General features: G+C 42.5%; 17 protein-coding genes and 1 long non-coding RNA gene across 22 annotated transcripts; 8 read left to right on the forward strand and 10 right to left on the reverse strand.

Moving 5' to 3' along the window:
- Positions 1 to 22,790: 22,790 nt before the first annotated feature.
- On the forward strand, positions 22,791 to 28,760 carry LOC311003653 (NLR family CARD domain-containing protein 3-like). 2 transcript variants are annotated; one of them, XM_083995445.1, is made up of 10 exons: positions 22,791 to 22,932; positions 23,743 to 23,789; positions 23,879 to 25,667; positions 25,757 to 25,933; positions 26,102 to 26,275; positions 26,453 to 26,626; positions 26,919 to 27,092; positions 27,384 to 27,557; positions 28,064 to 28,237; positions 28,388 to 28,760. In XM_083995445.1, exons 1-10 carry the CDS (start codon positions 22,805 to 22,807, stop codon positions 28,398 to 28,400), a joined length of 3,024 nt encoding a protein of 1,007 aa, XP_083851571.1. In that variant the 5' UTR covers positions 22,791 to 22,804; the 3' UTR covers positions 28,401 to 28,760. The 2 variants fall into 2 exon arrangements, with proteins under 2 accessions (XP_083851571.1, XP_083851572.1); XM_083995446.1 differs by having other exon boundaries at positions 23,882 to 25,667.
- Positions 28,761 to 30,662: 1,902 nt separating this feature from the next.
- On the reverse strand, positions 30,663 to 32,739 carry pomp (proteasome maturation protein). Its single transcript, XM_083995471.1, has 6 exons — positions 32,684 to 32,739; positions 32,288 to 32,385; positions 31,678 to 31,738; positions 31,136 to 31,237; positions 30,938 to 31,031; positions 30,663 to 30,836 (listed from the first exon to the last, which is right to left on the reverse strand). The coding sequence occupies exons 1-6, from the start codon at positions 32,684 to 32,686 to the stop codon at positions 30,769 to 30,771; spliced, it is 426 nt and encodes a 141-aa protein (XP_083851597.1). The 5' UTR covers positions 32,687 to 32,739; the 3' UTR covers positions 30,663 to 30,768.
- A 1,190-nt stretch (positions 32,740 to 33,929) lies between these two features.
- On the reverse strand, positions 33,930 to 35,472 carry LOC311003489 (protein MFI-like; the record flags this gene model as incomplete). The annotated part of the gene is made up of 7 exons (XM_083995257.1): positions 33,930 to 34,110; positions 34,207 to 34,337; positions 34,469 to 34,678; positions 34,763 to 34,816; positions 34,920 to 35,012; positions 35,120 to 35,222; positions 35,468 to 35,472. 7 exons carry the CDS (start codon positions 35,470 to 35,472, stop codon positions 33,930 to 33,932), a joined length of 777 nt encoding a protein of 258 aa, XP_083851383.1.
- A 39,601-nt stretch (positions 35,473 to 75,073) lies between these two features.
- On the reverse strand, positions 75,074 to 97,731 carry LOC311003656 (receptor activity-modifying protein 3). The gene is made up of 4 exons (XM_083995449.1): positions 97,510 to 97,731; positions 84,293 to 84,322; positions 83,338 to 83,497; positions 75,074 to 76,349 (listed from the first exon to the last, which is right to left on the reverse strand). Exons 1-4 carry the CDS (start codon positions 97,559 to 97,561, stop codon positions 76,094 to 76,096), a joined length of 498 nt encoding a protein of 165 aa, XP_083851575.1. The 5' UTR covers positions 97,562 to 97,731; the 3' UTR covers positions 75,074 to 76,093.
- A 2,354-nt stretch (positions 97,732 to 100,085) lies between these two features.
- LOC311003742 lies at positions 100,086 to 112,794 on the forward strand. Its single transcript, XR_014596278.1, has 5 exons — positions 100,086 to 100,331; positions 103,977 to 104,095; positions 104,208 to 104,361; positions 106,117 to 106,162; positions 106,904 to 112,794. It is a non-coding gene; the product is annotated as an uncharacterized lncRNA (long non-coding RNA).
- A 3,041-nt stretch (positions 112,795 to 115,835) lies between these two features.
- On the reverse strand, positions 115,836 to 125,623 carry LOC311003392 (myosin-7-like). Its single transcript, XM_083995133.1, has 37 exons — positions 125,616 to 125,623; positions 124,876 to 125,087; positions 124,643 to 124,786; positions 124,399 to 124,555; positions 124,280 to 124,307; positions 124,075 to 124,180; positions 123,896 to 123,988; positions 123,749 to 123,812; positions 123,559 to 123,657; positions 123,148 to 123,468; positions 122,953 to 123,071; positions 122,711 to 122,860; positions 122,433 to 122,603; positions 122,025 to 122,334; positions 121,850 to 121,920; positions 121,544 to 121,749; positions 121,326 to 121,449; positions 121,109 to 121,245; positions 120,761 to 121,016; positions 120,426 to 120,668; positions 120,165 to 120,341; positions 119,932 to 120,077; positions 119,641 to 119,731; positions 119,156 to 119,545; positions 118,937 to 119,063; positions 118,705 to 118,823; positions 118,421 to 118,617; positions 118,159 to 118,342; positions 117,916 to 118,081; positions 117,709 to 117,833; positions 117,323 to 117,631; positions 117,026 to 117,229; positions 116,640 to 116,936; positions 116,431 to 116,535; positions 116,239 to 116,334; positions 116,009 to 116,143; positions 115,836 to 115,926 (listed from the first exon to the last, which is right to left on the reverse strand). Exons 2-37 carry the CDS (start codon positions 125,077 to 125,079, stop codon positions 115,906 to 115,908), a joined length of 5,892 nt encoding a protein of 1,963 aa, XP_083851259.1. The 5' UTR covers positions 125,080 to 125,087; positions 125,616 to 125,623; the 3' UTR covers positions 115,836 to 115,905.
- Positions 125,624 to 131,822: 6,199 nt separating this feature from the next.
- On the reverse strand, positions 131,823 to 141,192 carry LOC311003490 (myosin-6-like; the record flags this gene model as incomplete). The annotated part of the gene is made up of 38 exons (XM_083995258.1): positions 141,164 to 141,192; positions 140,846 to 141,057; positions 140,612 to 140,755; positions 140,368 to 140,524; positions 140,231 to 140,258; positions 140,039 to 140,144; positions 139,860 to 139,952; positions 139,713 to 139,776; positions 139,523 to 139,621; positions 139,329 to 139,432; positions 139,094 to 139,232; positions 138,899 to 139,017; positions 138,653 to 138,802; positions 138,375 to 138,545; positions 137,967 to 138,276; positions 137,792 to 137,862; positions 137,488 to 137,693; positions 137,267 to 137,390; positions 137,036 to 137,172; positions 136,687 to 136,942; positions 136,352 to 136,594; positions 136,093 to 136,269; positions 135,860 to 136,005; positions 135,569 to 135,659; positions 135,085 to 135,474; positions 134,866 to 134,992; positions 134,634 to 134,752; positions 134,350 to 134,546; positions 134,088 to 134,271; positions 133,845 to 134,010; positions 133,638 to 133,762; positions 133,252 to 133,560; positions 132,955 to 133,158; positions 132,569 to 132,865; positions 132,391 to 132,495; positions 132,213 to 132,308; positions 131,983 to 132,129; positions 131,823 to 131,843 (listed from the first exon to the last, which is right to left on the reverse strand). Exons 2-38 carry the CDS (start codon positions 141,047 to 141,049, stop codon positions 131,823 to 131,825), a joined length of 5,826 nt encoding a protein of 1,941 aa, XP_083851384.1. The 5' UTR covers positions 141,050 to 141,057; positions 141,164 to 141,192.
- A 4,838-nt stretch (positions 141,193 to 146,030) lies between these two features.
- Positions 146,031 to 160,773, reverse strand: slc22a17 (solute carrier family 22 member 17; the record flags this gene model as incomplete). Its single annotated transcript, XM_083995601.1, has 10 exons — positions 160,675 to 160,773; positions 158,361 to 158,876; positions 154,125 to 154,228; positions 152,085 to 152,239; positions 151,735 to 151,900; positions 150,648 to 150,772; positions 148,744 to 148,849; positions 148,390 to 148,613; positions 147,594 to 147,705; positions 146,031 to 146,307 (listed from the first exon to the last, which is right to left on the reverse strand). Exons 2-10 carry the CDS (start codon positions 158,832 to 158,834, stop codon positions 146,031 to 146,033), a joined length of 1,743 nt encoding a protein of 580 aa, XP_083851727.1. The 5' UTR covers positions 158,835 to 158,876; positions 160,675 to 160,773.
- Positions 160,774 to 166,068: 5,295 nt separating this feature from the next.
- Positions 166,069 to 168,769, reverse strand: cebp1 (CCAAT/enhancer binding protein (C/EBP) 1; the record flags this gene model as incomplete). The annotated part of the gene is made up of 3 exons (XM_083995259.1): positions 168,724 to 168,769; positions 167,414 to 167,731; positions 166,069 to 166,374 (listed from the first exon to the last, which is right to left on the reverse strand). The coding sequence occupies exons 1-3, from the start codon at positions 168,724 to 168,726 to the stop codon at positions 166,069 to 166,071; spliced, it is 627 nt and encodes a 208-aa protein (XP_083851385.1). The 5' UTR covers positions 168,727 to 168,769.
- Positions 168,770 to 169,264: 495 nt separating this feature from the next.
- Positions 169,265 to 172,860, forward strand: ngdn (neuroguidin, EIF4E binding protein). Its single transcript, XM_083995919.1, has 11 exons — positions 169,265 to 169,305; positions 169,569 to 169,628; positions 169,886 to 169,957; positions 170,104 to 170,241; positions 170,334 to 170,418; positions 170,597 to 170,649; positions 170,798 to 170,915; positions 171,077 to 171,251; positions 171,424 to 171,577; positions 172,453 to 172,516; positions 172,707 to 172,860. The coding sequence occupies exons 1-11, from the start codon at positions 169,285 to 169,287 to the stop codon at positions 172,724 to 172,726; spliced, it is 960 nt and encodes a 319-aa protein (XP_083852045.1). The 5' UTR covers positions 169,265 to 169,284; the 3' UTR covers positions 172,727 to 172,860.
- A 1,374-nt stretch (positions 172,861 to 174,234) lies between these two features.
- pabpn1 (poly(A) binding protein, nuclear 1) lies at positions 174,235 to 188,414 on the reverse strand. 2 transcript variants are annotated; one of them, XM_083995943.1, is made up of 7 exons: positions 187,926 to 188,414; positions 185,407 to 185,515; positions 183,979 to 184,046; positions 183,276 to 183,382; positions 182,749 to 182,836; positions 181,442 to 181,593; positions 174,235 to 174,942 (listed from the first exon to the last, which is right to left on the reverse strand). In XM_083995943.1, exons 1-7 carry the CDS (start codon positions 188,058 to 188,060, stop codon positions 174,747 to 174,749), a joined length of 855 nt encoding a protein of 284 aa, XP_083852069.1. In that variant the 5' UTR covers positions 188,061 to 188,414; the 3' UTR covers positions 174,235 to 174,746. The 2 variants fall into 2 exon arrangements, with proteins under 2 accessions (XP_083852069.1, XP_083852070.1); XM_083995944.1 differs by lacking the exon at positions 174,235 to 174,942 and adding an exon at positions 175,728 to 176,565.
- Positions 188,415 to 189,617: 1,203 nt separating this feature from the next.
- Positions 189,618 to 202,000, reverse strand: zfhx2 (zinc finger homeobox 2). 2 transcript variants are annotated; one of them, XM_083995730.1, is made up of 5 exons: positions 200,779 to 200,895; positions 199,187 to 199,345; positions 197,925 to 197,985; positions 193,483 to 197,672; positions 189,618 to 192,730 (listed from the first exon to the last, which is right to left on the reverse strand). In XM_083995730.1, exons 1-5 carry the CDS (start codon positions 200,818 to 200,820, stop codon positions 192,290 to 192,292), a joined length of 4,893 nt encoding a protein of 1,630 aa, XP_083851856.1. In that variant the 5' UTR covers positions 200,821 to 200,895; the 3' UTR covers positions 189,618 to 192,289. The 2 variants fall into 2 exon arrangements, with proteins under 2 accessions (XP_083851856.1, XP_083851857.1); XM_083995731.1 differs by lacking the exon at positions 200,779 to 200,895 and adding an exon at positions 201,868 to 202,000 and having other exon boundaries at positions 189,619 to 192,730.
- Positions 202,001 to 202,556: 556 nt separating this feature from the next.
- Positions 202,557 to 204,999, forward strand: thtpa (thiamine triphosphatase; the record flags this gene model as incomplete). Of its 2 annotated transcripts, XM_083994994.1 has the most annotated exons (4): positions 202,557 to 202,858; positions 203,751 to 203,820; positions 204,063 to 204,548; positions 204,690 to 204,999. In XM_083994994.1, 3 exons carry the CDS (start codon positions 203,751 to 203,753, stop codon positions 204,788 to 204,790), a joined length of 657 nt encoding a protein of 218 aa, XP_083851120.1. In that variant the 3' UTR covers positions 204,791 to 204,999. The 2 variants fall into 2 exon arrangements, with proteins under 2 accessions (XP_083851120.1, XP_083851119.1); XM_083994993.1 differs by lacking the exon at positions 202,557 to 202,858 and having other exon boundaries at positions 203,739 to 203,820.
- An 877-nt stretch (positions 205,000 to 205,876) lies between these two features.
- dcaf11 (ddb1 and cul4 associated factor 11) lies at positions 205,877 to 216,557 on the forward strand. The gene is made up of 15 exons (XM_083995801.1): positions 205,877 to 206,093; positions 207,234 to 207,480; positions 208,456 to 208,583; positions 209,034 to 209,155; positions 209,815 to 209,879; positions 210,114 to 210,214; positions 210,700 to 210,846; positions 212,057 to 212,111; positions 212,423 to 212,491; positions 213,040 to 213,097; positions 213,367 to 213,552; positions 213,733 to 213,886; positions 214,252 to 214,404; positions 214,526 to 214,632; positions 215,367 to 216,557. The coding sequence occupies exons 2-15, from the start codon at positions 207,248 to 207,250 to the stop codon at positions 215,442 to 215,444; spliced, it is 1,656 nt and encodes a 551-aa protein (XP_083851927.1). The 5' UTR covers positions 205,877 to 206,093; positions 207,234 to 207,247; the 3' UTR covers positions 215,445 to 216,557.
- A 984-nt stretch (positions 216,558 to 217,541) lies between these two features.
- On the forward strand, positions 217,542 to 220,335 carry fitm1 (fat storage inducing transmembrane protein 1). Its single transcript, XM_083995602.1, has 2 exons — positions 217,542 to 218,047; positions 219,407 to 220,335. The coding sequence occupies exons 1-2, from the start codon at positions 217,758 to 217,760 to the stop codon at positions 220,131 to 220,133; spliced, it is 1,017 nt and encodes a 338-aa protein (XP_083851728.1). The 5' UTR covers positions 217,542 to 217,757; the 3' UTR covers positions 220,134 to 220,335.
- Positions 220,336 to 220,579: 244 nt separating this feature from the next.
- On the reverse strand, positions 220,580 to 225,432 carry psme1 (proteasome activator subunit 1). Its single transcript, XM_083995065.1, has 12 exons — positions 225,392 to 225,432; positions 225,211 to 225,256; positions 224,906 to 224,938; positions 224,745 to 224,807; positions 224,226 to 224,327; positions 223,490 to 223,544; positions 223,247 to 223,344; positions 222,269 to 222,337; positions 222,108 to 222,175; positions 221,547 to 221,601; positions 221,343 to 221,429; positions 220,580 to 220,846 (listed from the first exon to the last, which is right to left on the reverse strand). The coding sequence occupies exons 2-12, from the start codon at positions 225,247 to 225,249 to the stop codon at positions 220,766 to 220,768; spliced, it is 750 nt and encodes a 249-aa protein (XP_083851191.1). The 5' UTR covers positions 225,250 to 225,256; positions 225,392 to 225,432; the 3' UTR covers positions 220,580 to 220,765.
- A 6,492-nt stretch (positions 225,433 to 231,924) lies between these two features.
- Positions 231,925 to 243,122, forward strand: pck2 (phosphoenolpyruvate carboxykinase 2 (mitochondrial)). The gene is made up of 11 exons (XM_083995941.1): positions 231,925 to 232,258; positions 235,806 to 236,018; positions 236,137 to 236,321; positions 236,899 to 236,969; positions 237,081 to 237,216; positions 237,313 to 237,500; positions 238,368 to 238,530; positions 239,326 to 239,541; positions 240,950 to 241,087; positions 241,392 to 241,487; positions 241,582 to 243,122. Exons 1-11 carry the CDS (start codon positions 232,227 to 232,229, stop codon positions 242,046 to 242,048), a joined length of 1,905 nt encoding a protein of 634 aa, XP_083852067.1. The 5' UTR covers positions 231,925 to 232,226; the 3' UTR covers positions 242,049 to 243,122.
- Positions 243,123 to 244,449: 1,327 nt separating this feature from the next.
- LOC311003492 (dual specificity calcium/calmodulin-dependent 3',5'-cyclic nucleotide phosphodiesterase 1C-like) lies at positions 244,450 to 259,945 on the forward strand (the record flags this gene model as incomplete). Its single annotated transcript, XM_083995260.1, has 17 exons — positions 244,450 to 244,534; positions 246,899 to 246,949; positions 247,083 to 247,242; positions 247,338 to 247,451; positions 255,155 to 255,337; positions 255,480 to 255,546; positions 255,650 to 255,766; positions 255,889 to 256,029; positions 256,566 to 256,666; positions 256,838 to 256,966; positions 257,504 to 257,605; positions 258,044 to 258,164; positions 258,300 to 258,381; positions 258,490 to 258,610; positions 258,786 to 258,952; positions 259,374 to 259,495; positions 259,787 to 259,945. The coding sequence occupies 17 exons, from the start codon at positions 244,450 to 244,452 to the stop codon at positions 259,943 to 259,945; spliced, it is 2,022 nt and encodes a 673-aa protein (XP_083851386.1).
- Positions 259,946 to 275,237: the final 15,292 nt, after the last annotated feature.

Consider the following 275,237-nt stretch of genomic DNA (forward strand, 5'->3'; position numbering starts at 1 on the left):
GCTTTAGAGTTGTCAGAGGAAAAGAAGAATAGAAAGTAGTCAAGTCAAGCAAGGGACCACACTAAAGTAAATATTGGACTGACTTTCAGTCATTAGTGAGAGCTTGGAGAAAAGACAGGATGCAAAACTGATGCTGAACTTGCCATCTTATTACTGGACTGCAAGTTACAAAGGCTTCAGCTTGTCAAGACATGTACCATTGTCTGTGAGAGGGACTCAATTCCTGACTTGTATTCATGACACTCTGCAACTGTGGAGGAGAGCGGGGGAAAAAACCTAATTCTTCTGCAGCAGGACTTGAAGTTAGTCTGTGTTATGGTTCACCACCAGGAGTCAAGAGCTTCACTGCCCTCTGTGGTTCAGGAGATGTTATTTTATTCATTTATATATACTAGAGGTCCGGAGCTCTGTGTGTCCAGTATGTTTTTCCAGTATTGAATGTTTTAGGCCGTGTGCAGGACAGGACACTGGCTTCGGTGTAGTTACAGTGGCCTTGGTGAGTGGTGGGTGTGGGGTGACGGGGGGTGAGATCAGGTGCAGTATAGTGCACATAGGCTGTTTTTAGAAGGAAAATTATTTTTGGTTTTGGGTAAATGTTGTAAAAGTCTTGATTTCTATGATTCCATCCATCACCAGGTGAAAAGGTGAATCAAAGAAAACAAGAAAATGTCTTAATACGCACATATTTTAGCTCCTGTTTTTCTTATAGCTCCAAACTGGGTCAGTAAAAGTGACAATAGCTACAGTTTGGCTCCACTGGGATCGAATTCATTATCGATCACTCAAATAGACTTACACCATGATGCCAACACAACTTGACAGATGATTATGACAGCAATAAAAACCTAATGGTTTCATCCCTCCCTCTCTGAAGCCTGTTGAAAGTCCCAGTCTGCCTCCAGTTGACATTTACCATTATTGGCAAAAAAAACAAAACAGAAGCCAGCTCCAGTGAGGTTGTGTAAATGGTGAATTTATTTCGGAGCCTCACTCAGTCACAGAAGAGGGAATATGAGAGTGATGAATGTGAATTTGTCTGCCCTCAAGTGGCGTTTTGAAATCCCACCTTTCAAAAATGATAACAACACGAGTGCATCTTTAACACAGCAATCACAATCCACTGATGTCCACAGAGGTCCAGTGTGTGGTCTCAGTCTAACCAGAGCTGCTGGAAAAGATTTCTTCTCCTTCTTCTTCTTCTTTTTTTGCCCATGGATCCAGACAGAGTGGCCTTTTACTGGGCTGCAGCAAAGAACGCCAGCCTCCTCCAGCTATTCATTATCTTAAGTGTGTCTGCAGCAGACAGTGAGCGGGGAGTGTTCAGATGTATGATGGGCGGGACTGCTGAAACAAGCTTTCCAAAAAGGGAAGATCTCTCAGGAAACTGATAATTAATGAAAGGACTTGATGCGTCTGATATAGGACGACGGCCGGCCGGCCTGTGCTCTCACACTGTAACAAAGTTCGGTTCAGTCTGGAGAGCAGTAGCCTACGAAGTCAGGCTGTACTGTCCTGAGATGTCCTGCCGACACTGTCTCTCTCTGTGCAATCAGTCAGGAAGCTCTGAGGTGTGGTGATGAGCTGTTGATGTTGTGAACCTTGATGCGCATCAGACCATTAGTGTCGTCGCTGTAATGAGGCAGGAAGAGGAGCAGGAAGGCACTGATTTAACTAATCTAGCAGCTGAGTGACTTCCTCCAACTTCTGTTGATGAAACGTTGCAGGTAGAGAAACTCTGTTCTCTCTCTGTGTGTGTGTGATTTAGGCTACCTTAATCTCCAATTATTTTAATGGGGAAAGTTTGACTTCATGGAAACAACTGTAGGCAAAAAAGGTTAAATTAAACTCACTGTTTACACCACCAAATAGAGAGAAGAACTCCTTACACAATGGTTATCCCCCAAATCAATAATAAAAATCCGTACATATAAACTTTTTGCTCATGTTGCATCATGAATGTTTGCTCATACACTGATATTTCAGACCCCATGGACATACGTCAGACCAACAACCCTTAAATTCTGCCTCTTCACTGAAAAACAATACAATTTGTCCTTAATTTCTTGTCTGAAATGTTCATTAACTGCTGTCACCGTTTCTACGAATGTACTGTAGTTAAATTCAGGACAAATGCATTGTCAGCTTCTGCAAAACAAGAAAATCCCGCAGCCACTCCCTCTAACAATCAGAGTACTCTATAATTTATACACACCATCAAAATTAATTGTTTTTCTGGGCCCATAACATGGATGCTAATCAGTTTTATTTGCTTGTATATCTCCAAGTGTAAACGTACAACACTCATCATGTTCTCATCCACACGCAACTCTTTTTTCATTTCCTGTGACAAATATATCAGAAATGAGAGCACAACCCAGAACATCCTCTTTGAATCATGTCACATTGGGCAGATACAGAATTAATTTAGCTGGTTTCCTCTTAATTATTATAGTTGATGACTAAAAATGACTCAAACAGACATCGTGGACTGGTGCACAATTACCTTTCAATCAAACCAAACAAAGACCCCATTTGGGAACATAATAGAAAGACGTAGATAAGAGGTTGCTTTTTTAGGAGGGCTGAAATGAAATTAGTATTTTCTCTGGAATGGCTGATTTTCAATTTCCACAATGGTTCAGAAGGTTAGGGAAATGAAATTACAATTGAAAATTAGAAAAAGCAATGTCTACTTCATGTTATATCTTTTTTTTTAAGAGTCGCTCATGCTTTTAGCAGCACAAAGCCAACTAAATCCTCTCAGACAAAAGAGCTCCTTATCTTTGTCTGTGCATAAGAATGGAAATCCAAGACGTTTTATTACTCATCGAAATTCCAATTAATGGCCGGGTTTATAAAACGAGGCCAATCAGTCGATTCTATCTGCAGCCAGAGCCGGATGCAGTTGTATCTGTGGAGCAAAAAGCGAGGACTGGGAGAGATGACAGGGTATAATGTCTCAGTTGGGCCGGAGCTGCAGACATGGCAGACCTCTGCTCTGAGAACAGCCTGACGCTGCATCTCAGCTGCTTTCTGCTTCACTTCACTCACTTTGCAGATGAGGTTGGCAGCAGCGGCTCACTCCGTCTCTCAGACTAATTTATGACATCTGCAGAGGAGGGGTGCATTAGGAAGATCAGCCACGTCAACCTCTGCCAGGAGGAGTAGACACACACACACACACACACACACACACGTGGGAGCATGTGCAGTCAATCAAAACTGAAGTAAATGGTCAAAATCCCAGCAGATGGTGCCAGGATCAGGATATCCAGAATCTTTTTGGCTCAGCACGGGCCGAGGTCCAAAAACTGTTACAACTGTAATGACAAAGAGTCTTTAATTCACTATACTGCCCTTACTTACTGCCTCCTTCACCATGGCAACAGCAGCTGAGGCCCATGGGTGTTGTAGTATTGAGACTTAACCATCATAATAAAACCTGCTCTCTCAGAAACAAAGTTGAAATAATAAAAAAATAAAAAAAATGAAGCTATAACATAAACACATCAGGTTCATCTTCCGGTAACACTAGCTACAGCACCATTGATATACGCTTAGCCCTCTTCTAAATTAACCTTAAAGTGATATCTACAGTAAATTTAATAAGGATAAAGTTTCATTTTCTGGGAATGCGTCTTATGGTTCAGCTCTTACAATCCCTCCTCCTTAATTCGCTAATTCACCTCGTCCGTGGAGGGTAAAGTCAGATGTATAGGAAACAAGGACATACACGCTGCAGCAGCTTTGTCTTCGGCACCGACCTCCTCTGATGACAACCATATGCTCCTATATTAAATATTAAATATGTATGGCAGCGTAGAGGAAGTCATGGAGTAAAGGTGTCAGGGAGGTGCACGCCTTGTGTTGCCACGTTGTTTAGTGTAAAACTGTTATCAAGAGAAGATGTGTTGTCCCCGTGTTGTTCACAGGAATGACTGCAAAAGCATTTCCCTCTATTTCTATCTATTTATTTTTTGGAAAACAGACCAGTGCTTTGTAAGAGTGGCTGGCAACAGTATAATAATATCTGTTAGTCTATTATTTATAGGCTCTGTTATTTATTTCCTGGAGGCTGAATTTGCTGTTTCTTTTCTTCTGTCTCTGCAATGACAGATGAGTGTTTACTGCAGCAGAGATGTGTATTTGAAAGGGTAAAGAAGTTTCTTGTCCTCAGATCAACAAATGATTTCCTCATGAAACAATGTCAGTCTCCAGCTGTGCTCTTCATACTGTTGGCCCCACACGACTCACACTTTACGCATTTAAGTGCAGCCTTACACCACAGCTCGGTATCATGTAACAAGCTGTGTATCGTCACACATTGCATTGCAGAACTGTACAGATCATTACACTGATTCCTGGGCGCTCTTTGATCAATACTCATTAAATGGTAGATCCTAGGAACATTGCTAATGGGTCGAACATAGCAGACATAACAACTCACCTTTAAAACGTATTTCTATGAGTACATAATCTGGTAAATTGACCTAATTTTAAATGCAGGATGTTTTTACAGTCAGTTTTTACAGTGTATGTGTTGTCATATTGTGTGGTTTGTGTATTTGCATGTGTTTTCTTAAGTTTCAGACAGCTGAACTCTCAGACAAACATAGAAAGAAGGGTTGATTATTTCACAAAAGACCCTAAGACATCAATCAACTAGATCCTTTCAACAACACTGGTAAAAGTTAAAACTACAAATCATAGCTTTTAGCCTTTTGTTGTTTGATTTATACATAAACTATGTTACCCAGTGTTTGGCAGAGCGAGGGATAGAAGGGGTTAATGTTCTCACAGCCTCTGCATGCTCTGTGATGCACCTGATTTCTCAGGTTACAGTAATTTTCAGATCCAGTATCAGGATGCTGTAAGTCCAGGCTGATCAGAGGTGTAATCACCCGGCAGAGGCTGACGGGAGGATATCGCCGTGCACTCTCCTGAGACCGCGATGCCACGATCCATACGGGACTGACTCACAGTAACATGAGATCAGTTTCAGTCACATGTGTGTATTACAGCGGGTGCGGAGAAACTTAAAATGTCAGATGAGTCATGCTTTCTATCCCTTCTTCTTTCTTTTCTTGGTGTGTGTGCACCGGTACAGCACCTGACACCTGAAGGATAACGTTGTTGTATTGATCAGTGACGCATGGAAGAGCATGATCGGCTTCCTCTGCCATGTGTGTGCTAATCACAGTGACACTGATGAAGCTGAACTTCAATTTGAGGTTGGATGACAGATGATTTGCAGATGTGTTGTTTTTCCTTTGAATCTCCAGATGGTTTCTGATGATTTGTGTTATATATCTCTCCTCTCTGTCCATTCAAAGACTCAGATGCCCTTCAAATGAACCCATACTCTAACATGCTTTAACTACCACTGTGTATGACAGGTGTAGACTGACTTTGCCTTTATCCTGTGAAAATTAAAGCTGCACAATGCGATGTTGTTCGAAAAGGAGCTGAATGACACCTGATGAAGGAGCAAAAACGGAAAAAGTTGACATAAGTCAAAGAACAAAGGATGATGGAGGGAAGAATGAAACACAAAACCTTTGACGCTTCAAGTCCCTGAAGGACTTTAACTGACTGAATTAAGTCTTGTGGAAAAAAACAGGGTGACGTCAGTACGAGCTGCACGGAGACAGGTGTGAAATCGGTGGCAAGTATATAAAGAATAGCAGAACACACAAAAACAGAAACTGTGGGAGGAGAGCATCCATGTTCCAGGAGGGCTGTGAAAAACGCCGCCTCAGAAGTGTAAGAACCGACTAATGCAGAGAAATACAATCAAAGACTCTGGCACGTGTCCAATGGGAGCTATAGTGAGACCTTGAAATATCTACAAATGCGTGTAATCTTCCAGATATTTATGTTATTCAGGGGCTCAACTTCTCGCAGTTTTTCAGAGGAAGAAGTTCGACAGCTCCTCTGATCTGTTTGTGAGTCAGGGTGAGATGGAAGGAGAGTAATGAAAGAGGACGGCTGAGGTGGTTTTGACCTTTCAGCATGTCACGGTGTTGACAACGGTGACACCAGGACCCGCCCACCTTTAATTCACCTTCAGAAAATGCATCAAAGCTTCACTGCATTGACTCCCTTACAGTAAACACACACACATGCTGCATAATAAACTCACATTGAGATGAACATCCAATTATATGTTTGTGTTCCCCTGAGAGCCTGCTCTGCATGTTTCAATGCCTTATTGCATCATGGTGTACTATCTCATAGCACCTGATTGGTTTAAATTCAGTGCTGAGACTTGAGCTTTTTTACTTCTATTGATTTTCTCTTTGATGTTATCTTTGGTTTTATTTCATGCTGTGTGTCAATCAAGTAAGTGGAAATGTATTTATTCAAGTGATTTCCATCATAGAAAATACAAAACCTCAAGAGATTGGACAATAAGATAGGTATTCAGGCAGACTGACCAAAAGACTGAATAAAAAGCTGCTTCAAGAAGACGTCACAGGCACGTCGAGCACAGAGCTGTCTGTGACATGAGACAGAAACAGGGTTGGAAGCGTGCCTCCGCCCTCACCTCCACCTCCGCACAGCTGATCCATGACTGTTTAAGATGGCTGATGACCGACGACAGCAGGAAAAGCACAGGTGTAAATAACAAATGGCAGTTGAATTCATGTCAGTTCCCGGTTCTGCTTCTACTCAGGTTGCACTTTGTGAAACAGACAGGTGGTGTGGCGTTTTGCTCTTTGGTGACTGCTGAAGAAAACAGGACGTAGCTAGTGCATTACATCCAAAACGACTGTGTGTAACGGGTCAGTCAAATTCTTGCAGCACCAACATGTGTAATTATGTAAAATCATCACAGCAGCCCTGTCAAATCAATGCTCTGTCTTTTTGATCAGTGACAGAACAAAAGCAGAACACGATGTGCAGTATATAAAACCGCAAGGATTGTTCAAATTGCATCACACAGCGCACTGCAGCCTGAGAGAAAAACAACCGTCCGCCATCATTTCTCCCTGAATGTGAAGCTTCTGTTTTTGTCTCAGCTGACAGGATGTGATATTTGGAACGATCAGTGGTGATTGTCTGCTGACTCACCACAACAGAAGCGTGAGTCATTGGCAGGAAAAGGTCAGCTCAACTCAACATTTACCTACAACATGAGAGAGGACAGGAGAGGAGAGGAGAGGAGAGGAGAGGAGAGGAGAGGAGAGGAGAGGAGAGGAGAGGAGAGGAGAGGAGAGGAGAGGTAATTGTCTAGGTCCTTATATAAAAATGTCTGACAGCTCCTATATGATGATTCACTCTGAGGCCGGGATGAGACAGACAGCTACAGAAAGCTATAAGCAGCAATCTGAATCATTAATTCTGCTGTAATTAATATTGATTAGATTAGCCGGCAATAATCCATTCTTATCTGCAGAGGATATTTTGAGGGTGCGTGTATGCGTGTATGTGTGTGTGTGTGTGCGTGCATAAACAACCGCAGGGCCAAATTAAAATAACAATGTTTTAATAATGAACAGACAGACAGAGTCAGTCACCTTCCTGCGCACCACAACTAAAACTCTACAAACACAATAAGTCACTTTATGATTTACCCCCACAGCAATTAGCTTCCTTATCTGCGCCGCTCGTTTGTTTTATGGTGTTGTTTGTTTTGTGGATATGTTGATTTTACGATGCTGTTTACCTCCGGAAAGTAGACGTCCAACAGCTTACAATGCTGCGTATAGGAAAACCCTTTCTTCTTCTATTCTTTTTCTTTTTTCTTTTTCTTTTTTTCTTTTAAATAAATCCCCCGGGGCGCCCAAAGCTGCTCTGCCTCCCCACGGTCTGTCTGCTCTGTTTATCTGCAGCAGCACATCTCTTTGGTTTTTATAGTCTTTGTTTCTCCTCGGGATCTGTTCATGCCTGACTGGGCCCTGCACTTTAAAATGATGAAGTGGAGTGCAGAGCGTTTGGGAAGGCGATCTTTTATTGCTATGATGTGTTTGTGGTTATTGTTTCCATTTGTTATCAGCTGGCAGCAGCTGGGCAGAGATACAGTGTATGAGTGACAAGTATAGACCTGAGTCTGACAGATCGGTTTGACCCTCACAGGCGGATACATGTGACGGACAACAGCTACGTCCTGCACTGTTCGACAAAATAAACAGTGACAACAGAACTTCTGTCCGACAAGTAGGAAAACCTCACACAGACAACTAGAAGTGAAGACGGCCACACATCATCAGCAGTAACAGTGTTTAGCTTACCAAACCATGACCTTAGTAAAGAACAAGTGGTGGCTTTTGTGGGGATGGACAAAATCAAATTGTGACAATGAGAAAAGCTGCACTGCTGTAGTTGTTTTCATGGGAGCTGTAGTCTTATCTGTCAAGAATGAACAGCTAGTTGGTTGGTTTCATCTTCAGCTGTAGAAGACACCAAACCCTAAACTGAACATGTCTATGGATATTCTCATGGTCATCGTTCTTTTCTGGGCAAATTAAAGTCTCACTAGTCCACACTAGTTGGACCACATCCAACTAGTGTGGACTAGTGAGACTTGTTGTGTATGAACCGATGAAGCCCCTTGGATAAGAGGCGAAACGTCTTCCCAGACAAGTCCAGTTGCCTACGATTCAATTTGCCCAGAACCTAAACTGAACACGTAAACCTGAAACGTCCCGGTCTCACCTGAAAATGATTTAAACTTAATAAATGGACATAAAAAGACCTCAAGACCATAATTAGAAGTCTGTCTCAAAATACACTGTATTATACATATTGCCCTCCAGTTTGAACTCATGTCCTTAAAGCAGAAGTAAGCGATCCGGTCGTTTTGGCTAATGCTGCGTTCCAGGCAGGCTTTTGAAACCGTAAATTACAGCTTCAAGTCTCGTTTCAGGCAACCCACTCGTGTTTTTCCGACCTGTTTTACCTGTGAAAGTCACTATAACGGCCATTCGTAACTTCCGACCCGTGAACTCGTACCAGATCGAACTGGTACGACTTCACAGGTCGGAAAATCACGAGTTACGAGTTTCCTTGAACGCACCATAACAGTCCTCGTCCCTACGTCACCACATTCACGGCGTCCCTTGGCTGCACACACAGCCCTGCATGCCGTTCTCTCTCCTCATTGGATAAAAACTGTAGGATACGATAAATGTTTTCTCCTCGCTCAGAGCAGAGCAGAGTGACTGACAGACCCGTGTTTCGGTCCAAACACTCTATGTAAGTGATTGCTGTCGGAAGATATAACTATTTAAGACTTATATTAACACAAATATATCACTTACTTCTGCTTTAAATCTGGACTCGGTTATTTCAGTCCAATGTATGCCAACAGGAGCAGGATAACACTGCTAACACTGCATCTTGATGCTGAGTATTAATCCAGAATTTTACAATGTTAAATGTACAATGACTAAACTAAAAAAAAAAAAAAAGTCTTTGGTTACTCTTCACTACAGCAGCCTCTGGAAGGGTTATGATAACTTCTGACATTGGTGGAGGTGGGCTGGCCGGGTAACACTGAGTTCCTGTCATGAAAATGGCATACATCATGACAAAGTGAAAAGGTTCAGTTTTGCCGCACTATATAGACCAGAGAATAATTTTCCTCCTGTTCTTGGAGTCCTTTAAATGCTGTTTGTCAAACTGCCTGTCACACACCTTTTACTCAAAGTGGCTTCTGTCTAGCTGCTCCGCCATAAAGACCTGATTGATTGAGTGGTGCTCAGATGTTTGTCCTTCCAGCAGAGGACATCTGAAGTTATGTGAAATACTATTGGGTTCTTGTTTAACTCCTTGGTTACTCAGTTAGACTGCAGGATGGTCAACTCTTGAGTCCTGGTTGTTCCCGTCCTGTGTCCACTGTTCTCCTGGAAACACTCTTTGTACCTTTAGAAATGGTTGCGTAGCTACTCCTATTATCTATTTTACTGTACATCCTTTAACAACAGCATGTGCTCATTATTCAGTTCAAGCATGTGTGAAATGTGTGAATGTGTAAATATGCCACATAATCACAGGGAGGAAAAAAAGGGTTTTGGATTCTTCATGAGCTGTTGCTGGTCAAAGCTCTGCGGCATAAGGCTTCTGTCATCCGTTGGGAATGAGGTGAGTTTAATCATACGGTTCCCTGTAAATGAAACCTCTCATTAGACCCACTCAGTCAGAGAAATGTGGAGGACTGATATGGGCAGTAGCCTCAAGAGGCATTATAATTAAATTCACCTTGATACTTTCCCCCCCATCAGCTGCCGACATGGTGTCCATGACTCTCTCCACCGTCTTCCCTCCACTAATGGTCACATCTCAACGGCTGTATGTAGGTCTACTTGTGTATTATTTCACATATCCCAGTATTTTGTCCTTGTAGCATCAAGTCAGTGTTTCAGATATAGACATATTGATAAGTACCAGTATGAAATATGTTCATGTTGTGACAATAAAGACTTGTTGCAAGGTCAGTATCTAAGTCAACACCCCAGTAGAAATCATTTTTGTCAGTTCATGTGCAAAATCAACAGCCAATGGGAAAACTCAAACATTTGGCAGACCAGTGAAGTTACTTCTTTACTTTAAGAGGAACTATGCAAGATTTTTAGCCTAACTATGCTACATTTTTATGTTAAAGCAGAAGTAAGCGGTTAATATAAGTCTTAAATAGTTATATCTTCCAACAGCAATCACTTATATAGAGTGTTTGGTCTGAAACACGGGTCTGTCAGTCACTCTGCTCTGCTGTAAGCCGAGGAGAAAACTTTCCTTGTATCCTACAACCTTTATCCAATGAGGAGAGAGAACGGCATAAAGGGGCGGTCCTCTCTGTGTGTGCAGCCAAGGGATGCGTGTGAATGTGGTGACGTAGGGACGAGGGCGGGGACTGCTAACTCCATCGGCTGACAGGAAGCTAGCCAAAATGACCGGATCGCTTACTTCTGCTTTAATTAAACAGCCTCAGAGTAATTGTGATGGTTAAATAACTGACTTGTAGCTTGTTGCAAGGGAGAATGGAGGCTTTCTGCCTTCCACCTAGCGTCTCCTGGCCGCCAAACCAACCTTGTAAGATCAGAGCCTCCGACTTGGTGTCCCAGCTCTTGTCCCTGAGGCACCACGACACGAAACGTGCCCCTGCTCGTAATCTCTTGCTTATGACTGATAGAAATACACAAAAATACACATCATAATATCGTATATAATATAAGTTAATATAAGTTATCCACAGCTCCATGGATTGCATTTTCGCTGGCTTTGTTAGCAAAGCGTTAGCAAAACAGAGGAAAAGACATTCGGTCGACCAATGGTGTAACATCGTCACTCAGTCAGTCACGGATGTTTGCGTTCATAGGACTGGTTCAGCTGTTGAAGCCCAGCCAACATTTATCATGTTTCACAGAATGAGAAAACAAAAGCTTTATGGCTGTAACACAATACTTTATTGAATTTGGGGAAATTTCTGAATACAAAAGAAAGGAAAGATGAATATTCTGTTACAGCCACCCCCTCCAGGACTATTGGCTCAACACTCTGTGCAGCAACATATAAGGACAACGCCATAGCTGAGGTTCAACTGACAAATTATTTTACTTGCAAACAAAAATCTGAATTTAACCAAAACCAAAAAAGAGTCTGGAGGTCGGCCAAAGCTGCAGAGTAAGTCTGGGCCAGCTGCACAATGCAGCTGCAGGGCCCAGAACATCCCTCCCTATAAGCTGAGCCTAAATCCTGTTTGAATGTGTGAGAGATCTCCCTCTGCTCCAGCCTGTGTTACTGTAAGTAGGCTGTGCTGGGCAGGGCCACACTCAGTGCACATCAGGGGCACCTGAGGAGAGGCAGCAAAACAAATTGGTGCTGCATAATATGAATATACACACAACTTTAGAGTAGAAGAAACTGACTGGTAAAGAGGAGTAACTAGAAAACATTAAATCACAAGTAAACCTCTGTTGTGTCTTGATAAAAAACAAATCTAGTTAAAATGAATGGGAGCATGTTCGCTCTACAGTATCTAAGCTTAATCCACCTCAGTGTCCTGGAAAAGGCTCCCACAGCAACGCAAGGCAAGGCAAGGCAAGGCAATTTTATTTGTATAGCCCGTTTTTACAAACAGTTTGTCTCAAAGGGCTTTACATGGCATCGTAACAACATCCTCTGTCCTTAGACCCTCACATCGACTGAGGAAAAACTCCATGGAAACCCTTTTAACAGGGAAAAACAGGAGAAACCTCAGGGTGAGCAACAGAGGAGGGATCCCTCACCCAGGACGGACAGACGTGCAATAGATGTTGTTACAGACAAGAAAACAGTTTACAGTTTGTCACAGAATGTGCGGAATATGGAAATGTTAGCAGGGGTTGATGAAGGCAGTCTCTAGTGAGGGGAGGGGGGGGGGCAGGGAGAGCCGGTCAGCTCGATGGGAGGACTGGGTGGCAGACTGGTCCATGGGAAGGGAGGGGAGGCCGGTCTAACGGCAGGGGAAGGGGTGGGAGGGGGGCGATGTAGGCGGCGGCTGGTGCAGAGAGATGGAGCTCCGGTGGATCTGCGGAAACACAGAGAGAGAGTGCGAGACACCAAGGCCAAACTACAAAGTACAACAGAAAATGACAGTTCAAAAATATACTGAGGAGGGGAGGGGAGGGGAGGGGAGAGGAGAGGAGAGGAGAGGAGAGCACAGCTTTACTGGGTGGCTGAGACCACAAATGAACTCCCCAAACAAGAGCAATGAAGAATATGACAATTCTACTGCGGCGTCAATGGATTACGGTCTAATGTCCACAGTCAGCCAAAGGTTTCCATGGACTGTAATCCCCGTCTGATTTGAAATCTCTTCATGTGGAGACACTTTTTTTTTTACTCCCTCGGAGCTGCTGTTGATGGTGTTTTGAAGAGTGAGGACTTAAATCTCATCAAGACTTCTGGGGGAAGATTAAGAGTAACACTTTGGGGGTCAGCGGTTGATCCCCCCCTAACCGATCAGCCTGCAGTGTGGATGCCAGTGTGCAATCTGTGTCATTGGGGCAAACACAATCAAATGTCTGACCTGATTTCACATCAGCATCTGATGTGAAAGATGTAAACACACAACTTTTGCCCTCCTAACACCCACATAACCTCACATGTTACTCAGTCTTCTTTGGCTTTACAGTCATAAAAAGGATTAAAGTCTCTGATCTGACCCACAGATTAGCTTTAAAATGCACATGTTTGTTGTTTTCTCTCTCTCTCTCTCTTTTTTTTACTTGTTTGGCATCTCTGAGAGCAGGGATTTACCGGTCAGTCGTGTGACGTGATTCACACATCACTTATCATGTCAGAAGAGTGTAAAAGCAGATAAAAATAAAAGGCTTTAAACACACAGATGAGTCCTACAGGCAGTGGGAAGAGTTTTATTTCTCTTTGGCCTCCCTCTGTCTCCTTGTACAGACACACAACTACTCACACATGTGTTTGGTCAGCCCCGGGGAGACCTAAATCAAAGCGGGAGTCTGAATGTGCCATGCTAAAGTGAGGAGAGGACTCACTTTAATCTTCTCAAAGAGGCTAACCTGCAGCTTCCCCTCAGACGCCTTCTCATCTAAAAGCGTCTTCAGCAGATGGGAAACACAAAAATGGTTAAAAGGACATCTAACGGCCCAAAATAGAGCTTCACTGCTGCCTCTCACAGAAAAGACTGACATTCGTTTGCAACGCAGAGACAAGAGATGTGTCTTGTAATTGAATCCCTGTCAGATTTGTTTAATGTGCTGGCTGTCAGCTTGTCAAGGCGTTGTCATCCGCGCATCTTTCAAAACTTTCATTATGCCTGTTAGTGTGCCCACACAAATGTGCCCACATGGAGAAAGACACAGTCATGCACACATGCTTATGCACACCCACAATCCATTTCAAATCCCATCTTTTTTGTTTCAGCCCTTTAACCATCCATCTTCTGCCGCGGTGGTCTTTATTCAAAGCCGTGTTGTTTGATGTGCGCTAGTTATAGAGTCATCCAACTTCCCGGTGATTCACTCCAGGACCACAGATGGGAGCAGCGCTGGCTTTGCTTTGCTTTGCTTTGCTTCGCTTTCCTGATGCCTTCTGCAATCTGCAAACTCCATACCGTCGTGAGGTTTAAACCAGCGTTCGCCTTATAAAGGCAGAAGAAAGTGGGAAAGCAACAGGTTTTGTTTTGTTTGCTGCCACTCTGCCAAGGAAAGAACGGAGTGACTGCAGTTTGCATCAGCAGACGTTGGCACTTTGCTGCGCGCCAGCCAGGAAACACAGGCAGATTAATCAAGAAAAATCTGACAGAGTCATGGAGAGAGATGGACAGGGAAGGTGTTCATCATCTTTCTTTCTTTCATGTGTGTAGTGGTTTTTGTTAATTCCCCCGACATGATGTTCATTTGTGTTCCTGCTTTCACCTCCTGCCGGTGACGATGGCACGTGAATTAATAGCATGTATAAATCAACATGCTGCATGTCACTTCAGGTGTCGTTGAGACAAATGTATATCTTTATGAAATGCACACAAGAGACTTTAAAAATGACCACACACACACACACACACACACACGCATTGTTACCTAGCTGAGTATAGACAAGCAAGCAGAGAGAGTAATGAGAGGCGTGATACAGCTCTGCAGCCGCTCTGACCATAGACTGATGGGCCGGGAGCTCATTGCATTAGAGGGAGAGGGATGGAGCAGTGCAGCACTACACACACACACACACACACACACTAGCACAAATGCCACAAACACAAATTACCTGCCAGCATCAATTTCAGCTCCTCTGTGTCACGTTTATGTGAAAGGTTAAACAGAAACAAATGGTTGATTTGGCTCCGGTGCTGCCGGGGCTTGGCAGGGGACAGACTCACTCTGCTTTAGGGGGGGTCGAGGGGTCCCAGCACAGAGGTGAGCTCAGTCAACACTAGTTGCACATTTGGTCTCAGTGCAGTTGAAAAGAAGCACATAGCAGCTAAGTAGTGTCATCCAAAACATCCACTTTTTGCACTAAAGACTTTTCAAATTAGTTAAGACTGGAAATGAATGAATACTTTTGTGAACAAGCAGGATTGGTTGGGGCGAAATATTCACTAATATTTTACATTGAAAATAAATCAAATGAATTATTATTTCATTGTGTTGTACTACTGTAGCTGTAGATTAAACTAACCACCAGTATGTGAAATATTGAAGCACTAAACTACAGTATGATGCTGCTAATTCTTCTTGTCATTTCCTAATAATGGTATATAACACCAAATGGATCATCAGCTACAGTTTATATCTACTGATGCAGCACTCGGCCTCACTGAGCTGAAGTTGAGTGATTTCTTTGACTTCATAAAATTCAATCAGCCTCTAGTTAAACTTTTCACCCCTGCAGTTACAGGAACATGTTGGCATTTCATTTCCAGCGTGCTGCCTCAGTTTCTGCCCATGTGTCATTTGGACTTTGTTTTTTTCGAGCTCAGTCGATGCACTGACTCAAAATCTTCCTGTTGACGTCTTTGCTGCGTTAATTGCACATTTGCATAAAAGGTCAGAGCGACAACAGACGTGAATCACTTAAGTGTACAGTAGGGGGTCCGCCTGTCTCCCCTCTTTTTCTGCCATGTCATGTGCACACTGCTCCTCCTCCTCCTCCTCCTCCTCCTTCTCCTTCTCCTGCTGGCTGGACTCTATTTTCACATGTAACGTCATCAGAAATCAGACTGCTCCCTTAATAGATGCCGGATGGTTCAAACGCAGCAGGTTGTTAAAGGATGAGCGAGCGCTCGTGTTGACAAGCACATCAGCTGCACAAAAACCAAGCATTGTTGATGTGACATAATAAGCACCTCATGGTTTGTGTTGATAAACAGTGCGTCAGCGACTGTTGTTTGTTAACCAACCACAGAGGAGCAACCAGAACCACAGGGTGAATAAGAAAGAGTTTGCAGGATGACGTCTTCTTCATAAACTAATCAACAAAAACTACAATGTAGACGATATTTATATATAATATATATATAATATTTAATTAAAAATAAACACACAGGCTGCAGGTTTCAATAATAGGCTACTACTGGTGGGTTCATCCTCCAAATGAAGGCTGCATTACAAAGTTGACATTTTGAGAGTGTCATAGATTGTGATCTCTGTCTACATGGGAATTGAACCCACATCCTTCACATTGTACAGACAGAAAACATGATCATCTCTCTCTCTCTGAACACTGACATGAAGGAGCAGTCAACCTGTGTGTGCATTTCTGAGAGTGTGTGTCAGAGGACTCCATAATCAACATATGCAGCTGGATTTGTCAGCAGGTTGGATTGGGAGGCTGCAGGTTTGAATCCCATGCATGGACTTTGAGGCCATTTGAGACTATTATTTTGTTTGGGTCAACAGAAGAAGAGTTTATTATTGCTTAGGCTGATGGCTGGCTTCCTTGGCTTTGGTTTGAGTTGTGTCTCATGCAACGTGGCTCTGCATGTTTAGCACCCGTCTAAAGAGACAGCAACCAAGCTGGCAGACGAGGAGCCTGCCACCATCTCCCACCTCTGACTTGGTCCACGGGAAGATCGTTAATGGTTGATATCAACTGAGAAGTTGGCTTCAACTGAACTTGTCAAAGCTGTTGCTACAGTTCCATAAATGTTAAACCAAAATGGTTTGTGGAAGAGCGCTCGTTAGCTACCTAGCTAAAGTAGGGTCCGAAGCATCGAAGCAGTGTGTTGCTATATAGGAACTGGGCCTCACCTGATGTCTTCACATGAGGGCTGCAATGAGGTGAATTGAAGACAGCTGTTCACTTGTCAGGTTTGATTTCATGCACCTGGGTGGGCCCTCTGAATCAGCAACACTGGGGGCATGAACCTTGTATCAAACTACTGAATTACTGAAATCAAGCAGAATATCTGCTGAGTAGTTACTTATGTTACAGCTGCAGCCTCCCTGCGTCCTGTGAGCTTGGAAATGAAGTCAAGTGCTCAGTTCAGCACTGTCCATCTTCGTGTGAATGTTAAAGGTACTTTTTTTTTAATAAAGGCGCTGACTAATATCAGTGTTCATCAGTGTGTAATCAATGAAGGGTCCACACAGTCGGCGTTCAGCTGTTCATCGTCGCTGCCAACGTCTTTCTCCTGATAGACCCAATTAAGTGCACACGCCTCTGAAGTATTATGCAACAGACATTCACTCCCACACACACTTAAGACTAATTATCGTCATCGTAAGGACACAACAGCCGACATGTGGGAGGTCAACGGTGACCTCCGTCCTCAGGAAATCAACCTCTGATGTCATCACATGAGACACATGGAAGCTTTTGGGAAAGAGTTTCGTGTTTACTTTGAAAAGTCCTGTAGGTTTTCTAATCGTCCAGTTAAAGAAGAGTTAACAGCACGGTGAACAGACAGTATAGCGCTCTTACACATCACAACTCCATCTTGTTTGTTTCAGACCTTCACGTTAAAGTAGTTGAGGATTTAGCAGACACATTTTAACTGTCACACCTGTAGATCATCGCACTGTAAATGAGTTTTCACCAAAAATGTCTATTTATGGAATGAATAATAAATGATCAAACCAAATGTTCAAGGAAAAGTAAGCTATAGAGTATCTTCTTGATTGTTATTTGCACATTGATGTGAACCAACAAGGCCAATAAGTTCAGCAAATGGTGATCATACAGTTTCTGATCGACAGCTGCGTGATGGAGTCATACTGTTATAGATGATGCATGGTACGTGAGCAGGAGTGACTACACTGCTGCAGTCTGGCTGATGATTGTGCACTGATGATGATGAATCACGACCGGAGGGTTCACAGGGTGCAGAGAGAGCGTGCTGATCAGCAGAGAGGGTTAATGCATGTTTCCAAGTCCGAGTTTAGATACAGGATCAAATCAAACCAATCAAATGAAGAACGGAAACCAGGGGCCGCATTAACCTCCTAAGGAGCCCCTGCGGAAAAACTTACAACATGTAATATGTCCAAGTATCTTAAAATAACAAGAGTTTGGTTCTATATATACCCACAGTATGATATGAGAGTAATCAATTATTTTAATCATGGTAACAATCATGTCTACATACTATGTTGGTGCCTTTTACTAGAGTGTGAAGTTTTAAGCCACATTTTTATGGTTCCCTTTTTTACATCCCAGTCAGTTTCATCCATGTATTTAAGTATTCTCCTTTTATTTAACATAGTGGGATTAATACCCACAGGAAAAGCTATTTCATTTTTAAAAATCAGTCATTCGTGTTGCCCCGGTGTCTCACCTGGTCCAGTTTGTGTACCACAGAGACTCGGTCCTCAGGTTCCAGTCCAACTTATCTGGGTTCGTTGTGATTTCCCTCAGACAGTGAAGGCAGCTTTCTGTGCCTCGGAGGAGTTCTTGTGTCCTTGAGAGACGTCATGGAGTGTGACTTAAAAGACTTTATTCCTCCCCCACTCCCACTAATTTCAGCTCTCTTCCTCCCCTCCATGCCTCCCTGTGTGATCCTTCTCTCTCTCTTTCTCTTTTTCCTTCCTGTCTTCACTCCCCCCCTTTCATCCCCAGAGAGAGGGGGGGGGTCTCTCCACGCTCTGATTGGTTTTATTGGCAGTGGTTCAGTTGTGGAGGATGCCGGCGTGGCTCCCGATGTCGTGCTTGATAAAGATGGATCAGCACATCACATTAAGCAAAGCAGCTCTCTTTTCCATCTCATTAAAAAGACAACACTTGATGAGAATAGGAACATCCTCCAGTGTCACAGAGATTCATGTTGGCTTATTCATCTCCAGACCGTGTTTTATTTCAGGCTTGGCGACATGTGCTGCCCCCCAAATGAATTTCAGTGTGTATTTTATTTAAGGGACACTTTTGCATGTGGCCCACATCCACGTGTTTTTCTTCCAGTGGTAGGTCAGCAAAGTGCAGCAGAGCAATGCCTGTCACAATGGATGAACAAGGCTGGCACAGCACCACTGGAACGGGTTTGCATCTCATGCCAAAAAGTGGAGGTGGCTGAGGCTTCAGTGTTAATAATAATAAATATCTGTTCTCTGGTTTTGTTTAATGTGTTCAACAGAGACTGAGACCAGCCTTTAGAGGGGCAGTGAAGAATTTGAAGTTAAAGAGGAACTATGCAGGATTTGTAGCTCAACTATGCTACTTTTTTTTTTACCTTAATTAAACAGCTTTGGAGTAATTGTGATGGTTTAATAAATGGCTGAACTTGTTACGGGGGACAATGGAGGCGTGTCACTTATTGCATCTCTTGGCCGAAAACCAACCTTGCAAGATCAGGTATCCCAGCTCTTGTCTCTTTTATGACAGATAAGACTACACAAATATATGCGACGCAACATTGTATATGATATATAACGTTGTACCGCTCTATTGATTTATTTCTCACCAGCTTCGTTGTAAATAAATGCACATGACCAGGACGAGGGTTAGCAAAACAGACCAGACTTATATAGTTCCTCTTTACTTACTCAAAAATACCACAATTTTTAAAAAAAAAAGAACACATGCTCAGACTGCAAAATCTTCACTGAGTGCAAGCAGAAAATTCATCTCCCATCAGCAGACATGCTTTGGCTTTCTTCTTGCACTTACCCTTGAATGTTCAAGTGTTGCTTAGAAATCGGCAGCTTTTATATTTCTAAATGATAAAACTGATGGGAAACTCTGCTCCTGCTTCTGGAGGTTGCTTTTTATTTGGTCTTGATCCACTTTTGAGCAGGACCACAAGGACAGTGGATCATAAGACCTGTCTGATGGGAACTGATGTGGGCTCAACATGTTTGTTTTCGCAGCAGGCAGAAGTATAGCGAGCAAACCAAAGCAAGGTGGAGAGGGTGTTTGGCATTAGATGACAAAGTGGGAGGGAGGCATGTCCTTTACCGGGAGTGGGAGCAAGTTCAGATTGAGTTAGTGCGCTGTGATTGATGGGGAGACATCCACCACCCACTGAGAAGGAGATATGAGGAGAGGAAAGTTTCGTGTACTGTCAGGAGAGGACAGGACGTTGTCTGTTTCGACGAGGAGCATCATACTTATTACCTGACGTTCGCCCTGTGAACCATGTTTTTTCTGCTTGTTGACACTAAGTGAAAAACTCCAGGAGCTCCTGCATCATCAAACTTCCTGACAGAAGAGGAGCAGAGCCTCCGGTGTTTCTGTTCGTGGGCACAGACCGTCGATATATAGAGGCTGAGAGAGCCAGCATGGTGAAAAGCACCTACCACCCACCGAGGCTCCGCAGGAACGCAGCTATTTGGGCTCCGATCAGCAGCTATTTAAAGGCTGCGGCGTAGAGAGCGTGGGTTCAAGGCCGGAAGGATGCTCTGCGTGAGAGTTGGAGAAAAGTAGTCCATTGTTGTTTACTACACAGGCGTGTCAAGGTAATCATAGCTGCATGTAAATCAAAATGCTAAAGTTCACAGTAAGAAAGGGGTTATTGATATGCGATGAAGGAGATACGCTGCGTGCAGTGAAAAATATGGAGGGTGATCATTAACTTAAAGTTGAGGTGCATCTGTGCATCAGGCCCCACTTCTTCCAGCAGCCACTGTGATTTGTGCAGTAATTACCGCACAGCCAGAGGAGAGGAAGCACTTGAGTGAGACGAGTCGGCGTCCCGTCTGATGCGTGACATCCTCACGGTGTCTGCAAGCGTTTGTGTTGTCAAGCACCTGAGTCTGGAGTGGGAATTAAACCACAGTCAGCTGAAGCCAGAGAGAGAGAGAGAAGTGGAAGAATTTACTTTGGATTAGAAGAAAAAAAAGGGGAGAAGCAAAATTGAGATGTGAAAATGGAAGTCATGCTGTGAGTGTGTTGCTTCACTAACTGGGAGTTAAAAATAGCTCTGTGGCTCGGTAAACTGTGCCCCGGAGCATCAGCTCAGTCAAGGTGTCAGTGTGTGTGGGAACGCTCTCAACAACACACCTCCTGCAAACACCAAAACAAGGTACATCTGAACAAATAAAGCAAAGCTGAAGGCTGCGCTGCTGCATCACAGCACCCTATAGACCGGACCAGACAAGTCTTATCAGTGACATTAGATGACCCTGTCTCCTATAAGGGGAAAGTTAAGGATCAGCAGAGTGGCTGGGCTTTATCCCCAGCAGCCTGTCAATGTCTCTACAAAATGTTACAGCACTGTGTCGAGTAGATGTCGAGATACATTTCAGGACGAACATTTCGTCCCAGTCACAGAGAGGATTTCTGCCAGAGTCGATTTTAAAGGTGTAGCATTGACACAAAACCCACTTTCCCCCACATTTTCACTGTGCATTCCTTCCTACTGTAAGGAAGTGGAGGATCCCCTGGGCGCTGTCTATATCCTGGATAACAGAGTGAGGTATGTGGGTACTGCTGACTACAGTTGTATGCTTCAGTCGACTGCTGCAGCACAGATGTTCCCAACAGTTTGAATATAATATTAAGGACTATTCCCTGTGACGATTGTTGTTATTTATACACAAAATGCTGCAGGTGTTGAGAAATATAAATCGTTTTAAAGATCTTTGTATTAACATCTTTCCTTTGGTCACAATCAAACACATCCTTCAAGTTTTGGTTGGAAACAGCAATATGTGAATGAATCACCCTCTCTCACACCCACAGACTGACCCATTTCTAATTACTCTGTCAAAGTCTAACTTGTATTCATTACCATGCAGCTCTTATATTGCTGTTTACAGTTAGTAAAAGATCCTGGTGGTAATTACTTCACAGCTTCACCATTTATATTTTAATGTTATGCTCTGTTTTTTAAAATCTTCTTTAATAACTACATGATGCATAAATATACATATATTAGACTGATGCACTGCTTTGAACTCCAGCATTATACATATTGCGTGCCTTGAGTCACTGCATTGAATTCACACTCTGTTAAGATCTGGATTTGCTCCATATCCAGTATATGTGACATCAGTGAACAAAGTCACTGGGGCTGCTCCATGTGTTCCAGTGTGGATAATGTTCCCTGGCTGCCCTTAGCTGACCTACAGGGGGTGTAATCTGTTGTCAAAGACAGCATCATGAGCCTTTAACAGCCTCGGGCTAAGCTGCTTTCCCACCGTGTATGAAAAGTGACATCAGACTCTCTCCCCACGGCGCCGAGAGCAACTGTCCAGAGCCGAGCGTGTACCAAACACCGGCACAGGACCTGTGTAGCTGCTGTGCTGGGTCAGGGAGGTGGGGTAGCAGCTAGAGGGCCCTGGGTACCATCAGGAGCCTCTCAGCATGGACTCATACTGCCATCTTGTGGCTGACGTGTGGATGTGAACAGAGCTGACAATACTACAACACCACTTAGGACAGTATCAGAAAAGAAAAGAAAGAAAAACAGCTTTTCATTGATCATTATAGATGGAAACTGTGCAGCACTTGAGCATAAACAACCTTTTGTTCTGGAGAAACTAGAAACACTATTGATAGGCTATAAATAGTAATGCCAAATCCCATAGGCTACTAGCTATAGGCTATCATATTTAGGTGGTCATAATTTTAACAAATACACCAAGCCATGTCTAATTCAATACTTTAAACAACCTGTAACAACACACATAACATAGGCTACTCATAGGATTTCTTGTGGGCTAAGTGAAGGTGGGAGGTGCAACTGAAAGTGAAAGTGAAAGTAAGTTCAGACTCATTTTAAACTGGACTCAGACGGAGGGAAACTGAATGAATGTCGAGGCGGGTGAGTGTTTTACTTACACCATGTGTGCGTGTGTTGTAGCCTCCTTTCCTGACATTTTAGGGTGTGTGACCCTTTACTTGTGTCCGTGAGCTGACGTAGCTACAGTCGCTGCCTCTGGTTTATTTTGCAGCCTGACTCACTGAAGTCCAGACGATGAACGACTGTGTGAGGGAACCGAGCACAGCAGAGTCAACAGCACCCACCTGTCTGTCTCTGAAGAGTGACCGGTCCAAAGATGAAAGTCCATACTTCAGTAACGAACCTGGACCCTCGGACAAAAAGTAAGAAACTGTTATCTGTGTCCTGCTGAGGTCCAATTTTCCAACTCCCCACCAGAGTCGGACTCCCCCAGTCAGAGTGACAGGAGTTGGATTTTGTTGGATGACTCGACACAATGTCAGATAAAGTAGCTACCGTAAAAAGACATGCCACACGCATCAAATTCAGTCTACTAACGATGTCCCAATTCTAATAGCTACTTATTTATTAAGTAAATTGTAAACATTGACAACAGGAAATACATGGGTGAAGGTGGGTGGAGTCGGATTTTGCTGGACGTAAAATCTGACTCCACCCACCTTCACCCATGTATTTTCCCCCCCTCAAATTCTCCAATGCTTGTTTTGCAGCATTCCTCTTTTGTGAAGTGGCTTGTTTTTCATACCTCGAGCTGTTTTATTTTTTTACTTCCCATCTACTAAACTTATAAAGTAGGCTATAGGCTACATGAATGAGATGAGGAAGATTTGACCTATTTTTAATTTGTATTTAAATGTGTGGGACATGAGAGTGTTTATCTGAAACACTTGACAAAGTTGCAATACAGGACTTTGTATTGTACTTCATTTCATCATCATTATAAGCCTACACTGATGCAACCACCTCTTCAACAGGTGGGCAGTCTACTCACTAATTGGTCTGCGATTGCCCTTAATGTGAGAAATGACTCAAGTGAATGACTGGTGGGGGAGTGGATAGGGATAGGGGATAGGGGGTGGTTTGTGATTGGGCCAAAGTGTGCCCCATAACACTATATTCAGCTTGTGAGGTTGTGGTTTAGCCATCAATGATGTAATGTGTTCATGTTTCAGAACAATACCTGGACTGCAGGCAGTCGTTCAGACCAATGCTGTACAAAGTAAGACAACATCTGTGAACATCTGTGTTATTTACTTGGTTTTCCTGTACCTGATGAAAATATATGTGACATTGTTTCCTCTCTTTCAGCAGATAATGGTCTGCAGGAGGTTTTAAATCAACATAAGACCAGTCTGAGGGGCAGATGTGAACATGTGACTGAAGGAACTGACGGAAAAGGAAGTGGAACCCTCCTCAACAGGATCTACACTGAGCTTTACATCACAGAAGGACTGAGTGAAGAGGTCAATACCCAACATGAGGTCAAGCAGCTGGAGACAACTTCCAAGATGGAGACCTTTGACACTCCAATCGAGTGTCGTGACATCTTCAATGCCTTACCTAACCATGACGGACCCATCAGAGTAGTTCTGACTAACGGTGTGGCTGGCATTGGAAAAACCTTCTCAGTGCAGAAGTTCACTCTGGACTGGGCTGAGGGTTTGGAGAACCAAGATGTCAGTCTTCTGGTTCTGCTCTCATTCAGGGAACTAAACCTGATCAAAGATCAGCGGTTGAGTCTTCTCAAGCTGCTCCGTGTTTTCCATCCTCCATTAGAGAAGGTCACAGCAGAGCAGCTAGCTGTCTGTAAACTTCTCCTCATCTTTGACGGCCTGGATGAAAGCCGACTGTCACTGGACTTCAACAACAGGGAGGTTGTGTCTGATGTCACACAGACGTCATCAGTTAACGTGCTGCTGACAAACCTCATCCGGGGGAAACTGCTTCCCTCGGCTCTTGTCTGGATCACCTCCAGACCTGCAGCAGCCAATCAGATCCCTCATACGTGTGTTGACAGGGTAACAGAGGTACGAGGCTTTAAGGACACCCAGAAGGAGGAGTATTTCACGAAGAGATTCAGCAACGAAGAGTTCAACAGAGTCATGATCTCACACATCAAGACGTCCAGGACCCTCTACATCATGTGTCAAGTCCCAGTCTTCTGCTGGATCAGTGCTACAGTCCTGGAGGACATGTTGACCACAGACCAGACAGGAGAGCTGCCCAAGACCCTGACTGACCTCTTCTCACACTTACTGCTGGTCCAGACAAAGAGGAAGAACAAGAAGTATGGTGTGGGACATGAGACGAGTCCACAGGAGTTGATGGAGGCGGACAGGGAAGTTCTTCTGAAGCTGGGGAGACTGGCGTTTGAACAGCTGGAGGAAGGAAACATGATGTTCTACCAAGAAGACCTGGAGCAGTGCGGTCTGGATGTCACAGATGCCTTGGTGTACGCAGGAGTTTGTACTGAGATCTTCAAAAGAGAGAGCGTGATCTTCCAGAAAACAGTCTACTGCTTTGTTCATCTGAGCGTTCAGGAGTTTCTGGCTGCAGTCTACATGTTCCACTGTTACACCAGCAGAAACACAGAGGTCCTGGAGAAGTTCCTGGGAAAAGACTGGCCCGACTCATCCCTGGATGTCTTCCTGAAGAGAGTCATGGAGAGATCTTTCGACAGTAAAAATGGTCACCTGGACCTGTTTGTTCGCTTCCTTCATGGCCTCTCTCTGGAGTCCAACCAGAGACTCCTAGGGGGCCTTTTGAGAAAGACAGAGAGCAACCCAGAAATTATCCAAGCAGCCATCAAGAACCTGAAGAAGATGAACACTCACAAAATCTCTCCTGACAGAAGCATCAACATTTTCCACTGTTTGATGGAGATGAACGACCACTCGGTTCATCAGGAGATCCAAGAGTTCTTGAAGTCAGAGAACAGATCGGAGAAGAAACTCGCTGAGATCCACTGCTCGGCTCTGGCCTACATGCTGCAGATGTCAGAGGAGGTTCTCGATGAGTTGGACCTGGATCAGTACAACGCATCAGGAGAGGGACGTCGAAGACTGGTCCCAGCTGTGAGGAACTGCAGAAAGGCTTTGTAAGTCCAGATACTGCTGATATTGATAATTGTCTGATGACTTTATTTGTGACAGGTGTTTTTCTTTTCTCTATCTTCTCTTATCACAGACTCAAAGATTGTGGACTCTCGGAGCCTCATTTTGAAATCCTGGCCTCAGCTCTGAGGTCCAATCCCTCCCATCTGAAAGCACTGAACCTGAGTGGAAACTACAAGCTGGAGGATTCAGGACTGATGATCCTGTCTGCTGGACTGGAGAGTCCAAATTGTAGACTGGAAACTCTGAGGTCAGGTCACTGACTAGAGAAGTTGTGTTTTTTTTGTGTACTGTATGTTGTCTATACGTTAACAGACTGATTGATTACCCTCAATAACAGAAAGGCAATGTCACTCACATTATTATTCATTAAGACATACCTGATTGATTTTATCTGCATGATTTATTCTTCAAACAGATTATGGGACTGCAGTTTGTCAGAGAAAGGCTGTGCTTCTCTGACCTCAGCTTTGAAGTCCAACCCCTCCTATCTGAGAGAGCTGGAGCTCGGCAGAAACAAACTTCAGGATTCAGGAATGAAGGAGCTGTGTGGTTTTCTGAAGAGTCCAGACTGTAGACTGGAGTCTCTGGGGTCAGACTCCACTTTTTATTTCTATGTTGAGATTAATATGATGTGTGTTTTGTAGTATTTCCAACCTACATCCCATCGGTTCAGACCTTTGGAGTTTCTTTGAACCATGAGATGATGAAATATTGAGTGGCTGCAAGCAGGAACTTCACTAAAATTGAGTATTTTCTTTTGATCCAGTTTGAGTTCCTGCAGGTTGTCAGAGATCAGCTGTTCCTCTCTGGCCTCAGCTCTCAAGTCCAACCCCTTCCACCTGAGAGAGCTGCAGCTGAGTGAAAACAACCTTCAGGATTCAGGAGTAAAGGAGCTGTGTGGTTTTTTGGGGAGTCCAGACTGTGGACTGGAGACTCTGAGGCAAGCTACGATTTGTTAGTTCTGTGCAAAAAGTCTTATATGATGTGACCCTGACCTGCAGACACCTGGAAACTAAATAATATCTCATTATACATTACATCAATACATTCTTCTGTACAGGATGAATTTGTATAGATGGAGCTTTAGTGGAGCTGGTAGTTTTAGTGGTTGAATAATTACGTCTTCATTGAGGCAGCAGCCATTTGTCATGCAAATAATGATGATGATGTACAATGATAATTGTCTATTTGAATGTCTTATTATAAAGGTACATCTTTTTTGCTATATTCAGGTTGAGTTCCTGCAGTTTGACAGAGATCAGCTGTTCTTCTCTGGCGTCAGCTCTGAGGTCCAATCCCTCCCACCTGAGAGAGCTGCAGCTGAGTGTAAATGAGCTGCAGGATTCAGGAGTGAAGGAGCTTTGTGCTTGTCTGCAGAGTCCAGACTGTACACTGAAGATTCTGAGGTCAGATCATATTTTTGTCTGGACAGCAGTGGGAACAGCCCTGCAAATGGTCACTTAGCTGAATTTTGAAGTTTTCCTATTGGCAGTTGTGCTATCAAAACTAATTAGTGCAAACTGTTTTAATTAGAGGGTGTGCAATGTTGCCACCTTATCTTATTTGTCACAAGATTTTGAGATATTATGTTTTTTTTATATATAAAAAATGTGAGAGAATTCAGTATCTGCAGTATCAGTACAGTTTCAAGCAGAAAACTTTGTTCCCTAAAGTTGCATGTTATATTCGTTATTCAGGTTGAGTTCCTGCAGTCTGTCAGAGATCAGCTGTGCTGCTCTGGCCTCAGCTCTGAAGTCCAATCCCTCCCACCTGAGAGAGCTGTACCTGAGAGGAAACCAGCTGCAGGATTCAGGGGTGAAAAAGCTGTGTGAATTTCTGCAGAGTCCAGACTGCAGACTGGAGACTCTGAGGTCAGTTCCTTGTCTGTTACTGTTATTGTCTCTTATATCTACAATCAACAACTTAACCCAATTAATCTTCATTAATACGTTTAATTCATTCTTTTTTTAATGAATCTATGGCATTTCACATATTATTTTCCAATCATATCAACTGACTGAGAATGATTCTCCAGCTTCAGGTTATTTTAGTAGTTGTCATTATAAATACTTACATTTCCCTCAGGACTGTTTTTTAAATGCACCATAGAAAGTGTCCAATGTCACAACAATATACTTAATATCCTCAGAGCTTATATTTGTACAAATACATTGAAATATAAAAATGAATTCCTTTGTTTAATGTAATTCTACCGTTGATATGAACAGGTATGAATGCTGTGGTGACATTTGTTTGACATGTGATCAACAGTGACAGAGGGACAAAGTCACTACTCAGTTTAGGTAAAAGACACTTGATAAGAACATACTTCATTGACTACTAATGGCTGTATCTACGTAATTCATTATTTTTTCAGACTGAGGGACTGCAAGTTGTCAAAGATCAGCTGCGTTTCCCTGGCCTCAGCGCTGAAGGCCAACCCCTCTTACCTGAAGGAACTGGAGCTGAGCTACAACAACCTGCAGGATTCAGACGTGGAGGAGCTGTGTGGTCTGGTGGAGAGTCCAGACTATAGACTGGAGACTCTGAGGTCAGCAGAGGGGAGGACTCAGTTCATGATACTTTATTGTGCTAAAGATTTACTTTATACTGGATGAGCTGCATCACTGACACTGACTGACACCTCCAGTGACTGTGCTAACACTGATTTATCACCTCTGTCGTATTCTTCTCTTGGCAGGCGAGAGTGGTGAAGAGGATGATGGATGTGTGTTGAGAGGATGAGCTGTGTCCCGATCCAGATGTTGAAGCAGCAGCTTGTGTGTAAAGCAGCTGTGACTGGGCCATGTTACCAGGAGGTGGAGTGGAGAGGAGAGCTTCACCCAACAGAGAAACTGTTTGAACTGATCTGTAAAAAGCTTCACTGTCAGGCATAATGCTGATTGATTATGTTTATGACATATTACTTTTCCCAGGTCTTTGTTCTAAGTATGCTGTCCCAATTCAAGACTTTTTTTAACAGTTCCTAAAGGAAGGAGTTAAATGTTGTGTGAGTGATTAAATGGCTCAGGTTGTTAAAGAGGTGTTAGGCAATTGCATTCATTCGTTTTGGCCTGTTTTATTAAATTATGCGGTGAAACGGTATAATAAACCCAGGGGAAATTAAGTATGCAAATCATTTATATTCTGTGATAATTGCTTTAAATCAATCACTAATTCAAAGCTTGCATGTTTTAAATATCTAATCTCTAAAAGTAACTGAGATAGAATGAAACATGTAGCCTAAATGACAAAATAATAAACATTACCTCTTGAGACAATTTGTAAACTACTCTTCTGACTGCCTCTCCATCCTTCATATAAACAGCGCTCCAGACGAAGCCACGCCCACTTCCGCATACGCGACCTCGGCAGCCAATCGCCAGCCGTTAGAACTACGGAAGTGGGCGTGGTTTAATCTAAACTGGGGTCGGAAAAAACTTCCCCACCGGAACGATAAAAGACCAGTTTCACGCTGTTCTCGGTTGAGATCAGTTCAGACCATAAACTGTATAAAAGCCGGTCCAGTCTGAGAGATGTTATCTCCGTACGTAAGCCGGTGCATATTCTCATTTGTCCATAATTGAAAAAAAATTATCTCCGTACTGTTTTTCCCCTTGATCCGAAACCCCGCCCTCCTTACATATTACCCAGAATGCACTTGCAGCCCAGTATTCACCTCATATTGTTCACATTTAAGCGTTTGTACGATACAATTTTCGCGTGTCTTCCTATGCATGTTAGTTGTGGATGTTCAAAGAGTCGATGTGGACTGTACAAAGCCTCCCAGTCTGATCCACCACCCTCACCGTGACACCGACCGCACGGCCGGACTATTTATACCCGGTAACACCCTCTCCTCTACCGACTGGTCCGATGGCGGTGAGATTTCAATTGATTGCTACAGTGAGTTACAGAACCTCTACGTTTCTTCTCTCCCCTCCCTCACCGCCGACCTTGACCAGTCTTTTGCCTGTTGGAGTGACACCATTTTATGTAATATGCTATAATATAATGTACTGGAGTTTGTAATATTTTTTAATTCTACTTGATACAGAGACATATTACCAGACTCCATTCAATAAATTCTCAAATCCTGTGCTTCCTCTCAGACTGACAAGACCGTAGACATCCTACCACATCTTTTTGGATGATTACGGTACCAATTAATTATATACAGTATATGTATTAATTTATACTATCTTTATCTTATTACCTCTTTTTTGCATTTGGTTCATCTCTCTGGTCACTGTTTACACAAGTGAAGGTGTACACGTAACGACAGCATAACTGTTTAGTTTTTGGCTCGACTACAACACTAAACACAGCCTTTTAATTATATCTCTGACTAACTGAGTCCTCATGACCACTAGTAAGATTAATTTCCCCCATTGGACAGTATACATGTCTGAAACTGGTTTAATTTGGAGGATATTTACAGTTTGGCAGTGTGGGATATTTAGCAATGCTCATTCTTCCCGCATAGAGAAATTATCATCAGAAAACCTTAGATACAGTATATGCACCAAAGGTCATTGCAATTACCGGTATCTGTTAGACATGTACTGTATTACATTAAGCTTTGACATTGTTGTTTATGGCATTTACTGTACACAAAATAAAATAAAATTGCCTTGCCTTGCCATTGTACTTCAGCTTGTGTGGAGGACTGGTAGTGCCTCCTCATGTGAGATATTTGTCCCCCACTGGGGGAAGGACACCTCAGTACAGTAATTACAGCTCCACAGTAGCTCACCTTCAGGAGCACCAGTTAATCTATAATCTGGAGGACAGTAAACAATATTATTTTACTCACTGGTCTGGTGTTTCAACCCCAACATGGCAACCCAACACTTGAAGTATTTGTCAAAAAAGCAGCGCTAAGCACAACGAAGGTTATGAAGTTTATTAGAAATACCAGCAGGATCGGAGTCATACAAAAGAAAAGCACTGATGCCTGTTTCAGAAGACTCCAGACCCAAATACAAGTTACCCCACCCCAACCTCACTCCCACCCACACAGCTGTGACGCCCCGGTCCTTCCCAGAAGACAACCGACTATAAATCTACATCCACGTCCTTTCACAACAGTCCCATCTTGTATTCCATCATCATGTGAGGCTCTCCCATCACTTCACTCTGAGCTGGATCTGAAAGGGGACAAACACAAACACAGGGCACGGATCAGATTTCATACATAGACGGTTCAGTTCAGTGACAGATGATGGTGTAAACAGGTTCAGGCTCTCACCGTTGAGGATGTCCTCAAAGCCAATACACTCGTCGCTGCCTTTCAGTGTATCCAGAGCCAGGTTTGAACTCTGTAGGAATGGCAGGCGCTGGATCTGGAGGGAGGAAGCACAAACATCGGGGTGTGAAGAATGAACATGATGAAATCTGAGAAGTAAAAAAGGGGAACGGGGACCATCGGGCGGAGGTATAAAGTTACCTGTCTGGCTGCTCTGTACTCCATCTGCAGTTTGAGAGGAGCGTGAAGTCCCTGGATGTTTCTGAGAGTTGAGAAATTCATCTTGTCCTGGTTCAGCTGGAACTGCACACCACAAAGACACACAACAAATGTCAGCCACATACAAGCAAATTCATTCAAGATCTCCACCAGTAAATAATTATTGCTGCCAGGGTCACAAAAAGCCCAGCTACTGATCAGCTTTATTCCAATCAAATTGGATTATATGTTGTATTATTGTGAGTCAATACTTAAGTAAATATGAACATACAAGTAGGTTTATTGTTCATTTTTGTATATATATATATTTCCTTATAAGATCCCAAAAAGCTAAGATAGATTACAAGGATGTGTAAGAGTTGGAGTACAAGTTGTCAGGAGCTGAAGGTAGAGGATGGGTCATCAACCCATCAAACTTCATTTCCACATATTATAAAAGGTGGAAGGCAGAACGAGCTGAAACACTTGTGAAGCTTTTAACATCTGTGTCATTCATTAATTTCTCATAGCCCAGTATTACTCACGTTCTTTTCTGACAACTCCAGTGGGTGGCTGGGAAGGAGCTCATTCTTTACACTAGTAAAGCTGCTCAGAGACAACAAGAAGAAGAGCAAGAACAAGATACAGTTAATTAAATGTGTTTCAGAGATGTCGAACTATTAGACTACTATAGAGTAAAAAAATAAATAAAATAGATGCTAATTGTTTGAAGCTTCCATGTCCATCTAAACCTATTCCTAATACTAATAATAACTTTCTTTGCAAAGCAAGTTTTGGGCAACTAAAGGTACTTTACAACTAAAGCAATAAAGCAGCAGCAAACAAATAGCCTATGCAGTATGGGAAAATAAAATTATCATTCATAAACTTACATAAAAATAATTTTAAAAAATTCAAACAAGTTTAAAGAAAGAAAAAAACGAGTTTAAGGGGTACAACCTCCCCAAAAAATGGTTGATTATAAACCGCTAAACTGCTGCCCATGGATAATCCAGGTACAGGTGACATATGTTCATTGTTAGTATGAATTTATGAGTGGACACGAAAAGTTAATTAGTCTATGTTTAGATTAGTCATTGGATATTTTAATCATATTTATAAAGAGTTATTTATCCTGAGGTTTTAAAGCCTTACCCGCTCCGCAGAGAGTCCTGGATGCCGTACTGTCCCTGTGGGCAGAGGCCGGCCACAGGCACGCTGTCCTTCAGCTGAGAGCGGAGTCCCCGGGTGTTCTGTCAGGGAGAGACGACAGACAGTCACAGCATCGACATTTACTCACATTAAACCAAGGAAACGAATCGCAGACACCGATAATTGAGTTTGTTTAGCTCCATCACTGACGGCGGAGCTAACTAGCATTAGCCAAGTGACTAATCAAAACCCGCTCCGTAACGTTACACTCCGCGGTGATTCTCTTCACCGGCCTAAATAAATTATAAATATATCTACAGAAAACAACAGTAGCACTATCTGCACCAACATAATAAGACATAACACAATACAGAATAATACGAAGCGTTATCATCTTACCATTGTGATTCAGTATCTTCCACTTTCTTTTCGACTTGCTTCAGTTTCCGGTAAAAAGTCGCGTTGTCAATGCGACACATCCGGTGTTAGCCGGAAGTCAAATTTTACCGAGAGAAAAGGAGAAATTGTTTATAATTCGGACTTTTGTTCGTGTGCGGGAGCTATGAGGTTGGTTTATGTTTACATTGCAGAGTAATGGATATAACTGTTCAATCACAATTGATCAATAATTGATTAAACTGCTCATAGTTATCGTTAAAAAGACTTTGGTTTACATGATAGCAGCACGGGGGTATAGCTCAGTGGTAGAGCATTTGACTGCAGATCAAGAGGTCCCCGGTTCAAATCCGGGTGCCCCCTCATTTTCTTCCAATACTTTTCCTTATTTCCCTATTTACACTTTTCTATTTCTGTACAATGACAAAATAAACAATGTCGTACATTTCTTTCTCTCTTATTTACAAGCGTATACAGACCCATAGAAGACACTATTAGCCTACACTTTGTGTCTTACCTTCTCACACATGATGAGTTCATGAAATGAAAGATTTTGACTTGCATTTTCAGCACATTCGCTCAGTTAACACATTAGCACTGGTTTGGTTTTAACATGAATTATTTTATTCTGCCCAAGAGTCTTCATCTGTTACAGCAGTTAATCCACGTGGCACTAATTACTGAAGATCTGGAGGGGAACCGAAGGACAAGAAGATTAGATACACACAAATAGAAACAAGGTGAACTGAATACTGAAGAGTTTCTACAATTGCTATTGTTCTTCCAACCATGTGCCATTTCCACTACCTGGGGAAAGCTACTGATAGCTCAGGAAAACAACATCTATTATCTATGCTTTGTTTGTGCAGTGGTAGACACACTTAATTAGTGAAAGCAAGGCTTATGGAACCAATCTAAATTCTGATGGTGTCACCACTACCCTGCAGCCATTAGGCTACAATGTGCAATCAAGTTTTAATTTATAACAATGAGTAAAAACTTTCAATTCTATGTGCATCGCCACTTTAAATAAGTGATAAGCAGCATGCAGGCCACAAGTCAAGACTAGATTTATGCAAAAAGGAAATAGTTTGACCTTTGTTCAGCACAGAGGAGGGACTGCAGGCCAAACAACTCCACTCCTGCATATACCTGCACAGGTAAAACAGCACAACATGAACATATATCAGTGCAAGACAACCATCTGAACATCATAGCCTAGATGTTTTCTACTAGTGAGCAGAGGGTCTTACTCCTCAAAGTTCAGAGTGGTGGTCCAAACCAGGAGCTCTTCATCCTCCAACTCCTCTACCTCATTGTCCTCCTTCTTTTCAGAGGTGGCCATCACTTCCTGGGCTACGTCGGCGTCCCTCACCACGGTGACCACGTCTCCATGTCCTGGATCAGTCTGGAGACGACCCTGGTTATAACTGCACAGTGTGTACCCATCTGAGCAAAACCTTGTAGAAATTACACTACCCAGGAGGTAGGTAAAATTAGTAGATGTTAGCTACACTTTAACTCACATCTGCCACATCCATTCGATTTTCCTCCTCTTCTTCCAGCTGTCCAAATCCTGCTTCCGCTGCAGCCTGGAATAATGAAAGTCCTTTTTTTTGTTTGCTCCAATCTCCACGGGCTCATTGATGGGAACGATCTATCAGTGGTAAAACAAAACAAAAGACAGATTTTATATCATCTGCTTTGAAATTCATCTCAAGAGTTCAGCTTCTACACTTAATGTCAATTCATAGCAGAAGATATTAAGGATGATAAAATGTTCTTCACCCTGCTGGTGAACAGCCTCCAGCTGTTGTTCTCCATGCGTTGGTACCATCCTGACCGATCCTCGTTCACCGGAGTCCTGTCTTTGCTGGTCTGCCGGGCCTTTCGCCTCTTCACACATTTCTTGGCGTAGACCTTCGGGCTGCTGGCACACACGTCAGCGATGGGCCGGGTGGTGAAGATCTTGTAGTAGATGTTGGGAGGAAACATGATCTGAAGACACATTTGTTAGAGCAGATGTTTTCTGTGCCGTCCGTCGTCTTCTTATTGCTGTTGAATGGTTGAACACACACTTACCCCTCCAAGTCGAAATCTGATGAACACCCCAGCAGCAGCGTCCAGCAGCTCAGCCTGCCACAGGGAGTTGCAATCTCACCATTTCCTTTGTTTTATGTTTTCATTTTATTAAAAAAAAAGAAAGAAGAAAAGGCAGCAAAAACACAGTTGCTGTTACCTCTCTAGGATTGACTGTTCTGAGGATCAGCTGTGGATCCTGCTGGTTGCACTGGCTGATTATCTCTTTGACGTAGCCGAAAACTGCTCTGCACTAAAAGTTTGGGTGGAAGACAGAGTTTTACTTTGAGCCAGTGTGCTTTACAGTAATTCACGTTTGTCTGTGTGTATGTGTGTCCACAACAACAGCAGAGTACATACCACATATCCTCTCCAGGCCCTTTGTATTATTCTGGCTGCTACCTGCAGCAGTAACTCCTGCTGAGGCTCCTGCTGCAGCTCCAAGGGCCAATCCTCCTGTAAACTGGAAGATGAAGGAAATGAGACAAACACAGACAGTCACTAAGATTTTCTTTCTTTTTCTTTTCTTTTTTTTCTTTTGCTGACAACTGAAATCAGACACAGCTTATCCGGTTCTGTTATCTCAGCTTAACTTAGCATGACACTGGCAAATGGCAGGATTTAACTTTATTTGACATCGATGCAAAAGCTTAACCTGAGAATAAAAACAAGGTAAACTCGTCAAACAACAAGAAAACAACACAATACCTCATGGATTTCCCCCTTTTCCTCTGCCAATCACTCAATCTACCAACTAACAATCGAATCTAACATAACAACTAACAGCAGCTGACTGAATTATGTCCTTGCGTTACCTAGCAACATAGCCACCAGAATACAATAACATACACACCTATCACTGAGAGAACAGGCTCAAGGTCAGTAAAGCTTAGCTGTAGGCTACCTATAATAAAAGTAACTAAAACTATAAAACTAAACTCTAACTATATTCTTGAGTGCAACAAAACTCAGACTACATATTTAGAGATATTTCAGAAAATACACTTCTGATTTACTGAGATATGATGCACCACAAAGCATGTGCTTTTATTTTGAAGGAACGGTCAGGTCAGTTCAGTTCAGTTCAGTTCAATTCAAGAATAATTTTCTAAACTCAGGCTAACACACAGGATCTTATCAATTACAAACAGCTCATCATAAAGACAGGAAAAACATTGTGACAGTTGGGAATACATGAGTTTAAAGGGGAAGGAAGATCACAAGTCTGTCAAACAACCTTTATCAAAAATAATCAAAACAACAACTTTATCTGTGACTGATTATCATGTGTAGGCTATAGAGAGCAAGCATAGTGTTGTGGGCAGAAAGATAAAAGGGTGTTTTTATCCCTATTAACCAGTAGATGGAGCTGTTTACCAAACAGTTTCATGTATGTCCTCCAAAATAAAATCACAATTTAATTTATTTACAGTAATTTCCAACACACTAAAAGTCAGAGATCTGAATCATTTCTAAAGCCTTAGAAGACACACATTTGTATTTTGGGAGGAGTAAAAAAGCAAAACTTCCATATCTGTAATTAGAATAAAGAGGTGTTGAAGCTCTACAAGTCTAGTTTCGAGTGAGCAATTATCGTCTTAGTAGGTAGATGTTACTGCTGAAAACATGACAGTAAAATGATGAATAAATACAGTGTCCAACAAGCCAGGATATGAAATATATAATTTAGTGACACTGAATATTAACTTACTGGTGTAGTCGAGGCTTATTATCCCATGAATATTTCCTGTGACTGGGGAAGGATAATTACTGTTGTTCCTCTCTCTTTTTATGACACTTAGCTCCATCACATTTGATCACACAGATTATCTGACAAGCTTCCCAAACTGTCAAAGACTGAAGAATTTTCTGTAGATGTTTGAGGTTTCAGACGTTGTCAGTTGCATGTTTTTTTTTCTTCAGCTGATTCAAGCTTAGACTCTTTGATAAAAGCTTCAGAGGCTTTAAACATGAACCACTGTGAAACGTCTTTTGATAACAAATGACGTACCGGTAGTTTAGTCATGAAGCATGGATGAAAGGACTGTGGGGTTTCAGTCGGGACCACTGGACAATCAATCAGTGCAAACTGAAATATATTCCTTTAATTGACTAAAGTGAGTTTGACATACAATGAATCTCATCCATGGCTCCGGCAGTTGTGTCCCACATCGTAATGTATTTATGCAGACAATTAGATGTCCAGAGCGAGCAGCCAGGTGGCTTTCAGGTTCAACTGGCCATCTCATGCTTCACATGTCCAACCCTGAAATCAAAGCCAAGAGCCGGACACTGATCCCTGTCCTGTCCACTTCCTGTAGCCGCCTGTGGATTTGGAGCTTTGTGGGAATACAGCAAGAGGACTGGGACTCAGTGATACAAGCAGCTGCAGAGACAGTGTTGGTTGTGACGAGGTTAAAGTGCAGGGAAACACACCAAGCTCCGTGGTGTGAGACAAATCCACACTGAACAAGGATGGCAGTGAATCACAACAGGGAGAATGTGTAGCTACATGCACACACAACCCACACCTGCAGAGGAAAGATATAGTACCTCCAACTCATTGCTCCCACACCTATTACAATCCAAACAAGATCACTTGGAGGAGGCTGGCAGGTTCATTTATTATTAAAAATGCCTGGAGTCAGCTCTGAAACACACAGTTACTCTCCTGCTTAATGCAACAAAGGAACAATACCTCAAGTCACCTCTTTCTGCTCCAGCTTCCCACACTAATGCTTAATTAGACTCCATGTGTTTTTGTTTTTTTCTTCTTCCACACCTGACAGAGCCCCATGAGTCAAACACACCACTGTGAACAATATGAAAAAAAAAAAAATCCCAGGAACTAACTTACAGCTGCAGATCGTAGAGGATGTAAAACAGTGCAGCTGATATTTAATAATGCAGATGAATCGTGCAGAAAACACATGACTGTTTTTAAACAGTACATGGATCTGTGCACGTACCTTTTCTGCACAATTAAAAAATTACAGAATAGCAGACTAATAACATACTAATAATTAATACCAATAACTCCTGGGTTGTTTGTGTGTTTGATGTGATGCTTCTGTATGTTTCCTTGTTGTTTGTTGGCTGTCGTGTGAAGGTGACATTTAATTTCACCTCTAAGGGATCAATAAAGTACTTCCAATGCAATCCCATCCTTGTTTGTTTAATTCAGCAGTGTTTAAATGACAGGTTGTGATCTCTCTGTGTCAGCCGTGTCACTCCCAGAATGCTTTGCACCAGGATTTGGATCGCGAAGCAGTGACCCAGTGGCCTAGAGAGGAAACTCCACAAAGCTGAAGATGAATCCTTTGACATGTAAGTCATCATCTGATCCACTGTCAGTGTAAATACTGTATATTGATTAGATGTTGTTGATCCACTTTCTTATTGCAGGTGGTCCTTGGATCCAGCTTTTCAATGGCACACATCGGTCGATTTTGGACAACAACACTAGACCATAGTGAATTTCTGAGCTGCTGAGAAATAATCTTTAAATAATGACTGTGAAACTGTTTCTTTGTCCTTTGGATCTCAGTCTTAGAAAAGACCCTGAAGACGAAATAAGTGACTACAGACTGTTAATGATAATGAAATGGGAAGTTTGTTTACAGCCCGTAGTCATTATTCTTAATAATTATTCATTATTCTTCATTATTTCAAGTCATGGAATACATTTCAGGCATATTTAAATTGTGTTTGAGCTGAGCTCAAATCAAAACCACTTAAAAATCTAAAAAACTGCTTAGCTAACAGTGCCAAGAATTAAAAAACAAGATTTAATCTGGGAAGCAATATGCCCTCCTTCTCAGCAAGGAGTAAAACACGCAGCGCTCTCGCTGCCTCACACTGATGCACGGGGCCGAACTCCCTCCCTCCCTCTTACCCCCCCCCACACACACACACACACACACACACACACACACACACTAATCATCAAGTGGACGCAGCTGCGAGGAGGAGATGGTACCTGGAGGGAGGGAGGAAGGGAGAGAGAGAAACAACAGCAAACACACCGAGGTCGTACCACTACACATTAGTTGAACCAGAGGTAGATGAGAGAATGGAGATGGAGAATAAAGTCATGTATTCATCAGAGCACTTCAGTAGTGAGCAATGAATTCAATGAAAAGCTTCTTCCACTAAAGAAAAAATAATCTAATAAAGGAGTCAGACGGAGGAGGACAAACAGTTGACTCACTCTTCTCTGCTGACTCTTGTTGGTCTGAGGAAACATGCAGCTGTTTGTTTCTCCTGATGGGCAGCTTCCATTAACCTGCATCCCACTTCATCTGGGGTCAAACAGAGCACTTACACCTGACCACTAATGTGGCCTTTTCACATTCATTTTCTTTACATACTGTATCTCCAACACCTCCTCCATTTGCCTGTGTGCTCACTGCTGTTTGTTTTGCTTGTTATCTTCTCTGCATCTCTGAACCATCTGGTGACCCAGTCCAGATGCAGCTGTGGTTCAGTCATGGTTTTCAAACCAGAAACTGGGCCAGCAGTGCATTAAAAAGTCTCCCTTTCTGTGCTGGAGAAGTGTGGACAAAGACATAATAGGTGTTAGGGCTGTCAGAACGAACTTCGCTATTCGAATACAATTCGAATGTTAGTCAAAATGAGAACATTCGATGGTGGAAACTGACGTTCGAATGTTTTTAATGAGGCAAATTAACGTGGTGCGTCGCGACGTTCGGAGTAGTACACATGTTGATAAAACAACATGCAGTTATTGTTGTGCACAAAGTAAAGCTGCAGCTTCAAATATACAAGCAGAGTTTTTTTTAATTGCCCGTTCATTCGGCCGCCACGGTGCGCGTATGCGTCCCCACTCTACACACACACCTTTTTTTTTTTTAATTGATCGATCCGCGGACCACTTGTGTGCTGATCACGGATCAGCTGTGATCTGTTGCACCACAAGTTACTCTGTGCCCTAACCCCGCAGCCCCCGCGAGGCGGGGGGGCGCCGCCCCCGCCTGTGAAGCCGCGTTTCCACCGAATCAACGATCCTTCTTTTTTTTTTTTTTTTACCGCAACATATGGTTCACGTCAAGATAAGTTATTTTTCCATAGTTCTCTTTAACACTTAGAGACTTTTGGTTAAGTAACCATGGACAGCTCCTATGCAGGTTCGTTCTGCTGCAGGTTCGTCCCCCCCACCCCTCCCCCATAATGAGATTAAAAAAATAAATAAAAAAAACATAAAAAATTCGAATATTAGTCGAATATTTAACATAAGATGGGTTAGAAATTCGAACTTGATTTCGGGGGAAGATTGACAGCCCTAATAGGTGTATTTTAAAGTGCGGACATAGCCTAGATCTGCACAAATGGGGTTTTTATTGCAATCTTTGTTTTTTGTTTTTTATTCAGTCCAAACAGCCAAAGTTATAGCAACCAGGTATATATATCCAGCAAAGCTCAATACTACGTAAATTCCCAGCACAGTCTTTCCAAAAAATTAAACACTGCATGATTGCATTGTCTGCCACACCTGTGTTTTTCAACCACTTTCAGCTCAGGCTCCAAATATGGACGAAAGCATCCAGTGTCATGTCTCAGCGTATCCAGAGGACTGATGAAAGACGCCATCTGCTGCGAAACAGGCTCCAAAATCCAAAAGCTTTGGCAATAGTATAGCCTAAACTGAAAATGAGCCTCAGCTAACACACACACACAAACACACACATACACGTACATACAGTATACGCACACTGCTTCCATTTTGTCTTCTTATTAGAAATCATCGAAGCAGGAGGCTGACAAGACAGGAGGCTTCATTAGACACAGACTTCCTGTTTTCCACTGCATGTAATTGAATGTAAACAAATATCTGCGAGTTAACAAAGTAAACTCTGAGGGTCCTCTTCACCACTTCCTTTAATAATTACTGACAAGTCTGTGTGTGTGTTTCATTATGTTTTTACAGTGACGCACAAACGATCGTTGGTTGACGTACATTTTTTATCCTAACTCACAAAGTTTACAGTCACACACTTGATCTTATTTATCTGAAGCTTTACTTGGAAGATTTGACATCCCCCTTGTGTGTTTGGCTTTGTACAGTGTTCATATGGTTTGTACTGAAACTGTTTATTCACACAGAGTCTGGATGTCTCATTTGCCAAGAGGACGAGTTGTGAGGTCTGTCTGTAAGGCCAGAAAAGATGGGAGCCAACTTTGAACTTGTAGATCATTGTTGCTCCCTGAAAGGAAATCTATTTATAATATTATAAATATTTGACCAAAACCCTGAATCATGGGTTTTTTTGTCTTCTTAAGTGTAAAGTAGTAGGAGCATATAATAGGGCAGCGGAGCTTGGAGCAGCATTTTGTGGTTTGATGCTTTTTTTATTCTACTGAATGAGATGAGGTGAAGAGTCAACAAAAAGAAAGTGTATATTGGCAAAGCATGGTGGAGCATTATGAATTATGGGATGTAGCCGACAATGTTAATGTCCCTCTGGGGTGTAATTGTGAAAACATCTCGACAGCTTTTACACATCTTGACTAAAAAAAAACACAGAAATTCATGATCTCCAGAGGATGCATCCGTCTGACTTTGGCTGATCCCCCTGAGTTTTCCTCCGGTCGACTCGAGTGCTTTCTGATGAATAGTCTGTGTTTGTGTGTGTTGAGTGGGAGAACAGGTGTTTCCCCTTTTTTTTGCAGCTTTTCTCCACTGACCTTTCACTTCACCTGATATCAATAGCACACACACTCACACACGCACACACAGATTGTGTCCAGATATTTTTTTTTCTTATTATTTTTAGCAGCCTGACTCACAGCCTCCTCCATTGTTTGAGGTGAACACTTCTGTACCGATCTGTCCATGAGCTACGATAAAGCCTGAAAAAGTCTGTTCTTATTCCTGTCGCACATCTTTGTGCTATTTTAATATGGCCTTAACTGGGACAATGAACAATGTTTTCTTCCTCTGTGACCACTGTAAAAGCGTTCGGGCGGAGACACTGATTGCATCAGTTTCCCCCACCGTGCTAATTGACAAATCAGTGCAAAAATCAACATGAACAGACCCCTCGGGCTAACAGGAGTGATTTTTCATTAGATGCGAATCGGACGAACAATAGACCCAACAAAAAGTTGCAATGTTAAATTATCTCTTGAATAAATATAACTTTGACCACCTTTTTAGTATCTTTTTTCTTTTGCCTTTAACCAATCAGTCCCCTGAGATGAATTACATTATTGTTAAGAACAGTTTAAAGGCAAGAAACGTGCACAGCATTGCTTCACAAAGTGCAGAATCAGTGGAGTAACAACATGAAGCATCTTCAGTGGAGGGTGGAGTGGGGGTTGGAGGGGGGAGGAGGGGGGCTCAGCATGGGACAACACTCAGCCATCACTCCTGACACAGTTTCCACAGGATGAGTGACTACATGGAGGCACGTGCAGGTCGGCCCTTTTTTTTTTTTTTTAAGAAAGTCTGCTAATAGCTTTCTCGTCTGTCCATAATCTCGGCCGCCGCCTCAGCCGGAGAGAGGACAGGAAGACCAGTCTGAGCTGCAGGAGGCTAATATCAAAGGAAACAGGAACAGGTCTTAGTAAAGCTCCAGGTGCTGCTGGCATGTTAATGTTTCTACAGTCTGAAGTCTGACCGGCTCTACTCTGCACACAGTTCACAGACTGAACCATATCCTCTATATGAAGGAAGAGGAAGCTTTTAAAGTGGTAGTAAGTAATTTATGAGCTCTATAGGACCAGTAGGAATTACAGATGACTTCAGTAGCTTGATCGTAAAGGTGGATGTAGAAAATAAGAATATTTTTCACTATATCGTGGCCTCAGAAGTAACAGGGTGTGAGAGGTTTGTGTTGGTGTCCATTGGCTACTCTGACATCCTGTTTCTTGTGGCATCGTCACAACAAGAAGCCAAGGAGTTTGACTTTGACAGTTCACTTCTTCGTGACTCCTTGCTGTGCTGTGACACCTTGCATATGAGTGAGAGTGACTCTCAGCACAGTGATAAACTAAGAACTAAAAGTGAACATCATAAACTTAATTTATGGCTGAGCTGCTGCCTTAGATTGCACTGGTGTAATAGAAAGGCAACGTGGTGTATTATTGAATTCAAAATGAAAGTTTCATCGCAGAGAATCTTTTTATTTAGAGTCTGTAACTCGGATATTGATTAGATTTAATTGTATTTGAATAAAAATGCTTAAAGAAATCATGCACAACCAAGGCAAACACATTCATTCTCTTTAAAAGATTACTAAGCAGCAGTCCGAGCTCTGGATTTAAGAAGCATCACAAGCGTGTGAAGAGTTCATCTTGTTCCTTAACAGCTTAAATGAACTGTCCCTGTGTGTGTCCTCAGAGACGTGAGTGTGTTCGGAGCAGGAGAATAAGGCAGAGCTCACCTGCCTGTATCTTAATGAAGAATTAGTCTGAGTCTCTGGTCTCTTTGAAGTTCAGAGGAAACTCATTTCATTTAGTCGGTGTTAGTGAGTCTGCGTCCTGCCCCAGTTTAATGAGGCTGAATAGTCATTAGGCAAAGACTGCACAACATTCATGAAGCAGTGGACTCACTAATGGAGCGAGACCAAGTCAAATTCACTTGGACCGTCTGCATGTTTTCTGCTTTTGATGCAAACATATCGTAAGAGGAAGGTGGTATGATAATTTAAATGGATATGTAGCTTTTAAAATCAAGTTAAAATCACAAAAGCCTGATTTTGTTTGACTAGTTGAGGCTGTTTTAGCAGAATTGTGGTGCATTGACCTCCAAAAGAAAGTAAAATTTACAACAGATCAAAGTGAAGTGTGGCCGTGGCCTCCTTCGTTCCTCTGAACATTGCGCTGCAGTCAGAGTTGGCATTGAAATCCTGTTGGGAATAGAGAGGAAGGAGGAGGGAACCTCAGATGAGATTTCTAACTCCTAATTAGCTCCTGATAGATCATGGTGTGTCTGAGTCTGGCTGTTCTCCGATAGAAAATCAAAGCTGCTCCCTCCTTCATGTCAGCCGATGTTCTGGAAGCGGCCGAAGACGAAAGAGAAAACGGATGAAACCCAGCAGTGTGTGTTAGCTCAGTAAACACTTAAATTATTTGTGGATGGATGGAGGATGTAGGAAATCGATGAACCCGGTGAGCTGATTGATAATCACAGCTGCAGTTAAATCCAGAGCCATTTGAAAGAACAACAGGAGCTTGACAGGTGCCTGTCGATGTCGGACGATGCTGCATCAGGACTTGTAGCTGTGGGAAGACTTCGATTTTGTTCTGTGAGCTGTACAACACGGTTGGTTTGATATCAATAAGCACAACACGTACAGGTGCAGGCACATGTTGTGTATGCATGTGTGCACTCTGCAAGTGTTGTCCCTTACCATTGTACCGGCATCCTCATGCATTACCTCCATGTGAGAAAATCTGCACAACAATGATCATGGATGAACATTGGAGAAGTTGGATAAATAATGTATGGCTGCCACTGCTCAGTTTATAATACAGTTTGATTTCATGCATTTTTATGTGCCTGCAGCTCCATCATACATCAACATGCCAACCTTAACATTTAGATTTTTTTTCCTCAGGGAGGATGACGAATAGGAAATGAATTGGCAGCTGCTTCCCTGAACTGCTGATCCAGCTGTTTTGTGGGAGGACAAGCAGAAGTGTGAAAATCTTCATTAGAGCCGTGGCAGGTGTGAGTCTGACGGATACACTCACAAAGCTTTACAGGTGTGTATAGGATCAACACAAAGTCTGAGTTCGGAGATTAATGTCCAATCCAGTTCTCAAGGCTCTGAATGTTCATATCTATCATTTAACAACAACATTTTCCAAAAATCTTCCACAAAATTGTTTTATCACACATGAATGCACTGAAAAGCCAGGGGGTCCACTCACATCTAATGATGTGTAAATTAATTTAAATGATCTTCACATCTGCACGGCAAAAACTCAAATATCTTACCAAGAATATTTGTCTTATTTCTAGTCAAAACAAATCTCATTATACTTAATTTAAGTGGAAAGAGATTAGTTTTGACTAGAAATTAGACATTTTGACAAGAAATAAGACAAATATTCTTGGAAAGATTTTGAGTTTTTGCAGTGTGTAAAGGTGAGATTTTCAAAAGCTTCCTGCTATTACGAAAACACAATTATTCACAAATCATCATCTTGTGGTGAACATTTGTTGGTCATGCACCGCTCATTTGTCCTGACTCTGACCTGATGTTTTTGCACAGCAAGGTGATTCAGTCAGTTATATTTTCTCAGAGTAAAAGCCATAAATCCTCATTATGTGTCAGTGTTTTATAAAATTAAGTCTAAAACTACTTTCTGATTGAGCAGCGCTGGAATAAATTCTGATTAAAATGATGTCTTCATCTTCACAGCATCATCATTTCACCAGTGGATGACAAACTACATGACCTTGGCGTCTCTTCTGGCTCAGTCTGATTGATGCACCCCTGATATGTGGAGTGGATCCTCCCACAAACTGTAGTACCTTATATTATTCCCATCCCCATAATTGCACCGCCACCCACTCTCCTTTTCCCTTTCTTTCTTTCTGTCGTCTGATCTTCCTGCTCATCTCTCCTCTCTTCTCTAGTTTCCTATGGCTCCAGTTTCCTTCCTCTGTCCTAATCCTCTCCCCTGATGCTTCTTGTTTTTGACTGAGCAACACAGAAGTCTCGATGGATCCGGAAAGAATCCCTTTAATCCAGTTACTTCTGTTCATTATGCTCGTGTCCTGTGGGATCCATCAGAGGAAAAATATTCCAGATGAGGCTGCATGGGCGGCCAGTAAAGGAGACCATGTAAGATAACCTGAAATTGCAATGTGACAGCACAGTGGCTTGTTGCTCTGTTATAGGGTCCCTGAAGACAAATGGTGCAGCTGCAGTTACACAAAATCAAAAAATGGCTTTCATCATGATATGCATTATCACTGATGCCTCTGGGCAGTAAGATGTTTGCATTGTGCTCCCGAGTCAAGGCAGCGTGAGGCGGCGCTGCTGCAGAATGTGAGGAGCTCAGGAGTAAATCACATTAGACTGGTTAGGCTGCCAAGCATCTGTCATAATCACGTCAAGTCTGGGTGGATGTTACAGTCCCACAGGTGATCGCTCCCCGAGGGGCTGATGATCACACACAGAGCTGCATCCTGTGGACCAGAACTGTGGCTTTATGAGTATAGTATGAAACGCAGGTGGGATATGTAAATGCATAACACCATGGCAACAATTCAAACTGCTTAATTATCACCGTAACGCACAGCAAGCATCTTGACATGTCTCTGTTGTTTATGCAGGGTTTGTGCCAAGTGAAGCTCGGAGGGGGACAAAACGGAGAAGGAAAAGGTTATTCAGTAACATTATTTATTTCCAAGTGTGAAAAACAATTGAACTGAGATGTGTTATTTGTTCTCAGTAATAGGAGAACAAAAGGTGACCGAGGAACTTGTAAATGAAAAGTGTTTGTAATTTAAGCAAAAAAAACCCTGTTGTGTCGCCACATCAGGGAGGCATTGATTGACACTACAGGCAAAAACACTGTTTTTTCATGCACTGATCAATTTTGAGATTTTGGGCTATTTTTCTTCCTTAACATGTATTCTTTCAGAAAAGTCAAAAGAAATGGTAGAAAATCCACATTAAGGTGGTTATTTTACTTCATGTTGTCTCTTTTGTCATGTAGACTTATCCTAAATTCACCAAAAGTTAACGTGTGACATGCTGTGCTGCTTGTTATCTGACCCATGTCATGCCAGGTATCATTGAAAAGCTCTCTCTCTCCTGAACAATGGTGTGGGCTCCAAAAATTGTCATCTCTTCCGTATCCACAACCAATCGCAAAAGTACGATTTACATTAACAATCTATGGAATTTTACAGTACAAGTCTTTAAAGGCCGTTTTCTCAAAATGAGTTTTTCCTCAGACTCTGAACCCGAAATCTCCACTTCAGCAGCACTTACAGACACCAAACCTTCCAGTTTTATTCCTGTCTATATCCTGAAGGTTTTTACAGAGGGGATTGTTGATATATCATTCAAAGTCTGATTTATACAACATTTTATTCCTAAAAACATGGCGAAATTGAATTTTTTTGGGCTGGTGACAGTATTTTCTCATTTACAAAGTGATAATAAAAAGATATCCAAAATCCCCTCTGTAAAAACTTCTGACTCTAATATGTCAACAAAATAAAACAAGAATTTTGAAAGTGGCTTTATCCATTTTTCAGATTTCGGTTCTGGAAATGTATGAAAATTTGCGCATATTTCATCAGATAATGCCTCATTTACATATTTAAACATACAGTTTGACAAAACTTGTAATTCAAAAAAGATTTGTCTTAATGTAAGTGATAAACTTGGGAAGTTTCATGGCGATATCTGTTATTTAAAGTTTTTACCCTATTCACCTGTAGTGTCTCCCCTGAAGCACAACACTGAGATGATTCCCGGTGTGAAGCCGCACTGAGCCCTTAGATGAACCAGGCTTTCACGGTTCCAGATGTCCTCTCTCTGTCCTGACCCTGGTTTTTGGTGTGGACCCTGTTAAACCTGTTTTCTGGGGCTGGTGGGTCATTAAAAACAACAGGCAGAGGCACTCAGAAAGGAGTAATGCCATACTATATGGGAGTCATGGACGGACCTGGTCTCAATACCAGTGTCCTTGTAGTAGTGATGGACACTAAAAGTTGTCTGCAAACACATCTGGGGTTAATGATACTTCCACTGCAATAGCACAAAGTCAATGTAGCATTACTCTGAGAGAAGAAAGAGCCCAAGTGTGACAAAGGAGAACACATTTTCTCCCTGTGAAGCAGCAGTGGAAAAGTGGACTTTAGGTCCCGATATAATAGTGATATTTGTCTATATACAATATAAGCATAGGTATAAATTTTTAAAACTAGTCTTAAAACCTACTTTTATTCTTTGGCGTTCAACTCAGCATGAGACTCTACCTCTGTTTTAGTGTTTTATGGTTTGTTCTATTCATTGTTTTTAATGTTTTTTATTTCAATTGTTTTATTTAAATTCTAAATTGTTCTATTGCTTTTAAATTGTTTTAAAAGCAATAAACAATTATTATGTTATAGTTATTCTTCTGTTGCACTATGTACAGCACTTTGTTTCAGCTGTGGTTGTTTTAAAGGGCTCTATAAATAAAGTTGAGTTGAGTTGAGTTGAGTTGAGTAAATGCACATCAAAATATGGTTAGTTGGTTGGTATAGTTGGTCACATATATGTTTTTTATTTTATTTGTACATACTGTTTATTTCATATGTGGTAATCCATTATAGGCAGCAGCAGTGACTGATGATGGCTTGAGTGAAAGCTGCAGTTTACATTGACATTTACAGAAGAGACTGATTAACATGTGACGCAGTCTGAATCGTTATTAACCATTAAACTCTTTATGTTCGTGGTGATTTTAGATGCAGCTTCATGTTTCCATGTGTCCATCCATGGCCACGCATGCTGTTTGTCTGATCACCTGGAGCTGTTTTCATGTGTTTTTGGTGAAATTACCGTGAACTGATGGAGGCTCCAGACGTGTTGTGGAACATGTGTTGCTAATAAACATGTCCAACCCTTCTGTGTCCTCGTCATGCTTCAGGATAAACAGCTGCACCTGTGTCAACCACAGTGACACAGGTGTTTCCATCACAGCAGTGAACAGGGTTGTTGATCAGTGTAAGATAATGGATCTTCACTCAACTCACTTTTGATTTTCACTCCCAGAAAATGACTTTAATTGATTTGCAGATTCAAAACTATGATAAAAAAGTTTATTTTTTATCAAGTTGTAATGTTTTTCACCCCAGTTTCTGTTGATTTGCCTCTGAAACAGTAAAAAAAAAAAAAAAAAAAACTAGTCCCCATGGGAGCTTCAAGACCTCCTTTGATAATCTGATAATGAAATTAATTAAAGTGGGCCAGCAGCCCCTTAAGGCTGTTGATTAAAACCCTCCCACACTGCGCTGGATTGTCTGGACCAGTTCCTGTTTACACTAAATTTAACAACTGGACAAACATGTGCAATCACACAAAAAACACACGTCCACTAAATAATATGCTTTATACAGCACAATAGCACAAAGCTATAATCAGCCATAAATACATAGTTTGACCTCGGGACAGCCTGTTTATGGGATTAACGGTTCTCTGTATGCTTTTAGTAAACACATGTTGGAGGACCAGAGTCTCATTTCAACAAAATCAGACTCGCTGAAGCATTTTTCCTTTATTTTTTATATGCAAAAAGGGGGCTGCCGCTTCACCCGGCTGGCTCTCTGCCAAGGTGCTGGAGGTATCAAAAGTGTCCAAACTGAAGAAAAAGATCTCCGCACACTTGGATCTATGCAATTTCACTTTAATAATAATAATAATAATAATAATAATAATAATAATAATAATAATAATAATAATAATAATAATAAAGTGAAATTGCATAGATCCAAGTGTGCGGAGATCTTTTTCTTCCTTTATTTTTTATAGAAGTTGCCAGAGTGATTGTGTATTTATAATATAACACCTCGACTGCAGCTTCTTCATATTTGGTACAAATGTATCATCTATTTTTGATATTAACATCTTTCAAATATGTACTTTTATTTTTAAGTCTAAACACATGCCTACAGCCTTACCAGACAGCCTCACAACATGTTTTATTTGTACTTCTCAGGTTCATCAATATTCCACTAGACAAATCAATAACCTATATCTATCTTTGTATCATACATCTCGTGGACAGTTTTCAATAAGATACCGTGGAGCCCAGTTATGGAACAAAAATATGCATTTATCTACTAATTCTTTGTCTTTACCTAGATTCAAATCAAGACTAAAAAATGCTCTGATCACAAAACATTGTTGCATATGATACTGACCTTTTGTAATACTTTGCAATTTGTTTTTGTTTTTTTAATTATTTGTGTATATGTGTGCATAATCGTGCAAATAAACATAAACATACAAACAGTCAGAAGTAATGTTATGTACTGTATACAGGACACATGAGCGTGATGAATGGCTCCCTTATTCCCATGATCACAGTCAGTCATGTGTGTTTCATCCTTAGGGCCATTGAGTTCTCGGCACCATGAGAGAATATACGGAAGTGGGCCCCTGCCCCTGTGACTTGGGGGTGTCCCTTTATGGTTGTGGGCCCCTAGATTTGTCACCTGCATCATCATGATCACGTGTGTGTGTGTCTGTGTGTGTGTTCAGTCATGCAAACTGTTGGGTCAGCAGGTGCACGAGCAAAAAGGTAAACTTTGACTCATTATTTTTACCACACTCGCTCACACATACACATGCATGCACACACACAATGTCTTAACAACAGGAGGTGTGGGGCGGCGGTCACTGCCACACTAAACCAAGACTCATTACTGTACCTTCCCATCAGCACATGTGAGTGGGCACGAATAGGAAGCAGTTACACACAGGTCAGTGGATCCCGACCTCGTGCATCCTTAGCAGCACATGGGAACAGCAGCAGGAGGAGATGCTGCTGCTGGAAAAACAGGTCAGGATTATGGTTAAAGCAGAAGTAAGCGGAATATTTGTGTTAATATAAGTCTTAAATAGTTATATCTTCCGACAGCAATCACTTCTATAGAGTGTTTGGTCTGAAACACGGGTCTGTCAGTCACTCTGCTCTGCTGTAAGCCGAGGAGAAAACTTTCCTTGTATCCTACAACCTTTATCCAATGAGGAGAGAGAACGGCATAAAGGGGCGGTCCTCTCTGTGTGTGCAGCCAAGGGAATGTGGTGACGTAGGGACGAGGGCGGGGACTGCTAACTCCATCGGCTGACAAGAAGTTAGCCAAAACGACCGGATCGCTTACTTCTGCTTTAAAAACAAGAAAAAAGAAGCTCCTCAGTGAAGGTTAATTGATTCAAACATAAGAAGAAATTATTATTACATAACCAGAGGCTAATTCATAGACACTGTTATCTAAATCCTTTTTGATTTCCTGTTCCCGATGCCGTGAATTCACTGGTGTCGGCCATCCAGCAGCACAGACCTACACGTACAGATGTAGCGTACACTGTGTCGACACGATCTGCCCGTCAGTCTCCCCGTGATGATTGAATACAGTAATATGAGACCCCGAGTAAAATGAGAGAATTTACATTCATAACTCAGAGGCTTGCCTGTTCCCTTGAGGCGTCCATTACTCTTCCAGAAATAAACAAAGCGCAGCTCTAACTCCGGGGAGATGGATGCCTTTCATAAAAAACAGACACAATGATGACAAATATAACAGGCAACAATCTGTACATCTATACAACACCTCCATCAGACAGAGACCATCTGTAATCTATCTCCTCCATTAACGCTTCAGTGTGTTGAAGTAATCAGCGACATTTCAGACTGTTAAGAAGCAGCATAGCATCCAATCTTTATATAAGCCTGCAGACACAGTGGCTGGCTGGGAGTCTGTTCCTTCGGTAAATTGCCGTCATTTGTTTAGTGTTTCCCTGTGGAGCTGGCAGCTTGTCCAGAGGGAGAAAAAGAGATTAGCAAAAAAAAAAAAAAAAAAAAAAGTTTAGATTTTACTCAGATTTTTGTCCCTGCAATATACTTCTTCATCATGGTTTTAGGAACATCTCTGGCCAGGTGGACTAATGTCAAGTCCACTTACCAGGACCTGAAGGAAACAGATCCGAAGCAAAGAGACAATAAAGACAAGACAATACTAAAGGCCATTGTGAGCCAGAGGGCCACCACAATATACATATGTGCTCACGCAAAGTAACAGATTAACTAACTGATGAATATGTAAATGAAAATGATTCATTACATGCAACATGAATTCAACCCCCAGCTAATAAATAATGGAAGCAGAACAGTTATGAATTATGTTCATTATTTATTTAGCTCAACTCCTTAAACTGAAAACTGCTGCAGCCCAACACGTTCCTTCAAAATGTGCAACTTTCTACTTTGAAGGCGAGCTGCCTTCGCTTCTCGACTTCTTTGTTCAATGTTTTTATTATTGTATACAAGTTGGATAATGGAACAAGCCGAAGCTTTCATGCACTGAGTTTAATTACACGTCCTCGTTCAAACGTGACAATAATAACACATGCAAAGCATTTACAGCATTTATCAGCTTCTGCTATTGCAGAGCTCATGTCAACACACATTTGCATGAGAACAACCAGGACAATGGATGGAGGATGTGAACAACTGCAGAGGAATCATACAACTAATGGCTTATTGATGAGACGAGGTAACAATACTAGTGTCATTTAACTCCCACTCTGCTCTGGTTTTCGTCTTTTGCACTTGTGGTGACAGGTTCCTCATGTACTAAATAAGACACTGTTGTAATTGTCTGTAATCTGAATCTTTCTTCACTTCACGAGCGTCTGTCTCTCTGGATCTGAGTCCAGGACCACCTGCTGTCACGTGGCGAAACAGACAGATTCACACTGTAATTCTCCATGGGAACCTCTGCCTGCAGCTTCCAGTCAACTTCCTGTTTTCCCAAGAGATGGAGGCTGACAAAGTGCGAAAAAAAGAAAAAAAGGCTCATGTGTATGTGATTGTGTGTGTGTGTGTGTGTTGCGTAAATATGTGTTTATGTTCCTGTGTTTGTGCCGGCCAGTGTCTGCTGTCAGGGGGTGAATCCAGTCAAGATAAAGATTATGCAAGAAACATCCTAAGGTCATTAGAGGGGGACGGTGACAGGAGTGGAGAGAGGGTTAGAGGGAGGGAGGGAGAGCATGAATGTCACGGAGCAGCCTATTAAAGCCTGCAGCTACCTGCTTGCATGTACTGAATCTGTGAAATGTTTTTTTTTTTTTTGCCTGAAACAATGAGGTGACGTTTCCTTCTTTTGCTGCCCACACTTCTCATGGAGCTCGCCGCAGAATGAGTTTATGTAAACAGACGAACCGGGCCCCTCTCTCCGTGCGTTTACATGAAGTGGCAGTGATTTAAAGCTGCACTATGCACGGTTTTTAAAAATAAACCCACGTCATCCTCCCCGCCCCCCGCCCCCACTTCTTAATGGGAGCGTGTAAATCAGCACTGTTGACCATTGACGCTCTGAAGCCGGAAGGAAAAGTTCACCCAAACACAGGAAGTGAAGACCTGAAAGTTCGGAGGAAAATGCCCGACTTTCTACACATTCCTTCAGCAGACGGGAATGTCGGCTCAGATCAGATGAGGAACTTTGACCCCCTGCGAAAGTTCAAGACTGACAGGAGAGAAATACAATAATAGGATAATGGGATTGGACATATCAAAAGTAATAGGCATAAATGTACACTTCTAGCTCTTTATATTGGTGATATATGAAATCATTAAGCCACTCAGAGGGATAAAACAATGTTGTCTTCAGGTGTCGGATGTTGGTTGGACTTGGAAAGAAATTCAGATTTTGCCCTTTTCCACTGTGATTGTCCTGCACCCTGAATGACAGGCACACACATTCCTCATTAACTCAGCTACAAACCACTTTAACTTTGACCCTGCATCATTTCCTCCCATTTGCCAACACTCAAACAGGACAGGTAAATATAATTGGTAATTATCTCCGACCAATCTTTGTTACCCGAACAAGCCATGAGTCAGTAAACAGGCAGCACAGAGGAAGCTGACATGGAGCTAATGGATAGTGAATATCACTTAATGATGGTGAAGAATCATGAAGACGGACTGCTCTTTAAATTTCCTAAAAGCTCAACTAAGATTTTCTTTTGGACAGATATTTCTGAAGAGCAAGACAGGCAGCAGGAGTGAGCCGACTGTGGTGTGCTGTCATCTCACTGTTAAATGACTTCACTGATATGATGTGATATGTTAACGAGTTAATATAGTCTGCAGCACTCTGCATGCCTGAACATGACATGTAGAGAAATGACTGACTGATGAGTTAATATTTTATATCTTCCCATGCCACATCAGTTTAATATTGCAAGAGTGTTTCTCTGCGATCTGAATATCAGAGGTTGTGCTGCAGAAATACATCTACATGTTGGTTGCTTGTTTTATCTCCTGTGTATCTCGGGGCTCAGGTGGTGTCCCTCAATGGACCACAGTGGGACACCAGCAAAAGCACTGGATCATTCAGAAAAAAACAAACTAAAGACTCAACTGGGACGTCATCTGTAATGTAAATGTCATATCTTAAAAAATCTCGCAAACTGTTGTGTTTTCCAGGCTTTTGGGTCAATATTCGCTCATTAAACATGGTGTTATAGTGTAGTTTCACACAGTGTTATAGATTAAGTCATGACAGAGGACACACAATCACCACAAAGAGAAAAGCGAAACAATCACAAAGAGTGAGAGAAGAAAATATACTTTTTTAATGAAATGTAAAATAATGTTAAACCACACATGATTTATCGCTGTGGTTCACGGTAAATGAGTCATTCCTCTGCCAGTGACTCTGCGACGATTGTCACACTTGAATTGAAACCATTTGCATTAATGATGATGATATTTCTGGAGCTGAACCCGAGGAATGACGGCAAAACAGCTCATAAATATGCAACGAGCCATCGAAGAAGACGCCCCTGAGTGATGTAATGTAATATTTGCCTCGAGTCTGCATGGCCCGGATCTGACCCTTTGGTTAATTACATCCACAATGACTGCAAATTTGTTTAGATTCTTGTTCATTAAAGGACACACGACCCAGGGTGAGCAGACTTTGTCACCAACACAACATGAAGCCTAAAGAGACACAACTGCCGGGTGAAACTGTCGGTCTGTCACACTCTAAGGCCTCAGTGGGTCAGTGCAGTCTCCCTCTCCTTGGAACAAAAGCGTCTTTTATGTTGGATGTTATAATTACACATGGTGATATGAGGGTCATGTGTACTGAGCCTCGTTTCCTTTGTCTCTTCGGGGTTCATGCGGCGGTCAGTGTGGTTTCTAGTGTGGCACTTTTAGTAATATGGTGCCACCCACAGTCTGCTGTCTCACTCAGAGGTGACCATAACTTTCCTCAGTTCAAGCTCAGATACAAAAATAACTCACTGTAATTGACTTTATTTATCTGCAATGGAAGGAAAAAAAATGCAGATACACTGATATCTGGTGTGGATTTTAAAATGTAGGGTTGTGCAGTGTATTCAGATCCAGATGAAGCGATACGCTGCTGAGCAAATGTTTAAATGTTTTTAAAAGATGCCACTGAAACAATTTAATATCCATTTAAATGGACGTAGGCACGCTTGTTCAGTGGTTGAGAAATATGTGATGATCTGACCGCCGCATCAGTGTCTGATTTCTACATCAACATATAAAGGAATGAAAAGAAGTTTGTGGGTTTAGTGGGTCCAGATAACACACACACACAATCACAACTACAACTAACTGCACACAAACTCTCTCTGAAGTGTGTTTGTTTTCCTCCGTCTGAGCTGGAGACCCTGCTGTGGCCTGATGTGGAGCAGGAACGGATCTGCACATCTTCAGCCACAAGCTGCACAAACAATGGTATCTACTCTATCTATCTATCTATCTATCTATCTATCTATCTATCTATCTATCTATCTATCTATCTATCTATCTATCTATCTATCTATCTATCTATCTATCTATGATTTATCTACCTATCTATCTATCTATCTATCTATCTATCTATCTATCTATCTATCTATCTATCTTCTATCTATGTATGATTTATCTATCTATCTATTTATCTATCTATGTATCTATGATCTATCTATCTATCTATGATCTTTTTATATCTATCTATGATTTATCTATCTATCTATCTATCTATGATTTATCTATCTATCTATCTATCTATCTATCTATCTATCTATCTATCTATCTATCTATCTGTCTATCTATCTATGTATGATTTATCTATCTATCTATCTATTTATCTATCTATCTATCTATCTATCTATGATCTTTTTATATCTATGTATGATTTATCTGTCTATCTATCTATCTATCTATCTATCTATCTATCTATCTATCTATCTATCTATCTATCTATCTATCTATCTATCTATGATTTATCTATCTTCTATCTATCTATGTATGATTTATCTATCTATCTATGATCTTTTTGTATCTATCTATGTATGATATATCTATCTATCTATCTATCTATCTATCTATGATATACTGTATCTATCTATCTATTGGCTAACGTATGGCTGCTCTTATTTGATTTTTATCAAGTTCATCAACAAATTATTCATAATTTTGCATGTGATGCTGAAATGAGAGAATGAAAAAATGTCATTTTCACTCTTTCGATTAGGGAGTGAAGTGGGGGGGCTTGTAGAAAATTATTCTGTGCTCTTCTGTGCACATGTACCAAAACAAGACAATTTGCTTTCTGTAAATGAATGAGAAATTCTGATCTGTTCTGAATGACAAACTAATTGTTCAGTTGTTCAGAAAAAAAGCATTTCTAATTTGAGATTTGAAACAAAGTGAGCGAGAAATTCTGTGATGCACGTCTATGATGAAAAGACATTTCTTCTGTTCTCCCTCCTACTGGGAGAGATGAGTCAGCGACATCGGGATTAGATGTGAGACGGTGTTTATTGGTGACCGGGTCTTTTGGCCCGACATGATGTTGAGATGTTGAGAGCCACCAGAACCTTTATTCCCGAGTACACGTTTATTACAGATCATGCAGTGTCTGTCTGTGTCTGAGGAAGCCAAAGTGTCTGTTCTAGACTCCTGCAGCTGCTGAAGGCTTTACTGTAAAGGTCACATCTTCATTTTAGCTGTTACAGTAAAGTCGAGGAAAGTACATTAGTCATTTTTATCCCTCATTGTAATGCGTACAGTTGGAGGTTGTTGCAGGTCACATGTTTGCCGCAGACAGAGAATCTGTGCCACGCTTTGTTTTTCTTTAGTTAAAAGATAACATTTTTGCTTTTGTTCTTTGTAATTCAATGCAGTGAATCAAATTGCCTTATCATCTCCTTTCAGTGGCGTCCAGTCCCTCCCAGTTATTTCCTTCTTGAGTGTGAGGAAAATCCTGAGAATGAATCAAGCCCACAGGACACCGGCTCCTTTCAATGCTTTATTGATATCGTGAGGTGGAAATCGACCAAAATGCAACTGCGACATCCTGCGAAATGTGAGAAAATTTCTTTTGTTTTTTTGCACAATCTGAGCTCCGCAGACCAGGACCATGGCACAATAAGCAATCAGAGACAGAGCCAGAGAATTAACGTGAAGCCTCGGGGACAGATTCAAACTTATACGACAAAAGCATGAAGTGAGCGAAAGCTGCTTCTTTTTATAGACGAGATGCCACACAGGGAAGTTTTAGGAAGAGAAAGAGGCCGGAGACGACTAATAACCGCAGCAATTGTCTGGCTCAACACACACACACACACACACACACACACACACACACACACACACACACACACAGACAAGAAGCACAATTTGGTTGTTTACTGATGCTGGGCAGACCTGTGGGAGTCTGTAGAAGCTGTGATGGACCGACACTGTGACTCCAGTTCCCTCACTCACCCCCGGTTACTGTAAATATAGTCACATATTTTACAGTTATTGTACAAGGAGTCATAAATCACTGTCACACTGCATAACACACACACACATACACACACACACACACATGAAGCGACCCCTGCGAGAGATGGCGACTGGTCCAAGCTGTAAATCCCTCTCGTCCAGTGCATGCTGGGATTGGCTCCAGCTTCCCGTGACCCCAAGCAGGATAAGCGGATATAGAAAATGAATGGTTAGATGAAGAGAACATAAACACAGTGTGCACACACACACACACACACACACACACACACACACACACACACACACAGGACTCCGTCACAAAGACTGGACTGGAAATGAAATCAGGTTAAGTGGTGCTATTTGATCTGTGTGTGTGTATTTGTGTGTGCAGAGTTACATCTTTACATTGCCGTCCTACAAATAAATACAATAGAGCAACAGAGACGAAGATCTTGTTGCACATGTTTGATCTCCTCTTCTCTGCACATTTCATCGGCCTGGTGCTTGATGTCCTCGCGTCCCATGGGCGTCTTCAGTCCTCCATCTCACATGTCCACATGACTCCCTCGTCTCTGGAAGCATTTCCGTGAACGCTTTTTTTTTTTTACAGTAAAAGCTTTGGGAACCATGTCGACACAGAAACGTGATGGTGTAATGGTTCATATATATGTAAGTGAATGTGAGTGCATCCACGTCATCTGCCTGACATGTTGTATATTTCACTACAGTGACAAGTCATGGGGATTTTAGACCGCACCCTGTTTTTCTAGATGGAAATATGATTAAAGTCCTCCTCACCATGAATGTCGCAGCCTGCCTCCGTTCTGCATGTAGCATTACGTAGTTGTATTACATTATAAAGTATAATGTGACAGTCTGGAAAGTGAATATTCACAGCAGTGTGAGAGAACGGCAATATTTTGCATGATGATGTTCACAAGGTGAGGAGTGGATGTTGAGAAGTGGAGGAAGAGGACGATGAAGGCTTTGACATCGAGCAGAGGCTGCAAGGTCTGTGCTGTAAGGCAAGGCGGCTTTATTTATGTAGCGCATTTCATACAGAAGGGAAACTCAGTGTGCTTTACATAAAAACAAACTGTCAGTAGCAGAAATTGAAACCATTAAGACCTTAGGACATACAACTGAAAATAGAATAATAAAATCAAATTGAGCAAGAGAGAGAAAATTAGAAGAGAGAAAGAAAAGAAAAGGCAAGAATAATATAGAGCCTAAAGTAAAAGATTGCAGCATGAAAAAATGATTCACATCAAAATGATTTAAGATAATAAGTGCTTTAACAGAGTTCTTGAGAGCTGCATTGATATTACAGTAATGCATTTTTGAATAGTTGAAATCCTAATAATATCTTTTGCATTTCTGTGAAAACAGACTTAAGACGAATGTCCGATAATACTGAATTATAGATAGATGAAATTTGAAATATCAGCATTGAATAACACTCGAGCTTGGGTTGTACCTGTTAACAGTGAAATGTTGTAATAGCACATGCAGCATAACATGATGGTGAATGTCACACTGCTATAAAACATAGTAATATCTCAAATTTTGTTGTTTTTGCATATGAAATGTATATATTTATTCTACAAGATCCTCACTTACATTGTATTATATTATACTAGATATTCTAAAATGTTTCTGGATGTGAAATCTGGTTTGTGTAACAGTGGCCATAACCATGACATAAAAATAGAAAAATATTTTACACCGGTGGAAATGAGGAACACTGAGCAGCTTCCAGCTTCACATATGTCAGGCTCCGTCAGACCATTTCAATCTGTCACAATTTCCTGACAAGAAGAGCCAATTACAGCCAGAAGCCATCATCACAGTTCAGACTCGGGGCCCCTGTGGTTGGAGATACTGATGGCAGCAAAGCACTTAAGTACTTTTACTTTCTATTCAGGGACCTACACACTCTCCCATAGGAACATGAAGGGGTTGTTTAACCATTAATTCCCATCTAAACTTTGAACAGAAGTTCTTAGCATGATCTCCCACCCTGAAGCGTCTATCAATACAGTGGCTCTGTAAGGTTTCCCATTAACGATGCAGCACAAAATCAATTTCTACCTGGTAATCACCTCTGAGCTTTAGATATGTGTGGTACTCGGCTGCACATACAGGTCTCATTAATCACTAACCCGCCACTGAGCTCTCATTCAAACCTCATTCCAGCAGAGTTAACGGCCTCATGGATCACTGCCTTCTAGATGAAGGGGGTAAAAACAAAGCACAGGAAAAATATCGAGAGAAGAGGAGATGATGAAAAAACACTGATGAGAAACTCTCTGAGGGTCAGAAGTTGTGTAAATTTGTAAAGAAAACTTTTTTTTCTGTATTAGCTTGTGGTTGAGGAAAAACAAAATGGAAAAATCATGTGAGTGAAATGAAACAGATGAGTTTGGACACCTCACTCCACTACAGCTGTGGTTTTATAGTCACATCTAAAACAAGTTCTCCCAGAGGTCACCAATTCATTTCAACTGGTCGGAGAGAAAAGCTGTAGGAAATGTGAACAAACTGGAATTGGATGGTGACACTTATTTCTGTGCTGTAGTTTCACAAATGTAGTTTCCCACCACAAACATCAAATACACAATCCAAAAACTCCAAAACGCTCTGGTGGACAAGTTGTGACCTGCACATTCACCACGCTATGAGATAATAACGGAACGTTACGAGACAGAGTTGTTTTAGAGATAAATGCAAAAACTGCTCCGACGGGAACGCGCATCAGTGGTTTTGCATGAATTTACCTCTAAAACAACTCTGTCTCGTAACGTTACGTTATTATCTCATAACGTGGTGAATGTGCAGGTCACAACTTGTCCACGAGAGCGTTTTGGAGTTGTTGGATTGTGTATTTGATGAGTTTGATGAGGGAAACGAAAGAAATCCCATTAGCATCCATAGCGTAGCTCTGAGCAGCTCACGGCTCTGCTCCGCCGTTCTAAAAATAACTTGCACCGACAATTAAAGGTAACGAACCTACTCCTAACACTATAGGGATTATGGCAATGGGCCAGTTTGCCAAAATGTTGAACTATCCCTTTAAATTGCTTCCCAATTTTGGCTTGACAGAGTTAAAATTTAATTATAACTTACGGTAATGAAATACGTCCATCTGGATGTGAGTGATTATGCAGGATGTATTCATGTCATTAAAAAAGTTTTGTTGTTGTCATGTCGTCGTCTTCAGTCTCTTTTGTCAGTGTTGAATTACGAAGTAGTGCTTAGTGGTGTAAGTGCTTCTCAAATCTAATCACATTACGTGAGGAATCACAACAACACAGAAACATGAACTCTTTGGACGTCTCCGAGTTCACGACACATGATCCGAACATATTTCAAATGACTGCGCGCTCTGCCCTGATCTCGCCCCATGGGTCTAATGGACAGATCCTTCATGTGATGTATTGGAAAAAACTGTAACGAGGATCGACCTTCAGGAGGAATCTGTCCAGCGTCCAGTGCCTTGATGTCCCAGTGTGACCGACCGACATGGAGCAAAGGCTCATGGGACATTATTGTGTGCTGATGGAGGAGCTGTCATGTCCAGGGGCTGCGGCTGCTCTCTGTCAGTAAAAAGTGAAGCATTGTGCAACCGAACAAACAGGATCACAAAGATGAATCAAAACCAATCACGGACTTCTCAGCCTGCAGCTCATGTGGGAAAGTGGCCGTGAAGTCGTCTTGTTTATTTAGTCACTACGATGGACACTGTGGGACCCCCGAGGACCATCCATGGGGGTCCATTGTCCTGCTGCAGTTTGGTCAGCGACAGGCAGGATGCAGGCCAGTGGTCAAAGCAAACAGCATTATCTGTGTGTATAAACAACAAAACTGCACATGACCTTCAATCCAAACACAAGATAAAGCCAAATATGGTCGTCAGGAAACTTCCTACTGTCAGTCAAAACTGTGTTTTTTAGCGACGTTAGCTCAACAGCTACTTAGTATTAGAGTCTGCATCGCATCGTAGAAGTAAATTGGGTGCAGGACAGTGTGAATGAGCATTATAGAGAGGAACTCACTCCCCTGTTGGGACTTGTTATCATTCATCTCCTCGTACGTCTCCAGTGACCATTTATGATTGGATCTCACCTCCGGATTCAATATGCAAATTTAAAACACACACATCATTTCTGTTTTCAGCAATGCAGCAATGCAAAATTTAAAGAAGAAACAACAAAGACTCAGCCTATTGTCCAAGATGCCGTTGTTTGCCCAGCTTGAGTTGATGCAAATGAGGACGTATACCGCTTTCACAAGGATGTCAGATGAAGAGTTAGTTATCTTTTGAGTTTCTGAAGGAGGGAAGCAGCAGAACAAGATGGCCTCCCTCATTAAAAACTTTCACCAAACTTCTTAAAATACAATGGTCTGTTTGACATGGATCTGAGTCAGCTCATCATTAGAGTGGGTATTAAGTAGATATGAGCTCAGATGTGTTTTATTCATTATCATATTTCTCTGAATATGTTCTATAGAAGGATGTACATTCAATTAATTATTGAGATTACACTTTTACTAATTACATAAAGTGGCTGTTGTGACAGTTTGTTTTCAGCAAGACTGTATCCTACAGTATATATGCCACAATTTCCACAACTTCTAAAGAAAATATTTTACGTTGTCATCCCGAGAAGAAAAAAAAACAGCTCCAGCAGTGTGAAAATCCAGTGTTTACCATTTAGCTACAGTCTGAAAATGATAAATGAGCATTAAAACCAGCTTGAAACATAAACAATGACTGTGTCACCAGCACAAGGTCAGCGGCCGTTTTGAGAAATCTGCGTCATGAGCCTCAGACGCTGTTCCTCAATCAGTCCTGATGGAGAAAAACCAATCAAGTCGCTGCATGTTTATCTGACTACAGTATGGTGCTGGCTCTCTGCTGTATTTTTCCATTGTTATTTCCTGTTCCCACCAGAAGATGAAGAGGAGGAATCCATGCTGGACATTTCTGCAGTGACTGAGGTCGTCTATGATATGAAAGGCCAAGAAGAAAAAGTCCAGTGCTGCCAATCAGCCAATAAAACACGTTGTTTTATATGTTTCCATAGTAATAAACATCTCAGCACTGTGCATCTTCCTCTGTGTTTTATTGTCTCTGGAGACTCTGCTGCATCTTCACTGCTAATTTTCAATGCATGTTTTTTTTTTGTTTTTTTTTTATTCAGATCCCAAAAGAGGCTGAAAAACGGCTGCACAGTAGGAAAATAAACCAGATTAAATGAGGATTTGAAGACTTGATGAATCCCTCTGTTTGCATCAGAGAGTGGATTCTCGGAAACATGAAGTGCTGCTGCGTTAGTCCTGTAGCTCAGGGATGAAGATGATGATAATGATGATGAGGTGTCAGCATTTGTGTTCACAAAAATCACATCGCTCAGGCACCTGGCGTCGCTCAGTGTAGAACAAAAAGGATGTGTTTATAATCCCTGAGTAAAAATCAGTATCACAGCCAAAGTTTAAACAGCAACCACAGCAGCTCCTTTAGGGAGGCAGGAACATGCAGACTCTTACATCAGGACCATAATATATCAGAATCTGTGTTTTATCTTCACAGACTGCATGACATTTGGAATAATAACTCTTTTATTAGCTCTTGTTCCATCACACCATCTAATGCATTTATATATCGATGCTCTGATCTTTACACAATGTATCTGATGCTCAAAATCCATATATGCAAATATTTTCATTAACTGGCATTTGTAGCCAGTGAGAGAGAGAGATGATGTTCAGTTTCAGTTTAGTGGAAGATGAGGATCACTAAACAGCGAGGGAGAAAACAATCTGAGGTGTAAAAGCTCAATTCCCGAGGACTGTGTGTCCTTGGGCAACACACTGAACTCTGATTGACCCACGTGTATCAATAAGTGCATATTTAGTGGAAAAAAGCATTGTATGAAAGGGTGAATGTTGTCATCTAAAGCACTGTACTGAATTTGTATGATGATGAACTTAACTAATTATGGAGGCTACTTTTCCAGGCTGCAGCTGATGCGGATCACATCATTATCTCAGGGTCGCGATGTCGCCGGAAAGACTAAATACAAACAACCTGCAGTCTGATGATGAGAAAGAAGCTGCGGATAAAACAAACAAACAAACAGACAGCCAGCCAGGTACAGTAACAAAGCGTGTGTTTCAGACCTTTTCTAAACTCTGTTCTAAATGTGGCAGACGCTGAGAAACAGCTGGATCGCGTCACGTGGACTCACCCAGTGCTGCTCTTTGCTCCTCGTTCTCAGAAGCAGCAGCGGTGGGAGTCGTTATGAAGTCTTCAAAGACATTCTGCCATTTTCTTAAATCATTATTTTCTCTGTCTGTGGTCCTGTTACACTCTGAGTTTGCTGAATAATTCAGTGTTTCCTGCCTACAGAGGCGGCACAAGTAGATATTCCTTTGTCATGTACACTGTACTGTAAAGACATTTATGATTCAGGTGTCATTCAGAGGTTAAATACACATGTTCGTACTGAGGGGATGGACAACACTGAAACTGTGCTCCAGTTCTACTTCCATGTGTTTTACTTGGCTCCGTCTTTCCATTCTTGACCGAACAGGGAAATAGTTTCACATGTATTTAAACTGTCTGTTTTGCTTGAGCACAGACTGACAGCCCCCGCAGAGGGACGGAGACGCTGTCCAACAGTCCAGCTCGCTCTACAGAGTCTGACCGGCCTCAGCTACACTGCTCTTCTCAAGGAGGTGGATTAGTCTTTATCTATTTTCTCCTGTCTCTTGTCAGACAATGGGAAAGGACACGGAGACGTGGCGCACTGCCGAAATCTTTCGTTCCATAATTATCTATAACATCGTCTGTCTGTCCTCATAGATCACCGGCCCGACACCTCTGCAGCCTCATTCTTTAGTATAAAGGAAGATCGGCCACTGACACACGGACTGACATTTAACAGGACAGAGCTGGGACCTTGGTTCATTCACCTGTGTGAAACCTGCACACACACACATACAGGTACACCCACACACTCATGCTGTGGGGACTGTGACAGCTCCTGTCTCGGCCTTACGGGCAGATTCTCACTCTATCTGATCACAGGGTCTCTTTGTATGCTGAACCACACACGGCGCCGCATCGCCACAAGTCCTGCTGCGTGTCACACAGACCAGGTTCCAGGAGGAGGTCGGCTCGGCTGGTCGTCATGGAAACTTTCTTCAGCCAGTGACCGGTCGAAACGTCGCGGGTGAGTGCGCTTCAGCCTGTAATGTCCATCCCAAAATTTAACATTACATTTTTAAGTTTACATCTACCAAAAGAGTCTATACCACTGTATTGTACTAATGCATTCAACGTGTTTGTCCTTCATGTTGCAGGGGTCTTTTGCGCAGCAGATGAACAAAATCGTATCTTTTTATAATAATACATTATTCATACAATAGTTATAATTTATTTCTTTATCATATATTGTTTTGTATACTATATACTGTGTCAGCAACATATACATCCTGTAAGGAGGTTATGTTTTATTCTCTCCGCGGTCTCTGCTTGTTTGTCTGTTCATTTGTCTCTGGGATTATGCAAATGGCACTGAATCAATTTGCAGTGAATTTAGAGAAGGGATGGGATGTGAAGTGGAATCAGTTTAGCTGCAATCACCTGCTCTTCCATTTCCATAAAAACAGTTCTGTAATTTAGGTAAGTCACAGTCTGATCGTGACGTCCCTAAAAACTCGTTTCCCAGAACAATGACACATAGCTACCCCTCGTTGACATGTCCTCCACACAATCTGTCACTGTGTAAATGATTCATTCGGTCACAGTAAAAAAATAAAATCCAGTTCTCCAAACTGCCCCATAAACACCTGTGGAGACGTTCAGGGACACTCACACATCAGAACAAAATCACACCACCGCAGGTTTTCACACTTTGAAGAGTGAATATTTTTTTCCTGCAGAGCCACATTGGCATTTATGTTGCAACACTTGAAACACACAAACACACACACACACACACACTTTTCATCATTTCTTAAATGGCTGTGTGGGAGTTATTGTGCGGCTCAGACTAGTGATGTTAGACGAACAACATCAAAGGACGTCAGAGTAAAATGGTCTGGGGGAGTTCAGCTGGAGGAAGTGATAAAGACACTAGAGACACCAGACTACTGTAGAAACACTCCTGTTTGTTTGAAGAGCTCTTAAAACACACACTCTCAAAGTGCAGTCACCATCTCACTTTAATACCACTCCAGTTGCCTGGTAACAGACGTTTAATGAAGCTTTTATTGGCGGCAAATAGGACCTGAAGTGATGAGTTGATTCACCGACTCCTCACCTTCGATCCACCAGGACACCATGACGCTTTGGGAGTCCATTTGATGATTCATTTGATGTTGATGGTTCATCTTTACTGACTCTGACATTTTAAAAACTTAAACGACTCGAGGCTGAAAGTCGTAGAAAGGTGCTGTTTTCATTCAAGAAAAGAAATGGTCTGTACTGTCGCTGTTGCGTCATGAGAGCCTTGATATTTAATGTTCTGCAGAGCACTTGAGTCTCCTCAGGGGAAAATTCAGCCTTGAAGAAAATGATGCGTTTCCATCAGTGTGACGAAAATAACATCAGATTTTACAGCAATACAGAGAATTGCAGTTTTGCGGTTTTTATCTTCAAACCAGCATCCACAGTAGATGTCCTTTAACCACAACCATGTGTGTCCTCTGATCTTTTCCTAAAGAGAACCGGGTCATCGTTGTGACCGACCGTAACCAGAAGAGGAAGGAGGCTTGTCATGCAAAAAAAAATTCCTGAAAGTGACGTGCTATTTAAAAAAAAAAAAAACACCCACCATGCTGTGTGAGGTATGTGGTTTGATAGCTACAGCAGCGTTTCCCATGAGTCATTCATTCATATCACGCAGGGGGGAAGCTTGTCCGGCTCCGAGATATAGATTGGATCAGAAGAAAGAAACCGACAGAGGACGGACATAGATTCAGATGAGTCACAGTGAAACCGGTGGGAAAAAATATAATCCCATTGCGGTGTGATAGGGAGCCTGCAGGCCTCCATGCGTAAAAACCTGCATTTAAGAGGCTTGCTTTACGTAACGACTGTGAAGGATAGGGATAACCAGGTGAAACTAAAAGTAGAGACGAGCTGAGGATAAGACGGTGTTTAAGGTTTTTCTTGTAAAAGATGTTTCTCCACACTGAACTGTGAGGGAGGAGCGGAGGAGAGTGGAAGGCCCTGCAAGCTATGAAGAAAAAAAAAAGTCCTCTGATCATTGTAGAAGCTCTCCTCCTCTATGCTCTTTTCTATTTTCATGCACATGATTCAATGTTTGGTGTTCGGCTACAGTGACTTTTGTTTTAGTGAATGAAGATAAAGTTTTATTTGATAAAAGAAGCCTGGGTTTAATGATGTTGAAACATGAGGATAAGAGTGGTTAAATTAGTGTGAAGATGTGCGTGCATGTGTGTGCATGTGTGTGAATGTGAGTCGGTCAGCACAACCTATTCTGTGTATTAACCACAGTGTGTGCGTAGCAAACAGACTTTGTGCAGCCTTTATAAGGAAACTGAATACGAACTCTGAGGCTGCTGCTGACCTGTTGAATATAACTCACAATGACAATGATACACACACTCTCTCAGACACACACACACATGCATACACACAGTTTTGAAACTTGCATCAAAACTTTTTTTCTCAAATGGGTGTGAAATGATCTGATGTCAGACTCACAAGATGACGGTGGTCAGGTGTCAGCGGGGTGAGCGTGGGGTGTGACTCTAGTTAGTGTAAGTGTGGGTGTAAACAGGAAGCTGGAGCTGAAGGGAACTCCGTTTTTAGAAAAGTCCTCCTTTGAATCCACTTTTGTACTGGCAGCAGCAGGAAGCAACACCCAGAATCCAACAGGGCTCAGAGACGTCACCGACTCCCGAGGTTACAGACGCTGCGATTTTTATTTAAACCTCCCTGAAAACATGAAACTCTCCCTGCAGACAAACAGCTTCTATTTCTTTCATACCCTTGAAACCCAGAACGAGGAGCACAGTCAGTATTGTATTGTATTGATCGGATTCCTTATTGATCGAACCTCGTAAAGCATCTCTTCCAGATCGAGTTTGAGCACTAAAAATACATTAATTAATTATCTTCTCTCATCTCATTCTTACATGATTCATCATCAGTCAGTCAGAGATATGGATCGACCCAATAATCTGCCATTTTCTACATTATTTGAAATAAAAGCCTATTTATTCATTCACTGAACTGTCAAAGTTCATTTAATCTGTTTGAAATCTTTAAACACCCAGCGTAGAGATGACATTTAAGAAATTGTCTGGTGACAAAAATCTGCTCTGTCACTCTCCACTCTGCTGAAGACAAACTTCCCTAGAGAAATCAAATAATAAGGAGAATTTAGCTCCACAACGACGAGAAGAAGAGGCAGAAAAGATGTTCAAGCACTGAAAATGTTCAGTTTCTGTGAATCAAATAATTGTTCTTGGCTGTTTGTTTGAAGTTGATACATTTCTTAAGCTCTTGGGATAACTGATAATAAACAAATGTGTAATTTTGAATGTGAAAGCTTTTGGAAGGGTTTAGTCATTGTTTAATTTACTATGTTATTAAGGTTTAGAGGTTGGGATAAGAAGACGTGAGGTTAACCCTGATGCTAACTCACCCGTCAAGATGCACTGACTCACTATGATGCAGAATTTGGCAACAACAAACCAACAACCACACCAGATTAGGCCGTTCCATCTCTCCCTCTTTGCGGCATATGCTAATATTTACATATGAGGAGCTTTTCTCAAGTGTTCGAAAATCCTTGTATTATACATCAGACATTATAGAGTCTGTTCTCATTTGGAGACGGATCAGATAACTGGAAATGTGGCTCATCTCTGGGGACGAGTATAAGATGTTACAGTAATCAAAGATCACACAATTTACTGTAATAACCAATATTTGTTTACATATAACAAGTATCCCCTGCAAATTTCATCCCATTATTTATTATTATTCCCAAATTAAATTCCCTTTGAGTTGAGTATGAATAGAAAATCAGTCGATCAGTCGAACCGACACCCTTGACTTCTCCACATAACACGTAAGCACTGTGTGTATTTCACTCCATCTTTCCTAGACTGAGCATCATATCAGGTGGGAACAGATTCTGATCAGTGGAAATCTTGCCGTCAGATAACTAGATACGTTTGACTGCACATTGAGCAGAGTTACTGAAGCAGGATATTTTGTCAGGTGAGTGCACGCCGTCACATGAACATGCGGAGAAGCTGTAGAGAGAGAGCAAACATCTGTCAGGAGGAGAAACGTATGATCATCTCTCTCTGTGTAACTGACAGGAAGCCAGCAGGAGCTGCACAAAGTGTCTTCATCCTTTGCCTTCTTCTCTTACAGTATCCACGCCGAAAGTGATGATGATGATGACCCACTTTTCAAATGGGAAGTCATTAAAATTTCAGCTCATCTTCAAGTCAGTTTTTCAGATTGTGCTTCAGGCATCTGGCTTCCATCTATCTAATTCGGTTTCTATCATCTGTATCATGAAACAAAGTGCAAACCTCCACATCAGGCTGATCTCCGCTTTCTCCACTCAATAATTCATTATCACCTCATTTGAAATTCAATAAATCACAGGCTAAGAGTTACAGAACACAGAGAGAGGGTCAAACAATATCAAACTGATTCATATGGCTCTGAATTTAATCCAAAAACTCTCTCAGCTCTTCCTCCTTCAAACTGTTAAAAAACAAAAACTCAAGAAAACACCTTAAGCTGAAACTTGTTCCCTCAGTCTTTCCTCACTGGGGGGTTATTATGAAACAACAAAGATTGTTCTTGATGGTTGTTGTTGTTGCACAGTATAGAAAAAAACTAAATGAAGGCAGAGAGATGATACACACAGCACGTCCAGTCAGTGTTCAAGCTGTTATTGGAAAAATGATGCAAGATGTTGCAAAAGTTGGAGCAGAGTTGAAAAAGTGGCCTCCACCAGAGAAAAATGTCTCGTCACGTGACCTATTTAGTAATGACTTATTGGGCTGTGTGTGTGTGTGTGTGTGTGTGTGTGTGTGTGTGTGTGTGTGTGTGTGTGTGTGTGTGTGTGTGTGTGTGTGTGTGTGTGTGTGTGTGTGTGTGTGTGTGTGTGTGTGTGTGTGTGTGTGTGTGTGTGTGTGTGTGTGGGTGGGTGAGACAGAGTCCAGCTGCATCAGCGGAGTCGACAGAAAAGGGCAGAGGGATCACTGGGGAAAAGGAGAGGCGGGGGAGGAGGAGGAGGAGAGGGAGGAGGAGGGGGAAGAAAAATATGAGAAAGGTGAAGGCAGGAAGAGGATTAGAGAGGGAGAGAGGTATGTCAACACTGGGTGATGAGGACCAAACGTAGGAGATGAGACGAGGCTGCAGCAGCTTTGATTCCTGGCTCTAAAGTTGTCATATTTCAAAAAAATAAAGTCTTATAAACTCATAATGCCATCATGTGTATCTATGTTTTTAACCGTAGAGCAGCAATCATCGGTTTCTTGATGAACCCAGAGTGTTATCAAACTGTGCAGCCGCTCTCGGCTTTAAGAGCTTCTTCTCTGTAAGTGAAGTTTTTTGACTCCGCATCAGTAGAGCTGTGCAAATTCACCCACCGTGAAAATGTTGATTCATAAATGCGGAGAGAGAGATGAGAGGGCACAGCTGCTGCTGACTCAGAGAGCTTGTGTGTGTGTGTAGCCTATGTGTGTGTGTATGGGTGTCACGTCGGTTGTTGGGGTGAATAATAAATACGCTGCATCACCACTCATCAGATTCCCTCCAGGACTCTGGATTTCTTTCTGACATTGCTCCAGATCCGCTGGATGAGGTGTTTAGTGAACGACTTGTTTGTGATTACTGAAAAAAAATTGTGCCCAACTTGTTCCTGTTGCATCAGTTCAACTAAAGATATACAACTTCCTGGATATAAAAACACATTGGTCCAGAGATAATTCAAGCAGAGATAACGTAGGCTATCAGTTGTGCAGCAGCGACGACTCTATCTTGACTTTATCACATTCTGGCATTTCCTTCGTTTTCAGGCCGAGCGTCCGTCTCACTGCACAGGAAGCTGAAGACAATACGTAATAGGTTCATTTTCACAGTGTTGGTTTCATTCAACCGCTACCTCTTCGTCCTCTTGTGACAGAATCAGATCTTTATTTGTAAGAGAAACGAGACGAGACACAAGAAGGAGAAGAACGTGAGTCAAAGGAAAAATGTTGATGTGGTTCAACGGGACAGAGGGGGAGAGTGGGAACGAACTTCAGACTGGGAGGATGTCCTGTTTGGATCATGTGCTCCTTACTGTGGGAAAGTGTGTGTGTGTGTGTGTGTGTGTGTGTGTGTGTGTGTGTGTGTGTGTGTGTGTGTGTGTGTGTGTGTGTGTGTGTGTGTGTGTGTGTGTGTGTGTGTGTGTGTGTGTGTGTGTGTGTGTGTGTGTGTGGTCTCAGCTGTAAGAAGTGACTTCTGTGGTCTGAGTCGACCTGTGACAGTTGTGGAGATCAAATTTTGTTTGTTTTTGTATTTGCTTAGTTGTTTGTGTGTTTGTTTATGCGGGGTGGTGAAACCAAAACATAGCCCTTGACCCCTGTAGCAATAACCTACAGTTTGTGCATCAAACAGGACCATTTATTAGAGAAAGTGGGTGTGTGTCCTTGTGTCTGTGTCTGTGTAAATGTCCAACGAAATCCTTATGTGAGAGTCAATAGCTCCAGACACAAAAAGGTCCATAAAACTACACAAAAACCTTGTAATCTTCCTCCAATCTGCTCGTCTGCTGCAATCCAAGTGTCCTGAAGGGATATAGTCCAGAGTTTACTCGAAGCAACGTCATTTAGGACATTTTTACAGCCTAAACAGTCCTGTATTGCGCTCTAAAGTTCACACGCGTTAACGTGAGAGTGCGCCCCAGGCAATTCAATACAGGACTGTTTATGTTTAGAGGCTGTAAAAATCTCCTAAATGACGTTGCTTCGAGTAAACTCTGGACTATATCCCTTCAGGACACTTGGATTGCAGTGGACAAACAGTGTGGAGGAATATTACACGTTTTTTGTGTAGTTTTATGGACGTTTTTGTGTCAGGCCCTATTAATCTCATTTATAGGGTTTGACTACAAACCGGCCTCCCGGGTCTCCAGATGCATTTTGACGAATAAGAAACTACTCCGGAGTATTCATCAGCATGAGGGTGAGTCAATAATGACTGAATGAATGAATTTCTTTCTTTTTTTTGGTGAACTATTCCTTTAACCTCAAATATCCACCCCAGGTATGATCTCTTATTATCAATTATCTCACCGGACACAAGCTCACATCTAAATGTAGACATATCACAGTATACAGTAAATAGTCTACATCACATTTTTAGAGCAGGAGTTGCTTTGAAAACTCTACCATCCTCAGAGATGTGTTGGATTTGTGCGTCTTATTCCCCAGTTTGAGTTCATACATTTGTCACTGTCTGTTTTTCTAAAGGTGTAATTGCTCAAATTAACAATGATAAGTTCTGAGCACATTTTAATCAAATTTCCAGAGGGCGTTAAAAAGTAAAAACGAGTGAAATCTTATCTCTTTCAGCTCCTGTCGTCTGAATATGCATCAATCCTTTAACCACGGCAGCAGAGGATGATGTTTCACTTTGTCTCTAATCCACGCAGCTTCTGTTACACCGATTCTCACTGTTCTGTTGCTGCCTCTATAAGATTTATATGCAAAGATTCAAAATATGCAGGAAAAACAGGTGGAGAGATGTTAACGGTGTCTGTTTAGTTCAGGTCTCAGTGAACCAGAATAAACACAGCACGAATACCAGAGCGTAGAAAACAATTATGCAGCTGGGTTGTGTGTGTTTGCACGCTGTACATCCACCTGCACATGTGCGTCAGCGTGCAACATCTGACCTTATATGTCTTGTTTAATCAGGTTGAAATCTCTCATAGAAACCACTTAGTGTTGTTGATGTCTGCAGCGATTAGAGCATCGTTGTTTTAATCAGATTGCACAGAAAATAGATGAGGAGCCGCAGCGGGCCTCCAGCTGGTTGCACTGATTGTTGCTCCATCAGGTCGTCGGGGGGGGGTTGGAGGTCTCCCGCTGGGGTGACGGAGGCCTGCAGGCTGTTGGGTCAACACCCGCTGCCATTTAAGCACGTGCATGCGAAAACACAAGAGTTCAGTAGGTTTGATATCACAATGCTTCCAGAAATAACAGCGATGCAGAGTGAGAAAACCGAAGCAGCAGCCTTGAAAAAAGCCTCAGCAGAGCCCCTTCGGAGCTTTGTGCTTTGCCAGCAAGTTCACCCACCACCACCACCACCACGCCACAGCAACAGTAGTGCAGCTCTGCTTGGAAGCAATGGGCACTCTCGCACTTCCTGCGCCGCTTTTGGTCAAAACCGCTGGGTCAACCCACTTCCCTGTATTCTTCTGTCAACTCTGGGAAAAAGCTTTAATATCCTTCCTGCCTCCAAGATGCTGGACGTGCAGGCGTAGTGAAAAAAAAAGTCATCCTTGAGGGCAACTCGGCTGCGAAGTGTCCCCTCACCGCGGAGTGAACCATTGTCTCCTCTGTTTGTGTCTCTGTGTTTTTTGCCTCTCAGAAGAAAGAAAAAACTGGCGTGGCTTCCTGGACAGTTTCAGATGGAATAAATACTGCCTGATATCTGGCCGTTTGTTTGTTTAGGTGGAGACAGTAATGATGCCGTGACTGTTTTTTGTGGGGACTGAGTTTGTTGTTTCCAGCTTTGCAAAGCGTGCACACGCTCTGGAAGATCTGACTCCAGTGTCAACATCATTGACCATCGCGCTGTGACATCGATGACTGCATTGTTTGACTCCGAGTGTATTTACATGATGCAACGATAAGATTTGAAACAGCGTGGCTGCGTTTTCTTTTGTATTGTTTTGATGGTTTACACAGAACCAAAGCAAAATTGTCATGGACTCATGTCCGAGTATAGATAACACTGTTTGTCTTAATGAAAGAATAATGTGCGAGTCTGACTTGCACGTACACACACTGACCTGAGTGAACTCTCTCAGGGATGCAGAGCTCAGAGGTCAAAGCCCTAAAAGACGTCATCTATCCTCCACCATCAACGACAGACTTATATTTATTTGTTGCAGCTTTATAGATATCTTTGTTTCAAGTGTGTTACCCTCTAATTAACAACTGTTTCTATTGACTCTCATAAAAACAACATAAAACAAACCTAAACAATGCATTAACACACTTGTAAATGTGACACTTCATCATCAAATTGCTTTGACTGTCTGTTTTTGAAATGTGCTATAGAAGCTGAAGGCTGTGAACTTTAATTCTGGAGAAGTCGCTGCATGTCGGAGTAGATATGTCTTAATAAAAACTTAATTTCATGCCCCCATGGCAGCGTGCAGATTGGATAGATGAGACTGGATGTGTCTGCAGCTTTGGGTTTTTTTTTTTTTTTTTTGTGACAGTTCTTGTGTCGCCTGGTTTGTTATGGAGCATGAAGCACATTCAGAGATCATGAGGAGAAAGAGCAAACGGGGACAGATCTGGCTTTGATTTGACTTTAATTGTGTAGTATAGTATCTACAGTTATTAATGATAGAATGATTCCTTCAGGATGTGACGGTGTACACCAGTGATGATTGCATTTCCCTTTGACAGTGACGGATGTTCATACACACTCTCTCACACACACACACACACACACACCTTTTCACACTTCTTAGATGACAGATTAGAAAGAGGACTTGAGGGTTTGATGGATGGAGCGGCCCGCAGGACGAGGAGGAGGAGGAAACACCTGTAGATCAGAGGTGACACTCAGCCAGCAGAGAGCACGAGAGGGTTCGTTGTTTAAAAAGCAGCTGACAGGTTGTGAGTCATTTTTAATGCACCTTGTGACCCATGTGCTGGACGAAGCTCAGAGCTCATTAGAATAAAAAAAAAAAAGGAAAAGTGGAAAAGTAAAGGGGAGATTTTTAAGTTTCATAATTTCATGGTTAAAGTCGGCTGTTTAGCTTACTACGCACTTTATCCTGTTGTGCCACAGTGTGTTGCAACAATTTTCATATTCAAAGACTGTGTGAGTTTCAAAGCAGCAGAGGGGCGTCTTTATGCTTCACTGCACTGATTTTTAGAAGAATATCACACAAGCAGAGGTGTTCAAAAACACAGACAAGACTGTGCTTACAAGGAGTGTCTGATAACTGGTGAGGAGATGAGCTGTGAAGGATGAGAGTCTGTTCAGCATCACAGGGAGAATGGAGAAAGAAAACCTTCCTCGTCCTACAAACTTAAAGAGTTTCTAGAGTTGGTTAAATCTTTGTGCTGACCGCGATCAGCAGTTTCCTGCAGGGAATCCTGCAAAAAGCTGACTGTGAGTTTGCTAAACATTCATGAATATGAGTCCAGAGGAGATGAGCTTTTAAAGGCCGTCTCTGCGAGTTTTCTTCTGGTAAAGAAGGGAGCGCCTGGGGGTTTAATCGAGGAACTTAAGGCTGCAGAGTTTCAGGCTGCAGATGAAGCATTGAGTAAGTGAGAGTTGACACACACAGACTGATGACGATGCTTTGGAAGAACAAAAAATAAAGAATAAAAAATATGGGTTTGGTTTAGTTTGCCTGCAAAAATAAAGTAAAAAAATGATGAAGTGCGTTAAGAAATTCATTTCCACAGAAGTATCACTGAAGAGGCAATGCAGATACAGTAGACAGCACAGAGAGTATAACTGTACAGCGTGAGATCCCAGCGTCAGTCTTTTTCCACGGAGACCCCCTGTTTGTGAGTATTAACAGTAATTTATTCCACAGTATAAGTTACAGTGTTACATAACAGTCCATCAAGGCTCAGGTAGTCACACGAGCGAATTCAAGTCCCCAAAAATATATGAATCATAAGTGTTGCCTTGTCTTTGGATTCCACACCAGTGTTGTTTTTCTGTCCATTCATTAAGTCAGCGATTAAGTTCAAACCTGCAGAGTCAACATTAAATCCAAATTTGGCTTTTTGTGAATCCTTTCCAAGCCTTCAAACGTTTCTTGTTCCAATATTAATCAAATAGGTGTCCTCTGGAGCTTGGTGGATACTTTGGCCTTCAGCAACGATACAGTGCTCCGACAAGAAATCTACGATGTCCACCACGATGTCTCAAAAAGAGACCTGGTGAACCGTCCTACTGGTCAGGTTCCCACGATAAGAGACGACAATATCAAACCACCAACATCCCGTGTGACTCAGTTGGACACGGACAGTCCTGGATCCAGGAGACGTTCACCACAACGTAAAGGAGAGTTTCCTGGTTCAGAAACACTTTAAATTAAAGAGATACTTTCATATTTTAGGAAAAGAGAAGATTGATGACATACTGTATGTTTAGCTTCAGTAAATGACTAAAACAGTGTTAAAGAGATGGCTCTGTCCAAAAATAACCTTAACTAGTTTCCTTATTGGACATAATTACACCATCAAATGCTGAATTATTGGTCAAAGTTTGGTTTTGTGCACATTAAAGAAATAATGACTGAGTTTGCCATTAGACAGAGACAGGCAAACTGTTTCCCCCCTGTGCCTAGCCTTTGTTTGCTTGGATCAGCTTTGAAAAGGTTCAGAAAACGTCGCTTTCCTCGTCTTCGTAGGACATTCAGGTGGTTTTACAGAGCCACCGATGGAACATCTGACCGACAACATCTCCTTTCATGAGTCCGATGTTTGTTTTTTACTTTCAGTCAAGAGGCTGAGACTGTGAACTCAGTCCTTCTCCATCCTCCATCCTCCTCCATCCTCCTCCTCCGGCTCCTCCTAGGCCAGGATGTCGCTCCTCTTGCTGCACCACACCACCAGGGCGATCATGGCCACCGTGAGGAAAATGGGGATGAGGATGAGGATGGTGAGCGTGTCGTCCGGCGGGTCCATCCACACCACCTGCTCCATGGTGCAGTTGGAGAAAAAGTGCTTGTGTACGCGGATGATGAAGCTCTCTACTAGCGGATTGGGCCAGTAGCAGTGTTGGATGTTGGACTTGGTCTCTGTGCAGAGGGTGAAGAGGTGGTACTCACTGCAGAAAAAAAAAAGACAGAAAGGAGAGAATTAGAATAAAACCAGCCTCTGGCTCCTGTTGCAGCAAAGACTTCTGGATCAAGTGTGCAGCTTTTCCGACTTTTTCTGATCTCCTTCCCACCTTTGAAGACTCGAACGCCCTCACTTATTGTTCCACTGGCTCTCTGAAGGACACACAACCATTAAAAAGCGCCCACTAGGGTTAAGCTATTATTATTCAAAGCATTGGAGGTTAATCTACGGCTGCTACGCTCCTCTGTTTCAGCTCTGCTCAGCGCTCTGCTTTGATTAATCCATTCAGCCAGCTGCAATCCCTCCCTCCCCATGCTGGATTCCCAGTCCTCCAGGTCCAGCTTGTTCTCTTATGGCATCCAAGATGTCATGACATCTGAAGATGAAATGTCCTGTTTACACTTACTGGAACTTCCATGACAGTAAAAAAAATACAATGGAGCTGCAGCAGTAAAACAGTTTTGAGGGTTTGGTTGCAAATGTTTACGTAATGTTTTGTAATTGTTGATACATGCACGACATAAAAATGGAAATCAAAACAAACAGCCCAGTCCTTGAAGAAGTAAACAAACACTGACCCAATTAACCTCACATGCAATGATACTGAATCAATCCAAGGTGACCTAATACTTAATGACAGATAATGACAGATAATTTGCGTCTTTGCTGTGTGAGTTTGAGTGACACTTAGCTCAAACACTGTAATTACAGGTTGTCGGCTGTAAATCAAAATCTGGGTGAACTGATGTTTTAAACATGCAGAGGACAAGGATGACAAGGAGAAGGAGGAGGTTCGGTTTCTTCACGCCTCGGTAGTGACAGATTTTCCTGTCAGATCTTTGTACAAGGTGTACCACTTTGTAAAGGGCAAACAGATATGTAAATAAACGTTAGTGCTGGCAGTTGGTCTAGGACATTATGTACAGTATGACAGCTGCATTCATTCAGTATAGGACAGATGACAAGCAATAGTACATTAGGAACAAGAAGCTGTGATATCATCTAAAATATCAGTTACATTAGACATTTGATCTGAAGTGGGACGGAGAGTAAAATCATCACATTATAACCTATAAAAAACAATAACTCTAAATGTTTCCCTTTGTTTTAATGCAAAGAAGTACATTATCAAGATGTTTACAGCTAATGAACTGTCCTAACATTATGAAATATGTGCAATTCCAACAATTTCAATGCTTCTTCTGTCTTCTATGTAATTTTTACACTTGGAAAATTCACCCCGCGGGTCGGATTGGACTTGGATTGTTTATGTAATTGGACCCTCTGGTGGACCGGTTTTGACGCACAGGCCGTACAATACAATATTGAACAGGAATTTTGTTGATGCGTTTGTTGAGGGTTTAAGTTTACGGGTTGAGGTCAAACAGCAAAGCCACTTAAATTATTCAAGAAAAGAGGTTTCCTCAGCAGAACTGACTCATCAGGTTTTACAGTGCCCATACGCTTCGTACAGCACGCACACATTAGGGTCCTGACGCCAGACTTTCCTCACTCTCTCCAAAGAGCAAATCAAATAAACCCTATGCTGTCTCAGGGGGTTTATACACACACTTATATATATTGTGCGTATACTGTACTGTATATAGCAAGTGCATACGGGGGCAAAACGGTGCCTGGCGGTGATAAGGAGGGAGTTTTGCAGAGTAAAGCTTCCTGTCGAATCTGAAGTCAGCAGCTGCAAATTATGAAACCAGTGGGGGTTTAATGTAGAAACTAAAAAAAAAAAAAAAAAAAAAACTTTCCCATTAATGATGCAGTAAGAAGCAGAGACTATAGTTAATGTTGGCTATTAATGTCTGTTTTAATGCTGCTTGCTCTTGCAAAGAATATGAGTTGTGTACAAGGAAGTGAAGGTGTTTGGGCGGCAGAGAGAAAGAGAGGGGGAGAAAGAAATGAAAAATGTCTCAGGCGGAAGAGACGAGATGCTGCCTTCAAGGCCAGAGGGGAATTACAGAACACTGAAATTATTTCCCGGTTGTAATCCACAGGTTTTCACACAGTAATCAGCTGGCGAGGTAAAAATAGCTCAACCAGGTTCACGTTGGGTGTGCAAAACAACATGACGAACACAAACATGACCGCGATACACACAACTCACACACTCACACACACTCACTCACACAGCTGTGCTGCTGAGTGCATTTCAGTCTGCACACGTTGGACAGAGACCGAGGCGGCTGATCAGCAGCGTGTGCCCATGTTCGCGCCTCAAAGTGAAAAACAATGTCTCCCTCTGTATGTTATTTCCTCACCTCCCCCCAGAGACGCTAAATCTCCCAGAAACCAAGACAGATACGAAGATTTTTTTTTTAGGAGGTTTTACAGCTCTGAAAGAAAATATAACCCAGTGATACATCACCCAGATTGGTTTTTCTAAAAGTCATTGTAGACTGTTGGATCCCACAACTATTTTAATTATGTTGAAATCCCTTATGTGTATCCATCAGAGCCATGGTTGTACACTCCAGACACCAGAGCCAAAAATTGCACCCATTCAGTTTGATACAAATTGTTCGCCTGGTGCCTTCAGTAAATATGCACAGCAGTGTTACTCCAATCACGCCTCTGGGCTGTGAGGATGAGGCATTTCTGGATCTGTTTATTTTGCTCATTTACTTTACACTGATGATTTGTTTGTCACCATCTCGTAATTTTGAGCCACCAAAGCTTCCCCTCAGTTCTGTTGACATTTAGATGTATTTTATTATACATTCATCACGCCACTCTTAAAGGCCACAATTATTAAAATTAGAGCAAAAAAATGTAAAAAATAAAGCTGTTTTGTTTGTGACAGCCTTCTGCTAAACTGAGACACATGTTATCTGTGGATGAAGTTTTTGTTTTGCATCTAAAAATGAAATTAGAGAAGAGTATGAACATGAATGCAGGTATATTGGACACGTCCGTCCCTACCGAGCTTACAGCCGTCTTCACCTTTACCGCTGAAACACCGTTCCGGGTGAGTAAACACAATGATCATATTTTTGCAGAAATGACACAAAGCGGAAATTCACTTTGCTCTCTATCTGAACACACCTTGACTCTTGACACGACTTGGATTGGTGCTAAGTAAGTGGAGCATCTCACACACACACCATAACCACACTCCAGCGATTTCTAGCTGTTTATCCCGCTCAAGTGGTTTTTAGCTTCCAGGTGTTGGTAACCGTCCCCCTGTCGCTCGTATGGAGCACACAATCCATTTATAATTAAACCTAAGACATCAGCAGCATCTGGGCCATAACTCTTGACAGTGAATATACTGTATTATTATTTTAAGGTCCACTGGCCAACTACTGCTCCTGGGGGTTCAACAGCTAGGCAGAAAATCAATATGTTATTAGAGGTAAATAATTGAAGTGTTGAAGTGAATATATGGACACACACGCTGCATCCAGAGCTTAAAACAGTTTGTCCCACTACTGGATCAAGCCTCATTCCTCTCTCTACACTCTTTCCATTCCTCTCTTCTCCTCCTCCTCCTCCTCCTTCTCTTCGTCTTATCACCGCCCCCCAGGCTCCAAAGTAAAGTGCTGCTGATAAAGTCAGTGTATCCTTCACAGCCGTGTAAATGAAGGACTTGTGTGCGCTAAACACCCAGATGAGAAACGTGAGCGTGCAGAGACAGAATTCCTGAAAAGACACGTAACGCCGAAACACAGATAAGTTGACACTCATCGTCGTGTGATGTGTTCGACGTCGCTGACAGAGCAGGCTTTGATTACAGGAGGCTCCGACTCTTTAAAATCCCTCTCTGTACACTTCATTACACCAGAGACATTACACCACCTAACTCTGCACTTATTTCCATTTGTGAAAGTGACTTTGAAACAACTTATCATCTGTTGTGGGGGGAAAAAAACTAAACTGTAGATCATTTTCATCACTCATCAGCTCTTATTTTGGCAAAATGTCCTTCTATGAATATTTATAACAAGATCTCACAAAGAGTCCGAGCCAGCGGAGCTGTTAACACCCATCACATGGCTTCAGAGATCAGACTGGGCCGGCATGATATGAGGGAAATCTGCAATATGCACACTGTGTTCAATATCGCAAGGATGTTATGAGATGCAATGAATAAAAAGCAAATATTGAAGATGTGTGCATAGAGACACCATCACGCTGGGTAATCAACTTGACTGTGATGCATTCAGGCTCCATCAGTGTGGATGTAGGATTTTCCCGAGGTTGCTTAAGGCTTATATTATATTGAGGTTGTGTGTATTGTCATATTTATCTTATCTCACCAATACAGTGCAGCTTTTCTGGCTCTTTATTGACACGCACATTGGATCTGATTATCTTTAGAATTACATTTTCAACAGAATTTGAATTTTAAAGGGATAGTTCAACATTTTGGCAAATTGGCCCATTGCCATAATCCCTATAGTTTTAGGAGTTTGTTACCTTTAATTGTTGATGCAAGCTCTTTTTAGAACGGCGGAGCAGAGCCGTAAACTGCTCAGAGCTACGCTACAGAGGCTCATGGGATTTCTTGGTTTCCCTCATCAAATATACAATCCAACAACTCCTAAACAAGTGGACAAGTTGTGACCTGCACATTCACCACGCTATGAGATCATTACCAAAACGTTACGAGACAGAGATGTTTTCTAGGTAAATTCATGCAAAAACTGATGCGCGTTCCTGTCGGGGACAGTTTTTCCAGCAAGCAGTCTCTGCATTTGCCTTTTGCCAAAATGTTGAACTATCCTTTTAAAGTCTGCAAGAGCAAATGCAGTGTGGATAAACTCATTAATATCTCTCTGGCAACCAATGCAAAATATCAATAAACTATATAATATTCCAGACATGAACTGGTCAGTCATCTCCCCCACACCCCCAGCCTCCTCAGCTGCTTCATATTCAGACATGCAGGGCCGTAGGGTGACATATTGACATGATGGTGTTTAGAGTGTGTGTGAAATGATTCTTGATTCAGTGTTGTGTGTGTGGAGCAGCAGACGAATCCCTTATCTAAATGTAGGAGTCGGTTGTTATCTTGGTCTCCTACATGTTTACACAGTAGTGGATTGAAGTCGACCATCTGGCCTCTTGATGGGGTTAACTTTATCTCACATTTCACCTCGTCTTCAATTCATAATCACTGAGGGAAAAAAAAGCAAAACAAAACAAAAACACAGTGATGAATTTGTATGAAACAGTGTGTTGCTGGAAAGCAGCGTGAAGCCCCATTTCCTGACAAACTTTCCTGGAAAAACTAAAGACAGAGGACAGAAAAACACGAGCGAGAGCGTGACCGATGGGTTGAAGCCAGTGGTTCGTCTTCCCAGAATCACATCAGAGTTTCTGAGTAGATCAGTGACTCAGATGAGCTGCTGTGACACTTCCCCCCTGTGAATATTATGGTGCAACAAGGCCGGCTCGTGGCTGCCTCCTATAGCTATACCTCGGCCTGTGGCTCCGCGGTCAAAAGAAAAACAGATGAAGGTAAGAGGCCAAAGGTGAGAGGGAAGAATGAGACGAATGCTGGATAAAGACAGATATGGGTGGTCGCAGGCTTCTTAGAAAAAGCCCCCACCACTAACTTGTCCCAACCACCCGGCTGACAGGGATTAGTTATCTATCAACCTATCTGACTGAAAAGTGCCACAGCGAAGCTCTGACACCCTCTTAACTCGAGCTACAGCTACAGAGCTCTCAGACAGGAAGACACCAGCTCTACAGGGGTAAGAGGTTGAAATGTGCGCCACATGTTTGTTATCGTTCACGGCTTCCTACTTGCTTGTTATTGTACGCAAAATGACAGATTTGTTCTGTAGTAATTTGTCAGTTTCTTGTTTCACAGTTTACACTTCGATCACCGTCAGATTAAAGCTGCGCCGAGAAGCTGATCTAAGGAGACACTTTCTGTTTTATCGTGTCATGAAGAGGAAACTTGTCTCCTGTTTCTAAACATCAGCAGCTCAACCTGAGTCAGCAGGAGGAATTAAATGTGTGCGTGTGTCTGAGTTAATGCACATAATGCAAGATGAAGCAGATATGTAAATGAAGACAGAGACAAACAGATGAGTTTCTTTGATAAGGTACGCAAAATAAACAACCACTTATTTTGAATGTCAGTAAAAAGACACTTGTTATAACTTCAGCTTCAAGAGTCTCCAACAACAGCTGATCGTTGTGCGTCCACACACTGACCTGACTTTTCAGAAGTGTAAAGGAAATGACCGCAGGCTAAACCTCTGCTTTTTTAAAGTTAGATGTTCTGTCCGGCAGCACAGTTTATCTCCAAATAACTTCTGTCCAGTTCTGTCCTCCACATATTAGCCGTGCATCTCCCAGGATAAGGCCGGCCAGGTGTTGCACAGCTGTTCCTTACCTCACAGACTAACAGTGAAGCCTGCAGCTTGTGCAACCTGCGTCAAGCTGTTCCTGTTATCCGCGCCTCTGTCCTTCTTTGATGTGACTATACTCTCTTATGTACAGTGCAGGTTTGAACTGTGTTGACCTTCCCTCTTGTCCTCGGGTCAGATTTTACCAATTTTCAAATGCTTTTATATCAGAAATCTGAATTTCTTTCACATAATTGCCTGAAAATTACATTGATGGTTGCTCTTCACACAATATTGCAAATAAATCTATAACCATTTTCATTGAAATTGGGGGTTTTATTCAGATTTATAGTATCTGTGGTCTACACTTCGCTACAATGTGGTCTCCAAACAGCATCCTGACATGTGTGTGATGGTTCATTATCACCTGTTCCTCTCATTGTACTGTAACTACAATCAAAATCATTCAAATTGTTGTTTTTAGCTCAAAAATTATAAGTTTTTATGTTAATGAGGTCTATTGATCATAAAGGTCAGGTCGTAATCATGAGCTGGAGTGAAGCTGAATTAAAAGATGTGATGCAATTTGTTGTTTGGACATTTTAAGATTAATGAGAAGACAATACAAAGGTCGACTTAAGGCGCTGCAGCTCGTACCTGATGAAGTGCGTGAGGTTGCACCAGTACTGTGGGTCGATGTGAGCCATGTCCTTCTTGAAGTCCTCCCCACAGATCTCCACCTCCCACTGCAGACGTGATTCATTGCAGGCTTTCCTCTTCCAGATGGGGGTGGGCTCTGTGCTCACGCTGTCAGTGGCTGAGAGGACGAGAGCAGAGCGGTTACAGAAAGAAGACGTATGAAGGGTCGTCAACACCAAGAACACAAATTATTATAAACAGATAGTTTTAAACATTGCTCAAACTTAAGTACATGGTGGATGCTATGCTACACAGCGACTACGACTACAGTAACAGTGGCTGACTGCGTCACTTTTGATGAATGATAGATGCACACTGACAAGAAAATATGTAGATTCACAGAAAGAATAATAACTTTACTCATGGGTTAATACACCTGAAGCAGCTCTGGTGGGTGAACCTGCAATTGACTCTTTCTGTTTCAAGAGAAGCTGATCTGCAGGATAATACAGTGTGAACATGACTAAACTATGAAAGTTTAACGCATGAGATGTCAATAAAAAGCAGTGAAACGTACACCTCGACATTTTGTAAGTGGTTAAAGCTCAACTCAAACATTTCTCTATTTTTCCACCCACATCTGCTGAACTAAACTATTGTTTTATTTTTCCACATTTAACATGGTGGAGGATGTTGTAAATCCCGCACGACTGATTTAACCAAACTGAATTTATATTGACACACAATAAAAACTATGGTGGATGCAGTCTGCCTCACTTTCAGAGTTAGAGCTGTGCAGAAAATCTTTATTGCTCATAATATTTCTGCTGTAGTAGATACAGTAGTATAAAGTTATTGTTCTCAGTGTGGCTTTAACTCCTGATAAACAGTCAGGGCTGCAGCTGAAGTTCACCAGATGATGATGAATGGATGGATGAGTGGATGCAATGGATAAATGAATGGAAGAGCTCACCTGACAGCCCTCTCGTCATCCAGACATTGACTGCAAGAGAAACAACAGAGGGCGGTTAGAGTTACAGAGTTGACCTCGCTGCTGGGGGTTGAGTCATAAATTACATCAGAAGAGAAACATCCCAGTGACACTCTGTAAATCTACGGTGCATGATCCATCCCATCGCCCTGCACCCTCCCTCCCTCCCTCCCTTTCCAGAGACTTTCATTTTTACTGCAGCACCGTTACAAATGACCGAAGCCGTACACGACGCTGCTGCACAGGAAGCCTCGTCTCGCTTTGAAGTGCCACACTTAACAAAGCCGAGGATCAGTTTGAAAGACGCCCCGCAGGAGACAAAGACTGCTGGCTATTTATAGTGCTAAATATAGACACCTTCCTGTTTTAGCATGTGAGGATGTGTTGAGGTGGAGTGGGTGGGTGTGTGAGATAATTTCACCTAATGCACTTTCTGTGATTTCTGTGGGACATCTGGCTTGGTTTTATTTTATGGCGCTGTCTTACGAATCCTTCCAAGAAACAGTCCTGACATTTTGTGAAATTGGTTTATTTCCTTTCTTGCAGAAAATCAGATGTTCAGATTGATACCGGGCTCGCATCTGCACCCCAACCTTATCCAACCTGTCTAAGCCAATCAGATTTCCCACGAATCTTCAACTTTGATGTAGTGCAGTGAAGGCAATGTATTTTATTTTTCCTAAAACGGTGTCAGCCTGCTTTTTGCAGACTTTTTCAGAGGACAGAAACCAACGATGTGTTTTAAATGCCAAAGTCCAACTTTCAAGAGATATCAAACCTCAGCTGCACTGTGCAGACTTGAATAAAAAATGACTTTAGTTTCCTTCTGGGGACCATAATAAACTCTGTCTTTTAAAAACTCAAGTCATAATTATTTCCAAAGGGCAGGAGAAGTCTTTTTCTAATTAAGGAAGGGGCTCCTCACGAGGTGTTAGGGGAAGCTTTCCTTTCAGCGATGGTCCTGAAAAATAGTTCAAATTATAAATACGACTGGGTGAGATTAGTACTTTGTTGTATTTAACTTTCTCTTATCGACCTGGCACCTCAATGATTTCCAACAAGGGCTGAGGGAAACACAAGATAACGTGAAGCTTTGAAAGATTTAGAAAAAGCACAACAAAAGCAGGATTGTGCAGGAATTGCTGTCGAGTTTCGTGAAAATCCTTCCTCTGACAGACTTTAAACAATGACAAGGACGATTCTGACGAGTCGTCTCTGAACAAAAAAGGTTGTGAAGGTGATGGCTGAGTCACCATAAGATTTATGAGTGTGCATCGGGGAGACAGCCGAGGGCACGGACGGAGAATCCCAGAGCTCATGAGAGGTCACAGAGTCACATCCATACACTTAGCTTTTTCTTTATCACTGTTCCACCAGGCTGAGTCCACTTCTTGCTCTCGCCAGAGGGGAATTAGAGAGTTAACCAGACAAACACGCAGACAGAAAAATCATTTCTCCAGGATCTTCTGAGATGTATTGAGAAGTCAGCGAGCGCACGGAGACGACATGTCCTCGTGCGACTGCTTGCTAATCAATACATCATCTCAAACACTGTGACACATCTAAAGACGGCGCTCTCTGAGAGTCTCCGACTTCAAAACTTGGCTGTGGGCTGCCTAGTTCCCATAGGTCTACTCTTGCATTTCATTTACCCCCCCTAAAAAAACATAAGCCACACACAGGCCGGTCCAAAAATAACATCTGCTGTATAACATCCAACATACATCTTGACTACATAAGCAAAACCAAATATCCCCCCCACACACACACACACACTGTGGCTTCAGCAGCTCTGTGGGAGACCGCAACATGTCCAGATGTGTAACAGGTTCATGCATGTGGCTGTAAAAGCTGAAGCTGCCAATATCTTATCACGATAACTACTGAAATTTGATAAAACTTCAGTGTGTAATCCGATTTTTCAACATGACAGAGTGGAAAAGTTACAGAAGTAAAGTGATAATTATCTCTGTGATGATAAAATATGATCAAATCTCCGTGTGATTGGCAGAACAGAAAACCAGAGGAGCTGCAGGTTAATCAAACTGCAGCTATGTTTCGGTCCAGCATTACCGGCTTATACTTTGTATATGACCAGATTACCAAAGAGATAAACACACCATAATTCTGTAAATCTGCTGCCATGCTTTTAATTTTTATGGAGCATGGGTTAATTCCACTTCATCTATTAAGTAAATGAGTAAATATAAACACATCTGTGTGCATCGGAGGAGGTTTACTTGTACTGATTTATGGTCATACTACTTCGTTTCATAATTTTAATTTATTTTAGAGATTACTTTGTATTTATTGGGGCCAATTAAACACGTTTTTCAAAGGAGTTTATGCTTGTGCATCTCTAGATTTCCCCTAACCCAACCCTAAAGCAGCTCACTCTGAGCTGCAAAACCTACAGTACAGGTGACATCCAACAGGATTATCCCCAGTATTTCAAATATCAATATATAGTCAAGCTATCTTCCAGATGTGAGAAGAGGTAGCACTGCCTCTTCAATATCACTCTGTTTGAAGTCTATTTTTAGCTTCAACCGGAGCAGAACTGCTTGCTTGCTCGCTTGTCCCGATGGCACCTCTCTGGTCTCGTTAGACCGGCCACAGATCAACGGCTTCTGGTCTCCGCTGAGAAGAAAATCACCTGGATCAGTAATCTAGCAGCAGGATCCCCCTCAGCGTGAGCTCTGCACAACAGCAGGTGGGTAGTCTGAAAGTCAATCTACTCCATCACCTGTGTGAACTCGGGCAGATGTGGCATCAGGAACGAGTGAGCGTATACGTGTGAGATAAAGTTGATTTACGGTGAGAGTATGAATCACTTTACTCAACCTGCAAGTGCGGAAAATCAATATCCCTGCACTCAGATTGAAAATAAAATATCAAAGCAGTGCTTTTAAAGGGCCCATATTTTTGATAAAGTGAGATTTATGTGTCTTTGTAAAAGCAGCTCTGGCCTTTACCTGTATATAAATGCAGCGAAGGTACCAAAACACTAAATCCAAGGAGATATCACACAGCTTTGTGTTCAGAAACAAAGCCTTACATAGAAGTCGTACTGAACCGTGACGACAACACATGAAGCTGGGAAGTTGAGTAAGGTCCCAAAAAAAATTCAGACGTATGAAAATATGTGCACAGGCAGGATTCCACACATATTTTCTTTGTACATCCCATTTCTCATGAAACTGAGCGCACATGCATGAATACCTCACTCCACCCTCTCGTTCCAACCCTGAACTGAGTATTGAGAAGAAATGTCTCTGTAAATCTAAATCTGTCTCATCCAACAACTACTTATCAAGAAGTTGCCCATTGCACAACCTGTCAGCTTCTCGTCTGGTCCTGACTATTTGTTGGAATAAATGACTCATGGTCTGGCCCAGCCCTATTTTAGTCAGTTGCATTATTGTGTCACATATTTGCACAATTATGGAATGAAAATATCCATATCGGTAACCCTTTAATTTACAGGCCGCTAATTACGTGATAATGTCAAGAAATAGCCAAAAAATAACAATAAATTGTGTAGTAATGTCAAGAAATAGCCTAGAAATAGTAATGTCTTGTTTTTCATAAAGGCAAAAGATTACACATGCTTTTCATGCTTTGAATTTTTTGGGAAAGGCCAGAATTTTTCTCCACCAAGTCATAGCAATTAATTTCGATCAATTCTTTCTGGGCTATTTCTACGCAATCAATCGTTATTTTTGACATTATGACATAATTACTTGCTATTTCTTGGCTTTTTCTTGACATTATCACGTAACTAGCAGGTAAATTTAAGGGTTAGGCTACCACTAATGGAGAGACTGTCTGTACCACATGGATCCAAAACGACTGCAGGAATCATAATCATGCCATCAAGGCAGTGTCTAAATACCTGTTCCCTTCACATTCTGCTATTTTAATTGTCAATGTTTGGCGTCGTTGAGGTCTCTGCGGTGTCTGTGCCGTGTTTATCAGTTTTCACATGTGGTCCGACAGACTTGTAAACCGGTTCCTTATGTCCATATTTTCATTCCAGCTTTAACGACTGCATGTGTGGACTGCAAACTTGCTTACTCACTGCTATAAGGGATGATATCCACCGCCTGGTGTCTGAGCTTCTACAAACAGGATAAAGTGATGGTTTGTCCTTGTTGTTTCTGCCCAGGAAAAGCACATTTCTACCTAGATTTCCCCAAACACCACTGTGAGACACTGCTGCCAGAAGACTTTGTGTGTTTGTGATTGTTTCAGCCGGGTGGAGACATGGTTTGTGTCCAATCTAACACCAATATTCCCTCTCTTTTATCTCTGGTTTTGGTCTCCACCACCTCCTGAGGGACACATCTGGCTCTCCAGGTGCTGAACGCTCCACTGTAATCACCAGCTGCTCTGTTTGCTGTGTTAAAAAAAAAAAAACAACATCGCTGACGAAAGTGAGAGTGAAGAAAAACATGAAAGCTGTGAGGTGTAACCAAAACAATGAGCTAAAACATATTAAATCTCAACAGAGAGGAGGACAATGGAAGATATATATTACAATTAGAAAGTTCTTTCACCATACAGCCCTTCATTTAAGTTAATGTTGCTATAAAAAATGAATTAGTGGAGTTTCTATACAGCTTCTCTACTTCATTATCAGTCTGATATAAAGCACAGAGCTCCTCGTGCTGCTCTGACTATAAGTCACCATGAGCAGCAGCAATGCAAATGATCTGTAGCTGCGTTGACTATCACAGTTACTTAACGGGCTATGATGAGCTGAAGGTTATAGCAGTATTTCGTTGATTTACTGAAACAACGAGCGTCCGCAGCTGTGTGAGCTGTCAAACACATAACTGATGATCTGTGCCCTTCACTTTTCACCTCTCAGATGTAAATTAAAGATTTAAAAAGTCGTCTATTTTATTCATTCAGTCATTTATTCGTGTACACAGATTCTCATTAACAACGCCAGTGAGCTCCTCAGATAACAGAATCATTAAACGTCTCATCAGTCACACATGGTCCGGCGGTTTCAGCCGTCCTTTATCGTGGTCCCATTCATCACGCAGGGCTGTCTGCTCCGTCTCTCTTTCCGAGGTTCACAGGACTGCGACTGCTCTTCTTGAGAAACAAGTTGTATTTAAGCAGAGCAGAGACTTTCTGTGCTAACGAAGCCTTTCCATGGCCACACGGCTGGTCACAGATCACGCCCTGCTCTTCAACTATGGCCAGACCAATTACGATTTTAGAAAGAGAAACTGATTGCATGTCGGCATCAAAGCTTTTTAACGGCAACAGTTCAAGCAGAGTATCATACCGCCAAATTAACATTTTAATAGCTCACTCAATGAGCTCCTCTCAGGCTCTGAATAAACCTGTGTGCACGGCTCGGCTCTTGTCTTGTCGCAACTGGGACAATTTAATTTGAACATACACAGCAGCTTCTATTTATAGGGCAATAACCAACTCATGAAAAGACACCAGCAGAAAAAAAAAGTAATGTTAGAAAACTAAAGTAATCAAGTGGGATAATGTTCCTTCACGTTTAAAGGAGGGAATTATCTATACCGCATGTGCATCATTAGTTCCTCGGCATGAGGGGGTTTAAAACTGGAAACACACCAACAGGCTGTTGGCAGTTATTAACGTCATTATGAAAGCAACAAAATAAATAAATAAATAATGATAATCTCATCAATGAGGACAGAGCTTTAAACCAACAACATTATGTCTTCAGCTAAAACCTGTCACATCAGAAATAAAAAAGGTTCCTTTTCGCTAAATTAAATCAAAGCATTATTAAGTGTCACACACAGTCAAGATTCGAATCGTCACAGCCGGCATTGCACATCGCCATACGCTGTCATCTAACTGCCTGTTAGGTTGGAGAGATAAACACAAGTGAGAGAGGAGACAGAGGATGGAGAGGAAGAAGATGAATTGCCAGCGCTGTACGAATAGATTTAAAGTCCCCCGACAGCAGCAGTGGCAGGTCTTATGTAAGAGCTTCTACCTTATTCCAGGTCGGCCTTGTCATCCTCATCAAGCCTGGGAGGTAGTGACTTACAGTGAGCAGCACAGAGGAGAGGATGGGGAGGTCAGGTATAATTAGAGCAGGGAGAAAATGGTTTGAGATTTGGCTGCACTGCTCCACATTTCATTTGTAGTGAAACAAAGCAGGATCGCACACATATATATCTCTTAACATTAGCTGCAAAGGAGGCAGACTTGTCACCTGACATCAGTTTTGTGCTCTATAGCAATGAATTCCCCAGAGACTGCAGTCCTTTCTCCTCTAATACTAAAGCTAATTCATCAAATTGAATGTGAAAATGTAAATTAATGTTGAAATAAGTTGTGTAACAGCCTTAAAATTGAATTTGGAAGCGCATGAAAACCTCAGAGATCATCGAAGGCAGACGCTGCAAGCTTGTTTGACCTTCCAGCCAGTAATGGCAGTGCCACACACAAAAACTGACTGTCCATCTTCTTTGTTATCAGCAGAACTCCCTGACAGGAAAATGAAGGACCTTGTGGCGGAGGCGAACGTATAAGTGGCCGTCGCAGTGTCGTCATCTGACAGAACAACAAGGAGAGGATGTTGTTGTGATAGAAACGGTGACCTGGAAAGGTTACGTCGGGACGCTGAACGGAGACAAGAGACAAGAGACAAGAAAGAGGACAGACAAACACACGGTTGGGTTTCTGTGCTGTCTGTCGCTGTTCAATATCTTCGTTTTTTTTCTCTCTCTCTCTGCTGTTTATCAGAAACTGCAATGGCGCATTGTTGTCTGACATAATGCATTTTCTTCTGAGGCAGCATTTGCACCATCATGTGTAACAAAAGTCTTCAGAGCAATAAAAAACACTGAGTGAAATTCTCTTCAGCCGCTTAACACCCACTGACCCGCGGTGCGAATGTTAATTAGAAACAACATGGCAGTGGGCAACTATTAAACACTTGTCTTCTATGATCTTGCCCATTTTAAAGACTCTGAAAACCTGGTTTCAGAAACAACCAAGCTCTGTGGCTTGACCGTGTTCAGAGGCCACATGAATGAAAGCAGAAGAAGCGAGCCAAGGCCCTGAACATGAATAAACTGATCTTTTCGCACTGTCCTGGTCTCCACCAGCTCCTCGGGGAAACATCTGTCTCTTTAGCCGCTAAATGCTCTACTATGTTGCCCCAGCTGCTCTGCTGGACGCAGGCTTTTACAGCTGTTGCTTTGAGAGCTGCGCGGCTGAACTAAAACAGTTAAGTTGTGGGTCACTGAGCTCACAGATGCTACACAGCTCAGTGGAGAGCTGAGGTTGTCACTACTACACAGATTACGCAGATTACACATTCACACATGGATTGTCAGTCTAGTATTCACACACAAACAGTACTATTGACAGAACTTCACCTCCGTGTGCCAGGTGAGGTGAGGCAAAATATGTCATCCATGTGGCTTAGCGTTTTCTGTTTCAATCCACATCTGCATTCTCAGAGATGAAATAAAACTACAATAAATGAGTGTTGATCTTCCCTCCCCTCCTCTTCTCCTGAAGATGAGAAGAAGTGCAGTCTGTTTCTATCCGAGAGGGGTCTTCTTCCATGTGGAGAGGTTCTGGGGGTCAAGAAGGAGGGAGAGGCGGAAGACGAGGAGACTGGAGAACGACACAGATGTGCACGACAGAGGAGGAACTCTTGGCACTTGGCAAACAAAAGCAGGAAGAGGGGGAGGAGAGGAGGGCCAGAGGGAGAGCTGCATGGATGACCATGATGGGGACTGAAATAAAATGCCCATGGCGCAGAGAGAGGATCCATGATAGTGGATTCTTCTCTTCTCTGGAGAGAAAAAAAATGCTCCCATGGTGTTTGCGTGTGGGCAGCAGCTCGGGAGGTGGAGCGGTGGCTGGTAGCATGTTGTGGGTGGGTGTGAGGCACCATGAGGGGATAACGGTTCTAAATAAATGCAGTCCATTTACCATGTGGAGAGGAAAATTACAGCCAAGCTTCAGTGGAATTGGCCCCTGTGGAGTGAATCCATCTGTCTGTGAGCCGTCTCTCTCTGTTTTTTCGTGAAGCTGCAGCTGAGCATCTCGTGAGCAGCAGCGGCGGCAGCTCATCAATTTAAAAAATGGAGAGTTAAAAAATGTTTTTCCGCGTCGGGGTCTTATTGACAGAGTGCATTCACACGACGAGCATGAACAGTCGTGCACATGCAGGCTGCTGGTGACAGATAAGCAACGTAGATGTGATTATAATGCGGCGAATTGGCCGAGTCAGCACGCTAAACAAATTCCCAATCGTTCTTCGTTAGCAAAGATAATCAAGCGGAATAACAGCATTAGAGAGGCAACGCAATTCAGGCTTTCATCAGTACTCCCTCATGCACTCTTCTCCAATTCCAGACAAGGGTTTTTTTTAATCACATACACAAAAAAGACTGAAAAACACCTAAAGCCACTTTAACGAACCACAGGAGCACACGAAGCCAACAACATTTTGTAGGAACGCTGTGACAGGAACGAATTATCCTGTTGGAAGAAAAACAAATGCTTCAGACAGGAGCAACGGTTGCACGGCTACGTAGAAGAAAACAGAGCTGTAAATTGAGACGTCCAGTTGAAATGGGTCACTTTGTCTCTTCAGATAAAGAAAGTGTTTAAACTCAAGCTCATGATTTAAACGTCAGTCACAGTGACACTTTAATCCACCACAACTTTTCCTTTAAACGTCCAAACTCGAAGAAACAGAGACAGATAGAAAGAAATAAAAGAAACATAATTAAAAAATATAATAAATCTGATGATAAACATGTCAGCCTCTTCTGGCCTCGGAAGAGAAACACCAGAGCAAAGCGCTGGGATTGGAGACAGAGACTCACATCACTCGAGTTTGTGCGCATTGTCGCCATAGTGACGCATCAGCAGCCCAGTTTCTATCAAAGTCCTCTCAGTGTTGAATCACACATTATTCACATGACAGAACCAATTTACATACAACATCAAAAAGAGTCATTTACATCTTCTTCTTTTTTGCCTCTGAGGCTGAAACTGTCCGTCTGCCTGGCTCAGGGAGAGAAGGAGGAAGAGACGATGGAGGGAGAGAAAAGTTTGGAGGGAGGAGGACAAACAGGAGAGGCAGTAACAGCGTTAACAGAGTCTGTGTTTGGGTTTGTTACCAGTGAGAACTGCAACTACAGCCTTGTTCTTTAAAAACACCACACAAACACAAACACAAAACTCATTCATTACATTACTTTTGCCAATTAATCAGGAGCAAAAGTAGGGGAGACCGGGGATGGTTCTAACACTTTTTGTCTCAGCTCCCATAACTTGCAGAGTGTTCATGGTAGGGCTCTCAAATTTTGACACAGAGTACCCTCATTTGTCCTCTACAAATAGCAATGCCCTAAACTTCTCAAAGTATATCACAGACTTCACTATTTGATGCCAAATGCAAGGAGTGCCACTCACAACCTCGGGTAAATTCTAACAGTGAGATTAAAAACTAAAAACTGAGACCAAACCAAAAAAAAACATGCATCTATGTAAGTTTATTGTGCATGTTCCAACACTAAAGCATCTTCCTATGGTTCACTATGAACAAAAAGAACTAATCACTGACGGCTAAATGAAGAACAGTGACAGTGGTGTGGATCCTAACATTAGAAAGCTGTCTTAAAGAACATCTTTTGATAACACCAGTGAATGCTGAACATGTATGAATGGAAACTTTCAACAGGAGGTCAGAAGCAGCTAATAATTCATGTATAATTCCAGGAAAGATGGTGACACTTAATGACACTTTTAGTAATAAAACAACAAAGGTAAAAGGTGTAACAACCATCCCCACACCTGTCAGAAATTGTTTGACTAGCTGTACCACCATGGTGGTTTAAAATAAACATTGATGAAATGACTCATATTTTACCTAAGAACCTGCTCTTGATTTTCATCTTATACAAGTTACCCAATTCAAACTTCAACAGTATCGATACTAGTCAAAATCTAGGCTTACACACTTATTGACGCAGCCATGCAAATTCACATGCAATGTCAGGGAGTGAGTGGGTTCACACGATATTGATCACATAACTCTAATGTTATCCCTTATTGGTGAGCGTGATGCTGTTACAACCATCCCCGGTCTCCCCTACTTAGTGATGTTGCTCGGTAGTTCCCTGTGACCTTGGACCAACTCAATACTAATGCTGAAGTGGTGCCAGTAATTGCCAAAAAAAATACACAGTAACTAAACATCCTCACCCTGATTCTCACAGTCTCTCTAAGGAAAACACTCGATCGACCGGTCTGTGTCTGTGGTGCAGACAAATCAACATTCGGTTTTATTTATCGGCTAAAAGTCTCAGCGCCTCGCTTCTCGATCCAGGATGTTTTGGGTTTGTTTTCCCCCCTGTCTGACAAACTCAGACGCACTTATTCCTCCTACAGTTTATGTCAAACCGCTCTAAACCATTACTGCTCCATTTCAACTTTTTCACTAATTTCCGGGGGAAATTGCTTTTTCGCCTGTGCTTTGAATAAAATGACTACAGATCATTAGGCCGTGCCCTGTCATCATTAGCTCATTGCAGTCATCACACTTCCTCACAGTATTATAGCACTAATCACCTCTTATTCCCAACGTGATTAGACATCCAATGCGGGGTTTATTAAGCACATTTTGGTTTATGATTTTCACATTTGTTGCACATTACAGCTCATTTCTAATGTGTAAACAGTAGGCTATTTTGGGGGGCGGAGCTTCCACAGTTTAGATTCAATTTGATGAGATCTAATCTGAACCACAGATAAAAATCCAATCTGGGATGAACACACGCTTTTATGTTAATTAAGAGTGAGACAGACAAGGAAATGAGTTAGTGTCACCCAGTTCAACACGGGGCTTCATCAGAGCTGCTCCCCCTGTGCTGCGTGCAGTAACTTGGAGTCAGCATTATTACTCTGTTCAGGTTCAAGCCACTTCCACCGCATGAATTTTTAACCAAAAGAAAGATTAATAACACACCTCAGACCTCACTGAGCAATTTACATATTGATAACTGTGGGGTTTGACTGTAGATGCTGTTATGTGAATGAAGCAGGTAGCAGCCGCAATCTGCACAGGCTCACATGTGATATTTATTTAGTGACTGAACATGAACCTCATGAGTCAGTCCGAGCTGCGATCGCACATCTGGCTGCTATTGTGTTACAGAACAAAGTGAGAAAATGTGTTACAGGCCGCCTCTTTGTTTGTTTATTGTTTGTTTGTTTTGTACAGTTTAGTGCAGATTAAGATAACACTCCGGGGCACGAGGCAGGAAAGAAATCATTAAATCCAGATCTGGGTCTGGCTGACAGACGATGTGTAGGACTGTTTGTCAAATGGTTTTTCACTGGACAGCAATGAAATGCAACTCAAAGTGAATTGTCTATTTGTCTGGGACTATTTCCAGTGGTGGATTTGATGCAGTAATGAATATTTCCTGCAGCAGGGAGCTGTGTGTGGGGCTGAGACTAAGCGAATTACAGAGTCCATGTCCATGGCAATGAACCATGAAAACAAACAATGATGGATTAAATGTTGGGTCTGGTCCTTTTTTTATTGGATTTTTTGACAATAACCCAAGTATTCTTCAAGATGAGCAAATCAAAAATATGACATAACACATTTAAAGTGATCTCATGGTGTTTGCGATTTTAAACACAACCAGAATCTGACACACACAAACAGCCCTTCTTCTTTTTCTTTTTTTTTTAACGTCACTCTAAAAGAATAACAGGCGATAAAAAGATAAAGCAACATCCAGTGCACTGAGAAAACCCGACACACTGAGATCTCACCACAGGTCTAAGAATAGCATTTTACTTAAAGAAGTTACAAACATTTTTTCACAGCAATATGTGTGTGTGTGTGTTTCAGATGGCAGTGGAAGAGAGGATGCCTGAGGCATTTTCCCTCGCTGTGAGAGGGTGAAGAGCTGTTTATAGGGGTAAGCAGATGCTCCACAGTCAGAACGAATGGCTCTTTCTCTCTCTTTCTCTCCCTCTCTGTGAGCTGCAGATTAAGACCTAATTCACCAAGTAACATATCAGTGTGTTCATGTCTGGTTTTCCTCCTCTTCCCCTCAGTGAGAATGTGGCACAAGAGCTATCAAAGTGAATTCTCACTCTGGCCAGTTTCATCACTCATGAATTGTTTTTCGTGAGGCTTGGCTCTGCATTGACAGAGATTTAACATAAAATATGTTAATTCGGAGCAGGGCCTTGTCAGTGAGTTGCTCTGCTTGGCAGGACAGGGCCACAGCTGTTACTTGGCCGAGATTCAGCAGAGTCCAGGCCGAAGGTCTTGGCCTGACGTAGGCCACATCCTCCTGTCTACAATACGCTTAACTCTTCAAAATAGTAAAAAAAAAAATAGTGTTGTTCCACTTTCGGATTAGGATACCCCTCCAGAGACTCTGAGGGCAACACACCATCTAGATAAGAGCCCTGAGTTTGACATCTCTCTGAAAACTGAAATCCCCCGTCACCTGGTTCATGGGTGCACATAGGAGAAGCCAGATGGCCCCGAGACCACATATCAGCTGCCTGAGATCCCTCAGCCTTGTTAACCACATCCTGGGGAGAGCCCCTGAGCGGTAGACCAGCTCCTCTGATCCTGCTGCTTCTGATGGTTATTGAAATAAAGGATTAAGGCTTTCAGTGATGTCAGTCATTCAGTCAGTGCTCCAGCATCACTATATAGAGCATATATAGGCTATCTGCAGCAGGTAGCCTACTAACTATTGTGAGAGTGTTTCAGCAACAGGGTTCATCGGCCACAGCCTCGCACCGCATGAAACTTCATTTCATACATGATTTCATCCATGAACCACCAGCTAATGAGCCAGATCCAGAAACTCCCATTGGCCCCGATTTAGGTCAGGTCTGTCCACTGGGGCATGATGCCACGGTACAAAATATTCCCGCTCACTGCATGTGCTGTGCGATGTGAGGGATGAGCCTACTTGTTTGCCATCCTTACTATGTGCACCGTGCATCCTGAACTGTCTGTGCAATTGATCACATCCATGGTTGTAAACGTGCAGGAGCAGATGTAGATGTTGCAAGAAAAGTGGACACAACTGATAAAACAGCTCCAGTTTCAAGAGGGACTTGGTGATGCTGTATTCTTGTTATAAGAGGGAAAAACATTTTTTTTAAATGATCTTACTCACCTAAAATCCCAACAACAAAAAGTTTGAGCACTGCGCTCTCATGCGTATCCATCACGCTGAAACAATCCAGTCGGACTTTATGTGAAACCTCAGCTGCAGCTCCGAAAACATGGACATTTGAAGCGAACCATAATTTAAAAAATAAAATAAAAAAAAAATTAAAAAAATTATCCCTTCATGTCAGAAATCCACACGAGTAGCGAGGAGGATGCCGAGGGTACAAGCCAGGAGGAGAAGGAAAATACCGTAAAACATACAGAAGATCCCGGTGAGGCTCTCAGGATGGTCGCGACCGCTTCTGAAGCGAGAGGAGTCAGAGCTCAGGACCAGTCAGACCGTCCTGCATCCTCTGCGGGGGAGGAGGAGGGGGAGGATGGGGGGAGTGGGATGGAGGGGGTTTATGGGGGAGGAGTTCCTCCAAAGCACTGATACTGGATTATCTTCACCAAATAACTGCGAAGATTAAACCGAGCATAGTGCCCAGCATGCTGTGCACACATTAGCACAGGAAGCTGATGGAGCGCAATGTTAAAGCTTCTTTCTTTCTGTTTTTCTTTCTTTTTTCTTTCTCTGAATCCTATTATAACGGACAGTTTAACACATGCACACAAACAACTGAAACTGGTGAACTGCTCGTGGCCTCATGCAAATTGTTTTTTTTCCCCCTTTTAACTTATGAAACAACAGTGACCTCCTGTGGTTTACTTCCAAACTGCACCTTGATCTACACCACTGGACCCAGCACTGAGAGTGATTAAAGGTACAGTAAGTCAATTGTTTTATCAGTGTGTGTATGTGTTATGGTGATAAACACAAGCTATGGTTTACATTTGGGGCAAACAAGTTAAAGAAATTGACACAGCACACCCGCCAATCATGTGGTTGTGCAGTAAAGACAATCCTGCAGCCACAGTTGATGTTCACATTAAACATAAGACTGGAGTTGATGTAATGAATCATTACATCAACTCCAGTCTGATGCTTAGTTGTTTTGTTTTGTTCAGTTGTTTTGTTAATCCCCTATTTTTTTTTATACACAACTGTCTCTCGGAGACATAAACTAAAACCATCCAGTGAGCAGCAGTTAAGGAAGCGCTTTGTTAATGAGAAAGGTCAGAGGAGCATGAACAGACCGGTTGGAGCTGAAACAAAGGTTATAGTTTATGTTTATGTTTATTAAACTAACTTTCCAGCAGCTACTCTCCCTGAGGTTACAGTAACTCAGATAACCACTCTTTATGACTGCGGTGAACAGGGAAGCATCAGAGCGAACAAATGAAACCTTTGACGGCCACGGCGAAGAATAAAAGCCCTCAACAGTGGAAAAACATAACCTCGATGATAACGATGGTAGATTCAAAATTCGGCATCAATAAGTCACTGACCCAACCTGCATTGGCTAAACAGTCCAGACCGGAGGTGATGGTGTGAAAGCACAATTAGGGCCCTTAACACTAATCAATCATGATCTGAATGTCACAGCAAATCTGAGTATTGTTTTTGACCCTTTATGACGACACTATCACAAAGCAAAAGTCGTCCTAAACTGGTTTCATGAGCTTCAAAATGAGGTTGCAGTCACGCAACTGGACACAATAGCGTTCCTAATCTTCATCTCTTTGAAGGTTTTAAACCAAGATCACTTAAACAAGTTCACTGCAGAATACATGTGCACGTTTTGTTTTCTACTTACTAATAAAACTGAGATAATTATTGAGTGTGTTCAGTCGGATGTAGAGCTAACAAAGTCGTGGCTTCGCTCTTTTATCCAGCTTGATGCAGGAATAAAAGGAGTGAACTGTCAAAACAGGAAGGAGGAGCTTTGTTTTCCAGCAGGAACCGAGCCAGGGCAGTGAAGAGCGTCTGGTGTCTGCCAGGTGGTGCAGGGTGTGGATGCCTGATGGACAAAAAAAAGAAATGTTTGTCCTGTCTTGTGTGAGTCTTACAGTAATTCTGTGGAAGGCAAACACATGCATTACTTAGAAACAAAAACAGACCTGTGCAGGACTTTCTTTCACGGATCCCACATTTTCTTTAGATGCAGATGTTTGTGTTATTGATGGGGTTGAAGATTTTTAAATGTGGGCTACACTGCAGTTGTAATCATGAATGGTTGCTGAAGGTTTCTTTCTGTTCAAAAGGAAATGTTCCTCCCTCCTGTCAGTGTGTGTTTGCTCTTTGTAGGAACTGTAGGGTTTATATAAAGCCTTTCACCTTTCTCAGTGTTTAGTTAGTATCATTTGATTTGATCCAAATACAGTTGCATTAAAAATAAATCAAATCATTTTTATTACAAAAAATGTATTAATTTGCACAGACTTTATTCTTACATAACTGAATCACATGGTTTATTAGTTTATCCTCAAACATGTAATAAAATAGGCCATATAATAAAAGGGCAGCACTGCATGAAAACAGCTGCTGCACGAGGAAAATGTGGACATGCAGGATAGAAACCAGTAGCAGCGATGATTGCATGGTTTCCATCTGCCTCACCTGTCGGTCTGTCGGTGTTGATCTTTGACCTTTACCCTGACTGACTCTGTCTGGCTCGAACATGGACGTGCACTTGCATAGTTCCCAGTTCAGTCGCCGCGGGCTTCGGCTTCAACACGGCACTTAAAAATAAAAAAAACACAGAGAAAAGAAAAAAGATGCATAGTTGGTGGAGGCAGAGCGGTGAAGTCTGACTGAACCGGTTCAAAGAGGATGTCAACAAGTGACGCAGCAGCAGAGACGGAGCTCAGAGTTGTGGAAGGAGACGGAGCGACGCTTCAGAGGCAGAGCAGGACGACACGAGCTACACGCAGCACCACAGCGAGGTAAGTACACCGTCTTTACCGCTCATTTTTTACCAAATACTTGTATTATTATTATCATTATGTGTCTTGTGGCTTTTATCGACATGTTAGATGTTGTTGCGCACTTTCTATGTTTCCGTTTCCTCGCTGTAGACTTTCTTTTTTCTTTGACCGCGGTGATGAACCCGGAGCTGAATTCCCTCTGGAAATCTGTTTGTTTAACGTTGTCGTACTTCTCTGTAATTACACACGTGTCCCTCAGCCAAATGGAAACGTGTTTCCTTGCGTGGTTTAAATATTTGGAAATCCGGCGTTAAGATATTTCACTAATTTCACATTTTATCTTCGGTTTAACGGCGAAATAGTACTGGACAGGCTTTATTTGACAACAGAACCCGCCCAGAAGAACTTGTAAAAGTCGCGGAAATGTGTACAATGTGGTGTTTTAGAGACATTTCAATGTGAAAATCAAGGCAACTTGTCTCTTAACACTTAATTTAAATGTCTTTTCCTGGTCACGGTTTGTGCTGCCCTTTAAAATAAACGGGTTTGGCCTCTAAAAAGAAGCCTATAGACCTATAGACACAAATTGCAGTGATTATACCTGAGTGAACGAGTTTATCATACATATCATTAGGCTACCTATCATACACTGACTCCAGCTGCTCTGAAGCACCATCATCGTCTTTGGGTTTGGTTAAGTTTCAGTCCAGTTAAGCTTCAGTTGCTGAGCAGGCGAGCTCATGCATATCCAGGCCTGTTACCAGTATGGATGTGCAGTCTGTGCATGTCCAAAAGCTTAGCCCTCTTCTTACAGTAATATCTATTCACCCCCAACCTTACACATGCATTAACTTCCTATAGGATAAACCCACGTATAGAAAGATAAACTGCTTTGGTGAAGGTGTGGCAGCAAACAGAACAAGTCTCGACCCGGTCTGTCCATCTGTTCATGCAAAAGTTGTTAGGTTGTTCCTGGATGAAGCTTGAAAAGATGTTCAGGGTGTAGATCATTTGCAGTAATTAGAACATTACATGGGTTTGTCAGCAGCAAGTGAGCACACACACACACACCCACACTTTAGTGCAGGCTGGATCCTTGTGGTTATGTAAGTGTTTAGTTGGCAGATCTCAGCACACACCCACAGCCAGGCATGAGGCTCGCCGCGCAAACTGCAGCAGAGCGGAGAGCGCCGCGCAGATAACACTCAGCTCTCAAAGCATTAAAACAAACAGAGACGTGGTTCACACGCAGATAATGTATGTGTGGTATGGCTGCAACATAGTTTTATCAGCACTAGGTCAGAGGTCACTCAAGTCTGAAGTTTTTATTGAGTTCACTCTCTGAACAGGAATCTGTGCGATAACAGTCTGACACAGTATCATTTATGGTAAACTAACTCTTGTTCTTTTAATACTATAATAGGAAAGCAAACTACAATTGTCCCGATCATTGGTTTCTCGTGTTAGATAATATATCAGAGCTAAAATGGCAGAAAAATGTCAAATACTGATAAAATACACAAATCTGATTTTTGTTGTCACTGACTGGCATTCAGTGGAACTGGAAAGTAATGGGTAACCTATATTTTCTTTAACATTTAATTAATCAATTCATTTTTATTAGCGAGGAATTGATACTTCAGAACAGTAGCTGTGCTTATTTGAAAAAAGTAAATATTATGATTGCATAGAAAAGATTTACAGTTGAAACAGCTGCAGTTTAGTCAATGATATTTTTGCAATGATTTTGGTAATTAAATAAATGAATAATTTTTAAAACACAGCTGCTAAGCATTCACTGGTTAATTTCAATGGTTGAATTGGTTATGACGATAAGGTTCACTGTTTACAGTATTATGATTAAAATGATTAAAATGTTATTCACTGGAAAATCCGCAGCACACAAAAAGAACTACAAACTTGTGGTATAATGATATCTGGTCCATCAGTTGTTATTAAACCACTAATCCTCCAGCTGCAACACAGTAACCTTGATTTACAGGCTGGAGGAGGTCAGTGAAAATCTTTACCATTATCCTTTATAGTTCAATGAAAGTCATTAGGGATTAATTATATTTGATCTGTAGCTGAAAGTGATTAATAAAAGGCTCCTGCCACTGGATGTTACACTGGTGTAAGAGAAAATGCCATCTTGAGAAAGAGGTCTAAGATCACGCTGCTAATTCCAGGATCACTGGCTTTTGTCTGGATTAACATCTGCAGCCTCAGATCCACCACAGATGTGCGTTTATGCTGATGCAATTTCTCTGCCTACAACACTGACACGGTTATTCCAGGCGTTTGGTTGAGTGGTCAATCAAAGGGGAAAAACAGGTCTTCTTCTTAATCCATCTTGTTAGTGACTCTCTTCAAAGAGAAATGCGAAACATTTACTTATTGCTGCTGCTCCTCCACATGTTAGGACATGGATTGTATAATTGATCCTCAGGTTCAATGACAATGAAAGTAATCTAAGCCGTAGTCTGACTATTGAACTGTCTGTCGCAGTTTGATTTACTGAAGGAGAAAGTGATCAAACCTGCTGTGTTGGTAAACAAGAACCTCAAAGGAGTTTTCAAGGAGTTTTCAATCGAAAGCAACTGCCTTCGATTGAAAACTCCTTTGAGATACTATGACCTGGACAAATGAGAATATGCACAGGCTTATGGTAAACAAGAAAAAAGCTAATTAGGACTAGACTCATCAACTTTAACTGTGGGACGCTGTGATGGCAGATTTCGAGTGTGCACCAGGTCCTCATGCTTCATCATCACAGGCCAATCACTCGCTTGTATAAGTCTCCAAACAAGGTCACTTACAGGTTTACACTAAGCGCTAATATGGCTGTAATATTTCTTGTGTTGCCTCGAGCAGAGGCAGGATAAAAACACTCAGTACCATCCGCATAAAAGGTCTGTTGTTCTTGGCACTGATGTGGCTGTTGAAGAGCAGAAAGTTCTTCCTCCACGCTCACTGTCGTGTCACATCATGTCAGGCTTTTTATAATTGCATCATAGAGAGATAATGCTGTAATGAACACAGTGAATCAGCCCTGAAGGCAGGTAAGAGGTAGAGTTCTGTGTTGAGAGAGAAAACACAGATTTCATTACATATTTCATCAGGTCTCTGGTTCCTAATCAATTATTACCATCCATCCACACATCGAACACTGAGATGAGATAGAAGAGACAGTGATCCTGGAAACGCCTGTGACGGATCATCTGTTATGTTTATAAAACAAAGGTTGCGCTGACACATACGTACATTCATATTTGGGTTTCCTCCTTTTCCGGCTCGTAGTGTGGGTTCAGCGTTGGGCTGCAGCAGTAAATGTGCATATGTATGTTAGAGTGAGTGAGTGAGCGTGTGTGAGTGGGTGCATGAGCGCTGCACACTGGTTGTAAGAGAAAGTGTGGAGTGGGCACAGTTGAAAAATTATATAACCACATCTTATCAGTGCAACACAATCGGAGTGATAAGAAGAGAGAAGCATGACTTTCTTCTTCTTTTTCTTCGTCTTCTTTTTCTCCACTGCATCAGTCGGGAAACAACGTAAAAGGCTTGAAGAAGAAAATCTTATTGAAAGTAAAAGACTGAAATGAAAATGAATCCATCTTCAGAATTAATTACGATAAATTCCTTCAACCTTTTTGTGTTTTGTAGGGCACAGCAGGATCAAACATTTGGAGAGAGGTTCCAGCAAGAAGGTCACCATGGTGATGAAACCACAATAGACCAAGACCATCACCTATCAGGCATCAGTCAGGAGGAACCAAACAGAGGTATAACACACACAGAGAGACACACACATAAGTAACATTTCTGATACAAAGCATCAAGAATTTAATTATGTTACTGTCCAGCGCTGAATCAGCTGCTCTGAATCTGTTACAGCACTGATACTTGGAGCAGAGAGAATAAAACAGAAGGAGGCCTCTAAGCTTCCTGGACCCAGATTCACCTCCTCTCTCCTCTTGACACTTTCCGAGAAGCTACATCTTCACAAAGGACGTAAACCCAAGCCGAAGCCTGACTCCTGTCCTCACAGGTAAGCCGGGGTAAGACATGTAGGCTCTGAGCGATGAAAGGTAAAATACTTATTTCCCGGTCCATAGTCCAGGGGCTAACAGGGTAATCTGATTGGTTGGCCTCGCTTTGGCATGCGACACATTATGTCACCAGTTAGTGCATGAATTCACAGGTCAACAATCCTCAGTGTCCGCTTCAGAAGGGTCCACTGAGCAAGGACCAGAGCCAGCTTAAATTCACTGAGACACCATCAAAGACCACTATTCTTAAGAAGTAAAACATCATTATCAACTGAAACGGGCCCATTATTTTCGTGTCAGTGCTTCTTAGAAATTAGATTCTCGGAGCTTCCCGTAAAGCCGGAATGGGCAGAGCCGGTTATTTTTCCTCAAGAGGCTCAGGTCCTTTGGCATCTGCACAGAAATACTGCACATGTTTTATCAATCAGTCATAGCCAGTGTCTTTTTTTATGCTGCAGTGTGTTGAGGCAGCGTGTCCGACGTAATGAAGGTTTGACCAGCTGTGTTTTTTTTTCTGTGCATCCCTGCTGGTCTGACTGGGTCAATTCAATCTTGTCCATCACTAAATCAAACAGTGACTGAACCACTCAACCCTGTCTGCGTACTTTAGCCTCTGATGCTGTATCTGGTCTGCCTGTGTTGTGTACACAAGGAAGTGCACTCAACAAAAGTGACCCCACCCCATACCCCTCCACCAACACTAATGGGCCCTAGTAAATCCTATATACAGAGATATGAAGCACTTACCACCCTTTCAGAAACCCTGACCTGAAATTCTTGCTGTTAATGTGTCATAAACTGTCACCTATCAACCACAGATCAGCAGAGTGTGAGGTTACCTTAGTTTAGACCTGCTTCCTTGGTTACCCAGATTTATGTTGAACTTTCTCTTTGGATCAGATCTGACATGACATAACTGCGTTTGACAAGAGGGTTGAGCATGTGCTGCAAAGTTTCTCTTGCATTTATTTGTTTAACTTGGAGTTCTGCACACTGTTCTAGAGGCTCCTGTACTTCTTAATAAAGGTCATGGATCAAACAAATTTCATTGGTTGAGTAGACACGCCTCATTAACTCCCAGAGCCACCTGCAGTCTTTACCACTAAACATGTCCTTATATAGACAGAACGCTGTTAGTGTGTGTATGATCCATGTGCTGCCGTGTCCAACATAAAATGCCCTGCAAGCGCTTTCATAATTGGTTGTGAGGTGTGACTTCAGTGCTCATGTGACAGTGAGAACAGTTCAATATTGGCAGACAGAGCCGAGGAATGCTGAGCATCCTGTTGATCCACATTACAGTGGCAAATGTGAGACATCCAAGCCTTCAGATGTTTCACACAAAAACATAAGCCTAGGTGTGTCTGAGTGAAATGTGAGAACATCTTAAATGAAAGTAGATATTATCACACTGCTGATTTTTCTTATCTGCGCGGTAAAATCTTGCAGCACTTTTTTTCACATCCTCACTGATATGGTCTCTGCAAAAACGACAAGCCCAGACCACTTCCCTGGTTTCCCCCCACAGTATAAAAAATTGCACAATTCACCACATAAAAGGTTTTATTTCCTCAGGTAAATTGATCAAAAACAGGTCTTGTGTCTCATCTCCATTATTAACTACCTGAACCAGCTCAGAGTTATTCTGTTGGGTAATGCAGGGTGTTATATAATATGACAAGTCTACTGACAGGTGTAATCCTGACAAGTGTGTCTAATGGTTTTTATTTTTCTGCTCTTCCCTGTTTTGCCAGTTTGACTGAGCCATGGAGAGCTGAGACTGGGGACGGTTGCTGCCAGGTAAAGATCATACACAGTCTTAATCATAATAGATCATAATCTAAATGGGACACAGATCAAATCCAAAATATTCCCAATAAATCGGTGTGTAGGTACATAATTTAAATCAACAATTTCAAAGCAGCTGAAACTCTGAAAGCATTAGACCTCACTGTGTATACTCTTGACAACATCTGAGATTGGTTATTTTTTTAAGTGTTAAAAGAGATAGGTTGTGTGTCCTTGGAAATCTCTTGTCTTTCAAAGTAACCTGTTTGTCAAGAATCTAGTAAGATAGTTACACCTTGGGAACTGAACCTATCTTAAACAGCGACACCACAGTAACTGACACTCTGGCTTCTGCCAGCGTCTTTTAATTTTATAACTCTGATAACATACTTACTGTAACTGCTTTTTACTTTGCTGTGCACACAATTTGCATTTGTATGATATGAGGAGCTGAAGCTGATGCATGAAAAGAGTTTGGCTACAATGTTCAGGGCAGAGCTGGACATGCTGTAACTGGTCTACATTTATAAACTCAAATCCTCTCTGGGAGGTTATGTTGTTATATGAATCATTATCTGACTAAATTCTCTCAGAAATGGCACAAAAAGTAGAAGTAATAGAAGTAGTTTCTGAATGTTATTGCTCAAATAACAAATGTTATTTGTAATTCAACTTGCAGTGATTGGCAATTCTAGTTTAGTCTATTTAGTACACAGTATTGTTTATCTGCAGTAATTCTATTTCTCTCAACAGTTAAGCAGACAGTCATCACCGTCAGCTACCCCCACAGAGACAGACAGTGACTGCCTGTTACCAGAGACAGAACCATTTCCTGCTTTGAGGAAAGAGGACATTGTTGGAGTTGTTCGCAATGAACTGGATAATAAGAAGGACTTAAGTGTAAACGAGCAATTGTCTCATGGTGATTTTGTACCACATGAGTGTAATGGCTTGCACGTATTTCCATGTGGGGCACAAACAAAAAGGACTGGCTCTGGGTCAGTAGAGCTAGAGGAAGATATAAAGGACCATATAAACCCTGAGTACCAAAAGAGTTGTGACAAATTGTCAAAGCCTGCTGTAACTATGCTGTCTTCCACGGTGGTTACGGTTCTTGCGCCACACTGGAGTGGCCGACTACGGCGGTCCAAAAGATTTGAGGGAACTCGGAATCCAGTCCATGGCAGTCTACAAGATGTGAGAAATATTGAGTCAAACCATGCACATGGAGGCTTCCAGCAGACTCAAAACCAACATGGTATCGAGAGTAGGTTGAAGGATGAAACACAACCCCAACCGAGAGTAAGATTTCTGGACACCAGGAGCAATACAATGGACTGGTCAACTGAGAGTGGTCCTTCAAGACTGGACTATGACTCTAAGAGGAAAATGCTTCAGACTTTCTCTGTGGATGTAAACTCTGGGAGGATGGACAAAAGGGAAGTAGATGCAGGTGCTGCATGGCCTCGAGTCTCAACTGCATCTCCACTGTCTCCCAGGGGAAATCCACAAGCTGGCCATCAAGGAACAGCCTCAACTTTGAGCTCCAAACCAACAACCAGCAGTTTGCTTCTGTCTTTAAGAAGAATTAACTCTGGTGGCCTGAACACTAAAACAGGCTCCTCCTTCTCTGACGATAACCGTTCAAGTGATCAAGAAGGAAACCTGTTTGCGTCACACCTCTCTCAAACCTTTCTCAACAAGAATGAGCAAGATAGGCCAAAGTCCCATCTCCCTCCATCATCCATTTCTTATAGGACAATAGAGTCCAGGCCTGCCCTCTCCACATTGTCCTCCAACCGCAGAGACAGAAATGCATCTGAATCACCCTTCTTTCCATCTTCATCTGTAAACAGAGACACAGACAGCACACCTTTTATCCAGCAACCTCAAACAGGTTCAAAACTGGCATTTATGAGTCGAGAAAGATTAGAGAGGCAACAGATTTTCAGGGATTCGGACAAAAATGCAAACCTATCCTCAAAGAGCTCAGTCTCGACACCCAGATACCTCCAATATGATCCCTCATCCCTCCTAAAAGCTAACCCCCATCCTAGAGGGACCACACTGACATCCACTTCCTGGTGGAAACAAGTTGCTCCAGAAGGTGGTTCCCTGCAAACCCCCAGTGATCCAACCAACACCAAAGACCAGACTAACATACCTTGCAATAATAATAGTCACTTGGTCTCACCAGGGCCCATTGACAACAAAAGATACAGTTGTCAAATCCCCAATAACAGAGACAACAAAAGTACAACAGAGTCAGTGTCCAAAGGGAACAGGAACATTTTCCTGAAGCCTCAGAGAGGAACTCCCAACCACAGACAAAGAAATTCAGAAGATTCATCTGACCAAAAAACAGACAGGCTTTTCAAACAGCAGTACCATTCCAGTTTAGACACACAAGAATCACAAAAGCTTTATAATTTGCCTGTTTTGTCCCCATCTAAAATTAGGAGAACTGCATCACAGACATCACTGAGTCATTCTACAGATCGCGGCAAGTATGATGTAAGTAATAGTTCATTTACAGCAAATGTAACTGAATCACCACCCACTTTGCTTGACCCCAAGCGCTCGAATACACCCACTGAAAACAGCAGAAAATACAATAACAACAACTGGTCATCCAAATCCAACAGTGCCCTTGCATCTCCTCAATTCAAGGACTCTGAGAAGTTTACAAAGCAGTCACTTTCTCTTGCTACGAGTATCACTCTGGACAGTCAAGCTCTTACTTCTAAAGCTACCTCTGGTCTCCCCCCAACCCTAAACATCAATACTAGTTCCTCTTTCCATTCTCACCCAGTTTCTTCACAGACCAGTACTCGTACTTCAGTGCACACGGACTCTTCTCCTCAAACACCCAAATCCATCAACACTGCCTCACCTCTTGGCTTTGAAAGAAGCTCCATTCCCATATCTCTCCACCCTAAACCAGCTTCCAGCCTGATCCCCACAATCAGTTCTTTGTCTGTACCAAAGTACAGCTCTGTGTCCACAGCATCCATTTCCTCTTATAACACATCTGGTCCCAGCCCATCCCTTCTGACTCCCCCTGCTACTTGTGCCATTGTATCTTCTCACAACCTTAATACCTTTTCATCTCTGTTAACCCCTCCTGCAACCCCAATTAGTACTAGCACCAACTACTCAAAAACTCCCAGCCCCAAGGCAGGGAGGGCATTTTCTAGTAGCCCAGAAAGAGACCCAAAGACTCTGCACCCCCACAAAGGGGGAAAGGGAGCCAGACGGGTAACATGGGATGACTCAGTGGACCTGCAGCACCCTGAGCCTGACACAATAGAGAGGCCAACACGTCCTCTATCTCCCAACAGGTCCCCCCGAAGCGTTAGAGCTCCAATCATTTTTTCTTTTCTAAGATCAAACAGTGCAACCACAAACACATCTTCTCTGCGCTCCCCTATGCCCAAAACATCCAGCATAGAGGTGGGAAAAGGAGGGAAATATCGATCCCTGTCATCTGATTCTGCTGATTTAACGTCCAGAGATCTAGAGAGATCCAAGCAAAGACCTTGTGATCCTACAATCTCTTACCAGGGAAAACAGGACCTAACCACACCTAGACAAGAGAGGACGCTCTCTATTGAGTCTGGTACAGTCCAGTGCAGTTCCTCCTCTCCTTCCGCCTTCCTTCCTGATTTTTCGAGTGCTTATAAGCTTCGATACAGCTCCACACCCTACTCCAGTCTTATGTCGAGCAGGTCAACACAAGGAGAGACTAAGACTTTAACACCCAGATCACCCCTCTTCCCAGAACCCCCTCGGCAAATGTATAGTCCCTCACATACTGATCAACATGGAGCCATGACCATGCCCACATCCAAACCCCCTCTGTCACCTATCAGCCCACCACAGACCACATCTTTGCCATTCCAAAACAAAACTGCCATGCAGGAAATGTCAAAGAGCTGGGTTTCAGAAACCAATCAAGTCAACAATAATCATGTCAAAGATAGCAGCCAAGATAATCAGAACGGCCAGATTTTACTTGTCGACAACAGATATCATATCAGCTCACAGTCTCTGCAGGGTGACTCCTCGTGTGTAACTCAGACTTTGGTTTACAGCATTAAACCTAAAGTAGACACAGCTAAACCGGTGCCGAAAAACACTACATCTAAACCCTTTCAACATACTGGAAACACTATGGCATCTTTGGACAACACATTAAAACAACAGCCACTCACAATGAAAAGTAAGGAAGTGTCAGGTGAGCTATGTAGTCGATCAGATCAGAGCTCCAGTGGTGAAAGTTCAGTGGATAGTCATTCCCAGGATGATGAGGGACACCGCAGAAGAGTTAAGGAGAGTGTACTGGGAAAAAGCAGATTCTTCTCAGTGGAGAACAGCAGTGAACAAAGCCCAAAGAGAAGCAGGTTTGCGCTAAAGAAAAGTGTCAGCTCACCTAACTCAATTTTGTCAAGGTCAGATTCAGAGAGGACCAACAAAACCAACAACAAAATGGACCAGGTCCTTAACAGGCTGAGACAAACATTCAGCACTAAACGATCTGATGATGATCCATCTTTTACATGGAAATGGAAACGGTCCTCCCAAGCACCACCTGTAAGTGGATCAATTGATAGTCAAAGTGCTGGTGATATCACTGCTGATACTCTTGAGGAGCAAGAGGAGGGTCAGGTGGTGTTGAAGGACAGTGAAAAGATAACAGAGGGTACAAACAGATTGTCACAAAACAGATGTACTGTTATACCACCCTCCCCTGTAGTTGGAACAACAGCAGGAGATAAGTTCCCAGTTTGGTTAGAGATATCAGCTCCAGATACTGCACACAATGAGCAGGAGGTTTATGCAGGACACCAGTCTGAAGGTAAAACTCAAGTTCATCTGACAGCCCACAACCAAAAAGCCCACCAGTTTGACCTTTACAATAACAACAGGACAGATCATATCCCGGCACACAGAGATCCCAGCCCTGGTAGGAGCTCAAACCTATCATGTGGTTATCCTCAGTTCAGGAAGTCCACACCCAGTCCCAGGAGTCCCTTCTCTCCCTTCTCCTCTCTTGCCCCACTCTCCCCATTTACCCCACCTGATGTAACAGATGATAGTGTGTTCTATAGCCCCAAGTTGCAGCGTCGCAGGGAATCCCCCTCACCATGTGAGCCAGGGGAGGGGCTTAGCCTGGGGGGTTCAAGAAGAAGGTTGTCCACAGGTCCTCCAAGTGCAGGTACAGGACCAGAAATGGAACATTTGGCATCCTCGTATGCCGACTTAAAGTATGGAATTGAGCCTGGGAGGTCATTTTCTGTAAGCTCAGTGCTTACCAGTCGACCCTCAGGGCCTGGACGTATCTCCACTGGACCTAGATTCAAGAGTGTTGGAGACCTCTCTTCCTTGACTTGTGAAGGCTCTGGCAGAGACTGGGATCAGTGGACCACCACACCTGACTGGACCACAATGAGTCAGGGGCCCAGGCCTTCAAGTAACTCTAAGATGCCATTTTTCCCCAGTGACCCGGGTAAAATGAGATCAAGATCTCTCCCTCGATCAATAACCAGACGCTTGGCAAACTGTAGGTCAGAGGTCTTAATTTCTCAACCTGTAACTGTCGTGGCCTCAAAGCCACCCCACCTGTGGAGCCCTAACATGAACACTTGTAACTTTAGATGGGATACAGAGGGTCCTCCTACACCCCCTCCAACCCCTCCCCAGTCACCACCCTCCAGACGCATATCTAAACCTACCAGCCCTTCCTCACCTATATTTCCCAGTTTGCCAGGTGCACAGTCAGTGGAGAACCAGGCCTCCAGAGGGCATTTGCCCTCCAGAGGTTACTTCTCCAGCCTTAGCACCTTTGAGGAGTCTTCCGACAGCAGCTCAGACACAACAACCGATGATGAATATTACTTAGAAACAGGTGAAGGTGAAGAAAAGGAGACAGAATTGTGAATGACAACTCTTCCAAGTCCTTTAGTCTCTTCTGTGATCCTGGACTTAAAGATTGTAGAAAGGGGAGAGAGATCCGAGGTGTACAGTGACCTGCCCCGGTTGATTACTGAGGTCAATGGTCAAAGTTCCCTGCATGATTTGCTTTTCAAAAGTGGTGGTTGCTGTCATGTTGAATGAGCAAGCATGGTGTTGTCAGCATAGTTTTACCAATGTTTTAATGTACAGAGTACTGTATGTTAGATCTGCAGTGTAGGGATAAGAAATAACCATTGTTCACCATTTACAGTTCTGGCAGTTGCATGGGATTAGGGAGGGATGTACATCTGCGTAAGCGTTGTAACGACCAATCAATAATCCAGTGTGTATGGTTAGGCTGTCAATTTTAGATTTGCATTTCATTCTGCTACTTTACAGAGGTGATGTGGATAAATGTGCTCTTATGATATTTCATCATCTGTCTTCTTCTATGTTTGAAGAGTGAAATAAAATGTGGTAAATGTTGTTGGCATAATGCAAATACAGTTTATTTTCCTAGTGAACTTTTTAAACAGAGTGTTACTTTCAAAAGGTTTTGTACTCTGGGATGAATTTTAAATCACATTATTGTATTAACATTTGTTTTCAAATATAAGTGTATAGTGCCTGCTCTTATTTGCACAGTGACAATCTAATGTCTTAATAGATCTATTTTATAAATAAATATATTTCCAACATTATTGGGAGTAACTTGATTACATTCTTGCTTTCTACTACTTATGTAGTTTGATCTCTCATTATGTGTCCCACCAGTGTTTACATGCCATAATAAGTGAAAAGGTATGCTAATTGTTGGCATGACAAACCAAACATTCACTGCCTGAGGAGATATTCCTGTCTGTTTTTTCAGTGACCACAATTTATCATAACGCTATCAACTCTAAATAGTGTCTGCTGTGGGTGGGGCAGTACAGTTATTCAGCATTTTTTTCATATTGTTCAAGTGGGCGTTCCCCTCTGTTAGTTGTGTTAACATGAACTCTTATGGTGATGTTTTGGACAAAGCATCCAGTAAACTGGGTGTAAAATTGTTACTTCACCTGCATGTTTGGACATTGTGTCCTTGACTTTCTCTACTGTGAATAATATTTCCATGGACACAGTCACACTGAGGCGGTACAATCTGTGTCCCTTTTATTAGCCATGACATCATCTGGGACAGGCACAGCCTAACATCATGTGTCATCATGAGTCTTCAGAGCTCTGACTTTGAATCAGTCTTTCCATTTTATGTCATCGTAAAGAATGGGCAGCGCTTCTTTCAGTCAGTTGTGCTGCTAGTAAAGGCACTACACTAAAGAATGTAGCTGCCAAGAGACAGCTTATCTGCTGTTCTCTGCGAATATAAAACCACCATGGATATCAAAGTTTTGCAACAAGCTTCCTCCTTTGGCATATGGAAATAATGTTGGATGTACTTCCTCTGTGTCCTGAATGCGTGTTGAATGGAATTTGATTACATGAAGCTGCAGATGAGCCCAGGCTGGGAAATTACCAATCCCATTAAATGGATCCCATTAAAAACACTAAACGGGGTATTAGATTTTACGTTATAGGATGTTCTTTCTATGTATTACTGTAACATTACCTGTTCTACATCACTATGGGGGATAACCCTTTGTAAGTGGAGCTCTTTGGCCATCTAGTGGTGTCCTAGTGGTACTTTGAAAATAGACAATGTATGATAATGTCAGTCACTATGGGCCCTAGTTTGCTGGCGCAGCGCAGGTGGCGCAAGGTAGCGCAGCCAGTCTAATGCAAGTTTCGACCAGCGCAGCCGAGCGCAAAGTCAGATTGGGAGATTTGTAGATCGCGCTGCGCTGAGATAGGCGTGGCCGCGCAGCAGGGGGAGGCGTCACAGATTCTGCTTGGTGCAGTGGAAGTTTCGTCCGAAAATGTCCCGCCGAAGTTGCGCTGAAAGCTCGCCACCTCCAACCAGGTCTAGTCTCAGCGCAGCGCGGAGCGCAGCAGGTGCAGTGGAAGTTTGGCTGACTGACCTGCAGTGCACACACGTCACCAAGACCTCACAGGCAGATCTCCACAGTTCCAGACACATTTCAATGCAATAAATATCCACAATAACCACTATTTAATGCAACTAACGGAATCAACACGTGAATTTATATCTATATAGATTGTCCCGTCACATCTGACGTCAGATCAAAGCAGAGATCAAAGGCTGTCGGTGCGTAAAGGAAACTCCACCTGAATTAACACAGCAGGGAGGGAACTGGCACTGAAAAGCAGCTGTGGATGTCCCAAAAGCAGGACTGAGGGTGGATGACTGTATGTCGCTGCCGTGTTGAGATACCACTCTGCCCTTGTGATGATCGCTGTATTTATTTATTTACTTATTAATTCATAAGCACGTGCGACCGCATCACGCAGCCGTAATGAAAAACAAAACACAAATCATCATCTCTCTTAGTCCACCACCACTGCCTCGGTATCAGATAGTCAGTATATAGCCTACTACAGTATATTCAGCATCTCTATCACAGAGAAAAAAAGAGAAAAAAAGAGACGGACAGAGAGAGAGAGAGAGGAGGACAGAGAGAGAGAGAGGGAGAGAGAGAGAGAGAGAGAGAGCGCGCGTCCTTGCTGATTTCATCCACATGGTGTGTGTTTATGTTGTGATTAGTGTAGCCTACACCTCTGATCTTATACACAGGGTTTGAATAAATGTGAGTTTCTTTATTAGTTTATTAGTTGTTGTTTCTTATACTATTGGGCAGGGGTTCTCAGTGTATCAGATCAAACCTGATTAAGGATATTTGTATTATTATTAGTAAACTCATTGTTGGTCACTCTGAGCTCGGACCTCCGGGGAAACAGCTGTTTCCTCCGGGGAGAGGTTCGGCCTCTGGCGTCGCTGTTTCCTCCGTCCATGTCAAAGTATAAAATGACAAACTTGCAGCGCGCATCACCCGCCGCGCAGTTAAAGGTGAGGAGAGGAGCTCCTTTGATTGGTGAAGATCTGACTCGGCTGTGTCAAACCCACTCCACGCCTTTCTCTCCTCCTCCTGTCTCCCTTCCGCCCTCTCTCCTCCCTCTTTGCCGTTTGCGCCGGTGGGAGGGACGAGGGGAGGGATTGCGCTGGCGTAAGTCTGACTGCGCGGCCCACGAATCTTGCGAAATGGACCTGGGCCACACCCCGTTGGCGTGGCGAAGCTGCGCTGACGTTAGACTTCACCTGGTCGACGAAACTAGGGCCCTATATCTCAATTATTGTTTAGTAATCCCCCAGGATACTATTTATTTTACATGAGAATACCATCATTTTATTGTATGTTTGTGATTGTATGAGGGCTAAACCCCTTTGGGACTTGTTTTAATCCAGTTTCTGATCTGTTTTTTTCTCAACTCATTATCATGCTGTATAATCATTCTCAGCCTGCAGCATTTTGAAGTTTCGGTTGGTCGTCATTCACAGTTCTGCATTCAGCTGCTGGGATCATCTCCTGTTGTGTAAAAACTTGAAAAGCAACTCTGTTTTCATTTTGTGTTTTTGGAGACTGTCTGCAAGAGTTTTAATTACAGTTTCTGGCTCATTGTGTAGTGTTCTACTTTGTTTTTGTGCTGTACTGTTTCACTACTTGATAAATTCTTTGACTCTGTTTTGGTTTTCTTCCTGAGCGAAGGTGTAGAATACAGGAAACACAGAAAGATGGTACGTTCAAATTTATTCTTTATTCCTCTCATGTTGCACGGAGAACAAAGAAACTAAAACACTACTACAGAACACTGTTTATTTAAGATGCAGTTGAAGGCTTCTCTCTTCATTCTTCATCGTGTGATTTCTGTACAAAGAAAACAAAAGATTGCTTAAGAGTCCATTACAGTTGGTAATTACATGTAGCATCTCTCTGGATCATTACTGACCTTAGCACCGCTGTCCCGACTCTTTGTTCTCATCTTGTTGACCTGGGACTCTGCAATGTCGGCCCTCTCCTCTGCTTCTTCAAACTCATGTTGCAACTTACGCAGCTTGGTTAGACTGGCGTTGGACTGTTCTTCCTACAAGGTCAAGATGAGAGTATAAAGATTGTTCAATTCTGACTGTAAAAACAAATGGATGTTTTCTTAAACAGTGATGCAGTATTTTATCTTACAGCCTCCTCTGAAGCCCGCTTGTATGACTTCACTTTCAGCTGAAGTTTATCCACCAGGTCCTGCAGACGGCTCAGGTTCTTTTTGTCCTCCTCTGTCTGTTCAATTCAGGAAAATGATTTGCTCAATATGAATATTTTTTACCTTCTTTGCTAAATTGTTATCTTAGAAAATTTGCATATAGAGCCTGGTACCTGGTAAGTGAGCTCCTTGATGCGTCTTTCATATTTGCGAATTCCTTTAACGGAGTCACTGCTTTTCCTTTGCTCAATATCCACCTCATTTTCCAACTCTCTCACCTTGAAACATAGGACATTGATCACACTTAAATGTCTGTTGCAGGCAGAAAGGTCAGGATTGTACAGTAACATAACATAACACAGTCAGGATAAGAAGGACTTACCCTAGCCTCGAGTTTCTGGATTTGCTTCTTTCCACCTTTCATGGCTATTTGCTCAGCTTCATCCAGGCGGTGCTGCAGGTCTTTGATGGTCTGCTCCATGTTCTTCTTCATACGCTCCAGGTGAGCACTAGTGTCCTGCTCCTTCTTCAGTTCCTCTGCCATCATGGCTGCATCAGTAATCGCTTTCTTGGCCTTCTCCTCAGCATTTCTGCACTCCTGCACAGCCTCCTCCACCTCGTTCTGAAGCTGGGTGGTGTCACCCTCCAACTTCTTCTTCTGGTTCAGCAGGCTGGTGTTCTGTATGGAGGTTTGGTGAACATTAGTATGAAATATTATCAACTAATTTGGATATGCTGATAAACTATATGACGGAACTGTTGATGTACCTGGGAGTGCAGCAGCTGAACTCTCTCACTGACATCCAGCAGTTCCTGCTCAGCCAGTTTACGACCTCTCTCAGTCTGCTCCACCAGAGACCTCAGCTCATCAAGCTCAGACTGCAGCAGGTTGTTGCGTCTCTCCACAATGGCAGTGTTCTCCTTCAGATCCTCATTGGCACGTAGAGCATCATCCAGCTGGAGCTGAGAGTCCTGTCAAGAAATTAAATCAAATTCTCTGTCATTAAAGGACAAATAAAACAATATATACACACACCCCACCACAGGTAGGACTTGCAGACATACCTTCAGATGGGTATGGACTCCCTTGAGCTGCTTCTGAGCCTCTCCTGCCTGCCTGTTGGCCTGGCTCAGCTGGATCTCCATTTCATTGAGATCTCCCTCCATCTTCTTCTTAATCCTCAGAGCCTCATTTCTGCTGCGGGTCTCAGCCTCCAGGGAGCCCTGCAGAGTGTCTACCACTCTCTGATTGTTGCGCTTGGCCTGCTCCATCTCCTCGTCCTTCTCAGCCAGCTTACGCTCAATGTCGGCTTTCACCTGGTTGAACTCGAGCTGAGATCGCAGGATCTTACCCTCCTCATGCTCCAGAGAGCCCTGGAAGAACAACACCTTCTTTATACACATGCTTTAACATGATCAGATATATCACTATCAAATGTATACTTGTGGACCTCAGCTTCTTCCAGAGCTGCTTGTATCTCAGCCTTCTCCTGCTCCAGCTGTTTACGGATCTTCTCCAACTCGTGGATGCTCTTTCCTCCCTCGCCAAGTTGCTCAGTCAGGTCAGAAATTTCCTCTGTGAAGGTCCAAATCTCTTATTATAATATTTCCACAACCTTGTATTTGTTACTGGTTTTGATGTGTTAACATCTTCCTACCTTGGAGATTCTTGTTTTCTCGTTTCATGTTCTCTAGATGATCCAGAGATTCTTCATAAGCGTTCTTCAGTTTGAAGAGTTCAGTGCTGAGACTACGAGCCTCTTTCTGGGCACTTTCCAGCTCAGTCTGGGACTCCTCATACTTCTGCTTCCACTCAGCAAGGACCTAGTCAAATAATGATTAGAATTAGATTTACTCTATATTAATTAATCCAGACAAATTTCTTTTCTTTTCGGTATTACCTTGTCAAAGTTTCTCTGTTTCTTGTCCAGAGCTGCAGCAGCAGCATTTGATCTCTCCACATCCACCATGAGATCTTCAATCTCACCCTGGAGCCTGTGTTTGGTTTTCTCCAGGGAGGAACATTTAGCATTAACAGCCTCCACAGCTTCTTCTGCATCTTGCAGACGCTGGGCCAGTTTTTTCCTATTTGAAATAAGACATTTTACCATTGCTGTCCAAGGTTATGTTTGTGCTGTCGGAAAGGAATCAACTGTTACTTACTTTGCCTCCTCCAGCTCCTCAGTCCTCTGGACGGCATCAGTCTCGTACTTGGTTCTCCATTGAGCCACCTCAGAGTTGGCCTTGGACATGCCGCGCTGGAGCTCAGTTTTGGCTTCCTGCTCCTCCTCAAACTGCTCCCTCAACAAATCACAGTCATGGCGGGCAGACTGCACTGCATGAGCAAGTGCATTCTTGGCCTGAAAGACAATAGTCCAAGTTATGGTAAATATATTGTCAAATACATATACTACCTATCTGGAAACTGCATTTATGGTCATTTTCACCTTGACTTCCTCTTCTAGTTGTCTCTTCAGATCTTCAATCTGCTGAGTGGAAGACTGTTTCCCTCTGGTGAGCTGGGAGACCAAGGAGTCCTTCTCCTCCAACTGTCTGGAAAGTTCACCTTTTGGTGAGAAAGAAAATTATCATCTTTTCCTAAATATTATAATTATAATAATTTTATTTGTAGATAATGTTTCCTGTTTCCTATTTCAAGAATTTGAAGAACCATCTTACCATTCTCAGTTTGAAGCTTTGCTTTCTGCATGGTGAAATCATTGATGATACGCTGGCCTTCATCACTCTTAGTTCTCAGTTCACTCGTTTGATCTTCAAGAGTGCGGCACATTTTCTCCAAGTTGGTCTGAAAATAAAAACGTTAATGAACATTGAGATTTAAGCATGGGATAAATCGTACTTTTCAGTGTGTTGGGATAATTTTTTGTTTGCACTCACTTTGGATTTGACGATCTGCTCCATGTTGGAGACCACATCATCCAGCTCCAGCCTGAGTTCGCTCTTCTCTTTCTCTAGCTTCTGTTTGACTCTTTGCAGGTTATCAATCTGCTCTCCGAGGTCAGCCACACTGTCTGCATTCTTCTTTCTCAGCGTAGCAGCAGTAGCTTCATGTTGCAGAGTGGCCTCTTCGAGGTCCCTGCGCATCTTCTGAAACTCAGCCTCTCTCTTCTTGTTCATCTCAACCTGGGCAGCAGTGGCTCCTCCAGCCTCCTCCAGCCTCTCACTGATCTCCTCCAGCTCCCTGGCCAAGTCAGCCCTCTGTTTCTCCACCTTTGCTCGGGCAGCTCGCTCTGCCTCCAGCTCTTCCTCCAGTTCTTCAATGCGAGCCTAAGATTGTACAATTTCCATTTACTTTGAAGAATAACAAGCAGAATAATGTTTTTGGTCATTTAAACGAGCAGTAAGGCTGCATGTCAGCTGACCTGAAGCTCCTTGAGTTTCTTCTGAAGTTGGGCTGCCAGCGCTTGTTCATCTTCAATCTTGCTGAGAAGTTGACTGATCTCAAAGTCCTTTCTGTTAACAAAAGATATATATTTAATAAGTAAAATGCTGTTGTACCTTTAATGAGCAACTGGCAATTTCCAGACTACAACATCAGTATTGGATGAATCAAGATACATAAATCCACCACCCCCAGTCTTGGAGGTCACACCAACTTCTGCACTGGTAAGTTGACACTGGATGTCAGGTGTGAGATGGGGGAAGAACCTTACTTCTTCAGCTTCTCTTCTAGTTGCTGCTTGTCATTCTCCAGGTCCATTAGGGTCTCCTGGCTCAACTTCAGATCTCCTTCCAGCTTCCTCTTAGCTCTCTCAAGATCCATCCTCACCTTCTTCTCTTGCTCTAGAGAACCTTCAAGCTATTTCAAAACACAGATTTACTAAGACCTCAGGCATTTGACTTAATCAAGTCTGGATCTGATGAATTTATGTAAGGTCATACTCACATCATCAACCTGCTGCTCAAGCTTAGTTTTGGCCTTGGTCAGAGTGTTGACTTTGTCCTCCTCACTCTGAAGATCATCCAGCGTTTGCTGATGAGCCTCCTGAAGAGCTTTCTTCTCTTTAGTTAGCTTAGCAATGATTTCATCCAAAGCTGCCATCTCTTCAGTCAGGTTTTTAACCTTAAAAAGAAATAACAAAGTTGGTGTCACATAAGGAACATTATTTACATCTATGAGAGAGAATAGTGATAATAGTTTAATTACCTTGTTCTCAGTTGCATGCTTTTCCTTCTCCACTTTAGCCAGAGTCAGCTCCAGATCATCAATGTCCTTTTTGAGTTCTGAGCACTCATCCTCCAGCTTCCTTTTCTTGGCAGTCAGCTCTGCATTCATCTCCTCTTCATCCTCCAGTCTCTCTGTCAGCTCTTTGGTTTTGGCCTCAAGCTGGATCTTGCTCTTGATCAAACCCTCACAGCGCTCCTCAGCATCAACAAGATTGTCTTGCTCCTGCAAACAACAAATGTATCAATTGTTATTATTTATCTCACTTTGTAAGTATATCCTTTGAAGTTTTAGGAAAACTAAATGAGTGATCCTACGGATTGGACTTGGAGCTGCAGGTCATTCTTCTCTTGAATAAGGCTGACCATCTTTTCCTCCAGCTCTTTTCTGCGGGCTTCACATTTAGCATATGTCTCTTTGAGCTTTAAGAACTCCTCCTTCATGTTTGCCATCTCCTTCTCAGTTTCAGCTGATTTCAGCAGTGGCTTGATCTTGAAGTACATCTTCATCCAGGGCCAATTCTTGACTCCCATGAAAGCACGTACATTCCACTGGATCACCAGTAAGGCATCCCTGCATGTGGATAAAATCAGTAAGCATTAATAGATTTTTTTTTACTGTCCAATTCCCTTAATTATGGCGAATATGACTGGTTAAGAAAATACCTTCGCTCAACAATTTTCTGGAACTCGAGCCTAGCAAGTATCCCTCTGGATCTTGCTTGAATTCCAGTGATGATAAGAGCAAGACGATCGTCTCTCATCTCCTCAAGAACACCCAACAGACCAGCTTTGAAGAAGACCTAAACAGAATTGACAGATTTTCGTAACAAAGCAAAGTCCAATATTAAACACTGCCCTTTTTAGGTAATAATAAACTGACCTTTGTGTGGCCCAGTTTGTACTGCTCATGGTCAATATCCAGAGAGCCCAGCAACTTTTCTGCTGCTTTCTTGTTGTCAATGAACTGTCCCTCAGGGATAGCATTAGGGTTCAGGATACGGTATCTGAAATAAGGACAAATATACAAAATGCTCATGTTTTAACCCTCATGGGACCCTCATTGCCCCATTTTTTTTCTTACTTTTGTTTTCACTGTACCTTTGTTTGAAGTCTCCATATTGAATCCTGTTGGGGAATCCCTTCCTGCAGATCCTGATGCCTTCCAGCACACCGTTACAACGCAGCTGGTGCATGACCAGAGGATTCTCCATCGTCCCAGGAGTCTTTGTCTCATTGGGGATGAGGCAGCGCACAAAGTGTGGGTGAGTTGACCTCAAGTTGGTCATCAGTTTGTTCAGATTCTCCTATAATAGTTATAAAGAAATTAAATATATATGTGCAATGGCATATGTTTTTCTTTCTCCATGGATAAACCAAACAGATAAATGTAAAAAGTTGACTCACCCTGTGCAGGGCAGACACAGTCTGGAAGGAAGAACCTTTCTTCTTTGCTCCCTTGCCCTTTGCTTCCTGGGCTGTGTGGATAGGCGATAGAATAATTTAAGTTTCACTTTCATAACCATTAAAATTTTGCACAACCCATGGGCATTGATAATCAATTTGGTAAGAGATTACTTACCTGAATCTGCGCCAGCATAACCAGCAAACAGCACACCCAATAATTTCAGATTAGACTTCTGGAAGAGTCCCACCACAGTCTCATTCAGTGGGTCCTTGTTCTTCACCAGCCAGTTACCAATGTTGTAATCAACAGTGCCGGCATAATGAACCAGGGAGAAATGAGCCTCTGGTCTTCCTTTAATAATCCTGGGCTTCTGGAAGTTGCCACTTTTACCCAGGTGGTTGTCATAGAGCTTGGCTTTAAATGTTGCATCACTGGCTTTGGGGAACATGCACTCCTCTTCAAGGATGGACATGATGCCCATGGGCTGAAGAAAAAATTTGGTTATATGTCACTGAATTTAAACCTTTGCATCACTTACATAATTTTAATCATCACTTATATGAAATATAAAACTGTGCCAACCTTCTCAATGAGTTCAATGCAGGCTGCCAAGTCCATACCAAAGTCAATGAACACCCACACAATCCCCTCTTTCTTGTACTCCTCTTGCTCCAACACAAACATGTGGTGGTTGAAGAACTGCTGCAGCTTCTCATTAGTGTAGTTGATACACAGCTGCTCAAAGGTGTTGAACTGTAAGGACATATTTGAGAAAATGATAATTATCTCATTTGCAAGTTCATTCTTCCAAAGATACAACTAATTTCATTCAGTTTGTTCATTTAATATGAGCAACTCACATCAAAGATCTCAAATCCAGCGATGTCCAACACACCAATGAAGTATTGACGAGGTTGTTTAGTATCCAGAGACTGGTTGATTCTGATGACCATCCACAAGAACATTTTCTCGTACACTGACTTGGACAGTGCACCAATAGAGTAGTACACCTAAAAATGCAAGAAATCAGATGAACATTTGAACTCCTATACTGTCTAAATTCCCAACAAAACTCAACTTAGTGCATGCTTCTTCAACTCACCTGCTCGACACTCTGACCTTTGGTCACCCACTCGTTTCCAACCTTGACCCTAGGGTGACACAGGCCTTTGATGAGGTCAGCAGAGTTCAGGCCCATCAGATATGCAACCTTGTCCGTATCTGCAAAAATACAATAAAATGTCAGACTCTTCCTTAGAGTTTTTAAAAAGATACAAATTGTGGAAGCATCTCTTACCCTCAGTGCCATCAGCCTCTGCCTGTTCCTCTCTTTGCTTCTGCTTAAACTTCATGTTTCCATAATGCATGATGGCTCCAGTCAACTTGTAGATGCCGTTCTTCTCCTCTTGGGTGAAGCCCAGGACATCAAAAGCTTCCTTTAACACAAAGTGACATATGAATTTGTTGTGAGACTGTATGTGTGGCGTTTGTAAGAAGCACCAAGTTTCACCTACATCAGTAGCCATCAACTCATCTGAATCATTGATGGAGTTCACAGTTGTCTCTCCTTGGGAGATGAAGCAATAGTCGTAGGGGTTGTTCGTTATGAGCAGCATCTCTGAAAAAGATATTCAATTTCAAAATAAGATTTCTTTCAGAAAATGTTATGTGTCATCTGTATCAGACATTAAAGACTATTTGCTCTCACCCAGCAGTTCTGGTTTCTGCTGGGACAGAATCTGGTAGAAGATGTGGTAATCTCTCTCAGCCTTCAGCTGAAAAGTGACACGAGATTTCTCCAGAAGATCTGACAACATACATGGAACATCTTGGTATTAGAGTGAATTCCTGAGCTAATGAAACTCTTTCATTCATTTATTAATGTTCTGTGTACTTACAAGTTTCAACATCAGCTGAAGACAGTTTGCCGCTGGTTCCAAAATGGATTCGAATAAATTTACCCTGTAGAGAGAATAAGTTACTTGGTGCTGTGAACATAACACAGTCTAATTGACAGTTGGGTTGTTTGAAATGACCAAACTTACAAATCTGGAGGAGTTATCATTTCTAATGGTTTTGGCGTTTCCAAAAGCCTCCAGAGCAGGGTTGGCCTGGATGATTTGATCCTCCAGGGTGCCCTATGGAGTCAATGGATGCCAAAATTTACTCCCTAAAATTAGCAATTTCATCTTTTATGCTGATCATAATAAAAAGTAAAACCAACCTTCTTCTCTTGACTGGCATCCTTCTTTCCAGTAACAGCTGCAATGCTGGCAAAGTACTGGATGACTCTCTTGGTGTTCACAGTCTTTCCTGCACCAGATTCTCCACTGGGGATGAAAAACATTCAATATGTGAACTGATTGTTTGATTCTGTACACGCTACTCTTCAAACTAGACATTCACATAGGTGTTTAAGAATTACTCACGTGATGAGAACAGACTGGTTTTCTCTGTCTGCAAGATTTAAGACAAGATTTAAAGTGGTTCGATGGTGACACAAAGGCTGTTAAATTAGAGTTTTTTTTTCACATGGATCTGAATGTACCTGACAGCATGTACTGGTAGGCATTGTCAGAGATGGAGTAGATGTGAGGAGGAGCTTCAGTCCTCTTCTTTCCCCTGTAGGCGTTGACCACAGCCTGATCGTACACTGGCAGCCACTTGTAGGGGTTGACAGTCACACAGAACAGCCCTGAGTAGGTCTGTACACAAAGATACAACAAGTCATTGTTATTGGGCTGCAGGTTTTGTACAGTGGACAGATCTGCAGGTTTGTGCTCATTACTCACATAGATCATCCATGCTGCATAACGCTCTTTGAGGTTAAACAGCACAGCAGGTTCGTGGAGGAAGGTGAACATTGCCATGTCCTCAATTTTATCAAACTTTGGCGGGTTCTGAGGGTTGATATCTGCCTCCTTCACTACTACTGTCTGCAATAAGACATAAAGGTAACACTGTGTTGTTGGCTCTGTACTGAGGTGGAGTACACAATGATGGAGCTGTTGTGTTTGCACTATACCTTTCCCCCGTAGGTTTCAGTGGTGACTTTGTCACCGTCTCTGCTTTGAATTCTGGCTTTTACATACTCCTCCTCGGGGTCAGGTACAAAACACTCCTTCTTCATGTCGAAGGGCCGGGTCTGGGCCTCCAGGCGCTCCTTGTCTGATTTCCTCAGGAAGGAGGCGGCGGTCCCAAACTCCGCCATGAGGGCGTCACCGGACATGTTGAAAGCTGCAAAACAATAAAGTTATTTTATTTTGGGGGGGCTTTTTATTGCCTTTAATTGACAGCACAGTAGAGAGACAGGAAATGGGGAGGCAGAGAGAGGGGAATGACATGCAGGAAAGGGCTGCTCGATGCAGGAATCGAATCGGGGTGAGGACTCTAGCCTCAACATGGGGCGGCAGCTCTACCAAGTGAGCTAAACACTGCCACAACAATAACGTTTTTTGAAAGCATTTTGATTTCATGTTTCACTTAAGATTTAATTTGTCAATTTGTGAGAAGTAAATGATTTTTTGGTGGATGATCCATTTGATGTGCAAAATATCAAAGGCATTGTTGTAGTTCACTAGTTCAATTTTAGTAAGTAGAGAAGGTTAGTTATTGCTGTTCACTATGAGCCTGATATTATACTACAATACAAGTACATCAGCTGTCTTCATCGCTTCTTGTGAGCTTCATGAGCTACTAGTGGTGTTAGTAATAATTAACTTAGATACATTTCATTTTAAAACCAAACCACATGGAGCTTCTTACCTGTTTTGCCTTCCTCGCACGCTTGATGGATCTGATGTCTTGGGTGTCTAGAAAGAATAAAACAGATCGAGCTATTTTATTTTCAGGGTGTGACATGATAGCTGAAATGTCATAAAGCATATGTCTACAGTACATACCTGCGGGTGCTGTCCTCCTGTCTTTATTCATCCTCCTGAACCTCTTTTTATACTCATGTAGGAGGCAGTGCCCCCGCACCCTGCTGCCCTGTAAGGAAACAGGGAGAAAACAAAGGACACTAATCAAAAAAGGAACATCTGTATTTGGAAATAAAGGGGTGGACAACTAGAAGAGTCATGTAACGATTGGTTATTACAAGTGAAGCTTATGAGCTGGCCTTAGATCAGCATCTATTTTAGTATACTCCCTTAAGGGGCTGAAAAGCTACCAAAATCATAAAAGCATAAATCAATATTCCTTTTATTTTGATATAAGATGTCTCAGTTATTTTGAACATAAAGTATTTGAAATCAGTTTCCAACATATTATGCAATGAGAAATGTGTAAATATATTTATTCTCGGAGGAAAAAGTGTTTGTTTTTTTAAATCTTTTATTTTATTATTATTAGCCTATTACTGTTTTATTTTCATTATTATTTCTTAACTCTGCAGGTGTCCGCAAACTTTTGTCAAAGATACACTTGCTTGCTTTCTCGGGTCTAATTTGCCTCCCAATGGACCTCACCTGACCTCCCTCCATCTGTGTTAAAAGATAGAGTATGACAGCTGCTTGCTTTCAAAGGCTTCTGTCTCCATACTGTTAATAAATACATTTGTCTGCTTCACTCTTAGCACCTCCCACACAGACACTTGATTAGTGACAACAGGTCAATGCTTGTAATAACTGTCACATTAACAGAGGAAATCCTTAAATGACGTGTTTATTGACTGCACCACCTGAAGACCTCCTCAAGAAGCACACGAGCCCTTTTGACTTTAACAACTTCACACCCACGGGATTCACCATGACCTTGTAAGTCTTGACAGTTGGTTGTCTGCACCCAGCGTACCATTCTTCAGCACGTCAAGGGCAGGGCTGAGGCTTTCATTCCCAGCTGTCTTGTGTCCTTCTGCAGTCAACACTTAGGGTGGCAATTCATGAGCCTTCCTATATGCGGCAGGGTCCTTGGTCAGTTGTTCTAGTTGGCACTGGGCCAGATATGGAAGGTGGTAATCAGCCATGTTTAAGGTGACGAGTGTGTTGTTTGGTTGTTGTTGTTATGTTGTGGATCAATCATCTTTGCAGATCATATAAAGATACATGATATATTGAGCTGTGAATGTGAGAAGTGATCAAGTTTCCTATTTATTTTCATTTATAAGTGTCTGGATTACCATGAAAATATCCTGCCTCTAACATCTATTTAGCTGCTCCTTTGATAGAAGGACAAAACATCCAAATTGAGTCCAGTAGGCCTACTTCAGACTTGTGTTTGATGGGGCAGGTAGGTCACCAGTTAGATTCAAACAGAGTCTGCATCTTACACAGCTAATGTGCTGGTGCTAATAGAGATCCAATAAATGAAATGAAACACATTTACTGTCAAAAAACTTACAGTACAACTTCCCGTCATACTTTGCTATTGCCATATTTGAAAATGTTGCATTATCACGTACACAATGACACTAGTGAACATTATGTGGCACTTTGCATCAGTTCAGCTCCTATTTATACACAGTGAAGTGTGAACACATGTCAGCCAAAAGGCTCCACAGCACAATGTCTTGAAAAGAAAGCAGGGTGGGCTGAGGGGTGTTTATGGCACATTGTTCCATTGCTTTTGTCCTCGAGTTCAGACACAAGCACATGATGTTCAAAAAGCTGCTACAAATGTCTTTGGCACACAGAGACAGATCGCAAAGACACAGTGACACACTACATCAAAGTTATTGTCCGCCTCGCACTAAATGTGAACCTTCGCAAGAGCACTCTCTTAGTAGAACATCACACTCTTTATTTATGAAAACCAGAAGCTCTAAATGAGTGGGGTCACACTTGAGGTCGAAACAGGATATTAGGGATGGTGACAGTAGGATGTCAAGATGTTTGTGAGTGACAGGGAGAATCGATGAAATACGTAAATCATCAGTAGTTCTTCTTTGCCTGTGCTGTTACCAGGACAAATCTATCATTACAGTTGCAGCTGTTGTATAGCCTACGTAGCCTATATGTTGGCACTAAATGCCACTTAGCTGTAACTCCACACTCCTTCTTGTTGGCCTTCCATTTACCCTTGAGGACAAAGATAAACCTGTGAAATTGTTTCAGGATTCCTTCTGCTGAGCTTAAGTGAAAGGAAGCTCTCTCCACGCACACTGACATCTGACGTTAACGGTGTGCAGTTGTGGTTATTTTAGTACGACATGTGTCTTGATAGATGTTTGTACTGTAGGCTATATGTTTTCTTCTGAGGTGTCGTACGAGGACATGTTAGATAGCTACTGCAAGGAGAGTGCTGAGACGATCTGTGAGGTGATAATTTGGGGAGGGAGATTTTTGACAAGGTGTTAACTCCTCCAAGACCTCAACGCTGGTCAACAAAAGCAGGTCTGAGAATCCTCCACCGCCATATTTCATTTAGTCTCAAGGCTAGAACACGCTGGTCCATGTCAGCAGCTCTGAGGTCAGCTGCCTTTAATTGTTGCTGCTCTTAATTTGAGTTTTGTTCTTGAAATAAAGTCATACAACCCCTAAATGGTAAAGAGCATGTTGAGTTTGTGTTGTAATAACAAATATACTTTTTTAGGTTCTCCTACAGGGCCCATTTAAAACCAGCTTTTAATACCCAACCCTAGGGGCAGGAATAAGTGCTGAAACCTGGAAATAGGTTTGCCTTTTTACATTCTGGTTCCAGGATTATGGTAACTGGGTTGGCCAACAAAAATGTGTAATTTGCTGTACTTGATAATAGTGAAGTGTAGTAGCTACAGTTCAAAGTATAAAAAAAATTAACAATAGTGTGCTGCACAGGATTTTCATCCAGTGAGCTAAGAATGGAGACATTCATGTCATAAGGTATTTCAAGTTGGCTCATGAATTATAACAAGCACTTGTGATGTAAATAACAAGGTGCTGAGCTCAGTGCTGCAGGTCCTGAATTTCTTAAAGGTCAAGAGAGTTGTCAGTATACTGTAATGTGCTTCGGGGAAAGTCTGTCTGCAAGGTGATAACGTGGTCCTATATGACAGGAGAAAGTATAACGACTTGTGTACCATCTGACCCAGGATTCCTCACAACTCAACATCACAGCTCCACACCTTCTGTCTATAGACTGCCACTGTAGCCTTGAGGGCATAGCTTCACTGCCACTGTGGAGCACACTAATCTGTCTGTTGTCTTTCCTGTCGTAGCGTCTTTGTCAACACATAAGGACAAATCTGGACCAGGTGATACCAAAGTTTTCAGTTGCCATGCTCCATCAGGCAGGGGGACTGCCAACGGAAATTAGCCTTCTGGCTATAATTGGGTGCATTTACATTTTATCCTTTTAAAATGTTCATTGATGTACACTGTCCCTCTTAAACAAATAAAGGAATTAAATTAAATTAAGTCTGTGGAGTGAGATACAGGTGCCCACTCAGAAAAAAGTTCAGACCAATTCATTACATTACATTACAATTCATTACATTTCCTTAATCAAATAACTCATAATGTCAAGAAGAAAACAGATTTATCTATTGTTCAGTATTCAGACACTTGAAATTTGCAGGTGCCTCCCATTATTTTTAAATAAAGGTGCTATAAATGTTGCTATTGTAAATATAAATATAAATGTTTTTATTTTACATCTACCATTTTTTGTTAACTTTGCTAACATTTTCATGTAGTTAACATTGATGCTACATACTTTTCAATCAGTAGATGGCGCCACTCTCAAGTATGGCCACGGACTCTGCGCATGCGCACCGGAAATAAACGCTCTGTTCAAGACGTCAACTTCGAGCCGATCTCTGTCAATCCACAGGTACAGTAGAACAGCTACAAAACTCACCTTTCTACTCCGAAACTACGTCCAAAAGTAACACAACATCAGCAGAGGTTGCTTTAATGTATTTTCAGAGCGTAAACTTTCGATATGTGTTAAATTTATGTGCAGCGAGTTTGTTTTTGTAGTTCAGTGTCTCAAGAGTGCGGTTGTCATGCTAACAGTAGTTGTAACGTCCTTATGTAGGCTAACGTACGACAAAACCGTACGTTATTCAATAAAGGTAAAGATAACTTTATTTGTCACATATACAGCTAGTACAGTGTCTTTCTCTGCTTTTAACCCATCCCTGACGAGCTAAGTAATGAGTAACGAGCCAGCAGCAGAAAACTAGTGACGAAATCCCACCTTTCAGTTAGTTTCCCCCTCGCCGCCATGTTGGTCCTGCCATGTTTGCCGCTGTGTGTTGAATTGTTTTCAGTTCTTGTGCATGTTTATTGTTTATTATTGTAGTTCTTGTTATATTGTTTGTTTAATGTATAGTATAATCTTACAGTGCAAAAATGTTAATTTTGGTTCTCCATAAATCCACAGTTGTCTTCTTTATTGGATACACAGTGCTCCACAGCTCCATGCCTGATTTCTCCCAGTAGTGCAGGTAATAGGTAACAACCAGCACACACTATAATCTGAAACATTAACAAAAGCTCTGCATGATCCTCTTCAGATCCGGAAAAATTAGGATTTTTCCTGTAGAGAAATTTACTGCTGTCAAACTAATCATGTAAGCAACTGCAGTCCACTGGCCACTGTACTGAATCAGTAATATAGCCTACTCATCATCCACAAGATAGATAGATAGATAGATAGATAGATAGATAGATAGATAGATAGATAGATAGATAGATTTTATTAATCCCCAGGGAAATTCAGATGGGATAACATTCAAACATATTTCAGACATGTTGTTGATGTGTCAGGAAAATATTGGTTTGTACAAGCTGATGATGTTCCACCTCTGTTATGCCCTCATCTGAGGGAATGTGAGCACAACATAAAAGTGAAAAGGTCACTCCTTTCCAACTTTGCCAAAGAAAGTGAGAACACTTAAAGGGATTTATACAAGGTGAAAAGTGAAATTGTGACTATAATGTACCAGTATGCATCCTGAGGAATTTGTCTCCTGAAACAAAGTGCTGAAATAAACATTTTCTTGTGCTGACTCACAAGATTGTAGCAAAACGGGAGACAACAGGAGCTTCACTGTAAGGTTCACAGGTTTACTTAAAGCCAAAGGGCTGTGTGCTCACTGGTCTATTATACAGAGCCACTACAAAAAAGGTTTAGAGGACAAGGGCAGAACAGGTGCTGGTGCCAAACCACTGCTGTTTTAAACTCAGCTCCGTAGTGTGAAGCTTATTTAGCAGTGATACAGTCAGGCAGAGATCCATCATCATGCAGTGTGCTAAATTGACAAAACACCTACATAGAAGTGTGAAGAAAATACTCATCTGTCTGATATTTTGTTTAAATATGGTGTCCATTTAAAAATGTCATGTCTCATACACTATTAATTGTCTTTTAAGGGGAATAGTGGTCTGGTGCAGTGTCACCATCTTGTGGTTTTACTAGGTATGAGTCATCTCCTTACTGTATGGACTGAAAATGTCTGCTTGACTGCCTACACTGCTATTGCAGCTTGGTCATATTCTTTGGACATGATAGTTTTACACTGTATGGATAACAATACGCCCCATTCCTTCCTTTAAATTGTTTTCCTTGTCAGTATTTTATGCTTTTGTTTTTCTCACTGTATTCTAATTCGTTCTCATATGCCTCTCATGTCAAAATAGATCAGTAACAATACTGATCTCTTATACCTTTTCAGACACTACACTGATTTTAAAACATAATTTACAGTTTTGTTTCTGCTTTTTTCTTTCCCACTGAGGCAGTGATACCATCCATCAACTCATCAGTAGCCAGTTCCTCTGTCACCACTGGCTTCTTAAAAAAACACCCCTGCATTAGTGAATGGCCCATTCTGCATTGCAATCACCCAACCCACTTTCAGGGACATACTGTAGAAAGGTACATTCACAGACAATTTCATCTTATGCCTTTAAGGAATCCGTGTGAAGTTGAGGAAAAGACTGAGAACCAGGACATTTGGGCTTTTATGATGCTTAATTCTTTATTTTGTCTAGATAAGAGTTGTAAGGCACTTCAGTGCGAAGTCTTCAAAGGATCCAGCTGACAGCTTCACTCTCCATCTTGTGCCTTCTGTGTGAAAGACAATGAATGACAACAGTTAGTTGCGTAATCGTTTCATTAACAGGATTCTTAGTGTCTGCAAAAAATATAATACAGAGTGTTGTTCACAAACTGCATAGATTTAGAAAGAAGAAGAAAAATATGAAACTGCATCTCTGACCTTGGATCCAGTATCACGGCTCTTGGCTCTCATCTTGTTGACCTGCGACTCAGCAATGTCAGCCCTCTCCTCTGCCTCCTCCATCTCATGTTGCAGTTTACGGAGCTTGGTTAGATTACTATTCGCTTGTTCCTCCTGTTAAAAATTGACTTGGGTTAAGTATTTAAAGAATAGCAGCAAGACATCAACCTGTGACCGTAAAAGGTTGCTGTACTTACAGCCTCTTCGGCAGATCTCTTGTAAGATTTGACCTTCAGCTGCAGTTTGTCTACCAGGTCCTGCAGACGGCTCAGATTCTTCCGGTCCTCTTCAGTCTTCACAAAGTTAATATGTAGAGTTATCCACTAGTGACACTCAAAGTGAAAATCGATTGAAGAAGACATAATTTCAGTGTACCTGATAGGTAAGCTCCTTGATGCGCCTCTCGTATTTACGGACTCCTTTCACGGAGTCACTGCTTTTCCTTTGCTCAGCTTCCACCTCAACTTCCAGTTCCCTCACCTATAAAATTGATGTCACAATGTCACAGAGGCCATATCCCATATCTAAGTCTGAACAAATCTGTGTCACTTACCCTAGCCTCGAGTTTCTGGACTTGCTTCTTTCCACCTTTCATGGCTATTTGCTCAGCTTCATCCAGGCGGTGCTGCAGGTCTTTGATGGTCTGCTCCATGTTCTTCTTCATACGCTCCAGGTGAGCACTAGTGTCCTGCTCCTTCTTCAGTTCCTCTGCCATCATGGCTGCATCAGTAATAGCTTTCTTGGCCTTCTCCTCAGCATTTCTGCACTCCTGCACAGCCTCCTCCACCTCGTTCTGAAGCTGGGTGGTGTCACCCTCCAACTTCTTCTTCTGGTTCAGCAGGCTGGTGTTCTGTATGGAGGTTTGGTGAACATTAGTATGAAATATTATCAACTAATTTGGATATGCTGATAAACTATATGACGGAACTGTTGATGTACCTGGGAGTGCAGCAGCTGAACTCTCTCACTGACATCCAGCAGTTCCTGCTCAGCCAGTTTACGACCTCTCTCAGTCTGCTCCACCAGAGACCTCAGCTCATCAAGCTCAGACTGCAGCAGGTTGTTGCGTCTCTCCACAATTGCAATGTTTTCCTTTAGATCCTCATTGGCACGTAGAGCATCATCCAGCTGCAGCTGAGAGTCCTGTCAAGAAATTAAATCAAATTCTCTGTCATTAAAGGACAAATAAAACAATATATACACACACCCCACCACAGGTAGGACTTGCAGACATACCTTCAGATGGGTATGGACTCCCTTGAGCTGCTTCTGAGCCTCTCCTGCCTGCCTGTTGGCCTGGCTCAGCTGGATCTCCATTTCATTGAGATCTCCCTCCATCTTCTTCTTAATCCTCAGAGCCTCATTTCTGCTGCGGGTCTCAGCCTCCAGGGAGCCCTGCAGAGTGTCTACCACTCTCTGATTGTTGCGCTTGGCCTGCTCCATCTCCTCGTCCTTCTCAGCCAGCTTACGCTCAATGTCGGCTTTCACCTGGTTGAACTCGAGCTGAGATCGCAGGATCTTACCCTCCTCATGCTCCAGAGAGCCCTGGAAGAACAACACCTTCTTTATACACATGCTTTAACATGATCAGATATATCACTATCAAATGTATACTTGTGGACCTCAGCTTCTTCCAGAGCTGCTTGTATCTCAGCCTTCTCCTGCTCCAGCTGTTTACGGATCTTCTCCAACTCGTGGATGCTCTTTCCTCCCTCGCCAAGTTGCTCAGTCAGGTCAGAAATTTCCTCTGTGAAGGTCCAAATCTCTTATGTTAATATTTCCACAACCTTGTATTTGTTACTGGTTTTGATGTGTTAACATCTTCCTACCTTGGAGATTCTTGTTTTCTCGTTTCATGGACTCCAGATGATCCAGAGATTCTTCATAAGCGTTCTTCAGTTTGAAGAGTTCAGTGCTGAGACTACGAGCCTCTTTCTGGGCACTTTCCAGCTCAGTCTGGGACTCCTCATACTTCTGCTTCCACTCAGCAAGGACCTAGTCAAATAATGATTAGAATTAGATTTTTAAAATATGAATTAATCCAGACAAATTTCATTTCTTTTCGGTATTACCTTGTCAAAGTTTCTCTGTTTCTTGTCCAGAGCTGCAGCAGCAGCATTTGATCTCTCCACATCCACCATGAGATCTTCAATCTCACCCTGGAGCCTGTGTTTGGTTTTCTCCAGGGAGGAACATTTAGCATTAACAGCCTCCACAGCTTCTTCTGCATCTTGCAGACGCTGGGCCAGTTTTTTCCTATTTGAAATAAGACATTTTACCATTGCTGTCCAAGGTTATGTTTGTGCTGTCGGAAAGGAATCAACTGTTACTTACTTTGCCTCCTCCAGCTCCTCAGTCCTCTGGATGGCATCAGTCTCGTACTTGGTTCTCCATTGAGCCACCTCAGAGTTGGCCTTGGACATGCTGCGCTGGAGCTCAGCTTTGGCTTCCTGCTCCTCCTCAAACTGCTCCCTCAACAAATCACAGTCATGGCGGGCAGACTGCACCGCATGAGCAAGTGCATTCTTGGCCTGAAAGACAATAGTCCAAGTTATGGTAAATATATTGTCAAATACATATACTACCTATCTGGAAACTGCATTTATGGTCATTTTCACCTTGACTTCCTCTTCTAGTTGTCTCTTCAGATCTTCAATCTGCTGAGTGGAAGACTGTTTCCCTCTGGTGAGCTGGGAGACCAAGGAGTCCTTCTCCTCCAACTGTCTGGAAAGTTCACCTTTTGGTGAGAAAGAAAATTATCATCTTCTCCTAAATATTATAATAATAATAATTTTATTTGTAGATAATGTTTCCTGTTTCCTATTTCAAGAATTTGAAGAACCATCTTACCATTCTCAGTTTGAAGCTTTGCTTTCTGCATGGTGAAATCATTGATGATACGCTGGCCTTCATCACTCTTAGTTCTCAGTTCACTCGTTTGATCTTCAAGAGTGCGGCACATTTTCTCCAAGTTGGTCTGAAAATAAAAACGTTAATGAACATTGAGATTTAAGCATGGGATAAATCGTACTTTTCAGTGTGTTGGGATAATTTTTTGTTTGCACTCACTTTGGATTTGACGATCTGCTCCATGTTGGAGACCACATCATCCAGCTCCAGCCTGAGTTCGCTCTTCTCTTTCTCTAGCTTCTGTTTGACTCTTTGCAGGTTATCAATCTGCTCTCCGAGGTCAGCCACACTGTCTGCATTCTTCTTTCTCAGCGTAGCAGCAGTAGCTTCATGTTGCAGAGTGGCCTCTTCGAGGTCCCTGCGCATCTTCTGAAACTCAGCCTCTCTCTTCTTGTTCATCTCAATCTGGGCAGCAGTGGCTCCTCCAGCCTCCTCCAGCCTCTCACTGATCTCCTCCAGCTCCCTGGCCAAGTCAGCCCTCTGTTTCTCCACCTTTGCTCGGGCAGCTCGCTCTGCCTCCAGCTCTTCCTCCAGTTCTTCAATGCGAGCCTAAGATGTACAATTTCCATTTACTTTGATGAACAACAAGCAGAATAATGTTTTTGGTCATTTAAACGAGCAGTAAGGCGGCATGTCAGCTGACCTGAAGCTCCTTGAGTTTCTTCTGAAGTTGGGCTGCCAGCGCTTGTTCATCTTCAATCTTGCTGAGAAGTTGACTGATCTCAAAGTCCTTTCTGTTAACAAAAGATATATATTTAATAAGTAAAATGCTGTTGTACCTTTAATGAGCAACTGGCAATTTCCAGACTACAACATCAGTATTGGATGAATCAAGATACATAAATCCACCACCCCCAGTCTTGGAGGTCACACCAACTTCTGCACTGGTAAGTTGACACTGGATGTCAGGTGTGAGATGGGGGAAGAACCTTACTTCTTCAGCTTCTCTTCTAGTTGCTGCTTGTCATTCTCCAGGTCCATTAGGGTCTCCTGGCTCAACTTCAGATCTCCTTCCAGCTTCCTCTTAGCTCTCTCAAGATCCATCCTCACCTTCTTCTCTTGCTCTAGAGAACCTTCAAGCTATTTCAAAACACAGATTTACTAAGACCTCAGGCATTTGACTTAATCAAGTCTGGATCTGATGAATTTATGTAAGGTCATACTCACATCATCAACCTGCTGCTCAAGCTTAGTTTTGGCCTTGGTCAGAGTGTTGACTTTGTCCTCCTCACTCTGAAGATCATCCAGCGTTTGCTGATGAGCCTCCTGAAGAGCTTTCTTCTCTTTAGTTAGCTTAGCAATGATTTCATCCAAAGCTGCCATCTCTTCAGTCAGGTTTTTAACCTTAAAAGAAATAACAAAGTTGGTGTCACATCAGAAATATATTTACATCTATGCGAGAGAATAGTGGCAATAGTTTAATTACCTTGTTCTCAGTTGCATGCTTTTCCTTCTCCACTTTAGCCAGAGTCAGCTCCAGATCATCAATGTCCTTTTTGAGTTCTGAGCACTCATCCTCCAGCTTCCTTTTCTTGGCAGTCAGCTCTGCATTCATCTCCTCTTCATCCTCCAGTCTCTCTGTCAGCTCTTTGGTTTTGGCCTCAAGCTGGATCTTGCTCTTGATCAAACCCTCACAGCGCTCCTCAGCATCAACAAGATTGTCTTGCTCCTGCAAACAACAAATGTATCAATTGTTATTATTTATTTCACTTTGTAAATATATCCTTTGAAGTTTTAGGAAAACTAAATGAGTGATCCTACGGATTGGACTTGGAGCTGCAGGTCATTTTTCTCTTGAATAAGGCTGACCATCTTTTCCTCCAGCTCTTTTCTGCGGGCTTCACATTTAGCATATGTCTCTTTGAGCTTTAAGAACTCCTCCTTCATGTTTGCCATCTCCTTCTCAGTTTCAGCTGATTTCAGCAGTGGCTTGATCTTGAAGTACATCTTCATCCAGGGCCAATTCTTGACTCCCATGAAAGCACGTACATTCCACTGGATCACCAGTAAGGAATCCCTGCATGTGGATAAAATCAGTAAGCATTAATAGATTTTTTTTACTGTACAATTCCCTTTTATTATAGCAAAATATGACTGGTTAAGAAAAAACCTTCGCTCCACAATTTTCTGGAACTCGATCCTAGCAAGTATCCCTCTGGATCTTGCTTGAATTCCAGTGATGATAAGAGCGAGACGATCGTCTCTCATCTCCTCAAGAGTGCCCAACAGACCAGCTTTGAAGAACACCTGACAAAAATTATATATTTTCATAACAAAGCACAGTTATTGAGTGCAATTTTAAAACACACTCTTTTTAGTTAATAAATAGCGAGAAATTGACCTTTGTGTGGCCCAGTTTGTACTGCTCATGGTCAATATCCAGAGAGCCCAGCAACTTTTCTGCTCCTTTCTTGTTGTCAATGAATTGTCCCTCAGGGATAGCATTAGGGTTCAGGATACGGTATCTGAAATAAGGACAAACATACAGAAACCATTAGAATATTTTAATAATCATGGCAATGATGGTGTATATCTTTTTTCATACTTTTGTTTTCACTGTACCTTTGTTTGAAGTCTCCATATTGAATCCTGTTGGGGAATCCCTTTCTGCAGATCCTGATGCCTTCCAGCACACCGTTACAACGCAGCTGGTGCATGACCAGAGGATTCTCCATCGTCCCAGGAGTCTTTGTCTCATTGGGGATGAGGCAGCGCACAAAGTGTGGGTGAGTTGACCTCAAGTTGGTCATCAGTTTGTTCAGATTCTCCTATAATAGTTATAAAGAAATTAAATATATGTGCAATGGCATATGTTTTTCTTTCTCCATGGATAAACCAAACAGATAAATGTAAAAAGTTGACTCACCCTGTGCAGGGCAGACACAGTCTGGAAGGAAGAACCTTTCTTCTTTGCTCCCTTGCCCTTTGCTTCCGGGGCTGTGTGGATAGGCGATAGAATAATTTAAGTTTCACTTTCATAACCATTAAAATTTTGCACAACCCATGGGCATTGATAATCAATTTGGTAAGAGATTACTTACCTGAATCTGCGCCAGCATAACCAGCAAACAGCACACCCAATAATTTCAGATTAGACTTCTGGAAGAGTCCCACCACAGTCTCATTCAGTGGGTCCTTGTTCTTCACCAGCCAGTTACCAATGTTGTAATCAACAGTGCCGGCATAATGAACCAGGGAGAAATGAGCCTCTGGTCTTCCTTTAATAATCCTGGGCTTCTGGAAGTTGCCACTTTTACCCAGGTGGTTGTCATAGAGCTTGGCTTTAAATGTTGCATCACTGGCTTTGGGAAACATGCACTCCTCTTCAAGGATGGACATGATGCCCATGGGCTGAAGAAAAAATGTGGTTATATGTCACTGAATTTAAACCTTTGCATCACTTACATAATTTTAATCATCACTTATATGAAATATAAAACTGTGCCAACCTTCTCAATGAGTTCAATGCAGGCTGCCAAGTCCATACCAAAGTCAATGAACACCCACACAATCCCCTCTTTCTTGTACTCCTCTTGCTCCAACACAAACATGTGGTGGTTGAAGAACTGCTGCAGCTTCTCATTAGTGTAGTTGATACACAGCTGCTCAAAGGTGTTGAACTGTAAGGACATATTTGAGAAAATGATAATTATCTCATTTGCAAGTTCATTCTCCCAAAGATACAACTAATTTCATTCAGTTTGTTCATTTAATATGAGCAACTCACATCAAAGATCTCAAATCCAGCGATGTCCAACACACCAATGAAGTATTGACGAGGTTGTTTAGTATCCAAAGACTGGTTGATTCTTATGACCATCCACAAGAACATTTTCTCGTACACTGACTTGGACAGTGCACCAATAGAGTAGTACACCTAAAAATGCAAGAAATCAGATGAACATTTGAACTCCTATACTGTCTAAATTCCCACCAAACTCAACTTAGTGCATTTCCTGCTTCTTCAACTCACCTGCTCGACACTCTGACCTTTGGTCACCCACTCGTTTCCAACCTTGACCCTAGGGTGACACAGGCCTTTGATGAGGTCAGCAGAGTTCAGGCCCATCAGATATGCAACCTTGTCCGTATCTGCAAAAATACAATGAAATGTCAGACTCTTCCTTAGAGTTTTTAAAAAGATACAAATTGTGGAAGCATCTCTTACCCTCAGTGCCATCAGCCTCTGCCTGTTCCTCTCTTTGTTTCTGCTTAAACTTCATGTTTCCATAATGCATGATGGCTCCAGTCAACTTGTAGATGCCGTTCTTCTCCTCTTGGGTGAAGCCCAGGACATCAAAAGCTTGCTGCAACAGAAAATGTGCATTTTAAGGTCTTAAATTATATTCAAAGCATGGATATCGGTGCTTCACGAATACACCACTGCACTGAATGTTCCTTACATCAGTTGCCATTAACTCATCAGAATCATTGATTGATTGTACACTGATCTCTCCTTGGGAGATGAAGCTATAGTCGTAGGGGTTGTTCGTTATGAGCAGCATCTCTGAAAAAGATATTCAATTCCAAAATAAGATTTCTTTCAGAAAATGTTATGTGTCATCTGTATCAGACATTAAAGACTATTTGCTCTCACCCAGCAGTTCTGGTTTCTGCTGGGACAGAATCTGGTAGAAGATGTGGTAATCTCTCTCAGCCTTCAGCTGATAAGTGACACGAGATTTCTCCAGAAGATCTGACAACATACATAGAACATTTTGGTATTAGAATGAATTCCTGAGCTAATGAAACTCTTTCATTCATTTATTAATGTTCTGTGTACTTACAAGTTTCAACATCAGCTGAAGACAGTTTGCCGCTGACTCCAAAATGGATTCGAATAAATTTACCCTGTAGAGAGAATAAGTTACTTGGTGCTGTGAACGTAACACAGTCGAATTGAGAGTTGAGTTATTTGAAGTGACCAAACTTACAAATCTGGAGGAGTTATCGTTTCTAATGGTTTTGGCGTTTCCAAAAGCCTCCAGAGCAGGGTTGGCCTGGATGATTTGATCCTCCAGGGTGCCCTATGGAGTCAATGGATGCCAAAAGTTACTCCCTAAAATTAGCAATTTCATCTTTTATGCTGATCATAATATAAAGTAAAACCAACCTTCTTCTCTTGACTGGCATCCTTCTTTCCAGTAACAGCTGCAATGCTGGCAAAGTACTGGATGACTCTCTTGGTGTTCACAGTCTTTCCTGCACCAGATTCCCCACTGGGGATGAAAAACACTAAATGTTTGATTCTGTACATGCTACTCTTCAAACTAGACATTCACATAGGTGTTTAAGAATTACTCACGTGATGAGAACAGACTGGTTTTCTCTGTCTGCAAAATGTAAGACACTGTTTAGTTCTTACATCTTTAGGTAGTGTTTATTTTAAGTAAGTGTTGCATTACAAATGTGTGATTTTTTTTCACATGGATCTGAATGTACCTGACAGCATGTACTGGTAGGCATTGTCAGAGATGGAGTAGATGTGAGGAGGAGCTTCAGTCCTCTTCTTTCCCCTGTAGGCGTTGACCACAGCCTGATCGTACACTGGCAGCCACTTGTAGGGGTTGACAGTCACACAGAACAGCCCTGAGTAGGTCTGTACACAAAGATACAACAAGTCATTGTTATTGGGCTGCAGGTTTTGTACAGTGGACAGATCTGCAGGTTTGTGCTCATTACTCACATAGATCATCCATGCTGCATAACGCTCTTTGAGGTTAAACAGCACAGCAGGTTCGTGGAGGAAGGTGAACATCGCCATGTCCTCAATTTTATCAAACTTTGGCGGGTTCTGAGGGTGGACATCTACCTCCTTCACCGTTACTGTCTACAATAAGACATAAAGGTAACACTGTGTTGTTGTGCTCTGTACTGAGGTGGAGTACACGATGATGGAGCTGTTGTGTTTGCACTATACCTTTCCCTCATAGGTTTCAACTGTGGCTTTGTCACCGTCTCTGCTGGTGACTCTGGCTTTTACGTACTCCGTCTCGGGGTCAGGTACAAAACACTCCTTCTTCATGTCGAAGGGCCGGGTCTGGGCCTCCAGGCGCTCCTTGTCTGATTTCCTCAGGAAGGAGGCGGCGGTCCCAAACTCCGCCATGAGGGCGTCACCGGACATGGTGGTATCTGCGCAATTGGAATTACATAGACGTAATATAAATTTTACATGTGCACAAAACACCTAAAACTTAAACTTGTTAAATGTTATTCTTAATGAGCACTGAGACTCTACCTGTGCTGTCACCCCTTTGGTAAGATGAATTCTGTGTATCTGTGGTAAATTATACACAAAAGTTACCATTTAGAAACTCAACAACAATTTTAATCAATATTTGCAGTAAAATCAAAAAGATGTAAGAAAGAATATAATCCTGTAATAAAATTCTCCCCCACCGTACTCACCCTGAGGCTGTCTGCTACTGTAGTGCACCAGTCCCAAGCCCTCTTTTTAAAGGATGTAGCCCAACCCCATTAGGCATCAACATTAATTATTCAAACCCTCCAGTGGATGATATGGACATTTAGGCAGAGGTGTTTACCTCCTTGACTTATATGGCTAATAACTATTTGTCCTCATGCTCCCAATAAGGCGATTCTGATGGCGTGATGACATCAGGTCATCTTTCAGCCTTAGTTCTATTTTGGCCCACCACATTATTTTTCTGACATTAAAGGAACATGATTAACACAATGTATTGATTAATTGGATTTGTTTGCATCAAATCATGATAGAGAAGACCACCACTGCCATTTACTACGTTCTTGAAACAAAAAGACAGCGAAACATGCATGAATAACTCAAATTATCCATCCACATGAGCACATCCACCTGTCTCCTAGTGACGCAGGCCACAATGTTTCATTGCCACAAGTGTAAGTAACACCTATCACCAGTGTAACCTCTGTCCCATCAACTGTTCCTTCTCTTTATACTTGAGAACAAAGATAAACCTGTGAAATACTTATTGGATTCTTCCTGACACTTGTGAGTTGCCTTTGGTTGCCAGGCCTTGGCCTCTCATTGTTCTGTGGCAGGTGCTTTATGTTTGTATGGGTCCCAGTGGACAGAAATAAAATGTTTAAGACCATACATACATGTAATGTAGTTTGTGTATGGCTAAGAGTTTGAATTACAAAGAAAGTTGGGTAATTATTATCGATAAAACAGAGAGAGTTTAACTCTAGATAAGCAGAAGCAATCATTAGTAATGAGGAAATCTGTATTTGTGAACAAATGGTAACGTAACAGATGGTAACAAATGATAACGTAGACAAGTATGATTACAATAATTATCATTGTAGAAATTACAAAAAATTCACAGACAAATGAAAGTGAAACAGATCCATCAGTCAGACAGGAAGTGTGACCTACGGAGGCCCAAAGGCTCAGAAATGTCAAAGGCCTTTGACTTCCTCAGTGTCACCTTCCGTTAAGAGTTAAGATAGCTGTCAAGGCTTTACTGTGCAACGAAAGTGACATGGTACAAGGTGCTAATTGCGATTACTGTGGAAGGATCCTTTGCAGGACCTTAGCATGCCACTTGACAACCTCTTCTAATGTCACAAATTCACACCTCTACTCCCAAGAATGTCCAGGGTCTCAGCTGTCTGCTTGGCTCTCTGCGGTTGAGAGAGGATCTCTTCCTGACTTCTTCTTAGTCCAACGTTTGAAAAAACTAAAATGTTGAACCTTTATGAATGTAGATTAGATAGGACTTTTTGTCTGGCAGCATAAATGTATCTGTTCTGCAAAGAATTAGAGGGAAAGGTAAGATTGTTTGCCTTACAGAAATAAACAGTGTTTCAAATTTCTTTAGGGGTCACTGTAACTCTGAATTCATGTGGCACACAAATTATTAGAAAAAAAGTTTCCAACTAGCTAAATCAAAGAAAAGTCTGCAAACTATTTGGTGCACAACTGCCTGAGTTGGTGATAGCAGCTAATGGTGAGAAACGTGTTGTTAATGATTATATATTTAACATCAACTTCAAATTATAATCTGGTAAAACAGTTGTAACTGTTTGTTGCTAGCTACCTATCAGTTATTTATTAATCATAACCCTGATATAAGCTCACATAATACTGGTAACAAGTATTAATGTGTTGTATATTAGCCCCTCTTTGACTTATGAGCATGTGAACACATCAAAATCAGAAAAACAACTTTCCGAATTGTGAATCGTCAGGATGCAGCATTGTTTTAGCTAGATAATTAAAAAAAAAAAAAAAACGTTTTAGATCTGAAACCCCAGGTCCTTGGGAGGCAGACAGGGGGCAATAAAGAAGCCATAGCGGAGCTGTTTAATAATGCTGCAGTCACTAAGTAGACATTGTACTGGAAGATCAGATATCTCAGTGTAAAACAGGACATTTTATTTTGTCAGAATAAATGTATTTGCAACACCAGACATAAATGATTACCCAGGAGTTCAGCTGTACCACGAGCTGCTGGGGTGTCAGTTGAACTTGAACCAGACAAGCGGCGCGGCAGCTTAGATCCTGTCTGTGTGTGTTGAGTGCTCTTGAAGCTGTTGCCATCCTTCACTGTGACAATGAGGTGTAACCGAACACGTCTTTTTTACTGGTCACGGCCTCCTTCCTTTTGTCCTTGAGGACAAAGATAACTCGCTGACAATCCCTCACCAGTTTGATTTAGGTGAACAGCCTTAGATGTACATTCAGATCTGTAGGTTAAATATGAACACATGATATACTGTATATGGGCAAGTATGTTTTTATAGTCCATGTGACAAGTGCTTGTGGACATGTATTTCTGGTCTCATTCATTCTACCCTGAGCTGTAAGGTGACAAAAACTTGAATCATATTTTGTACTATTACCTGTTTGGAATTGATTATTACAATAAGGAAGAAATCGGATAGTTTTTAACTTTTTTTTGCCTTAACTCCAATAAAACAATGAGAGATGGACAGAAAAGTCAGGGAGGGATGCAGCAGAAACCATGGTTTGGATTCAAACCATTGGGGACTGCAATTTTGCCAAGGCCTACCTGTATTTTTCTCCCATTTTTATAAATCATACTCTGCGTGAAGAGATGATGATGAAATGTTGGATATCATTGATCTAAGCGTGTGGACATCTGCTCGTCTAGTAATATGATTCATACCGAAACAAGTCTTCAAAATGCCCATGTCTCGTTTATTTATCCAGTTTTATTTTACATGAAATCAGGCTATAGAGTTAACAGCATCACACTCATCATTGAACAGATCATCAGTGTTGTCAGACATTATATTACTCGAGCCGAGTTAATCATACAGATAGTAATAATCAGTGTATAAGTGTTAGGACTTGTCAAGTGCAACATACAGAGGAAATAAAAACTACCAAAGGTTATAATTCCTTTAATAACTCCTCAACATTTAAGTCGAAATCAAACCCCCCCTCCCCTCCCCACGTCCTCTCCCTGTCACACACCCACAGAAACATGATAAGACAAAGAGTTACCTGAACATACCATCATACAGCAGGATTTTTTTGACCTTTGGAAATTCTCTGTCATGTTTCCACTTCAGCCATCATCACACAGGAAATAAGGAAGAAGGAAACCATCGTCCTCGGTGGAGGAGGAGGAGGAGTCGAGGGTCGATGTGGAGCTGTGGGGCCCTCTCTTCAGCTCCCATTCGAACTTCACGGAGCATCGTCACCGGGCCCGGTCTCCGCCATCAACAGACGTTCAGCTCAAATCACGAGACGACCCACAGGTACCAAGTCCTGACAAAAATACAGTTTATGTGCCTGGTTTTACGCATCCTCAGCTGTACGGTTTGCTTCGTACCCGTCTGTTCTCCTACAGCTGAAACTGGTCATCTACAGAGGTATTGATCACTAAGCTTCTGAGGAACGAGAGAAAAAAAACAAGCCCTTCAAGTGCCTCCAAACATGCAGAGAGGAATGTTGTGACAGTTACTGGATCAGCGACGTCAGAAAATGGTCAGTTTACTTCCATGACACGTCATCTCAACCCAATTCAACGGCTTTTCGTTAAAATACTTCATAATTCCTGGTCTCTGGATAATTTAATGATTATACTTATTAACAACATAAATAGATATAAATATAGCTGGCTCCAGGCCAGAATCAGAGACTGGATTCAGATAGTTTGAACATGAACATCTTCCTGGTGTTCACTTTACTTGCTTCTTATCGTAATATTGATAACAGCTGATTTACAGTCATAAAAGTTGTCCCTTAAGTTTCACGATTTCATAATGAATCAATTAATCATTTGAGGGTCAGATTCAACACCATCATCTTACAAAATAATGATTCAGAAAGGCTCTGTGCCGCTTCTCCACTGCATAGCGTACTGTGTCTACAGTCTCCTGCCTCAAGGTCTGCTTTAACAAAACTCAGACAACCCCTCCCCCCCAGAAGTTAAAGAAACTAAGTCTAGAGTATTTACAAGGCAAAAATACACCCACAAACCCCTCAAGTGTTACATGATACATCAGAGAACTGTGGTTCATCCTTGTTTGGAGTGCCAAAAGGTAAAGTGTCAGCTAAGTTGTACATCACAGAAAAGTACAAAATCGACTTTCATGTACTTTTCTCACACCTCTGAGCAGGTTTTGTGTCGTTGTACACAACAAACAAGACATAACAACGGTCTATGCAGGTTTAGACAAACACTACAGATAATTTGAGACGACCATCAGAACCTCGGCGCGTCTGGACTGTCAGTAGTAAGCAGCTAACATCTTCTACAACCAACACACTGGAGGACAGTGTACAGCAGTGTACGCTGGTGTTTCACGTGTGGGGGGGGGGGGGCACCCACTGTTTGTCACAAAGAGATGGGACGAGAAACTACGTGTGTGTATGTGTGTGTGTGAGCAGAGCGTGTGTTCGGACACACATCTGAATGACAGGAAACAGGAAGATGAAAAATGGCCGCTCGACCCAACCGTTCGTGTTTCGTAGTGACTAGAGGACGATATGTTAAGAGGCTTCGATCGCATTCATTCTCCATCGTCTCTGTGCTGCTCTGTCCTTCCCTCGCAAGCGTCGATCTTCTGGCTGCACACCGACTGGTTTCAGCACAGTCTCTTCTAGGCCCCCTCTGTCTCTGGGTCCCTTAGGTCTCCGGGTTGGGTGTCGCGAGAAGCGGCACGTTGTCCCTCCTCCTCCGGCCCAGCGGGGGGCGTCTGTACTGCTCCCCGTCGGACAGCGTCTGAGGCAGCGGCTTCCTCTTGCTCTCGGGCAGCAGCAGGATGGACAGCACGGCCAGCAGGGCCAGAGACGAGTAGACCACGTGGTGCAGGAAGTAGCCGTAGTGGTTCCTCAGGTCCATGAGCGGGGAGCTGAGACGGCCCACGCAGCCCAGGGCGAGGACGATGCCCACACCGCTGCCCCTGCACAGGACACAGAGATCAGATATGAGCTTAATTTGGTATGAAGACTGGAAAGAGAGGGATACAGATGCTCTGCTAATCTGACAAAGGACCACTCAGCACCTCTCTAGCTCTACAACATTTCATCAAGTATAAGGAAATAGAACAACAATAAAAGCCATAAACACATTAAGAAATAAGAAAAAACCTTGAAGGGATAGTTCAACATTTTGGCAAATTGGCCCATTGCCATAATCCCCATAGTCTCAGGAGTAGGTTTGTCACCTTTAATTGTCGGTGCAAGCTATTTTTAGAACGGCGGAGCAGAGTTTGATGAGGGAAACCAAGAAATCCCATTAGCCTCCGTAGTGTAGCTCTGAGCAGCTCACGGCTCTGCTCCGCCGTTCTAAAAATAGCTTGCAACGACAATTAAAGGTAACAAACCTACTGCTAAAACTATATGGATTATAGCAATGGGCCAATTTGCCAAAATGTTGAACTATCCCTTTAACTTTATTAAATTATTAAAGCAGAAGTGAGTGATCCGGTCGTTTTCGCTAATGCTGCGTTCCAGGCAGGCTTTTGAAATCGTAAATTACAGCTTCAAGTCACAACTTACGACTTTGTAGCGTTCCAGGCAACCCACTCTGTTTTTCCGACCTGTTTTACCTGTGAAAGTCACTATAACGGCCACCCGACCCGTGAACTCCTACCAGATCAAACTGATACAACTTCACAGGACGGAAAAACACGAGTCTACGAGTTTCCTTGAACGCACCATAACAGTCCTCGTCGCTACGTCACCACATTCACGGCGTTCCTTGGCTGCACACACAGCCCTGCATGCCGTTCTCTCTCCTCATTGGATAAAAACTGTAGGATACGATAAATGTTTTCTCCTCGGCTCAGAGCAGAGCAGAGGGACTGACAGACCCGTGTTTCGGTCCAAACACTCTATGTAAGTGATTGCTGTCGGAAGATATAACTATTTAAGACTTATATTAACACAAATATATCACTCACTTCTGCTTTAAAATGATCAGCTGAATCTGGAACACCTGGAAGAATTAATAATATTCAGCTATTGGTGGAAATTCCTTCTTCTCAGTCACCAATAGCTCCATTTTCCATGTCCTTATTCATTTTGGCAGCTCTTACCCATAGCTGGCCTTTCCTCATAATCATACACTATTGAACCAAATACAAATCAAATCAAAATAAACTTTATTGTCCCCCGGAGGGTAATTTGTCTTGGACAATCGGTGCAACAATCAGTGCAACAACAACTCTGTTTCAGTGTGTCCTACCTGATGATGGTGGGCATGATCTCTGCAGTGAAGAGGATGCAGAGGGAGGCGGTGGCCTGAGAGGAGAACAGGCCCAGCACTGAGAAAACTGTGATGGCTGTCTCACTGAGATCTGGAGGGGAGGAGGAGGAGGGGAGGAAGAGAGGGAGGGAGGTGCTTCAGTAATTATGCATTACCCTGATCAAGTGCAACAGATGTACATACTTTTCCGTTTCCGATTGCTACATCACGCTGCCTGTTGATTTGACCTGAATCGATTCAGTCTTTGCTTAAAGCTTGCTCAGACCTGAGTCAGTGACTAACAGCGGACACAGAGAAAAACGTCATCACGGCCCAGTGCCTCTGCCCGGAGCCCCTGAAGCACGATTAAAGCACAGTCTGACACAGCTTTGACTTTGCTGCCACTGCAGTGTCCTACATAAACCCAATGACATTCTCCCTGTCGGACACAAGGGGGAGCCAGAGTCTTTCCACTTTGGGGGACTGTGGGGACACAAACAAACGGAGCTGACCATTGCATTGAGATTTTAATCTATTTCATAATGCACAAGGTCAACGTGACGCACATGGTGCATGACGATCTAATGTGACCCCGGGGTCTGAAGTCTGATTGACTAACTTTTATCTTCATGGGTCAAGGACTGGAGGAAGCGAGGATGCTGACACGAGTCTGATGTATTGGCTCAGCAGAGGGTGATTTCTTGGGGGGAAACAGCAGGGCTATAAATAGCTCTTCATTTAACTATATTTGTCCTTGGAGGAAACAACATCCTGCTGCTGACTAAAGCCCACTTACACTCCATGAGTCCCAGGAGGATCAGAGAGGCCAGCCCCGTCATTGTCATGAAGAGGAGCAAAATGCCACGCCGGCCGCACCTGTCCACGGTCGCCCAGAGCAACAGCCAGGCGCCGCCTCCTGCGCACACAGACAGCAGGTACGTCCAGTAGAAACTGGGGGCGGTGCCTCTGACGTCACCTCGAAAGGAGCTGTAACAGTGACTGATGCCGTGAGAGATGAATCTGAGGATAGGAAGGACACGGAGAGACGAGAGAGTGAGCAGCTGTGAAGCGGCAGAGGGAAACATGAGACGACTGCCGCAAAACGACACGACCTGCGAATTAATGACCGAGCGAGGGCTATAGGACTTACGAGGTGAAGCCGAGCACACACATGTTCTTCCAGATGTTCCTGCTGTGGAAGAGTTCGGGGAAGGACAGGTGGGGTCGTGAAAAAGAGGGCGGCTCCGAGTCCAGCTCTGTGGGAGATAACGAGGCAAAAAGCACATTTTCTCTTTTTAATTAATAGCTCGGCAACACAGAGAGAATAATGACCTGAGCTTCTGTCTCTGGTAATCAATAATTCATTGTCAATTTCAGGGACATACAGGCTCAGTGGATTCATATATAAGCAGGAGAGAACGAATCTACATTTTATTCCTTGCACTGACTCAGTAGCTGTGAGCAAAAGTGTTCATCAAGGCATTTGTCAATGACTGCAGCTCCCTCAGTGATTCACAATGTAACACAACTCTAATCATAGAACATGTTTAATTCATTCATTCATTTTATTTATTTATAAACACTTTTTGTGTCTCTGGAAAGTTTGGAAAAATGCATCCACTGATCAAGGCCACAAAGAAACGTTGAAAAGCTCTGTGTGAATCTAGCAATAGATTTAACTTTATTTTGAACACAGTTAATCATTTGTTGCCAGTGAACAATCCCTATTTATATGTTAATAAATGATGTATCTTTAACTGTAATTGCAGTCTAGTTATCAATCATTCATTTGCTGTTTAAAGAGCAGTTCATTCATCAAATATCATTATCTCCAGTTACACTATGTTAAAACAGCGGGGTGCTCAATGTTAGTGGTGCAACACGTTCATCCATCATTAATTAACTGAACAAGGGTCTTTCATGAATGGAGAAGAAGGGGTTAACTACTGTGAATACTGTTCATCTCTGCATCCATCCAACCAAGCTCTGAGGTTTTTAACATCTAGAAAAACTGAAAAAATAATGAAGGCCTGGATGTGAAAACATGATTTCTACAGAGCAGACGTTTGCTTTTAAAATTTTTAAATCAAAATGAATCTGACGCCGCCTCTAGTCTTATAAATATGCACAGGGAGCTCAGATGAACCATCAGCCCAAACGCTCTAGTCCCTATTTTATGAACTGCTCAAATAACAAATTAATTTCACAATGGACGCATAAAGACTCTTAAATGCAACTGATGATGACTTCTGGTTGAGGCGTGTAGCTGTAAGCTTGAATCTTTCCTGCATAAATAGCAAAGTGGACAAGGAAGACAAGGAAGACATTTGCACGGATACCATTTGTTGTAATTTGACCCTAGATTTTCCATTTGAATACAGACACCTTTGTTCTCTTATACACTTCCTTTCACCCTAATTGTGACTGCATCTATCTGATCACGATGCCTGAAACTATTTACCTCCAGTTGGCCACCACCCTTCACTCTGTGTCAGTCTATTTCCTCAGACCTGCTCAGTGTCAGTAGCATCATTGTTTTCTTGAATACCAACTAGCTCACATCAGGAGGGCAATCTCTGAAACTAAGGATCCAGGTAAACTTTGTGGACATTCCTTGGGGGACTAACTATATTCAAAGTATAGTACATCATGTGTGTATGTGTATAAATATAAAAAATGATTAAATACAACAGACGTTTATCCGCTCTAACAGTCAGATCCCACTAGATCTAACAAAACATGAGAAACATCAATACTGCCCTGAGTGCTTGGGCGATGAATGTGATGCTTTGAACTTGTGGTTTTCACTGAACACGAGCAAACTCCTCCATTTCTACATTTAACTGTCACATCCAGCTGCTGCTTAGTGATTATGCTCCATTAAAATCTCATTTTTATGCACAAGCCTTAAATAAATAATGACTTATAATGGAGTATCATTACCTGCTTTTGGTACTAATGGTGTGATAGGTGCTCGTGCAGAGCAATAAGACACATAATAATGCAGACTGAATAAACTGAACGTCTGCTCTGAGTCGCTGCGTGCTCACACACCTGTGAAGCTCTCGTCATCCCTCACATCTCTGTTGGAGTTTCTTCTCTCGCTGAACGAGTTCATGTCCGCGGATCGCTCGGACAGAAGGAGCCAGCGAGGGGATTCTGGAAACACCCCAGGAATGCTGCAGGAGAGCAGAGACAACAAACCCAAATCGGTCTTCAGATCTACACCGACCTGCACCGGCACCGGCTTTATTTAGACATATTAGGAGTTGGTGCTGTGACCCAGATTTGCTGCCTCAACATGGAAAATAACCAGTTTGGGGCACTAAGTAGCAGGATTCTTTCATTTCTTAATCCAGCTTTTCTTTCATTGTTGTTAAAACCTGAAAATCACAGCCAGTAATCTCTCCTATAATCTCTGTTAATTTGATTTTGAAACTTCAATGAAGGCTTATCTTGTAACGGAGGTCTCGGAGGGACTCGGGACCTTAAACAAAGTGGCCCTAATGTGTTCTGACATCAGCTAAAAGAGCTCAAGGTGATGAGGGGACAGGGATCAATACAATCCAACAAAGATTTCATCAAGTCAACTGACATCAAGACGCTTCACAGAATCAAAAGACTCCGTTTCCTGCAACCTTCTTGGAAAAATGCAAAATGCTTCTGATATCTTAAAGGGATAGTTCAACATTTTGTCAAATTGGCCAATTGCCATAATCCCTATAGTTTTAGGAGTGGGTTTGTTACCTTTAACTGTCACCCATGAGGTAAATTCATGCAAAACCGCTAATACGCGTCGGGGGCAGCTTTTCGGCAAGCAAGCAAGTCTCTGCATTTGCCTTGAAAACAATTACGTCTCATTACGTTATTATCTGATAGCGTGGTGAATGTGCAGGTCACAACTTGTCCACGAGAGCGTTTTGGAGTTGTTGGATTGTGTATTTTATGAGAGAAACCAAGAAATCCCATTAGCCTCCGTAGCGTAGCTCTGAGCAGCTCACGGCTCTGCTCCGCCGTTCTAAAAAGCAGCTTGCACCAACAATGAAAGGTAACGAACCTACTCCTAAAACTATAGGGATTATGGCATGGGCCAGTTTGCCAAAATGTTGAACTTTCCCTTTAAAAGACTCCAGACTCATACCCGTAGCTGAGGAACAGCGTCAGTGGCGCGGCCCCGGCCCCCAGCAGGCCCCTCCAGGACTGGCAGCCCAGGGCCACGGCCAGCAGCAGCAGCTCTCCGGCCACGGTCATCAGACCGGCCAGCATGGTCACCACCAGCCGCAGGGAGGGCTCGCACAGCTCCAGACCTGACAGACACACAGCCACAGCAACACATCTTCACATTTACAGCTCTCACCTCAGCTACTTTTTGGTTTTACACCAGCTTCATATTAGAGGAAGGAAAATTAATCATGGGAACAATCAACACCACCAGGGAGGGAAGAAAGCAGTTTGTATTATAACATCATCATTATTATTATTATCACTCACGGGTGATGTACAGAGTGAGGTAGACTCCTGCACTAGCAGCCGCCAGGCAGAAACGCATGACGATGAAGATGGAGGGGTACGGAGAGACACACACCAGCACCCCAAACACCACCGACAGGGTCAGGGAGGTCAGCAGAGTCTTGGACCTGCCCAGCCTGCAGAGACACAGATACAGATAGTATATACACTGAAAACAGGACTCTATTGTTATCATTATAATCATTATTAATTAAACACTTCATTATGTCAGTTTTCCAAACACCGAACATTTACAAACTAATTTTGTCATATTAAAAACAAAACATGAAGATACAATCACAACAATGGAGAGCGAAGATCGAATATTGACTCACATCTTTAACATCGTCATCTGCCATCAGCGCTGCTACCACATTTCTAATTTCATGTATGAATGAATATCGTAAATGAATTTTGTAAACTAAATTTGCATTTTACATATTAGGATCTGACACCAGACATAAAAATAGATACAAAACAGAAAGTATCCAGGTGAAGAAACAGTCACATTGATCTTTGACTTCATCTTATCCTTGTTGACATTTGAGTTCAATTGTGTCACAATTGGTGAATAGATTTGTGAGTTACGGCCAAGAACGTTTTGTGTTTTACAGCTTGACCTTTGACCACCAAGTCTAATCAGTTTGTCGATACTAACTGCAATATCTCGTTCAGATCCGTATCTACTCAGTAGTTATTACTACATGAATACTTAATACTCTTAGGTCAGACCACCCCAGTCCTCAACCTCAACCTTCCTCTGACTCTGCCTTGCAGGTTGTGATGCTATCATGGTGAAAACAGACAGACAGGAATCTGCGAACATCCTCCAAAGATAAAAAGATGAAAACGGCAGCAGCCACTGTGTCTCAGCTGGTTGAAATGATAAAGGTTAACAGGGACAAAACCTGTATCTTCAGCAGCCAATCACTACATGCGATGATTAGCGAATTCCCGTCTCCATGCAGGCAACAGCAGTTTTGTTTCCACGCTGCAGGTTAGCGCCGTTCCCTCTCCTTCTCTGTATGTTCCCAGGAGGCTGCATTAATTCACTAGTCTTAACAAACAGATGCTATGCTCAGTTGGTCAGCAAATTAATGAAGGCTGTTAGCTGATTAAACTGGCATCATCTCCCCCACAATGCCCCCACGACTGGAGCTTCCCCCGCGTGATTTCCAATCCAACAACGCCGCACACACACAGACTGATACATTATGTCAATTATCGGAGGCACCTGGGGTGTGTCTAATGCCGAATGCTGAGCACGAAGTCCTGAAACCTAGCACACCGAAGCCTACATATGCATTTTCTGTAGCGTTTATTTCTATTTTATTTATGGCTGGTTCATAATAAATTCATTTGCAATGTATTCTTCAATGTTTCAGTTGCAAACAGCAGTAATTCACAGATTTCCTTCTGTGATGAAAAGCCCAGTCAGATGCCCTTTGGGCCGCTTGCTACTAAATCTGTCTCCCTATCGACTGGCGGCCACCAGCTGCCGACTGACAGTCCAACCGCTGGCAGACATAGTAAATCTAAAGCTAATTTAATTTCTACGTCAACAGCCAAGTTCGCTTCTTGTACTTTTCGTGCATGTCGGTGTTCATGTCTCTGTGTGTTGGTGTGAAGAACTATGAAGTAGTGAAACTGCTAAATAAGGACAAAGATGCTGAGGAATGAGGAACTTAAGAGGATCTGATTCAGCACAGATGTCTGCAGACACAGGCAACACTTGAGCTACGGCTACTCAATAACCCATAAGGAGAGTGTCAAGTGAAAACATGTTTTGATGAATGATTACAAATTCATTCAGAGCTGAAATCCCTTTGCCGTGTTCTCCTGTTTGCTTTAATTATCCCTAAAGTTAACATGGATTATTGGATTATTGATGGAGTCATGGCAGGAAAACCACAAACCTTTTCAAATGACTTATTAAAAACCAATTAACAAAGCTTCTTGGTTTTCTATTGTGTTGTCTGCCTAGTGCCTGTGTGTGTGTGTTAATGTGTTAATGTGTTTTACCTGTCGGCAGCATATCCCAGGCCCAGACAGCCAGTCAGGACGCCCAGGATGAAACACACCTCCTCCACCGGGACCAGCCAGTACTGACCACACACCAGATCCCACTGGACGGCACAGACACAAGAGAGAGAAGGAGAGAGAGAGACACCAGGTAAACATCAGGTTGAACCACTGCAAAGTAAATATAATACATCCCAGGATATCTTTTAATTATCCACTTTAATTGAACCTAGGTTTATGTTTAGGTTTAGGTTTATTAGTTTAGCACAAAAAAATGCATAAAACGCTGCGCAACTCCTGACGAACTTGTACAAAGTTCCACCCCTGTCAATAATACAAAACAAAAGACAAGCAGACAACATACATAAGCTAAACAAAAGAAAAAGACAAGAAATCAATAGCAGCAGGTACTTGAAGCAACTAACAGCAAAAAATATGTGACAAAAGCAGAGTAAAATATAGTCAGAGAGCGAGTAGGGAAAGATTACCCAACCTAACGTTGCTCATCGTCAGTTATCTGTACTTCACAGCCAGTTAACTCTGGGTTTACCCGTTCAGCTATGAGCATCTCAATGTGAAAGAGGTAGAGATGATAAAACATAATGTGATATGAATGATAAACTCTCTCTGTGACTTGTCAGAGGTGGCTGAGGAAAATCTGTTTCTGGGTGTAGGAACACACCTGTGCTCTCATAGTTTTTATGGCTTTTCCATGTGAATTATTTCTCCTCATGGGTGAATAATTACGTGAAGAGCTGCAGGTGTAAACAGTGCTGAGAGGATGGGTTTTTATTAACTCTTTAGACTCGCGGTTATTATTATTCGTAGTAGCGGGAGCGGTAAAAACATCAGTTAAACAGAGGCACAGATATCTGCTCTCAGATCAGAGTTTTACTCACTAACAGCTGAGCTCTGCTAATGTGACTGTCTGCCGGCCACAGAGAGCAAAATGATTTTAATCATCTAAAGAGAGGGGAGAGAGAGAGAGAGCGCAGGCGGCTGACGATAAAACAGGCCTTGTATAATCAGAGCCCGTGCTCAGAAACATAAAAGCCTGTCACATAATATCAGCCGTCCTGTTGCTGAGGCACAGAGTCGCAGCGGTGCACAGTAAACGGCCAAAGGGCACCACAACAACCCCACGGTGCTCATAGGGGTGGAACGTTTCAGACGACAGACGAAAAGGGAAAATGCGCACAAACTAGTCTGGGAACTCCTCGGACCGGTTTTGTGACCGACATGCAAACAATCAGGTGTGTACAGTCAGATGGGACTGAAACCTGTCGGCATTTTTCTTCTTCCCCCTTTCACATTTTTTAATCCAGATGATTCAAACGACAGGAACGATAGGAACGCTGCCAAGCCGCCGCTGTCAGTGACACCTCAGAGAGACGTTATGATACCTGTAAACAACATACGTACAGTATATTCCCTATAGTGATGTGAACATTTCTGATTCATTAAACTTTGCTGGGAAAAATCCATCGAGAAACTCTGTTTGGGAGTTTGTGTTCAGCTACGTAATCCTGAAAATGATGCATCTAGCAGATCAATGCACTTTAATTATATTAATGCAAACATCCTGTTTCCTATTGGCCAAGGACCTGAGACAACCTTAAGGCACATCAAGGAACGAGTTGTGCTTTGCTCTTGGTCCAACCCTGATGACTAAAGGAAGTCAAAGTAAGAAATATGGATCCACTGTTCAGTTCAGACGAGTTTCCCTCTAGTAAAGTGACACAGTATTTATTGATCAGCAGCAGAGGTGAAGCTGATCAGAGCTTCCTGCTTCCTGCCAGCTCAGCAAAGCAAAAGCAAACCATTAAGGCATAAAAAAAAGAAAAAAAAGAAACGTGTCCCCGTGTCTAAACCCTGAGGGAGGCGAGGGCCACGATTAGCTCCTTCCTCTCCTACATAGACTCATTATCGAACATGCTCCGGCTTAAATGCTTCCCCTGGCTATGTTTTGCTATCTTCAGCTCGCTGCAGTGGTGTGGGCGGATTATACCGACGAACTGCCCTAATACCGTAAAGTGGAGGGACTGGGTGTGGCTCCGACACAGTAATGAAAAGAAAAAAGAAAAACCAGACCACAGAGCCACAGAGCCACCGGAGCTGAGTGGAAAAACTGGGAGCAGCCGTCTAAGGTTCTGCTTAAGACAGCAACCCAGTGGTGTGAGTGTGAGATCCAGCTTTGAAAGACGTCCAACACTGACCAAGCAAGTCAGAGACGAGTCCAACCCAGCCCTGCCGCCCCGCCTGTCTTTAAAACATACACATTAATGCACCAACACGGCATTTCTCCGCTGTCTTTACCACATAAGCAGCCAAGTCCCTAAAGGTGTGGTTTTTGTGCATTTTCCAGAAATGTGAATCAGAGCTGGAGAGATTATTTTTCCATCGATTGTGTAGTTACGACTGAACATTAGGCAGAAAAACTACCTGAAACTCTCTCTCTCCCGTCAACGCCCCTGATGTTCTCACTATTTAAAGACAAAGTGAAATAAGCCTCTTTTACCAGAGCTAATCTTCCACCTGCCTACTGTTTAAATACACAATGATAAACGCAACAAGTTATAGTTCCAGCGTGCAAGCGAGTTGCCAGGTTGTGACCTTGAGGCAAATAATTAATATTCCCTGAACAGTGTTTCATAAACAGCTCCTCTGGTGCCCTAGAGGGAGGCAATATGAAGACGTTATCCCTGTTTGTGCATGTTTTGGTCCCGTTAATTAACCTGCTGCTGATCGCAGTCCAAAGAATAACTTTTAAGATAAATGTTGTAGCATTTCTAATGGTGGCTCAGTCTTATTTAGAGCAAAGAAACTGATTTCTGGATGTTCAGACATGACTCAGATTGAAATCTCTCTTCTCTTTCTCTCAATTGGCCCTCTCAGGTTGATCCAGTGATGTCGGAGAAACTCACATCTGCACAACCCTCCTCGGAGCGAAGGTGGAGCGAAGGTCTACTGACGCTCTGACTTCTTAACAAAGGTAAAAAAAAACAAAAAAAACAAGTATTTCTATTGAAGCTGAGAACTCGTGGAACAAAAAACACAGAGTGCTGCACCTCAACGTAAACAGACCCTTGTTTGTTTTATGATAAGTAATCCTGTAGTTTAGCAGCGTTGTGTGTGTGAGACAACAGCGTCTGGGATCTTGAATGTAAACACACAAAGTCATTAAAACACATCTAACAGGAAGGTTTGTTGGGAAAACATGGAGGCAGCACCAGTAATAAATGGTTTCCTTAACTCTCCCTGCACACGCAACCAAAACATGACAACCAATCAGCCAAACTCAAGGCGCTTATGCTTTCAGAAAATGATTAAACATTAACACAAGAACCATTTATAGTCAGTGATGTAAAATTTGTCCAAGCAAATTTCCGTTGGCAGAATTTCATTATATATTTAAAGGAATAATTCACCAAAAAATTTAATTCAGTCATAAGTGACTCACCCTCATGCTGATCAATACTCCGGAGTAGTTTTTTATTCCTCAAAGTGCATCAGGAGACCCAATTCACCAATTTTCTACTCACCATCATGCCATGGAAGGGTTCGGAGTCATCAAAACGCTTTTAGAGTTCCAGGGGGGGTCCGGCTGGCAATGGATTTTCATATAATAGCGGCAGATGGAGTTCACTTTTGAATCGTCCAAAACACACACTATGAAACATCCAAATACCTCCATACTGCTCGTCCGGAGCTACTACTACAACAAGGCTAAAAACAGAGAACAAATTAATTTTTTCCGAACAACTTTTCCATGTGGCGGCCTCAGGACACTTGGGTCAGTACAGATGGGCAGTATGGAGGTAACTGGATGTTTCATAGTGTGTGTTTTGGACGATTCAAAAGTGAACTCTATCCGCCGCCATTATGAAAATCCGTTGGTAGCTGGACCCCCCCGGAACTATTTTTGAACTTGTTTTGATGACTCTGAAATGTCTCCAAACCCTTCCTTGGCATGACAGTGAGTAGAAAATTGGTGAATTATCGATTTTGGGTGAAGTATCCCTTTAAACGTACTGATGACAACTTGCTTGGACGCACTTTAAATACATAGAAAACACTGATTTGGACTTTTACAGAGCTGCTTAGTCGCCAGAAATGTGCAGCTGTGCTTACGTTTTAAAAAGAGAGGGACTGCAAGCTCAGCGAGACGATAAAAGAAGGAAACAAACTTCAGACAAAGATGAAACGGTGAATAAGAGCAGGACCGGGGGTTTTTACCTCAGTGACGATGTTGTTCCTCAGCCCCTCTGTGACGTTGTAGTCCCACCCGGCCTCGCAGTCCACCACGGCCGTCTGGCTGCCGTTGACGTACTGCTTACACTGGGACGGGGCGCCGGCGTCCCCGGGCCTCCGCCCCTTCTCCCAGGGCAGCGAGGCGTTGAGCATCTCCAGTGACGGCAGAGCGCCCGGCAGGTGGCAGTGGTGCGGCGGGGAGAGGGTGATGAGGGGGTCGGAGGAGAGCAGGAAGGCCAGGAAGAGGTTGGGCAGGATGGAGAGAGCGATCAGCACCCGCTGCTTCTTCCTGCCGAGCGCCAGCACCATCACCTCGCCGGTGGGCGGCAGCGAGGGCGGGGCGGGCAGCGAGGAGGAGGACGGGGCCGGGGACGAGGGCACGGGGGAGGAGGGGAGAGACGGAGGGGGAGCGGGGCACGGGGAGGGGGACACCAGCGGGGGAGAGTCTGGGGATGTCATCGTTGGAGGGTTGAAGGCGGGAGGAGGCGATGTAGACGAGATCTGAGGAGGAAACACAACATTTTACAGGTTTAGGTTCTGGTTCTGAAACAAAATCACCTGTTTTCTACTGTAACAAATCTACATAGAAAATAACAGTTTAACGTTTTAACATAGAAAATAACAGTAAACAGGAAAAACAGTTTCAAATAAATAGTGTTTACATCTCTAAAGCAAATCTTTTTTACCTGGATATTCTCATTAATCCAGGTCATCGTTCTTTTCTGGGCAAATTGAATCGTAGGCAACTGGACTTGTATTTGTCTGGGAAGACGTTTCGCCTCTTATCCAGGGGGCTTCATCAGTTCGTACACAACAAGTCTCACTAGTCGCACTAGTTAGACAAAAGAGTAGTGCTGACTAGTGAAACTTGTTGCGTACGAACTGATGAAGCCCCCTGGATAAGAGGCGAAACGTCTTCCCAGACAAATACAAGTCCAGTTGCCTACAATTCAATTTGCCCAGAAAAAAAAATAATCTTTTTTACACATACTAAACCTTTAATGCTTGTGTACATGTAATAACACCAGTTTTATGAGGCATATGCTTTTCTGAGTTCACCATATATATGCAGCATTAGCCAAGCCGAGCCTCATGGGAAAATCCCCTACAGCTCCAGGGTGAGGTCACATTTATGACAAAAATCTGGCTCGACAACACAACACAATGCAGCAGGAAATTATTTTCATGATTACTGAGGCTGCGAGCGAGCGCTGCACATTTCCAGTATCCCCCAAGAGTTTTCTGCGTCCTCCAGACTCTCAGTTGTGAGAAATTTGCTGCTTTCTTTCTTTCTTCCTTTCTTTTCTTTTGCCTCGGTGTGAGAAGTGAAGTGGGTTTTTGAACAGCTGTTCAGACAAGACAAGACAATATTGACAACATCATCCTGAGCTTCAGGAAAGCGTGAAGGACGAATCTCTCCATGTGTGGCTCAAACAATTAACTAACACTGGTTGTAGCTCCCATTCTTAATGATTAGAAATGTGAGTGAGAGACTATTTTATCTGGTAAGCATTGAATCAACGAATGTGTAGTTTATAATATTGATATAATTCATGATACCACAGTCATAGTGTACATTTTTTAATTATTTTTTTTAATTATGACTTTTTAATGTGTCTCAAAACTCCTTTTTAACACTTTAATTTTGTCAAGGGGGCATTGAATACTGTAATTTATAATAATACAAAAACGTATTTATTTATGCAATCCCCCTGTACCCTTATGCATGGAGTGACACCTTAATACATGCTATCTATTTTATGTATCTACACTAATAACATCAACATGAAAGAGGAGATAATAGTAAGGGATGTGACTCAGGCTGCACAGCTGTCGGTATTCAAACATGCACATGTGGAGACATTATAAGAGCAGGACGTAAGAGCATGAAGTCTCAGCCTGTCCAGACCCGACTCCCGTGCACATGTTTCTTCTCCTCCTTCTCCTCCTCAGTGTTCCTGTTTCCCTGCACAGGAAGTCTGACAGAGAGAGGAATCCCACAGGGTTATATAAGAGTTTTTACCCCGGGGAGGAGGAGGAGGAGGAGGTTGTAACCCACCGAGGACTGGCTGTGCTGTGCTGTCCGGCCTCTTTCACGGTAGCACCACACCACAAAACACTAAACAGAGCGGCAGTGTGAGCGGAATAAAATCATGGTGATGGAAGCTGCTATGGGCCAAACCGAGCCAAGCCGAACCAAGCCGAGCTGAGCCAAACCGAGCCGATATGATATGACATGCCCTCATTCACTCACTCACACACACACACCTGCCACCGCTGGCTACAGATGTTTACTCACCGCTTTTACGCGTAGTTTAAACGCGTAGTCCGGAGATGCTGCTGCTGCCGCCGCCGGTCACACATCCAAACATTGCGGGGTGAGGGAAGAGGGAGGTGGGGGTGAGGAGGAGGGAGAGGGAGGTGGTGGTGGTGGTGGTGGTGGTGGAGAGGGGGGGAAGCGGAGAGAGAGGACTTTTCTCCGCAGTCACCGGATCTCCTCCGCGCTGCCTCGACGCCAGGCTGCTCCGTCTCTGTCCGCCACAAGAAAACACATTTTTTCCAGCCCCAGAGAAGTGTCGCTGTCGTGTGTCGTCTCTGAGATAAATAGCCTAAATAATTAATAATAATATTTTTTTTAAAAACCCAGCGACGACTGTTGACAAAACAACAAAGGAGCCTCCTCCTCCTCTGTAACCCGGGGCCGGTTGGAGATGAGGGGATGCCCGCTGGGGATGCTGCTGCTACGCCATTCGGGGTAAATCTGTCCTGCTGCCCCTCGCCGCTGCTCGCTGCCGCTGACGTGAACTCACGGAGCCGAGGAAGAAGAAGCAGCTGCAGACGTAACGTTACACACACACTACTAGTATTAGAGCCGGCAGAGTCTGACAGACAAAGAGCGGAGAGAGTGTGAGACGAGACAACTGCTGCACCGGGAGGAGGAGAAGCTCGTTTAATTAAAGGGGGCGAGCAGCAGCAGCAGCAGCAGCGGCAGTGGCTCCGGCGGCACTTCGACAAAAACCGGCTGAAACCGTCAAAAGCGACGACGTCTCCTCGTCTCACTGCTGGCGGAGATCGTCTATGTGAATGATGACTCACTCTGTAGTGAATCAGAGCGCCCGCCCGCCCACAGCTGTCAGCCTCAGAGAGTCCTAAAAATATACAATACAATTATTGTAATTTAGATTTAGATTTAGATTGCCTTTATTGTCATTGAAAAAATAATTCAACGAAATTCACGTTGCTTCCCCGCTGTGATACCATACCACACAACACACACAAGACAGAATAAATACAAAACATAAAACCTATAAAAACATCATGAAATATCAGTATAAAAGCATATGGGAACATTAGTCCAAAAAAAAGATATTGCATATTGCGTGCTGGGGATTGCACAACCCATTATTTCCTATCTGTTCTTTAGGCTGCTATTCAGTTCTTTAATGGCACAAGAATAAAAACTGTTCTGGAGTCTTGATGTGCGATTATTGTGCGTAATGTAATTATTGTAAGAAATAAAGAGGCACATCCAGATTACATAGTTATTTACCACTGAATAGACTACTTCATAACATTACATAGGCCCACAGGTGTAATCGTCAACCCCATAGGCCGGTTATTATTAATAATATAGTGATTATTGAAGATAAGAGATGAACCCATTTATGAATCATTCAGTTTGTTGGACAGAAAATTGATTTAACTATTCTGAAAGCTGAATAGCCTATAATGAAGACGTTGTTAATGTGAGAACACCAAATGTTCCAGCACATTCATATCCGAGTCTATTTTAGTTTGAAGCGTTGATTTGTCAAAAAAAAAAGGAGAAAAAAAAGACATTTGAGAAGTGTGACAAAATAGTTCAATATAAGCCAATTGAGATATGATTTGACTTTAAACAAAACACAACTCCACCCACACCTGTACATCTTTCCCAATAAATTAACTCCATAACTGTACACCTTATCTATACAGCATAAAGACAGTAAGAAGGGAAATTATCTCCAGAAATAAGACAGATCTGGCTCTGAATTGAATAACAGTAGATTAGAGACTGCCATCAGACTTTTGTGGCTTTGCTATTTAGATGTTTTATCTATGTTACAATTGAACAACAGTGAGCTTTAAGTGTGTTTGTGACACATTTTTTAATGTATAAGAAACCTTTCATCAAAGGTGCAGAATTAAATCTAAATATACACATGTGATACATGATTTGTCTCTTTATTCTGCTTGAGACTGAATACACAACATACATCTCAATACCAGTCTGTTTTGAAAAGTAAAATGCACAGAAGAAAGTCTTTGCACATATACAATTAAGTCAAACATGGAGCAGATTGAACCAATATAAACATTTTCTTCAGTGGAAATGGTTCATGGAATCAGTGGCAAAGTGAGACGTCTGTTGCCTGTGCGCTCTCTGCCAGAGGAGGCCTAGTGAAGCCCTCTGCCACATGGTGGAGCCACATATCACAGCAGCACAGGGCCAGGTCTGATGTACCTCCTTGTTCTCCTCATGAATATGCAACAGTTCAAATGTCGTTAGCACAGAAAAGAAATGTTACACACTGTTCCCTCGTTTATCTGCAGCCGTATTTATCACCCTGGCTGCCGCCTAGATTGACTCCACTGATTGAGAGCAGCAGTGTTTAGAGGCAGCAGAGCAGAAGGGAGTGGATTTATCACTGTGGAGTTGTCCTGCTTCATCTTTACTGCCTGAGCAGGAAAAACACCACTTCCTCTTTGTTTTATAGGTTGAAAAGGTCAAATAATAATAATAATGAATGAATAAATAAAAGTGACCAGGATCAAGAGAATTGCAGCATCATATTTATTCAATATTTATGACCTTGTTGTTTGCTGAATCTGTGGTTGTGTTGCTTTGACAGTCATAAACTGCCGCATCGATTAAATCACATTTTATTTATGTCGCGCCAAATAATAATATACATTCAGCCAAGGCTGTTTAAAGTGAGGTCAAGACCTGACTTTATTACAAAGAGAAACCCAACACAGAGCAGCCACTTGCCAACAGGGGGCGGGTAGGAAAAACTCCCCTTTTGTGTATCTATTAATCAATATTAAGTATTAACTGCATATTAATAATGTGGCTGCTTCAAATACAATGTTTTTTTCAGTGGTGGACAAGTGTGAGAACGTGAGATTCTTTCAATTTCTTGAGCTCTGAGACAGAAAGAAAGTGAAACAGTGTTATTCCCCTACACCTCACACCACCGCAGAGGCTCCTCCATCACTGCAGAGCTCCTTCTCGTATTGATTATCTATCTCAGTACCATTATGATCAATAGGAAGGATTTAGGATGTGTGGTGAGAACCTGGAACTCAGAAAGCAGGAGTCTGACCTTTGAGTTGTTGCTCTGCTTGTGAACATGGCGTTTAAAAAAAAAAAAGGTCTAAGAGCGGAAGTCCTGAGAAAGAGGTAGAAAGTTGATGTTTCGGCCTCCGTCTCGGACCTGTATGTTGATTTTTAAGGACTATAAAGCACAACTGGCTACTCGAAGTCAGTCACTGTGGAGAGTTGAAGCGGCATCTCTGAGAGCGGAGCAGCTCCGGTGGGGCTGGCTGGGCTGGCTGGCTGCGGTGGGGTTCATAATATGGTCTGCTTGCTGTTGAGTAACCTGGAAGGGATGAGGTGAAACACAGTCTTTCTTCACTCTGTGGAAATGTCGCAGTCCTGGGACCACAGATTACCCCACACGGCGCTGCAGGACATTTCAACAGACACACGGTCACACAACAAGTCTCTTGATGCGCCTCCGAATACATGACAGGCCTGTGTCACACTTTCACTCTGCTTCGCATAAGTAAAGGTTCATCTTCGTTAATGTTCACAATACATGGAGGATAGATAGAGTCACTTTTTGATCGCCATTTGATATTTGTACGAATTTATCTCTTTTTTTTGTTGCTATTACCCTCTGATAGGATTGTGGCTTGTACTGAGCTGCACTGATCTGTAATCAATACTCAAATGAAAGACTCAGACTGGGTTTGAGTAGGTGTAGCTCAGTTAACAGTGTTTCTGCAGATTAAAGTGGTGTAAAATTGCACATTAACATTAATCATGCTGCTTTAAAACACTTTTATAGTTAAAATAATAATAATAATCAGACGATTAAGTTTGAAACAAGGCGTGGGAGAGCTTCTACATTATTTTTTCATGTGTCTCTTTCTTACAATGTGGAAATGTTGTACCAATGATATAACTTTTTCCTCCCCCGCCGCCCACCCACCCACCTCCTCCTCCTCCTCCTCCTCTTCCCCCTCAGCCCTCCTCACTATCTCTCTGTCCCTTCATTACCATCACAGCCACAGGAAGGCCCTGGCAGCCCCAAACACTGATACTATCTCTCCTCCTCATCTCCGTCCTCCACTGTGTCGAAATCTTGCCCATCCCACAAAGGGAAACCGCTGGTGCACAACGGTCCATGGCACGATGTCCGTTTCTGTGGGTTGACAACTTATGGTAAATAACGTGGCAGGTGCACACACACACACCATGTTTTCCCCCCTGATGATGAAGGACGCAGTGGGAATAATAAAACTAAATCACACATGTGCTTTTCGATCAACGGAAGCTGCATCCTGTGTACTGCTGTGTGCGTTGCGATTAAAGTTATAGCATCACATCATGGTTTTTATAGAAGGCCAAGCAGTTATTTATTTATTTAAGAAAATATCTGACAAAGTATTAAAAGCTTCAACAGTGTAATTACTATAAATTTATACACATTAAAAGGTGAAAAACATCAAAACGACATCAATAGTTTCAAGTAATCCCACACACCACTCGCTTAGAGTATTATACAGAGAGAGACACTTAGATTTCAGTGAATCCTTTACAAACCACAGGTTGTTGTGAAACTCCGTTGGGCAACAACACTTACAATCATCTCTTGACGATGACAAGAAGCATCAGGTACACGATTAGGCAACGTTTGTCAAATCAAATCAGAGGACAACCCAGAGTGGTCCTCTGTTTGAAGGACGCTGCGTCCAGGCGTCAAACACATACAGTAATAAGAGTTTCTTTGGCTCGTTTGTCCTTTTTTATGTTTTTTTTTTACATGTATAGTCCTTTTTTCACAAACTGTTTGTTCTGGAGACCCTGTGTCTACAGCATTTACATTCACACCCACCACATTTCAGGATACTATAGCCTATACTACAGCAGTAACTTTGCTTTATCAAAATGTACCATTATAAATACGGATGTCATGATAAAAATTCCCTTTATACCGCAGGAAAGTATCTTTTTTACATTTTATTTATTCAGCTACCTGTTTCATTGTCTGTAAATTTGATTTCCCCAAATTGAATTCTGTTTTTTCAGGCCTGTGAAGTGTGAAACACCCTGGACCGTTTTTAGTCTTCACTAAACTGAATTAAAAGAGCAGAAGTGTAATAAGATTAAAAGGTTAGAGTGTCTCTTTGTGTCCTGACAGTGTGCTACACTTTCTCTCTCATTAAAATTGTACAAATTGAAAGTAAAATTAATAACTTTATAGAGGTACTACAACCTAATATGCACTTCATTTTCAAATAATAAGAAAAACACTGGCCGGCTTTTGACCGTGGGTGTTGGAGGGAAGCCCAGACTCTAACTCTGGATGTGATGGATTAATGTGGAGGTGGTCATGGACTGTTTTTGTATTTTTTTTTTTTTTTTTCAGATGCTGGAGTCGGCCGCTGCTCCCTCCTCGGCGCCCGGCAGGTGTCGCTGTGACAGGATGTGTTTGAGAGTGTCCAGCTCCTGTGTCAGCTGCCCTATCCTCATCTGCAGCTTGTGGTTCTCCTCCTGCAGCTGCAGAGCTCTCTGCTGGGTCAGCATGATCCTCCGCCGGGCCTTGTCCCGACTCTTCCTCACGGCGATGTTGTTCCGCTCGCGTCTCATCCGGTACTCTGCGCTGTCCTTGCTGATGCTCCTCTTGGTCATCGGGGCCCTCAGGGTCGGCAGGAGGAACGGGGAGAAGTCCTGCAGGTCAAACACAGAAACACAAACACAAAAAGATGTTTAGGATGATTTTTTTCCTCTGTGGTTATTTCTAAGAGAGAGATAGATGGATAGATGGATGGATGGATAGATGGATAGATGGATGGATGGATAGATGGATAGATGGATGGACGGATGGATAGATAGATAGATAGATAGATAGATAGATAGATAGATAGATAGATAGATAGATAGATAGATAGATAGATAGATAGATAGATAGATAGATAGATAAACTTTATTTCGGTGTCACTCCACAACACATGATAAAAATAAATAAATAAATAAATAAATGCAATATAAAAATACAGTATTCATTACAAATTACCCCCCCCCCCCGACCATATATATATACAGTGTGTATATATATATATATATGTATATATTTGTTTCAATTTTTTCATGTTATTTTGTGTTCTTTTTTTTTTTACATTAAACTGTAATATAAGGTGGAGGCTTAAAAATAAGCCCATTGTGGCTTTTTGCCTCTCCCTGCACTGTCCTATTGTTACCTATCATGTTTTATGTTGTATTCTTTTAACTTTGTGCAAAAATAAAAAATTCAAATTCAATTCCGAATGTTAGGGACCACTCAAAAAAGAGTTGTGAGACACCAACTAAAAAAAAAAAAAAAAAAACATGAATAAAAACGTACATTATGGTACCACACAGACAAAACTCAAAACAATTTTTAAGTTTTATAAACTGGAGCTCATGAAAGACAATCTTCTATTAAGGATGAGGTGGCAGGCTTTGGCACATTCGTTAATGCAATGTTTGCCGGCTAAAATTACACACAATTTATTCGTATCATCAAGATCATTAAAATTAACATACTTAGAAAGTGTCCCTATAATGTCCCTATAAATAACACGGTGCAAAAGAACATGGGCTTCTGATTCAATGGAGCCAGTATCACATAAGGTACAGTAGCGTCTGTCTCTCCACTGGGGTGTTCGTACTTATACTCTATCTACCAGTTTCTATTCTAAGAGCAACATTTTTTATCAGTCTGTGTCACCTGTTGGTTGTTGCCGTGGCTCTGGTGGCTCTGGTGGCTCTGGTGGTGGTTTGTGCTCACTGCGCTGGAGGTGTTGCTGAGGCAGGACGTAGTGTACGGGAGGTACGGCAGCCCCATCATCTGCTCGGCCACCCTGTCCTCGCCGCCGTCCCCCCGCATCATCCCCTGCTGGGACTGGTTGTAGGGGATCATGTGATTGTCCATCTGAGCCATCTGACTGCTGGACCCAGCCTGGCCCGAGCTGTTCAGGATGTGGGACTGACCCGGGTACGAGGTCGCCCACTCCTGGATGACAGAGGACACCCTCGAATCAGACATCTGCACAGTCCAGAGGCAGGAGGACAGAGTTAGGGGCTTTTCAAAATAAAATAAGAGTTTTTTCATTTTAAAAGTAAGACATTCATGACTTCATGTGTTTTTATCTTCAATAGTTTGACTGTTTGACTCTGGGTGACCACAGTCTAGTGTTAACTTTTGTTGATTAAATTATCCAACCACAACCAGCTACAGCAAAAATACTTCCTAACAGTGTTTAATAATGATCAAGTTAATCACAATTCAGATTTTAATTCTTAAAAACACTTTACTGATAATATCTTTTAAAATGGCTGAATTAAACTAACAACAGGACACTTCTTCCATCAGTGCCCACAAAATTATAAATAAAACATATTTTCTTTAAAAGATAAAGGCAGACTGTTATGTTCTAATAGGAGGATGGTTGAACTGCTTTACAACAATTACATTATTATTGATAATTAATGAAATAGACCAGTTAACTAGTGTGTGTCTAATGTTTAAATGCAGGCCAGAAAATAGAGTTATTTTCAAGATGCACGTTTTTTCTCAATGAAACAGAAATCTAAATCTGGAACAATCTGTCCTTTTATCACATTCATTCCCAACCATTTTGATCATTAACTCATAATTTGAGTAACTTTACAGGCAAACAAAATAATAGTTTCTGGCTCTACAAATGGACATAAAATGGACGTAAATACATTAAATATTTGGCATTTTCACAATATTAAATAGACAAAACTATTGATCAGCTGACTGATGAACTAAGCAGCGGATCAATGACACTTAAATGCAGCCCTGCTCTTATTCTTCACCTCCTCTTTTGAATCTATACGCACAGAAGAAGTAGTCCCAGCAAAACACAGCATAATAGCCCAAATAATAACCAAAAACTTTATTTACACAGCCACGTCTCTAAACACTGTTACAAAGTGCTTCATAAATAATATCCTAATGAAACCTGATCTAAAAGAAGAGCTCTGATTATTAAAAGTTCAGATGTGACTCACCATGACTCTTCTTCAGGTTCCAGTGAGTGGAGAGCAGAGATCAGAGGTCTGAGAGTCAGAGTCAGTCAGTACAGAGGCAGTTTCTCCTCTGGTGATGGTGGTGATGATGATGATGATGGTCACTCCATCACTTCCTCTGTTGCTCCTCCTCCTCCATCACCTCCTCCACCACCACCTCCTCCCCTCTTGCTCGCACTCAAATTCCAGGAAAAGAAAAAGAAAGAAACGCTGAAAAACACATAATCTATAGGCCTAAATTGAGCTACCACAATAATATTAGTCTTTTTTTTTTTTTAATCATAGCCTATGATTAATGATTTCATGGATGTCAACTGTTTCTAATTTGTCGTTTGTTTTGTTTATTGATGTATTGGTTCAGGAAGTTTAGTTAAAGTTCAAGTTAAAGTTAATAGAGACGTTTTCTTAGCAGGTCACATTATAGGCTATTTAATAAAGTCATTTATTAACGGACAGGAGTCAGGACTTTTTCTCCACTGGAACGCGAACACTATCAGAGCAACTCGAGCCTCCGCGGCTTCCGTAGCTCAACGTGAACTCAAAATGGCTGCCCCTGTTGACAACGTGAGTGGAGCTCCTGTTGAATATAGACGTTTATTCATTTATTTGATTTGTATTAACTTTAAAACCACTAAGTCGATTGAACACGTGTTCAGAACACAACTTTCAGATGTTGGTTGTTGCTGTTTTGTTTTTAACGACAGAGCTAACCAGCTAGCCACCAGCTAATTTAGCTTCTCTGCAACGCCGGAAGCGTAATGTGTATATTTTTTGCAGTGTGTGTGTGTCTCTGTGTCTGATTTTATCCTTTAATTATTTTCTGACAGGATCTGATTGATCGTGATTTACCCAAAGCCGCTGAGCTGCTGAATACTCTCACAGAACAGGTAGGAAACAACGCGATACTATCGTGGTTATTATTGTCTAATTACAAATCCTACAGGCTTTATAAACCTTGTCATGTGCTACTGTTAAAAATACTGTAATGCATTTTTTAAATTAGACTTACTGGTCTTTGTCTGGACTCAAATATTAAGTGTATTTGTTTCATTGAATGTTTCAAAGAGGTCAGGGATCATGATGACTTTAGTGTCTCTTTGGAGCTGCAGATGTGAGACTGAAACTGTCTTTCTTTCCTCTGTAGGTGGCCTCAGTCACTAGTCATGTCCAACAGCTGCTTGCTAAGGTCAAAGAAGGAGCGTTCAAGACGTCAAAGGTGAGTCAGGACGTCAACAGATCTGTTATTAAAGATCCTGAACAGAAATGATGAATGGATCAAAACAGCCCAAAGCAATTCAGATGTTAATGTTTTTGTGTGCTGCTGCTGCTCTCTCTGAATCTTCCTCCATCGTCTCTCTGCAGGGTTTGTCTTTCTTGGACCTTCGCTATCACCTGCTGCTCTTCTACCTTCAAGATCTCACTCACCTGATCAGCATCAAGACAGAGGGAGGCAGCATAACGGACAGCGAAGCCCTGATCAGAGTGGTCACCGTCAGGACGGTGAGACGTCACGATCAAGCAGCAGTTTCTCATCTGTCTCAGCTGATTCAGGATTTCACGTTGTTTTTTCTTTTTCTTTCTTTTTTTTCAAGGTCTTGGAAAAGATGCGGCCCCTCGATCACAAACTTAAATACCAGATCGATAAGCTGTTGCGTACGGCTGCTACTGGCAGTTTAGGTAAGAGCGATGCGATGTTGTTTAATGAATTCAGTGAGCGATGAGCTGAAACCTAATTTTTCCACTGACACAAACTCTACAACTTTGTCAGATTATCACATTTAGAAGTAAGATGAAACACAGCACAGTTACAATGAGGGTTGATATGTTTCTCATGTCATGTTTTTGTGGTTTTCAGCTGAAAATGACCCGTTACAGCTGCGTCCGAATCCTGAGAATCTCGTCAGTAAAGTAAGTCCTCAAGAGAAACCTATCAAAATCACACTTTTTCAGTCGTCCAAAGACATTTTATGATCAATCCACCACTGATTTCATGAATCAAATATAATTATAGTTTACAGTCGACTCTAATGTATTTTTTTCTGTCTGAATCAAACAGCTGGATGAATCAGAGGAGTCTGAGGATGAAGCTGAGACGACGGCAGCCTCAGACAAGAGAGCAGCCCACTCTAGTGGCAGGAAATATGTACCGCCGAAGATTGCCCCAGTGCATTATGGTAATTTGTTCTCTTTGTAACATCTCTTTGTTCTGCTTCCATTGGTAAAACAGATGAAAGATGTAGAATTTCCTTCCTTAGTTAATGTGGAATATTGGTATAAAGCCATGTTCCTTAAAGCAGCATATCAAAGCCGTGTTGTCTCACTCCTCCTCCTGCAGACGGTGACTTGACGGAGACCGACAAGAAGAAGGCTCAGCTGGAGCGTCAGCGTCGTGCCGCTCTGAGGAGCTCTGTGATCCAGGAGCTGAGACAGCAGTACAGCGACGCCCCCGAGGAGATCAGGGAGAGACGGGACTTCCAGAGCGAACGGGAGAGCAGAGACGACACGCACAGGTTGATAGTTTTCTTCACACGAGGCGTTTCTTCCTCTTTGATCACAGAAACCTGATATCTGAGTGATTAGATCAAAGTGTTGGGAACGACTGTGGGATCAATATCTGTTACTTTTTCTTCCTGAACATCTGAGGAAAAGTCTGACTCTCTTGCCTTCTTTTTGTCTGCACAGGAAAAACTACGAGGAGTCGATGATGGTTCGTCTCAACATGCCGAAGGGCCAGAAGAACTCCAAGAAGAGAGGCATGATGTCCATGTCCGGCCAGCTGAGCGGCATCACGCACTTCGGTGACATCACAGCGCTAACGGGAGGCGAGGGCGGACAGGTGAGCTCCGACAGAAACACCCAAACACTGTGGATGAAAATCAGTTTTCTTCTAATCCATTAGATGGCAGCCAGAATGTCATTAATGGGTAATTTAAGACATTTACACACTGCTATTGTTGCTCCCAAAATGTAATATACAGTAGAAACATACAACGTTTCGACCTCTTGACCTGAAGAAGACCCGTGTGGGTCGAAACCTACTGATTATTACATTTTGGGAGCAACAATAGCAGTGTGCAGACATCTTTTCTCCTTTTTCTGTTACCCTATTGTCCTGCACCTGTTCCTTAATTTATTTAAGACATTTGTTAATAAAAATGACAATAAAACCTATGTTCACCATCTCAGACAAGGACAAGCAACAGATTTACTGGAACTTCCTGTCAAAATAAAAGCTCACAATAGCTGGAAATAACCATTGCCTCCAAATTAAGTATGTGCTTTTATTTTTTAGGTTAAGTAGCTAATCCTGTGAGAGACTGTTGCTCGATGACAGAGCTATTTTGGCTCCGACCACAGTGCAGCCTGCAGCTCGATGTGTGACTGTTCATGTGTGTCACTCACTCTCAACGTGGATAAATGTAGATTCTCTGTTTGGACTTTGTATCTAAATGTGGAGCTGTCGGTCTGATATGGTGAGATTTATCAAAATAATCTGCCAGACCAGATGTTTATTTCTGTCCCGTTGCAGCTTTCTGTCCCTCCTCTGCTTGTAAATGTGGAAAAAAAACTCATTTCGGAGCCACATTTAGATTTTGTAGCGGACGGCAGGAGAAGCCACCAGCTCACCTCCCGTCCATGATGAATGGGACCATTGTGTTGAGTTTTTTTTTTTTTAATATGTAAATGACTGCTTTGACTTTCTTGATGCAGGATGGAGAACACGGTCGTCCCAAGAAAAAGAAGAAACTGATGAAGAAGCAAACCAAGAGAAAAGGTCAGGACATTAAACATGGAGAAATACTAGTGTGTAATCATTTAGTTCCAAAACAAGAACATTTTTCTCTCTACATTTAACCTTATTAGTTTCCAAATATTCAGGTGAAAAGGAGCAATAAATCATTGTTATTTGTATTTAAATCACATTTCTTTGTATTAATCACTGACTTGTGTTTCTGTTTGTGCAGCTTTCAAGAAGCGCAGATAGACCTGAACCATGGTGACCACCGATGACATGAGGAGGAGTTTTACTTTATTACAAAAAGCCATCATTATTCACAGGACTGTATCATCACTGACTCAGCTGTTTGAAAAATAAAATCCACACTTTTATAGTGTTTGACTTTGTATAATAAACATTTACTGTCCACTCGTCTTTGTCTGTCAGGTTTTATTTTCCTCCATTAGAGGGCAGTCAAACAACACACACATCAATGAGACAACAGTGGAGGTTTCAAGACTCTGTTTTATTATTCTTATCAGTAGCTGCTGCTGAAGGAGCCACAGTCACGTTCAAACATGTTAGGAAGTGTAAGATGTGTAAAAAACTCTTTTACATGGGCTTCTGTGTAATTATTATGAATGATACAACAATCTACAGTACAGGCCAAACGTTTGGACACACTCAATGCATTTCCTTTATTTTCATGACTATTTACATTGTAGATTCTCACTGAAATTCCACTAATGAACCCTGACAAGGCACACCTGTGAAGTGAAAACCATTTTCAGGTCAGGTTCACCTCTTGAAACTCATCAAGAGAATGCCAAGAGTGTGCAAAGCAGTAATCAGAGCAAAGGGTGGCTACTTTGAAGAAACTAGAATTGGTGGGGGCAGAGATAGAGGAGGAGGAGGAAGAAGGAGAGGAAGAAGAAAAGAAGAAAGAGAAGACTAAGAAGAAAAGACATGTTTTCAGTTATTTCACACTTTTTTGTTAATTCCACATGTGTTCATTCATAGTTTTGGTGCCTTCAGTGAGAATAAAGGAAACACATTGAATGAGAAGGTGTGTCCAAACTTTTGGCCTGTACTGTATGTTGTGAGTGAATAGTATTTATCCAAAAACATCAAACACTGATACCGTAAGGCGCTTTATTTTGAAATTCCCCCCGCACATTTGGTTGATGAGTACCTACTGTAAAGACATGTAGCCAATAACTATGTTATAACATTAGAGACCCTAAATAGATGTAAGATTTACACTAAAACCATGCTTTAATGTACAGGAATTTTATATTTTTTCAGTTTATTCTTAACCTGAAAATTGTAACGCTCATGTTAGAACATGGCACTTTGTTTATTCTTTTAAAAATTGTTTCCCATTTAAAAATCTAAGCTCAGAAATACAAATGCCAAATATTTTAGTTTTTTGTGATTTGATATGGAGGTGATTGTGTTATATTGTCTCATGTCAATCACTGAGCTTTGAATCAAATCAACATCATTTAATGGCAGACTTCCTGTTTTTAGCAAACTTTGAATTGTCAAAACATTGTGATGTGATGAAACTTGTGATTTACAGCTAAATTTAAACTTTGATCTGCTCAAGCACTAAATCAAGACCAGCACACAACAAATCCACTGGAGATTCCCTCTTTCATAGTTAGGAGTACTTATCATTAACATCATCAATGACATTTTTAATCCTACTAAACACGAGTGTAGACACTTAAACTTAACACTTACGTTTTCAGGACAAACTCACAGACACAGTCTCATTTTTACACAATGTCTTTATTTTTTTTTTCCCTAATTACAGACTCATGGGTTAAAAATAAAATTAAAAAAAGCAAAACATTTGTGGAAACCCACTCCCCCTTTTCAAAAAGAAACAAAAAAAGAAAAAGAAATCTCGCCACACAAACCCCCACCCCTGACTTTTTTTTTTTTTTTTCCTTCCCCCGCCCTAAAACAGCTCCAGCCCACTCCATTTATTAAATTAATAATCAATGCCATTAGCCTAGTCAGCCTTCCTCAAGACAAGCCGTGACTGCACTGCGCCAAGTCAGAGAAAGGGGGCGCTATAAGGTCTGCACTGTACACCCTGGTCTCTGGTCCTGCCCTCCTCACTCTCTCTGCCACTCAGCTGTTGGCTTCAGCTCTCTGGATAGAAATCATGTGTAGGGTCGGCTGCCGGTTACAGGCCATATGTGTGTGTGTGTGTGTGCTGTGTGAGTGAGTGTGTGTATGTGTGTGTGTGTTAGAGTGAAAAGGACTAAAAGCATCATCAGCGTTTGCTGTTGTAGTAAATGCCCCCTGCCGCGGGCCTGTGGTCGCCCTGTCCCCCTCCCCCGCCCCCCCACACGGACAGAATGGGGTGAGTGTGCATAGTGGGAGCAGAGAGAGAGAGAGACGCTGCAGAGACAGTGGGGGGGGCCGGCGCCACCTGGGGAGGGGTCGTCAGCCTCCACTGGTCCTGAAACCTGAAACGACAAGAAGTGGTCTAATATACAGAGAGAGGAGAGGAGGAGGGGAGGGAGGGATGTAGGAAGGAGGGAAGGAGGGAGGGAGGGAGGAGGAGGAAGGGGTGAGGAGACAAGGAGCACAAGGGGGGAGGGGGGGGGGGGGGGGGGAGTGGATTTGGTGGGAGGGGGGGGGCTGCACGAAAATAAAAATAAAAACACTGATGCCTGTCGAAAAGATAAAATGAGCTGTGGCCATGCTGCCGAGCTTGAGGGAATAAGGAGGTAGGGAGGAGGGGGAGGGAGGGGGGAGGCGCAGGGGGGGTAATCGACAAGCCCCTCCCACCAGAAAAAAAAAAAAGAGCGACAAAAATAAAATAAAAAAAGACAAAAAAAGACCCCCCCCCCCCCCCCCCCCCCCCCTCCCCCCAATGAACACTGTCCAGAGAGAGACACACAATCCATGGTGTGACTTATTGTTAATGAAAGTGAAAGCGGGTGGGATGGATGATACAGTAGGTAAGACGAGGGTGTTGGGGGGGTTTGGGTGGGGTAAGGGTAAATTGAGGGGGGGGTTAGGGTTAGGGTTAGGGGGGGGGGGTAAATGATATACTCCACACAACTGAAAACAACAACAACAACAACACTCTGGCTGGTGGAAGCTTCACACATGTACAGTAACATTACAAACTAATAAAAAAAAAAATTAAAAAAGAAAGAAAAATGAACACACTATCCTCTCGTTGTTGTTGTTGTTGCACCCCCCCCTCCCCTGCCCACCCTTTCTTTCCCTCCCCACCCCCCACTTTTTCCTCTCTTTTTTCTGTCTTTTCTTTTTCTTTTCTTTTCATTTTTTTCTGTTTTTTTTTTCTCTTCCTCTTCTTGTTTTGGTGGAGGTGGTGGAGGGTGAGTGGGTGGGTTGGGTGGGCCGTGGTGGTGGTGGTGGTGTTGTTGTTGTCGTGGTGATGGTGTGAAAGCAGTAGGTCACAGCCAGACCAAAGGAGACACATCTGCAGCCTGAGATACCATCATAATAATAATAATAACCCCCCCATCTCCCCTTCCTCCCCCCAAACAGCCCCTTTCAACCCCATCCTGCCCCCCCCATCTTCCTCCCATCCATCCCTCCCATTCCTCCCACAACAGAAAACAAACAAAGATGTCTGCCACCTCGTCCCCCCCCCCCCCCCCCATGTGGCCAACTGATACCTTACCAGGGCTGAACCGCATCGCCCCTCGGCAACACGCTCACGCTCACACACAATCGCACACTGCGGCAGTCAGTCTCTGTCCACCACAGGGTTTATCCTCTTTCTTTTTTTTTTTTTTGTCTTTTTTTTTCTCTCTTCTGTGTGTGTGCGGTGGTGGTGGTTGCGGGTGGGGTTGGGGGAGGGACGGGGGGGGGGTGTCTTCTTTTATTGATGGGGAGGAAAAGAGGGGATTTTTTTTCCCCCCTTGTATGTATGTATGTATGTGTTTGCATGTATGTATGTTATGTGTTTGTGTATATGTATATGTATGTGTGTGTTTTTTAAATGAGAGTTGGAGGGGAGAGGGTTGATAGTAAGGGAAGTGTTGGGGAGGGAGGGGGGGGGGGGGGGGGTTTAGTAAGGGGAATACCACGATGTTGTTCGCCCTCGGCCCCTGGAAAAGAGAGAGAAAAAGAGGGTGAGTTTTTTTCTGGTTGGCTTAAGAAGACGACACCAATTTCCTGGTGTGATGTCATATAGATATAATTATATAATAGAATATAATAGAATAGTGTGTTACTGTGTGTGTGGAAACAAGAGGAAGGGTCTGCAGAGTATCGTGATGATAATAATAATAATAACAGAGATGTTTGATACCGTCTTACAGGTATTGATTGTTGTTGTGAGGGGAGGAAAAAAAAAAAAAAAAAGACTAGAGCGCTGAAGGCAGCTGAGAGCAGCTTCGTCAGCTTTGTCAAGAGAGGAAAAAGTGTTTCCAGATATGATTGGTTGGTCGATTGGGAAGGGGAGGGGGGGGGTGTGTGTGTGTAAAAAAAAAAGTGGGGTAGTGGGGGGGGGGGGGAGGGGGTGAGTTGAGGGGACAGCCAAGCCCCTCTCTCTCTCTCCCTCTTTCTCTCTCTCTCTCTGAGTCTCTCGGAGGGGGGTCGCTGTGGGGAAACACCGTGAGGACAAACAGCACCACACAAACCCCAGCAGGACACACACACACACCTGAACAGGTGGGCGACAGGACTCACAACTGCGCACACACACAAGAGCAGATATCGCCATAAAGCCAACACACACACACACACACACACTGTTAGCTGTGAGGTCACTCTAGTCATACTTACCCTAAAACATCTCCACTCAATTCAATAACAAACCTGGACCCTGACCCTGATCTAAACCTGAACCACAGCAGCCCGTTATCCACACAACCAGAGAAATACATGTACACACACACACACACACACACACACACACACACACACACACACACACACACAGAGTGGCTGACAAACAGGTCACACACACTGGGGCTGAAACCAGCGGCCGGCGGCTAAAAGATGCTGAGGTCAGGCTGCAGCGATGAACCCTCGTTTCTGGGAGTGAACACTATTTTCTTTTTCTTTTTTTAAATGGTGAATCTGACTGAGTGAGAGAGAGTGTGTGTATGTATGTGTGTGTGTTTAAGTTCATGTACATGCAATAAAAAAAAAGAACTAAAAATAAACAAACATAAAACACACACACACTCCACATAATCACAGGAAAAACACACACACACAAAAAAGCTCCTTCCACATCATGAGAGCAGTCTGAGCGTCTTCTGGCTCACATTAAAAATCTTTCCTTTTCACTGTGCCAACTTGGGAAGATCAACAATGTTAATGGATGTGAAAGCAGAGAACAAACTCTCTGCAGCCAGAGGCCTATAAGAGTATGTGTGTATATGTGTGTGTTTTTTCTCTCTCTTTCTTTAAAGAAAGTGCATGAATCTGAGGTGTTAAAACAAATGCCACCGTTTGGCTGCGTGTTCCCTATCAAACCTAGAAGATGAGGCTCTCTGCTTACCGCCTGCACAGAAAACACTTAAAAAAATCTGTATCATAAAAAGAACAAAGCCTCTCAACACGTTCATTAATTAAATTGAACATCGCTCTGACTGACTGACTGTGCAGAGCCGGAGCCAAGCGCTGAAATCCTCCCAAGCTCGCAACAGGTCAATGCAAAGATTATTTTTTTTGTGTGTGTGTATTTTTTGTGTGTTTTCGTTCACCATGGATGTGTTCCCACAACAAGACAAGGCACCAGCGAGAGGCGTTATTAGATTCAGATCAGAGCCTGGTTTTGTTCAAGTGCAGCTCGGGCTCGGGCGTTAGACTAGAGATGAATTCCTGATGCAGCAGCTCTCGCTCCTCTGCAAAGAAGCGATCAAGGCCAAGAAACTCGAGTGAAGAGGAACTCTGTATACTATTATCTGTGCTGTTAGGAAGAGTGGGATGATACACTATGTACCCCAGTGGGTGGTTTTGTTTAAGCGTACACTCATTACTTTCAAATTACTAAAATGGCAACAACCACAGCAACAACAGCCAAAAAAAACCAAAAATATATATATATATTAAAAAAAATCATTTCAGGTCCTTGGAACCGACTGATACAACTTTTGTCAACGACGCATCTAAAACCCACAGCCGTTTGGTGTTAATGGACCTTTATTTCTTTACTTTCATTATCATACAACTGCAAGTTCAACAAGCACAAAAATGTCCAAAAAGCACACAAACCAACCAGCTACTTAAAGCTTTTTTTTTGTTTTCAAATCAAAAGCAAGTCATATCAGTTTTAATAGGTGTTAAAAAAAGAAAAAAAAGGAAAAAAAAAAAAAAAGAATAAACTACCCACTGGTGTCAGTACTTTCAGCTGCTGGAGACTTGATTTAATATAAATCGTCTTCTTGCCTTGTCCTGCTGCTTGGGCCAAATCCCAGTGAGTGAACTGGCAGGGTTTTGGGTTTCTTGGTATGTGTGGGAGTACACAGAGTGATTAGAGAGATTCTGACCTTGAGCTTCAGACACTTTCTCACACAAAGGAATGGACAGAGATGTAACCCTCCTTGTGGTTATTTAAAGACAGCCTCGCTCAAATGGGAATTTCAATGCACAAATACTTCAGTCAAGAGTAAGTGAAGAGAAACACTGATGACAAAAAAAAAGAGAATACAAAAGAACGGAGTAAACAGGCGCTTATCAGAACAACTTTGCAAACCGTTGATTGCTGAAAATACAGCGTGAAGGCTTTTTAGACTCGTAATAATAACTGCTGCAGCAACAGCAGCATCATCGCTCTGTGTTCAAGTGGAGAACAAGAGGCGAGGCCTGAAGGATCCAGATCAGAGTCAGAATCTCTCAGTGCATGTGTGAGGAAGTCGACATGCTCATCAACATGTCCTGTCAACAACACGCCTCCTTTCTCAGTCTTAACAGAAAAAAGAAAAAGAAAGGAAAAAAAAAAACACAGATGGCTCCAAGGACAGAGCTCCACCGTGGGGCTTATATGGAGGGAGATTATTCATATCTGCCTCTGATGCATTTACATGAAACGGGGGCAGTTGGCTGCCGTTCATTTCACCCGAAATAACCTCTCTATTAATTTTTGCGTCGTCTTATCAATAGGAAATGGAAAGCTGCAGTTTAAACATAACTGCAAAGTGATTCAATCAACCAATAAATGTCTCTATATATATATCTATATACTATATCTATATAAATAAAGGCCCCACAGCAGAGCTCTTGTGTAAAGACCACCAAAATGAAGTGACCCTGTATGTAGATCGCCACCAGATTCCCAGTGCACAACACTCTGATCAACAGGCCATGTCTGTGGTTCAGTATGAACATTAGTTAACGGAAAATACATACTGAAATTAATCAGGTTTAAAAAATAAAAAATAAAACATAGGGATGCCCAGATCATATAATAGTGTTTTTGTTATAGCAGCGGGTTCAGCGTTTACTATTATTATCATTATTAATAGGATAATGAAAAAATGTTAAGCCCATTCAATAGGTAAATACATAACTCGATGGCATTATGCAAACTAAATAGGATTTCGCATCACATACAGGCTGCATTTGAATACAAAGGCAAGGAATAAAATAAATAAATATGCCTTGAAACATGGCTTACAGCCCCTGTGTGTATTTAATCTCTCATGCATTTAAAAGCAACCTGGCAAGAACTGTAGTTATATATATCTATATATCTATATAATATAAGTCGTTTTTAGGGTGATTAAGAGCATTAATTGTGATCTAACTAACATCGATGATCAGGGCATCCCCCGTAAACAAGTAAGACCAGCAGCAGCAGCAGCAGCATCGTGGTGCAACAGGTTTTTAAACACACTGAAGCGTCACTGCTGCAGGAGATTGAAGGAAAGGAAAGTAAAGTAAAACAAAGCAAACCTAGTTATGGAAGATGGTTTGCTCTCTTCTAATTGGTACAAACCAGTTTTTGCACCTTTTCTGTTACGTAAACACAAAGCACAGACTCACAGACCTGGGAAGAGCAGGCTGATGTGCACGGAGTCTGTTTGCCTCCAATGTGATGGTTTTGGGGGTTTTTAATGTGATGGGTTTCATGCAATGAGCCCTCAGCCCCAACAACTAACGAGACGTGACCTGGCCACATGACATGATGCGCGTGTAGCGGAGGTGCTATATATACGTATATAGTATATCACAGGCTCTAATACAAAATGTAGGTAACAATTAAGTTTCTTCCATCATGAGGAGGAATCCACAGCACTCAAGTTTACAACCAATACTGAAGTAGGTGTCATGATGGACTGAAAATCTCACTTTCTACTGTAACAAACCTAAGACTCACTGTTTAAGTCAACACTTGAGGGTGGGAATTAATACTTAAGACAGCTCAGGCTTGGTAACGGGGCGAGTAAAAATGTTTTCTTCTCTGGCCTTTGTGTACTTACCTTCACTATTCTATCTCTGATTCTTTCTTTTCTCTTCGTCTAAATCTGCTTTTACCCCTCTCTTTAAATCTATTCTGCCCTGTCATTGTAGCCACATTAAAAAATGACCTCTTCTTTTAAAAAAAGATTAATAAAAACTTAACCAAAGACATCCTACACAGGCTTGTTGCTGAGGCCGTATTGCCAGGAGCATGTGGTAAACGTGCACCGGCAGCCTGGTGTTTTAGCAGAGGGTAATGTTAACTACACTGGTCCTACAGATTTAATATTAAAAGTAAAGCCGTCAACTTCTTGTTTTTATGAACCCAATCCCCCTGTGAGCTTGCCTATCAAATGTAAAAAAATCGCGCTGCGTCTCTGTTCTATACAACGGAAAAACCTCAATAATGCTCGTCACACAGTTGCATCTTCTATGTAAAATCCTCAAACTCTGGTCATTGGTGGTTTTGTGCCACTTGTGTCCTCTCCCTCTCTCCTTCAGTGCCAACAGTGGATGCAGGTGCAGTGTTGTCCCCGGTGTGAGAGGTGAGGCGTCTGGGCCTCGGCTCACCTGAAGGCCCGTCCTCTGCCTCTGGGTGGTGTGTAGCCGCTGTAGTAGCGTGCACGCGACGAGAAGCTTCCTCCCCGTGATCGGAAGCGAGCCCGTGGGAAACCGCGGTCTGTGGTGCTGATACCTGGTCTGTTTGTTCTCTTCGCGCCCACCTGAGGAGCGAGGATTGAAGAAGAGAGGGGGGGGCGGTTACAGAAACAACTCAATCGAAAATGTCCTACTACTTATTACAATACTGTTCGGTATCAATAGTTTCTATCTTGCGATCATGCAGGTAAAAAGCTGCAAACACTGCACGCTTCCCACTATTGGTATTAGTTTCACCACAGAGGAAGTAGTAAACAGTAAACAAGCTGTTGCCTGCAGTGGAAACTGTTCTCAGGTCAGGCAACAGGAGTTAAAACTTTGTAAACATAACTTTCTTAAAGGGATAGTTCAACATTTTGGCAAATTGGTCCATTGCCATAATCCCTATAGTTTCAGGAGTAGGTTCGTTACCTTTAATTGCTGGTGCAAGCTATTTGGGGAGTGGCGGAGCAGAGCCGCGAGCTGCTCAGAGCTACACTACGGAGGCTAATGGGATTTCTTTCAAACTCATCAAATACACAATCCAACAACTCCAAAACGCTCTGGGGGACAAGTTGTGACCTGCACATTCACCACGCTATGAGATAACAACGTAACATTACAAGACCGAGTTGTTTTCGAGGTAAATTCATGCAAAACAAAGGGACAGTTTTTCAGCAAGCAGTCTCTGCATTTGCCTCAAAAACAACTCTGTCTTGTAATGTCCTGTTATTATCTCATAGCGTGGTGAATGTGCAGGTCACAACTTGTCAACGAGAGCGTTAGTTGTTGGATTGTGTATTTAATGAGTTTGATGAGGGAAACCAAGAAATCCCATTAGCCTCCGTAGCGTAGCTCTGAGCAGCTCACGGCTCTGCTCCGAACCTACTCCTAAAACTATAGGGATTATGGCAATGCCAAACGTGCCAAAATGTTGAACTATCTCTTTAAGTACAAATGACAGGACTCCCACTCGGCCAATCAGAACAAACCCAGAGTGACTGAAGTTGTTTTTGTCCTGTCGCTCCATCAGCAGCTGCTACATGGTGCTGATTCTCCAGCTGTGATTACTTCACTGCCGGTCGGTTCATTCATTAAATGATCCAAGTATTATTCACTTCCTCTCACGCTAGTGTCACTTTCTTTCCTTTGATATTGCAGCACGAACCTTTCAGCTGTTCTCCATTTAAAAAATATATATATATATATTCAAAGAGCTGAAAAACAGGACAATGTCTTACCTTTATCTGCCTTCCTCTGAAAAGGGACTCGTCCAAAGCCATGGCTGTCCTCACAGACTCTTTGTCTGCAAACTCAATGTAGGCAAACCTGCGGAGGGAAAAACAGTGTCATTCATGTGGAAAACGTCTTGGTTTATGAAAAGAAATCTACTTTTTAAAGCACTCACAGCTGAAAATCAAGAACAATTAGCTGGCAAAGGAAATCTATTCTCCTACAGGTGAATAACTGACTTCTAGTGGGAGTTAATGTGACACCAATTTGCTTCTTTTCAAGAAAAGATATAATTGCTGCCAACACGTTCAATCAGATGTCAGTTTTTTTTTTAACAGTGGTCTGTATCTATGCAGCCTTTACTGCTGCGGCTGGCCTCTTTTAACAAAAGCAGCCAGACCCAGTCAGACTGAGCCAAGGCTGTATCATCTGTATTGATGCTCAATGAAATCTGTCCACCCACAGTGTTTGCCACAAAGATCATCCACACATTCATCTGCTCCACAGTGAAGAGTTTTATACTGATGATGATTACCCCTTGGGATGCCCTGTGTATTTGTCACACAGGATGGTGACTCTGTTTACTGAACCGCAGCCATGAAAGTGAGCCTCCAGCTCTTCTGCCGTGGCACCGTAGTCCACCTGCGGACACAGAGAGATGACATGTCAGACATCACAACAACTGCTTTAATAACACAGCCTTAAGAAAAAAACATAGTGAGGATGAGTGGGGAGGCTAACAGACAGCTCTGAGAGAGCAACAGGCCTCCGTGGCAGAGACCGGGGACAAAAGAAGTGTTGGCCAGGTGCTTCACCAGCTCAGTTTTATGGCAGAACAGCCACTGTTTGCCAGAAGGCACAGAGCAAACTGAATGAGAGACTTTGTTCCAGTGGAATCAAAATTAGCTCGTTTCACGCTGTGTTGGGTACAACCCAAGCAACTGCACTTGGGGCTCTCTTTTTTTTCCAGCAAGGCAGCCCAGATAAAAGCTACGACAGTAAAGAGGTTTGTCTTCAAATGTTCTCTGGATACTACAAAGCGATATTTACATCCTGGAGTGACTTCAATCCAACATTTGTTGCAGGACTTGAAAACTTCTTTTGTCTACGTCGCCATGTTAGCTCAGAGCTCGAGTAGTTTTGCAATGGAGAATGAGAAAATCTAAAAAAGAAAAAGGGTGCAGCGGGACAAATATGGTCAGGACAGCGTCAGAGAGAGACAAAAGACTGTTACCCACATTTCCGACATAAATAGATCTGCCGTCTGCTTCCATCTTCTCCTCGATGGACATGATGACGGGGCCGACTGCACAGAGAGGAGAGAGGAGAAAGAGAAATATACATGAGCACCAAAAGAAGAACGTGTGTGTCTAAAAGATGGGAGGTCGACTGCATCATGAGCATGGATGAGTGGTGCATGAAGCACAGGTCTGAGGCCTGGGTGAGGAGGACAAGGTGCCCGGCTCTTTGGCGTAGCAACCGTCTACTGGCACACTGCAGTCATTTGTAATTCCCCCATTGTTAAATTTAGTCTGCTGCCATGGCACAAACGTGCTCTACAGAGCAGACTCATGCACTGACTACTGAATGAGTCAAGTTATCCTAACCTTAAACTACCCGACTAACCCTGGCTGTGATGGAGATCTTAAGAGCTGGATGAAGGAGTTGTAAAGAGAAGAGGTATTTAACATTGCATGATGCATCAAGGGGAGTGGTAATGGACAATTACAGACATTAACGGGTCATTTAGGGTCATGAGATCACAATTTACTTAGGGAAAGTATTCCAAGTGATTCGATCTCACATAAATGTTTGAAACGTCTATTGGATTGTTAAACCTAAGCAAAAAAAACACATCTAACTAAACTTAAGATGATGTATATTATCTGTCTGAGGCGCCTCATGCTCTCACTCAAATGTTTATATCTCCTCACATTCGGTACCGATAAGAGCCTTTCTGCAACCTTGGTTACTATGGTTACTGCTGATGGGAGTGCAGCAGCTGCGCACTCTCTTGGTCAGAGAGAAACAATGTACTATGTGACTTGAAACTTGACCTTGTGTGTGAACTATAACAGACTTAACTGAAGAAATCCCGTCACATCCTCAATGGGATTTCCTTCAAATTTGGACCAAATTAGGTTTTTGGTGCCAAAAGTCAAGGTCATCATGACCTCAACAAACATATTTCCCAGACTACTCAATTCATAGGTTAATTATTATAAAATAAAGTGACAATTCCTTCAAAGTTTTCTCTACAATCAAGTCTCAACAGAGCTGGATGTAAACTGCAACTTGCCTGGTTGGCAGAGACACACAACCACGGGACAGTGGTCCCATCTCAGGTGTCAACACAACATCGGGTACACAAATAAAACCACTGATGAATGGGTGACATTAGTGCACGGGGAATCACTCCAGGCCTGTTGTATAGACTGGATTTGTCTCTGCAAGGTGCTCCTTTATAAATTAACATTTCATTGTATTGTATATATTTTACATTGACACTAAGTATTGGATACTTACTTTATTTAATGTGTGAGATTGAATTTAGGCTCAAAAAGGAGAAGATTACCATAGTGGGGTGAAGAGGTGGGAAATGTGAACAGATGGGGTGAAAGAGGAGAAGCGGTTTACCCCTGGAGGGGGAGTAACAAAACACACACCTGGTGGGGGGCTGAGATTCATCTGTTTCTCCACCTCGTTCTGCAGCTCCTTCAGCTTCTCTGCCTCTTCCTCCATCTCTCTGACCCGAGCTTTAATTGCCTCCAGCTCCTGCAAGGCAAACACAAAATCAATTAAGAGCTCACAGCAGAGGAGGAATACACCGAAACATTTACATGATGCCGCGCAATTATGTGGCTTTGAGTGCACTAACAAGCGCTGACCAGCTAACAAGTCAAACCGCAAAAAATGCAATCGCGAACAGCGTGTGCCCTTACAACCTCTGGTAACGGCACAGTGGCGAGGTGTAGTACAACTGTGCAGTCATAACACGACCCCGATCTTAAATAAACATACAAATGTGTGTCGAACCGCCTCTCACACACATTTTCACTGTGTTTCTCAGCCTGTGTGCGATTGCCACCGCCTCCTACAATCTGGAAGTTGACCTTAGAGCCGTAAAGATGGAGCGGCTCATCCAGCCCTGTCGCATCGGAGCAGCATCAACAGTGTGCCACATTCAGTTTTCAGATATCTTGTCACTTCTCGTGCGTATAGAGCCAACATTCAGACACACAACACATGATAAATACATAAGTAATCACGCCTCAAGTTGTTTACCATGTATAAACATACTCTACAAGCACATGACACTAATTTCCAACACCAAGATGAAAAGGCATTTGAGGACATCCTACTCGGGATCATGCTAATGGCTTAATCAAGCACCCAACACATATTTAAATCGGTATATTCATCAGTGAGACGTTTATCACCTGTGAATGTATTTGGGGTAATGAGATCGGACAAGAGTGTGACCCACACAACGGCTGCCAAGAAATTACATATTCCTGTGGTGAGCACCGAGACTGGAGCCGAGCGGACCCTCCTGTCTGCCTGTGGTGCACTGCAGCACAGTGGGAGTCGCTCCAGTTCCGTCCCGGCTTTCTGCCTGTGCCGAGAGGAAGAGGGGGGTGTGGGTGGTGGTGGGTTGTAATAAATGAACAAATGGCTGCAGGAGGGGGGGGGGGGACGGACAGCCCATAATATAATCAAGTAGTCAACCTGCACAATGGCACGTTGCTCGTGATTGTACCACCATCACGTGCCTTGATAACCTGTCACACATCAGATGTCGCCAAGCCTCCTGCACATCCACACACACACAGGGGACCAGGAAGGAGAGGGGTAATCCACACTCACTGCTGAAATAAGCCACCCGGCACCGACCAGCCGTGGCTTTTTTTTGTCGCATATTCGTGCCAGTGCCCCCCTCCCTCCCTCCCTCCCTCCATTCATCCATCCATCCCTCCATCCACCCCCCACCACTGTTCTCTGGCTCCAACAAAACAGTACAGGATGCAAAACCCAGCCCCTCAAATACCGCAGCTCGCAACTTCTGCGTCGTCAGCCCCGACACCGACAAGGCAGGAGGAGGACTAACTACTACATCCATCCATCCTCCAACCCACCTGGACCTGCAGCAGCTGCAGCACCAGCAGGAAATAAAACCAAAAAATTAAATGTAGGCCAAGCCTGAGCCACCACACACACACACACACACAAGAGGGCAGATCTCATGCCCACCGATGATGCCCGACACCGGGCGTCGTCCACAGTAACAAGACCAGACGTGATCAGGTGCATGAGAGCACATCTCCGCCCCGGCTTTGTGTTACAGAGCCGGCTGAGTGGCTGCAAAGCTAAAACCACCAGGGTCTCATCTATCATATGGCTATCCCACGGTATTCATCATTATCATCATAATCACACACTGACGCTAACACACTAGGCTAACCCGCAGATCCAGATGCAAATGCCGCAGTTAGGTCGTGGTCTGTAATAATAATGGCCGACAGTCAGTCAGTCAGACAGCAGCAGGGTCGCTGGCCATTTCAGCTGCAGCACTTGATGAGCTCGAGCGGCGGGCGGACGTTTTTGTAGCCGCCGGATCATTAGCGCGAGCAGCTCACATCGGCGACAGAGACTCGGCTTTGCAGGCTGCATAATAATAATGGTGGCGGTAGATGGAATAAAAACGTGCCATTACCGTAAGCAAGTCGCCTTGTAACCGCAGGTGGACTCGCACAGCGGTGGGGTAACAGCAGCGGCCTGTCCTACCCTCGCCCCTGACTGTCTCCTGCTCCTCCGTCTCGCATTTTTTTTTTTTTTTTTTATTGCGACGAGGATTTTTTTCCTCCCCAGCTGCTCGAGCTGCTGCTCCCTGGCGCAGAGAAACTGGCGCCACTGTTGCGCCAAGATGGCTGCCGACACCACGCATGTCACCACCCATTTCTACTGCACTGCGTGAACCACAATGGCGGTTAATGTCGGCCAAGCGACAGCAGTAACGCAACGCACACGGCATGTGACCCAACATTAAGTGAGACGGGGGTGAAAAAAAGAAACGACTCAAGAAAAAACACGTTTAACCCGTTAACACGAACCGATTCAACATGACCAACGTGTGGCCCCGGTCTCCATGTGGGCTACCAAGGTTCAGACAATGCCCTTCACTTACCGGGTCTTCGATCGCGGCCTCTCCCTCTTCTAATCCCGGCTCTTCGTCGCCGACACCCGGGTCTTCCAACTCGGGGTGTCCGGGGTCCGAATCTAGTAGGGATTCCTCCGCCAGTCCGTTACCGAACTCCGCCATCGCCTTGTTCCAGCTGTACCGACGCTCCTCGTGGTCAAACCAGCGCTGCAGGCCGCGACTCTCACGCAGGGGGGAGGGGGAGGTGGTGGGGGGGGGTTACGTTAGAGTGAGCGGGGCGGCGGAGACTGGAGAGGAAAAAAAACGGCGGAAAACGCCGCTCAGTAAAGTTAAAATGACAAATAAACTGCGAGTTCCCGTTCCAGCTAGCACTCAAACCGCACACCACGATGGTCGGGGACAACCGTCTTGTCCCGCTGGCTCCAGAAATTGGTCCCGGTTCCCGGTTTATTTACTAAAAACGTGTACACACATAAAGGCGAGGACGCGGCGCCGTCCCTCCACTCCAGACATGGAAGCCGGGGGCGGAGTCACGCGGCACTGCGGCCGTTAAACTCTCGCTCCCATTGGTCGGCGCACGATTCGTCACAAACGTCTCTCGCGTCTGCTGCGCTCCCATTGGCTGATCCGTCCGGAAGGGTTAGGCCCGCCCCTCCACATCACATGTGAGCTTTTAATTGGATTAGGCGTCCGTCAATCAAACCTTTGTCGTAGGTCAATGGGCAGAGCCAATGGCTTTATCAGATTGATCAAAAGCGATGTTTTACTTTTGTCGTTGAAACTGTGTGTGTGACCACACCTGTGGTTTCATACCTGGGCACGATCGAGCTGCCTTTGGTTTAATCACGGCTTCCTCGGTGAATGAAATGCTTCCTGCAAACGACGTGATTATGGGATACGATTCCTCTAATTTGGTGGGTGTATCAGAGGTGTTGCCCTATCAGCATTCCTGTAGAGAAGCCCCGTCGTAATAAAGGCAGAGTACATGCCGAACGCACCATGCACTGATCCTTAAAACTTAACATTTTGCCACGTTTTATACGGGCTGGACGTCCAATCTGCCTGGTTATACACTATTCACAATTATTTATACCAGTTTTTAAAGATCAGACCTCATACTGTTTATATGAATTTAAACCAGTGTATAAGACCTGATTTTGCACTAATTACATGACATGCCTCAGCCTGTATATATAGGCCTACTGTTTACATAATGAACTTAAAACTTGTGTAACACACCAGACCACATGTCTGTGAAGGCCCTCTGTCATCCAGGTCATCATAGATGTTATAAGTGCTAAAATCAAAGGCAGCTGGACTTCTTTTTGGCTCTCTTGAATTTGCTCTGCCTCTCAATGTGTCATCCCCATCATGGGTTAAATACCTGGGACTCTCACACCAGTTTTTTAGAGGTGAAAAAGCCTTTTAGGATAAGAGCCGAAACGCCTTTCGGTGCCAAAAAAAGTCCAGTTGCCTCCAATTTTAGTACTTAACACCAGACCATACACATACTCACATGATGACTGAACCTGTGTAACACATTTGACCATACACTGTTTACACTCTAAATTTAAAACAATGTTAAACATCTGGCCAACACCTATGTCACACATGATCATACACTGTTGACTTGATTAATTTCAACTTTATATTCCATAGATGCCCCCCTCCCCATCCGGTACTTCAAATACACAGATGTTCTTTGTTGTTCAACTGATTTTATTTCTTTTTCTGTATATCAAAGAAAGCATAATGGAGACCAAACACAAAAAGGCAGGTACAAGTGAGGAGGAAAAATAAGCTTAATCAAAAATCTAACAAGTCATAACAACACTGCCACTATTATTGTTCAATATTCAAAGGAATACCATACTCGTTCAGAGCAGAGAGGTGGCATTTAAAACCATTATGGATCAATAATAATCAAAACAGTGATGAGTAGTAATGATAAATTGTATAAGTAGTAGTACAGTTATAACAATAGTGATAATCAAAGTGACAAAACATAAGAGAATAAAAAGCAGATCTCCATAAAAACCTATCTAGTTTGGACAGTGCAACACCGTGTGTGTGTGTGGGTGGGTGTATGTGTGTGTGTTTGTGTGTGTGAGAGAGAGAGATCCCAGTCTTGAGGTCCAAGCACTGCAAGTCCTTGCTTTACACACAAGATACAGTTTCCAACAGAAGTACAGGTTACTAACTCATGAAAGGATGTCGTTCCCCTCCTTGTTTTTCTTTTTAAAAACCACACCGAGTGACTTGTCGTCGTGTGAATGGCTGTGTTCGTCTGAAACGCCTGTAAGCTTGTGCAAAAAATTGTGGACTAGTGCAAGTGTCAAGCCGTGGGATGTCCTTTACAGTTTGCATTTACGAACACCTCTCCTGCTCTCTGTCGACCTCAAGATTGCTTTTTGGTTTTTGAATGACAGAAAGCAAAGGGAGGATTACTTTGGAATATCAGTTATTTTTAATATATTTCTTTACAAAAAAGTTCATGTTTTAGTTTTGCATTTTGTTAAAACTATCAATAGTAACATTAATATACAACTTAAATTGAAGGAAAACATCTTTAGTATGTTATGTGTCCTTCAACACAGCACCATCTTATTAGCTCTCAGTCAACACATTTTAATGTTTCCCAATTTGCTTCCAAGATTGAAGTATCCATTAGTCCCTTAAGGATACTGGTAATACCCAACTTTCTCCCTTGTCGCGGTTTCCAGATGTCAGATCTCATTTCACAGCACATACTTTACCAGAATTAGTAACTCTGAAAAACTGAACAAAACATGGGACAGAAAAAAGTATGGGAAACGGCCCACTTCGTGCCCCTTCTCTTTACATTAGAGAGGTTTAGTTTTGACCTAAATAAAAATCTGTTACACCAGGTTTTAATTGCTTCTTATCTCATTTGTATAAATACTGAAGTGAATAAAATAAGACCTTAACTTTCCTGTCTTACACACAGTATTCATGGCAAACAGAACCGTAAAATGTACGCTAGCCGTTCTCAGCCTCCGTGCCAGATGTGGATGAAATTAATTCACTAACATAATGTGAGGATCACCTGGGCTTGACTTGATATACCTGGTGGAGATTTCCTCTTAAGGCTGTCATTATTTCTAGCACATCTACAGTAGGTGTAAAACATTTAATCTTCCAACAGGTTTGAAGAGCTGAAGTTTTTCCTAACATGTTACACATTTGGGTGACTGAAAAGAAATTTTGTCGTAAAAGCAAGATAGAAGTCCTTGGCCATGAGAGCGAACTTTGCAAGCAGGATTTTTGTTGTGTCCTGGATAAAGAATATGACATTCGCAGATTTTCCACCAGAAATACATTAAAAAAAGCATTTTGGAACAGAGCTCTTCTCCATTTGTTCCCAGGTCTGCCTCTTTCACAATATTATGCTCACACCTAAAGCATGTTTTCATTAGACTAGCAAAAAAATCAATTTATTTCACGTGATTTATATTAAGGCATCCAACATGCATTAATGTATCTTTCCAATGAAGACACTTTGCATCAGAATGCTTTAAAAACATTTCAAACAATGTAAAATGTGTCAAAGTGCGGTATGCCAGGATTCTACGTTCCTCAGCCTCTTTTTGCTCTATTTGGATTGTCGTGAAAACTGTGAACATGTAAATGGGGGACAATTCAACAAGCCCTATTCTCTCTGAAGTACCTAGAATATCCCAAGTGAACAGACACAACACCCTTCAGATCACACTCCCATTTTCAAATTAAAAAGTGACAGTCAAACCAGCTCATCCTCTCCCAATGGTTCAGTCCAGTCATGTTTTATCCAAGCAATCTTTTGCTCTAGAAGTGAAAGGAGGCATAAGAAAAACAATTCCACAGGAGCAAACTGGGAGTTATTAATGTGAGTATTTTTCGTTATTATCCCAAAAAGAGTTTCCGGGCCCACTGTCAAACGGCCTCGTTCAAAGAGGAAACACTTTTGCATCAGTCTTTAGGGAAGGACAGTTCAAGCATGGCAAGTTGAGTGCCTTTACAAATTATAGGAAGGTCACTGAAGTAAGGTATTATATAACCACAGGGTTAGGACCAAAAGTGTTTGGATAAAGTGTGTGAGGATAAAGAGACTCGAGACGTGTTCATCACTTATCAGACAGCAGCCGATGCAGTGAGAAGCAGCGTGGAAATAGTCTGCTGTGGTGTTGGATTCCAGGTGAACTCTATAGATTAACGGCTTTCGAAGTCAGTGAAGGTTGAGCAAAGGGGGGAGCGGGTGCAGGAGGAGCCAGCTTCAAAAACTAAACAATATTAGCTTTTGAGGATTAGTGCTCAATTTTGTTTATTAAAATCTGAGGAGCCCAAACGGGTCCAAGAATAGTCAGTGTGCAGACCAATCCTGATCTGAGTCTTTAACCGCTGCTGGTGGCTGTCGGTGGAGGCGACTCCATGACCATCTCCCCTCCAGAGAGACCAGAGCTGGAGCTGGTTACCGTAGTGGAATGAGAGACCTGCGAGCCCGACGCAGCGCCGCCGGGTCCGCCGTTTCCCGTGCCGTTCTTGTTGACGAGCGTCGTCGGCTGGCCAAAGTTAGTGGTTCTCAGGGTTGCCAGGTGGCGCGGGGAGAAGACGTGCGCCCTCGCCGCGGCCCGGGATTCAAAGGAGACGTTGCAGGCGTCGCAGCGGCCGGTCAGGGTCTCCTTCGGCACCGGCTGGCCGGCCACCGGGGAAGCCGGAGGTTCGGTGACCGTCAGCTGAACGGGTTTGGGCAGGATGGGGCGGTTGGCTTTGAGAGCGTTGTACTGCAAGTAGCTTCCTGAGCTCATGTCGACCTTCCCACCTGACAGGGGAGACTGAAAAGCGGGAGGGTGGGGCGGGTGGACGGAGACAGAGAAGGGACAAGTTTAATGTCGAGTCTGTTGAGATGTGAGTTTTGTTACAGGTTTGATTTTATATTTCATCTGGACAATTTAACAAGTCTCTACTCTTGACAGCAATGCATTTTTATGGGTAGCAAAGAGCTCACTGAATATTCATTATGCATTCACATTAATATGACATATTATGGTCCCTTTTTTTTATGATTGATGACATTAAATGACAGTTTGAAAGGAATAATTGATTTACAGTCACAATACAGTTCAACTTAACATTAGGTTTATGTACAATGTTAAATTATTGTCCTTAAAGGGATAGTTCACCCAAAATTGAAATTTCACTCATTATCTACTCACCCTCATGTCGACTAAGGGCTGGGAGAAGTTTCAGAGTTATCCGTGGCTTCTCTGAGTTACAGGGGGTCTTGGCATAGCAGTGCATGTCTATATAACGGTTGCAAATGGATACCAACTGTCTTCTTGCCGAGACCCCCTGTAACTCAGAGAAGCCACAGATGACTCTGAAACTTCTCCCAGCCCTTAGTCGACATGAGGGTGAGTAGATAATAGAGTGAAATTTCAATTTTGGGTGAACTATCCCTTTAAGCAGCTTCTAAAATAAAGCCATCTCAGTTATTTACCTTTCTGTTTTCCTTTTCATCATAAAATTACGTCTTTCTGCAAAAGTCTTCAACTAAAAAAAATAAATAAATACAAAGTCAACGTACCATTTTTTCTTGCTGCAGCCTCCAGCGCTTCTCCTTCGCTCTGGTGTTTTGGAACCAGATCTGCACCACCTTGAGCGGCAGGTTGAGCTCGGCGCCGATCGCCTCGCACTCCATGGCGTTGGGGTGGGCGCAGGTCTCGTAGCAGGACTGCAGGATGGACAGCTGCAGGCAGGACAGGTGTGTGCGTGGCCTGCGGCTGGATGAGTGGGGCAGGAAGCTGCTTTCCGACGGGCTCGACTTCACCACGACTGGGGTGGAGGGGCTGGCCACCTTGGCCGAGCTGGGGGTGTTGGGGCTGACCGGCGCGATGCTGGGGGTGGGGGGAGGGGGGATGGTGCGGGGCGCCGTGTGGGTGGGAAGAGCCAGTTGTTCTCTCGACAGAGTGTTGATCTTGATGGGGACTTTGGAGGTCCAGTAGTTGAGACCGTTCTGCTTCTGCGGCACCGCTGTCGTCGCTGGGGGCCGGTTGTTGATGGGGGTGGTGGGCAGCTTGGGCACCATGCGGTTAGTGGCCCCCGGTCCGGGACCCACCTCGTTTTCATTGTCCCTCTCTTCATCCGTCTTTTCCTCCTCGCTGTCCTCCTCTAGTTTTCGCTTCTGGGCCGGCCGCGGGGCGATGGGGATCGGATCCTTGGGTGGGGGTAAAAGGACGGTCGTGTTGCCTTTGGGCGCAACTTTGACCATGGTGACGTTGCTGGTGGTTTCGAGCTTGGTCTTTGGCACTGCGGAGGCCCCGCTGCTCACGGGGGAGGCTGCGGTGGAAGAAGAAACGACCTCCTTGGGCTTGATAGGAATGGGGATTATTTTTTTAACCACCGCCGGTTTGCCCAGCTCCTTCACAGGCTCCCTCTCCGTCTTCATGAGGGTGCGCACGATCGGAGTCGTCGTAATGCATCCGGTGTTGTTGGGAGCGGGCTTGTTGGAGAATATGGGCTTCGACAGGGGCCAGGTGAATTTGATCAGAGGTTTTCCAACTGCTGCCAGGGTGCCGTCGCTGATGAATCTGACCTCGCCCTTTCGTTCCCTCGCCCTCATGTTCTGGAACCAAATCTGAACGACCTTCTTTGGAAGGTGGACCCACTCTGAAATCTGTTCAAACTCGTGTTTCCCAGGATTTGGATCTTTGAAATAGCAGCCGTACAGAATGTCAAGTTGTTCAGCTTGGATGATAGTCCTCGACCGTCTCATGTCCCGGTACCTTTTCGCTTTGGACTTCCTTTGATGCTGATCTTGCTCTCTCTCTTTGTCCTTCTCTCTCTCCTTTTCTTGTTCCCTTTCCAGTAACGTTGAGTTTATTTTCTCTGCTGCCCTCATATAAATACTAGACTTTGTCATGTTATTGCAGTGGACGAGACTCATGCTGCTGTTGGAAGAGGACATGGTGCTAACGGATTCAGGCTTCACTTGTACAACTACCAGACCTTTGGATGTGGGCCTCAAGCCGAGGCCGTCCAGCAGCTGCCCCTTCTGCGCTGCGATTTTGTCGGCCAGAGACGATGTGGAAGAAGCTGATTTTGAGCTGTTTTTCCCCATGCTGAGGTCCAGGGCGCCCTCACAGTCGCCACCGTTGGACAAGTAGTGAGAAGCCTGGTTGTGGGAGGAGAGAGACTGCGAGAGAAGAGAGTTGGAAAAGCGCGTGATGGTCGGCGGGTTAGGGAACATGGGTACCTTGCTCACGTCTCCGATCATTGACGGGGTGAGAGAGAGGACGTAGGGGCTGAGCAACTGGGTGGAGAAGTGAGTGAGGGACAAAGGAAGCGAGTGCAGAGCGCTGGTTGGAATCTCGTGATGGTCCATTGAGTGGGACAGCGAACCTGGAGGATCCCCTTGAGCCTCCAACTCCAGGTCCACATCTGGATCCTGCCTTTCCTTCTTCACCTCCACCTCCTCCCGCTCAAACTCGCCCTTTCGTTTTTTCCTTTTGGTCCTCTGACCCGCTCCGCCGTCCTCGTCTTCGTACTCGTCCTCTGCATCGGAGAGAAACACAGTTGTGGAGCGCAGGACCTTTCCTCCGACTGACCCCTTGTCACCGTGGACCTCTCGCTGTGCTTCTCCTTTAGCGGGGCTCTCGGGAGCCTCCCGCAAAGACCCGTTCTGACTCTCCTCGTCGGACACGATGACAGAAGTGTAGACCTCGTTTTCTGAGTCGGAGGTGAGGCAGGAATCTCCTTGACCCTCCCTTCCGAAATCTCTCTGCCGGCGTTTCCCTCTTGTGCTGGACAGATCTATCGCCTGACTCCCCGAAGCTTCGGCGTCGTCCTCGCCCTCCGCTATGACCAGTGAGCTCTCCTCGTCGTCGTAGTCGTTGTCCGAGCCGAGGGCGTGTCTCGTGAATCCCGCAAAGCCCTGCAGGTGGTCCAGCTCCGTCGCCCTCTGCCTCTGTTTGGCGTGTCGGGCTCGGCTCAGCCACCTGCGTACCTCGTCCTCTGAGAGCCCGACCTCTCTGCCCAGCGCCTCGCAGTCCTCGTGGGGAGGACTCGCAGCGTCGGCCTCGCTACGCGACTCGAAGAACGCCCAGAGAACCTCAGACTGAAACTCCGACAGCACTGGAAGGTCTGAATAATTAGATCCCATCGTTTTACAGTGGGATCGGGTTTGGTTGTTAATTAAGGCATTTGCACTCGGGCTGGATTTCGGGGTGCCAAGAGAGCCGCAGGGGCTGGTGCCTGATTGTGACTTTTGAGGGGTCGAATCGGGACTAAGTGTAAGGTTTAAATTTATCGGGCTGAGGGTTGAGTTGCTGGGGACAGATGCGGAAGGCGAGAGGTTGTTATTGCGGAGGCTCTTCTCTGTGCCCGCCGGGGAGAGAGTCTGGCTAGCTGCTTTATCACCTTCCAGGTCCAACTGATTAGCCGAGCGGTCTCCATCTGTTGTGCTATCTCTATGTGCCTTCCCATTGTCTTCGTTATTCTCGGACTTCACTTTGCTCTCTACGTCAGGAGGACACAGTGTAAATTCTTTGCTGTCCTCTTCCTTGAGTTTCTCCGGCGTCCCGTTCTCCTCGTCTTTTATCTGAGCCAAGACCTTCTCCGCCACCGCCTCCTCGCTGTCCTGCCTCTCTTGTTCTCTCTCACACTTTATAGTCTGTTTTTGTTCTTCCAGGCTGGGCTGCATGTTTGTCGGGACTCCTGCAGAGGGCCAGTGGCTCTGTAAGCTGTTAAGTCTTTGGGTTAGGAGGGCTTGCTGGGCTGTGCTGAGACCTACGAATGGCACACACTGGGCGAGGGGCTGGCCTTGCTGGTTCTCTTGGTGCTGCTGGGTTTGGGCTTGCAGCCCGTTCAAAATCAAGGGCATGACCATTTGAGGCTGAGGCACGAGCTGATGCACGGCGGCACCGGGGCCGGCGCCGGACGCAAACAGGGAGGGGAGGAGGGAGTGTGAGAAGGTGCTGGGACTGGATGTGAGGAGGGTGAGGAAGGCTGAAACCGCCTGAGCCGAGGCCACGGGGGAGGTGAGGAGGGAGGGCGCCACTTGACTCTGCTCGTCCTCGTTCGCAGCCGTGACCATCACGGTCCCGGGAACAGCACAGTTGGTGGTGGTCACTAGCGGAGCGGATCCGCTTACGGTTGTGCTCACGACGGCGTTCGGAGCGGTGACGGAGGCGGCCGCGTTGTTTGCAGCCTGTGCGACGATCCCGGCGTTTCTGCTGCGGGTCTGGTGCAAGACAGATTTCATATGGCTCTCGAGGGTTATGGCGTGATTGTAAGAGACTCGGCAAACAGCACACTGGTAAGGTTTGTGAGATTTGTATGGCCGAGACAGGACGGGAACCGGCGGGGTTTGGGGATCGCCCTCCCCGCCCGGTTTCGCCGAGCCTGTCGTCATCCTCTGAATGTGGGATGCGGAGTTGTAATGAACGCTCAAGGCAGTTCTGCTGGGAAAGGTTTCCAGGCAGGCGTTGCATCTGAATGAGCGGGTGTTATTTTCAGCTGGCACGCCGTTTTTACCAACTGACTTTTCACTGGCGTCTGGGATTTCTGTGTTTTCGGTTGCATTTTGCTGTTTGGCTCCCGCGAGTTGATTTCCCTCCTCTTCTGGCTCCGGCTCAGCTTCACCTCCCTCCTGTTCCATTATTCTCTCTTCCTCCATCTCTTTGTTTCCAAGCGTCTGGGTAGCGTCTGAACTCTCGCTCGATTGGCAGGCCTCTGATCTGACGTCTTCAGTGGGCTTCAGTTGCGAGGATTCAGCATCTGATAACAGAAATATACAGATTTAACCATTATGCTCCAATAAATGGGGCTGGCTGGAAACAGAACTACACACACTCACTCGCTCACACTGAATGTTAAAATCAACCTTTTCTCACCCGCCTAGCAAAACCAACCCACGTCAGGGGCGATTTATAAAATAGTAACGAACACATTAACTAAGAAAGGCGAGCAATCAATGTTGAGATTTTCCTCTGATGATTTAAATAACATTTAAGGTTTCTTCACCCTCACCTGAAGACTTGTGAGCACCTCTGTCCTCTCCTGCTCCACTGGCACCCTGTTTTAGAACAGCCTGTTCAAATAAAGAGAGAGGAGAAAGTTGGCAAAACGTCCACAGCAAACTTAATATTGCAACAGCCCTGCAAGCTGTATGCTGAGTAACTTTTGAGCACCACAACATTTGGGCGTGGTTATATTACGCACACCAACCCCAGCTAGCCTTTAATTAGCAAATTACCCTAAAGGCATATTTTGAGCCTTCTTTCATCTTTCGATAAAATTTCCATTTGTTTCTAAACAACTGAATACTCAACTTTCTTGAGCCCATTACAGATGATGTGTTCACTTAGATGCTTATTTATTTTATGATGTCTACTCAGCACATACTTGTTCTGACATACTTGCTGCCTAATCCAAACAATTAAATATTCAAACTATTACAACAGCGAACATAGTGCTGACTGCCCAAAGTGATTTTGCACAAACAAGCCACGGAAACAGAAAGGCACCACCCTCAATGCTCACAACTCAAACTGCTAATTACTAATGTGTTAACAGACTCTGTATGTGGAGCTAAATGTATATTCTCCTTGACAATCTTCTCCAACAAACTACACTGATACTGAATTATGCTGCAAATTCTTGGATTTCAATGGAGCACCTAATAAACAAATTTGTTTAATAAACTTTTGAGTGATGTTTACTGTTGTATATGACTGAGCAGCCCAGAGGAGACAATAAAGTGATCAAACTATGTCATAAATGCACAATAAATACTTCAGTGTGGACAAATACAAACAAATCATAACACTGCAGCACAGAAGTCAACACTGGTTTCATGAAGTTGATATTTTTATGAGCGAATTTAAATGTTGATGAGACTCTGTTTGTGATCATTGTTCCTCTTTTTTGTCAGTTTTTGACATATCACCGATGCTGTTTGTTACCTCTGCATGTCATTTTGTCGTTTATGCGCAATAATATGTTTATTAAAGCTTGGCCATTGGCTACTAAAGCAGTTTTCGCCCAGACTGTCTAAAAAGATGACCATCAAGTCGAATCAACATTTTGATGTCACAGAAAAATATACTAATGGACTTCTGCAACTTCTCTGTTGTTGCAGAGTTTAATCTGTCATCTCGCCACCACAACATCAGCCAGCAACAAGTGGTCTATTTCTACATATAGTTCCTATAAAAACTGAGTGAAACAAAACAAAACAAAACATGTACAACAGGTATATTTTGGCAATACTACACGACGGCTGCACTTACAATGTCCAGCAGTCTGTCGACACAAGATGGAAGAACGCTGTGTTGCTCGGTGAGATGCAGAGACAGGCAGGATCTGTCTGTTTGGCCTTTCTGGCAGAGGGGGCAAAGCCACTCTGCCACCCCATCGCTTTCACTGTTAACTGTCTCTCCAGACTCCTCCTGACAAAACAGAAGAAGCATGTTAGAGAATCCTAATCATTATGGAACTGCCATTAGTTATTTATCAAGACAAAGACAAAAAGAGAAGAAAAAAAAGCATGGTGGGGATGTAATAAAGTTATTTCATACAACTAAAATAAAAAACATATTGTTGGCTGGCGCTGGTAATGCCCTGCTGTGTTTAACTATTTGAAACCATACCATTGAATACGTGTGTAACAATAAAACCGATTCTAGATCAGTATCTCACTCCTACAGGTCTTTGAAGTTTCATTCCTGGCTATTTTTAAACATTAACCATGGTTTCTAGGGTGTTTCCCAACGTTTTGTCAGCAGCAGAGCAAACCGCAATTGTTTAATTGACACCTCTGTAATGTAAAAGAGCATCGATGTAATGCTTTTGGCAGATTGTTGTTGTTTTTTTTAATTGTACTGTAGTAAATCCAGTTCTAGATAAAAAGATCCATTGTTTCAGCTCTCTTTGAATTAAATCTAACACACAGATCTGGTATCACATGAGCACATAAAATGTATTATTAAATGCAGAACAGAGCAAGAGGAGAAGCAGCAAATCATAACAATCAATCACAAAAAGCTCCACCACCACCACCCCTCCTTCTTCTCCCCAAATCCTCTCAGTTTTGACCAACGCAATCTGAGCATGTGGTGGCCAACATTGAACACTGAGCACACCACAAGCAGTTTTTAATCAAAATTTAAATCTAAAGTTAAGTTATTAACAAACAAGTGTTAATGTTTATAGTTGTGTCCTTTTTATGCTTATATTTCCATTTCTATAATCATTATTTGCACTGCTCTTCTTAACCAGTTTTTATAGTTGTTTATGTGGCTGTTATGACATTTCTATCTATCTATCTGAACAAATAAATAAATAAAGTCGGAAGGAGACCACGCAGCCCTGGTTGTTATTTTCCTGCAAAAACATCCATAAACCAGGTTGATGCAGCCAGGCAGCCGGACATCAGATCGGATCAACACGACCACACAAGCTACAGTCCTCCACTTCCTCCTCATGCCAATTAGCAGCGAGGCTAGCAGGGTGATATGACCACATGATGTTTCGACAGAGCTGCATCTGTACACTAGATCATCTTTTTTTAAAAGCCCCCCCTCCCCAACCCCAATCCCTCTAAAAAAAAAAAAACCTTAATCTATCGCGATTCTTATAATTAAAAAGCCGAGACGCCGAGACAGAGCCGGCCCTGACGTCTCTTTGCCCCATAGTTGGCTAATTAATGAGAAGTCTAATTAGCTATGCCGAGCCCGACCAGAGATGAATCAATTAGCAATTAGCTATAGCAGGCTAAAACTGAGCAGCAGCGGCACACACACAAAAAAAAACGTCGCATTACAGCGGTGTTTAAATGTTAAGAGCTGGTAGTTTTGAGTGTGAAATAATCTCACTTACTTACTTCAGCTCTGACATGCGTCACTTCGCGGCGAAATAACAACATTCACAAGGAGGTTAATCAATCAATCAATCGTGTGACTTTGCTAGCTTATAGCGCTGTTAGCAGACATAATTAACTGCTCGCCCCCCCTCTTCTCTCTCTCTCCCTCTCTTCCTCCTCCTCCTCCCCCCCTCCCCCACAAACTCTGCTGCCTGCCCGGTCCAGGTGGGTAACTGCAGCTCAAGCTCTACGGGGATAAAACACAACCAACACACAGCACAGCACAACACAACACCACACACACTCCCGACACGACACGACACTCCGGGCTTCAGGTCACACACACACAAACCTCGGCCTCGAGTTAGCTCCGTGCCCCGCTCGTAGCGCTCCGTGCCCCGCTCGTTAGCGCCGCCGCTCCGCCGCCGCCGCTCAGCGCGAACCGAGGCCTACACCGACTGTTACAGCCGTTTAATTAACGAACGTGGCTCTGTTCACAGATGTGTTAGAAAACACTCGCCCCCCCTCCTTCCTCCTTCCTCTCCTTCTCCACCTCTTTCTGCCCCCCACCGACCCCCCCTCCTCCTCTCTTTAGCCCCCCCGTCCTTCAGTTGAAATCCACACCTTACACACTTCAGTGCAACACATGTCCTCCATATAAACTAAAAAAACATTTCACCGCTGCTTCTTCAGCCCCGGTAACTGCTGGCGGCGGCGGCTCCCGAAAAAGCAAAGCAAAGCAAAGCTCCGGACCGGAGGAGGAGGACGGACGGACGGGCGCTGCTGCTGAGCTGCTGCCGCTGCTGCTGCGGTCTGCTCGGCCGCGACGGGTGGTGGTGTCGGTGGGGGTAGTAGTGGTGGTGGTGGTGGTGGTGGTGTCGGCAGGCGAAAGAGAGAGACGCGAGGCAGCCAGGGGAGGAAAAAAAAAAAAAGTTTGGGTTTTTTAATGTTGGATTTCTACGAGGGATCGGATTAGTAAAAGAGGCTTCGGGTCCGTCGTCTCTCTCGAGTCGCAGGCCAGTCTCATGCTCGAAGCGGCAACAATTAACCGATCACAACAACGGCGTTTTAATTAAGTTGAAAAAGCAATTAGCTAATGCGTTTTTTTACCTGCATGGTCTCCGCTCCAGCACGCACACACGCACACGCTTCCTCTGTAGCTCCTCAGAAGTGAAAAGTTTTCTTTCCTGCCCTCCCTCCCTCTCTCTCCTCTCCTCCCTCTCTCTCCTGCTCTCCCCCCTCCCCTCCACTCCCTCCCTCGCTCCCTCTCCCCCCTCCCCCCCCCCCCCTCGCTTCCCTGTAGTAAACAGACCACAGCTCCCCCCGAGGCTGGCTGCTGACATTCAGACGGACACGGAGATAAAGCCTTATATAATAACCCACATATCACTGATTTACACTTATTATTGTAATTATAAATATTATAAATATAATAATTGTTATTATTATCAATTTTAATATTATTATTATTGTTATTATTCATAATATTATTATTATTATTATCAGCAACCGGTCACTTTCTGTCTGTCTGATCAGACGCTGCACATATAAAAGTATGTGGATCACAGACGAGCCCCCACCCTCCTTCCCTCCACCTCCCTTTATTAATAAACCTTCCTCATTCTCATATTAAAGGTGAACGAAAACAACGCAGCACTTCTCGTCCTGCCTGTTTTTTCTGTTTTGTTTTGTTTTTTTGGACTGTGACAGTGACGAGTTCACCACAGCTGGATGATATAGCAGCCTAGGTACAGATGTGGTGGTGTGTGATCGAGACTCGGCGTGGTTTCCCCCCCACCCACCAGACCTGAGCCGTGCTGCTGCTGCTGCGCGTGTGTGTATGGAGGAGGGGTATGTGTGTGTGGGTGAGGGGGGTAAATAACCCACGAAGAAGGGCGGATTAAAAACTGCAACCGTGTACATGCCCCTGCGTTTTACTGGGGCAGGATTTGATGCTCTCCAACACCCTCATAGCTGTCTGCCACTGCGCCTGTGCAGAATTAAAGAAAAACTTTGCTGACGTGTAGGACCTTCCCCCGATTGAGCCGCTGCCGAGTTTTTGATGCCGAATTACGTGGATTTTAGGACGTGATCTGTGAAGGTGTGTGTGAGGCTGCAGCTCGCTGTGTTAATAGTGGTTTTTACACCCTCCGTGGTTCAGTTTGTGGATTTTGACTTGTAGTTCATGCATGACTTGCAGCAGCAGGAGGGTGGACTGACTGTCTGAATGAGTCCAGCCCCGACTGACTGCAAGGACATGCTATTATTATTATTATTATTTATGGGAATCGGTTTACATTTACAAGGCATTTACACACCCTCTAATGGCTTGGAAACAATGCAAGTGCAAAAGTGATTATACCTACAGTACGTAATTGTGTTATTTACCCAAAGCAAAAATCAAGGGCAATCACAAATTTGAGTGCGTTGAGGAAATAGGCTACAAGGGTGGCACAAGTACTCTTATCTCTAATTGAATCAAGGTAATAATAATATAAATACACACAAGCTACAGTGGCAGTTGTAGGTGCTATTTAGTTTTTTTGTTATTTTAATTGGATTATCAGTCTGTGCTCCATTTTAACGTTACAGCAGGTTGAACTGGAGCAAATTTAGATTTTTATACTCAACAGGTAGGCTAGTGTTATCTTTATTGTAGCCTATGTAATTTTCTATGTGATTAATAGGCCTAAGACTGTACAGCAACTACTATCTAAAGCTGTATTTAGGGTAATTCAATGTAATTACTAATAGTTCAACTTAGTGTTTCTAATAAAAAAAGAAGAAAAGGTGGTAAACAACAAAATAAATCATAATTCATATCATGAACATTACAATGCACATCACATGAGTCATCCCCATTGAAAAAGACAACCTAACCCTGACTAACATGGGCCTTAAAGCAGGTTATGTTGGATTTAGTTAGACTCCTGATCTAACAATAAGCCTATTGTCGGACGGTGTTGATGAAACTACTCTGTATGTCATTTCAGATGAGCGTGGAAGTGGAGAGAAAGTTTGTATGCAACGCTGACACTGTGAAAACACTGGAGGAGATCGGGGGTACGTGTTCAGTTTGACTACTTCACATTTACACATGGTTAAATTTAGAGGTAGTGGGGAGGAGGGGGGCAGGTTTCAGATGCTGTAATTTACAAACTGTCCACTGATTACATGGTTCTGTAAGTGCAGTGACACAGACCATCTGTCTCTTGTAAATAATGAAGGTTAATTATCAGTTTCAGCCTCGTTAATATTTATGTATCCATCTATCTGTCTCTGACTCCCCAACTTCTTTTCCACAGCAAAATGCGTCGGTCAGCAGCAATTTCACGACCAGTATTTTGATACCCCGCAGTTTGACCTCACTTTGAGAGACATGTGGCTGCGTAAACGTAAAGGATGCTGGGAGCTCAAATGTCCACCAGCAGCAGTCAGCGGGAGCGGAGGACAGAATGAGGCGGCAGCAGCGATGTGCACTTGCTACAAGGAGATAACCAGCCTGCCTGAAATTCAGCTGAGGGTGACAGAGGTCATCGGAGACGTCGGAGACACAGAGACAGTCCTCTCGCAGCAGCAGGACGAGTCTTGGCTGAGCAAAATGAATCTGGCGTGCTTTGCAGAGTTTACAACAGTGCGGCAGTCGTTCACCGTAGAGGAGGACGGGGTGAAGATAGATCTGGACCAAGCTGACTTCGGCTACCATGTGGGGGAGGTAGAGATGGTCATACCAGAGGGAGGAGATGTGCAGGCTGCTGTGGAGAGGATAGACCAGACAGCTCGAAAGCTGGGTGAACTCCCTTTCTTTTATTTTCCATGTTGCTCAACCATTTAATATGATCTGTCAAGCTGAGCTCGCTAGGAAGGAAATTAATTTACCTCTGTCACTCACTTTCATGAAAGCCATTAATAGTGTTTCTTTTTCTCTGCAGGTCTGACTGGAGATCAGCGAATTGAAGGGAAAATGAATGTTTACCTTAGAGAAAAACACCCTGAGCATTATGCAAAACTACTGAGTGAGCATGTTCTGTAATAGACCAGTCACAGTTTTTAACATATGCACAGTCACATCTGTAAACTGAGTTAGAAATTAATAAGAAAAAACTAATAGAAAATGTGGTTGTTAAAACACACTCAAGGTGGACATGGATTTCTCATGACCTTTGCTGTATTTTAAACCTTTGAAAAAAGCAAAAGACCTAGTCTGAAATGTCGATATGCGGTTATTACTGTTGTTTCCCTCTATGTTTTTGTCTTGTGCACTGAAAACAACAGTTGTGTTTTTGCCTGCTGATAACATGGAGCTTGTGGGAGTGAGTGCATATGTTGGAAACAAATGGGGTAATAGACTCTCTATTCACCATTAATACAGTACAGTTTTGCACTGCAAATGGTGTAATTTAATTTTATATCCAGCACCAATGGAAAAGTCTTAATATCCATGTTGATTATTAAATAATTTGATGTCCTCTTAATGTACCATGTACATGAAATGCACAAATAAAGTCATATATTCACAAAATGTTGATCTTGTTATGAATAAAGTTATTTTTGTGTTCTAAGTCTCTTTATACAAATGTTAAATATACTTAGGCCATGTCTGAATGACACAACTTGATACTACTTGATCAGTTGATAACTAATGTATATGTTTTCAAGTTATAGATATTATGTTAATTCTTCAACCTGTAATGGTATGACGTATGTGAAAATTCAGTCATGTCATGGTTACCCAAGAAAAGTTATATGTGTTGTAGCCTACGGTTGATATAAAATTACCAAAGGATATGTTATTATTATGAGAAAAGGGTAAACAAGCGTGACAGCGACAGTCATAACCTATATAATGTTATAAGAAGAACGTGAGATGTGTTGAAAAACAATGTGCAAAAAATAACTCAGGAAAACTTTGACAACAAGTCTCAGTGCAAAACACCATTATGTTAGTTTTGTGCGTAAATGAACGTAATTTTTCAGTATATTTATATATGTATTGCATTTCATTGTTCAATACAAACTTATATAACTTTGTTTTTTCTGGATTGTCGATTGAACGAGGTGAGCGCAGGTGTGTGCGCCACGTCACGTGACGACGGCGACAGTCGGGCACGCGCAGAGTTCTTCACACGTTTGTAAACAACATGGCGGCTGTCGAAGTAGCCCCCAGCTAGCTGAGTGATCCGACAAACTGACCTGTCAAACCGGACGAACCCTCATCGGCGGGGCCGAAACCACCGGACCCACACCAAACAACAAGAGTGCTCGCCGGCTCGCCCACGAACCACAACAAAGCTGGAGCGACGGAGCAGCTGAGAAGACCGTTTGACAGACAAACGGTAACGCTTTAAGTCCGTTAGCATCATTAGCTGCTGCCTCCTCATAACAGCCAGCAACGAGCTACTAACGCAGTAACGCAGGGCAACTCGAACGGTTTAACATTCTGTAACGCAGGGTGACGGGCAGTTTAAAGTTCGCCCTGCAGCAGCAGCATCAGTGTGCAGCAGTGTGTGTGAGTGTGTGTGTGGTTGTTGTTGTTGTGGTGGTGGTGATGGTGGGGGGGAGGGGGTCCCCTCATCGGTTAATGTGTGCTGTGCATTCAAGGGCGTAACTTTGGGTTAAACATTGGGGGGGTTGAGATCTCTGCCCATATAAGATTTTTTTTAAAGCAAAAAAAAAAAAAAAAAGGTCAGTGTCTATGTGTCCAAATGCGAGGAAGAGTGCAAAATTATAAACTTTGATAAGGACAAGGCATATTTACCACTTTACTTTGTCATTCCCATGTTCGTTACAGCAGTAAAAAGATGTTTCAACTTAAAACACGTTTTTACTGAAATTCATTATGATGCAATGACTTGAAAGTTTCAAGTCACTGCAATGACTTGAAACTATCAAGTCATTGCATCATAATGCATTTTAGTTTGTTGTTAATCTATTGTGGTGATTAACACGTTTATTCTGACAGGACTAATGCTTATTATTAAATTATCATATCACCACTTGCCACTGTGGAGCTTATTTATTTCTTAAAAGGCAGATGAACTAATGACACAGTTTTGCTTTAGATAGAAAAGCTACCTACCAGCACATTTCTGTGGTGTCCTCCCCTAACTTTAGCTCCAGCCACTAGCAAACTAGCAATCAGCTAACTTAAGACAACAATTCACTTGCTAACTCAACGATTTGACTACAACCTCCTTTGGACAGTTGTGTTTCTCCTTTTATATGACAAAACAAATATTTAAAATAGTTTGTTGGCTTTGTGGCTCTTTTCATTATGTTTAGAATTAGAATATGGGCTTGTCCATTATGATCAGTTACATTGGCTGGATTAGACTGATTTTTATGGGGTTATAACCCCCCTAACCCCCATATAAATTACGCCCTTGTTTGCATGCCATTATTATTTAATTTGTTTATGTCCAACAACTGTACAAAACTGTCAAATAATCTCATATCACTGTCCCCTCCCCCATCAGGCCCTCTTCGGTCTATGGGCTCTCAGTCCAGTTCTGGGATGTCTGGTGGAAGGAGTTCTTCCAGTGACAACCCAGCTGAGCGCTCTGAAGCAGCGGAATCGAACCGGAGCAGCGGCGGCGGAGGCGGCGGTGGCAGTGGCAGCAGCCGGGGCCGCAGAACGGCGGACAGACAGCAGACGGACAGACAGTCAGCAGGAGCAGAGGAGGACGTCGACTTAGCTGAAGTGCTGGCTTACCTACTGAGGAGGTAACCTGTCCATGACTCTGTTGTGTTTTTATTTCTCCAAACTTTGTTGTGTCACGTGTGGCTTCAAGAAAGTGCTCCATAAATTAAGATTATTATTGTATTATACACAGAAAAATACGATCAAATATCAAACAATGTTTTACTATGTCGCTGAACTCTTGAGAAAAAACAGAAAAATAAAAACTTGTCTTATATAACGCAGTACAATACAATAGCTCTACTCAAAAACATTTATTGGTCACTAGTTACATTTCCTCAAATGTACATATTAGCATGAATTTATAGAGATCCTCAGATAAGAGACAACTGATAGCAAGAGAGAAGGAACACCTGTTACATTTGCTCTACCTGCCACAATGTCGACTTTTATGTGGTCAATTTATTACCCTCTTCAGATGGAGCATAAGTAGAAGAAAGTTGAAATTATCGGAACATCTGATTACATTCCTGTGCTGCTAAAGATAAAGGGAGGTTTGGATTTCCCCCTTCCTTAAGTGGTAGGGGATTTTCTTTTTTAGAAATATCCCTATGTTAATAAACATAAATTATCCATGAGGTTTGCAAAAGGCCTCGGCAAAAGCACAGTAAAGGAGTCAGGACTGGAAAGCACCACGATCTGGAATAATTAAAATGAATAAGTAGCACTCTTGTTTCTTACTCCACTTAACATTCATCTACCCAGGAGCGAGCCACTGCTGCTCCATCTGTTAGAGTGGAGAGCAGCTCAGTGGAAACTGCACCATACTGTAGCTTTAACCAAAGTCCAGTAGCTCTTGTGCTCGTCGGGCTGTTGAGTCTTTGAAGCGCTGCATGTGAAATCACAATATTTCAAGTGTTTGTTTAGATGTACAGTTGCCAGTTTTTCTATTTCTGCTCTGTGTGAAATTCTTGCCTATGTGCATGTGCTGCTCTTGAACTGGTCGGTGGTCGATCTGATGTGGTCGTCGGTCGGTGTGTGTGTGTGTGTGTGTGCAGGGGCCAGGTCAGACTGGTCCATGGCAGTGGAGCCACAGGGCTGCAGCTGGTCCAGTCATACTCTGACTCTGATGAGGACAGCGATGGAGCCTGGGAGGGTCGGCTGGGAGACCGCTACAACCCACCAGGTAACCTCAGTGCTGCTGACACCGTGCTCTGTCCACTTACAATGGTCGGAAAATAAATGACTCTTGAGCTCTGTAGCATCGTTCTTCTGCTGAAACATGCTGTTTCAACAACCAGACACTCTGTAGAGCTAGTGAATATTTGTTAGAGCAAAAAAAAAACGCGGTCTTGCAGAATTATATAGCAGTGTTTTGGGACTGTGTGAGTTGCTGATTGTGTAGTTTGAACTCACCTAATTTTCAGCAGAGAAAAACACAATGAATCTTTGTCAGTCAAAAGTTTTGGAACAGTCCAGAGTACTGCTATTACTTTGTATTTATTAAGGTCCAAACGAAATGTTATTTATATAAAAGGAAATTACATGAATAGTATTTTAGTAACCGTTAAGTAATATATACTACATAGAATATAAATATTGATACTGACACTTGTTGTTTCTGCTCTGTCTCTAGTGGACACCCAGCCCGACACACTGGAAGTGGACCAAAGTGAGATCCGAACTCAGATCCTGCTGGCCACCGCCTCTTCGTCTACCCTGAAGGGACGAAACAGCTTCACTCACATGCTCACAGAGGTCAGAGACACTGAGACACAAACTAAAATCCTGCTGTGAATCAAAATCAAAGACCAGAACAGAACAGAACTCAACTCGCAAAGATTAATAAGGTCGCTTTCACACACCAGAGCGGTTCGGTCCGCTTTAAACGGACCAGGGTTCGTTTCCTGGGATAGTATGAAGGTAACTGTGGGGTATATGAAGTAAAAAGCTAATTGGTGATCCTTGTTTGCCGTTCGTTTTTGCGGGTCGGGGGGGTGGGGGGGTTCCCCTGCAAATCTGTCCAATCGACGAGTGCCCTTTTCAACTGTATGACCGCAATCAGAAAGTGTGTTGTGCTTCAGAAGTGGCAGTGTGAAAGCAGAACCGAAACAAGTGATAAATGCAACGATGTTACAACTTTCAGCTCCCCAGTCGCACCGAGTCAGAGACGTTCTAATATTGAGAAGAAGACTAGACCTAGAAGGACTTTGACCGAGTCCTTTTGGTCAGAAAACGACCTCAGATTATTAATAGTTCTCGTCAGTTTCATACAGTTTTATGAGGAATTTGTCTATTACATGTCTATTATTTTTTATCCAAGTTTGGCCAAATATTTCTGCTGATTTCAGTACTTGTGCCAGCCTTGTCATGCTGCTGACTGATTTGTTGTTTTTGTGATCAACTTTGCTTTCCAGAGGGAACAAGGCAGATGTAGAGGGTCTAGTTTTTCTCATGGGGAGTGCAGTCGTATCCGTACACAGTAAGTTGTTCAAACTAACTACACATGTCTGATATTTCTTAACAGAGAGAAGCAGAACAAGAACCAGTTAGTTAAGAAGGCAGAACATTAAAATAACGGACTTAATTATTACCTAATCCCTGTTGTATTTAATGGGATTTAGTGCTGTATAGTTTTTTGTTAAATCAACATTAACTAAAAGACTCATGTTGCTGTCTGTCACATGTTTTTTTTAACTCTGGTGTTTCCTCACAGTTTCCTGCCAAACTATGTATCTCACAAAGATACATACCAGCAGAAAGCCTTCTGTGGAGTGTACAGCGAAGATGGCAACATGTTCCTCTCTGCCTGCCAAGGTAAATAACTCCAGATCTGACATGACAACCCAGCGAAACTGGATCTGAGACAACCATGATGTTTTAGTGTTTGTTTTAAACTGCTCAGAAATCAGAGGAAACGTACATGTCATGTTACTGAGGGTATTGTTGGTTTTGTCTGTGACAGTGTACCAGCCATGTAAACATTGATGTCACTGTCTGACTAATTGACTGATTGACTGACTGACACTGAGTGAAAAGGTTACACCACTGGTTTGCCAGCTTAATGTTGGAGTTTCCCCGGTGGCTGCTGTTCTTTCAGAAATGAGTTGTTCAGGGCCGTTTCTACATCATCAGGGGATGTTTACGGACAAAAAAAAGTTATCTTATCAAGTTTCCATATAGGAGAGACCCTTCTCAGTCAAATGACCTTGACCTTTTCCTCTGAAGATTAAACTAAACTTGATAGTACTGCAATGTGTTCATGACTTAATGTGGTCGTGTTTTTCGTTTGCTCGCTGCAGACCAGAACATACGCCTGTACGACACAACCAAGGGGCGGTTTACTCTACGGCGAACGGTGAAGGCTCGAGATGTGGGCTGGAGCGTGCTGGACGTCTGCTTCACCCCTGACACTCACAATGTCCTCTACTCCAGCTGGTCTGACTACAGTAAGACGACGAGCCCTGTTATAACAAACACACACACAGCGTGATGCAATAAGCTTCAAGCTTGAAGGGATGTGAATTGATAAGATTAATTTGAGACCAGTGCCACTCCTTTAAAACAACTTACTTGATCTGTCAGACAGACAATGGGTAGGCCTGCGAAGAACTGAATGATACACAAATGTATGATATTTGTTTTTCTATAGCATATAAATATTAAAGGGATAGTTCAACATTTTGACAAATTGTCCATTGCCATAATCCCTATAGTTTTAGCAGTAGGTTTGTTACCTTTAATTGTTGGTGCAAGCTATTTTTAGAACGGCGGAGCAGAGCCACAAGCTGCTCAGAGCTACGCTACGGAGGCTATTGGGATTTCTTGGTTTCCCTCATCAAACTCATCAAATATACAATCCAACAACTCCAAAACGCTCTGGTGGACAAGTTGTGACCTGCACATTCACCACGCTATGAGATAATAACAGGACATTACAAGACAGAGTTGTTTTAGAGGTAAATTCATGCAAAACTACTGATGTTATTCCAGTCGAGGGCAGTTTTTCGGCAAGCAGTCTCTGCATTTGCCTCGAAAACGACTCAGTTTTGGAGTTGTTGGATTGTTTATTTGACGAGTTTGATGAGGGAAACCAAGAAATCCCATTAGCCTCCGTAGTGTAGCTCTGAGCAGCGCACGACTCTGCTCCGCCATTCTAAAAATAGCTTGCACCGACAATTAAAGGTAACGAACCTACGCCTAAAGAGAACAATAACATATAGTCCTGTGCTTTGGCTCAGCTGCTTGGTTATTAGTCTATTACAATATTATATAGTTAGATGCTATTATACTGTTTAGCTTCATTATTACATACATATAACATACATTTAAAACCATAGCTGAATACATGGTTATTAGTTACTGAGATGGGACATTTTAAACTCAGTATTTCATCAATAGTCCATGTCAAACCATTGCACACATCCAGAGTTGTAACAAAACAGAGAAACTTGATCGTCATTGTCTGGACTGGATCTTTGTCCAAGCAACAGTCCCAAAGGAGAAAGATGAGAAGATTTCAGACTAAAAGTAGCACACCTGTCCTGAACACAAGGAGTCAAATCTTTGTCGTTACCACTTTGGTAATTTTCCATGACATAGTATGTTGTTTTTACTTTACTTAATGTATGTTTTTCTCTGTGTGTGTGTTTTCCACAGTTCATTTGTGCAGTATATATGGAGACAGTGAGAACCACACCGCCCTGGACCTCAAGTTAGTGTTCCCCTCATAGTAACTTATAACATTACGGAGCAGGTAATCTATCATTCCCTCCTTTCATTACCACCTGGATGAATGATGCTGACAGAACTCATCACACACTCATCACACTTATCTCCCCCCCCCCTTTTTTTTCCCTCAACAAAGCACCATCATTAACCTCACATCATTACTAACTCTAGCATTGTGTGCCCTCATCAATCTTTTTTGCTGTGACATGACAGTGGAGTTGTGATTCTCTAATTGCGTTGTTGTCGCACTGTCAACCTGCTTATGTATGTGTGTGTATGTGTTTGTGTTTATAGTCCAGATGAGAGGAGGTTCTGTGTGTTCTCACTGGCTGCCTCCACAGACAGCAAAGAGATCCTCGGAGGGTGAGTCTCACACACATACACCTACAGTATCTAGACTCGAGAGTGTTATCTGGACGAGCTGTATGGCAGAACACAAATCACATCTGAATCAGTTGAACCTGACGTTAAACAGACTGCATCCTAAAATAAAGTCTGTGTGATTTACGATTGAGCTTGTGTGTGTGTGAATGACAGAAGTGCTAAAGGCATTTCAATCATCTCTCCTGTGCGCTCCACCCAGGCGCTGCCCCTCAGCTAAACCAAACAGAGTTTGTCCAATAGATAAGAAAGAACACGTCTGACATGAACGGTCGTCGGTCTCCTGTTGTTTGCTGCACGAGTGAAAGAGCAATTTCACAGATGGTCAATATGAACTTCAAGCAGTTCTTGTTTTCTTTTTCTTTTTTTCCAGTCATTTGCTCAAGGTGGAAGCTGAATACAGCTTTTCATCTTGTATCCAGCTCTGTCAATGCTCGACTATTGAAGACAACACACCTGCATTTACTATAAACACTGTCACAGTATACCCTTTGTTTTGAATTCACTCTTTCTCTCTTCTCTCCCTCCAGAGCGAATGATGGCTGCCTTTATGTCTTTGACCTTGAGCAGAATAAACGAACATTAAAGGTTCGTGTGATATATATTTTTTCTTTTTCTTTTCTTTTTAAATATCGATTGAGTCGCTGCATCTTTGCCTGTGTGTGTCTGTTTCTGAGAAATATCCACTTCTGAGCTGAACATTTATACTCCCCTGCTGACTGTTATGTTCACAGAGTCACTGATACGATGCTAATTTGCAAACAATAGCAGTTCTACCATTGATATTTAACAGCTATAAATTGCACCGTGTACCATCTTATTGACTCTTTGGCTCTTTCTGTTTCTATTCTCGTCAGATCGATGCCCACGAGGATGACGTGAACGCGGTGGCATTCGCCGACGACTCGTCCCAGCTGCTCTTCTCTGGCAGCGACGACGCGCTGTGCAAAGTGTGGGATCGACGGACGCTTCGGGAGGACAGACCGCAGCCTGTGGGACAGCTGGCCGGCCACCGAGATGGCATCACCTTCATCCACAGCAAGGTGAGGAAGATGTTGCTGGCTCTTCAGTCGGATGGGACTGAAACTGATTAATTAAAGTGGTAAATTTAGCCCGGCGCTCAACGTCTTTAGTCCAGTTCAGTGGCCTCGTCTTCAGAGATCGGTTGTGTTTTCCTTTTTACAATGTGATCTCCTCCACTCGTGTTGCTGCGACTGTGCCAGGGTGACGCACGCTATCTGATCAGCAACTCGAAGGACCAGTCCATCAAGCTCTGGGACGTCAGGAAGTTCTCACCCAAAGAGGGCCTGGCAGCTTCCCGGCTGGCCGTCACCCAACAAAACTGGGATTACCGCTGGCAGCAGGTTCCCCAGAGAGGTAAGGAGGAAGGAGGAGAGGGAGGAGAGGTCATATAGAGGAAGAATAGAGGAGAAGATGAAGATGAACTGATGTAATTAAAGAAGACAGAGAGGGGCAATGACAGAGAGGTGAAACCTGTGTGTGTGGTGAAAGGTAGAAGGATAATATAAGCAGACACTGGGAGAAGAGTGATTACTAGGAGGGAAGGAGGAGAGGTGAAGGATAGAGCCGATGGAGCAGAGAGAGGAGGGAGAGAAAACCTTACATTTTAACCCAAATCTTTATGACTATAGCTAAAAAAAAAAAAAAGAGGCTGAAATAGTTTAGCATTTGTTTATGTATTTATTTATTTATTTACCTCGTGTCTCTTTTGTCTCCTCCAGCCCTGAAGAGACATAAGCTAACAGGCGACACCTCGGTGATGACCTACCGTGGTCACGGCGTCCTGCACACGCTCATCCGCTGCCGCTTCTCCCCAGAGTTCAGCACTGGGCAGAGGTTCATCTACTCTGGCTGCTCCACCGGAAAAATCATCAGTGAGTGTCACCATGTGGCCAAGTGTGTGTGGGTGTGTGTCTGTGTGTGAACGTATCAGTGTTGGTGTGTTGGTACACATCACTCATGCAATAGCTGAAATATTTGTGTGTGTGTGTGCAGTTTATGACGTGCTGACAGGCAGCGTGGTCTCCAGGCTGTCGGGCCACGACGCCTGTGTGAGGGACGTCAGTTGGCATCCGTACGAGGACACCATCGTCAGCAGCTCTGTGAGTCCAGTCGACCGGAGTCAGGGAGGGAAAAACTGATCATTACGTAAAATATTAAGGAAACAAAGGCTCCAACTGAGCTGCGTTAAAACCAAACTCTGGTAATTAATGTTGTATGGTTGAATCAAGAGGAGTCAGACAATGTCAACATCAGTTACAACAACAGAATCTAATGGACCATTCACAAAAACATGAGTCTATTTTATATCTTCTTTGTAATATATATCATAATAATTGTACTTTTTTAAAAATTAGTTTATCTCCCATCTCTTGTTTACAAGTTTATTAGATTCATATAATTAATGGTGCTACACGGCCAATGAGAAATCAGTTTAGTTATCTGTAGAGCACCAAATAACTGAAATTATGGAAGAACTATTTTCATTTGGGACCACATGAAAGAGTTTGTTGACATTGGCAAGGACAGATAATGTTAATAATACAAATCAAAACTATAATCATGGTAATAATGAAACTAATAGATATAAAATTTGTAGCTGTAGTGAAAGTTGTTAGTCAGAAAATTTGTGAGATTGTTCCCAGTGCAGAGCGGTGCAGAGATAGGAAGTTAGTGGCAGTTTTAATGTCAACACTTAACCTCATTTTAACTCAAATTGAATTATTGGACGGTCCAAGTGAGTTCAGACAATCACTGAGGAATTTGTTAACTCTATCTCGGTGGACGGGCGTTAAACACAACAGGAAATGTAACCTGCGATCCCTGTCCTCCACAGTGGGACGGAGCGGTGCAGATGTGGGAGCACAGACAGACCCATCCTCTGGAGGAGGAGAGAGAGAGGGACAGAGACTGACGACAAAGAGGAAAAAAGGCGGCGGGAGAAAAGAGACGAAAGGAAAAAAGATGTCGGAAGAAGAGACATCACCAACAGACGGGGCAGCAAGACTGTCCCCGCTACGGGAGGAGGAGACGTATAAGCTCAGAAGGACTGGGAGGAGACTTCTGTTTGTTTTAAATTCAATGCTGGATATTAATGATAACAATTATAGTGTGTTTGTGAAGTGTTCAGTGGGAAGGCGTCGTAGCCTTCGCAGTGTGGAGGTCAGATCGGAGCACACTGGGACGGCCGACTTCTGTTTTTTTCCCCTTTGCCTCACTGTCTTGCGCAAAAACAGGCCAAAGTTTTTCTCTCTCTGGCCTGAAACTCTTCACTCGCAACGTGCTGAAGCTCAAATCACCAAGCACTGCACTTAGCTAATGACCTGTTGAAATGTATTGTTAAGAATAGTTGTATAAAATTAACGTTGGGTATTGGGAGGAGAAACGACGACGACGATGATGATGATGATGACGATGATGATTCTGTATAAATGTATAGTATTTTAATGGGAGGTGTGTTCAGGGAGTGCATTTAGACAGCTGTCAGTGTGCTGATTTGAACTCCAAGTTTGACTTTGCTGTAATATAAATAACACGATCTATTTCAGGGGCTATCATATTCAAAGTCCACATTTAAAAGACTATATTGAATATGAATATATTAAAATAATCCAGTACTTCAGTTGCCAGCTGCCTAAAGTCACAATCTAAACCTGCTATCATGTAACTTCCTAGACTTTCCCACTGGTCCACCGACCCTCCTGGTGGTCTGAAGTCTTATTATTATTGATCCTGGGTTAATGTTCAACCCTGTAAAAAAACACACGAGCCCTGAGCCAATGGGAAAAAAAGAAAGAATCAGTAATTTTGTTTGCCAATATAAACGTGTGATCAGTTCAAAAGATTTGAATGTGTGTGATAATCTGTTAAAGTCAGGAGGACACACGTGTGTGTGTGTGTGTAAATAACAACTTACACACTCATCTGTTTATGCAATTTTTAGGTGTTTATATCAAAGCCCACATTTCTCTCTCAGACCGTTGTTATACAGTAACAATAAAAAAACTTTCTTTAAACGTACCACAAAGACCCAACTGTTGTTGAAAAAATGATTTTTCATGGTTTGAATTTCATATCCCGTTTAGAGTAAAGAGCCACTTCTCTAAAATGCCAACACAGCACAAAAAAAAAACAAGTTCTCAAGTTGAATTTCTCTTTCTTGACATTGTTATCCGTCCATTTCGCTTGGTTTGATATGTCGAACAGACAACTGAAACTTTGCTGCAGCAGGAACCAAAGCAAAGTCGCCTTCAGATGGTTGAAATGACAACAATTCAGTAAGCGCTCTAAAATTAGACTGAGATTCTTTGCCATTTCTGTTTTCATTTGCTCCAACTGTTCCAACCTAACACAGATTTGGTTCTTATAAAAACTCTCAGACACAGTTTTTGTAAGAATAAACATTTAAAGAAAAGACTAGGAGATCATTTTAAACCACTCCCACTAGCTATTAATGTATCTGTCATCGTTAGTGATGTATTAGTTTAAAGACACAGAAAAATTACTCCCATCACATTAACAGTTCATTTGTACGATGCAGTTTTTCCACACTGCAGTGTTTGAGTTGGACTCTGAAGTAGGATTTCCTGGATTGAGAGAACAGCACCAGGCTGAATCCCAGTCAACAGTTAAATTAACTCCCATTTGGCTCTGGGAGTTTTAAGAGATTTAAGAAGCTCTGCCACCCCAACCCCGCCCCCTCCTCTGAGGACGGCCCGGGAATAAACATGATTGAAATGTGGCTGTGGCAAAAAGCAGCTGCTCATGGCACCGAAATGTAGACTGGCAGCCGTTAATATCTTAAATTAACTATTAAATATTAAAGTTGGCTGCAGCAGCTGAGTCTAAGAATAGAGAGGGGGAAGAAAGGCGAGCCAGAGACGGGAGGTGCTATATTTAAGCCCTGGTGTCTGATCATTGTTGAGGAAGAATGGGGTCAGCTCCTGAACAGCAGCCACCACCATCATCATCACTATGAGTGTGTGCTGTAGGAGGAGGAGGAAGAGGAGGAGGAGGGGGGATCTGGAGGGTAAAGGGGACAGAGGGGGTTGTATTTTTGTAGCACACATGCTGCCCTGCATGCCTGACAGTGATAAAGTAGGAAGGTCCAAGAGAGGGAGAGGGGTTAGTGTGTCTTTCACACACACACACAGACACAGCAGAAAGGACAAGAGCTTGTCAGGATTATAAAAGAAGATAAAAGAAGAACAACAAGAAGAACAAGAACATGGGCCTGGAGACTGGAAACTCCTCCGGCGGCCTCGTCGCTCCAGACCTCAGCCTGGAGAAGGTGCGCCGGCTGGCCGAGGAGCTGGTGCTGCCGGGCAGACTGGTCCTCAGAGTCCTGTACGCCGCTCTGGAGCTCGTAACGAACTTCCTGGCCAGAGTTTTAGGAAGCCGCCTGGTCAGACGACACTTCCACCTGATGCTGTCCGGGCTGGTTCTGTTCGGGCCGGTGCTGAGTCTGTGGGCGTCAAAGTACAGCATCTTTGCAAACAGCCACCACTACCTGTACAGGTGAGAGCTCTGTTTAATGAATAGATAGTAGTATTATTCACTCATCTAGCAGGAAATAGGAGAAGTTGCATGATTTTAAATAGTTTGGTAGGTAGATAACTCACCTGCCACATAAAAAAAACAGTTAAATTACATTTAAAGCTGTGTTACTAAGTATAGATAACCATGTTTTTTCTGTATCTCAATCACAACTCCACTATCACTGGCTGCCAATATTGATTTCAAATTGTTCAAAAATCATCCTGCAAGTTTATAGATTTGTAAAATACGACCTCTCGCTGTAACAAACTGTAAATGCTTGCTATGCACCATGCACATCCTGTTATTAATTTAATAGATGAAAAACTTTATACTTTGCCAAATTTTATCATCATTACCTGCTGAGTCAGTCTTGTTTTTAGCTTCATCATCATGCTGTCCTGTAGTCACCTACTGTAGCAGCAACTATTACTCAGTACCGCACCCTTTTTTAAAAACCAAATCTTCATTTTGATCTCAGCTACACACTTGTGAAGTTTCCTGACTTTATTTAGCAGATTGTGATGCTGTCATGGTGACAAAAATGTCCACAGACACATAAACAAATGCCAATTTACTGTACTTCCTATAGGTGTTTTAGCCACAGTGACTCACAAGGTTAAAACTACCCTGAGTCAGCTGCTTGTGTCAGCTCTTTATCAATCAATCAAAATCACTTTATTGCATATTTATCATATTTTTATACAAAAAAAAAAGAGCAAAATTCTTGGGTCTTGTTCCCTGAACCACAGCAACACCAATATAATGATAAGACCCACATTTAAGAACAATAAAAACATAATTATAATGCTCTAATATTTGAGTCCATTGACTGCATACCTGTGGTCTGATGTATACCGCTGATCTTCTCAAGACATGACATGCTTTTATAGCAGAAGGACAGATAGAGGAGAGCTCCAGTTCATGGATCCTCCTATTTCTGTCTACTCTGCAAAGGCAGAAATCACCCTGTAGAGTCAGGAATTCTGCTCTAATTTGAGCAACAAATGCACTCTTTGACATGGAGAGAGGCACATCAATTTTCTTGACTGATGATCCCACTGTTGAGGAAAAGAAGAAAAAACAAATGTTGTGAATGGTTTACAGGTTCCCTTTTCAATATTTATGAAGCTCTGACTGAGTTACTTAAAAATGATGATGAAATAATACATTATTATAATACCCACACAAAATGCCTCTTCCAACTGTAATTGAGGACAAGTTTATAGTACCCTACATGTGAGAGATTAGAGGCCAAACACAATTTTAAAAAAAGCACTACCAATAATAAATATCTGGATAAGAGGCATTACTGAAAGATCATGTTTATCCTCATCACAGGAAGTTTCTAAAGTCCACTTGGGGTTGGACCTGGACGTTCACCGGTTCCTTCATCTTCCTCTTCTCCCTCTCCGTCCATCGCTCGCTGTCTCTGTCCCTGCGTCACCTCTCTCGGATGGCGGTGGTGGGGTGTCTGTGGTGGGTGTGTCGGCGCCTCTTGACCCTGCTGGAGGACGCAGCGGGCACCTGTTACGAACCGGTGGCCGCTAAACAAGACACCCATCAGAGCCCCCAGAGCGCCCCCGCTCTAGGACTGCCTCTGCTGCTCCTGCATGAAGACCAGACCAAGGCCTCCTGCCTCCGGGCCAACATGGTGTGGAGAGGCTACGGAGTCTCCGAGGACGTCCTCATCCTCTGCCTGTGCTGCCTGCTGCTGGTGGAGGAGCTGTCCGTGTTTGGGCCTCACATTAATCGAGCTGCAGCAGCCGGACGCTTGCAGACTAGGCTCCCGGGGGCCCCGTTAAGATTCATCTTCCTCCTGTGTGTGGTTTTACTCGCCGTGTGGGTGTTCCTGCTCCTGTGTTTGCTCACACACTTCCCCAAGTTCCCCTCCCAGCAGCTAGGGGGAGCTCTGGGCTACCTGGGGTGGAAGGGACTTTATCAGGGATGGTACAGACTCAAACCACGCTGGGGCTGCCCTGGGATGCCAGGAGACGGACTGTTCACCTCCACAAACACTGACAAAAACACCCAGAATAACATCACACACCGAGTAGTGCGACCTTGAAAGCTCAGGATGTTTTAAAAGGTCAAGAAATTGTACTACATCTTCATCTGTCATCATATACTTAGAGGTTTCTTTCATTACAGATCAACATCGGTTAAAAACAAAACATTTAAAGCAGAAGTAAGCGGAACATTTGTGTTAATATAAGTCTTAAATAGTTATATCTTCCAACGGCAATCACTTACATAGAGTGTTTGGTCCGAAACACGGGTCTGTCAGTCACTCTGCTCTGCTGTAAACCGAGGAGAAAACTTTCCTTGTATCCTACAACCTTTATCCAATGAGGAGAGAGAACGGCATGAAGGGCTGTGTGTGCAGCCAAGGGATGCGAGGACCAATAGATCCATGACGAGGGCGGGGGCTGCTAACTCCATCGGCTGACAAGAAGTTAGCCAAAACGACCGGATCGCTTACTTCTGCTTTAAACACAAACCATTTAAATACCCGTTTGGACAAAATGAGGCTCAGGCATTTATCGGAATCATGTTGCTTTATTTTTTTGCAATCTGAAACATAATGCATGCGCAGTAAGAAAAAGCAGACATTTATGTCAGAGTGGGTGTTTTGTTACTTGATGAGAGTGTCATACTAGACTAGATGTATCTGGTTTTGAAAAAGCCTGTGAGAGCGTCTCAGTAGATGAGGGCTTTCCCGTCTCCTCTGGGCCTCTTGATCTTGTCGTAGTTCTTGTTAATGATGTCAAACATCACAGCCTGCGGAGGAGAAAGAAAATAGTGTGTGTGTGTTTGTGAGTTGAGTGACACGGAGGACAGCAGGAATATCGTGTGAGAGATACATAAAGGCAGCGAGTGACTGACGGGAGCAGAGGGGGTTACAGAGGGAGCAATAAAAGAACGACACCCAGATTCAGAGCTGCTGTATAACGGTGTCAAACTGCTCCTTTCATCATCACCTGCACCGCCCTGTTCATCAACTGGATCAAACACAGGAGGACAATAGCCAGAGGAAGGAGGAGGGGCGCCAATCAGTTCAACACAAGCTCCGTTTAATTGCCCCCCTTATTATTAAGGAGTGGGTTTCATTTGCCTATGATGCCTGCTGCTGGAGCACAGCTGGAACATTTTACACATGTGTGAGTAAAATACATGAAATAGTCAACTGTGTTTTTGACATATTAGATTTTGTTTCTCCAGATATTTCTCTGTAGATGTCTGAATACAATACAAAACAACAGTATGTGTCTCTTACGTATGTGTTGCGGATCTCCAAAACCACAAGACGCAGCTCAGAGTACTGGTACATGTCCAGCTCGTGCACCAGCTGTCTGTAGTCTCCCTGCAGCACAAAGCACAGATCACACACTACAGGTTAAAAGTGTGCAGCAAAAAACTTTTATATTTAATTCATTCTGTGAAAATATACAGCGATCAAGACATAAAATGAGATACTGACCACATGGGTTTGTTTGGAAGCTTTGGCCACGGCGTCACCTCTCTCGCTGTAATATCTACCACAACAAAGTGGAGAGAGGAAATGTCATGTTATTCAGTTTCAAAAGCCTTCAGTGTAACATACTGCTTTCTAATAAGCTTTATAAGCCCTATGTGCCTCACTAAATGTCAAACTGTGCTGTCTGAGGAACTGCACACAGTCACAGTTCTGATTTTCATGTTAAACTTTTCTTTTGTGAGAGGAAAACTGTGTTACGTCTCATTTTAAAATTCACTTTAAAGTGAATGGATCACACTGATTTTGCTGCAAATAAATGCTGTTATTTCACAGTCACTATGTCTAATGATTGTGTGGGTGTGTACAATCCAGGATTAACTAACAACTCATGTTTGGTTGCAGCTGCTGAGACAACTTTCACATTGATGATACTTCAGTACATATATGGTGCCTGACGACTTCAGCAAATTCCTGAAAAGCGCTCTAACTGGCCAAAACACAGCACAACACCTGTGTGTTTGTAAAGACGGGGGAGAGAACAGCTGCTTTGCTCTGGGCTCTTACTTTGAAATCTGAGTTTGGAAAGCCTCTATCTTGGTGCGTGTGTTGGTCAGCAGCTCAAACACTTTCTCCTGTTGGACAGAAAACAAAGCTTAATCTCACCTCAGAGATCAACGTTAAATAAGGACAATGTACAAACAGCTCCGATGTCAGCAGCTACTGACCTGCACAGCGACGCCAAAGTTGTTGCCGTCTTCTATTTTGGGGATCTGCAGTTGCACCCACATGGACACCTGTCGGAGAAGAATATATGAAAGTATTAAATCTATGAAACTCTCACATGAAACACGGCATGTGACATCAAGTCGTATGCACCAAGAGGCAGATTCCTTCACTCTCGCATTTGTAGTAGTAGTAGTAGTTTATTCCGGTCATATGCACATCATATGCTCAATCAAACAATCATCATTTGTATTTATTTTTTTAATTTAACCTTTATTTAACCAGGTAAAACTAGTAAAAAATCTCATTTTCAAGGGCGACCTGGCCAGGAAGGCAGCAGCACACATCGTCAGCAAACATCCATAAAATACAAATACATTACAATAAATAGGGCCACAATTGAATATAAGTTAAAACACAGTGCTAAGAGCTAAGGGAGCCGTGGTGGCAGAGATGGTTTAAAGCAGAGGCACTGTCCAATTGGTTTTTGTTGTCAGTCCTTTAGGGAAACGACAGAAGACATTAAAAGATACGAGTTCAGACATTTTATTTCTGTTTTGTTTTATTTTGTTTGTCATATCATATTTTTTATATCATTTTTTATCATATCATTGTTATGTAAGCTGCTGGACGGTCTGAATTTCCCTCCTAGGGATTAATAAAGTATTTTCTATTCTATTCTATTTTCAGTTCGCCCTGAAGATTGTTTCATGTTGATGGGGTGGCAAAACTAAACGCTTTTTTCCCCAGTTCAGTCCATGCTCGTCTAATATATATTATATTATATATTATGGATCATAAGCAACCAGTGAGTTTCTCTCAGAGTGCTCAGAGATGGCCGACCAGACCAGGCGATGTGTAATCTTCCTTCCAGACTATATTCAATCAAACTTATGAGTCTATAATTATGGCATATACTGAAAAGGAGTCGGCTGAAGCAGGTGCAATGATCCTCTTAGTATAAAATGAACTTGACTGACCGTGTTGAGCTTCTCCTTCAGGGTCTGGATCTCAGGCTTCACCTGCTGCAGGAGACTCTCCACTCGCTCGTTGATGCAGATGGGACCACAAGGAGGGCCTGGAGAAAACACAGTGTTTGTGTATATTCTTAAAAAGTGGTGGTTTCAGCTCACAGTGACTCACCTCTGCAGAAAACATTAACTGGGGCAACCTTGTGAGAGTGACAGATCACCGTGTCTTACTTTATTACTTTGCACATTTACCTGCATCGTCCTCTTTATCGCTGTCCTTGTCTTTCTTCCCTTCCTTCTTCTCCTTCTGCAACATAAGAATAAAAAGACTTTCTACTCAGCTCACACACATGTTTTATTCTGAGTCTGGCTCAATGAAGCTGTCAAAAAAAGTTGGAGTTAGTGATATGATCCCAGATATTGTTCCGACCTATTTCCTCGTCATAAAACCCCAGGACACAGGAAATCATTCTGCATTGTGTCAAAACCCTGCAGGAGGCTTCTGCTCTGTATGTGGGTCTTTCACTTTGAGTCACAGAACAATTAGATGTAACAAAAAGAAATCACCTTTGTGTGATTTAATAAAAGCACCCCCCCATTGCCAATCTGGGCAATAGCTCTTGTACAGTGCACAATGATTGCTGGGTAACTAACTCAAGACTGATTTAATGACAATAAATATTTAACGGCACAGTTGAAAATCCCAGCTGAGAGGCTTAATGTAGTGGGGAAATAAAACACTTATATATCAAACACATTTTATTTTTAATGTGGCACTGCTGTTTATCTTCATTCATTCAACCTCTTAAAACTGCTGGCAGTGCTTTCCTAATTTGGTAATTAACTCTGAACAAATCACAGCCGTGGAGTTATGTGTGTTGACTTTAACAAACAAAGAAATGTTGAAACACTCCAGTACTTTATTTGGACTTATTCAAACCAACACACTGGGGTCTTTTCAGGCAACAACAACAAAAAAAAGCCCTACCTCCTCCTTCTTCTTGCGAATGGCCTCCTCTTTAGCCGGGTCAGGCATCGGGATGTCCAGCGGAGCCTTCAGGGACGCCATGTCGTCACAGCTGAAAGATGTCTGACAGCAAACACAAGTTATAAATGTCAATAGTGTCATTCTTCATTTGACCCCCAGTTAACCCCCAAAAGACCCCCATAACACCCTTGATCCAGGGCTCCAGATTTTGCCCCTAAAATTTGAGACAGTGCAAGTAAATTTTTCATCTACTTGTGCATGTTAAACCATTTAATTTGCTTTTTTTTAATACTGGTGAAAAGTGGCAACTCAAAGAATCGGGAATCTATCATTACAGATTGTGTGAGGATCATGAATGAAAAGGAAATGTGAATATTTGCTTTGCAAGTCGATTTACACTGTGCTCCCCTAAATATTAATAAGTTAGGGGCCACTGTGTAGTGCTCTTAGCATAAAAAATTTAGACTGGAGCCCTAGCTGCCTTGATCCCAGTTTTCACTCAAAGACATGACCTGATACCTTCAGTAACATCTGCAGCTCCTCCATCTTCTGAGGGAAAAACTTTGAAACTAGCTCTTCTGCCTGTTGTAAAAAACAAAAACAAATTATTATCATCATCATTATTTTATGTTACATTATTCAGATCAATGATTTATGATGGTTGAATTTTGAAAGATGACCTCTTTGGTGAGCTTCTGGCAGAAGTCGTCCACCTGCAGTGAAGAGAAGAAACTATTGTTATCAGAGTTTGGAGAGTCTGGTTCACACAGTTGCACAGGCCGCGACAGCCGCTGCAGCAGATACACGTAGTATCACAACGACCTGTAGCTCCACTGACCGTGAGTCTGCTGAGCACACACACACACACAAACACACACCGACTCCTACCTGGCAGCGTCACTATTGTTTGACCGGAAAATGGCTTTAAAATGTTCACTGCAATGCAACTCATGCTAGCAGACAGACTACACTACTCCGTCCTCACCTGCTTCTTCGATCCGAGGTGAATATCCATCGAAGCCATGTCGCGTCTGTCAGATAAACAATAGTCGATCGTTATATAAAGTTTATAAAAGCGTTTAAACTCAAACTTTAGCGGCGGGAGACAACAATAAGCTTTGTTATCTGTGTGTTTCCAGCCGAGCACGACACGGAAAACTACTCACAGTTACTCAGCATTCAAAGCGAAAATGAAAGTAAAGCGCATTTTCAAACTGTTCCGTACTTTCCCACTTTATATCAATTGATGCTGTGGAATCATGGGAGTTGTAGTTGTTGTTTTCATTTTCCCGAAACTAGAACCAATGATGGGAAATAAATAATAATGGCTGTATCACAAGAAAGAATATATATTTCCCCCTCATAGCTAATACATTCAGGCTATTCACATTCACATGAGAATAGTCTCAAAGCATCAGCTGCAATAATTTATGAGAAAACAAATAAATTCAGACTACACAGTGTGATATGAACCAATATTTAGTGAGGATTTACAAATCAGGCTCTCAAGATTGTTGAGAAACAACCATAGCCCGCCGATACAAAAAAAAATAAAAATACACAGCACAGCAGGATATTTATTTGCCAACTCAAACACTTCAGGCGCTGGACTGTTGCTAAGCAACACCAACATTCTGCTAATCTGTGCACTAGCTAATGTCTGACTGCTCTGTCTACATTATTACCTCGGGAGCGCGCTGTAATATCCAGGTTTCTCTCCTTGCCCTCATCCTCTGTTGGCGACCACACATCATTTAACTCAAACGTTACTTCTGGGAATATATTCGTCTTCATAAAAGTTTGTTTAAAACCATAGTTATCAAGTTAATTAACGGTTAATTATGAGCACCTGTACAGCGGAGTGATACTTGTAGTTTAAAAAAAAATCCAATGGAATGCCTCTCGTCCAATCAAATCCTTTGGTCGGAACTCACTGTTGTAGGTTCTCAGTGTGTTCACCAGATGGCGCTGCTGTCCAAAGTGAAGGAAACCTTATCTGACCAACTACACTACATGGATAGAGGGTAATAACAAATAATTAATAGCACCTGAGTAAACCTGTGAAGGTAAATACCATTTGATTTTTATGGTTATGTGTTTCATAAATAAATACACATTCAATTAAAGTTTCCCTTGGTGACAAAAGCAAATAATGTTCGAACAAATGTAGATAGAGCTTTTCTGTGCTTGTAAAGCCTATTAAAACACAAGAAGATAAAGATGACACAATCTCCACTGGTGTCCTCATTTAAACAAAATGACACCACTTGCATGCACTATTGATCACTATGAAACTAGAGGTCTAAGTAAGGTCCTTCACCCAGTATTTCAGGGATCTGGTGTCATATGCTACGTCAGCATACGTCTGATGACACCGTAGCTGTGTGGACACAGTTGGGTCAAAGCCCAAAACAAATAGAGGATCCTGAGTGAACAGATGAAGAGTCAGTCTCCCAGTGTAAACACAGTGTTGGTCTTCTCACTGTTACATCATGCCAGTATAGACGGAGACATGTAAATTCATCATGACATCAGGCGATGAACAGACCCCACACACATTCATTCACTTGGCTGATAAGTTAGTGATGTAAAATCAATCACGCAGTCGCAGTACAGACTTGAGGTATCATTCGAGGTTGGACCCAAAGGTCAAAAGTCAGACTTGTTTACACGGGCACTATTATTTATTGACTCTGTGATTTGATTGAGTTGGGCGATTAAAATGCTGTGACGAGTGTTATTGAGCGCTGGGAGGTTGTTAAGAAACACCGAGGACAAAGGTCACAAATGTGAAGAAAAGTTAGGGGAGGGAAGGCTGGAGGGAGGCGGAGAGAAAAACACTTCTAGTATTTGAGAACATGTCAGTAAATTGTGTTATTGTAGCTACAGTGTCCATGTGTTTAATGATTTCCCTCACAAACTCCCACAGTTACAGGCTGCACATATTAACAGAAGGAAAAACAGTACAGGTGATAGGCAGAGTTGGAACATAACGTACTGTATACGTCTCATAGAGATTTTACATTAAGGGGTTAATTGTGGTGTAGGAACAGTAACAAAAAATGTTCCCAGCCTTGCAAACACATACCAGGCAGGTGGACAACACCTAGGCAGCTTTGCAAATATTGATAACATCAATATTTACGTAGATTCTTTACGCGATTCTTCAACTAGGTGCACTTTTAGCCATGTGAACTTGAAAAAAAAAAAGTTATTCAAAACTGACCTAACACAGTCTCATAAGTTAAAATAGTTTGTCTAGTTTTAAGATCTGTAAGAGGACAAACTTAGATTACAAGGCAAATTGTTAATTTTGTACATTTTTTCTGATCTGCGATGAACAAATGTCATTTCCACCACATCTCAATATACAACTGTTATTTAATTATAAATAACTTATACCACTCTAAAACTATCTGAGACCCTTTTTGTAACTATGTTTTACCATTTTTTCCATAATACACAATAATCATACATTTATGAATTAAATAAATTCAATCTCTTAAGGACCAACTGCTGAATTGTACACCTGCTACATCTGGAATTTAATATTGCTTGGGTAGGGGCTTTTTAGAAAATAAATAACTTGAATTATTATGTAAAGTGGATCATGACCTTTTAAATTGTGGAGATTTTTTTTATGTGTGTTGAGAACTTTTACAATAATTTTTAAAAATGTCTGTGGTGGTGGAAATGACAGGGTGTTGTGGAAATGACAACAAATGAACGTGAATATATAGAAACAGTAGACATTTATTTGAACATTTCTTAAACTGTCATTAAACAAAACCATCCCTGGTTGTAGTGTAGTCTAAAAGCCAATATCTAAGTTCCATCAAATAATAGATGAAAAAAATGTATTTAGTCCCTATAGGCCTGTGACCTTTCTGCTGCTGTCTTACGTGGCATCTTAAAAATATATAAATAAATGGAATATAACATATAATTATATTATTAATGTTGATTAATGTTAATTTAATATGTAATATTAAAAAAGAACTACTCTCACAATCCATATCACTTGGACTTTAAGCATAAATGTCATTTCCACCACACTACTTTCTTTTCCACCACAGAGGATAATGTGGTGGAAATGATGGTGGTGGAAATGACATTTCTACAGTATTTTGTGAAAAAATGCAGACTAGCTTAACTGATTAGCTTTGAATTGATACTTAGGATTTCATGTATGCAAAATACACTTATTCAACTAAAAAAAAAAAACTTAAAAAAAACACCTATGAAGGTATAACATGTTTGGAAATGACGTGCAATAAATATATATACTGATCGAGCAACATTTATCATAATTTTTCTTCAATAGTTGTTGATGAAATTGAAAATTCCCTCCATGTCCAACATGTGCTCTGATGTCAGTGTACATTGCCATAGAAACCATCCATACAATCTCTCAGAGAATTTTTTTAAGGGGACATTACAGTGCTGTGGTGGAAATGACCGTGATACTGTGCGACAGCTATATTTTGGATAAAAAATAATATTGATGGCTGTCTTACATTAAACACTATAATGTGTTTTAGTTATTTTACTGATACTTAATTCAGGCACATTGGTAGTTTTCAAATAAATCACATTTCTAAACATTATTTTCACTGTTGAAGTTTAAAAGTCTGGGTGCGCGACAAGGGTAAAACAGTGATTTTGACACTTGTAAGAATGTTGAAAAGTATGAAAAAATTATAATAGAAAGGTGGTACATTTTTTATAAGGTGGTTTTATTGTTAGTTTGACAAAGAAAGTGGAATTTATACAATATGATGTGTATTTTTAAAAATATGACCAAAGAACATAAAAGTGCCCGTAGTCTAAGAATCAATAGAATATAATATATTAACTCAACAAACACCAAACAAACATGACCTAAAAGCCTCTCTCCCCCTCTGTCCTCTGTTTTCTCTGACCTGGGTAACCGACACCAGCAGAAACCCCGTGGCTGACACAGGAAGTTGACCTCAGAGACAGTAGTGGTTTACAAAATAAAAGCACAGTTTGTTCCTTTGTTACTCTTTCCAACTTTATGCAGCCTATGTGCATCTGTAATGTGTGTTTTCACCCTAAATTTTGAGAAAATTGTTCAGCAGTTTATCATTAATCAAAAATAAACTAAAACTTAGATTTAAATTGTTTTAGACTGTGGCCTAAAAACACTTCAAATAGCTGCAGATGGGTCATTAACCATTGTGATCTTTCACAGACAAATAGTGAAAACTCACAGCTGTGTGTGTTTCACTCAGATGGGAGTGTTTGCGTTTAAAGGATTAAAGATGTTTCAGCTTTTCATGGCTTCTGCTGCCTCCTCTATGCTCGTTGCTGCATCTGTGAATGCTGCCTTTCATAACCTCGGACTGCAGTCATGGCCTTTTAGCATGTATGCATTCATTCATACTGAGCAGCACATACTCTGTTTGTGTGTGTGTGTGTGTGTATGTGTGTGTGTTTGTGTTAAAGTGTCTGGTCGACTGCTGACTCTGCACGGCCTATCAGACAGCATGAGACAGGAGGGCTGAAGTTTAACCAGCATGTAGTTAGACTGTCGTATCCCACCCTATCTCCTATCTACAGTACAGTCTCCTGTCCAACACCCCCCACCCCTTTACTTCCCCTCTCTCAGTCTGCGTGTCTGTGTGTGTGTGTGTGTGTGTGTGTGTGTGTGTGTGTGTGTGTGTGTGTGTGTGTGTGTGTGTGTGTGTGTGTGTGTGTGTGACCCCTCCCCCAGTTCCCAGAGAGAAACATTAACAGGAAATTCACTATTTAAAAACCAGATGCAGACTCACTTGATAGCTCAGTACTGGTAGACGCCGGAGCGAGGAACGGACTCCTGCTGGCTCAGCTCTGAAACTCCAGCTACGTCTCTCCAGCAGCCAGCTTATCAGTTATCAGTGTTGTAAAACGTATAACAACAATATTCTCGGAGAAGAACAGAACTATAAACAATCACTACAGCGCCCTAACCCCTTACACAATCCCAACGCAAACAGGGAGCTGTTGGAAAATCTGAGCTCCAATGATTTAAGTTTATAACAATATCTGATTTTATATTTTATCAGCTTTCAATCAAGATCAATTTAGCATATTAGTTCAAGTTTTAATTCTTGAATGTGCCTTTTTGCACCTTGGTTTTTTACTGGCTCTATGTTTCCCAGGATGGTTTATTATGGTAACTTTATTGAAAATACAGGTAGGAGGGGAGAGGAAAGGAGGGGTGATAGTAGATGAGATGACACATTAGATACATAAACATTAAACATGACTAAGGGTAACGCAGGGACCTTTCTACTTTCAGCACAGAGAGCCAAACCATTAGTGTTTATAAGTGAAGTGATGCTCAGTGTGTCTGTCATGAGAGGGAAATACTGTAGCTCAAAAAACAGCTTTGTCTTCCTACAGATGTCAGCGGGTTCATCTCAGATTGGACTTAAAATCAGGTTAAATTATATAAATGAGTTAACAGAGAGCTCATGTTGGGCCACTGAAAGCGCCCTATAGCCTGCAAACTAAACAGCACGTTAGGGCTGTTTCTGCATTACTAAAACAGTACAGTAATACATGAATAACAAAGAAATAGATTATTTCCAAGACTGTTTGAGTTTTTAAACAAGGCCGGGTAGACTCAGGACTTTCCCCAGTTTCATGGTAGTAAGTCAGTGTGATATGTGACGTGGACTTGTATTGTGAGTTGCATTTTTATTGCATTATATATATATATGAATGTTTTTGGCGGTATTCACTGTGTTGTGATGGATGTATGGTACTTTAGAGGTGTGTGGTGTGGTAATGTACGGCACCCCGACCTGGACCTTTTATGTTTTTATGGAGAAATCAAAGGCAAATTTCCATATTATACACAATACACAATTATACACAATAAAGTTTTCTATTCTATTCTATTCTATTCTATTCTATTCTATTATGTCATTTCCAATATCTCAAAAGCAAAACTCATTTTGATGTGTAAGTGAATTCTGTATCAGTGCACCCTGCTTTGTAGTTAAATTCTCCAAACTTATGTCAGGTTTATTGATTATCTGTGTATTTATCACATTTTTAATGTGCGTTATCAGTGCTAAATATGTTTTAGGTGTTGGCTCTAATGCTTCTTGTCCATGTGATACTGAGCAGACACAAAGAGACACACCTGGGTTAGACAAGGACATTTTTTTAATAGTTGCTACAAGATAGTTGTCATTTGGACATTTTGTTCAGTTGACTCACACACAGAGAGACGCACAAACACACACGTACACACCCTATGGTACACACATACACTGTTGCAATTGTAGTTGTATGTTGCCACTAAACTTCTGCCTGTGGGTTGGGAACAATACATCCATGGTTGGGAAGGAAAAAAGTTGCACATGAATAAAAAAAAAAATCTAAGCTTTGCTCCAATACAACTTGTCCAGATGTGTAAAAGTTAAACATAAAGGTGAATGGATGTGCTCATCCAGCTGTGTATTTGTGGGTGGTGGTCTCGTGTGAGCAGCAGCAGCACACCGGTCTGGATCCGTGGTGTTTCCGGGTTGTGGTGTGTGTGAACGTGTGTGTGTCCACGCCGCCTCTCGCTGCAGCGGCTGAGAAACTTGCATCAGCCGCTCGCTCGTCTGGTTTATTTGACGAGAGAGAGAGAAAGACGGAGGAGCGTGAACGCAACACTATGGACAGAGACTGATAGCTACGGTATTCATTTTTTTTTTAATTTTTTTTAGGGGGGCTGCAACGTTGGAGGACTCACCCACCACCCAGCTGTGGACTGACTCACTCTCAGTGTGTTGAAGCAGCAGCAGCAGCAGCAGCATCCAGGTGTTTTTCGCTGCCTGTGACCAAAGTGCAAGGTCTGACTCTGGTCTGAGCGCAGATATGAGCAGCGAGCGGCTCTGACACGGCTCTTCACTTCACCTCCTCACCATCACCACCTACATGAGCCTCTAACACGGACACTTTTCTGTAACACGGTGTCCCCTCTGCACTGCAGCCCGCAACATGTCGAAACTTTTACTGGGAGCCATCCGGAGGTGAGCTACTAGCCTATATCTTACTTTTAATTCAGATTATGTTTTAGACTCAACTTTAAATCTTTGTCTCAGTTTAATCACACTGTTTTTAGTTTTTTCTTGCATGTCAGTTCCTATGGGTTGGCTTCTTTGTAAAAATGTATGCACAACTATATGCCCTGCCCATTTTCTATAGGCTGCACCATTTTGTGATCTTTTTCTCTTCTTTTTTAACCATGGGTGCTTATAACACACACTTACACCCATTTAAACATCTACAAACTTATATCATTTAACATAAGAGGCCAATTCATTCTAAAATCCAGCATATTATTATGAAAGGCAACATTTAAATGAGTTATTGCAGATTTATTGTCTGCTATTTGCAGGCAGAAACTTGTCAGACCTGATGCCAGATAGGCTACCTCAGCAAAGATATGTACTATAGTGTGTTCCTGTAAATCAAGCATGTGAGTGGAAAAGGTGATTTTAATAAAGGAGCTTTGTTCACCTTTGTTATGATGTCACACTATATATGTGTGCTTTTATTTCCTCATTAAATATTGCATGTGATTGGCACCATGGCAGGACATGTGAGTTTGTGTCAGGAGGCCTCTGCTCCCAAGTCCCTTCTGTGCATTTTGTGTTTGTATTTCTGCTTGAGAGGTTGTTAATGACTGGAGTCATCACTCCTCTGTTTGCTTCGCTGTCCCTGAGCATGTTCCGTGTGTTTTTCCCCGTGTCCTCCTCGCTGGTGCTGTGTGTGAGGCTGATATGTGCGGCACGTGTGCGTGTACTTCCCTCTGTACTATGTGTAGACTCTGCCCTGAGGAGGGACTATTGACCAGGATCTATCATGGGTGGTGAAGGAGGTGGGGGAGTGTAGGCGTGTCTGCCGGTTGTCTGTGGTGATTGGCTTGGAAGAAAAAAAACTTGTTCAACTGGAGGCAGGCAAGGCAGGAGGCAGCCAGGGGTGTAGATAACACATCGGGCTTATTTGTTTCATGACGTTCACCCTTATTCTACTCCGGATAATGCCCCTCATTTCATAATTTCTTCTTTATCCACAGAGGACAATGCTCCCAGTGTCTGTGCTGCACGTTTAAAATAACAACAACATTTTATTTAAAGTAGATGTCTCACTGAGCTTATGCTAGATTAGTCAAATAGAAGAATGCCGGTGCTCATCAGGTATGGGGGATGGGGATGAGGAATGGGGAAGCTGAGAGACAAAAGGCACCATGGGGATGAATGGCTGTCGGGGGAAGACCGGGATCAGAGTTCATCAGAGTCTGCTGAGGGGTTTTGTAAGAGATTCAGCTTTTTAAATGCAAAGCAGAAAGACGAGAAGCCGCTTCACCCTCCTTTACCGTGATCTCCTATCATCATCTGTCTCAAGACAAGTGGTGTAAAATTAAAACATTCAATTCAAATTCAACCCAGCTGATCTCCGTTCCTAATCCCGATCACACTGGACATAACGTTCAGCACCACCCAGATGGTTACAGGAATTAGAGTGCTTGATTGCAAGTGAAGGTAATTGATTTAGTGTGAGGGAGGAAGAAAAAAGATGACAGGACCGTGAAGCTAATTTAAGGCGGCTGGTTCACTGAACATCACAGATCACACAAAGTGCCCTTTATTTATTTTTTGGTCTTCTGGGGCTAAAGGTCAATCCAGGGTGCTGTGGTACAGAAACACTACTGTTCTCTTAGCTTCCCCCTTCAGCTGTTTATTCTTTTTTTTCCCCGTTCAGATCGGAGTGGAAATAAGTCTAAAGATCTAAAAACTGAAAATATATTGCGTTTATTTTTATTTTTATTTATTTTTTTTACAAAAGATGGAGAATGGTTGATTGGTGCAGAAACTATTCTACTAGGAGGACCATGTTGTTTATTTTGATTAAAATATCTCAGTAACTCTTGGATGAATTGGGGATGAAATGTGGTCCAGTCCAGACCTCCATGTTTCCCTCAGGATCAACTCCAACAACTTTGGTGTCCACCACTTCTGTTTGTGAACAAATAGGCTAACTGCAAAACTAATTTACACTTCTAGCCACTAGTTTTTTGCCAACATGCAAACACCACTAATGCTGATAGGTTGATGTTTACTATAGGTTTCTTGTTCACAATCATAGGTTTAGCATGTTGGGATGAAATGTGGTTCAGGCCTCCATGTTTCCACCACAGTTTTTCCATAAACAAATAACTACAGAACTAGTAATTTACACTGCAAAATGCTAGTGTTGCTAAATGCTAAGCTATGATGGTTAGCATGGGCAAAGCTATAGTGAATAAACATCAACATATCAGCACTGGTGGTGTTGGCATGTTAGCATTTAGCTCAAATCTGCTCTGTTTTCAAAATAAAGTATGGAAGCAAAGTATCTCCCGTTAAAAAATATGAAAACAGCATCTGAAACTGGCTGTTATGTCATAAGTAGCTATGGAAATATGAATTACTTGAGACTTGACAAGAGACATTTTACAAATAGTAGGTAGCCTACAGGATATTGTCACGGGATCAATTTTACGACCTAAGCTACAGCCATTCACAAACTGTGGTAATCCAGATCTGAATTATTGCCAAAATTAACAGTAAATAATTCACCTGTTGCTCTGTCACTGTTTGTCAACTCAGCTTTTTTAACTGCAGAGCTGGAATCCGTTCATGATTAGTCACTCTCACTCTCTCTCATCAATGGTTACACACCTGGCGAGGCACGTACAGGTCACCTGTTCTGCTGGCATCAGACTATTCTTTGCCCCCTCTCGCTGTCAAGTTACACGTTATCTTTTTTTTTTTTTTTTTTGAGTGTGTGCATGCATGACGCACGTGCTCTTTGTATGAGCCGACCAGATACGTGTCTGTGCATGAATACAAGTGTGTGTATGTATGTATGTGTGTGTCTGCACTTGGTGGACTGCGTTGTTTGGGAATGTGTTTTCTTTTGTTACAGTGTCAGTGATGAGATACAAGAAAGTTGGGAAGAGAGTGGATGATAAGCAGCTCCAGCAAGGGGTTATTATGGGTAGGATCTGAAATTGTATGGACTCGTATGCAGTTAGTTGAGCCACTGTGGTGCCACAGGTCGTCTGCATTATCGTCTAAATAACATCTGAGGAGCCACAGGGGAGTGTGATTTATGTTTTCAGTCAAATTAGCCACTGGTTTTTGACTGTGGAGAGGAAGTAGGTCAGTTTATGGTTGTGTTATGTCTACTCTCTCATTTACTCTTTTCTCATTTGAGGATATGTTCATATTTTTCTCAATGGGTCAAAAAAACACATCTTTTTCCCATTGTGAAGTTATTGTAAGGGGGCAGGTAGGAGACAAACACACACTGGGTTGTGTTTTCACAGCTTGCAAAGCAGCAGCCCTCTCAGTGTTTTGCATTTGTGAATATCACGCTGCTTACAAACAATAGACCAACCCCCACATTCCTCTTTGTGTGCAGAAAAGTCAGTTTGAGGATCTCAGGTTGCACCAATAACCACTCCACTAATAAAGCCTCTCTAATCTCCTATAATGAGACAAAGGAGTAACAGATTACTTTCTTTCACAGGCAGGGTGGGGTCGGGGCGAGTGTCAGGATTCGATCCCTGGCCTCGGTCTCCTCGCTGCCCCCGGCGGTGGCAGAGTTTGTGAAGGGGGCCGTGGAGGAGTGTAAGCCCTCTAATGTACATGTGGTCACGGGAACACGGGAGGAAACAGCCAACATCCTGGCAGGTCTGGAGAAGGAAGGGATGGTGAAGAGGCTTCCCAAATATGACAACTGGTAAGAGCTAAAAGTAGACTCACTTACACATGCATATTCCTCTGTTTTAATACTCAATTTTTCCTCTGCAATTTGTTTTTTTCTGCATCACACACTGATTTTTCTCTCTGTTTGTCAGTTGGTTGGCGCGTACAGACCCCAAAGATGTGGCTCGGGTGGAGAGCAAGACCGTGATTGTGACCAAGAACCAGAGGGACACCATCCCCATCCCTGCTGGAGGAGCCAAGAGCCAACTGGGCAGCTGGATGAGCGAGTCGGACTTTCAGAAAGCCAGACATGAGCGTTTCCCCGGCTGTATGACAGGTAGAGACATCTATCTTCAAATTCCCTAAATGGTTTTGACTTTAGATTTAATGCTCCGATCAATTATAGGTAGATCACAATGAATGCTTCTAGTCACAGGTCGCCTTAAAACCTGTGTGAGTAACCAAAACAAAACAGCATGCCGGCTGTATGTAAATAGACCTGTTTAAAAAAAACATCGGTATCAGTTGTGGTCAGGGAAAAATGATTGGCATCAGTATCAGTGACAAAGAAAAGTACACCTGCAACCACACACAAAGGTGGTGTTATGATTTCCATGAGTACACCTGTGTCACTGCAACAAGGTGAGAGGTAAATGGGGCAAAAGACGATGTTGTGTTACTATTTTTATATTTTACCAAAGATAAAAAAAACTTCCACTGAGTTCATATCTTAAACATTAATAGTTAATAACAGGAAAATTACTTCATTTCCACCATTAAAAGGCAAAGAAAGCTGTGACCTCTGATCTTTATTTGCACCAGTTGTCAATATTGAAACAATACTGCCTGTGGTGAATATATAAACTTATAAACTGCATTCATGTGTTGTTAATGTTCATCTTTCTTCTCCGTAGGTCGTACCATGTATGTGATTCCCTTCAGTATGGGTCCAGTGGGCTCCACTCTGAGTAAATATGGCGTCCAGGTACAGACCGTGCTCACCTCGTGATCGGCAGAAATGCTCTAATTTAATATAAAGTCAAGAAAATGAACCACAGCAGAGTCTCAGGTGATGAACGCTCGTGTCTCTTTGCAGGTGACAGACTCTCCGTACGTCGTGGCCAGTATGGGCATCATGACCCGTATGGGGACGCCCGTCCTGAATAAACTGGCAGAAGGAGAAGAGTTTGTCCGCTGTCAGCACTCTCTGGGTCGGCCCTTACCTCTCAAAGGTACAGATTTCAAAAGCCAATAAACACGTTTTTATTACTGCCTTTTGCAAAGATTTTTTTATTTTTATTAATTCCCTTTCTACTTTTCTGTTCCAGCTCCTCTGATGAACTCGTGGCCCTGTAATCCCGAGAAGGTGCTGATATCTCACCTGCCGGACACCAGGCAGATCCTCTCCTTTGGCAGCGGCTACGGAGGAAACTCTCTCCTGGGGAAGAAGTGCTTCGCCCTCCGCATCGCCTCCCGCATCGCCAAGGACGAGGGCTGGCTGGCCGAGCACATGCTGGTGAGAGACTGATACTGTCTATATTAGCGGCAGTTTATATGATAATAAAATACCCTGTTGGCCCTTTATGAAGTAATTAATGCAAATAAATGTGACAATTAACATCACGGCCCCATTGAAAAGTGTCATTTCTGGAAAAAAAACTAATATTAAAATAAATCCTGGGAATAGGATCAGTTACAAATTATCTCATCACTTGAGATTAAAGCAGATATCAGCTTCACGGCCGTTTCGGCTAATGCTGCGTTCAAGGCAGGCTTTTGAAACCGTAAGTTACAGCTTCAAGTCACAACTACGACTTGGTAGCGTTCCAGGTAACCCGTAGCTCGTGTTTTTACCATCCTGTTGTCTGTGAAAGTTCCCTATAACGGCCACTCGTAACTTCCGACCCGTGAACTCGTACCAGATCGAACTGGTATGACTTCACAGGAAGGAAAAACACAAAGTACGAGTTTCTTTGAACGCACCATGAGTTAGCAGCCCCCGCCCTTGTCAGGCATCAATTGGTCCTCGTGCTACGTCACCACATTCACGCGCATCCCTTGGCTGCACACACAGCCCTTCATGCCGTTCTCTCTCCTCATTGGATAACACTTGTATCCCACAAGGAAAATTTTCTCCTCGGGTTACAGCAGAGCAGAGTGACGGAGAGACTCGTGTTTAGGCTGAAATACTTCATGTAAGTGATTGCTGACGGAAAATAGGACTATTTAGGACTTATATTAACAAAAACATTCCACTGATATCTGCTTTAATGTTTTGGGAATGTACATTAAATTGAAAATAATATGGCAGGAAGAAGAATTAGAGCCATAATAATAATTCGTCCTTTTAACATTTTACTTAACCACTTCCTCTGCTCCTCAGATCCTGGGCATCACCAGCCCTCAGGGAGTGAAGCGTTACATCGCGGCTGCTTTCCCCAGCGCCTGCGGTAAAACCAACCTGGCCATGATGAAGCCGTCTCTGCCGGGCTGGAAGGTCGAGTGTGTGGGAGACGACATCGCGTGGATGAAGTTCGACAGCCAAGGTGAGAGCGAGGAGCCGACCCTCGTCACTCCTGAGGTTATGCAATTAAAGGGATAGTTCACCCAAAATTGAAATTTCTCACTCATTATCTCCTCCCCCTCATGTGGACTAAGGGCTGGGAGAAGTTTCAGAGTCCTCCGTGGCTTCTCTGAGTTACAGGGGGTCTCGGCGTAGCAGTGCATGTCCATATAACGGTTGTAAATGGATACCAACTGTCTTCGTAACAAAAAGACACACCAAAAAACATCCAAATACCTCCATGCTGCTCATATGTAATGTCCGTCTTGTATTGAAGCCCCGAAATGCGAAATTGTCCCGAAAAAAATTAAATAAGTCTATATTTCAAGCTTGTTTTGTAGCGGAAGCTTCTCAAAGCTCCTCAAAGGACAGACCCTGGTTCATCCAAATTTGACGAACCGGGAAGAGGAGCTTCCGCTACAAAACAAGCTTGAAATATAGACTTATTTAATTTTTTCGGGACAATTTCGCATTTCGGGGCTTTAATACAAGACGGACATTACATACGAGCAGCATGGAGGTATTTGGATGTTTTTTGGTGTGTCTTTTTGTTACAAAGACAGTTGGTATCCATTTGCAACCGTTATATGGACATGCACTGCTACGCCGAGACCCCCTGTAACTCAGAGAAGCCACGGAGGACTCTGAAACTTCTCCCAGCCCTTAGTCGACATGAGGGTGAGTAGATAATGAGTGAAATTTCAATGTTGGGTGAACTATCCCTTTAAATCTTTTACTGTATGTCACTCTCATCATCATGTTGTGTCCGTCTCTGCAGGTAAGCTGAGGGCCATCAACCCGGAGAACGGTTTCTTCGGCGTCGCTCCGGGCACCTCGGACAAGACCAACCCCTACGCCATGGCAACCATCGCCAAAAACACCGTGTTCACCAACGTGGGCGAGACCAGCGACGGAGGAGTGTGGTGGGAGGGACTGGACTCCCCTGCAGGCGGCGTCACGCTCACAGACTGGCACGGCAAAGCCTGGAAGTCAGGTAACATACACAGATACTAGGGCTGGGACGATATGCTTTTCTCCCGATTCGATTCTTCTACGATTTTTTGGATGGCGATTCGATTTAAATTGCGATTCTACGATATTGCCGATTCTCTCGATTTTTAGGCGCATTTTTAACATTTATCTGCACACAAATAGGCTACTGTAGGAGCCTATAAATTAACATACTCCATTATAAAGTGAACTTAAACCCTTTTCAAAGCCTGTACTCTCTGTATGTAAAAGAGGCTAACAAATACACATTGCACAATATTTAAAAAATTAAAAAAAAAAAAATAATAATAATTCCCCCCAAAAAAAAAATTTCAAAAAAAAAATTGATTTTTGAAAAAGAAAAATCGATTTAAAAATCGTCAAAAAACATATCGCGATATCTATGTGAATCGATTTTTTCTCCCACCCCTAACAGATACATAGAAAAGTGCAAATTAAAGGAAAAACCGGACATAAAGTTGACTTTTAAAGCCCAGTAAGGAGACGCAGGGAGCACATAAAGGATGGAAGCAGAGTTTCTAGGTCACCTGCATAGAGATTATTGTACTTTTTTTTTTTTTTTTTTTTACACCAGTTTGTAATGTGGGGAGGTCTATGAACTCCAGCCCTGCTGCTCTATCCTTCTCTTTTACCGTTTTTACTCCCAGTCTGATCACATGCTTAGACACCTGAGGAAGAGTTGCTCTTCTTGTTTTTCCTTCTATAATCACACTAATATAATGAATGAGCAACGCTTCGTCAAAGGTCATCAATCTTGCAAAGTTTAAACTGTCACAAACCTCGTAAAAAGAATGAAGGAGACACTCTTTAGTCTTTAATATTCAGTTCAAACTTCTACTTCAGTCATTGGAGGGCGTCAAAGAATCCAGTAGAGGGCACTAAATAACTGCAAATCCAGTGCAAGCTACATAAAATACTAGAACAAGTCCCAGAAATAAAGAACTAGCATGTACAGCACAGTATATCTATAATATTTATAGTAATATAAAATATAATAATGTGAAATATTGAATGATATTTCCTTGCACTGCATACAGCCACATGGATCTTTTAACCCGACTCTACGTGGCTGGTAAACTATTAACAGTTTGTTAGACTTTTTTATGGAAGCGTCTGCATTTCTTTTGTTTCCCAACTTGTTTGTTCAGGATTTTCCTTTAATTTATCACCATCTACGTCTTCCCATTGAGTCTGGATATGAACAGAGCAGACATGGCTCATGAAAAGCTTTATGAGTTTGTATGAACCAGGTCTCCGTATCTCGGTGTCCTTTATCTCCTGTAGTTTCCTTTTTCTGGACTTGGGTGCAGATTTGATCTCTGACGACTGGCAGCTTGTTTTTTACATATTTGCAAAGTAGATGACCTCCTCTCTTTCCGTTTTGTAAACAGGAAGCTCGACAGCTTGTGCCCACCCCAACTCCCGTTTCTGTGCCCCGGCGGCTCAGTGTCCCATCATCGATCCCCAGTGGGAGAGTGAGGAGGGAGTCCCCATCGACGCCATTATCTTTGGTGGCAGGAGGCCAGAAGGTTGGTGAACATGCAGTTTTAACATCAACATTTGCGGATATTACCTGTATGTTTGTATTTTTTTTATTATGTGATCATGGTTGATTTGTTTTGTCTCATGTAGCTAAGTCTTGCTGGCAAGCGTCTGTGTTTTTCCTATGTAAATGAGATCAAAGATGAATTTCCTGCCTTGGCGGGACAATAAAGTTTTCTAAATTCCAAATTCTAAATTCTTAATTCCAAATTCTAAATTCTAAATTCTAAATTCTAAATTCTAAAATTAGTCTGAGCAGCTGTGGATTAACCCTGGTGTTGATCTTGTCAGGAGTCCCTCTGGTCTACGAGTCTTTCAACTGGCAGCACGGTGTGTTTGTTGGAGCTGCAATGAGGTCCGAGGCGACGGCAGCTGCTGAACACCAAGGTACAGATGCACAACTTATGGTTTCTTATGGTTTAAGTCCCTCTTATTGTGTTTGGGTGTTGAATTTCAATGTGTTTCAATCTTTTCTTTGCAGGCAAGGTGATCATGCACGACCCCTTCGCCATGCGGCCGTTCTTCGGCTACAACTTTGGCGACTACCTCGCTCACTGGCTGAGCATGCAGAACCGTAAAGCTCCCACTCAGCTGCCCAAGATCTTCCACGTCAACTGGTTCAGGAAGGACGCCAGCGGCTCCTTCCTCTGGCCCGGCTTCGGTGAGAACGCCCGCGTCCTGGAGTGGATCTTCAAGCGCTGCGGCCGGGAGAGGCACGAGGAGGCGGCCAAGAAGAGCATCATCGGCTGGCTGCCAGAAGACGGCGCCATCGACACTAAGGGCTTGGGCGGCGGCGTGGATATGGGCGCCTTGTTCGACGTGCCCAAGCCTTTCTGGCAGAAGGAGACCAAAGAGCTGAGAGCCTACTTCAGTCAGCAGGTTGGAGCCGACCTGCCGCCTCAGGTGGAGGCCGAGCTGAAGGCGCTGGAGGACAGAGTGCACATGTAAATCCCCCCAGGTGAACCCCAGAAAACAAGGCGATGGTCCCTGATGACACAGGATCAGATCATTAGGGTGCAATCAGAGTCACTGACTGGGTTTTCAAACACAGGGAATACAGTTCTGGACTTAGTTAGTGATGGATGTAAACATTAAAAAAAAGAGTTTGGATAAGCTGCTTGTGATAGACTGAGATGTTGCTCCTCTGTCTTTGATTTTTTTTAACATACTGTAGGAAATACAGAATAGTGAAACACCAAAGATGTAAAGATAGACACGTATTTGTATTTGTTGGTTGAATATTGAGGAAAATAACTAATATTCAGACCGGTATTCAAAATAGTAGGTGCATGAAAGCGCAGTCAGTGATTCCTAACTTTCTCTCTTGTCATGAAGAGAAATCACAGGAGTGAACTGTCAGGGGGGAAACGTTAATCTACAATGCAATAACGACCTGTTGGACGCTACTTCACACACTAATGCTGTACACTGACAGGCTGGTGCTGGGTCGGTGGTGGCAGGGAGCTTTGACTCGACACGAAGGTTAGATTTCTGTGAAGTAATCAGACTCAAGTCAGAGAAGCTAATGTCACTCCCTCCATTCACTCACAGAAACCTGTTATGGTACTGGAGCACAATCATCACGGCCTATTAATAGTGCCTTTATAACGCTACAGTCCAGGCTGCTAATGTTTACACGCTGAAGCACAAAGATCTTTCCAGACAAAATTCTGTATTCAATTTTTTAACATTTTATCCAGTAAGTTTTTTTTAATACACTCTGGATTGCCATGAAATGCCTTTTGTTTTAAATTGAGCTTTATATTGAGACGAAAACTTTGTTAAAAGTCCCATTAACTATTCAGAAACATTTTAGCAGATTTCCACTGGGCCTAAGGATTTACTATGCATCGTGTTGTCTTGCCACTTTTGTAATGTCTGTGATTGATCTGTTTGATTCCAGGTGATGTTTACACACAATATGTGAAATGTTGGACCAATAAATGCATTCAAGATTATTAGATATTTGTAGTTGTACCACAAGGTTTTTATTACATTGCAACAAATAAATATTTTAAAACACCTCGGCTACAGTTCTGTTTATTTACATAAGTCGTAATGGGCCTGTTGCAATTTCAGAAGCCACATTGCTATGGAAGTTCATTTTCCACTTGTTGCTTTAATGCATCGCACCATATTGGAAAGGACAAAACTGCAGTAAACTTTCCATAACTTAAACTTAAATGATAGTATTGCTGTTTTTCTGAATTAAAATGCTATATACCTACCATTTAAGTTATTTAATCTGAAAAAACAAAGACACATTTATTGCACCTGTTTACAGACATTTAATTATTTTGTCTTAAGTCTGTTGGTCCTCAGCTTCACACCAAGGGTCAAAACACTCAAATACGGTAGTTTTTCAGCATCATGGTGTATTCAGTGCCACGGGGCTAATATTATAGCCTTATCATTATTTTTATCTAGGGTTATCCTGCCCGTTTCTTCTTTCTTTTTCTTTTATTATTCATCTTCCGTGCCAAATTTATGCTCGCTACTCCTTGAACAGCTTTGAAAGGACCCGGGCAACATCAGAACATTTCTAGTTCATGACTATATTTCATGCATTTCACCCCTTTACGATAGTGATTTTTGGAAAAAAACAAAAATCTTTGCACATCTATTTCTTTGGCAGGTGCGTCGGAGGGTGACAATTAAGTCCAAATTAGAAAGGAAGAGTTTTCGCACACATGGCCAACTTGCAGAATTTATTGCATTGCAACGTTTCGGTGCTACTGCAGACCTTTTTCAAGCAAAAGCAAATTTTGCTTCTTTTCCGATAGTGATTTTTAAAATTTATGACAGCCTAAAAATCACATTTGTCATTATGGGAAGTCACACATTATGATAACATATAGTGAATGAGGTCTTCATAGGAAAACAATAGTAATACTCATAGTATCACCCATCTAATCAGTGATGTGAGGATAAGCATAATAGATTCATCAGATTCATTTTGACACCAGCACACATGCAGCACCAGAAAAAATACATACATACATACATACATATACAAATAAAGCAAGTCACAAGGGAGAAAGAGAAAAAGGTGCTGCTGCTGAGAGAGAAAACAGTGGCCTTGAAGGAGGGTGGTGGAGTGGGAGTGTGGTGGAGGGCTTCTGAACAGCAGCTATAAACTCAACAGCAGCAGCAGCAGCAGCAACAGCAGCATCTCCAGGTTTCAACTGGACTATAAGCACTGCCAGGGTGACAGGCGGCTCTCAGGGGGAAGAACAGCCTCCTCACCTGGGAAACAGTGCTCAGCTCTGTGCACACTCATCCACTGACAGAGGAGAGAGAGAGAAAGAGAGGAGGAGAGGAGTAGGCTACACACACATAGACGGCTGCGATGACAGAACCAACATCGAAGAAACAGGGATTCAAAAAGTGTCGGAGTGCTACTTTCAGCATTGATGGCTTCAGCTTCACCATTGGTAAGACACGTGTGTGTCCATGTGTGTGAGAGGGAGAGGCTATTGTACTGCTGGACAGATGGTGCTCTTTACTTAAGGGTTGATTGTCAGTGCTCAATTTCCTGCTGCATGTATAGAATAACCTTCTCTTCTACCACAAAAGAAAAAAATAATTGATAAGATAGTTCACACTTGCTGTACAGTGTTTTGTTCTTTAACAGGTATATGTGTTTTATTTCTTATTCATTGATAAGGATGTGCCCTTGTCCGTTCAATGATTCTGGACAGTTGTGTTCTTCCAACAACTGTCACATCATGTACAAATCTAACAATAGTGTTTTATCAGTCTTACTGACAATGATGAAATCCAGTATCCAGTATCCAGTTTAATATTATGGAAGGAGTTTGTCCATAATCCTGCTTATTTGGTAAAACGGTACGAAAAGTGAATCTCTACTGGACAAAGAGCATCCTGATGTACATAGGTGTGCCTTTCCAGGTGAGGGAGGGCTGTATCGATAGCTACATAGATATCTAGAGACCACGGTCGAGCTGTTTGAACAGCTGGCTGATTGTTAATGGGACAGGTTACCATAGTTTTTTGGGAGAAGGTATACGATGGTGGTGGATTTGAGGCATGCAGAAAGTGTGAATAAGGGAGGAGAGAGTCGAGAGTTTGAAAATGTGTGTGCTCGAGTCGCCAGAGGCCTTGAGTCCCAACTCTGCTGCTGCCACCTCCTGAGAGGCAGAGACAGAAAAACCAAGCATTCACCACATATAAGACCATGATATTAGAATAACATGTTAAATACTATATTTTATTTATGATAAAAAAGAGTCCTGATCTCTTCTAGACAGAAAATAAAGGGTGCTCGAAGGTAGACTGCACATCTTTGGGCTCCTGGAAGCCCAAAGGCCCTTTTTATCAGTCTATTAACTATAGATACTAATCAATATTTGTTTCTCTGTGACAGCCATGCTACGTGTAGATACCAAGTTGAACTAATGTGGGGTCAGTTTGGAGAATGGAGGTGTTGTCCTGCTGCAGTCAGGAGAAAACTTTGTCACTGTTGAGCTCTTATGTCTCAAAGATAGTTTAACACCTCTTGCAAATATCAATTTAAATTCAAATTATCAATATTATAAAGAAAATAATCAGTTCCACATGACACAAGCTGTTCCTGTTTGCTGTGACACAATGTACGTTTACACAATATACACACAACACAGAGGATGATGAGAATATCGAAAAGAAAAAATACAGAAAATATTATTTTTCATCAGGTATCTGTAATGATATTACTACAATAAGACCTTTTTTGATTTTTACAGTGTGTGTGTGTGTGTGTGTGTGTGTAACTGTGTGTCTGTGTTTACGGGTTGCTGTCTCCGTGGCAACCAGAAGAGACAGGAAATGACTGTGACATAATTTTCACTGGTGCAAATAAAAGTCCTTGTGTGTTGTCAGTTGCTAGGCTGCTGAGCTCAGGGAGCCATTATCACTAATGAAGAGGCCTCTGTCACAGGACGTAATCTTTATCTCCTTCTCTTACTGATTCCAGATGTAGGCCCACACACACACACACACACACACACACACACACACACACACACACACACACACACACACACACACACACACACACACACACACACACACACACACACACACACACACACACACACACACACACACACACACACACACACACACACGTTTAATAGCTAATCCTTTGGAAACTGGAAGGGTTAAGGTGTCCCCCCCTTGGGTCATAGATTTGTCTATATTTATACTTAGTACTCACATGAAGCATGATTTTTAGATCCTTAATTGGTTTAATGGTGATTTTAACGATTGTGTCCTTTGTGTAAAATACCACAGACAACAAAGACACTAAATAAATGGGCTGAAAACTCAGGATATAAGGTTACTGTTAATAAAAATCTGAGATTGCGGCTTTTACTGTATTAGTTAATTCAGAGACACACATTCCTCCAAACCCTATTGTGTTTTTAGATATCTGGCTGAGGTTGAGTATGTATTATAAAGAATAATAAATGTGCAGGTTGTTCCACTTTAACAGGTACAACAGGAGTGTGATGAACTCCCCTGTGGTTTGACTAATTTTGTTTTTTTCCTTGGTGATGGTCTGCTCCACTCTAATCTGTAGATAGCCTATAAATTACCCTTACATCCCATGTATTTATCTATAGGTCTAGTCTAGAGTTTTATTCCTGAGCTTTTTCTTATTTTTGTAATGTATTGTGTTATTAAATTTATATTTTGTTTTGTTTTTCTCTTCTGTTGGGTCCAAAAACTTTTGACCATAATGTATGTTTAAACATCTGATTTATGCAGTGACATCCCTATTCTTTTCCATACAGTTGCCAATGAGGCGGGGGAAGGCAGCCTTCGTCCACTGGCCCGCTTTGCACGTGAGTTCACAGTCTCAGTTTTCAGTTTTAAGTTCAGCTCTGTAAAGGTAAAGTTGTTGTGGTTGAAGATGTGTGAGAAAAAAAACCCCTCCAAAGCAAAGGATTTTTGTTTGTTTGTATGGAAATTGTTCAGGCTCACGGTCCCAGAATGCACTATGCACCGCTGTCACATCTGGCCTTGGCAGCACCGACCACAAAGGGATCCTGATCAGCGCCTGCAGTGCTGAGGAGATCCTGGCTGATGAGCTGCCAAACCCTGAAGCAGCTGACGCCATGGAGAAGACGGCAATCAGGTCTCACATACACACAGACAGAAGAAGCATCACCGTATGACAACACAAAGAGAATCTATAGTTAAAAATGGGTTGTTGGTGTCTTTGAGTTGCAGGTTGCGATGTCTTGTGAAGCAGCTGGAGAGGGGGGAGGCGTCCGTGGTGGACCTGAAGAAAAACCTGGAGTATGCTGCCTCAGTCCTGGAAAATCTCTACATTGAGGAAACCAGGCAAGAATATTTCAGCTCACTTCTGTTTTTATTAATAAATCAAACTCATATAAACTAAACTCAAACTAAAAGTTCACTTTTGTTTTACAAAAAAAATAAGTAGTGGCAGCATTCAGGTTCTTCGGTTTATACCACAATGTGGAAATTTGCCACTAGATGGTGCAGTAGACCACCAGCATCTAAGACCGGCTGTTGTAAAGATAAACACCTCTCAGTAGCTACTCCAGATCACCTTCGGCTGGCGTCTCCAGGGAAACTCAAAAGATGAGAACATCAGCAGCAGCTCTACTGTCATGCTTGGTGAAATGGTACAACAACATATAATGTCTTCTCAACAAATGAAGTAGTTGCATAAAAAGTCACATACAGTGGGGAAAATAAGTATTGAACGCCTCAATATTTTTCTCAGAAAATATGGTAACACTACATAATACAGCCCGCGACTTAGAGCGTACCTACCGCTCTCTTTCCGCATAGGTTGCCCCTTATTTCACACAAGTACTGAGTAACTGCGGCTCACTTCCCCCCTTGTTTCCCCCGTGCATTTACAGTGTAAATAGGCTGCGTCTTAGCGCGTAACTCCGGTTAACTTACATCCTGCTTTACACCAACTTCCACACAAGTACAGAGTAACTCTCGCTCACTTCCCTCACGGTTTTACAGTATAACTAGGCTGCGTCTTAGCACGTAACTCCTGTCCTACTTTACACCAAATTACACAGTAACTCTCGCTCACCCCGCCACTATTTCCCTGCATTTTACAGTATAACTAGGCTGTGTCTTAGAGCGTAACTCCCGTACAATTACGTGCTACTTTGCCCGGACTTACAGTGTAACTCCTGGTCATTTCCCACCAATGATTTTAACCAATATTAGAAGTTAAAAAGTCTACTACAATATGAGCACAATTGTTACAATCCATTTTTTTTATTGTCAGCAGGAAAATGTCACCTCTATTCCAGAGATTTATTATTAATTAATTAATTGTATGGTTTGGAATACTGAGAAATTGGTATAGAGCATGGAAATTGGTCAATAACAGGCTGGCTGGTAGCAAACTTACCTCTCTAAAATGCACATCTATGAAAGTCTAGTTCTGTCATCCAAGGGCAAAACACAAACTATACAGTAATACATCCACAATAATGAATCATTCAGAGATAGAAAATGTTTTTATTATTTATTATTTATTAAACAGAAAACACATGACACATCCACATCCATGATCATTCATAAACTTTAATGCAAGTAGATCTTAATTTCCCTGTAAATGAGCACTGTTATCCTGTCCTTAGTGTGCAAATACACTCTAGTTGTCCTGGAGTTACCCAGTAACTACAAGGTAGCGGGCTGTATTATAAAGTATTCTTTGTTATTCCCTCCTTAGTGTGCAAATACACTGTAATTGTCTTGCAACTACACTCTAGTTGTCCCGTAGTTACCCAGTAACTACAAGGTAGCGGGCTGTATTATAAAGTATTCTTTGTTATTCCCTCCTTAGTGTGCAAATACACTGTAATTGTCCTGCAACTACACTCTAGTTGTCCCGTAGTTACCCAGTAACTACAAGGTAGCGGGCTGTATTATAAAGTATTCTTTGTTATTCCCTCCTTAGTGTGCAACTACACTCTAGTTGTCCTGGAGTTACCCAGTAACTACAAGGTAGCGGGCTGTATTATAAAGTATTCTTTGTTATTCCCTCCTTAGTGTGCAAATACACTGTAATTGTCCTGCAACTACACTCTAGTTGTCCCGTAGTTACCCAGTAACTACAAGGTAGCAGGCTGTATTATAAAGTATTCTTTGTTATTCCCTCCTTAGTGTGCAACTACACTCTAGTTGTCCTGGAGTTACCCAGTACCTTCTACTACAGCTGTAACTACTGTCTAAGTAGAACCAGTAAGTTAGAACACAGTTTGTTTCACGAGATAACATCATCTGAAAGTACAGTAATACAAAGACAAAACTAACTGAAGTGTCCCCGCCATCATAAAATAACAGATTTCTACTGGCTTTTGTTATTTACATTAAAGTTAAGTTTTGTTCCTTCTGTTATAAACTGTTTCATTTAGTTTTGATCCATCTGTCTGGTCCTTCTAGGTCTAAAATAGTCAGTCAAGTCAGTTTCATCTGACAAAATGTACTTTCTAAGTTAGAAGAGTCAAGTTGAAAAGATCGTTGTGATACTACTATCACACCGGAGTGTGACACTCAGTAATGGAGAATGGATGGGCTCCTCCATAAAAGGTGATCTTGATCTTGATCCAGCTCCTTGGGCCAAAGCAGAGATCAGGGTCATGGGTGGCGTGCCATCTCCCTCATCAGGCACCATTTTCATGGCATCTCAAAAACCTCACCTGTGTGGAAACATAATTATATATTGTATCATCAACTTCATCACATAAAATGCATCACTGTAAAACAAAGTGAGAAAATTAATAACTTTGAACGGTACAGTTTTTCTCATCATGGAATACTTAATCCCGGTTTTACCTTTCACATCATGAATCATTAGCCTTTTAAACCATAACTTGTGATTTTAAGCATATTAATCAATTACAAATTATACATATTTTTTTCTTTAACTATTGAGTAATTATTTTAACCATTTAAAAATCTTAAATTTTACAAAATCAATGCTATTACCATACTGTTACTCTTGACTGTATTCATCATAACATTCATGACCAACAGTAACGTTAGCTAATGGAGCTAATGTGTACAGTACTAACACAAATACAACCTCAAAGCAAAACAACCGCAGCACTTACAGTTGCAGGTTAGCTGGTGCAGGGGAAAACACACACTATTATCTTTAGCACAAGCTAACATTGCTAGCTGCGTTAGCATAGCTACTTAACTCACCAAGAGGTTGATAACAAGGTGAAACTGCCGTCGCACAGGTCCTGGGTTCATCCCTCACGTCTCCCGGGGTGTTTGCTCTGTGTTTATATCAACATATCACATCGTAGACATTGCATAATTTCCCTCATTTCTCCACTTCGTCTCCTCCTGTCGTCCCTGTGGCGGTGTCAACAAGCTCCGTCCTCGCTGTGGGGTGGGACTTTCTACCTTCTCAACAGGCAACCAATGACAAGTGAGCAGCTTCTGGTCTGACCAATGACAGATGGTCAAAGGTGAGCGACTGTGATTGACAACTTATGTGATCAATGATGAGCAGCGTAGTTAGACAGGTTAGAATCAAATAGGATGAAATAAGGTGTCAATCACAGTCACTCACCTTTGACCATCTGTCATTGGTCAGACCAGAAGCTGCTCACTTGTCATTGGTTGCCTGTTGAGAAGGTAGAAAGTCCCACCTCACAGTGAGGACGGAGCTTGTTGACACAGCCACAGGGACGACAGGAGGAGACGAAGTGGAGAAATGAGGGAAATTATGCAATGTCTACGATGTGATATGTTGATATAAACACAGAGCAAACACCCCGGGAGACGTGAGGGATGAACCCAGGACCTGTGCGACGGCAGTTTCACCTTGTTATCAACCTCTTGGTGAGTTAAGTAGCTATGCTAACGCAGCTAGCAATGTTAGCTTGTGCTAAAGATAATAGTGTGTGTTTTCCCCTGCACCAGCTAACCTGCAACTGTAAGTGCTGCGGTTGTTTTGCTTTGAGGTTGTATTTGTGTTAGTACTGTACACATTAGCTCCATTAGCTAACGTTACTGTTGGTCATGAATGTTATGATGAATACAGTCAAGAGTAACAGTATGGTAATAGCATTGATTTTGTAAAATTTAAGATTTTTAAATGGTTAAAATAATTACTCAATAGTTAAAGAAAAAAATATGTATAATTTGTAATTGATTAATATGTTTAAAATCACAAGTTATGGTTTAAAAGGCTAATGATTCATGATGTGAAAGGTAAAACCGGGATTAAGTATTCCATGATGAGAAAAACTGTACAAAAGTTATTAATTTTCTCACTTTGTTTTACAGTGATGCATTTTATGTGATGAAGTTGATGATACAATATATAATTATGTTTCCACACAGGTGAGGTTTTTGAGATGCCATGAAAATGGTGCCTGATGAGGGAGATGGCACGCCACCCATGACCCTGATCTCTGCTTTGGCCCAAGGAGCTGGATCAAGATCAAGATCACCTTTTATGGAGGAGCCCATCCATTCTCCATTACTGAGTGTCACACTCCGGTGTGATAGTAGTATCACAACGATCTTTTCAACTTGACTCTTCTAACTTAGAAAGTACATTTTGTCAGATGAAACTGACTTGACTGACTATTTTAGACTTAGAAGGACCAGACAGATGGATCAAAACTAAATTAAACAGTTTATAACAGAAGGAACAAAACTTAACTTTAATGTAAATAACAAAAGCCAGTAGAAATCTGTTATTTTATGATGTCGGGGACACTTCAGTTAGTTTTGTCTTTGTATTACTGTACTTTCAGATGATGTTATCTCGTGAAACAAACTGTGTTCTAACTTACTGGTTCTACTTAGACAGTAGTTACAGCTGTAGTAGAAGGTACTGGGTAACTCCAGGACAACTAGAGTGTAGTTGCACACTAAGGAGGGAATAACAAAGAATACTTTATAATACAGCCTGCTACCTTGTAGTTACTGGGTAACTACGGGACAACTAGAGTGTAGTTGCAGGACAATTACAGTGTATTTGCACACTAAGGAGGGAATAACAAAGAATACTTTATAATACAGCCCGCTACCTTGTAGTTACTGGGTAACTACGGGACAACTAGACTGTAGTTGCACACTAAGGAGGGAATAACAAAGAATACTTTATAATACAGCCCGCTACCTTGTAGTTACTGGGTAACTACGGGACAACTAGAGTGTAGTTGCAGGACAATTACAGTGTATTTGCACACTAAGGAGGGAATAACAAAGAATACTTTATAATACAGCCCGCTACCTTGTAGTTACTGGGTAACTCCAGGACAACTAGAGTGTATTTGCACACTAACAGGGCTTAAAGTATTCCGGCCCCGTGCCGGATCTCCGGCGTTTGAAAATTTCAGAAAAAAAAAAAAAAAACACACGCACAATATTTGGCTGCACACAGAGAAGTTCATGGCTGGAGAAGACGGAGGACAAAGACAAAGCTAAATGTGTCGTATGCAAGACAACCCTGGCCTGCCTGCGCGTACTGTATGAGCCTGGTGACGTGACTCAGTCACTCGCTGGAGGCAGTGATACGCCAAGTAGCGTCGGGTCTCATGCCGCTGTTGACGTCGGTACAAACGAGTGGTGGTCCGAGCGGACGTAACGGCGCGCATTCGATTTCGTTTTTTTTTTTTTTTCTCCGTGCATGTCCGCAGCGCAACGCAACGCTGCACGGACGTGCCCCCCCCCTCCCCACGCCCCATAACAGAGGAAACGGGCCCTTGAATGGCTGGTCCAGACCCCTAGATTTAAAATATGAGATTTGTTTTTGCTCCCCACTAGACCAGTTGAGTTCAGTTTCATACACTCCAGCCATGCCTTGTTGCCTTACAATTGTAAGGCAACAAAGCTATAGGACCCTCAGTCAATACTCAATGTGCTTTTTTTTTTTAAATCTGAAACAAATTTTCCCTTCATGTTCTTCTCAGAGTACACCAGAATGCTTCAATGTGTTAAAATCACATTTAATTTATTTTCTGGGGGGGAATGACCATTGTTGTGAGGTCAGACACACCTGGATTTATCAGTTTGTCTGTATGTAATAATGAAGCTGGCTTGAGCTCAGGAAGTAGTGGAAAAAGGATAAAGCCCATTGTCATTAGATCTATTTTTTGACATTTTTTTTTACACATAGTTTTCATACATTTCATGCATATATTGATGTTTTAGAGGTCTTGTAATGTCATGGAAACTTGTTGCCAAGTCATGGGAAAGTCATGGAAATTTGTTGGTTAAAATGTGTATGAACCCTGTGTACATCACCAAACACAATGCCAAAAAGTTGTTTTCTAAATTGCCTATAATGTGTAGGCTATGCGTCGGATCCACTGCACCCCCGCTCCTTGGAAAAAAGTTCAGGCTCAGGATTTTTTTTTACTTTAAGCCCTGCACTAAGGACAGGATAACAGTGCTCATTTACAGGGAAATTAAGATCTACTTGCATTAAAGTTTATGAATGATCATGGATGTGGATGTGTCATGTGTTTTCTGTTTAATAAATAATAAATAATAAAAACATTTTCTATCTCTGAATGATTCATTATTGTGGATGTATTACTGTATAGTTTGTGTTTTGCCCTTGGATGACAGAACTAGACTTTCATAGATGTGCATTTTAGAGAGGTAAGTTTGCTACCAGCCAGCCTGTTATTGACCAATTTCCATGCTCTATACCAATTTCTCAGTATTCCAAACCATACAATTAATTAATTAATAATAAATCTCTGGAATAGAGGTGACATTTTCCTGCTGACAATAAAAAAAATGGATTGTAACAATTGTGCTCATATTGTAGTAGACTTTTTAACTTCTAATATTGGTTAAAATCATTGGTGGGAAATGACCAGGAGTTACACTGTAAGTCCGGGCAAAGTAGCACGTAATTGTACGGGAGTTACGCTCTAAGACACAGCCTAGTTATACTGTAAAATGCAGGGAAATAGTGGCGGGGTGAGCGAGAGTTACTGTGTAATTTGGTGTAAAGTAGGACAGGAGTTACGTGCTAAGACGCAGCCTAGTTATACTGTAAAACCGTGAGGGAAGTGAGCGAGAGTTACTCTGTACTTGTGTGGAAGTTGGTGTAAAGCAGGATGTAAGTTAACCGGAGTTACGCGCTAAGACGCAGCCTATTTACACTGTAAATGCACGGGGGAAACAAGGGGGGAAGTGAGCCGCAGTTACTCAGTACTTGTGTGAAATAAGGGGCAACCTATGCGGAAAGAGAGCGGTAGGTACGCTCTAAGTCGCGGGCTGTATTATGTAGTGTTACCGAAAATATATTTCTAATAGAGCTATTGACATGAAATTTTCACCAGATGTCAGCAACAACCCAAGTAATGCACACATACAAAGAAATCCAAACGTTTTTGTCCATAAATTAAGTAATAAACGACACAGGGAATAAGTATTAAACACACGAAGAAAAGGAGGTGCAAAAAGGTTTGGAAAACCAAGAAAGCAGCTGGAGTCTGTCAGCATTTAGAAAGTAATCCTGTCCCTATCAGTGCAAAGTAATATCAGCTGCTTTAGTCCAAGGTTTCTCATCACAGGGTGTTACACAAGAGGCATCTCATGATGGGGAAAAGCAAAGAGCTTCTCAAGACCTTCAGAAACTTATGTTGCAAAACATACTGATGGCATTGGTTACAGACGTGTCTGAATGCACCATTTTATCTGTTAGTGCCGTTAATCTGGAACTAAAAAGAACAGCATTTCACCATAAACTGGCCACGACCAGGTGCTCCTCGCAAGATTTCTGACAGAGTCAAAAGAAAACTAAGAAGAGTCGTCCAAGAGCCAAGGAGCACTGACAGAGAGATTTAGAGGGACCTGGAATTAGCAGGTACAGTTATATACTGTATATAGTAAATAAAAAAAACAATTAGTAATGCATTTAACCTCTATGCATGCTCACCATGCAAGTCTATTGACGCGTTCAATTCTTATTTTCCCTGCTGTAATCATCATCATGGCCCTTAAATAGAAAATTTGACCTTGTGACCTCTGGGGTTTCTGTGGTTGTGCCTCCGCTGCAGGCGGATGGCGGACACGGAGGACGAGCTGAGAGACATCCAGTCGGACTCGGTGCCCTCAGAGGTTCGTGACTGGCTGGCTTCCACCTTCACCCGTCAGAGGGCCCTGATGGTGCGCCGCTCCGAAGACAAGCCACGCTTCCGCAGCATTGTCCACGCAGTGCAGGCCGGGATCTTTGTGGAGAGGTTTGACAGTTTACTGGTTTACTGGAGTTCAGTTTGATTATTGGGTTTGTCTTGAAGCAACAGTCTGAAAGCAATGGTTTTTCTAATAGTAGCCAGTATGTGTTGTGGTATTTCTCTTGGTGTGTGTTATGTGTTGTGACAGGATGTACAGACGAACCTCCAACGTGGCTGGATTCAGTTATCCCCCAAACGTCATCACTGTGCTCAAGGTCAGTTAACAGATTCACAGAGTGTACCAATGGCATGAGACATTTATTAAAATCAAAATGCTAATAATTATTTGCTGATGAAACTTGTTTGTATCTACTGCAGCATGTAGACATGTGGTCCTTTGATGTCTTTGCACTCAACGATGCGAGTGGAGACCACGCTCTGAAATTTGTCTTCTATGAACTGCTCACCAGATACGACTTGATCAATCGTTTCAAAGTACGACGATGAAGGGACCACTTTCCCTGCCTTTATTGGTCAATTTTAAATATCTCACTTTCTGGATTTAAGGAAGAGGCAACATTTTGTCAACATGCTACTTTGCTTTGTTGTCATGTCAGGTCCCTATTTCTGGTCTCATATCATTTTTGGACCTGCTGGAGGTCGGCTACAGCAAATACAAGAACCCGTACCACAATCTGATGCACGCTGCCGATGTCACACAGACCATCCATTACCTGCTTCTCAAGACTGGCATAGTGGTAAGTCTGGTGTTGATTTGATATCAATGCAAAATGAAAACTCAAACATAGTGATGTTGTCTCAGTTATCTCAGTAAAGGGATAGTTCAACATTTTGGCAAAATGGGGCATTGCCATAATCCCTATAGTTTTAGGAGTAGGTTTGTTACCTTTAATTGTCGATGCAAGCTATTTTTAGAACGGCAGAGCAGAGCCGCGAGCTGCTCAGAGCTACGCTACGGAGGCTCATGGGATTTCTTGGTTTCCCTCATCAAACTCATCAAATACACAATCCAACAACTCCAAAACGCTCTGGTGGACAAGTTGTGACCTGCACATTCACCACGCTATGAGATAATAACAGAACGTTAGGAGTAATAGCTTGCACCAACAATTTAAGGTAACAAACCTACTGCTGTGACTATAGGGATTATGATGATGGGCCAATTTGCCAAAATGTTGAACTATCCCTTTAAAAATGGTGCCCATGTTTCAGAAGGCGAAGTATTGGTCATTAAATATGAGGCAAAACCACTTTGTGCCTGTCTTCCCTGCAGCATTGGCTGACAGAGTTGGAGATCTTTGCCATAATCTTTGCAGCAGCGATCCATGACTATGAACATACAGGAACCACCAATAACTTCCATATTCAGACCAGGTACTTTCCTCTCTTTTAATCACTGCAGTGAAGGACAGCACATAACAAACATTGGTAATCTAAAAGGTGAAACATTTGAAGGAAACTTAATTTTTATTTTTATCATGATTAATCCTTTTATTTTCCATAGCTCTGTGCCTTGTGATGAATGTGGCTGTGTGGGATTTGCAGGTCAGAGGCAGCCATGTTGTACAATGACCGAGCTGTTCTGGAGAACCACCACATCAGCTCTGTTTATCGCCTCCTACAGAACGATGGTGAAATGAACATCCTCTCAAATCTTTCCAAAGACGACTGGAGGTAAGAGTCATTCTTCAGGTGCTATTTTAACAGTGAAATTTGAATGATGCAAGAACATTTATAAATGTAGCGGACAGAGGAGCAGGAGATGAAAGAATGGCTCCTTTTTTTATTATGATCTATAAAAGTTGTATCGACTCTGAAAAAGCTTCCAAAACTGTCAACACTGGTATTAAGGGGGAGGATTTGAAAATGTATCCTAGATTTTATAGGGAACGAATGCAGAGAAGCCAATATGGAAGAGATTTGATGTGTTTTCTTAGCTTCCGTCATCTTTCCTCACTGATAAATACATCAGGGTGTCGTCTGCATAACAATGAATATTCATCTGGTGCTCCCTGTCAATATTGCCTAAAAGAAAGGAAAAGTGACTTACATTGTTTTGTGCTTTGAGTTGTAGACATTTAACATATGATATTAGCTAAAAAGGAATTACCAATGACCACGATTATTTCAATTCATTCCCAAGGGAACAGGGATGTTTATTGACGGCCCATTGATAGTTCAGATATGTGATTCTCTCTCACATTTTTCCAGAGAGCTGCGTACTCTGGTGGTGGAGATGGTGTTGGCCACTGACATGTCTTGCCACTTCCAGCAGATCAAAGCCATGAAAACTATCCTTCAGCAGCCTGAAGTGTGAGTAGAGGATTTCATTTTTGAGTCAGTGTATGTTAAGTCAATGTCCACCCAAGTTGTAAAGAGGACTCTAAGGTCTTTGACAAATCTCAAAACCTCAGTTGGGTTCAGATGTTGATGTAAGGCTGGGTAGCAAAATATGAGTTTGATATTTTTTGAAATAAGTGCCACAGGGCTAACCTTTTGAGACAAATGAATTGATTAATATCTCAAGCTGTTTTTTTGCTAAAATATATGGAATATTGTATATGAAAATATTGTATGAGTGGCAGAAAAGTGGCAGTTTACACTGAGGCACTGATTTCATATCTGTGTTTCTCCTCAGAGAATTTGTTTTGAAGGAGCCTTTTAAAAAGCCTTGATTACTTCAGACAGAAAGCAGTATGAAACAAGTACAATGACTTACAATGAAAGTGACTTACTGGATTGTATTTGCAGGATTGACAAACCAAAGGCCTTATCCCTGATGCTGCACACGGCTGACATCAGCCATCCTGCCAAACGCTGGGACCTTCATCACACCTGGACCACTTCCCTGCTGGAGGAGTTCTTCAGACAGGTACACACCTGTGAGAATATAATGTAATTCAGAAAGCTACACTTGAAAGAAGGATGGGCTTGTATCTCAAGTGCTTATTGATTGACATTTTTAGGTTTTAAAAAAGTACCTTGTGATGCTGAATTTTGTTTCCAGGGTGATAAAGAAGCAGAGCTGGGTCTGCCGTTCTCCCCTCTCTGTGACCGCAAATCTACCATGGTGCCCCAGTCCCAGATCGGTACTCCGCTACTCTCATATTTTATATTGTATTGTGGTTTTATGATCATGAAAACGGACTGCTTTAATTACACTGTGCACGTTCTGGCATGGTTACTGTCTCCTGTAGGATTCATTGACTTCATCGTGGAGCCAACATTCACCGTGTTGACAGACATGATTGAAAAGATTGTGACGCCGCTTATTGAAGAGGCGTCCCAGTCTGGATTGACCGGACTCAAGTTCTCAAGGTGATGACGACACACAAAACTCTCATTTCCTGCATGACGACACTCATGTTGTTGAAAAATACAGAGGATACACTGACATAAATCTTATCAGAAACTTTACTTTTGCTTTATTCGCATTAGTTTGACTATACAAACTGGTAAAGTGTAGCACTGTTGTTCATGTCCACATCCACAGTGTCAACAGTATTAATGGCAGCGATGGAAAGCATTCCAGCGTGAAGAGCACCGCCGGCTCGGAGGGCAGCTGCTGTCTGGCCACAGTCGACTTCAAGAGCTTCAAGATCATGTGGAACCAGGAGATTAATCACAACAGGGAGCTGTGGAAGGCCAAGGCAGCCAAAGGTGGCCACACTCACTTTTTATTCTCTTTGACTCAAACATATCAGACCTCACAGGGCGATTTGCTCAGATCTGTGCACCAGCTTTTTGCCTGTTTGCTCTGAATAGACCGGGAAGATTTTTGTATGGCAGATGCTGTAGAAATTCAGTAAATTCAATGCCTGTCAAAAGGCCTTAAAGGAGCATTTGTTTTCTTTCCCACAAATACAACACAACCCATACATCATCTCAAGTTCTTAATTGCAGGTGCACAAATTGCATTCTTCAAATAATAAATTAAGAAACTCATACAGTCACATTTTTCCCAGTCATGAACCAGATTTATGCATGTGCAAATCTTTTCTAAAATATTTTTTGTCATAGGATAGGGCAGATACAAGTTAAAAACTGCAACTGCTTGAATCTTTTACTTCTGTTATGTCAGAGACGGAGCAAAAGGCCAAGACGGAGGCAGCGGAGGGCGGCCAGGAACAGAAGGAGACCGAGGATGAGAAAGGGTCAACGCGAGCTGACGACAGAGCTGGACAGGGAACGATTAAAAAAGATGTGGGGGGACAGGGAGAGGAGGAAAACAAGAAGCAGAAGCAGCACGAGGAGGAGGAGGAGGGGGAGGAGCAACAGCCAAAAGAGGAGGAGGGGGACAACAATGTAGGACGGACTGCAGGATCAGAGCCAAACGATACAGAAAAGAAGAACGACGGTCGCACAGACAAACAGCAGCAGCAGGGTCAAAATGGTATGTGCAACTTTTTAACTAGAGATTTTGTAGATTAAAAAAGTAGAAGGATCTGTCCTGGTTAAAGTGACGGTCCCATGAATGTGATTTTCTCTGCAGAGCCTCAGCACGACTGCCCTCTGATCCACTACTGCAAGAGACCCAGTTACTGTGCCAGCTCCTACCAGCTGGTCCGCTCAAAGGTCTCTGAGATGAGGCCCATCGATGCCAGAGGAAAAGCCAGGAGGCTGCAGAGCATCTCCCTACGTCGCCGAAAGTGATCGGTGTGATGTCACGTCATAACTACGATACTATTGCACGATAATCAGTCTTTGTTTATATTTGTACATTGCAGCTTTACATTCATTCACAGTCTCCGTTACTCAGTGTCTCTCCTCCAGGTGAAATAAAGTTCCTGTTATTGTCACAAAAATATCACGTGTGTTTCCTTTTCTTTGTTCAATTGCAGTGAGAGGCAACAGAAAACACAGCAGAGACATAATGAAAATCCAAATCTTTGGTCAAAGTTAGATTTTAATGACCCTGAGAGCATACAAATAGATTATAGACAATGAAATGAAAATTAATTCTTTTGATTTTTTTCCTCCTCTTCTAAGTGGACCACCTGCTTCTCCGCCTTCAGCAGTCTCACTCCTACAGAGAGAGAGAGGGAAAACACAGATTAGAGTGGGTCCTCATCTCTGTGTTGGATGCAGTGTCAGACGCATCATAACGTACACAGTTTTATAAAATTTGAGTTGTATTAACAGGGAAAAAGCCCAGACCTGGTATATGTGGAGGACAGTTGAGGATGGGTGTGTCCTTTCGGCGAGGTTTCTTCAGCTGGTCGTCCTCCTGAGCCTCCTCCTTGTCCTCGTTATCACCGATCACAGACTTCATGTCCACCAAGTCGTCTTGGTCTGTCACACAGGCAGGAAAACATTTTATTCTGATGATGTGTTCTCCTAGGAAGAGTCCAGTTTAGCTAATGCTGTACAGCTCTCTGATTTGTTATTGTTTTTGGCTCTATTTTGGTTTTAAAACTCAAAAAATACATCTTGCTGAGAAATATACCCAATGTATTAAAGAAATACTTTTGTCTAATTGTCAAAAGGCTGCTCTCAAGTTCCCTGCATTCTTGATTTCCTTTTTGTTTTCCATTTGACAGCAAAATATGTTAAATATATTGCAAGTTAATTTTTTCATTTTCATTTGTATTTAAAATTTTGAAATCACAGGCAGAGTGCAAACATGTTGCCAAGAAATGATTAATAAGGAATGATATATAATTATTTTGATAAGTATTAGGTATCCAAAGCACAATATAAAAAAAAGTAATTTAAATAATTAGATATAATAGCATTAGACATTAATTATCATGAATGTCGTAGTTGTTAAATAATACGTAGTAGTAACATAAAGGGTTGTAGACGGGCTGGGAGCTCTGTGCTTACACTGTTTCTCTTCCTGTGTCATCAGTCGATGTTGGATGGTGGAGCTCATATAGCCGGTCGTTATCTCTGAGGACCTCTGGGCTTTCTACACAGGTCACTCAACACACACACACACACACGCACACACACACACACACGATCATTCAGAATCCATTATTTAACAGTGCACCTTATTATACTAACAAAGGACAGAGCAGAGCACTAGAGTATGAATGCTTCACTTACACATTTGAATTATTCCCCAAACCACATTAAAACTGGCTCTAATCAAATCACTGAATTCACACAACGTTTTTTTTCATCTACTGTATTTATCAATCACTACTATATCCATAAATTTGACATGACACACATGCATTTCTAAAATTTTGTTAGTGTATCTAAATAAGTAGACACAACAACTGCATGTGATTTTTCCAGATGGACACATAATATTGACAGTCGTCATGACGTAGTGAAGACACACTGGATCAAAAGGAAGTGGTTAGAGGTTGTAAAGCAAAAGACAGAAGCAGAGTAGAAGGAAACAAGACAACAGAAAAGATCGACCTGGAGGGGAATAAGAATAAACTAAAGACAACAAAAAGAAACAAGCAGTCAAAATAAACCCGTCAGTCTCTTACCTCAGTCTCAGCAGTGTGACACAACTGGACAGTGGGACGGTGGGTTATCTAGCCGGGAGGAGGAGCATCCTCCCTCCTCTGCATCCATTAGAGACCCCCACCACCGCTGGGGGGGTGGAAGAGGAGCTGCTCAATGTCTGATGACCATCACCACAGCATGTGCATGTTTCTTTTTTTTCACAATCTAAATGCAAATATTAAAATGTAAAGTGAAGTTTTGTCATGTTTTATTTGCTGCCTAATTGAATATAATAATGCAGTGACAGTGATATTGCTAATCAGATGATATTCATATCATATCATCTGATTAGAAATACATGATTGATTGTATTTGTTGTAATATGTGTAATAATATTTTAATTTACTGCCCAAATTTTGATTGAAACTTGTGTCCAAAACAAAAATTTTACATAATGGGTTGTAATGAAGAATGTCCACCTCTAAAAAATATAAATATTTCGTTTGATCATCTTACTTTACCAAGGGGAAAACAGCCACATTACATACTGCATTATATTATAGAGAATAATAATTGCAAATGCAGATGTTGTATATTATATTTATTATTGTATGTGCATTATTAAACATACAGCCAAATTCTGCTCACTGGGTATTTGAGCATTGCTGTCCTTCATGAAGTCCTGTATCAGGATTATAAGATACTCTATCTCCAGAAATGTGAATTGAATTTTTAAACTAAGATGGCGTCTGCCCAGATTCACTGGATCAGAAAAGTTCAGTCTTAAGTCTTAAAGGTGGGAGGTGAGTGTAGAGGATTCCCGTATCTCTACTTGTTTTCCCACACGTCGTGATGTGACGTTCTCATTTTTCGGAGGAAGCCCACTATGTCCAGTTTGTCTGCCTTGGTGCGAGAGCAGCCGCGGCCGTTGCAGGCGCTCTCGGACTCAGGAGGCGACGGCCTGGGGGAGTCTGAGTTCCAGCTGCTCCAGGAGGAGACGTGCTCACTGTGCACATCTGGAGCTGGATCCACACAGGGAAACAGACAACACTGAGTGGCCACTGTCCTGTTGGGAGCGGAGCTTGATGATGTGGGCGCTGCTGCAGGTTGAGCGACTCCAAGCTCAGAGCACAGCAGAGACTGTTCGTCCAACAGTCTGTCCATCCTCTATTTAAGAGACAAAGAATTGTGATTAAAAACACAGGTAAGCCTTCAATTTACAGGCTGCTAATTACGTGATAATGTCAAGAAATAGCCAGGAAATAGCAAGCAATTGCATCATAATGTCTAGAAATAGAATAGGTCAATTTCATAGTAATGTCAAGAAATATAGCTTTTGATTGGCTATCTCATGGCCTATATATTTACCTGTAATGTGTTCTTTTAAAAAAATCTCTGCTTGAAAAAAGTCCTGAGGACCGAAACGTTGTTTCTTTTACAATAAAGTTTTTTGCAAGTGATTGGACAGTGTGTGGGAGACCCTTCTTTCCTTGTTGAGAAATATAGCCAAGAAATAACGATTGATTGCGTAGAAACAGCCCAGAAATAAGAGTCAATTGCAAGGATTTGATGGAGAAAATATCTGGCCTTTCCCAAAAAATTCAAAGCATGAAAAACATGCGTAATCTTTTGCCTTCATGAAAAATGTCTTGGCTATTTCTTGACATAATTACATCAGTCATATAACTGGTGTTGGAAGCTGAAGTCTAGGAAATATCCTAACAGTTAAATTCAGCTTTATTAGATTACAAGAATTACACATCTGTGCTTATGGCATTCACATTCATATTCATATTCATATTCATACTCATACTCGTCATCACTGCAGACCGGTATGAGTGTGTAGGTGCGACTGTGTGTGTGTTACCATCTTCAAGCTGTGGTCGTAGTATTGGGCCAGTTCATTCAGCTGCATCTCCAGCTCTTTAGCTTCCTCTTTCACTGCTCGTCTCAGCTCCTCTATGTCCCGTACGTTCTCCCTGTGCACAAAGACACACAGAGGTTTGGTTTTTAGTATATTCATAAAATCATTCTGGTGCACAGTCGTAAACACAGCTACATAAACCAGCCTGCGTACCTGTCGTGGTCGGAGAGGTCACTGTAAACTGCAGCCTGGTCCTCAGAGAGCTGCTCCTCCATGTTGCCGAGCACAGAGCGAAACTGCTGCAGACACAGCATCACCTCCTCCAGATCAGCCAGAGAGTACTGAGCAGAACACGTACAAGAGTTTTACTCACACACCCAAGAAATGATAAATGTGGAAAGTCAAGAATAAGAATAAGTCTGATTACATTTATACAGTGTTAGTCCAGATATACAAACTTACTTCCTGTCCCTTAGCATTTCCTCCGTGATAAAAAAAAGCTACACTGATTACATGCAACTGTAAAAGGTGACAAAGGAATATTAAAACATGGATCTACATGGATGTAGAAGATGAAGATGTAGAAGAAAAACTCTTGTTTTCTTTCCCATATAAAAAAAACAGCAAATTATCCTTTCATGGTTTCTGTACCAATCAGTTGTAATGTTAAAACTAAGATATGTCAGTGTGTGGACAGTCATATGTAATAGTTTTCACAGCTTAAAAACTGTGTGTATTTTCCTGTTTTCCAACATAAATTAATCCCAGTTTCTGTTTTGGATGTCACTGTAAATCGATGAGAGAAAGAATCAGAGTGGAGAGCCGAGGGCAGGATGGGGAGAGAGCTGCTGCACAGGCAAATGAGACATTCATATGTTAATGTGGTCCTCGCTCTGAAAAGGGCTCCATCTCAAGAATTATGGTAATGTGACCACAAATATACTGTTTATATCAAAGTACAAACATCGTGACTCGCTCACTGCTCACTCCTATGGCTGACAATGTCGGACAAATGAAATCCAAACCACCGATTACGACGACAATGATGGCCCTTTTTTCTTTCATTTGTTATTTGTTTTCCAGACCGCATTGTTCAATATTCGCAATACTCATCGCATACAATGACTCATCAATATTCAATGTGTTGCACAGTTGTAGCAACGGACACAAAGAGAGACCTAAAATGTCACCGTTATAATAATTTGTTATTGATACCGTGTTGTTGGACACAACTACCTTCCTCCTTACAAGTGTCTGGTTCACAAAGGTGTTGAACCTCTTGAATCTTGAGTATGAGGTTTTAATTGGGGCCTGGTTTTAATCAAGACCTTGTCTGATAATCTCTTTTGAGCTCAGTTGTGGTTAACATAAACAGTTATTGCCGCTGTTTCTGAAGGAGAGAAAGTACGGAAGAGGAAAAGGGCCACAATAGATTTTCTGCCTTCAATCTCAGATTAAAAAAAATATATTTTTAGTGACAAACTACTCACAGTCATACTTCCTTGACTGTGTTGTTTGCTGTAACTCCTCCTCTGGTCACAGGAGCAGCAGCAGGTCACTGTGGCCGTCTGATCGCCCTCCCACAGCCTCTCTTCATCCTCGCTTCCAATTCTGTCCACGTCCTCGTCTCTATCCAGCCACATTCCCCCGTCCATGGAGGCCGACACAGCCTGGTAATTTCTACCGATCCCGGGGAGACAGTCGTTTCCCTCCCAGTCGTTAGACAGCAGAGGGAGAGACGGCGACGAAGAGAAGACCAGAGTCGGTCTTCGTATCGTTTGTGAGTAACCCACCGATACGCTCCCTTCATTGGGAATAGCGTGAACGGCGCCCTGCGATAACTTCTTCAGGAGATTGTTGCGCTGGATCTGCATGTCCGTCCATTCCTGCACGGCACGGAAAGGGCTGGAGGTGTCCAAATGGCGAATACTAGGCAGACTCAGGTTGTATTTTGAGTCAATCGTATACGGTACGTCCTTCCTTTGAACGATATGTGAAGATGGAGACGAAGGCATCTGAACAGAAATGGAGCGGCTCGATGGTTTGGGTGAAGGTATGTTTGGAGCCAGAGCGGAGGAGGACGGTGCATCTGAGAGGTCAGCTGCGTTTCTTGAGTTCTGCTCGGCGTCCATTGTCGATGGAGGCTGATATCTATCAGTGGATGAAACAGAATCTGGAGCAGCGGAGCCGCCGGACGACAGAGATCTCCCAAAAGATCCGTCCGAGGCTTCAAAGCTGCCGGACTCTGTGAGGTTCACAGGGGTTGAACCGGAAAGCTGGACGGGTTCTGCCCAGTAGACGCGTCCTTCCGAATCAAGCTGCCGAAAGAAGGCGTCCACGTCTCCGCTGTCGACGTCCGAGCCGTCCACCGAGGTTTCAAACACCAGATCTAAGCTCTCGATCTCGATTAAATCCTTTTGCTCCTCTTCGGATTTGCTTGACACCTCTGGAATCTCTGGAATTGGTTCATCCTCTGTGCCGGCGATTTCCATTTCACTGCCTCCACTTAACGCTACCTGTTTGGTTTCAGCTGAAAGCTCATCGTCCAGACTACAGGAAGGGACCGGCGGCGGATCTATTTCTGTTCGGGTACATACTTCGTCACAGGCCGACCTCGCACCTTCCGACAGAGCTGCAGAACTCTCTGTATCTGAGATGTAAACACCAGTATCTCGAGTCTGCACACTGTCAGCGTGTCTCTCAACCTCTCCCTCGCCCTCGCCATTCCTCCGAAGATCTGAGAGGCGATTCATCTTATCACAAATAACATCTCGGACAGGAGAAGCTGGAGTCGGATCTGTGTTATCACCACGAGAGCGGGATGAGCTGTGCTGCTCGGCCAGGTCTGATATTCCTCCTGCAGCTGGAGCTGTCGAACCATGAGGTTGTGAGGACGGAGAAGATTGACCATCTGGAGTGGAAGGACCAGAAGGTTGAGGGCAACCGTCCTCCAATTTACTCGAGTCCTGAACAGAGGTGGATGGAGCTAGGGGAACGGATAGAGGAGAGGGTGTTTCACCCTGTTCCTTTTGTATATCGGTTTGTGTTTCTGAGAGGTCTATTTCGTCTGAGTCGTAGAAAACAGAATCTCTTTGATTGTTTTCTGAGGACGGATATTGAGAGTCAGGAGGTTCACAAGGATCTGAAGACACTTCTGTCCTTTCTGTCTGTGAGTTCTCAGTTAAAAAAGCAGAGGCTTCTGCGCCTTCAGAGTCCTGAGAAAAAGTTGCGAGGTGGGGGCTTGGAGTTTCCTTGTCTTCAGTGTTAATGTCCTCTGAATCTCTAATCAATGAGTCGATGTCCGTTTCCATTGGGTATGTGGTAGGGGAACGAGGGATATCCAGAGCAGGAGAAGGGATGGTTGGAAAATAATCTTTTTGATTGTTTTCTGAGGACGGACATTGAAAGTCAAGAGGTTCACAAGGATCTAAAGACACCTCGGTCCTTTCTGTCTGTGAGTTCCCAGGTTTCCCAGAAGAGGAGTCAGACTTTTCAATCGACTCCGAAAATGAGCAATTTGGTTGTGAAGAAGGAGATTGAGACGAAGGGACAATTACTTCAGATTCATGAGAAAGAGTTGAGAGGTGGGGGCTTGGAGTACACTTTTCTTCAGTGTTAATGTCCTCTGAATCTCTAATCAATGAGTCAATGTCCGTTTCCATTGGGTATGTAGTAGGGGAACGAGGGATATTCAGAGCAGGAGAAGAATCTTTTTGATTGTTTTCTGAGGACGGACAATGAAAGTCATGAGGGTCACATGGTTTTAAAGCTCCCTCTGTGTTTTCTGTCTGTGAGTTCCCAGGTTTCCCAGAAGAGGAGTCAGACTTTTCAATCGACTCAGAAAATGAACAGTTCGGTTGTGGAGAAAGGGACTGAGATGAAGGGACAGTTGAAAAAGTAGAGGCTTCTGCACCTTTAGAGTCACAAGGAAGAGTTGAGTGGTGGGGGCTTGGAGTATCCTTGTCTTCAGTTTGAACGTCCTCTGAATCTCTAATTAGTGAGTCGATGTCCGTTTCAATGAAATGTGAAGTAGGGGAACGAGGGATATCCAGAGCAGGAGAAGGGACGGTTGGAAAATAATCTCTTTTATTGTTTTCTGAGGACGGACAATGAAAGTCAGGAGGTTCACAAGGAACTGAAGACACCTCTGTCCTTTCTGTCTGTGAGTTCCCAGGTTTCCCAGAAGAGGAGTCAGACTTTTCAATCGACTCAGAAAATGAACAGTTCGGTTGTGGAGAAGGAGACTGAGATGAAGGGACAGTTACACCTTCAGAGTCACGAGGAAGATTATACTTGTCCTCAGTTTGAATGTCCTCTGAATCTCTAATCAATGAGTCAATGTCCGTTTCCATGAGGGGTAAAGTAGGGGAACGAGGGATGTTTAGAGCAGGAGAAGGGACGGTTGGAGATTGGGAATCCGGTACGTTCTGTGACTCGGGTGAAGAAGAACGGGGGAGAAGGTGCTGATCCTGATGTGGCGTTGTCTCCATTTCTGAACTTTGCAGATCATGTGAAGAAACTGGAGACGTGGAGACGAGGTGAGATAAGGGGTAATGTGGAGGAGAGTTCGGTCTCTCATTGCTCTGGCTCTCTGTGCTTCCTTCTGACAGTCCAGACAGAGCCTGCACACAAGATAAAACACAGTCAAAGAACTGGACACATGAACTTTCCTATGCACCATATATTTTTTATAACACTTTATAGGAACACCTGCTTCCCCACGCCACCAAGAAATCAGCTGATAAAAAGTTATATAACCTGCAGATACAGATTGTGTTTCTAGCACACTGCTTGGTGCAACACATTCTTGTGAGAAATACATTCTTCCATCAAGTGACTGTGGCTCAGTGGTTTAAAAGAGACTCGTGACCTTGATGAGGTTCGGTCCTGGCGACGGCTGCAGAGGGAGGATGAAGGGCTCTTCTAGAAATCCACTGCTGTCTGACTGGCAGCTGTTGGTCCGTATTACACCTCGCACTGTTTAGATACAAGAGTGGGGAAAGAGAAAACAAAAGGGGAAGGATAAGAATTATTAATTTAATAAATACGTTGTGTTTTAGACAAAAACATAGAATAGAATAGAATACTTTATTTAATCCCCGAGGGGAAATTTAAAATGTCACAAGCAGCAGCAAGACAATGGAGACAACAACACAGATCATAAAACACTGAAGTAAAATACATAAAAACATAAAAACACATAATGTATTAAAACACAATAATAAATATGTGGATAAAAGATGCGTGTAAAAGGTTAAAAGTGCTGGGTTCAGGATGCTTATGGTGAATGAATGAAGTTGTACAGCTGTATTGCAGTAGGTATGAATGAATGTTTACAATTACATACAATTTGTGAGGTAGAAACTGTAAATTCTCTTCTCTGCAACACATACAGTAGTGCCAGTACTTCCTCCACTCCACAACATCGCCACCCGGTGGCAGCCCATAAAACAGCAACAATACAAGTGATGGAAAAACAAAAAAAACAAACTCTTTATTATATAATTACATGTTTAATGACCCACCTAAATTTTCTGCTCCTCCTGTGTAGCTTCCTGTGCAAATACTGTCATCAAAACTTTGGATCTGTAATGAGACATAATTCATTTATCAACCTATATTCTTCTCTGTAGGTAATATTAACAAACAAACTAAACAAATGTAATAATTTAGTGGTGCCTTTGACTTGCCTCTTCCATTTCAAATGATTCAGTGGTGTGACCAGGGCTCCTCTTCCTCAGGGGGGGGCCTTGCCTCACAGACCCAGGTCTCAGTGGTCCCTCCTGACCAGTGTTTCCAATCGCATGAGGCTGGGACTGACGGTCTGTACCGGGTCCTTGCTCCTCCATCAGAGGACTCAGAGACCCCGTCTCTAAGGGTCCAGGTTTAAGTTTCTTTAAGGGGACTTTCTTGTCTCCGAGGCTGGGTTCAGGTTGCAGCGACTCAGCTTCCACGCAGGGAGAAGAAGACGAGGCCGTGGGTTCGGTCGGTGTGGTCGGTTCATGGGCTCTTTGGCTGTGGAGCTGGCTGAGGGATTTCTTCGATGCTCGTCTGAACATCATGCCCACTCGCTTCCTCCTCTCCTGGGCTTCAGGCGTCAGGGTGGAGGCCGGCGCCACCAGAGAGGAGAAGGCCGTCGTCACCTGCTGGAGAACCTCGAGTTGTCTAAAACGATCTGAAGGGGACAGAGAGGACAAGGGAAACGTTTGTAAAAGTTGGTAAATCATTGACAGCACCAACAGTAGCCATTAACATTTCTAAAACCATGATTTCTTTTTAACATGTTACGTCACATCACAGGGTTCCTACACATTCCTTAATTTGCAGACTTCTCAGTAAAAAAATTCTCATAATTTGTGACATTTGAGTAATTATATGTGTATCATGTAAATAACTTATGCAATATAGGCCTATTTTATTTTATTTATTGATTTTCATTATTCTGAATTTGTATGCCATTATGTCACCATATAATTCCTAGAAGATTGTAGCTATACAATAGTGCATGCAGAATAATTAATCCAAATAACTCCAGATAAGACGAAACCCAGATAAGTATTAAGAAAAATATATTCCATACATTAGTTTCCATTTTCCATACTTTTCCAGACCTGGAAATGTATAAAAACTAATTTCATACTTTTCCATACTTGTGTAGGAACTCTGCAATCAGTGCCGCCGTAACCAATCAAGTCCAAAAAAGTAAATATAAACAGCAACATCTAGGCACCTCCAAATCCCTCCCAATATGGAAATGTGCTTCAACAAACTGTAAATAGCTGTGGTTGCTACTGGTCTTCTGTTTTTATATTTTGTAGAACAAACAAATAAGGCAAGGCATCTTTATTTATATAGCGCATTTCATACCAAGGCAACTCAATGTGCTCCATATAAAGACAAAACATTCAAAAAGACCAGCATAAAACAACATAAAAACAAACAATTCTTTAAAAATTGAAAAAAAAAAATAAACAAAGAGTTAAAAGCAAGAGCAAAGAAGAATAAAAAAAGTAGATGACACTATGGTACAATGCTTTAAACATGCATGCAACTGGTCATGGTGCTAGTAAATCCAGACTTACTGCTGACGTCTGGGTTCTCCAGGTCCAGCCGGCTCTTCTGGGCTTCCAGAAACACCTGCAGGTTGATCCCCTTCGCCTGAGACTGATAGTTGATGAATCGAGCTGGGATGCGTCCAGACAGGTCGGGTTCGTCGCAGCCGAAGCCCAGATCCAAGAGAACCTCCTCTGGGTCGTCGTTCCACAGGTTGAGAACATCCATCACACTGTCGACACGGGACATAGATAACAACTGTATATTAACAACTGAAATATGCGAACTATGTGTGTGTGTGTGTGTGTGTGTGTGTGTGTGTGTCTAGTGTGTCTAACCTCAGAGGTCCAGTGTGACCTGAAGTTGTCGAGCTGAAGCTTTCCCACCTGCTGGCAGCTGAACTTGACTTCCTCCACCTGAGTGGGTACAGCGCACAGAGAAGGGGTTCATGCTTCCTGTTGACCTGTTGTTATTGATCTTTTGTGCTCACTCCCTCTCTGCTCTGTGCTGTAATAACTTTCCCCTGCTCTTTTTTACTTTCTGTGCAAACTGTGCTTATACGCTGTGCGGAGGGGGAAATGAGGGTCATTTGCCTGGCAAATATGACTTGTAGTTACGTGTCTATAGCTATCTGTCCAGGACCTGTTACCACTGCCTAAACCAACAGCTGTCAGCGAATGACACACTGCAGTGGGAGATGGCCTTTTAATAGTTTCGTTTAAGTGGACCACACCGTATTTATTCATTTAAAAACTAAACTGTCATCAGATATCACAGACTATATTTAGGAAACGAGTATCATGTGTCCAAACGCTTTCAATGAAGCCATAACACCTGACGAGATAGCTGTTAAAATGCCGTCTAATACCTCTTCCCATTTTGCATAATGTTATCACCTCTTCTTAACATAATGCTGCTTTCTGTAACCAGATAATGACTTTATGGCAGCTCACTATCTGTTTCAAGTTAAAACTAAACGTTATGTCACGTCCTCTCTATTGCTGCCGCTCTCTCTCTCTCTCACACTTTTCAATCCCTAGAAGAATAACTGATTCTGTGTTATAGTACTAGCTTTTATTTCTTCCTCTTTAAGTCACTTATTATCTCTAAATACAAACTCATAACCATTAAATAAAAAGGCCCAGTAGTCTTGATGCACAAGTTACTTGAATTGATATAACAACTGTTTATGAACAAGCGTTTTATCCTCATCACATACACTGAAGACTGGGAAATACATATGTTATAATAAGCCAGTGGTTCCCAACCTTTCTTGACTCATGACCCCATTTTCACACAACAAATTTTTGGCGACCCTAATTTTTTGGGGGGGCCAGCTCAAATATTTTTATATGCTGCATTTTATTTGAACTCGATTTATATTCAAGAAAGTTAAAGTATAGAATAAAGTTGTTTAAGATCATGTGTGGTGTTTTTAATCATAATTTTAAAAAGAGTAATAATTATTTGAAAAATATTCATCAGTAATTTTTTAAAAATCAATTACTAAACATTTCAGGCGACCCCATTTGAATTTCAGGCGACCCCACGTGAGGTCTCGACCCCAAGGTTGAAAAACACCATAGTAAGACCTCAGAGAAACATCCAAAAACCTTTCAAGCACAACAGAAACTATGACACCATGACCTGAAACTTTACAGTGACTCATCCATTATCACGAGTTAGAAAGCTTGCCTGCTTTGAATATGTTATAGATGTGGGTTCACAGGGAGCGCTGCAGATCATTTTCAGTGGTATTTTTCAGAAACCAACCAAGACCCTAAAGCCATCTTCAGTACTGTAAACAGACACTTCAAACCCTGACCATGCTCTGAACGAATTACCGGCCTCAGACCGCAACATCAGAAATGAACCAACAGCACCAGGGAGAAAAAATGTGGCAGATGTGTTGCAGATAAACTTGAGTTAAATCCTGTATGGTCTGTATTTAAGGACAGTTCCAACTTCCAACAAAACAACAAAAATGTAAAAGTATTTCACTGTCTAAACTGAAGCTTAAGGCGACTGAAGTGAAGTCATTTTAATTATCTAACTATCTATCCAATTATCCAACTGCATTTCCTACAGTGAGCATCTAACAGCTGTGTTGACTTCCAGGTTTCCAGTGAAACAGCTTAACATTACAGCGCTGACTCTCGGGCTCCATATATCTGACTGTAGATGTGAAGAACAAGAAGATGAAGTGTCCTTACCACCGAAACCTCTGGATGGTCCTCACTCCCTGTTTACCATATAAAGACGCTGCAGAGGAGAGAAGTCATGTTATCTGGATGAGGACGCGAATGCAGCATGCGAGCCATAAACGCTAGTGTAAGCAGGGAGGGAAGCATCAGCAAAGGAGGAAGGGAAACATCTCCTTGATTTCCTACTGGTTGTCGGTACATTCTGTCCAGGTCTGGTGTCAAGGCTCCTCGAGCTATATTAGGCAAGTGTTTCTCTCGGTCTCTGTCATCCCCCTCTCTCTGTCTTTCTTCCTTCAGAGGGTGTTTGGGTTTCGGCAGTTTCCTCTCTACCTCCCCTCTCCTAGACTGGGACTCCATTAGATGCTGGCATGGTGTCAAGAGCAAAGTAGTCTTTCTTCTTTTGCACGGGCCATTTTTTGTCAAAATAAATGCATCAAATATAACTACCGTCCTCTGGTGCCCACTTCACCTGAAGGCATTTATCTCTAAAGTAAACTTGAGGTTATAGATGGTGCCTGTTTTGTTCTGGTCCACAGCGCCATGACCACGACCTTTTCAACCTTTTCTTACATAAGATCTGACACAGATGTAAAAGTGGGGTTCACAATCTGTGTCTGATTAGTCTTTTTTCTACTTAAATGTTTATCTAACTTATTAAAACATTCCCGAAACAGTACTACTCACTGCTGAGTCATTGACTGTGAGAAGACTGACTGCCTCAGCCAAAACAAACTCCGATAGGACGGACCAGGAAACCAGGAAGTGCCTGTAATCCTGGTGATAAGTTAGATTTGTAATTTTCTGTGTGAAGTGTTTCACTTATACGTGCAGAGATTTTTTAAAAACTGTTTAGACCAGTTGTCAACAGTGACTAGTTAAGGCACTGGGCCAACAGGTCCTTCTACTATACACCCATCATAGGTCGTTTTTCACCTATACAAGGGTCTCCTACAGCGTCACGTAACGTAAAAGTTGCTTCAAGTACCCTAACTCCTGCTGCTATTGATTTCTTATCGTTTTCTTTTGTTTTTAATGTGTTGTTGTCTGCTTGTCTTTTGTTTTTTATCATACACAGGGGTGGAACTTTGTACAACGCATTTTTTGTGCTAAACAAATTAACTAAACTAAACTAAATACATATAATATAATATAATATAATACTAAACCGAACCTCGCTTGTCATGGCTACCACAATAGTTACTAAAATAACGGTTGTGGCTATCCGTTTATCCACAAAAACTACTTTATTTGTAGAAACTAGTTCCTTTTTTAGGCAGAAACAACTGGATTAGCGTTTAGGCACTAAAAGGACGGGCAAAAATAGGTTTCATGGGATGTTTTTAGTGTTTGTGTCACCATAAAAAAACGTAACAATGGATTGTAACAAGCTGCTGGAGGTGGAGGACAGTTATTAACGGGACAGAGTAATGTTCAGGGTTGATAATGTTGTTTTCTCCAGATCCAATTTGGTTATAATTTCTTATAATTTCATACAAAGATAGGGTAATTCTTTGTATTTACTTTAAAAGGTATTACATGCAGCATCAACTTAGCTACAGCTTCATATTTTGGAATAATAATGAAGAAGTGTTTTGTTATGTTATGTTTTGTGTGCCCTGGCCTGCACTCGTGTTGTCTAATGGTTATGAAACACTCTGTAAACCTCAATAAACAAAACACTGAGGCGCATGCAGGAGGAGGCTGAGGCTCTGCAGGAGATGATGGTGCCTTACAAGTCCAGAATAGGACAATATTTACCTTCCACACCCAGAGCCAAGTCATCATCGCTACTGGGGTTCCTCCTCACTGCAGGCACTGCAGGGACACAACGAGGACACAACAACATGAAAACCAAAACCAGCATGGGAAATTTTCAGAAGTAAACTAGGGCAAAAACATCTGAGATGAGGAGCAAGCTAGAAACATGTTTGGCAAAGAGAGAGAGAGAAAGAGAGAAGGAGAACCAGATGGTTTTTAAACATAATAACCATCTGGGCTTTGCAGGAAACCATCATTTGCACAGATTAGAAAAGTTTCTCCCTGGTATTGCATCGGTCCATTGTGTTGATAGAGCCAAACACAGAGGTTTAGATTTACCAGTCAACCTCCATTCAGACTATAAACCATTAGCTTTGGATAGAGACTATTAGAGAGAGGGCAATGAGTTTGGATAGATCTATAGCTCAAAAACACCACTGTGCCTCAGTCTTGTGGTCCCTTTAAGTGTTTTGCTGCTTCATTCCACAGAGATTGTGAGTCAGCGTTAGGACAACCAGATCTCGACCCCAGTATATCAGCGCTATTAAATAATCCAGCCACGAGAACACAGTGTGATTGGGGGGAATAAATCAAATGATTAACTATCAGTCAGTGCCGTTTATCACTAGTGCTGATCTTATCTTATTCCAGCTTTATT

The sequence above is a fragment of the Trachurus trachurus genome (assembly GCF_905171665.1).
Source record: "Trachurus trachurus genome assembly, chromosome: 20".
NCBI lineage: Eukaryota > Metazoa > Chordata > Actinopteri > Carangiformes > Carangidae > Trachurus > Trachurus trachurus.

Coding starts and splice junctions, on each gene's coding strand:
- pabpn1 (XM_083995943.1), bottom strand. CDS start 188,060: ATGGCGGAGTTCGGTAACGGACTGGCGGAGGAATCCCTACTAGATTCG. Junction 182,837..183,275: donor TACACAGGGCATCCCAAGGG/GTAATCATCATC, acceptor TTCCCTCCGCAG/GTTTGCCTACATTGAGTTTG. Junction 174,943..181,441: donor GGCAGAGGACGGGCCTTCAG/GTGAGCCGAGGC, acceptor TTGTCGTTTCAG/GTTTCAGGACCAGTGGAGGC.
- dcaf11 (XM_083995801.1), top strand. CDS start 207,248: ATGGGCTCTCAGTCCAGTTCTGGGATGTCTGGTGGAAGGAGTTCTTCC. Junction 208,584..209,033: donor AGACCGCTACAACCCACCAG/GTAACCTCAGTG, acceptor CTCTGTCTCTAG/TGGACACCCAGCCCGACACA. Junction 209,156..209,814: donor TCACTCACATGCTCACAGAG/GTCAGAGACACT, acceptor TTTGCTTTCCAG/AGGGAACAAGGCAGATGTAG.
- LOC311003653 (XM_083995445.1), top strand. CDS start 22,805: ATGAACGACTGTGTGAGGGAACCGAGCACAGCAGAGTCAACAGCACCC. Junction 25,668..25,756: donor AGGAACTGCAGAAAGGCTTT/GTAAGTCCAGAT, acceptor CTCTTATCACAG/ACTCAAAGATTGTGGACTCT. Junction 26,276..26,452: donor TGTAGACTGGAGTCTCTGGG/GTCAGACTCCAC, acceptor CTTTTGATCCAG/TTTGAGTTCCTGCAGGTTGT.
- pck2 (XM_083995941.1), top strand. CDS start 232,227: ATGTCGAAACTTTTACTGGGAGCCATCCGGAG. Junction 236,019..236,136: donor CTTCCCAAATATGACAACTG/GTAAGAGCTAAA, acceptor TCTGTTTGTCAG/TTGGTTGGCGCGTACAGACC. Junction 236,322..236,898: donor TTTCCCCGGCTGTATGACAG/GTAGAGACATCT, acceptor TCTTCTCCGTAG/GTCGTACCATGTATGTGATT.
- fitm1 (XM_083995602.1), top strand. CDS start 217,758: ATGGGCCTGGAGACTGGAAACTCCTCCGGCGGCCTCGTCGCTCCAGAC. Junction 218,048..219,406: donor AGCCACCACTACCTGTACAG/GTGAGAGCTCTG, acceptor TCCTCATCACAG/GAAGTTTCTAAAGTCCACTT.
- LOC311003392 (XM_083995133.1), bottom strand. CDS start 125,079: ATGTCCGGTGACGCCCTCATGGCGGAGTTTGGGACCGCCGCCTCCTTC. Junction 121,017..121,108: donor CAGAAAATTGTTGAGCGAAG/GTATTTTCTTAA, acceptor ATCCACATGCAG/GGATGCCTTACTGGTGATCC. Junction 120,342..120,425: donor AGCATGCAACTGAGAACAAG/GTAATTAAACTA, acceptor TTTCTTTTTAAG/GTTAAAAACCTGACTGAAGA.
- psme1 (XM_083995065.1), bottom strand. CDS start 225,249: ATGGCTTCGATGGATATTCACCTCGGATCGAAGAAGCAG. Junction 224,939..225,210: donor ACCTCGGATCGAAGAAGCAG/GTGAGGACGGAG, acceptor TCTTCACTGCAG/GTGGACGACTTCTGCCAGAA. Junction 221,602..222,107: donor TTCCAAACTCAGATTTCAAA/GTAAGAGCCCAG, acceptor TTGTTGTGGTAG/ATATTACAGCGAGAGAGGTG.
- LOC311003656 (XM_083995449.1), bottom strand. CDS start 97,561: ATGGATACGCATGAGAGCGCAGTGCTCAAACTTTTTGTTGTTGGGATT. Junction 84,323..97,509: donor TTTTGTTGTTGGGATTTTAG/GTGAGTAAGATC, acceptor TTTCTCTTGCAG/TCAATGTCTGGATGACGAGA. Junction 83,498..84,292: donor GATGACGAGAGGGCTGTCAG/GTGAGCTCTTCC, acceptor TCGTCCTCTCAG/CCACTGACAGCGTGAGCACA.
- ngdn (XM_083995919.1), top strand. CDS start 169,285: ATGGCTGCCCCTGTTGACAAC. Junction 169,958..170,103: donor GAGCGTTCAAGACGTCAAAG/GTGAGTCAGGAC, acceptor GTCTCTCTGCAG/GGTTTGTCTTTCTTGGACCT. Junction 171,578..172,452: donor CGGGAGGCGAGGGCGGACAG/GTGAGCTCCGAC, acceptor TTCTTGATGCAG/GATGGAGAACACGGTCGTCC.
- pomp (XM_083995471.1), bottom strand. Junction 31,032..31,135: donor AGTACAGAGCAGCCAGACAG/GTAACTTTATAC, acceptor TCCTCCCTCCAG/ATCCAGCGCCTGCCATTCCT. Junction 30,837..30,937: donor CTTTGAGGACATCCTCAACG/GTGAGAGCCTGA, acceptor GTCCCCTTTCAG/ATCCAGCTCAGAGTGAAGTG.
- zfhx2 (XM_083995730.1), bottom strand. CDS start 200,820: ATGTTGTTATTTCGCCGCGAAGTGACGCATGTCAGAGCTGAA. Junction 197,986..199,186: donor TCGACAGACTGCTGGACATT/GTAAGTGCAGCC, acceptor TTATTTGAACAG/GCTGTTCTAAAACAGGGTGC. Junction 192,731..193,482: donor GGCTGCAGCAAGAAAAAATG/GTACGTTGACTT, acceptor CCCGCTTTTCAG/TCTCCCCTGTCAGGTGGGAA.